Source organism: Castor canadensis, chromosome 6 (assembly GCF_047511655.1).
Source record: "Castor canadensis chromosome 6, mCasCan1.hap1v2, whole genome shotgun sequence".
NCBI lineage: Eukaryota > Metazoa > Chordata > Mammalia > Rodentia > Castoridae > Castor > Castor canadensis.
The window spans coordinates 40879041-41167398 of NC_133391.1; the positions used below are offsets into that span (position 1 = coordinate 40879041).

At 42.6% G+C, this 288358-nt stretch overlaps 5 protein-coding genes, 1 non-coding gene and 2 pseudogenes across 14 annotated transcripts in view; 4 read left to right on the forward strand and 4 right to left on the reverse strand.

Annotated features, from left to right (window-relative positions):
* Positions 1-814: 814 nt before the first annotated feature.
* On the reverse strand, positions 815-44323 carry Slc6a13 (solute carrier family 6 member 13). 4 transcript variants are annotated; one of them, XM_074076326.1, is made up of 15 exons: positions 43960-43983; positions 33772-33978; positions 22028-22162; positions 20307-20447; positions 16814-16898; positions 15760-15892; positions 14805-14939; positions 8262-8365; positions 7129-7253; positions 6227-6339; positions 5773-5910; positions 5028-5130; positions 4459-4559; positions 3371-3541; positions 818-3064 (listed from the first exon to the last, which is right to left on the reverse strand). In XM_074076326.1, exons 2-15 carry the CDS (start codon positions 33971-33973, stop codon positions 2942-2944), a joined length of 1809 nt encoding a protein of 602 aa, XP_073932427.1. In that variant the 5' UTR covers positions 33974-33978; positions 43960-43983; the 3' UTR covers positions 818-2941. The 4 variants fall into 4 exon arrangements, 3 of the variants coding, with proteins under 3 accessions (XP_073932430.1, XP_073932427.1, XP_073932428.1); XM_074076327.1 differs by lacking the exon at positions 43960-43983 and adding an exon at positions 36377-36513; XM_074076329.1 differs by lacking the exons at positions 33772-33978; positions 43960-43983 and adding an exon at positions 32494-33666 and having other exon boundaries at positions 815-3064.
* Positions 44324-48958: 4635 nt separating this feature from the next.
* Kdm5a (lysine demethylase 5A) lies at positions 48959-138532 on the reverse strand. 3 transcript variants are annotated; one of them, XM_074076324.1, is made up of 28 exons: positions 137897-138532; positions 134734-134811; positions 133261-133383; positions 124724-124894; positions 122540-122674; positions 117807-117912; positions 116229-116320; positions 115159-115317; positions 113486-113605; positions 112603-112761; positions 108613-108794; positions 106776-106938; positions 105434-105553; positions 103128-103322; positions 101786-101967; positions 101279-101403; positions 100581-100731; positions 97407-97521; positions 95123-95478; positions 90600-90738; positions 88210-88389; positions 87424-87585; positions 85207-85758; positions 84717-84860; positions 71886-72045; positions 70620-70840; positions 68117-68527; positions 48959-60351 (listed from the first exon to the last, which is right to left on the reverse strand). In XM_074076324.1, exons 1-28 carry the CDS (start codon positions 138059-138061, stop codon positions 60145-60147), a joined length of 5073 nt encoding a protein of 1690 aa, XP_073932425.1. In that variant the 5' UTR covers positions 138062-138532; the 3' UTR covers positions 48959-60144. The 3 variants fall into 3 exon arrangements, 2 of the variants coding, with proteins under 2 accessions (XP_073932425.1, XP_073932426.1); XM_074076325.1 differs by lacking the exon at positions 48959-60351 and adding an exon at positions 60794-60893; XR_012448917.1 differs by lacking the exon at positions 48959-60351 and adding an exon at positions 69768-69864 and having other exon boundaries at positions 68390-68527.
* On the forward strand, positions 119727-119826 carry LOC141424412 (U6 spliceosomal RNA; annotated as a pseudogene).
* LOC141424361 (U2 spliceosomal RNA) lies at positions 135248-135430 on the reverse strand. Its single transcript, XR_012449308.1, has one exon. It is a non-coding gene; the product is annotated as a U2 spliceosomal RNA (small nuclear RNA).
* Positions 138533-146206: 7674 nt separating the features above from the next.
* Positions 146207-174027, forward strand: Ccdc77 (coiled-coil domain containing 77). Of its 4 annotated transcripts, XM_020176687.2 has the most exons (13): positions 146207-146328; positions 150225-150277; positions 151433-151486; positions 153446-153647; positions 157990-158132; positions 162448-162544; positions 164064-164136; positions 164430-164521; positions 165484-165632; positions 169874-170093; positions 172072-172197; positions 172303-172455; positions 173263-174027. In XM_020176687.2, exons 3-13 carry the CDS (start codon positions 151449-151451, stop codon positions 173407-173409), a joined length of 1440 nt encoding a protein of 479 aa, XP_020032276.2. In that variant the 5' UTR covers positions 146207-146328; positions 150225-150277; positions 151433-151448; the 3' UTR covers positions 173410-174027. The 4 variants fall into 4 exon arrangements, with proteins under 4 accessions (XP_020032276.2, XP_020032278.2, XP_073932431.1 ...); XM_020176689.2 differs by lacking the exon at positions 151433-151486 and having other exon boundaries at positions 146208-146328; XM_074076330.1 differs by lacking the exons at positions 150225-150277; positions 151433-151486 and having other exon boundaries at positions 146225-146328.
* Positions 174028-195136: 21109 nt separating this feature from the next.
* Positions 195137-286490, forward strand: B4galnt3 (beta-1,4-N-acetyl-galactosaminyltransferase 3). Its single transcript, XM_020176684.2, has 20 exons — positions 195137-195313; positions 259603-259706; positions 260872-260949; positions 265628-265723; positions 266151-266241; positions 266615-266715; positions 267421-267488; positions 268492-268570; positions 268696-268762; positions 271585-271728; positions 272743-272852; positions 273740-273840; positions 274146-274207; positions 275170-275965; positions 279350-279666; positions 280423-280576; positions 280817-280889; positions 281644-281797; positions 282361-282487; positions 284535-286490. The coding sequence occupies exons 1-20, from the start codon at positions 195145-195147 to the stop codon at positions 284641-284643; spliced, it is 3000 nt and encodes a 999-aa protein (XP_020032273.2). The 5' UTR covers positions 195137-195144; the 3' UTR covers positions 284644-286490.
* LOC141424456 (U6 spliceosomal RNA) lies at positions 219137-219237 on the forward strand (annotated as a pseudogene).
* Positions 286491-288342: 1852 nt separating the features above from the next.
* The window catches only part of Ninj2 (ninjurin 2), a 39724-nt gene continuing 39708 nt past the window's right edge, over positions 288343-288358 (reverse strand). The window contains 1 exon segment of the mRNA XM_074076331.1: positions 288343-288358. This exon segment is cut by the window's right edge and continues 34 nt beyond it. Coding sequence (XP_073932432.1) covers positions 288343-288358 — 16 coding nt within the window.

The following is a 288358-nucleotide window of genomic DNA, read 5'->3' on the forward strand; positions in this document are numbered from 1 at the left end:
TAGTTCATGAGACCCCATCTTGAAAAACAACCCTTCACAAAAGAAAAAAAAAAAAAAAAAAGCTGGTTGAGTTCCTTCCTATTATTGCTTATACTCTCTCTTCAACAAAATTAGAGATAAGGGCAAAATAGTTTCTGCCGGGTATTGAGGGGGTGGGGGGGAGAGGGAAGGAGGGGCGGAGTGGGTGGTAAGGGAGGGGGTGGGGGCAGGGGGGAGAAATGACCCAAGCCTTGTATGCATATATGAATAATAAAACAATAAAAATAAATAAATAAAATAAATAAATAAATAAAAAGCTGGTTGAATGGCTCAAGGTATAGGCCCTGAGTTCAAGTCCCAGTACCACAAAAACAAAAAAGTGTGCTTGGCTGACAGCAGGATCTCTGAACTGCTGCACATGTGCACATTTGTCTGAGGATAGTGAGGGACCTTGAGCACATGTATGAGTCTGGGACATGCTGTACCTGGTGTACAAAGTCTGAGCTCTCGAGGTGGCCTGGTGGGCTCAGTGCCTGCTGAGTGCTTCCTACTGCCATAGGAAGCTTCTCAAAACTCTGCAGCTACGTGCTTCCCTCTACACTCAACTGTCACCTGTCTTTCTTCTCTAACAGGTGTGGCCTCTGGTCATGATGGGGCTCCCCTTCCTGTTGTGCTTTCTTCCTCTGGGAACTGAGGGATCCAGTCTCTACCCTTCCAGGCAGGAAAAGCAGATGGGACTGAAACAGTCTTTGCCCCCCAACCCCCCCACCCAAATCCTCTTCCCCACCCTTGGCCAAAGCCAAGGCCAAGACCTGCTGCTCCAAGTCCTGACCCAAATCAGCAGCATTTCTTACATCTTTGCTCATCAGTCCCACCTGGATGTTAAGAGCATCTCCCCTTCACCATCCCCCAAATAGACTGAAGAAGCTCTCACAGCCATAACCACATTTGCGCTCTACAGCAAACCTGTGTGGGTTTGGTGCATGGTGTTAACCCATCTGAAAAATGAGCATGAATTCCAAGGTGCTGCCACAAAAATATGCTGCAAGTCAGACACAAGTCAAGACAGAACCAGTTCACTGCTTCCTGTGCACAAATGGGTGATTTTCACTCTATACCCCACCATTTGTAAATCTCCTAAACAGGACTCAACTCTCCATCACTGAGCTGTCTACAGACCTTCCTGGGCTCAGCAGATTCTTGGAACTTTGACCAAATGGGTGGATAGAGACAGATACCAGGTCTGAGAATGGCCTACTTGGCCACCTGCACCAAACCATCAGGCTCCTTCACACGCCCCAGTTGTGCCTTCTCACAGCACTTTGATCACTTCCCCCATAGCATTTGCCACAGTCTGTTTAAGAAATTGTGTCTGGTTTGCCCATCATGATGATGGGCCTAGCACAGCCCTGCAGGGTGTTCTAGAATTGTTGTCGGATGGATGGAGGTGCCAAGGACGTGGTATCTCGAGTTTTTGCATGTTACTCCTGCAGATTTATTTCTCCAACAGAAGTCTGTGACTGAGCCTGGCACAACTGAGGGATGTCCATCCACAGCCAATGCAAAGGAGGGTATTGTTAAAAAATTAAATTTCATAAACTCTTCCGACAACAAGAAATCAAAACTTGAAGACTGGCCAAGATTTTAGTATATGCGCTCCCAAGCTGACATGTAAAAAGCTGAGCAAACCACCCAGGGAGCCCTGTGCTCCCTTAGATGGCAGCTCTGAGTCACAGGACACTCGCCTGAATCATACCAGCTGATGAGAGGTGGGGACAGGAAGACCCTAAGCTGACCCCAGGGAGAAATGCAACTGTATGTATTCAGCCACTTCCACCAACGCACACCACCCACTCAGAGGGAAGGCTGCAGACACATGCCCGTGGGAGCCACTGGGGCCATGGGCCATGCTACTGACTCATAGGTAGGCCTGCCTTTGCCTTCCACTCCGGCCTCTTTGCCACCTAGCCCTAACAGCTCATCTCTGCAGGTCAGGCCCTGACTGTAGAACTAAGATCATGGCAGTGCCACCCCCTGGTGGCCATATCTGGTGGTGACAGCACCCAGCATTGTCCTGCTAGCGTAAGAACAAGGTCACCCTGGAGCAGCAAGGTCCCTCCACTGGCAGAGTTGGGGTAATGGCCGCCTCTGACAAGGCTCTCCACTTCCACTGGGGCCTACAAAGGCAAGGCTGGCAGCCCTCTCACGCCTCAGCACCAGGCCTTGGGTGGACACACACAGATACAATGTTGGCATGCAGGGCAAACAAGGACCCAGCAAGGGAAGTGCGGGTGCGAGGAAGCTGCAACCGGTTTAACCTCCTCCTTCTTGCAACTAGGGCTCGGGTCTCCTTCACCTCTTTTCTCATTCCACAGAGCAGAGGAGGAGGGAAGGAACTCTGTGGGGAGCGCAGAGAGAGATGTGACAGCCTCCAGTCCAAGTGTCTGATGATAGAAGACAGCCTGGCCCTGTCACCTTTAGGCCACAGCAGTCACCTCTGCCACACGGTCCACAAGGAGAACTCACTGAAGGAAGGCAAGGTGGGAGGAGGCAGGGTCCCTGCAGCCACACCTTTAAAGTAAGGAGGTGGCCAAGGCACAAGGCAGAGGGCAGAAACCAGACTGAATTGCAAGCGGTCATGGGAAGAAGACGGATTTAATGGCATGGGGAGTGGAAGAGCCCAGCAGCCAGCCACACGTACTCCCACCAACCCTCACCCACTTCCCAAGCCATCTCAAAGGGGTACTCTTGGTGCTGGTATGTCACACTGGTGGGACCACCCCTGGGGCAAGGCAGTTGTGCCAGGAGGCCCCCATCTCAGAAAGTGGGTTCCAAAATATCCCCCTTTGTCTTATCTGCCACAGATGGGGGGCAGAAAGTATAGAGGGCTGCTTCTGGCCTCTATCCCTACAGCTGTCCCCACGGCCAGGCAAACAGACATCATGCAAGGGCCTGCCCTCCTCTAGCAGTGAGACTCCAGTTCTGTGAGTCTGAGAAGGGATGTCCTGGGCGTGGCAGGAGTGTGGGTTTCTGCTTGGTTCCGTTGAGGCAGGTCCTCAGCTGGGCACAGGAGCTGGCCGATTCTCTGCAAGGACAGTGGAGGTGTCTGTCATGTGACAGAGTGAGGGCTGTCTGCCAGCATCCCTCATTGCCAGTGTCTGCCTGCCTCCCCATACACAAACCTGCCTCCAGCTGCCAGCCCTATAGCCACACCTGGGTCTTGTTCCTTTCTGAAACTTCCAAGCACCTAATCTGTCCCTCCTTGATACCCAGGTCAGGCTCACTGGCCCCCCTGTACACCAGTTCCTACCATGGCAGACAGACCACCTGTCATCCAGAGGCCTACCTCATCCAATAAGACTCCTACCCCTCTGCCTGATTTCCCTCCTACCTCTTTGAGGGGGCCCTTGAGGGTGCTGAGCTTGTAGAAGCTCCAGGCAGGAATGCAGACCATGGAGGACAAAGCCAGGAGCCAGCCCAGGGCATCGCCCCACCATGGGTAGGTATACTTCTTATTGTAGGTCAGAGGAGTATACTTGATTAAGGAGAACAGAAAGGTGGCCTGGGGGTGAGAGCAGAAGAGAAAGAGGTTAGGGGCAGGCCACCTTCACCCCACAGCTGCCAGGTAGGACTTGCACTCTGAGCTGGATGTGCCTCTGGTTTATCAAGCTAGTCAGCCTCCATGCTCCACCTCATTCTGCTGAAAACCCACACTCCCCAGTAGTATATCTCCAGGGCACAACCCCTTGTCACTGTGGGGTCCCCAAATTCCTGGCCACCTCTACTTATGGTTGGCTCCCAGTTGGGACAGGATCCTATGCCTGCTGGGGGCTTTACGGTGTTCACATTTCCTGCACCAGGAGTTTGTGAGTTTAGTACCTTCAAGTATTGCTAATGCCTACCTTTGCCCTTTCCCACTTATATCCTGCACATAGTGGGGGTTTGGGGGAAGTGCTAACTTGAACAGATAAAGCCAAAGGAAGCAGCACATCATGGTGAAGAGTCAAACTGGAGTCAGGTTTCCTGGGTTAGTCACTTCACGTTTTGAGCTTTTTTCCTCTGTAAAATGAGTATCTTGGTAACACTTGCCCATATTAGTGAGGGTGAAACAGGTCGATACATGTAAAGCATTTTGTGCTGGCACAAATTAGACACTCCATAACTGTCACTGTTATGACTGCCACAGGGATCAGCATTGTTCTGAGCACCCAACACTGGGTGTCTGTCCTGCCTAGGACATCAGACTCGCTGTGCTATTAAGTCAAACTGTCTGACCCCTCTGGACCTCAGTTTATCCCTCTGTGAATTGGAAAAGAAGACTGTCTTGCTGTAGTTTTCCAGGAAAGGGTGAGTGAAAATCTAAGATGATTTTCAACTCCTGGGGAGAAGTCCACTCTAGAGCTAACAACTACCACTCTGCACCCACTGCCATCTATCTGGCTCCCTCCATCTGGCTTTACCCCTCGAGGGCTTCCTTACCATGCACACAGCTGGTGTGAAAAAGAGCCAACAATATTTGATCAGAGGCCATGGCCTGTACCCAATCATGTCTTCAATGTTGTCGTAGAAGCGCCTGGCTCCTGAAGAGAAGAAGGAAAGGGAAGAAAGGACATTTTTTAGCATGTGAAGCATCAGGATGGGGGCCACACAGCCTAGAACATCATGGTTGCCTTCAAATCACTGCTTGGAGAAAGGCTCTTTTCTAGGATTCATTGGTATAATGAATAAGCAGAAGCAGGTAGAACTTGATGTAGAGAGAAGCAATAACTTTCTGATTCGAAAGGTTATTAAAAGCTGGAAAGGTTTGGATAGGACAGGATGTGGGCCCACCTGAGGTGGTCTAGAAGCAGCCATTACGAGTGGGCAGGCAAGACAATTTCTGGAGGGTCCTTTCAATGGTAGCCACTGAGGGGTCTCCAGATTTTTTGAATTGGGTGGGGTGGAGTCCAAGAACAGATGGATGTGAGCTGCAGATGTCTCCTTTTTGAGGGCCCTGGGGTGGAGGAGAGTACTGGGGTCTGGATCTAGGGGAGAAGCCACTCACTCACCATAAACCCAAGCCACACAGAGGGACTCAAAGATGGCCACAAACAGGAGGCACATGCCACTGGCTGCGTAGTAGTCAAAGAGCTGAAACACGTACATGCCGCCCTGCATGAGAGGAGATTATCCAGAGGAAACGGGTAATTTAGTCTCATGTCCCCAGTCTCACACCTTTGGGTCACAGAGCAGAGTTGGTGAGGGTCACAGTGGGACAGGAAATATAAGAGAATGTGGTTGGTAAGCCATACAGCACTGGTCAGACAGAGACAATAACTTTTTCATTATTGTTTTTGGATGGAAGATAGATGAAATCAGACAGCTATTAGATTGCCCGAGAAGATTTAGGAATTGACCCAGTCGTAGGGTGTACTCCTTTGAGGAAGGACTGGGACACTGTCATTGGTACTGTCGTGCTGACAAGCTCCGTTGCCCTTCTCCCTTGAGACATCACACAGCACGCCACCTGTCTCCAGGTCCCTTTCTCTCTTTGAGGCTGTGCCTGGGAAACCGTGAGATCTTGCTAGAGAGACAGCTTTTCCCACTCCAAGTCTTCTCACCCATCCTTTTCATAATCTTCACTTACTATGGAACCAAATTACCCTTCACCCTTCCTCTCTGTTGGGGAATGAACAGGGAGTCCTGGCACCCCAAAGCTGGAATGCCTGCCCTGTGGCCTGGATCCATGGCAGCATGCTCTGCATGGCTCCTCCTCCTCATCGGGTCCCCCCTTCCAGTCTCCTGGACCCTCACCTCTGTGAGCATGACCAGCCCAACAAGGAAGGAGATGACAGACACTGCAAGGATGAGGATCTCCCTCCGGTTCTTTTTGCGGAACAGCCCGGGGTACATGTCCACCAGCGCCGTCACCAGGCTTTCTACGCACACAAACTGGATGAGAGGGCAAAAGAAATGGAGGGAAGGAGAGCTCCCACAATGAGCCCTGTCCGATGCTTAGCTTCTTGCTTCCAGGATTGACCTGCCAGCTCTCCTCTCCAGCTCCCAGAGCTGCTATGCTCCCATGGTTAGCTCTGGATCCTGAAAGCTCCTCTGGGTCCCCAGAAGGGCATCTACTTCTAACAAGTCACCCAGTCTCCAGCTAGTTTAAGGTCTCTTGGGGCGTAAAGCTCAACCTCATGCCCTCTGCTCCCTGACCCCAGCCCCCAACCCACTCATCCCTCAGGGTTTGATGGCCACCTCTTGGTACCTGGCTATCGAGTCCCAGGAGGACCACCATGAAGAAGAAACAGCAGGCCCATAGAGGTGAGAAGGGCAGCATCACCACAGCCCGTGGGTAGGCGATGAAAGCCAGGCCAGGGCCTATGGGGGCCAGAGCAACACAGCCCAGGGCTCTGTGATCCCAGGGCCTCTCAGGATGGGCCGTGGAATAACAGAGATGAAAGAAACTTCACCCCAAAGTTACCATCACCACCACCATCCTGACCCAAAACAAGCCAGCCAAACTCTACTTGGTCCCCAAGTTTCTAAGGCAAGAACAGCACCTAGAGATCTGAGGTATAAATGACTTTGGATGTAAAGGGTTTGGGGCTCAGATCTGTTACCCCAAACTAGCAGTTTCAAACTTAGAATGAGCTCAGGAGCCAGCAGGCAAAACAAATCTGTGATGCTGACCCAGAGTAAAACAAAAGGAAGTGGTAGGGCCTGATGAGAAGGGGAGCAATTGCCCAGCTGAGGGCAATCGTGTTCTGTGTTTACAAAATAGATGGCATCAAAGATGACACTGCTAGGGCCAGATCTGGTCTGGCACCTCCAGTCTCCTAGGTCTATGCCCAAAAATCTTGTCTGTTACCCTACAATGAGTGAACTGGCGTGACTGTTAGACGCACATCCTCTCAAATAGATAAAAGTTCTCAGCTTCCTTTGAAAGTGCTTGGCATACACAGGTCGAGTCTCCCTTATTCAAAATGTTTGGGAGGTTTTCCGATTTGGGAATATTTGTAGACTTTACTAGTTGAACTTCCCTAATCTGAAAATCTAAAATGTTCCACAGTCTGAAACTTTTTGAGCATCACCTCTGATCCTGGCAGCCAAGGGTACAAACCCGGCTCACAGAACCCACTACCCCCTGCCCTTCCTGTCAGCACTCACCTGACTCAGCAACCTCAGAAATGGGCACCCCTTGCTCCTGAGACATGAAGCCCAGGATGGAGAAGATGGCAAACCCAGCCACAAAGCTGGTGCCACTATTGAGGAAGCAGAGTGCAATGCAGTCCCTGTAGGGCACAGATGGGAGAAGGAGACAACAGACCTGGTCAGAAGGGAGCTGCCAAGAGCTCGGGCACCCCAGGGGAGCACGGCCCCTTCACAAAGGCCAGAAGCAGAGTTCCCTGGCAGAAATCAGATGACTGTTCAAAGTGTTCTCCTCCTCTCCTCACCCTCCACTAGTTCAGTCATGGAATAGATCAAGGTGCTCCTGAAAGAATGAGGCTTAAAGGAAGTAAAACACTAACTGAAACATTATCCGCTGTTAAGCAGCCTCCCCTCCCTGCCATCTTGCTATCACACTTCTGGGGACACTACTTCACTGACCTCACTGGCGTGGAGGTGGATAATCCCAAACAACAAATAATTCAAATAATTGAACCTAAATTCAATTTTGAAATGTACAATAGGATTTTTTTTTTTTTTTTTGGCTTAAGATGGAGATTGTGGTGCATGAGTGTAGTCCTAATGCTTGGGACGCTGAGGCAGGAGGATCAGGAGTTCAAGGCCAGCCTGGGCTACAAAGTGAGAACATCTCTAAAAAAATTTATTCATGTATGCTTACATATATAGCATGAATCAGGCAGACAGGAGGGAACACTGAGGAGGTGACATAAACTGAAGAGGGCCCTATGGGAGGTGTGCAAAAGGGTAAGGATTTAAGGTTAGCTGGAGCAGAGTTCGCAAGGCTCAGCCACCACCGCATAACATTATTCTCATTAAGCTCATCATTACTTCTCAGGCATGCTTGCCTAGCACTCCTGAGCCCAGGAACTCTAAATTAGCCAGCAGGGGCTGGGTGCCTCCTGTGGTCTCCCAGCCAACCACGACTATTCCACTTTTTCAGAAGCAATCCCTGTGCCCATACTGCTCCTTTAACCTCCTAGTAACTCTAAGGTATTGGGAGGTGAAGGTCAGGTGGGGCAGGTACATGGGCTGGTACAGCTCACTCTGGTCTAGCATGGCTGGAGGGGCAGGAGAAGTACAGGAAAGGAGCTCAGGCCCACTTCCCCAGTCACCTGTAGCAGTTGTTGTGATATCTGTTGTAGCTGCCCAGAGCTGTGAGGCACCCTAGACAGATGGCGAAGGAGAAGAAGATCTGGGTGCCTGCGTCCATCCACACCTACAAAGGGAAAAGGAGAGAGCTGAACTCCAGGAAAGCCAGACCATCTGGGTCTCCACAGAATAAACAGGCATGAACCAGGCCCTGACTAGGGATGGTGAGAGACCTGTTTTCAACTGGTGTAGGAACCCCCTGTGCCTCACACTAACCCAGTGACTCTCCTCTCTGGGCCCCAAATGGAGTTTCTTGAGCACCACCAGGATGGAACAGGCACTAAGCATTTAAAGAAAAAGACTAGGGGAGCCACAGTGGAGGGTATGGGAGGGTGGGACGGTGCTCTAGAGCAAAGCTAGATCTGGTGTCAAGGGTCTGACCATGGAAACAAGGCCCTGGGTTCTGCCCCACTTTCTCCTATCCCAGGTCTCATGGCAGTGTGACCCGTGGGAAAGGAATCTCAAGGGATGGGGACCTTAATATCAGGGCCATCTTGAGCATGTAGCTTTGCTCCTCGTTTCTCAAAACCTTCTGTCTGGAAAACAGAGAGAGCAGTCCTCCACTCATAACAAGTCCAGAGGTTGAACAGAAATGCATGTGGAGCAAGGGGGAAATAGCTTGCTAACCAAACCTAAGTGTGGGTGTCACTGTTATCTCAGCTGGCTGACTCAGCCTGTTCCTGTTGTGATTTAGATCTTACAGCTAGAATAACATCACGGAGAGAGAGAACATCAAAGCAGTAGGATGAGGCAGAGCGGCAGGAGGTGGGTCCTGTGGCTATAGATCCTCCCCAGGCAGTCCTGCCTTGAGAGAGTGAGCACCACAAGGGAGCACCAAGCTGTGGATGCAGACATGGCCAACACATGTGTGCTCGTACGCCCATGCTCCTAACAGAAAGGGCACCTGACAACACCATTTATGTCTTCTGCCTAGCTTCACCCCAGGAGCCCCTAAACAAGCCTCTGCTTTGCATATACCTGCTGTTGCCTACCACCATTTCCTTCCAGTAAAGCAGTTTCCAATTCCTACACACACCAAAGCTCTTCAGACCCTTCCTGCTTCTCTCTTCCCCCTTAACCCTCCTACCCTTTCCTCTCTCACCCACTCAACCCTACGCAAGTGCCCTACACTGTAGGGCCTGGAGGGAGGACCTCTGGGCCCACCTACCATCTCAGAATCACACTGACTCTTCAGCCAGCATCCCCATTGACACACCGAATCTCAAAGCGTGAAGGAGAACCCAGAACCTATAGCTTCAAAGCTTCCTGGTGATCCTAATGTACAGCCCGATGTGGGGTTCTTGCCTTGTAGCCCCTGAGAACTGGCATCTGGAATCCATTCAGATACCCTTCCTCTTGCTATACTTCCCTTTCTGCAGGCATGGGGACCTAGCAAGGAGAGATGGTGGAGGCAAGGGGAGATTGTCACCAGTCTTCAGTTCCCTCTGCTCACTGGGAATCCTGAGTGCTCCCTGAGGAGGAGTGGCCACCAGGAAAAAGGGTCAGCCGCAAGAAGCACAGAGGAGGATGTGGAGGGGCCAGGGCTATTGAGAGAATAGCATCAAAGTCAGAGAAACCAAGAAGAAAGACTGTTTCAACCTTGAGGAAAACTGTAATGGGTTAAAGGGAGAGGGTTTTATGTCAGAAGCTACAGAAGGAAGGGGAGGGATGAAAGGTAGTCCAGCTCCTTGGAGATTTTCCCACATCCTCTGCTCTCCTAAGACTGCCCCCAGTCATTTCAGGACAACTCAGTGACCTTTGGCACTGTCTGGCTCATTCCTGCCTACTCCGTAGGTTCTTGGCAACTTCAAGAGTGGGACCTTGTAGCAAAAGCCCCTGGTAAAGAAGGGATTTTCCAGAAGAGGGAGATGGGAGGTGCTCAGCTCCTGCCCCCTTCCCAGTGCTACCCACCCTGAGGCCAGGCATTCTCTCCAAAATAGGTCATCCAGGCTTGTGGCCTTGCAGCCTCCAGGCCTCTGCTAAGGATGCTTGCCTCATGCTTAACAGTGCACAGAGTACAAATTGGCACTAGTTACAAGGGCACTACCCAGTGCCCACAGAGACACTCTCTGACTGCCCACATGCAGGCAGGGGCTCTGTCTTGTAACATTGAGTATTTGTGAACTTGGGCTTGGGAAGAAATCATAGGAGCAGTCGTGACTTGGCTGTTTACCTCACCCAGCAGGAACCGAGGGTAGAAGTCTGGAGGAGAGGTTACCAAAAACAGAGGAACATGCCGCAGGAGGATGAGAGTTCAGAGTTCAGGGGTCCCATGTGGTGCCTTTGACAAAACCCCTCACTGGGAGCTTGGCAGGCCTGCTATCTACACAGCATGGCCTGACAAGCCTGCTGAGCGGGGCAGATTGGAGGACGGTAGAATGGGGTCAGAGGAAGCTGAAGGAACACTGGGAAAGCTGTTCTGTTCCCCACCACAGGCGACTCACTCCCTGCTCATCCCAGGAGCCTTGGATTCCAGAACAAAACGCTGAAGTGTTTTTGGTTGGAGCAAAAGACTGACCAAGAAATAACAAGTATGAAAAGCACTTGGTGGAATGTGGGTAAAAAGAGGTCTTTTGGTAGAAAAAGAAAGACCTTTAACAGGTCTAGAAAAGATGTTTTCAACTTTGTGTCCCACCCCCAGGATTACGAACATCTATCTAATTCTTAGAAGTGTGTAATGGAAAAGCATGGTCAAACTGACCTGGGCTCAATTCCTCACTATTTATTACTGGCAGTTTGATCTGAGGCAAGTCACTCAACCACTCCGAACCTCTCTTTTCTCATCATAAAAATGGGTATACAAACAATGTATGCAAAGTGCCTAACACATAAATAAATATTAGTTTTCCATCCCACCCTCTCAAATAATAAAAAAAGCAGCCCTAAAACTCTCAAACAAGTCATAGGATTTGGAAAAGCTCTGTCTTGAAGGCTAAAGACCACAGACTCCAAAAGACTGCTCAGGATGAAGTCCAGCTTCCCCACATGGTCCTGACAAGTCTCTTCGGTTTTCTAAGCTTCTGATTTCATCTGTAAAATGAGGCTAATGCCTGACTCAGAGTTAGTGTGAAGATTAAACCATGTCAAGCACTCAATCAATAAGCACATCATACATGTGAGCTCATGCTTCTGTTCTTTGTTGCTATCATTTTAAAAAGCAACTCACAGGCTGGAGGTGTGGCTGAATCAGCAGAGTACCCACCTAGCAAGAGCCAAGATCTGAGTTCAAACCCCAGTACCACTAGAAAAAAAAAAAGCAACTCACCTTTCAGTGATAATGAGATGACATTGATTTCAATGTACTCTACTAAAATTATACAAAGTCTGACACATGGTTTCAACTCCCTACTCCTTCATTAGAATTGCTTAAAAGATGGGGCTTTAAAAGATTTAGCAAGGCTCTTTGGACATCCTGCTCACAGTCCCCTGCCTGGTCCATCTATCAAAATTCAATAGAACTCAAGAGGTTAGGATGAGAGAAAGAGGCAAAGAGACAAGAGGACTGAATGAAGCAGATGCTGCAACTGTAGGCAGAACCCTACATTCCAAGGAGCCAGTCCCTAGTGTGAGCCCTGGAGTCCAGGAAAGGCAACAACCTGCCCATGATACAGCAAGCCTGGCAAAAGAAAGGTGGCAAAGAAAGATGAACTCCACATTGTCTCTGCCTGGCTCCCAGCCCCCAGCCTCAGTGCTTGGCAGAGAGAGCTGTCTTTGGTCTTTGTGTTGGCTCACAGGGATTTTGCACCTTTCTCAAGTGCCAGGCAAATACCAGTTGGAATTATCACACTTCCCAGGGAATGCCAACTAGATTCAATTAGGGCTCTGGCAGGGGCATCCCACCCTGCAGGTGCTGCTCCATTCACTGATGACAAAGACCCAGCTTCAGCGTGAGGCCAGAATCAGGCTGCTCTTCAAACAGCTCCCTCCCCATAGCCTCAAAGCACTTGGAAGATGAGCGCCCTGTGCAGCCTACAGCTGGCTGGGCTCGAAAAGATGTGTGGCTTGCTCCTGCAGTGACCCAGCCACAGAGTCATGGCCTGAGAGTGAAGGCTACCTAGTCCAGGTTCATGTCAGCTGGAAGAGATTTTGTACCAAACATTGCACCTACAACAGACCTGGCACATAACAGATGCTCAACTCATTTATTTATTTATTTATTTATTTAAATTTATTTGTTTTCAACCCATTTTCTTGCTGGATGAATGGAGTGGGAGAGAAACAAAGATGACCAGAGAAGAAAACCTTGTTTTCAGTTGGAGGTCGCAATATATATGGTATTGCTACCATTCGGACCTGGTTCCAGTCTGCAGGTGTGACAATAGGAAAACAATTTTGGCATTACTGGGATGTGAACTCAGGGTCATGCACTTGCCAGGCAGGTGCTCTACCATTTCTTGAGCCAGTCCTTTTGTTTTGACTTTGTTTTTCAGATAGGGTCTTGTGATAACTCTCCTGCCGCAGGGGGAGGGGGAGGGGGAGGGGGAGGGGGTTGACCTGAATTCTCCTACCTCTGCCTTCCAGCCACAGATGAGGACCACAATGCCCAGCTTGCTTGCTGAAATGCAATGTTGCTCAGGCTGACCTCAAACTTTGACCCTCCTATCTCTGCCTCGGGAGTAGTTTATTTTTTTATTTTTTTTTTTTGAGACAGGGTTACACTACCTTTGTCCTGGTTGGCCTCAATTCAAGATCCTCCTGCCTCTACCTCTCAAGTAGCTGGGATTACAGGCTCACATCACCATGCCTGTACTAGGCCTCGATTTCTTTATCTGTAAAATGGGGATAGCTCACTTATCTACCAGGAAGATTTGCCAAAACAGTGTCTGCAAACCTCCTAAGAGTGCCAGAGACATAGTAAGCCTTCACCAGTTGTTAGCTATAAATAGCTGATCAGGGCAAAGCCACAAATACTTCCGTCTTCTTTTTCTCTTTCAGTCTCCCCATTGACCACATCCCTGTCCTCTCAACCTGCAAGCAAAGGTGAGTTTTTACCACTGATCCACAACTCCAGAACTACTAAGGGTTCCCTCTTGCATGGTAGATCCAAGCCAGACTCTTTGCCTGGCTTTCAAAGGCTTCCCACACTGCCTCCTTACTACCTACCCTGCATCGCAGCACTTTGGTTGCAGATAAGCTGAAGGGCTTCTCCCTAGAGAAGTTCTTACTAGTGCAATGAGGAGGCAGCACTGGCTGATCTCTGGCTGTACCATTTAGCTCCACACGCTGACTGCAGTCATGGTGCCATATGTGTCAGGGAGGCAATAACAATCTGCGTGATTGTCTCTGTGATGTGTCAGAAAGGGAGAGGGAAAAGATAAGCTCATGTCCCACAGGAATCATGGAAAGACACCCGGACCAAAGCCATGCCAGTCTGTGGGGAAGTCTCTAAGCAGGGCTGGCCTGGCTGCCTCTAGGAGTCATGATAGACCCAGGAGAAGTTAAGGCTGAAAGCTCACAAGTCTGAAAGGGAAAGCCAAGAAAGGAAAGAGATTTGGTCCACATCTTGCCCAGGGGGAGCTGTTGCCTGGGAAGGAATTCTGGAGCCCTGTCCCCATGCAACTTCAGAGCCAGTGCTGGTGCCTGGCGCCTGGCTGGTTTACATGTTTGGAAGGCCCTCCAAAGCACTGGTAGCAGCTCCCTTTGAGTCTCCTGGGGGGATCCTTGCACGGACACAGAGCGCCTCTAACAACTAAGAGGAGCATCTCCGAATAGTGCACATGCTCCCCTCTGAGCCAAAAATGCAGAGGCATGGGGCAAAACTGGGTAAGACAGTCTCAGAGCTCTGGGGTGGCACTTACCCACACTCCCAGAGGCTTTGCCAGCTTTCAAAATGGCTGCCAAAGAGGAGAAAAGAAGATACCTTTAAGAGTCAGGGGCTTCTTACCCAGGCCTCTCTACATACACCTTCCAATCTGCAAGCAGCACTGCCCCCTCCCTGGGCCCTAATGAAGCTGCCAGTAGCAGAGGGAGTGTGGACACTGAAGGAAGAGCGGGAGGGGAGAAAAAGAGACCAGAGACAGGAAATTTAACACCAGTCCAGCTGGTGCAAGGAGGGGCAGGGAGCCGGGGGCCCAGAGAGGGGTCATGTGGCCAGCGAGAGGGCATCAGAGGGCAGAGGGAGTGGTGGACTGAAGGCAAGAAATAGAGAGAAAGCTTAGAAGGAAACGGAAAAAAAAAAAGACAGGTTGAGAAAAATATGTAGATGGAAGGGCAAAGGACACAGCCCACCGCAGTAAGGGCATTTAGTGACATATTTCTGGTCCCTGAGAAATGTCACAAGGGCCTCAGGCTCCCTGGGTTCTCTGGCAGCTGTGGACCAAGACGGGACAGGGTCAGACACCTTATGACCACAAGCAGCTGCTAACAGATGTCTGCAGGAAGAAGGGAGCACCACCACCATCATAGTTGCCCTGGAGAGGGGCCAGGATCAGGGACCTCCCTGATCCTGTGCTTCCAGGGCACAGGGAAGCCTACAGTTCAAGCACCTCCAGAGCCAGGCTTCTTACCTGGGGATCCCACAGACGTGTGAGGTTGGGGTACAGGTAAAATTGAATTCCTTGGGCTGCCCCAGGCAGAGTCACTCCTCGAATTAACAGGACCACCAGCATGAGGTAAGGGAATGTGGCTGTAAAGTACACCACCTGGTCAAGGACAGACAAGGGACAAGGTACAAGTGAGTTAGGAAGGAGGGGCAGGAGGCAGGAGATAGCAGCTCCCACCCCACAAAACTCAGGGGAGTTCCTCTCCTGATGCTCCCTTTCAGCCCTGCAGCTGTTCAGTTCCATCTCCTGATGTCTTGGGCCACAATTTCCCTCTCCCTCCTTCCAGTTTAAAGCACTTGCCCTCCTCATACATATTCAGTAAATATTTGTAGAGTGACTGAATGATCTTAAGGATTCTCCAACAAGAGTGCTTAGCATTATTGTGACAAGGCTTCTCAGGTATGAAAAAATCTGTAACACATGATCCCTTCCTCATAAGCATTTAGGAGCTTAGCACAACCAGGCAGCCAGATTAGGAAGAAAGCCTTGTTCAAGACCTCTAGGGCAGAAATCCAGAAGAACTCAGGACACCCTCTAACACCTCACACCATCTAGGGCAAAAAGACCCCAAAAGTTTCAAGTTGGTTGAGAATCATTTTGAGGTGAACAGTCTAGGCTTTATCCACAGAACTGTTATATGAAACAGGGAGCTATGCCCAGTTTGCAAAGTGTTCACACACGTGGTAGATTCCAAGATCAAATTCCTCTGGAGGTGTCCTTCCTGCCTTTCTCTCTCCCATTTCATCTTCCAGAGGGACTGGGATTACATCCAAGAGAGGCACAGAATCAAGGGAGGGAGCCACATGAAATCTTTCTTTCCCAACCTCCCTAGGACAACCAAGGGGACTCCTGGGTGACGGCCTCCAATGAGGGCAAGTCATCCTGGGATGGGAGGGGGCAGGAGCTCTCTAACACATACCTTGCCTGTGGACTTGACTCCCTTCCAGATGCAGAAGTAGCAGATGACCCAGGCAAGCAGGAGGCATAAAACCAGCTCCCAGCGCAGAGCCCCCAAATGCTGGATGCCATCAGAGATCTTCAGGACCCGCCTCCTAGGAGAGAGGGGTAAACCTGGCTCCATTTTCCTTGCCAGCCTCAGGTCTTTCTTTTCTTTGCTTTCCTCTTTCTTTTTAGTTTTGCTGTGCTGGGAATTGAACCCAGAGCCTTGAACGTGCTAGGGAAATGCTCTTCCACTGAGCCATTCTTACAACTCTGAAGGCACAGGTCTCAGGCAGTAGAGCCATGCCTGTGACTCTCATCTTAAGACTTGTCAGCTCTTTTCACTGGGATTTTTGAGGCTCTTGTTTTCCCAGAGATGGAAGTAGATATAAAGGGTGGCAAATAAGTTTGCTCTGAGTGCTAATTTAACACGGAGAAGGAGAAGCAAACATATATTTTCTGAACCAGGGTTGTAGAGTATTTTGATATCATTAGTCAGGCCTTGGGTGAATATCAATATTTGAGAGACAGATTGAATAAGAGGCATCACACACATAGCCAAAGAGAAGAGGGTGGACAGGAGTGTGAAGACAGGTATATGCACTTCTTTTTTTTTTTTTTTTTTTTTGGTATTGGGGCTTGAACTCAGTGTCTACACCTTGAACCACTCCAGCAGCCCACTTTTTGTGAAGGTTTTTTTTTTTTTTAATCGAGATAGGGTCTAGCAAACAATTTGTCCAGGCTGGCTTCGAACCTCAATCCTCCTGATCTCTGCCTCTTGAATTGCTAGGATTACAGGCGTGAGCTATCGGCACCCGGCTACGTGTATACACTCTTTAACATGAGAAGAACTAAGACGATCTCGTCTCTGAAACCAGTCCTGCATTAACCACAACAAAGCCACCACAGAAACAAGTGACAGGGCCAGGAAAGAAGGAAACACAATCCTCCCCTTGCTGTCCATCGAAAACTCTGCCCCACACCCTGCTTCGGAACACAAGGCCCACATTCAGAGGGGAAATGGCCTCACTTACTCCCAGAACTCGATGACAGGGGAAGTGGCATTCTCAGAGGTCACGTTCAGGGAGCCATTGGTCTTCTGGAACTCCACACAGTTCTCTACCCCAGGAATCCCAGGGAAGAAAGAAAGAGAGATGGTCAGCCAACATTTGGCATGACTAGATAGAATGGGTGGGGTCGTGGGAGAACAGAAGTAAGGAATCCTGAAAGAGCTGGGCTGGAGTTCTGTGCAAAGCTTCCTCAGCCATGTGATGACCTCAAGTGAGCCCACCTCATCTCTCCTACCCACCTCCCCGTGAGCCTGTAGTGTCTGGGTGCACGTTCTCATGAAAGCTGGTAAGCTGGCATTAGGACCGACGCTCCAAGTGCAGTGGCTTCAAAGTATGCAAATTTTCCCAGGAAATTGTCCCAGGTAATTCCTTTGAGGAATAATGAGAGTGCCTTCCAGGGAAGTAATGTAGCAGAGCAGCCAAGAGTGCAGGTACAGGGATGAAGTCAGGGCTGTGGCTTGAATCCTCACCTTCTGGGGCCAGCTGTGTGGCCATGGGTAAGTGACACCTTGGTAATGTGAGCCATTTCTCTAATCTCTAAAACGTAGGTATTAACATCCATCTTGTAGGACTGATGGGGGATTAAATGAGAACATGAATGTCGAGTGCTCAGTAAGTGATGGTTCTTCTTATAGTTTCACACAGACTGTTGACATTCTTTGTAATCTCTTATTAGCATAATAAATTCTGAGAAATATTAAGACAGATATTTTCCCCATTGTACATACAAAGAAATTGAATCTTCTTAGAAATGGCCTGTTGCAGCTCATAAATGACGAAGTATGGGCTAGAATCCAGGTCAGCAAACTCCTTAGGGTTTACCTTCAAAATGTCTAGACTCTGACCCTTCTCCTTATCGTCACTACCACCCTGCTACCGGCCGCCATCATCTCATAACTCCTAACCGGCCTCCAGTTCTACCCTGCCTCTCTTGTCAAATCCCCACACAGTAGCCAGGGAGGTGTGGTCTTGACTCCCTTTGTGTCATACCTCATCTCAAACTCTCCGATGGGTTTTCCATTCTACTTAGAGAGAAAAGCCAAAACCCCATTAGCCCCTCAAGGCCTAGTGAATCTGTCCCTCAACGCCTTTGACCTCTTTTCCACTCCAGCCACACCAGGTCCCTTGCTGTTCCCTGGACACTTTTGGCACTGTGCACCTACAGGCCTTTGACTCACTGTTCCTCTACCAGCATGTTTATTCTGCTATCTTAGTGGCTTATCCCTCTCCTCTTCAAGTGTTTCTCAAGTGTCATTTCCATAGTTCTTTCTTGACCACCCTATTTAAAACCCACCTCACCCCTACAACCCCCAGTCCCCTTGCCTGTTTCAGTTTTCTCCATAGAACTTCTTCTAACATTAATACATATTACTTCTTCGAATCATCACCCATATTACTCATTTATTTTGTTCGTGGTCTATCTCCCACCACTAGAATGACAGCTCCAGAGCACAGGACTCTGTGTACATTACTGTGTTTCTAGTGCTTAGAACAGAGCCCGGCAGACAGTAGGTAACTCAACAGAAGCCTGTTGAAGGATGGAATGCCAGTGGAGGGTTCTCTCCACTAAACCATATCACTTTCCTTAAAGAAGGTATTATTTCATCTAGCCAGGATAGGACAGCCTATGCTATTCAAGATGGTAGGCTTTGAGTAAAACCAGACTCACTCAGACAGGTATCAAAAATGTCTGAAAATAAAGACTCAGATATTCTATTTGCCTCAGAATTTTCCGAGACCTGCAATCAACCCAATAATGCCCTGGAACAAAAGCTGTAGGTAAGCAAAATTTTACCCAATTTTTTTCAAGAAGCACTGTACTAGTATCGGCACAAAATGTTCACCCTCTGACAAGCTTGTTGTCAATGGCAATTCAATGCCCATAGATGTAAAACAGAAAAAATAAATATTTATATGAAAAACTATTAGAATTAAACAGATTGTAAACTTCTATTCAACAAATCTTTCTTGAGAACTTATGAGGTAGGTAGCCAGCATTGTGCCAGGCACAAAAGCCATGGGATGAGAGCCTTTCCTGCCTCCACATCTTGCCAACTAGTGGCAAAACCAAGTGAATAAATGGCAAGAGAAGTAAGTGCCACGGGAGGGCCACCAGATACATTGAGAAGAACCTAATGCCATCTTGGCTTATCAGGGGAGGCACCACCAAGATCTGACCTTTCGCTTAACACATGGTGGTAGGATGAAGGTGGTGGCAGAGATGGCCCAGGAACTGCTCGGAAAGGAAGTATGAAATATGAGGGCAAGAATGGTAAGAGTGAAGTGAGATGAACAGGCAGATCTAAGAGGTAGAAGATTATGAAGGTGTAAAGAGTGCCCTTCTAAAACCTGCGAAAACGGTTTTCCCTGGCAAGTAAAGGATTCAAACTCCAGTTCAGAACCAAGTAACTTCTTTGGACAAGAAAGAATTAATCATGGCTAGTTCCACTTCACAAGAGTAGGTCTCATGCACAAGCACTAAAAGTTATTTGGACAATGACAGCCAGATGTAGCAGTGAGAATCCAAGCAGAATGATGCCCAATAGGGCAGCTACTGGCTCACATGAGTGTTTAAGATAAATTAGGTAAACATTTTAAAATTCTGCTCCTCAGACACACTAGCTGCCTTTCAGGTGCTCACAAGCCACATGTAGCTGGCGCTCTGGGTTAGACAGGGTAGAGAATGTACCCATCCCCGTGGACAGAGCTCTGGGGCAGGCAGCTCTCCCCTGGATGTTGTTGTCATTGTCATTACTTTCAATACATTAGATTTAGTGAATCACATAGTCTTATAAGCACAGGAGAAGTTAATTGCTACTATAAATTATATCTATGGCATACAAAACAACTCATTCCCTAGTAAAGCCTAGATAGATTACAAGTCTGAACGACCTAAAATAATACCAGAAAGAAGACATGAGAAGTGAGTAAATGAACAAATAGTAGACAAATGTACCAAACTGGCCACATTCCAACTTGAAATAAATAAATGGCTAAACATTTAGGAGGAAGCCATGTATTTGCATAACACATGGTTTGAATACGTCAATTTGTTTTACAAAACGTCCATCACATTTTGCCTGTGCTGCTGGTGAACGTTTTGGGTTTGTTTGTGTGTGGTGCTGGCAATGGAGTCCAGGGCCAGGCACACACTCTACCACTGAGTTAGCTTCCCCTCCCTCCCCCCCCATCCCCCTTGAATTCACATTTGGATGTGAATTCTCCCATCCAAATACTAACCAGGCCGAACCCTGCTTAACTCCCGAGATCAGACAGGATCGGGTGCTTTCGGGGTGGTGTGGCCATAGGCTCATGTAGGTGCTCCATGTTCTACTTGGCTGATTTCTGGATCTCAAATTCAGACTGGGGCTGGGGTTGACTGGGAGATAGGGACAATCCCCCTCCTGGTTAATGGGGCAGCACAGGAGGGGGCAGTGGGCTCCAGTGACGACATTACCTGTGTTCCACTCATGGAGGCAGCTTCCCCAGGGGAGGTCAGTGGTAAAGCTGCTGAAGAGGTAGAAGAGGGCCCAGGCCAGCACGATGATGTAGTAGGTGTTAAGGAGGACGACGATCGTCTGGGAGGCGTAGCCGATGCCTGGGCGGGGTGAGGACAGAGTAGAACTAGGTTGGGACGGTGCACAGATTCCTCACACACCTCCCACCCTGTTCAGGAAGGGGCCTGCATGCCACCATCAGCTCCTAAAACAAGATACTGGGGCCAACGCTCCTGGCCCTCCTTTCCCACCCCAGCTCCAACAGCCCTCCCAGGTCAGACAAGGACTTTCCTCCTGCCTCCTACTGCACTGGGCCTGCTCGCTGTGCACTTTCATCTTTCTCAGACTCTGGAAGTTCGCTTATTCAAAGTTATTTTTAGAATAGGTAAGATTAACTCCATGATAGCACTAGTTAATGTTCCCCAGAATTAGTCTGACATGTTTCTGAAACATTAAAAACACAAGTTAAAAGCAGAGGCAGACAATTCACGTAGGAGAAATGCAAATATGAATGAACATCTTTAAAGAATATTTATCCTCTCGTAATTACAGCTGTGTAAAATGAAACAGTCATGACATACCACTCTGCAGAGACACTAGCATTCAATCCTAGAACAAAAACTATGCATATTCCATACTGATACATTATAGGCGCTATAGAAAGAGAAAGAAATATTGAAATAGAACTCCCAAATGTTCCTCAATGAGTGGATGCTTAAACAAACTGTGGTATCTGGTCGATGTGGAGTACTACTCAGTAATGAAAAAGGAATGGTCTATTGCTACACAAAAGAACCTGGATGAGTCGAGGGCATCATGCTGAGTAAAAAGCCAATCACGAAAACATCATGTACTGCCAAGTCCGTTCATATGACACTCTCACAATGACAAAATTAGAGGGAAAGAAGACAAAATAGGGACTGACAGAGGTCAGCTATGGGGAGAGACAGGGGAAAGTGTGACTGCAAAGGGGCAATGTGAAGGAGGTCATTGCAATGATGGACTGTGAGGATCTTGGTGGTGGTGGTCACACAGATCTAGACGCGATAAAATCAGACAGAACCATCGGAACACATACAACTGAGGGTGCAGGAAACCACTTCCATCTGAACAAGGTCTGTGAATACAGTACCACAGTTCTGGGGTTTCCTATTATTCTGTAATTATGTAAGATGTCGCCATTAGGGAAAGCTGGACAAAGAGTTCACAGGACCTCTCTGCACTACTTTGGTGGCTTTCTATGAATCTATAAATGTTCCAAAATAAAAACTTAAAGAAAATACTGCTCAAATAAGCAGAGAAATGAAACAAACACCCTAAAAGTGAAAGTTATCTTGTCAAGATGAAATGACTATTAATGAACTAGTTTATTCTTCACTTAAAATTCTCTTTTTAAATGTTTTATAATTGATTAAATATATCTTTAAAATATAAATTATTTAATACATATATAGCTAAGATAGTTTTGTACTCTACTAATTTAACCTGCAGCCTTTGTCCTATCCTTGTCTGTTTCTCCCTCATCTTCTGATGGATCAAGCGCAGCCCACAAACCAAAGGTACGTACACAGAGACACAAGAGTCTTGCCTGAATCTCAGAACCACTGTTCGTGGTTCAATCATTCCAAATAAAATTTATAACCACAAGTGAAGATTCTCTGGATTTGACCACGTTACTCACCCTCAAAGATGGGGCAGATCTTCCTCCAGGCTGTGATACCTCCCTGGCTAGTGTACTGGCCCAGTGCAGTCTCCAAGAGAAAGACAGGAATGCCACAGGTAAAGAGAAAGATGAGGTAGGGGATAAAGAAGGCACCTGTGGGGAGAAAACAGGCCTTCCATTACCTGATAAAGTCCTCTTCATGGTCCACACTCACATCCTCCCATTACCACCCAGTCCAAATCCTAGCAGTGGGAAGCATGCAAAACTGCAGGAGATGTCTGTCTACATGTCTGGAACTACAGCAGTGATCAACAGTCACCAAGTTACCTAGGACCTACACAGTCCCATTTTCATAATGCAATTTCAATATATACCTACCAATGTTTGCTCCCTAAATCACACTTGAGAATTAGGAAGGAGCTCATTGAGTGGTTAACAACCCAGGGCCATGAGCACAGCCCACAGTCTATAATTCTTTTCAAAGAAATGCATGCTTCTAATGTCAGGTCGGGGGGTGGGCAGGGGCTTGCTGTGTAGCCTATGTTGGCCTCAAACTCTTGATTTTCTGCCTCAGCCTGCCAAGTGCTGAGATTACAGGTGTGTACCACCACACCCAGCTCAGGTAGGGATTTTCAGTAGGATGAAATCAGATTGCCCTTTAGTAATTTTTCTGCTTCTGTTTTCATAACCATTCACTGAGATGAGCCTACAGGTATCAGAAATGCTGGCGTTTTCTCTACATGGACTTCTATCTCCTGCCAAAGTGGATAGGGAAGTTCACAGAAAAGAGTACCACAGGTGGGAGAACTACCCAGAGAGGGAAACCTGACCTCTGCACAGCATGCCTCAAACTTCCAACTGTCCTGGTCAGCACAGAGGTGCAAAGAAACCACCTGAGGTGAGAGAAAGAACTACTCAGAAACCTTAAAAGTCAGTTTTAATCTGTTCCTACTAGCCAGACTGAACCACTGCAGGAGTCACCTGATGCTGACTACAGCCTGTGGAAGAGCGATTGCTTGTAGTGGGTAATAGTTATCTCTAGACAGAACACAATTCCATTCCTTTCTAACAACCTTAAAGCAAGGTACAAAGGGATCTAGAGCCTTCACTGGTCCCAGAACAGAACTCAAGAGTATTTATAGAAACAGAAAACTATCCAGCAACCAGCAAAGCAAAAAAACCTGCCAGGTCTGGAATCCAACAAAAAAATGACCAGGAACAAAGAAGCAGGAACATGTTTCTCATTATAAACGATCAATCAATCCCCTGAATCTGACCCACAACTTATACAGATGTTAGAATTAGCACATAGGGACGTTTAGAAAGTTATAATTGTACCACATATGTTACAAAAAGTTAGAGACATTAAGGATGTTGAAAAAGACCCAAATCAAACTTCTAGAGATAAAAACAATGTGTGAAATAAAATAATACACTGAATGGAAATGACGTCAGTAGTTTGCATAGATTACAGGCACAACCATGCACATCTGTAATCCCAGCTATTCAGGAAGCCAAGGCAGGAACATTGCTTGAGTCTAGGAGTTTAAGACCAGGCTGGGCAACACAGAGAGACGCTATCTGATAAGCCAACAAAGGAACAAAGCCAATAATGGAATAATCAAAAATCCAATTAACCCAAAAGAAGGCAGCAGAGGAGGAAAGGAAGAACAAAGAAATAACAGGATAAACATAAAATAAATAAAATAGGTTTAACCTAACAATATCGATAAGTACCTTAAATGTAAATGCTGTAAATATTAAATATTATAATTAAAAGACAGAGATTGATAGATTGGAATTTTTTTTAAAAAACTAATAAGATTCAACTATATGCTGCCTGAAAGAAATGCATTTCATCTGAGTGTTGGTGGCTCACACCTGTAATTCTAACTGCGTGGAAGGCTGAGATTGAGAGGATAGAGGTTCAAGGCCAGCCTGGGCAAAAATAGTTCACAAGACCCCATCTCCAAAATAACCAGAGCAAAATGGACTAGAGCTGTGGCTCAAAGTGGTAGAGAGCTTGTTTTGTCAGCATGAAGCCCCAAGTTCAAACCCCAGTCCCACCAGAGGAAAAAAAAGATATGAAGAGGTTAAAAGTAAAACAGCGGAAAAAGATACATCATGCCAATACTAATCATAAGAAAGCTGAAGTGGTTTGTTTGTTTGTTTGTTTGTTTGAGACAAGGTATTACCATGTAGCCTAGGTTCACCTCAGTCTCCAAACTGCTGGGATTACAGGCTTATGCCACCATGCCTGGCAAGCGTTTATCTTAATATTACAAAAAGCAGATTTCAGAGCAAATAACATTGTTAAGGGTAAAGAAGGTCATTTCATAATTGTAAAGGGTCCAAGTCATCAAAAGGGCATAGTATCTTAAGCTCAATTCCATCTAAAAGCAGAGTTTTAAAATACATGAAGCAAAACTAATAGAACTGCAAGGAAAAAATTGATAAATTTCTAATTAAAATCAAAATTTTTAATATTCTTCACTCATTTATAGAACAAGTATACAGAAAATCAGTAAGGATATAAAAGATTTCAAAACCATATAAACCAACTCAATTTACATGACATGTATAGAATATTCTAACCAACAGCAGAAATATACAATATTTTCAAGCATACATGAGATAGTTACCAAAACAGACCATACCTTAGTCCACAAAATAAATCACAGTAAGTTAAAAAATATTCAAGACATACAAACATGTGCTCTGATTAAGTTAGAAGACAGTAGGAGAAAGGCATTGGAAAATCCACACATATTTGGAAATTAGGTAGCACACTCCTAAATGACCCATGAGTCAAGTAAGTAGAATTTGGCAGTAATTAATGTTGATATTTCATAGTGGTGCTAAGAAAATTGATAAAATTCTAGATGACATAAGTTACCAGTATGACAAATGAGAGATAGTAAAAGGATAAGAAGAAAATACATGAAAAAGTCCATGTTAAGATCTATAACAATTTAGGTAAGATGGACAAATTCTTTGCAAAACACAAACTATCAAGCCTGTAATCCCAGCTACTGGAAGGTGAAGGCAGGAAGATTGTGAGCTTCAGGCTAGCCAGTCAAATCTGAGGAAGACCCTCTCTCAAAACAAACTAAAAACAAAAGAGCGAGGGGCCTGGCTCCAGTGATAGAGAGCTTGCCCAGTGGCCCTGGGTTCAATCCCTACTACCACAAAAGAAAGAAAAAATCTGAATTGTACTTTAATTCTTACAGATTGATTTTTTTTTTAGTTAAAAAAAAAACCTTCCTGTGAAAAAACTCCAGACCCAAATGACTTCACTAGTGAATACTCCAAACATTTAAGGAAGAACACCAATTCTACATAAACTGTTGTAGAGTACTGAAACAGAAAGATTGCGTCTGACTCATTCTATGAAGCCAGCATTATTGTGATAACAAAAGCATACAAAGAAACTAAAGGAAAAGAAAATTAAGAACCAATATATCTCATGAACATAAAATTAAAAAATTAAACAAAAGATTAACAAATCCAAATTAACACTATGTTAAAAGGATAATCTATAGCTTAGTATGTTGGCTCATGCCTGTAATCCCAGCACTCAGGAGACTTGCAAGTTTGAGGCCAGCCTGAGCTACATCGTGAGAACTTGTCTCAAAAACCAGAAACAAAACAATAACACAAAGATAATATATTAGGTAGTGGTGTTTACTACAAGAACACAAAACATTAAAAAAAAAAACCAATGTAATTTGTCATGTTAATGAATTTCAAAAGAACCATTTGATAATTTTATAGATGCAGAAAAATTATTTGACTGAATCCAACAGTCATTCCTGATAGAAACTCTCAGTAGATGATGGGTAGAAAAGATCCTCCCTAACCTGATACAGAACACCTACAAAAACCTGTTACTGACATCATGCTTGACGGGGAAGGGCTGCAAAGACTGAGAACAAGAAGAGGGAGCCTACTCTAACCACTTCTGTTCAACCCTACACTGGACAGGGCAGTAAGGCAAGACAAGGAATGAAAGGTTATTCAGATTGAAAGAGAGGGGAAAACTGCTTTATTCACAGAGGACATGATATTCTATGTAGAAAGTAAGTTCTCTAGAATGTGCAAAAAAAGAAAAAAAAAACCCTACAAGGGTCAATAAGTATGAGTTTAGCAAGGTTGGAGAACAAGATCAACATATAAAAATTGATTATTTTTCTAAATACTGGAAACAAACAGTCATAATTTAAAATTTAAGAAATAACACCACTCACAATAGCATAAAAAGATGAAATACTTAAGTACCTAAGAATAAATCTGATAAAAGTTATAAAAGATATGTGCACTCACAAGTATAAAGTATTGGTTTTTTGTTTTTGAGACAGGATCTTACTGTGTAGCTCACGCTGGTCAGACTCCTATACAGCTCAGCTTTACCTCAAACTTGTCATCCTCCTATCCCCTGCCTCCCAAGTGCTGGGATTACAAGTATGTGATACCATGTCTGGTCCAAACAGAATTTGTTTTTTGGAGGTACTGGCGGTTTGAATTCAGGGCCCGTGCTTGTTAGTCAGGCACTCTATAACTTGGGCCTTGTCCCTATGCCGTTTTGCTTCCATTATTTTTCAAATAGGATCTCCTGTTATTGCCTGCGCTGGCTTGGACTGCAGTCCTCCTACCCCTTGCCTCCTGTGTAGCTGGGATCACAGACACATGCCATCATGCCCAGCTTATTGGTTGAAATGGGATCTTCCCACACTGGCCTCAAACCACAATTCTTTCGATCTCTGATTCCTAAGGACTACAGGCATTAGCTCCCGCACTGACCAGACAACTGATTGTTGACCGACGTAAAGGCAATTCATTGGAAAGAGGATAGTCTTTCCAGCAAATGGTGCAGAAACAAGTGGACACAACAAAAAAAGTACTTCAGTCTGAAACTTCATTGTACAAAAAATTAACCCAAGTCTATTAAATCATATACTTAAATGTATAACCTAAAACTATAGAACTTCTAGAAGAAAATCTGAGGCTTTGAATTGGACAAAGATTTCATGTGACACTGAAAATTGGGTTCATAAAAGAGCAAATTGATAAACTGAACTTCATCAAAATTTAGAATGCCTGCTCTTGAAAAGACTGTTGAAAAAAAGAAAACTACAAGACACAGAATGAGAAAAAGTATTTGCAAGATGCTTATAAGGGATTTGAATCTGGAATATGTGAAGAAATCTTAATGACAAGGGCTGAACACTGGCACAACTATGGATGAACCTCAAGATAGTTATGAAAGAAGCCCAACAAATAAAAGTAAATAGTTTATGCTTCCATTTCTATAGAAAGTCAAAGAGATGCAAATGGTGATAGACGAGGCCAGTGGTTGCACTAGGCACAGAAGCAGGGGGCAGAGATGGGCAGAAGGGATTATTAGGAAGGGGCAGGAGAGAACTTTGGGAAGTGATGGATATGTTCATGATCTTGATTGTGGCAGCAGCTTCGTAGGTATATACATATGTCAACAACTTAACAAGCTAAGGGCTGGCCAAGTGGCACAAGTGGTGGAGTGCCTGCCTAGCAAGCATGAGGCCCGAGTTCAAACCCCAGTGCCGTCAAAAAAGAACAAATTGAACTGTACACTTTAAATCTGTGCAGTTTATTCTAAATTAAGGGGGAACAGAGTTCTCCACTTCTTCACCTTTCCCATCCATAGTTTGTAGTCAACACACCCATAATTCAGGCATTAGTGAGCACTTGATTACCCTAAGTCCAAAGAAATAATGGTTGGAAACAATTGAGCCTCATAGATCCATAAGTCAATCAAAGGCTTGCTGCACAAGAGGGATGAATTAGGGAAGATAGAACCCAGTAGCTGAAAGGAAGTCTCTGCTGAGAACTCCAATCATTCCAGAAAGAGTTAACAGCCTCGCTCAAGCCCCTCTTCATATCTACACTGCCTGCTTTTTACCAGTAGGCCAAGCCAATGATTAACTGTGGTCAGCTCTTTTCCCTTCCCCCTCTGCTTCCTTGAGCACCAAGGGCAGCCTGCCACAAAGTCCACACCTGCTAGGAAGAGCTACTGCCCTAGATGTGAAGAAGGGGTCAGGTGTTGGGTGGAGTCCAAGAGTCACCCAGGGAGTTCTGAGAAGCACTTGCCTCATTCCACCTCCAGTCACCACCATCAAAAGATGGAGTCAGTCCTGGAGATGGTGGATGGCACTCACAGTTACCTGCATTCCCACATCACCCATGTGAGTCTCCACAAAATTCCAAAGTGTGCTGCCTCCTCCCACCCACGTGATGGGAGAGACCAATTTCCATTCTAGAAACAATGGTTTTGCTGGTCAGGTTCTCTCAAAGGGAGCACACCTGTGGTGTCACCTGTAATGTTCCAGCTACTTCTAAAAAACAGAATGAATAGTTACATGCTCTAATCAACATTAGCCTGACCACCAGTGGGCACTAAATAACACTAAAAATGGTAACAAATTGTCATCTGCTACTAAAACAACTTACCTATGAAGAAAGGCTTTGGAAGCTACAAACAGCATCAAGGCTAATGGTACCCCTTGATTTAATCCATTTAGTCCTGCTTACATTGTATCCCTAAGCACTGTCACTCCTTATAGCCTACAGCTGAGATGAACAGTTTCTACCCTTCCCCTCCAAGATTCCTGTTTCTGAGAGGTCCATCTGTGCCACGTCCTGCTGCGCCCTCACATGGGGACTCCAGTCTTAAGTATTCAGCCAGCCAGATCCCAGCTGAAGGCCCAGATTCTGAAGCACCCAGGATCTAGGTGTTTGAGGACTGAGGATCAGAAGAGAGAAAGACTTGGAAGGGGTTCGGAAGGAAGGAAGCACCTGCCCTCCCTCAAGGTGGTTTCTATCTGTTGCTCTGAGACTAGCAAAACCAAGGCATGGGTGACCTCTGCCTCTGGTTTTTCAACAACCTAGACTTGGAAATTAAGTGAGAATAGCTGACCGACAAGCTAGTTTTGTCTGAGCTGAGATTAGAAGGCAAATTTAATTGTATTACAAAAATCTCCTACCACCTTCCTCCCCATATCCCACCTCTTGAGTTATCCAGAATCTCCTTATCCCCATGGTTGGAGCCTTAGCTAGATAGACCCTGCTAGAAGATCCATATTTGCTTTTCCTTCCAGAGAACTGAGGATGGAAGGCTGGAGAAAAAAGTTCAAGTTTGCAATTTCTTCAGCCAATTGGCGAGTTCCGGGATCCACGCTGCTACTCTGACACGTTACTACTCCTATGCCACACTCAAACTGGCTGACTTCCACCCAGGAGGAAGAATGCAAAGCCACGTGCATCACTCGTTCCCGTGTTGTCCCAATAACACAGACTTCCGACTTCCAATTCTTCTCTGTTGCCATTATCTTAAACCCATTCCAATCGGTGTTTGTCCTGCCACTCCACTGCAACTGCTCTTATTCAGACCACCAATGACTTCCATGCCGCTAACTCCAACAATCAATTCCCACCCATCTCCCTCCTCCTTGACATAATTTCTTTACTTGGCTTTTCAAAACACTTCATCCTGCTTACTAGTTACTCTGTCTCCATTTCTGGTTCTTCCTCTGTTCCCAGATCCTTTAAGTTTCTTGATCTCTTATACTTTCAAATTTATATCTCCAGCCAGACGTTTCTCACAAAGTCCAGTTTCATATATTATACTGCCTAACTGATAACTCTACTTAAATATTTCATGGATATTTCAATTCAGCATTCCAAAAATGCAACTGTTTATTTTCTTCTCAAAATCTGCTCTTTTCATGGCCTTTTATATCTCAGAAAATGAAAACACTTTCCTTACAGTGTATTCAGGTAAAAAATAAAATTAAATTTAAAAACCCTTGATTATTTAGACAGGGAGGTAGCAATGGTGATGGCAAGTGGTTGGATTTCACAGCTCTCACATGGAGAATACCTCCAGATGGAGGTATTCTCGGTGCTGAGGAACGTAGTCTGCCAGCAGCCAGGGTCCAGGAAACTGAAGAGGCCCCATCTGAAGGCCCAGCTTCTGAAGCATTTGGGATCTGAGTGTTTGAGTAGAGTCAACAGTTAAGAGAGAAGAGAATCAAGAATGAATCCAAGATTTTTAACCTTGCATATAGTCTTCTTCTGCCCTTACTTCCCGATTATCAGTTCTCAACACAATGGTTAGAGACATTACTTTAAAATGTGAGATCATGCCACTCCTGCTCAGAGCTCTGCCCTGACTGCACGTCACTAGAATAAAAGCTGACGTCTTACAGTAGCCAACAAGGGCCTACCTGATCTGCACCACACACTATTTACTTCTCTTTCCACACCTTCTAGTTATTCTTTCTGCTCTGGGCTCACTGGCCTCTTTGTGGCTCCTCAAACAAGCCAGTGGGCCTCCTGCTTACTACCACTTATCCTTTGTTTCCTCTGACTGGAATAGCCACATGGTCAACTCACTCCTGGCAAGACTTCACTCAGATATTCTCAGTGAAACCTACCCTGACCATTCTTTAAAAAACTGCTGCCACCCAAACTCACACTTTAATCCTTTTTATCCAGCTCTACTTGTTCTTTTTCCATAGCACTCAGTAACTTCTGATATACTATGTAATTTACTCATTTACTTATTGTTTATTATCTGTCTTCGTCCTCTAGAATGTAAGCCCAACAAGGGTAGGACACTAGTCTGTTGTGCTTATAGACATTCCTCAACCACCTAGAACAATTTCTGTTTTTGCTAGGTATCCCATAAATATTTGTTGTTGAATGACAGTCAGACTCAGGGCTTGACTGGCTATGTGCTGACATAAGTGACAGGCAAGAGACCCTTTAGGGTGAGGCAGGTGCTGGGGGTGGATGGACCACAGGACATAGACAACATCCTGGGTTGGCATTTCTCCCAACGAACTCCCTAAAATACATGCTCTCATCCACTGCTTCTGAGTTTAGATAGGCTTCAAAATACTTCCCCAGTTTTCAACTGCAGCTGTGTACCCATTCTTTCATCTACCTGGCCTCAGCTAAAAGAAACCAAAAAAGACATCACTTATATTTTGAATTTGGAACTAGAAGTATGCTTTGGGGACTTTTTCATCACTGACATTCTCACTGAACAAATATATTAAAATAAGGTTCCTACCTTATCCTTCCCTCTCCCTGCAGCAAGCAAAAAAGTATGTGTGTGAAGCTGTGGACTTAGAGAAAGATGCCCATAGCAGGCTGTGGTTACCAAGGCCCTGGAGTATTCCAGCACCCTTCTTGGAAGGCCAAGTCCCAATCTGCTAGCCATGGATTTAAATTTAATCTCTAAACCAAAGGGAGATGGATCAAACCAACCCAAAACCAAAGAGAGAGAGAGGGATGGAAGGAGAGAGAGAGAGAAGAAAAGAAAGAAGAAAGAAGGAAGGAAGGAAGGAAGGAAGGAAGAAAAGAACAACAGTAGGTTTGGATTCCTGTAATGGCTATACATATCTTTGCTCAGTCTTTGGCAAAGGAGTCTTTTCATTAATTCACCCAACAGCCCTGGATGACTCATGCCCTTCAGAGCAAACCTGGGTATTAGTCTCTAGCTTCAAAGTCCTTCAAAGCAGTCCCCTCCTACTGCTGTCATCTATCAGCAAATAGAAAGGAGGCATGCTAAGGCCTAGTGCTAGATCAAGGGATGAAAATGTGTGGTGGCCTAAAGGTTAAATAAAGAACTTGGCTGGATCTAAGGATCCCTGGAAATGTCTTCAACTGTCAGGTGAGATCAGCATGCTGGAAGCTGGCTCCATCCAAGGGGAAGACACCTCAGCAATCATTCTACCTCCTCCGCCTCCCCACACAAGCACCCATGTGAGAAACCAGCAGCCGCAGGTACTCTTCTATACTGCATTCCCATGCAAGACAGAACCAGTGCATTCTCAGGCCTGCACAAAAGTACATGGAGCCCTGGCACAGAGCTTGCATCCAAAGATTGCCAGGCAAATGAAGCAGGGTGAGCCCCACATCCTTCAGCTGCTGCCTTCACCGCTTCCCTTCACTGCCTCTTCTTCAGCCTGGTGGTTTTGCACAGAACATGGAGATTGCTGTTTCCTACCTCTTCATGCCATTCTTGCTAACTCCCAGGCTAACACTTATGCAATTCCAGAGAGGCTTGGGGAAAGCTGCTCACCCCCTAATCTTTCTGCCATGTGAGGGGCTAAGCTGGTTACTAGGTTCCAGATACAGAGTCCCAGTGTACAGCTTAGTCCTTGACTCCTGTTTATGCCCTGGGCCAGCCTCATCCCTCCACCTAGTTCTCTAAGGGGAAGGTGTTTAGACCCAAATTCCTCAACAAGCATGGGGAGTGTCTAGGGCTAGATAAGAGGTGGGAAGACTCCCATCTTCCATCACGGTGCAGACTGAGCAAAGTCCAGTGATTTCAGGCCACTAACCAGAGTTCTTGGGGAGAAAGGGCACATTAGCTCATTCCCTCTGGAAAAATCCAGGTTAACTTCCAACCCCATGGTCAATTCCGAATTGCCACAAACCTGAGAGTGTGACTCTATGGGCACAGAACATCTCTGTGTTCTCTCCTGGTCTTCCTACCTCCAACCCTGGGGTGCATGTTTTCTCCCTCCAGAATCATTAGGAAACTCGAGCTTAGTGGGTTTGGAGACTCCTCCTCCCCTGCAAAAGGGTAGATGTTGCATTAGAGTACCCTCCAATCCTTGTGCTCTATGGCTTGATCACTCTTCTCAGCATCTTCCCTGGTGACTTACCTCTGCATTTGACATTCCTCCAGCCCAGCATATAGCCTCATTATAAAACCAGACCTGAGATCTTCAACCCCTGTAAGCTTTCCTAACCCACTGGTCAGGCAAAACCCTGCAGCACATGGCCGATCTCTCTGAGGCTTCCCACAGAAATATGAGATTCCCTAAAAGTGAGTTAGTGCTACCAGAATTACCATCATTAGCCAGGCATGGTGGCTCATGTCTGCAACCCTAGCACTCAGGAGGTTGAGGCAGGAGACTAGGAGTTTGAAGTTAGCCTTGGCTACTTAGTGAGGCCCTTTCTCAAAAAATAAATTACCAACACTGCTGTGGGGATGATAAGAGTTACCCAAGGTGGGGGGCTGGAATGCAGAATAAGAAGTGAATAGAGAAATAATAAAGAGTTAGCGTTGATGACTTCCCTACACACACGAATAGATACACAAATACATACACACGCACACATGCATGCACACAAATATACACAGGGAAATTTTTAAAGGAAGAGTCACTAGAGTCAAAGGTTATGATTCTGGTGGGGGTGGGCAATGGATGGCTTTGAGAATGTCATGGTGCCAGCTGAGGGGGGGAACACACAAGGCTAAGGAATCTCAAGACCACAGAACAGTTTGATATCAAAGTCATCATCAATGTAGCTACTATTTATTAAGCACTTTACATAAGGTACCTCTAGTTCTTACAACAACCTTGAAAGACAGGTATTACTATCTCAATTTACAGAAACAGCCTTTGTATCTCTGAAAGCTTAAGTAACTTGCCCAAGATCACACAGAGAGTAGGCAGTACAGCCAGAATCCAAACCTTAATCCGTTTGGTTCCAATCCTGTACTCATACTGCTATGAGGTCATGCTATCATAGAAAGAACCCTATGATATTCACATAATTTTCTAGACTTTCTGCAGAATGTTCTTAATGGGTCCTTCCAACTGCAGCATTCTAGGCATCTATGCAACTCCCCAGAAGGGTAGTAAGTGCAGGAAATGGAAGCATCCTCCTTCCAGGGGTGAGTGGGGTGGCAAGGTGGCTCTCACCTCCCCCATTCTTGTAGCAGAGATAAGGAAACCTCCAGACGTTGCCTAAGCCAACAATCTCCCCGGCCACTGACAGCACAAACTCCATCTTGTTGTTCCATTGCCCCCGCTCCAGGGTGCCATCTTCCTCCACCTTTTCCATGACTGGACACACTGGTTTTGTCTCTCCATTACTGGTTGTGCCTGAAACCCTGCTATCCATCCTACCTGTAAAACAAGTGGGATGTTCTGTTACTGTTGGGAACTCACAAAGGAAATCCTCCTGCTTTCAGAAAATTCCCAAGGGAATGAGTGCACTGGAAAAGGGTGAATTTCTTCTTTTGTAGGCCACTGCCCCCCTAATCTCTTTAACTGGTGAGCTGCATAACAGATACTGAGACTACATATTTCTTCCATGTCTCAGAAAAAAGCACCGACACTAAAGGACAGGGCTTTGCTTCGACCACCCAGATTCTCTTGGGTTGGGGCCTGAATTTGCATAGTTCCTGGGTTATCTGTGTTCTCCCTGCTTTTCCACAGTCAGCCTTGACAACATTAACATGTGCTCCAGTTTCTTTACTCTGTATGCTGGGGAGCACTGAAAGGAAGACATGTTACTTACTCAAAAAGCCACTGATTTCCCTTGGAGGAATTTGTCCCTAAGGAAGTAATTGTGGCTATGGGTAAAAGAGTTGGCATTAAGGATGTTGTTTATAATGAAAAAAAAATAGAACATATGTAAGTCTCCAAAAATGGTAGATAGGTTAGTAAGTTATGGCATGTGTGTGTGTATGTGAAATGAACTATTGTGTAATCATTAAAAACTATGTTACAGAAAAGAGTACATTGAAACAAAAGGGTATTCACAATATATGAAGTAAAAACAGTACATACACTATGATCATGCTTAACAAGTATTTACATGCACTGAAAGATTAGGATATCCACCAAAATGTTTCTCTCTTAGTGGTTGGATAATAGGAATATATTCCTTATCTATGTTTTTTACATTTTCATCAAAGAATATGTTTCATTTTTGCAATATGAAAATAAAAGCCAGTTTTTAAAATCCTTCCAAAAGAATGAGGGAGCTTGAATGGGATCAGTGATTGAGTAAGATGAGCTGAGCTCATCTAGGTGCTCATTCTTTCATTTCTCTCTGAGACCAAGGTAAGAGAAAGATAAACTATGGACTTTTTTTCTTTTTCTTTCTTACTCCTTTTGGGGTTTTTTTTTTTGGGGGGGTGAGAATGACAAGTGTAAGAATCTGTTACAGCAGAGAAGATAACATGAAATGAATGAAGTACCATAGTTCTAAACTTTTCACTGGCAGAAATGCCCTATTCTACTATTGGGATTGAGGGTGGGGGTGGATGTGGCTCACATATAGTGAGCAACTACCACATACGAAGCACTTTATATACATTCATTTCATTTCATTCTTGCAATCCTAGAATGTATTCTTACCAGCAGCTCAGAGAAGTTAAATAGTATGATTGTTGACAAACAGGTCAGGTTGCACAGCCAAGGCTTGAACCTACTCTGTCCCCTCCACTTACATATGTCCAATTACTTTGGCCACCTTGGTTTATCAGCATGTCTCTTTTAAGTACTTTCTAAATGACTTCCTCTCATTTTATAGGATCCCCTTTTCTAGAGAATTAGGCAGGTGGGCTTTTTCCAAACCTCAAAAGAAGTTCATATTAAAAGAACTTTCTCAGCAGGAGTCCCCTTGGGCCCAGATTCTCCTTAGGTTCTGTATCCCCAGCTGGGTTACCCAAGGGATCCAGAAAGTCAGAGAGAAATTCAGTTAACAGAAGGCATCTCAGCTTCTTTGATAAATTAGGAAATGGGCTCCAAAAATTGTTTATGGGCCAAGAAGTGGAAGTTCCAGCCACCGGTCCCAAAGGGGCTCCTTGGTCCTTCTGAGAAGGCTGTCTTGTGTTGACTCTGGGCCTCTTCTTTCACTGATGGAAAGCCATCTCCCTTCATTTCTTCACCCTCCCAGACCCCAGGAGAAACAGCAGTCCTTTCCCTGAGCCTCACTGTGGTTGTTCTCAGAGGTGGCATGGGGCAGTTGAAAGGACATGAGCTATGGAATCAGACAAGCCTGGGTTCAAATCTCAGGTTTTTCTCACACCACAGCCTGACTTCAGAGAAGTTAATAAATAATTCAGTCTTAGTTTGTTCATCTGTAAAAGTGGGAATGAGAGGATATGCTTATCTATGAGAATTAAATAAGGAGATATAACTTTGTTCAAATTTGTATTTTCTTTCAGTCCTATCAAAGAGTTGATCATTACCTCATTTCACAGAGAAGAAAGCTTTTGTTTTCTTGGAATCAAACCCAAATGTCTTTCCTCTTAATCTATGGGATTTTTCCTCCAACTCACATTGTCCTTAAGTCATCAGTCACCCAAATTTCAAAAAATCAAGAAAATAACATATAGTCTTTGCGTATGCATGCTAAGTATCAGAAACATTGTCTAAGAGAGGACATGTCTAACCAAAAGCCCTTTGGTTGTATGTTCTATGGATTCCACCAACCTTGCAGTCTAAAACCCAGAAACAGGAAAAGGAAAAGAAGAAAAAGTAAAAGAAAGAAAGAGAAGAAAACATTCCAGACCTTAGTGAAGCTTCTGCAGAGGTCCAGTTGGAGCAGAATTATCATCTAGGGGAAGGGGAAGGTGCTGGCTATTTAAAGTGTGGTTCAAGAACGCCTCTGTGGCACTTGTAATCCTAAACTTGGCCCAGCCCACATTCCGTCCTCCTGCCTCCTCCGTGCTCTCCCCTCCCCTCAGCCACCAGACAATTCACACATGAGTGATTTCACAGCCTGGGGACTGTGTGCACACCCTGGTAGGTCGGGCCAGTTGCTGTGAGCTTACCAAAAGCGTGCTCTCTTCCCTGACTCTCACATGTCCCTCCCTCTTGGTGATCTCTAGATCTCTCTAGAGGAATCTGCCTTCCATCCCTTTCCCCAACTCAAGTGCTCCTATAAATCCATCAAGAATAGGTGCTTCTTTGACCAAGTGCTGTGCAGATAAATTTAAAAGCACATTTATCTTATCCTTTTGCAGTTTACAATCTTGAATGGACAATGATTTAGAAAAAAAGATATACAGCTTATTGAAGTCAGAAAAGCTTCCTACCACACACACACACATACATAAAATTACAGAAAAACTCTGAAAATAACTCACTGAACAACTAATAGTAGTTATACTCAGAGAATAGAATTGAGATAGTATTAAAAGAGATTTCTCACTTCTACTCTTATATTGTTTTAATTTTAAAATAATGTGGTAGAATTTAAAAGAGAGAGAGAGAGAGAGAGAGAAAGAGAGAGAAAGGAAGTATCAAGGTTTAAAACAAAGCGAAGCCCTAATCCCATCATAAGAAGAGAGTTAGTGCAAATATGAGGTAGCAGAGCTAACCACAGATTCCTTTACAGGCAACAACCACCCAATGAGGCAGCCATTCATTCAACTTGGACTTGCTGGACCAGGAGCAGTCTTAGGTCCACCACTTGCTTAGGTACAGCACAGTGTAGTGGGAATCAGCTTAAGGTTTGACCAGAACAAGTACAGAATCTGAGTGCTGCTTCTACTGCTTTCTAACCTGGGGTCTCAAGCAAAGTCAACTTCTGAGAGTCTTGTTCTCTCACCTATAAAATGGGGAGGATGTTCCTTATCTTGCAAGGTGGTATGAGATTTTAGGAGATGCTGGGCATATATAAAGGGTCTAATATGTGGCAAGCCCCCAAATGGTAACTATTATCTATCCTTAAGGAAGTACTCACAGTGAGCATGGAATCTTCTGGAAGCAGATGACATAAAGAGAAAGCTGGGCTTTGGGCAGACTGTACACCTGAGGTAGGGTGGGGATTTGCAGCAGATGACTGAGTGAGGTCACAGATATGTGTCTGACATGACAGGAAGGAGTAGAAAAGAGGGCAAATTGGACATTCTAAAGTAGTTTCTACTTCTATGATTTCTCATAGAATGCATGGGGTAGGTCAGGGAAGCATGTCACAATGCCTTTATGGCAATTACTCATATTTTAGCTGCCCCTTTTCCTCTTCTCTTCTACCGTCCATTTGCCTAATTTTACCTTGTAAAGCTGCAAACTCATGCAAAAAAGCCCACCTTCAAAGCAATGCTATTGACTTCCATTTTTGCTTTTCATTGAGTAGTACTTACTAATAGCCTACTAATTGAGCTACTAAGCATGATAAAGTTTGGCACTTGTAATCTAAGATTACCAGATAACTGGAGTCTACTTGGGATTCAAATTCAGTAATCTAAGAAGTCTTAATACTGCACAGCTTTGGCAATTTTCATGGTGAATTTCTTTTTCAGGAAAGACCCCCAGTGATCAGGGCATCATCAGAATTATCCTGACATAACTGCTGCCTTATTACTATTTTATTCCTCTCTAAATTGTTTTTCTTGGTGGTACTGGAGTTTGAACTCAAGGCTTTGTGTTTTCTAGGCAGACACTCTACCATTTGTGCCACACTCCAAGCCCTCTTCCTATATTTTTATTATCCCCAATTTATTTTATGTTTTTCTATGAAATTATGATATTTTCCCCTGCTTGGGTTAAACAAGGTAGGGCAGGAGAAGGAAGGAAAAAGAGAAGCCATTTGTGAACCGCTGGTAGATAAGTGTTGGTGACAGACCCTTTCACTGCCTGTCTGGGGCAGATCAAGCAGGACTAGCCTTGCATCTAGCTCAACTTTCCATCATCCTTTTGTCTCCTGGGAACAAGGTCAAGAAACCTGGAAACAGGTAATACCAGAATCAGTACTCAAGAGTTCTTATTCAACAAGCTGCATAAATTTGAACACTCACTAGAAATTGTTAGTGAGGATAACTGAAAGCTGTGCTTCCCAAAACATAGCAAGCCATGGAAAAAGCAGCCTGGGAGGACTTGGCTGGTATCAAATTGATCCTGGGCATGTTTAAACACCATTATGTCATCATGCACTCTCGCAAGTAATTTTTGTCTCCACTAGTAATAGAACAAGAACAAATTTTAAGAGAAGCTTGACTTGTTTCAAAAAGAATCTCTCTGAGCTGAAGGTGTGGCTCAAAGCAGTAGAGCACCTGCCTGGCTAATGTGAAGCCCTGAGTTCAAACCCCGCTACCACTAAAAACAAACAAACAAACAAAAAGAACATATGTAAGCATATTGACTTCAACACTGGAATGGTGGCAAAGGAAGTGGTGGGTTCTCTTCTTTGGAGACCTTTAAATTAAGGGGTGTAGTTCTATTTAACCACAGGGGTGAGGAACCTATTAACTTTTTTTAAAAAATATCTTCCTTTTCAAATATCACACTAAAAGAAAACAAAGCAGCAAAAGGAATAAACTACAAAACAAGGTTCTGGAGGTACTGGATTTTGTTTTGTTCTTTTTTTTGGTAGGGCTGGGGTTTGAACTCCGGGCCTCACACTTGGTAGGCAGCAAGCACAAGCACCTACTTAGCAAGCACAAGACCTTGAACTCAAACCCCCAATACTAGCACCACCAATAATAATATTAATAATAATAAAATTAAAAATTATGGCATGTTAGAACTGGAACAATTTGAACAAAATAAATAAAGATAATATTGGATTCTGACCCAAAGAATAACATCAACTCATGAGTTCATGCTAATGTAAATAAATAATAAAGTAGATGAATAATTGGGGAAGAAAGGAGAGCTCTTTCTTACAGTACAGTTCCATAGAAGAGATAACTAGAGAGTTAGCATTAGACAAAAAGCACTGTAATAATCACTGCAGATCTACCAATGACTGCTAAAATTAATCGGTTAAGGTTTGAGGAGGAGCAGAATTTACATAGTTTCAAAGTATCTCTCCCTAGACATTTATTAACTACAAAGGGAAAGATAGTAACTTTATGATGGAGAAACCAGGCAGAAGCCACCTTGACCGAGTGACCAAGGTCAACATCCCCAGGAATAACACATTACCAGTAAGACATTAATACCATGAACTGTGTGATACAAGGTATTTAGAAGGACACAACAACATTGCTGTGGTATTCTTACAAAAAATGCAGTTTGATCCTCAGGAAACATAAGACAAACCCAAAGTGAGGGGCACTCAACAAATAACTTGTCATTATTCCTCAGCGTCCAAGGTAGGAAAGACAAGAAAAGGCTGAGGAACTGTTTCAGGCCATGGGAGATACATGCAACATAGGATCCTAGATAGGATTATAGACAAGATCCTGGAATACAAAGGGACATCTGTGTAAAAACTTAATGAACTTTGAATAAAGTCCAGAATACCTATAGAGGTATTAATTTCCTGGTTCTGACAATTGTACTATGGTTATATAAGATGCTAATTTTAGGGGAAGCTGGCTGAAGGATATTTGGAAACTATTATTTTTGCAACTTTTCTGTAAGTCTAAAACTAGTTTAAATTTTGAGGGATTTTTTTACAATTATGTTTTACTCCATATTACAAATACTTGCCCTGCTATGAAAAATCTGGATTATTACATGTGTAACACAAAGGTATCACTAAAACCTTTGAGGACTTCTCTCTGTGTTGTGTTTGAGTTTAGATGAGATGATTAGCCTACATTCTATAAGCCCAGGTTCTTAATGAAACAAAACTTAAGACAAAGTATATTATGCCATCAATCTTCAATATTAATGTTTGTGGAGCACTTCCAGTGTACCAAAGAATTGTGTTGTGCTATGCATGTACCAACTTATCCTATGATACAGGGACTATTACGATTGTTGCAGGCATAGGGATGACTTAAAGAAGCTTGGAGAGTATTAAATGGCTTGCTCAAGGTCACATAGTTAGTAAATGATGAGAGGCAGGATTTGAAATCAGCTTTGTAGGATCTAAAGCCCATTATTTATAACTACCATGTTACACTTTGACTCTAGGGTATCAAAAATACAACAAAAAGGTGAAAACTCCATGCCGTGTTTACTTTGGAAAAGACATCAGTAGAGAAAATGGCCAACAAAAACGTTTCCTCCACTGAAAATTTCATCAGAATTGAAGAATAGTTTAAAGAACTAATCGGAAGGCTATCCCAATATGTTCTACAATCTTCCTCCACTACTCTGCTCTCCCTATTAAAGAAGGAAAATCTACCTTTTCTCTTTAACCCCAGAAAAGTAATTCTACTTATTTTCCAATTATATTCCATTCTTCCAACTCCTGTTTTCCTGATTTCTTGTCTGATTCTGAGTGCAGAGACTTGCAACATTTATATAACTAGTCTCAGCGGGAAGGTCTTGGCTGATTATCAGGGAACAGGGGTTCTGAGTAAATGGGAAATTCTCAGCACAAGTCCCATACCCTGACACTACTGAGTCAGGGTGAGGAATGAGACCACAGTGACAGCATTTAAAGAGAGCAACTTCAATCACCAGTCAACTTTTTATCCTAAACATTTTTGAACAGCACCACAGGACATCACTTGTGACGAGCCAGAAAACATATTGATGCACCAACGGCTTAGCTAACTGATATAGAAGGCAAATGGTGGCCTGGGTATCTTCTCTCACTGCTGATGACTATTTTCCAAGTCCAGAAGAGAGGGGACCCAAAAGGAAACATGACTATATTGCTGTCATCTGTCCTACTTTCCCCCACACAAGAGAAAAACAAATAGGGCACACTCAACTGTGGCCATGCCCACCAGTCAGAGACCACTCTCTGGTCTTTTCAGATCCTCCGTGATCCCCAAGCTCAAATTCTACACTGTCCATGGAGTTGTCACCAGTCATTTTAGCCCTTTCTGACTTCCTCTCACCTGTATTCCTGTGGAAATCTATACATCTAACCTGAAAAACACACATAGAGTTAAACATGTTGGGTCTCTTACTTATTGCTACATAGGGAGGGTGTGCATGAAGGGAACCATGGGCATCTCAGGAAAGGGTGTTGGCAGCATTTATCATAGAATGGGCTAATGTCAGGTGCTTTGGAGGATGGTTCAGGGAACAAGGCTTTGCTCTGGATTGCATGTTAGTAAGGGATATTTTATGATTGTCTTAATGGACGGATCTTATCTAGAAGTAAGAAGAATAAAACACAGCTAAGAGTTGTGATTAGAAAGAAGTGGTAGTCACTCATGGAACCCAGAAACTTTTTATCTTTTTTTGGTTTGGACAGCACTTGTGTTTATGTCTCTGTTCACACATGATCACAGAGTAGTTTTATTTGTATGCTGATCACCCTGATCACAAAGTGTGAAAATGCTTATGTTCAAACACAATGCTAAGCCCAGCAAAACCAAGGCCTGATATTTTCTGTCCAGTTCCTGTCTGTCTGGGGCTTCTCATTTTTCTCCATCACAGAAGCCACACACACTCATAGTACTAAAATGAGAAGTGAACTGAGTCCTAGAGACTCTTAGGGGAAAGGATTCTGCACTTCTTCTCAAGGCTTTGGCTGCAGTTTACACCTCCTCTTCCCTATAATTCTCTATGCTTCAAAATTAGTCAAATCCCAACTTTCCTCACTCTTGTTATATCTTACCCCTACATCCTCAATTTAAAAATATTTTTTGGGGGCTGAGGGCATGTCTCAAGTATCAGAACTCCTGCCTAGTAAGTGCGAGGTCCTGAGTTCAAACTCCAATACTGCCAAAAAAATTTTTTTTCTAGCATAGTTTGATGTCATTGGACCATTATCCTCCCAATATTTTCACAATAATAAATAGTTTTCAGAACTGCAAAGTCACAAAAATGTTAACTGGGCATCTTGAGGAAGTCAACTTTAGTGGGCTTGTGTCAAATGGAAAAGGAAGGATTCCAAGAGATTGTCCATGTTGATATGTTGCTGTCCCTTCTATACTATGTCACCTGTCCCTATAGTTTGCCCATTTTATTAAGCATTTTGGGTTATGGCTAACGGCCCCATCCACCCCTCCAGACTTTACTTCTACTATCTCACACATTCTTCCTCTCCAGTAAAGCTCCTTTTCTCAAGTTCCCCAAAGATTTCCTATTTGTTCCTGACTCACCTGGCATGGTCCCTTTCATTCAGTCTCTTTTCAAATCCTGCCTGGTCCCCAAGACCCAGCTCAAATCCCACACTTTCCATGAAATTGTCACCGGTCATTTTAGCCTTTGTTGACTGCTCTCTCACTTGAACTTCTGTGGAAATCTGTACATTTAACTTAATGGTCTCTCTTGTGTTCTCGAATTGTAAACTCCTTAAGGAGTTCTCTATTCCCAAAGGATACAATGGGACTGAACATATAGTAGCTGCTCAATACACATTTGCTGATTGAGTAGTGTTAGGCTTCTGCCTGAGGTTGGCGTGTAAGTGTACACTGGGAAAGGAGGGAAGTAAAGGTGAACCTGCACTTCTCCCCAAGCCTACCGCTCTAGTGTTTTTGAGACAAAGTTAATGCTGTCCACTCTGCAGCACCTTTCAAAGTGGATGCTAGTGAGAGGAGCAGCTCACCTGGGAATCCAGGAGTGTGTTCTCCTTTCCTGGAAGGAGATTTCCTGTGCGGACAGGGTGGACTCACTACAAAGATAAAAAAAATGTGTATCTATCTATGTATATTACATATAATTTACATACACACATACACACACATATATATGTATATCTGTCTATCTCTGGTGTGGACTCCAGAAATATGGATTTTAAGTCTCCACAGATGATTCTGATGCATAATCAGGGCTGAGAACTACTGCACCTGAAAAAGGCTACCATCTCAAAACCTGCTTCTAAAGGAGGCCCTATTCTAAATACCTGTTATATACATAAGCCATTTTCAAGTAAGATCTCACATCCCACTTGGCGACTGATACAGTTTGGATCTTAAATGTCCCCCACAGGCCCATGTACTGGAGGCTTTGTCTTCAGGCCACGGCATTATTGGGAAGTGGTGAAACCTTTAGGAGGTGGGAACTACTGGGAGAAAGTTAGCTCATTTGAAGGAGATATTGGGACTCCGGCCCCTCTTCTCTGTTCCTTCCTGCCTGCTGTGAGGTGAACAGGTTGCACCACCATGTACTCACCACTATGATATGCTACTTCACCACAGGCCTAAGCAAGGAGCCAACCGATCATGCACTGGAACCTCTAAAAATGCGAGTCAAAGTAAACCTTTCCTCTTTTTAAACTGGGGGAGTAATGGAAAACTTACTGACACAGCAAGCCCTTTCCAAATCACATAATCTCCAGCAATTAATCATTACCTTTCGTCCAATGGTTCCCGAGTTGCAGCTTGGACATTTTAAAAAAAAAATCTCCCTGGACATCTCCAGTAGGCGGCTATGTCTGAAACTTAGCCTAACTCCTCTTGCTGCCGTTGGCTAATTTCTCCTTTTATCCTCAGGAAGATGTTCTGCAGCTGTTTTCCTTTTCAAAGCCACCTCAGCCATCTTTTCTCCAAGATAAACAATTTCAAATCCTTTCATCTTTCCTAAGAGTTCTTACTTCTCACCCCACCAATTGTTTTCATTGCTCTTCTCTGGAAACTCTCCAGCTTCTTAGCACCCTTGTCAAGCTGTGGTGTGCAAAATTTCCTATGGTTCTTTCACATCCTTGTTGACAGGCTAATAGTGTATTGGTTTCAACAACAGCTCTGCATTGCCAACTGAATTCATAGTTTCCACCAATCAAGAAACTCAGTAATTGAATCTAAGCATGTGATGTACACATGTAATCTCAGTACTAAGTACAGGAGAATCATGAGTTCAAGGCCAGACTGGGATGTATAGCAAGATCCCAACTCAAAACCAGAAGGAAGTGAGGGTAAGAGGGGAGGAAGGAGAAGGAGGGAAGGAAGAGAGAGAAAGAAATTCAGCAATTGAGAGAACTCTACCTACACACTAGGAGTCTAAGAGACAGAAGCCTCAAGAAGATCCAATAGCCTGAGTACTGAAATACGATGAAATTCCATAAAGTTCTGCAATGTGGCCAATGGAGAGAAGAGGGGGAATAAAGTAAAAAGAAAGGACATAAATGGAGAATGAGAACAAAATTTCAATATCTGATTAAAAAAAATAAAAGGATTACCAGGGAGGCAGACCTCCACAATTCTAGTCCTGAATGTGGCCCTCGTCAGTCATGTTACCTTGATGACCCATTTTATCTCTCTAGGCCTTGGTTTCTTTGGAAAATGAAAGGGTAACACTGGATCATCTTGACATTTCACTTCAGCTCTGGGTTTTCCATAGCTGATCTCAAGTTCTGACAAAGAACAGACAGCTGTCCTGATCCAGGTGTGGTGGCTCAGGAAATCCCAGCTTCTTCGGAGGTGGAGATTAGGAGGCCAATCTAGGCAAAAAGTTAGTGAGACCTCATTTCAACCAATAAAGCTGGATGTGGTGGTGCGACCCTGTGATCCCAGCTACATGAGAGACATAAACAGAAGGATCATGGTCCAGGCCAGCCTGGGCAAAAATACGAGACCCTATTTGAAAAACAACTAAAGCAAAAAGGGCTGGAGACATGGCTCAAGTGAGAGGGCGCTTGCTAGCAAGTGCAAGGCCCTGAGTTCAAACTCTAACACTGCCAAAAAATAATTATAGTCCAGAGCTAGCACCAATAGATTGTAAACTTTGTGAAGACAGTACAATGCAATCTTGTGGGTATAGATAAAAATTTTGAACCACTTAGTTCACCTAGCAAATAACTGTAAGATTTAAATGGGTTTAAAGGTATTTTCCTCAATCTCCAAGAATTAGAGATAATTAATCCTCACCTTTCATGAGCCATACCTACCAAGACTCAGTCCCATCAATATTAGCAGTTATTCTTGTGCGAGGGACAGTCACAGACATGCTTTTAATTAGTCTTCAGTTACAACCCAGAAAGATTGGCATTATCCATTCCAATTTCATAGGTGAGGAATTGAGCCTCAGAAAGGAAAAGTAAATTGCCTAAGGTTTCAAAGCTACTGTCAGGATTTAGCATATTCTTCTGCTACACCCAGCAGAAGTACAGTAGATTTACCTTGAAGTTAATAAAGCATAAGCTTCAGGTTCTTTCACTTGCATGGGTGCCTTCCAATACCCTACGACTGGTCTTCAATTCTTAAGTCTGTTCTATTTTTCATAGAGACCCCTGCCACAATTATCTAAACTCCAGGGCCTACGAAACCTAGATCCACTCCTGAACTCAGCTTCCAAGGTTAATACAACATTACTATCTTGTTTAGGAATTCAGTCTGAAGGTGTTTTTCAAACATAAACTCAAGAAGAATCTTCTTTCTGGTTTGGGAAGCTATGCTGGTCCTTTAAAGAAATAGCAGAGTGTTGGTGTCACCTTGACCTATGTGAACAGGAGTCACTCCCTAACTTTTTCCCATTTACTTTGTATCCACATACTCTTCTTAGGCTGTGAACTTCCCCACCCCCTTGTGACAGGTCTCCTAGTCTAGTTTCTTCTACTCTGGTCCTCAGATCACTTTGTTCTGCCTAAATCTGTGGTGATGACTGTTCTGTCCTTCCTGCAGCCTCTTCTGCACTCTGCTCTTTAGAACAGAGCCTGCAGCTGCTCTGGTACTGGACCCCAACTGCTTTTTGTAGACAACCAAGCAGTGCTGTTGTTCACTTGGAAAGGAATGACTTGGAAAGAGGGGAAAACGAGGGAGTGTTTTATACCTCAATTTCTGTTTCGTTCCAGCTTCTTCTATATCCCCTCATGTTTACCCATTTAAAAAATAACAAAACTTGAATGCTATTTTATCTGCCATTCTGTTCCTTCCTTTTTAACCTTAGTTACTGTAACTCTATTCCTTAGTTTGTATTCTTTTTTTAAAAAATAAATTCTATTGTCTATATTTGAAGTTTACAACATGATGCTCTGGTGGAGATAGTAAGATGGTTACTGGAGTGAGGCAGATTAACAGCTATAGATATGTTTAGATTTTACCTGCATCTTTAGATTTTATATGCACGAAATGTCCCTTCTTAAAAAAAGAAGTCCCTCTTTTCTCCCTCTCTGCAAACCAATAAATAGTGTAGATACAATTTTAGGAAAGCAGTTAGCAAAGAAATAAATACCTTAGGAATTGGGAGTTCAGATGAACTCAGCCCATCATTTCCTTCTCCTTGTACATTGTCCAGTTGTTATCTCTCATAGTCTCACTACCTCCCACATCGCTGTAACCAGCTCACCAATGAGACACAAATAATTACCATGTGATGGTGGCTTAACTAGTAGTATTAGAAAAAAGTGGACGATGCAAGGCTATTTATGCATATTTCCCAGACACATTTTCATGCAGATATTAGGTAGGCATCTCTTAGGAATGGTTTAAGGTACCATCCTATTGGTAGCAGAACCCCATGGAAAATTGATGTCTTAGGATGCCTGAAAACCTTAGCATTAGTTTTTAAGACATGATTTTAGGAGACATGTATTAACTCACAGAACCTACAGCAAGTAGAATATTAAACATGTCCCAAACAAGAACTGCAAAACAAACACACGAAGCCAGTACTGGCTGAGGTGCCATGACCTTGCTGAGGTAGAAATGAGCCTGTCAGCAAGTGGACATAGATAGGAATCGCCTAAGTAGGCAGAGCTGGCAATCTTATCTTGGAAAGGTATTATTGTCTACTAGTTTACAAACTTGGGACAAGGTACTTTAAAACTCTGAATTCCACTTTTGGTTTCTTCTCTTACCTCCTACATCTTCAAAGCACACATCAAGAAACCAATTTACTAAAGCCCTGGACTCACCTGTAGGAACAAAATAGAAACTCTCATGATGCATAGGAAAGATAAGAAGAAAAAAATTTCAATGATGAGGAAACCCTCACATTTCTTTTATTTGGGAATGAGAAATACAACTTCTGTTGACATCTCCAAAAGCAGAAGTCTCAGAAGGAGCAAAAAAAAACATGTATGGAGAGGAAACAAACCTGCATACTGTGAATATTACACATTTTAAAAATCATGATCTTTCTGGGCTTGGAGACATTCGGGAGGTTGAAGCAGACCTGAGAGTTTGAGGCCAGCCTGGCCTATATATCAAACCCCTAAAAGGTAAGATCTGATTATATCATCCAGATTTGTAGCTTGAAGGCTAAAATAATGCTTCTGCATAAATACTAAAAAGGATATGAACAATTTGAAGTGTGTTCAGAAGAGAACCAGCAGAGTTAAGGAACTCAGCACACATAAAGTAGGTTTGATGAGTTTTCTAAGTAGAAAAGAGTGGTTTTATTGAATGCAGGATATTAATCAAATGGCAGCTATAAATACCCCAAATTTTATATCATAAAATTTTAGCCCAACTGAAAAAAGTTAAGGTTTTTCTTTTCATGAGCATTAGAGAAACAAAAGACATAATTTCCCTTTTCAGTCTAACAATGGGAGAGTATAGGCAGAGTCAGTTTTAAGCCTAAGGAAGTTAGCTTTTCTCAGGTACCTGTCTTAGTATAATGCAGCACATTTCCCACAGTGGCTATGTGAATGTGGACAGGTTTACAGTGACCTCCCATGATCCAGGCCTCCTGATATTCACAGTCCTCTGTGATCTCCTTCTGTCCTGTGACTTCCCTCTAATCAACAGAATTTGGCAAAGATGACAGGATATATGGGGTTACATATACACGATTATGTTACATTAAGATTGTGACACCTGTCTTGCTAAGAGATTCTTTCACATCCTTGCTAGTTTTCAGGATGCCAATGGCCATGTTTGGACAGCTCAGGAGCCAAAAAACTAAAGTTGCTAAATGAAAACTGAAGCCTGCAGTCCAGTGATCCACAAGGAATTAAATGCTGCCACAAACCATAGGAGCTTGGAAACAGGTATCTTCACTCCAGTTTCAGATGTGCCCACAGCCTCAAATGCCACTGTGAATACAACCTTGTGAGATCCTGAGGCAGAGTACCTAGCAAAGTTGTGTCCCTACTCCCGACCCACAGAAATGGAGGGGCAATGAAAGTCTGTATTTTAAGCTGTTAAATTTATGGTGATACACGGCTACAGATAACTAATCCAGTGAGAATAGTGAATATATACAAATACTTAAAACTGTGTTTGCATTAGAGGTTTTGGGATGACTACATGTACAGACGCAAGGAAATGCAAAGCACAGGCCCAATAACCTGAAGAGTGTGTCATGAGAAACTTAAGAAATGCAGTTGAGAGGAATACTCTAAAGAAACCTAACATTCCTCACACCAATTAATCAAGATAGAAAGGATTTAATACAAAGAATAAAACTATAAAAGTATTAAGCAATGTCATAGAGGTACTTTTATTATCTTGTAATGGGGAAGGTCATTCCAAGCATTTCAGGAAAACCAGAAATTATAAAATTAAACAAGTTTATATCATAAAACTTAACTTCTATAAGGAAAAAAACTATAAACAAAGTTGAAAAACTAATAACAAGATGGTCAAAATTTGCAGCACAAGACAAAAGGGTCCTCAGTATACACCACTCTTAAAAAAATCATTAAGATTCCATATAATGCAAACTATACAGCCATAAAAATGATACAAATTAGTATTTATGGTCATGTACAAATGTTCTCAATATTAAGCAAAAAAAGCAAGTTACAAAGCAGTACATACAATGTGATACACACATCTGCATATATGCCTACATAAATATGCATAGATAGTTGTCTCAAAATAAATTCCATGAAATCTAACAGTGGTCATTTTGGGTGGAAGACAATTTTTCATTATTCTAGCTTTAAAAAAAAAAAAAAAAAACAAATGTAGATACACTATTAAAAACAAGTATTTTTAAAAGAAAGTTTTGGAAGCATTAGTGCATCTATAAAGCAAAGAGCTATTTGGCAGAGAAGTTAATCATAGGAAAACATCTAGTGAAAAAATACCAATGTGAAAAACAAAGAAAAGTAACTTTAAGGATGGAGCAAACACCAATATGCACACATAGTCATTTCTGGAGAGGCAGAATGCTCCTGAGATAACTTCCAGCACTATTAAGCACACGAGAGACGTTTAAAGAATTTGGGGGGAGAATGGGAGCCAACTTTGAATATGACACTAAAGGAGAAATAACAGAATGATTAAGTTCCATTACCACATGAATGATCTCCGTCATACTAGTGGTAGACACACAGAGCTGTGGGTGAAGCCATAAATGTGAAACATCCTCATTGTGCACAGTTCTTAAAAACCATTAAGATTGCTCATACTGTATTCAGAACCATGCTTCTCAATTCTATCTGAATATTAAAATAAGCTCAGAGATTTTTTTTTTTTAAATCCTGATGCTTGGATCTAAGAAAGGCAAATCTATAAAGGCATCAATTAGTGGCTGCCTAGGGCTGGGAGTAGAAACAGTGACTGAATAGGAGTGAAGTTTCTCTTGGGGGTGATAGAAATGTTCTGAAGTTCATGTGATGTGGTGCTGGCTGCACATTCTGTAAAATACTAAAAATCATTGAATCATGAATTAAAATGAGTGAAGTTTGTGGAATGTAATGTAAATAATGCCTCTATAAGGTTAAAAAAAAGTAATACTGAAGCTTGGGCTCCACTGTGAGCTACTTAAGAGTCACTTGAGTGGAGTGTCAGTGGCAGGTATTTATGATTCATGGTTTTCACAAGCACTCCAGGTGGTGCTAATGTGCCATCAGCACTAAGAACCACTCAATTCACTTATCTGAAACAATTTTAGAGTGACTTACATGTTTTCAAGGCCAGGTCCTTTGAGATAGAAAATATTCAGCACTTGCTATGGAATATCCTTGGTTTCCACTGTACAAATGGAATGCTAACTATGTTTGTTGTGAACTCCATCTTGTTGGGGTGATTATACAGATAGACCCACTAGTCAGAATCACAGCTTAAACGCCAAGAGGATGCTCTGAATTTAAGATGAATGTGAAGTCTGAATATCTTCAGATAAGCCCAATGAGTAAGATGAAGGTATTCAAGGTTGTAACATAAAAAAAAGAAATGATGTTAATGATACTGGAGGAACTGAGGATAAGGACTGAGAGGGAGATCTAATGGCTATCCTCAAATATTGAAAGGGAGGCCAGAGAGGCAACTTAACTAACTTTTCATATCCTCAAAAGAACCTGGATTGATGAGGCTACACAAGAAGATAGGTATCAGATTTTTTAAGAAGACCTGTACAATAATCTTCTTCTAGGCACTGCACTAGATCCTGGAGATATGGACATGGTGACTATTTCCTAATGCTTCTCAAAATTCAGCAAGCATCATTCACAGGGCTGTTAAAATGCACATTGTTGGCCCCACCCAGTTTTTTAAGAGTCTATGGCAGGGCTCAATAACCTGCATGTCTAACAAATTCCCCAGTGATGCTGATGCTGTCAATCCAGAAACTACATGTTGAGAACCACTGTGTAGTCTAAATGCTGTTAGAGATCCAGGGAAAGACATCGAAATCTGATTAGAAGAGTAACCTGAAAGAGTTTGGGGATCAGCTGAATTCTGAAGAATGAGAATGTAGTAAAGAGAAAGGGGAGGTGAGGGTGTGGCAGACTACTAAGAAGAATAGGAAAGAATAATAATATATAGGGAGGAACAAAGACATGAACCAGCATTCATTGAACACTGAATGTTTACTACATTCATAGCATTGTTCTAGTTGTTGGTATACAGAGATAAAGGAAGTACGGCCTCTTCTCTCATGGAACTTATAAATACACCAATACTGCAAAGTCCCATAAAGAACAAACAGGCTATTGCAGAGAGAAAACAAGAGAGCCTCTAAAGAGGTAGCATTTAAGCTGACGTCTCAAGAATGAGAAAGCTAGAGGAACATTCCAGAGACAGTGACTGAAAAGAGAAAATCAAGATAGCTGAGGCACAGTGACTGCATGTGGGGAAGATGAGTTTAGAGGTAAATGGGACAGACTGTACAAGACAAAGTAATGAACAGACTATCTCTTCAGACAGTTCATTCTGGTGGTAGTTTGGAGGATAAGCTACAGTAACAAAACTGGCATTATAGAAACAAAAATCTAGGTGAACAGTGGTAAGGGCATGAAAGGCAGTGAATCTAAAGGATTAATTGACTCTAACTGCATATAAAAAATGAGTGAGCAGGAAGAATATTAGGATGGTTCAAAGGGTTTTGGCATGGGTGCCAAGCCATTCTTTTGGACAAATAAAGGAGGGAGAACTGATTAGGGGGTAGGAAGGAGGTACATTTGGTTTTTGACACAATGAACTTGGATTGATTAAAACAAACACAAGTTATGTTTAGTACAGTGATTAAAGAACTTAGAAATTAAGCATGCGCAGGTGACAGACTTGGGAATCAACAGAATAAAAGTGGTAACTGGGAGAGCACAGTATAAACAACCCCTGCTGACATCATTTCAAGCTGGTAAAAAAAAAATTTAAAGCAGTGATCAAGAAGCCAATGTAGGAGTTTTAAAAGGGAAGTGGACAACACCATCAAATGCTGAAGAGAGGCGTGTCCTCTGGACTTAGCAATTCAGAGTTCACTAAAGACTTTGGTGGGAATAATTTCGCATAATATTGAAGGTAAAATGCAGATCACAGTTAAAATGAGGAGTGATGTGAAAGTGAAATAGAACAGTTGGAGCTTGGCTACAAAGAAAAGAAGAAAAAGTGGGAAAACAGAGGTGAAACAAATTCAAGGGAGAATGTTCGTATGAGACTTCAGTATGTTTATAATGAGGAAGTATGTTTAAATGAGGAAGAGTGAGCCACTGGAGAAGGGCTGATTGATGAAACAATGTCTCTAAGGAGTTAAGGAACTGTTCATTCTTATACATATTGATGGTGTTGACCAGAAGGCAGACACCTCTTCTGTGGCAGATGAAGATGTTGAGGTACAGAAACTAAGGAAAGCTTCACACTCTCCTGTTTCAGTTCCTTCTATTAGTTGGCCTAGTAAGCCTCTGCTGAGGGAGGAGAAATATATAGGCTTGGGTATTTGACAAGAAGTGAAAATCTGGAGTAGTCTTTAAAAATGGAAGGGGGGGGGCAAACATGGTGGCTCAAGCCTGTAATCTCAGCTCCTCGAGAGGCTGAGATTCACAAGATTGTAGTCCAAGGTTGGCCAAGCAAAAACTGTGAGGCCCTATCTGAAAAATAAAAGCAAAGAAGGCCTGGGGTATGTATGGTTCAAGTGGTAGAGCACTTGAATATAAGTTTAAATCCCAGAACTGCCTACAGATAATGGAAGAGGTTGCTGAACAAAAAGCCTACCAACCTGAGTCAAACTGTTATGCTACTAATCAACAATGTATACTCAGTAGTACACAGAAACCCATGAATGCAAAGAAGACAGATGGTTAAACTGATCCAGGTGTAAGATTCTGCAGAACCAGCGATGGGGAAATAGAACATGAGTGACAGATCAGCATCTGTATCAGACGGAGTGAAGCTGAAGGGTGATTACAGTTTGGAAGAAAAAAGTGGCTAGAGAGTTAGAGGTTCCTTGAGGTCAAAACAGTAAGTATATTAAGAGATCAAAAGACAAGGCATTAACATCAGTTGTATGAATAGGGTCCTAGAATTCAGTATTTCAGAAATCAGTTTTTGGCATGGTCTTGAAATTAGTTTACTAAATGGAGTGAAAATAACCACTGGAGGTTTAGAAATTCTAAGGTCATTCATAATCAATTTAATTGCCCCAAATGGCAGGGCTGGGGACAGAGGGACCTACAAACTATCAAAGTCCCTCAATGAATGTAGAGGAACCAGAACCAGAACCAGAGATGGCAGTAATAAGGACAGATGGGTAGTAAAGGCCTCCAAGGGGAAGAACAATGGTGTGACAATGGCAGCCTGAAATATAGGGGGCAACAGACCATACACTCTATTCAGACCCACTTACAGACAAGTAAGAAAATGAGTACTTTCCATGCTAAGTGTGACTGAGGGAGAGCCAGGATTCAGTTAACTGAGAAATAGTTTTTCTACAAAGAACAGGGAGGGAAGAGCTCTATAATGCAAAGAACTGGGAGAGACGGCAGCAACGGGAAAATGAATCGAGGAAAGGAGGGAACAGTATTAGAATGTGAGCGAGTACTGACTAACGGACGCAGCTTTATATTAGACGGCAGCAATGCACACGGGGGTAAGAAGCAAAGTGAATAAACCAGCCTCAATGACCCAAATACATTCTAGAGTGAAGATGGCTCTATGACAAAACCAACAGAAGTACTAGGCAGTGACCAAAACTAGATGTGCTTGGATTGTTGTGCTGAACTCCAAAAAAAGATTATTAGTGATAAGCTGTTTGTGTCTCAACAAAGCTTAGTCCCAATCGAGAGGGTGGCAGGGCAAGATCATAAAGACTAAATGTTGCCCATACCTAAATGGCCTATTGGTTCAGCACAGCAGCACAGTACAGAAAGGAAGAGACCCGTGTTCTGACTGGGGGTGGGGAGAGTGGGATTTACTCTCACTGGGGCCAGGTATGCATTCAAAACAGGGAAGATATGTCAAAATGTGCCTACTCTCACATTATCACCATGAGATACATATAGGCTGGTCTTGGGCATATAAGCAAATGCTCGATGAACTCTGAAAAATTCAGACCCAAGTGGAAGAGACTCAGGTAAGCTCTAAGATGGATGTTTGTGACCAATATTTAGATATCCTTAAAAACAGACTAGAGATGATGTTCCCTCAAGGGTACAGTAGTGGAAACTTGGCTAAACTGTATTATTGTCTTCTTTAAATTCTCTAACTATTTTAGGAAGAAACATTGTTTAAAAGACCAAGGAGAGGATCTATGACTTAAATTTCCTTGGATTCATGTGTACTAATGTACTGTGGTAGAAAACCATGGCCCCCAAATAGCTAACATAAGGTCACACAAAGAACTAAAACACAGATTATTTGACTCCTCAATCTAGTTTTATTTTGCTTCTTGGTGCTGGAACCCAGGGCCTTGAACATGGTAAGGCAAACATTCTACCACTAAGCTACATCCCCAGCCCTTGGTTTTTTGAGACAGGGTCTTACTTTGTAGTTCAGGACAGTCTTAATTCTTGATCCTCCTGTCTTCATTTCTCAAGTGTTGGGATTGTAGGTGTACACTACACTCAATTTAATCCAATCTTTTTACATTATGTAATTCTAAATTTCTCATCTGGACTTCCGAAAAAAATTTAATCTACAGAAATTGTTACTTCACCTCTAGGTCCCTGACAACACAAAAAGTTTCCTTAAGTTCTCCAGGTAGAAACATCTTGTTTTCTAAGGCTTCTTGTGGTACCTTTGTTTCCCACTGAGAAGATACACAGGCCAGCTCCAAGGATAAAGTTACAACCAAAAAAATATTTTTTTTTAGGTACAGAAAATTTACTAATAAATTTCATGGAACATTAACCTATGGAAATACTAATTAAATTTTTCTTCCTACCAAATCAGAGTAGAGATACATCTTAAAAGAGCAAACAGATAAGAAGAGTTAGGAAATTCCAAAATCACTCTAAGGTTTATTCAAATACAGTATTTGGTCATGTTCTTTCCTATTTTCATATTGTTCTCTACTTTTACCATGGATGATCTTCCAACCAATAGTTACGCTTTCCATGAAGAATTGAGTCTTTTTTTTTTTTTTGCTGTCAATCACAATGTGAAAGCTCCAAGAAATACTTGATCTGAACTGGGAGGATCTCATATGGTTTTTGCAAAGGAAAGGATTTGTCATCTTATGAAATTTCAAATATCTTGTTTGTTGGCAAGAAAATTATCTCCAAGTTGAGACAACCAGATTTCTTTCCTTCGCTCTCCCAACTCTCCTCCCATCACATTCATAAGGGTCACACGCTTCATGAAACTGACAGCAACTTTACAATCTTACCACAGCAGAACCTTAACATTTTATACTTGCACAACCTGGTAGCCCTGCCAATGAGAAAGAAAGTGCCATTTACTTCTCTGAAGTAACTTGAAATGTGGACTATTTGTAAGCATAAGGAGGCCAAAGGAAAAAGCAAATAATTTCCTTGCTCTCTATCAGTGAGTGGTTCACTACAAGGGGAAACATTTCTTAAGAATCAAAGGTATGCCAGAAGCCAGTGGCTCACGCCTGTAATCCTAGCTACTCAGGAGGCAGAGATCAGGAGGATTGTAGTTTGAAGCTAGTCCAGGCAAATAATTTGTGAGACCCTATCTCAAAATACCCAACACAAAACAGGGCTGGCAAAGTGGCTCAAGTGGTAGAGCACCTGGCTAGCAGCGTGAAGCCCTGAGTTCAAACCCCAGTACTGTCAAAAAAAAAAAAAAAAAAAGAATCAAAGGTGAGGAAGTATCTGTTGGTGGTCACCACTTGCTTCTGGATGAAAAGAGAGGACATGTGAATGTTTAGATTCACGTCATTCCCTTTACACTTTCCAAAAACACTATTCTCAGGAATGGTAATAGGTTAATCACACCACTAATTATCAAATTATTTCAGCTCAGTTTTTTTATTTGTTAGAGAACAAATAAAATATTAGAAACTGCTCTGGCACAGTTTAATAGTGGCTCCCCTATACTCACTAGTTTTCCTCAGGATTTACAATACTCATTGCCAAAATTTACCTTTGTTTGGTTACCACTTGAAGTTGCCACCAATGTAAATGGCAGGGAGTGGGAGTAGGGCTAGGGAACCTGAGCACACACACAACTGAAAAAAATTAAGACGTAATGCAATTAACCTATCTAATATTCTTTCAGAAAACAAAGGAAATGAAACATGTTCAAAAATGAAGAAATAAGTTATACTTCTTATAAGGCACCACTAATATCCCTGATAAAATGTAAATATGTAAAGGAATAATCAATAGGAGGTGCTGAGGTTTCTAAAAGGCATTATTCCTGTTCTGACAACCCAAGTATTACAAAAGCAAAAGCAAGCAGGATACATCTTTGAAAGAAACCCATCATATCCTTTCCCAGTGCACATCCTAGGTTGCATAGTGGAGAATGGATATGATCCAGGCCAAGACAAGACTCCAGTTCCAAAAATATGCTAACGCCCATTCTTTCCCTCTCATGCTGTAAATACCACTAGGCATATTCATAGTGAAAGGAGTAATGGTATGCTTTAATTTAAAAAGATTTCAGAAGAAAATATACATAAGGACCTACTGCAAAAGCAACTTTCTACATACATATGAAGCTAATTCAGATGTGAAATTTTATTGAGCCTGGTTAATGTGGGGCTTCAACAGCTCAATCTTCCCACTAGTTATAATTTCAAATTCCACTCCAAATTGTTACTTTCTCCTTTAAAAAGTAATAATTCCACTCTCTGAAGTCTTTAACTTTTCCTATCATTCTCCTCCTACTTTATGTAGCCTTAACATGGCTTTTGCAATAACTATCAGAAAGTGAAATAAACATTTGTGAGAGGAAAATGTTCCCTAAAAGCTAACTACTAATGCTATACTCATAGTTCTGAACTTGGGAATCTGCAGTTTTAATAACACATTCTTAAGAATTATCAAAGATTGCTACCTTTTCATTTTTCTATTACCTTTGTCAAAATATTTGTAATGAAGACAGTGAGAAATACCTGTGAAAGTATTAAACACGAAAGTTACAACACAAATGCTGAAGAATTTCAACTTTGAGTAGATAGGAAGGTAGAGAAACATCCTAAATCAAGTTTTTATACCAAATGTTAACAATACAGAAGAATGGAGTTGTTTGTAAGTAAGTAATTTCCTCTAAGTGAAAATAGTGCTTTGCATTAGAACATCAACATTTCTTTAAATAGATGAATCTTCTTTCATTAATTCCAAAATTGAAGATTTTTATTTTGGGGGTAGGAAGGAGTACACTAATTTCTCTCTTGTATTCTTCTCAGCCTTGGTCTAAATCTGTGGTCAAGATAGAACAAATTCTCCAAATAAGTACAGAAAGATCCTAAAGTATCAATTAAAGGATGTACTTAAGTTTCAGAATGTAGCAGGAAACAAGCTATTCATGGGTGGAGATGGCCTTTTATTTTCCCCAGGTATCCAACAGGCAAATACTGTACCAAACATACAATTATTCCTCAGTAGTCATCCTTATATATTCACTATATACTCCAAGATCAAAGTGCCTGAGCAGCCACCCTTCTCGGCATTCTGACGACTATCCATTGTTGATGAAATAGTTCATGGATGAGTTGTTGAAAGGGAAAACCACATTTGTGAATGTATTCTGGGCACCCATCATTTATATTTTGAATTTTTGACCCACACATATTTTGAAGACTTACAAAGGACAATAAGTAAAAAATATTGTGCTTTCTTCTACAACATTAACCAGACAAAATTCTTAATTAATAATCTTTACATAGTTTGTCAAAATGAAAGTCTATGAAACTGGTTAGTTACCTCGTTAATGTCTATGGAAATCTTAAATCGCACACTTTGAGCTAAGATCTCAAGACACATGTATAGCGACACTTCTAAGCTTCTTAACAAAGCAAGATATTCAAAATGTTATCTAATATTAAGGAAAGAGTGACCAATATTTAAAAAGTAGGTAGTATGAACTAGAGAGAAAGCACTTACATAAATTGGATTTTATAAGAAAGCTTTTTTTTTTTATTATTAAGATGCCTTTTGAGTTAAATCTCATACCCACTCAAACTGTAACTGGACAGTACATTTCACTTCTAGTTACTAGAAGACATTTCTTTAAAAGAAACTTGGGCAAAAAGGAAAGAGGAGATTACAAGCTGTTTCTAGGTCTACCCACTGCCCCCTTTTAAAAGGTCAACTGGTGAGTTTAAGTCAAATCATAGACTTTTAAACCAAAATAAAGGACACAGGACAGTGAAGACAAAACACTATTTTTAGTAATTTTTTGTCCTTTAAAAAATATTAGTCCTCTTCTAGTAAAAATTCATACAGAGCCCACCTAAAACCTTGACAAGGACAGGTAACACAAGAGGAGAGAAGAGGACACAGCACCATAGTCTCAAACATTCACATACAACAGAGAACAGTTAGCATAGACCAGAATAACCAAGTTTCCCAACAGACAGGGACAAGTCCTCCCACCAGCACACAAAGGAAATACAACTATCTATATGAACAAAAGCAAAATGGACAATATAGTCAGGTGAAGATGGAGAAGGGAGTGCTAACTCCTTGTACTACAAAAAGGAATGGGATTTATCAAAAAGCAAAAAAGAAAAAGCAAGCTCCCAAATGGATTTTTGATGCTGAAACTCTATCATATGCTGCTGGTAACAGTAAATATATATTTATATATTCATATATATATATATATATATATATATATATCAAAAAAGGAAAAATAATCTATTTATAGACAGTAGTCAGAGACATTTAGAAAAAAGTAAAAACAAGTCCTTTTTTTTCTTTTTAAAAATGGATTTACTAAAACAACTTCATCACCCAGAGGTACTACAATCCCACATCCTCTGATGAAGCCATGGTATTATTTATTTAACAGCATCTGCTGTGGGCCATGTTCAGAAGTTGCCATGTTGGAAACAGCAGACATTGGGGTCAGAGCTGCAAGGCAGAAAGCTGTTATTTGCTGGTCTTGCTCATGGCCATGCCTGAAGCTTGGTGGTATCTGAAATACTTGTGAATGATGGTTTCTCCAAAAAGCATGCATCACTGTGGCTCAGTAAAACATTCTGGCTAATATATTCTTCTTCTTCTTCTTTTCAGAAGCTTGGATCCATGTACCTGCTGTTCTCTAATGTGCAGGCAAACTTCTCAGAGCCAAAAAAAAAAGGGCTCCTTGCTTTGAAATAAGAACTCTTCTTCCCAGAATCCAATCTAGTCAGATTTCTGAACTGGATACCATCTTTCTCCTTAAGAAGGTAAGGAATCTGCCCCTGATGGTGAGAGGTTCTCTTATTTGGGATTTTCTTCTTAGTACAAGTCAGTACAAGTAGCTGAGGTCTACACACTAGGCTATTATTCCATGACTTCTAACAAGAATAACTTCAGCCTGTTCCTCCTAGTTGTACTGGTAGGGCACTAAATACCAGGTGACAGTGGAAGGAAAATGGTACTCTGACTCCTCTCCAACTATACCAACTAAGATCCAAGCAATCCGCACCTTGAGATGGTACTGCTCCTAGGTTGTAAGCTCTAGCTAGTATCAACTGGCCAAAATCCTACATGTTCTGCTAGCACATCAACATATCAATGGCACCCAGCACCCAGGAGCTCCATCAAGTGCCTGACCTTACTTCAGTACACCATACTCAAAGGAGACAAGAGTAGAAATACTGGCTGCTGTACCAAAGAAGACATCCTCTGCATAGGTGTGTTGATAGAGAATGTAGCCTACACAGAATGCAAAGAGGAAGTCAGCACTAAGAGGACTTTCTCTGAAGGCCATTCACCTTTGGAAGCAACATTCAGAGTGGATCTAAACCACTCTACTTGATGACTAAGGTCTCAATGTGGTTTATTTTCCCCCATGTCCCAAACTAACCAAGTATCTGCTAACTGGTCTCTGTAAGGTCTTCCACTGGTAGTTTGTAGCTCATTATGAAGGAAGGAGGTGGTGCTTGACCTGGGCTATCTGGCTCCTGCTTCTTTGCACAGTTTATACAGATGTAATCTTCATTTTCAGCCATTTCTGGAGATACACCCACACAAATCTGATGAAACCACTCATCACAGCCACCATCACATTGTACCCAGTCTACCTGTAGAAGATAAGATTGGGGAATATTTAGAGGTTACATAACATCAGGCCCAAAATAAAAGCAAACCAAAGAGTTTTCTTGGCTTAAACGATAGCAAACAACTGGGGTGTCCAGAGACAGACAATGACTTCTTGTGGGGTTATTTCTCAAAGAAAGAATCTGAGAAGTTAATACCCCAAAGTATATTTTACCATAGTGTGTCCACAAAATTAGGCCTCTTAGGTACTCCATTACCTTATGAATACCTGGGGCTCCTTTTGAGGCAGAAACATGTGTGGGGAAAACTTGACAAAACAGAAACTTCTAATAGAACAGCCATAGTTATAGCTAACATTAAGAATTTCTAGGCTCTAAAACAATGCAGTTCTCAATCAAGAAAGGAAGAGTACAAGGTGAAGACAATCCTGTGTATTAGCTTTATTTCAAAGAGATAAGCCAAAGTACTAAGAACATTAAATACCTTTTTAGAAAAGCAGTCACATAGGCCACTTTTAAAACTAATATTTTTTATTCTTCTCTTCTTCCGTTACAAATACAACTCCCTATAAAAAGTTAGCAAATATCAGAGGTCAAATCTTACAAAGTAACCAATTATTAACAGTCAAAGACACAGGTCAATAGATCACTATGGGGTTTAAAATTAGTCTGGAAAACTGATAAGTACCGGTGGCAGTTGCCAGGCAAATTTTGACCCTCAGAGAATGTTGTAATTATAGAAGTCTAGCAAGGGACTATCAACCTTGGATCTACAGTTGATAATAAAAGTGGCTATTGGCTTTGCTATTTGGAGGGTGGTTGTGGTGGTTTTTTATCTATTGTCATGACTTACGAGAACCTCTGAGATGAAAGGGGCTGCTCTCCCTCTCCAATACAAAGCTTATCATTACATTGGCAATAAAGGAAGGCACTTCCACCCACGAGCTTTACCAGGTACCAGAGCAAAGGAATATGAAGGGATTAAAAGTGCCTCAGCACTGTTTAGAAAATGAAAAAAGGTTTGACTAGGTAAACGAGTTTTCAGGGGAAGTGACTGGTTTTCAAAATTAGTTTTCATGTCCTGTAAGACTTATCAAAGTCACAACAATCATGTCAGTGGTTTTAGGCTTGTAATAATAGGTGAGAAAATAATCATTTTGTTTTTATTATCCTTATTCTAGAATTCTAGATATTAAGAGATAATATTACAGTATAAAGATTACTAAATTCAGGCTGGGCACCTGGATCCCAACTACTTGGAAGACAGTGATAAAGAAGATCGCGATTTGAGGTCAGTCCAGGCAAAAACAAGCTGGGCAGTGGGGCAAACACCTATAATCTCAGCTAGGCAAGAGGCACAGGGAAGATCATGGCCTGAAGCAGGCCCCAGGCAAAAACATGAAATGCTATAGAAAAATAATCTAAAGCAAAAAGGGCTGGTACAAAACTCAAATGGTAGACAACTTACCCAGCTAGCATATGGCCCTGAGTTCAAGTCATGATACTGTCAAAAAAATTGCTCAATTAAGAAGTTCTGATTTCTGGTATATATAATTTCAGGCAAGTAATTTAACCTGAGGCTCAATTTCCCACTCTAAAACTTCCTACAGCACTGCTCCTCAAAATGTGTAGATCACTTGCATCAGAATCACCTGAGGTGTTTTGTTAAAAATTTACTGGTATCCATGCCAAACCTATGGACTCAAAATATTGGGTGGAGGGGATGAACCAGAAGTCTACATTTCTAATCAGCTCCCAAATTATTTATTTATTTTTGAGACAGGGTCTTGCTATGTAGCCCAAACTGGCCTCCAACTTGCAATTCTCTTGCCTCTGCCTCCCCAGGATTACAGACAATGCCACTGCATTTGGCTTCTTATCTATTCTAAATTTGACTGTTGCTGCCCTTTCTTTGTGATGTTGCTTCCTGTAAATTCAGAGCAACTTAACAATTCCTTCCTAAACTAAATTCCAGTTTTACTGTGTGACTGTATAATGTTTTGCTTCTGAATTCTGTGTGATAAGAAAAGAACTGATCAGAATGATCCTGTGCAGAAAACTAATCAGAAACAAAATAAGAGACAATGATTTCTGTAGAACAAAATAACACTCTTTACCTATAAGCAGGCAAAGATTTAGAGTGCTAACCATGTAACAGATGAAGTCAGGATGAGGGTTCAGGTGTTTAGAGCTGGCAAAGGGAATGGAAAGGTAGCCTGTGTTTCTCTGGATTGCCTATGAGTGAGATTCTGTGCTGTTTTACAATGCCACCCTCAAACCAAGATCCCTTCACCCTCACCTCCAGCTTTCTTAACTCAATCAAATCCCTGTTCATGCTAGTCCACAGAACAAAAAAGTTACCAACTGAGTATGTGCTACCAAGAAAAGTATTCCATGGGCTTTTTAATCTAATATTTTACTGTATTCGCTGTTTCCCAAAGTTAAATCTACCATTCTCTTTCAAACAAGACAGACAGTATATTCCCTTCTGTGATTTTGACTAGAGGTTGCTTCCTAAGTACAGCTTACCCACTGTTCCATAAGTATAATGATATCATTCTCCTTGAGAGATTCACTGGTTCACAGATTCTATCCCAGCCTATTGGTTATATGCAATTCATATACAATTTACCCTGATAACACAACAAGGGAAAAACTGTCCTCTTACCAATATTTTTATGTTCATCAATATTTTTCTATGTTCATCTATTAACAATCAAACTTGAGTTCCATCTTTGTTTGAAAAGGGCCAAAGAATCATAAAGCAAAGTAAAGTTCAGAACTGAATCCACAGAAAATCTTGACAAGGAAAACAGACTATGTAGTAACCTCAAAACTCAAGAACATAGAATCTGGCTAATTGATGCTAAGTTCTAATAGTCATGAAGGGGGAACCCTTTATTATTTCTGGAAGAGGTGCTTAGTGAATCACAAAGATTAGTATTTTAGAAACTTCAGAGAAAACCAGGCATGTAGGTTGAGACAAAAGGACTGCTTAAGCCCAAGAGTTTGAGGCCTGCATGAACATCATAGGAAGAGCCCATCTTTTAAAAAACAAGAAGCAAACATCATAGCTATGAGCTGTTTGACTAGGCTAAGATCAGAAGGGATTGTGTGTGGTTTGAGGCCAGTCTGTGAAAAAAAATAAGGAAGACCCTATTTCAACAAATAACCTGGGTGTGGTGGCTTATGCCTGTCATCCTAGCTATGTGCGATGACCTAAATAGGAGAATGGTTCTGAGTTCAAGTCTCAGTAATGCCACATACCCCAGAAGAAATATATTAGAGTCTAGGGTTATTTTAGCTCAGAGGTAGTGTTTGCCTACCATGTTCAAGGCCATGGGCTCCATCCTAGCACAGGAGATGAGAGTGAGTAAGTGAGTGAGTGAGTGAGTGAGTGAGTGAGTGAGTGAGAGAGAGAGATAGAGAGAGAGACAATGAATACAGAGGAAATGTTAGTTTGATGTTCATGTTTTGCTCTTTGATTTCACTTAAATAATTCACAGCATATTATATTTTGTTCATTTCTTAGAGCATAATACTACACTGAAGAAAAAGAAAAACTGATCATGTAGTTCAGTGATAAAAGGGTGGAATACACACATGGATTAACTCAGTATCACGTGCGTGTTACACACATGGTAAAGGGTAACTCAATATTCTCAGCTAACTCAATACCGTTTTTGTTATTTTGGCCTAACAGCCTCTTTTGTACCAATGTTCCTTGAAAAAGCCAGACTTTAAAATGAAAACTACTCACTGAAGTACTTACAATATATATTCAGAATCCTTGTGCATATTTTTTTGGTGCTCTAAACATTAAGCAACCAGTACGTGGGAATTTCAGTGCTAAAACTGGGAAAATTCCAAGCAAATTGAGACAGACAACTGGTTACCATATCTCATCAACCTGTATATAGTGTTACACATTTATTTAATCCAGGCTTTTGATGATCTGTGCTAAAAGAAGCGATAAACTGATAGAGCCACCAATAATGCAAGTTTTTGGAGGCAACAGATTCCGCCCTCCCCACCAAAAAAAAAATCTTTTAAAATCAGAGTAGCTTACATAGTAAATGGGAGAAGCACAAGTTTATAAATATAAATTTCTTCACTTAGCATACCAAGCTTCCTATGAAGTAGGAATAGTAAGAAAAGGCCCACAGAAAGAGGGGTAAAAAAGAAGAAAAGATAAGATTATTTTCATATGTAAAATGAATATTTATTCTAATAGTGAAAAGTTGCTTCTTAAATATCAGCCCAAAAGAACTTGCTCTTTCGAACTTGTTTTATTTTTGGTACCAATAAGAGTAAATAACGGGAAAGACTTGAGGAAGAAAAAGCTTCTGAATTGTAGAACTAACTTTTTGAAAATAATCATTATTTTAAACATTCATTTCTGCTTGAATCTGGTAACTGATGGGAAAGATTTCAAAACAACTTTTACATTATTCCGGTATTATCTTTCTCTACTCTTTCTAAAACATCTTGAAAATAAGGGTAGGTATATTCAAGTAACCATTCTTCTAATTTTTTTTTAATTATTTTTATTTTTTTGTGGTACGGTGGCTTGAACTCAGGGCCTACACCTTGAGCCACTCCACCAGTTTTTTTCTGTGATAGGTATTTTTGAGACAGGGTCTTGTGGACAATATCCCCGGGCTAGCTTAGAACCATGATCCTACTGATCTCCACCTCCTCAGTAGATAGGATTACAGGCGTGAGCCACCAGAGATTTCTAAATCTGCATATTTTTAGGAAAAAGTAACAGTAATTACTGGTGAGAGAAATGGAGTACATTTCCCTAAATAATGAATGACCCCTAAAAGTTACTTTTGCTGTGGTATGTTTTAAAGAACAGGCTTCCCTAAAAAATACTCTTTTGTTACTATGTTGTTCTGAAGATGAACACTGTGTATTAATTATATTTCCTTAGGAAACACTACAAATTAAAAAGGTTAAAAATGCTTTATAAGGGTTTAAAAAGAAATATACCAGCTGGGCATAATAGTGCATGCTACTTGGAAGGCAGAGATCAGTAGGATCATGTTCAAGGCCAGATGAACAAAAAGTTAGGAAGACCACCTCCTTTCAACAAATAAGCTGTACAATTGTATAATGTCAGCTATGCAGGAGGTATATGCAGGATAACAGCAGTCTAAGACTGGCCCCAGGCAAAAACATAAGAACATAGCTGCAAACTAAATGAAAAATCACTTTTTAAAAAAAAGCAAAAAAGGGACTAGCAAGTTGAAAGCCTGAGCTCAAAACTCAAACCCCAGTACTCCCCATCTCCCAAAAAGAAACACACCAGAAAAAGAAATATTCCCAACCTCTAGGAGGGTGAGGTAAGAGGATTATAAATTTGAGCCAACCTGAGCTACATAGTGAGCTCCAATGCAGCCTGGGCTACAGAGAAACATCCAAAAGAGAAAAGGGAAAAGAAAAAAAGAAAAATACCTATTATTTTGTAAAAGCAGAGTCAGGAATAAATGTTTATAAGCAAATTATAAAATAGCAATGACAAGTGAAATACATGTAATCTGAAATAATCTGTTTAAAATTAAACAGAAATTAACACTAAATTTATTTTATGTAAACTAATGACGGAATAAGGCACATACTGTTTGCTTTTAAGTTTAAAGTGACTTTTGCTATCAGTACTAAGCTAAATCTATGCTCCATCAACATATACCTAGAAAACTCTCTATTACATCACAGGCAAATCTCAGGATTCATTTAAAAGTAATGCTCACCTCATTAACACTTACATTGCACTTTCTGTTAACAGTGCTTCCAATGAGATTATTTCATCTTTCCTCATAATCTTTCAACTAAGCAGGGCATAAGTTTATTTACATCTAATTCTATAGCAAATTAAAAAAATACCAGTAGTGTTTACATGCTATAGGAAGAACACAGGGATAAGAGATGAAATGAATCATATTTAAATGCTGAGTAGAAAGATGAAATGGTAAGGAGAAAAAAGAGAAAAGGTCATGATGGATGTAAACATTATCAGAAGATAAGAAAGTATGAAAAAGAAATACCATATTATCTTGCTGCTAGTCTTGAAACTGTCAAAAAATGAACTGAAGAAAAGGGAGAAAGATCTGCAAATACTAAGCTGCTAATATTTTAGAACTCAACTCATCAGCCTTTTTGGTGAACAAATTCAGATGAAAAGCAATTTAAAATGAAGGATAAAAATTCACACATAAAGAATCTATTAAAATGCTTATGAAATGAATAAAGCAACATGTGAAAGTGGACAAGTATGACAAGGATATAAAACAAACTACTGAAAAAAGACTGGAGGGAAAAAATATTTACAGTTATTATCCTTGAAAGATTAGAATATGCTACATATTTTATCTTATACTCATTTTCCAAAAATGAATGGAAACCTTCCTAAAAAGTCTCACTTGTATTTACTTAACTGTACTTTGGTTTGGAGTGGAGCTGTACTTATATCTCAATATCCATGGGGCTGGGTATTAATGGAGAACCTACTGGAAGCCAGGGCTCTGCTTTTGGTTTTGCCACTAAACAGCTATGTGACATTGGTCACATCACCATTTGTAAAGTAAGGAACCTGAACAAAGTGACCTCTTGATCCCATAAGGCTTTAAAAATGTGTAAGCATTTGACTTAGAAGGTAAGTGGGGACACAAACTGCAGGGAATAGCAATGTAGTTTTATTTATTCTGCTTTTATTTTCAAATTGAAGAGCTATTAAAATTCTAAATATCAAGTAGAATAATGTGCATAAAATTAAAGCCATAAATTTATTAAGTTTTTGCTGTTATTTTCTGAGACAGGATCTCACTATGTAGCACAGGCTGGCCTTGAACTCAGGATCCTCCTGCCTCAACCTTCCAGGTACTAGGATTACAGGCATGTACCACCATGCCCAGATCCTTCTCTGGGTTTTTTTTTTTTTTTTTTTAGCAGCACTGGGGTTTTAACTCAGGGCCTCATGCATGCTAAGCAGGCACTTTTACTGCTTGAGCCACTCCACCAGCCCTTATTTGTGAGGGTCTCTTGAACTATTTGCTTCAAACCGCAATCCCCGACTAATTTCTGCCTCCTGAGTAGATAGGATTACAGACATGAGCCACCAGCACCCAGCTTCATGACACTCTTGATAGAAATGAAAACAGGTGCCTCCAATCCATTTAAAGAACTGAGATTTTTGTAGTCTGTCCATTTTTCTCAGAAGTTCACATCATCAATATTACCTAACAAATGGCCAGCAATATACTTAAAATTTAGGATTGAAAATTTTAAAACAATACTTTCAAAGGTCTGAATTTTTTGTTGCAAAATAATCATATGCTGTTCAGGAGAGTACACAGAAGCTTGAGTGTGCATAAGATAAGAACTAAGAAGTTTTATGTCTCTGGAACATACTTCTAGTGCAATGTGCCAACTTCTTAAAACACCAGCCCAGAATTTTTTCTGGCAATGTGGGTAACTAATAAGGTATTGCCCTATAGGGGAGGCACAGTACTACTGTGAAACTTGTTCTGTCCACTGAAAATGAAATGCACTGCTTTGCCAGGTGATGTCCCTTAGCTTTTTTTTATGCTTCTGTCTCATTATGTTCACTAAGTACATGATTTTAAAAATCTACCATTTTTTACTTAGAAGCTTCATTATCCCAACCAATTTATAAAAACCGTAGTTTATGTTAGAAGTCCAAATCCTGAAAACTGCAAACACTCTGTGATCATATTAAACATGTCTCCATGACTGCCAGCCTTGACCCTGTCTCATGGGAACTCACCTTGTCCTTGCAGGGCCTTTGGCAGTTCTGGGCTGCACACACAGCATTCTCATCATCAGAGTCTTCTGCTCCTGACCAGTCATACTTTGAGGGGATGTCTAGCACTTTCTTCTCTCTTTTCTTCTCAGTATTCTCTTTCACAAGTTCAACTTTGGCTGCAGCAGCCTTTTCTTTTTTTTTCTTTCTCTCTTCTTCTTTTGCCAGTTTCTTGGCCAGTTTATTCAGCTCCTTTGATTTGTCTGCATTTAATTTTAATTTCTTCTTTTTAGGTTTGTCCATTTTCTTTAGCTCCTTGGACTTCTGTTTTCCTTCTCCGAAAAGCTGTTCTACCTTTTCTAGCTTCCGTTTCCGTTTCTTCTCTGAAGAGTCCTTTCCTTTCATTTTTAATGGTTTCTCTTCCATGCTGTCATCCTTCAAAAATATAAAATTATAAACAATTTTAACACAAGACATTTAAAAACAATGTCATTCTCTTATGTGTGGTACCTACAATACACAAATTCATAGAAACTGAAGAATAATGGTTACTGGGAGGTGGAGGAGAAAATAGATTTGTTCAACGGGCACAGAGTTTCTGTTTGGATGATTAAAGAGTCGTAGAAATGTATCATGGCAATGACTGCTTAACACTGTACTGTACTTAATACACTGAACTGTCCACTCTCGAAGGATTAAAATGGTAAACCTTGTGTTATATATATTATGCCACAATACAAGAGAGAGAGAGAGAGAGAAGAGAGAGAGAGAGAGAGATCAAAAAAAGTGTTATTCTAAAGATATTTAAGAAACAGATTAAACCACAAAAAAAAAAAAAAAAAAAGAAACAGATTAAAAAAGCAATACTGCTGGGCATGGGATGTATGCCTATAACCCCAGCACCTGGGTTTATACAAAAGACCTATCTCAAAAAGCCTCCCCTCAAAAAAAAAAAAAAAAAAAAAAACTGTCATTTTTCTTTGATCAATTTTCTAATACTGTTGCCATTCTATGCCAATATAACATTTAAAATTTTAATAGAAAAAGTCACCCAGTAACAGAAAGAATGGGGAGGATTAGAAAAAGAAATAAAAAACCATAACCTTTGTAATTCATTAAGGAAAAACATCTGAGAATTTATTTTTTTTCCTGCAGATTTGAGATCAGAATCTTTTACAAGAACCTAAGAATCAACGGAATCCAAATGACATTGGATTATAAGTGTCTTAAGTCTATTACACCTTGAACACCATGTAAGTAATAAAGAGGATTAGATAAGACGTGAAGAAAACGCTTTGTAGAATAGAAAACACCATTCAAATTAAGCTACTTTTGATAGGTCTTTCAAACCAAAAACAAACTATAGTGTGCTAAATGTATTTGTCTTGATAACTGGTGACAATGTACCATTCCATTACATGGAAACAAGACTAATGAAAAGAATGTTGGGAATCAGAAGCCAGAGTTAGTATTTCCTTTTTGTTTATTAGTTTATGGCAGTTCTGGAGATCAAACCCAGGCCCTCCAGGCAAGTTACAACTGCAGCCCAAGGCTTTTTTAGGTTTGCTTTGCTGTAATTTTTGATAAGGAGTCTCACATGAAACATTTAAAAAGCCTCTTGAGGTCTCAAGAAGTCAAGCCAAGAATTTACCACCCAACTTCACCAGGAGCATACCTGGGTTAAATCCCTCCTCTTGAGGTCACCAAAATATCCTAAAGTTCATGGGCCTGTCAGAAAATGACATTCTTTACTAAATGCAAGGCCAGGAACCCTGTAAGGGAATCACACAGACAAGATACACGACTACTTTTTTCCAAAGAGGACTTTATTTGCTCCTTAGCGTTGGGTCATATCTCTAGAATCCGTATTTCTAAATGTTTGCTAGATGTGTGACTTTAACTTTCCACCTCTCTGATCCTTAGTTTCCCCATATTCAGAATGGAATAAATACTTGCCCCATCTACCCTTCCCCTGACTCCTCTTAAGGATTATGGTGAGGAACAAAGGGGACTGTGACTACAAAAACTGCTATGGAAGTGTAGGTATATGGAGGTGGATTCTCCCTCCCACCCAATCCAGTTCTATTTAACCATCTCCTTGCTTCTTCTTTTTTTTTGGCGGTACCGGGGCTTGAACTTGGGGCCTCACATTTGGTAGGCAGGTGCATTACCACCTGAGCCACTCCACCAGCCCTTCTTCTTCTTCTTTTTTTTTTTTTTTTAAGCCACTACCTTTTCCTAATTCTGGGCATTCCTTAGGAGTCTGGGATAAGGAGGTTGTTCTAAACTGGTTGTTTTCAGTCCTCCAATCATTCTGCTAAGCAGAAATGATCTTTAAAAAAATTAAATATTACACAAAATTTCAATAAAGAAAAGCATAGAGCAGAATTATTCTGACTTAAGTGAGAGAGTAAGGCAGTCATATTACTGCCCACTCAGCTGTGTAACAATATATATGGTTCCTCTAAAGGAATGTAGGCATTCTACAGTTTTAAAACCACCATTTAAGTTAATACTAAACCCATACCTCCAGGATATGTAGAAATCTGTCTTCTGAGGGTGGGTGTGTGGCCTGCAAAATCCGCCATATGTGTTGTGTCTCATCCAGAGACACTTCGAGAAGGTCTCCAACCATCATGAGTTCTTCCAACTGGGCTTTAGCTCCAGGTGACAACTCCAACACTGGAGGTTCCAAACTTCGGGGAACTAAAGGGCTCTTCCGAGGTTGTTTTCTTGGGGTGCTAGAACCTTTCCCAAAAAAGTACCATAAAACAAAACAAAGTGAGAACTGTGGATAGATAAAATGTTTTCAAAGTGATTATTTAGGAGAACAATCTCCCTCTCCCTGCCTACTGACTTTAGGTATCTGCATTCATGATAATAGTATTAAAGTGAAAACGAAGAGGGTTTTTTGATTGTTTCTTGAAATGAGGTCCTGCTTTGTTGCTCGGGTAGACTATAACCCCTGTGCACAAGTGATCCTCCTTCTTTTAGCCTCCTAAGTAAACAGTACTACAGGTGGGCCCCACACATCCTTGCAAGTGAAAATGAAATTAAAATCAATTACAAGACAAAAGATCTAGAATTCCAAGGCAGACTCTAAAAACTTTGGTTTAGAGTTTGTTTCTTCATCCTGATTATTGCAAAATCTCTTAACCCATGTTTTCTCCATTTTATTGACTGATTAATTTTTTTGATGATAGTGGAGTTTGCATGCAGGGCCTCACGCTTGCTAGCAGGTGCTCTACCAATTCAGCCACACTCCCAGCCCTGTTCTCTCTGTTTTAGTCTACACGAAAACATTAAGCAGTAGCTGCCCTTAAGTAAATGGTTATCTGCCTAGTGAGCAGACAATATGATACTCTAAATCCTAAATTTTACTAAAGAGAAAAAACAATTTGCTCAACTATTGGTAATGATCAAATGAAGGTAAATGATTACCTACCAAGAATTTTATAAAAAACAAGGACTGGAGGTGTGGCTCAAGCAGTAGAGCACCTGTTTTCAAGCATGAAGCCCTGAGTTCAAACCCCAGTCCCACCAAAAACAAGTAAACAAACAAACCAAGAGATGTAACTATATGGCCTCTAATATTATTCTATTTAGGACTCTATAATCCTAAATTTTCAGGCTATCATCTAATGATAAAAAAAATGCAAATCCAAAATGGTTGTTAGCATTTCATAACCAAGCACTGTACTTGATTCAAGAGTGATTCATAACCTTGATTAATATAATGTTTTTCCTCTTGTTTCAGGTTTATCTTCTCCATGCTTCTAAACAGGGTTAATACCTTGAGAACAACTCTTAGAAGCAGAAGAATAAGCATGTTCTGCACAGAATGAAGGTGCTGTCCACATGTGAGTTACCACTTCCTCAGACTTGATGGGAATTTCTTCATCACAGAAAAGATTGGGTTCCAGACTACTAGAGGACTTCACACTGGCTGAATCCTGAAGAAGAAACAGAGGTAATTAGAATCAAAAGCACTTAACTTACCCTATGACAAGGATCTAAATGAAGGTTTCAAGTTAAAGGTTCTAAAGACATGACACTGAAATTAACTATATGACCCAGATACATTGAAATAAGGAAAGGGAGGATCGCAGTTTGAGGCCAGCTCAGGCAGAAAAAAGTTAGTGAGAGTCCCTCCACCCACACCCTGTCCCTCGCAATCTCAACAACAAATGAACCAGGCATGGTGATGAACTCTTAAAATCCCTGCTACTCAGGAGCCATAAGTAAAAGAACCTGAGGCTGACCCAAGCAAAAAGTGGAAGACCCTATTTAAAAACTAACTAGAGTAAAAAAGGTGTTGGGGTCATGACTTAGGTCATAGACTGTTTGCTCGAAGCCCTGAGTTCAAACCCCTGTCCAACCAAAAAAAAAAAGAAATACAAAAATGGACTTGAGAGGGGAAGAAAAGTTTAGATGTGATGTCTTAAAACAAAGCCACTTAATTCTCTCAAAAGATTTTCAAACCTATAATCTTACCAATTGTTCTCACAATGCAATGAAGAGCCTAGCTGACAATATACAAATTATACAACTGACAGTTCTAATCAGATCAGATGATTCCCCACGGAATTCATTTCCACAAACTCATTTGTTTAAGTCTGAGTACAATCAAATGGAAATCATACCAGGTATTTCAATAGAGAATTTAATATGAGAAACCAGTCAAATGTGAATTAAAGAACTGAAAAAGCAAAATAGAAATACTGAGAAAACACCTAGATAGTAATTACAGGAAGGAGTTCCCATTCCCTAGGGCTGGTGGGGTTATCAGAACCTAAAAGCTTACAGAAGGGGCGTGTGGAGTTGGAATCCAGACCTCTGAGGAGGAACTACTGGCCAATTAGTTGTGTCTTCTCTGATGGAACATGATGTGGAAGTGGGAAGGGGTAGAAATTTCAGTCAGTTGCCTATGCCAGGTTCACAACAACAAACGTAATTTGGATGCAAAAACAGGAACAGGGAATAAGTAGGGCAAAGACCAAGTCCCTCCTCACCATTCAGGCCTTTTAATTTTTTTCTAATGTCCTACTGGTAGGACAGGCATTTGGCAAAGGACAAATGTACAGAGCAGGAGTTGGCAAACTACTATCTGTGGGCCAAACCCAGTAGGCAGCATGTTTTTGTATGGATTGCAAGCTAAGGATAGTTTGTACATTTGTAAAGAGTTGTGTAAAAAAATAAAAGTAGGGAATTCCAAGATGGCGGCTAGAGGTAGGAAGCAGAAAGCGACCCTCCTATAGTGAAATCTTGGAGAGACGCTGGAGACACACTTTGCAGGCATAATCACCGAGAAAAGGCATAACTTTGACTCCTCCACACCTCCAGCCGGTGCAGAGAATCTCCACTTCACGTTAAACGGAGAAACCAGGAGGCCCCCGGGCCGCCAGTGGCCGGCGCCCATACGGCTTGGGAAGACGCGGACCAGGTGAGCTTCGCGGTACCGCGGTTCCCCCACAGACAAGCCTGGGCCAGAGCAGCATAGCCCCCTGGACAGACTGACCTCCACCCGGGAAAAAAAGAGAAACTGAGTACTAAGCAATAAGAACAGTTAAGACACGCAGGAAAGAGGGCGGGGCGCCCTGAGCGCTGAAGATTGGGGGAAGGGAATCCTTCCCGGGACTGTAAATAAACAAGCTGGGCGGGCCGGAGAGGCTCTGGCAGGAGCGGGGCGCGCCAGCAACCAGGAGCGGGGACGCTTGTGAGAGGAGGGAAGACCCACTTCCCACGTGAACTGTAAATAAACACGCAGGCCTGACAACGAGGGGCAGTGTCGCCTTTCCCAGTGCTTGGAAAGGGGAAAGCCTGTAGCAGAGGCCCCCCTCCCCCGCACAGGAGAACTCTGAGCAAACAAAGCCTGCGGGGCCAGGTGAGTGCTAAGCTCACCCCAGAGATCTGCATAAATAACGCTGCCAGCTACAGGCTGAGAGCAGCAGGCAGGCAGCCACAGTTGCAGATACCACTCTCAGAACTGCCTCCAGACGCTTTTTTTTTCTTTTTCTCCCTACCTTTGATGAGAGAACAACCGAATTACACCTGCAAGCCGAAAAACTTACTGAAACTATTGCATTTGAACTGGGGACACTTGGTGGGGCTTTTTTTTTTCTTCTGTGTGTGTGTGAGTGTAGTTTTGTTCTACTTTATGCATCCCCTTTGATGAGACAACTACAGAACAACATCTGAGGCACCAACTCCAGGACTGGAGATTGAGACGGACATCCAAATTATTAAGACTGAAATTGCATTGCATATAAACTTGGAAGTTTTTTGGTTTTTTGGGTTTTTTTGTTTTTTTTAATTTTCTATTTTCCATTTTATTTTAATTCATTTTTATAAATAGATATTACTTTCATATACTTATTTTTTATTTTTTTTATCTTTGATTTTCAATCCTCTGTCACTCTATTGTCTGTTCAGCTTACTGTCGATTAGCACACTAACACTCCCTGTTTATACCTTTGAAACTCTCTTGTCTGATACCTTGTTCTGCTTTCTCCCTCTTGTCTGTATATTTGTTTTCCCCTTTTCTTTAACTTCTTGCTTTCCATCTCAGCTCACTCTTCCATTCTCAATATTACCATTGTTATTATTACAAGCTAGAAAATACTTAATTACACACAGTACAGGGACAGTAACAACACCAAGGACAATGACAGGAAGACAGAAAAAACAAGGAAACCAGTTTCCCCACAGCAAAAAATTAGTACAGGAACCAGAGGGGAATGAAGAGAACAGAAACTCAGAGCCAGACTCCAACAAAATGAAGATAAACTATACCAAAGGACCCAATGAAGCCTACAAGAATAATTTAAAAGAAGACATACTACAAGTACTCAATGAGAATTTTATAGAGATGATACTGGATAGGGTCAACCAAAATGTACAGCAGACACTCAAGAAATTCCAAGACAATAAAAATAGAGAATTTGAAAAAGCAAAAGAAGAAATAAAGGAAACCATAGAAGCACTGTATAAACACCAAAGTGAAAGAGAGAACACAATGAATAAATGGATAAATGAACTCAGGACAAAAATAGACAACAATAAAGAAGAAAACAGCCAGGATATGGAAAACCTCAGAAAAAAGAACGAAACAGAACTGCAAAACAAAACGGAAGGCCAATCCAGCAGAATAGAACAAACAGAAGACAGAATCTCAGAACTTGAAGATGAAATGGTAATTAAAGGAAAAACTGAAGAACTACTAATTAAACAACTCAAGACCTGTGAAAAGAAAATGCAAGAACTCACCGACTCCATCAAAAGACCAAACTTGAGAATCATGGGCATCGAAGAAGGAGAAGAGGTGCAAGCGAAGGGAATGCGTAATATATTCAACAAAATAATAACGGAAAATTTCCCAAATCTAGAGAAAGATATTCCCATACAAATGCAAGAGGCCTCCAGGACACCAAACAGACCAGATCAAAATAGAACTACTCCACGACATATCATCATTAAAACAACAAGTTCAGAAACTAGGGAAAGAATATTGAAGGCTGCAAGAGAGAAAAAACAAGTAACATACAAAGGTAAACCCATCAAAATCACAGCAGACTTCTCAACAGAAACATTAAAAGCAAGAAGAGCGTGGGGTGAGATCTTCCGGGCACTGAATGAAAATAACTTCAACCCCAGGATACTCTACCCAGCAAAGCTATCATTCAAAATAGATGGAGCAATAAAAGTCTTCCATGATAAGCAGAAACTAAAACAATATGTGACCACAAAGCCACCATTACAAAAGATTCTGCAAGGGATCCTGCACACAGAAAGTGACACCCAACTTAACCATGAAAAGGCAGGCAGCACCAAACCACAGGATAAGAAAAAGCAAGACAGTAGAGAGTAACATCAAGTTAGGTACACACAATCAAACCTTCAAACAACTAAGATAACTAAATGGCAGGAATCACCACATACCTATCAGTACTAACACTTAATGTTAATGGACTTAATTCACCCATCAAAAGACACCGTTTGACAAAATGGATTAAAAAAGAAGATCCAACAATTTGTTGCTTACAGGAGACTCATCTCACCGACAGAAATAAGCATATGCTTAGGATGAAAGGCTGGAAGAAGATTTACCAAGCCAATGGCCCCCGAAAACAAGCAGGAGTAGCAATACTTATCTCTGACAAAGTAGACTTCAAACCTACATTGATCAAACGAGATAAAGAAGGACACTCCATACTAATAAAAGGGGAAATAGACCAAAAGGAAATAATAATCATCAATCTGTACGCACCCAATGTCAACGCACCCAATTTCATCAAACATACCCTGAAAGACCTAAAAGCATATATAAACGCCAACACAGTGGTTGTGGGAGACTTTAACACTCCATTAGCATCAATAGATAGGTCATCCAAACAAAAACTCAATAAAGAAATCCAAGATCTAAAATATGCAATAGATCAAGTGGACCTAGTAGATGTCTACAGAACATTTCATCCAACCTCTACACAATATACATTCTTCTCAGCAGCCCATGGAACCTTCTCCAAAATAGATCATATCCTAGGGCACAAAGCAAGCCTCAGCAAATATAAGAAAATAGAAATAATACCATGCATACTATCTGACCACAATGCAGTAAAAGTAGAACTCAACAACAAAAGTAAAGACAAAAAACAAGCAAACAGCTGGAAACTAAATAACTCATTACTTAATGAAGAATGGATCATCGATGCAATAAAAGAGGAAATTAAAAAGTTCCTAGAAGTCAATGAAAATGAAAACACAACCTACCAGAACCTATGGGACACAGCTAAGGCAGTCTTGAGAGGAAAGTTTATAGCCATGAGTGCATATATTAAAAAGATTGAAAGATCCCAAATCAATGACCTAATGATACATCTCAAACTCCTAGAAAAACAAGAACAAGCAAATCCCAAAACAAATAGAAGGAGAGAAATAATAAAAATAAGAGCTGAAATCAACGAAATAGAAACCAAAAAAACCATACAAAGAATTAATGAAACAAAAAGTTGGTTCTTTGAAAAAATAAACAAGATCGATAGACCCCTGGCAAACCTGACTAAAATGAGGAGAGAAAAAAACCCAAATTAGTAGAATCAGGAATGCAAAAGGGGAGATAACAACAAACACCATGGAAGTTCAGGAAATCATCAGAGACTACTTTGAGAACCTATATTCAAATAAATTTGAAAATCTAAAAGAAATGGACAGATTTCTAGATACATATGATCATCCAAAACTGAACCAAGAGGAAATTAATCACCTGAATAGACCTATAACACAAAATGAAATTGAAGCAGCAATCAAGAGACTCCCCAAAAAGAAAAGTCCAGGACCTGATGGATTCTCTGCTGAATTCTATCAGACCTTTAAAGAAGAACTGATACCAACCCTCTTTAAACTGTTCCATGAAATAGAAAGGGAAGGAAAACTGCCAAACACATTTTATGAAGCCACTATTATACTTATCCCAAAACCAGGCAAAGACACCTCCAAAAAGGAGAACTATAGGCCAATCTCCTTAATGAACATTGATGCAAAAATCCTCAACAAAATAATGGCAAATCGAATTCAGCAACACATCAAAAAGATTATTCACCACGACCAGGTAGGCTTCATCCCAGGGATGCAGGGGTGGTTCAACATACGAAAATCAATAAACGTAATAAACCACATTAACAGAAGCAAAGACAAAAACCACTTGATCATCTCAATAGATGCAGAAAAAGCCTTTGATAAGATCCAACATCATTTCATGATAAAAGCTCTAAGAAAACTAGGAATAGAAGGAAAGTTCCTCAACATTATAAAAGCTATATATGACAAACCTACAGCCAGCATTATACTTAACGGAGAAAAATTAAAACCATTCCCTCTAAAATCAGGAACCAGACAAGGATGCCCACTATCTCCACTCCTATTCAACATAGTACTGGAATTCCTAGCCAGAGCAATTAGGCAAGAAGAAGGAATAAAAGGAATACAAATAGGTAAAGAAACTGTCAAAATATCCCTATTTGCAGACGACATGATCCTATACCTTAAAGACCCAAAAAACTCTACTCAGAAGCTTCTAGACATCATCAATAGCTATAGCAAGGTAGCAGGATATAAAATCAACATAGAAAAATCATTAGCATTTCTATACACTAACAATGAGCAAACGGAAAAAGAATGTATGAAAACAATTCCATTTACAATAGCCTCAAAAAAAATCAAATACCTAGGTGTAAACCTAACAAAAGATGTGAAAGACCTCTACAAGGAAAACTATACACTTCTGAAGAAAGAGATTGAGGAAGACTATAGAAATTGGAGAGATCTCCCATGCTCATGGATTGGTAGAATCAACATAGTAAAAATGTCTATACTCCCAAAAGTAATCTACATGTTTAATGCAATTCCCATCAAAATTCCAATGACATTCATCAAAGAGATTGAAAAATCTACTGTTAAATTTATATGGAAACACAAGAGGCCACGAATAGCCAAGGCAATACTCAGTCAAAAGAACAATGCAGGAGGTATCACAATACCTGACTTCAAACTATATTACAAAGCAATAATAATAAAAACAGCATGGTACTGGCACAAAAACAGACATGAAGACCAGTGGAACAGAATAGAGGATCCAGATATGAAGCCACACAACTATAAGCAACTTATCTTTGACAAAGGAGCTAAAAATATACGATGGAGAAATAGCAGCCTCTTCAACAAAAACTGCTGGGAAAACTGGTTAGCAGTCTGCAAAAAACTGAAACTAGATCCATGTATATCACCCTATACCAAGATTAACTCAAAATGGATCAAGGATCTTAATATCAGACCCCAAACTCTTAAGTTGATACAAGAAAGAGTAGGAAATACTCTGGAGTTAGTAGGTATAGGTAAGAACTTTCTCAATGAAACCCCAGCAGCACAGCAACTAAGAGATAGCATAGATAAATGGGACCTCATAAAACTAAAAAGCTTCTGTTCATCAAAAGAAATGGTCTCTAAACTGAAGAGAACACCCACAGAGTGGGAGAAAATATTTGCCAACTATACATCAGACAAAGGACTGATAACCAGAATATACAGGGAACTTAAAAAACTAAATTCTCCCAAAACTAATGAACCAATAAAGAAATGGGCACGTGAACTAAACAGAACTTTCTCAAAAGAAGAAATTCAAATGGCCAGAAAACACATGAAAAAATGCTCACCATCTCTAGCAATAAAGGAAATGCAAATTAAAACCACACTAAGATTCCACCTCACCCCTGTTAGAATAGCCATCATCAGCAACACCACCAACAACAGGTGTTGGCGAGGATGCGGGGAAAAAGGAACCCTCTTACACTGTTGGTGGGAATGTAGACTAGTACAACCACTCTGGAAAAAAATTTGGAGGCTACTTAAAAAGCTGGACATCGATCTACCATTTGATCCAGCAATACCACTCTTGGGGATATACCCAAAAGACTGTTACTCCAGAGGCACCTGCACATCCATGTTTATTGCGGCACTATTCACAATAGCCAAGTTATGGAAACAGCCAAGATGCCCCAGCACTGACGAATGGATTAAGAAAATGTGGTATCTATACACAATGGAATTTTATGCAGCCATGAAGAAGAACGAAATGTTATCATTCGCTGGTAAATGGATGGAATTGGAGAACATCATTCTGAGTGAGGTTAGCCTGGCTCAAAAGACCAAAAATCGTATGTTCTCCCTCATATGTGGACATTAGATCAAGGGCAAACACAACAAGGGGATTGGACTATGAGCACATGATAAAAGCGAGAGCACACAAGGGAGGGGTGAGGATAGGTAAGACACCTAAAAAACTAGCTAGCATTTGTTGCCCTTAATGCAGAGAAACTAAAGCAGATACCTTAAAGCAACTGAGGCCAATAGGAAAAGGGGACCAGGAACTAGAGAAAAGGTTAGATTAAAAAGAATTAACCTAGAAGGTAACACCCACGCACAGGAAATCAATGTGAGTCAATGCCCTGTATAGCTATCCTTATCTCAACCAGCAAAACCCCTTGTTCCTTCCTATTATTGCTTATACTCTCTCTACAACAAAATTAGAGATAAGGGCAAAATAGTTTCTGCTGGGTATTGAGGGGGGGAGCGGGAGGGGGGGGAGTGGGTGGTAAGGGAGGGGGTGGGGGCAGGGGGGAGAAATAAACCAAGCCTTGTATGCACATATGAATAATTAAAAAAAAAAAAAAGAAAAAGAAAAGTAAAAAGATGCCTGGCACCAGTGGCTTACATCTGTAATCTTAGCTACCCTGGAGGCTGAGGTTGGGAGGATCGCAACTCAGGACCAGCCTGAGCAAATAGTTCCATCTCCAAAATAACCAGAGCAAAACAGACTGGAGGTGTGGCTCAAGAGGTAAAGAGCTTGCTTAGCAAGCTCTGAGTTCAAAGCGAGGACCTGAGTTCAAAGCCCAGTCCTGCAAAAACAAAACAAAAAGACAGACAAAAAGAAGAAAATTAGCAGTACAAACTTTAAGATAATTACTAACTAGGCCTTTACAGAACGTTTAGCAGCCCCTCCTGAGGTTTCCCCCTCCAGCATCACAAAGCAGAATATATCTGCAAGAAAATATCACCTGCTGAGAATTTCAGAATAACAGTTCAGTCTTATTCAAGAATTTTTAATCCAAAGGTGGGAGCCAGAGGCTCTCACCTATCATCCTAGTACATGGGAGGCTGAGAGCAGGATGATGAAGGTTTGAAGCCAGTCTAGGCAAATAGTTTGCATGACCCTATCTCTGAAATACCTTGACCAAAATGGACTGGAGGTGTGGCTCAAGAGACAGAATGCCTGCTTTGCAAGAAGCCCTGAGTCAAACCCTAGTTCCACAAATTAAATCTAAAACAGAATTTCAAGTCCTAAAAGGACAGAAGAGCTTCAGGTACCAGGTGATTTTTCTCATTGGCTGCAACTGTCTCCTCCACTGATACTGTTTTAACTTACACAGGAAATTTTCTGTTAAATTTTGAAAATGAGAAAGACAGTGACCTGAAGATAATGATGGGAATTAATAAAAGGTAAAAGGAAATTTTTTAAAAAATTACTTTCTTAGTGTGAAGTATAAAATGTGAGAATTTACAATTTGCATTAAGTATAAAGAATTAAATGCCCTAAATTAAGGCAGAGATTAAAACATTTAAAAAGATATGAAAAGTAAGAAGTGCCCCCCCCCAATCTTTAACAGATATATTTTAAATATAAAGACAGGCAGAATGAAAGTAAGAGAACTGAAAAACGGTGAACTTTAAAAACTTTCCCAAAGAGAAATACTATCTGGAATCTGAAAAAGTCACTTACAGAAGTATAAAATAGAATTGCAATTACCTGCGGCTGGAGGGAGACAATGAGAAGGAACACAGAGACGATGCTCAAAGGGTGCAAAGTTTCGATTAGACATGATTATGTGCTAGAGATATATTGTGAAACATAGCAACTATATTTAATAAGGCATTATGTACTTAAGTCCTAAGAAATTCTAAATGTTCTCACCACAAAACAAGTATGTGAGATGAATGATATATTAATTCACTTGATTTAATCATTCTTATATATACACACACATATCCATATACATTATATATCATGTTGTAACCCATAAACACAATTAGCATTTCTCAAATTTTAAAAAATTACTCTCCCTATGACGAAAAAAAATAACTGTTTGGTTCCACTAACGGCAAATCTGCAGGAAGGCAGAATGGCTTCTCACTTAGAAATATGTCTTACATACAGATCCCCCACCGTAGTCTTATCTAATGTTAAGAACAAACCTCTCAGACAAAATCCACTCTATTTCCACCAAAGTTCAACCTACCCAAGTATCAATCAGTACGCAGGAGAAAATGTGAAAGAATCCCAGTGCTCAGTGCCCCTCTCTAAAATAAGCAGTTATCAGGAGACATAAAAAGGAGCATCCTGGGAGATAATATACTTCTTTCTGATGCAATTATACACATATATGCATTTGTAAAATATAAACCATAATATGGATGGAGAGTTTCAGTAAAGGTAAATAACATGCCTCAAAAGGAAATAGTCAAATGGAATATGTGAAAGATTATCCCAGATATATTTCCAAAAGATCCATGACAGATTCCACTTCATTAAATATATGTATTTTCTTTAGTAATGATTCTCTTTATGGTGCTCAGAATATTTTAGTGATCACAAGATATTACATGCAAAATGAAGTAAACAATACAAAGTACAAACCATCTGTTTTAACATTTGAGTGTTACAGTAACTAAGACCATGTGACTGACCTTATTTTATAATTACCTATGCTTTTTCCTAAACCTATGGAGGGTTTTCTCAAGCAAAAAAAAAAAAAAAAAATTAAATTCAAAGTATTTTAAGTATGAATTCATGGTTACAACAGGGGACATCGTGAAAAAGGAAAGATCAGCAAGTCAATGCAAATAAACTTGGGGAAAAAAAATTTCCATTAGGCAGTGAAAGAAGTCACACATGCCTGTAATCCTAGTTACCCAGGAAGATGAGGCAGTAGGATCACTTGAGCCCAGGAGTTCAAGGTCACCATTCGTAACACAGCAAGACCCCCACCTATATATAAATAATTAATAAATAAATAAATACAGTAAGTGCTTCCTTTGTAGGAAAATGCATGAGTATTTCCTTTTTTTCCACTCAAAAATGCCAATATCTATACCCAAAAGACTGTGACACAGGTTACTCCAGAGGCACCTGCACACCCACGTTTATTGCAGCACTATTCATAATAGCCAAGTTATGGAAACAGCCAAGATAACCCACTACTGACAAATGGATCAAGAAAATGTGGTATCTATACACAATGGAATTTTATGCAGCCATGAAGAAGAACGAAATGTTATCATTCGCTGGTAAATGGATGGAACTGGAGAACATCATTCTGAGTGCGGTTAGCCTGGCCCAAAAGACCAAAAATCTTATGTTCTCCCTCATGTGTGGACATTAGATCAAGGGCAAACACAACAAGGGGACTGGACTATGAGCACATGATAAAAGCAAGAGCACACAAGGGAGGTGTGAGGATAGGTAAGACACCTAAAAAAATTAGCTAGCATTTGTTGCCCTCAACGCAGAGAAACTAAAGCAGATACCTTAAAAGCAACTGAGGCCAACAGAAGGGGACCAGGAACTAGAGAAAAGGTTAGATCAAAAAGAATTAAGCTAGAAGGTAACACACACGCACAGGAAATTAATGTGAGTCAACTCCCTGTATAGCTATCCTTATCTCAACCAGCAAAAACCCTTGTTCCTTCCTATTATTGCTTATACTCTCTCTTCAACAAAATTAGAGATAAGGGCAAAATAGTTTCTGCCGGGTATTGAGGGGATGGGTGGGAGAGGGACGGGGTGGAGTGGGTGGTAAGGGAGGGGGTGGGGGCAGGGGGGAAGAAATGATCCAAGCATTATATGCACATATGAATAATAAAAAAATTTTTTTAAATGCCAGTATCTAAGGGCTGTGTGGCTCAAGTGGTAGAGCGCCTGCTTAGCAAGTGTGAGGTCCTGAGTTCAAACTCCAGTACCACCAAAAAAACAAAACTGACATAAATTTGCCACTGTTCTTCCCCTCCTCTAAGTTGCAAATACATTGCTAACACTATAAAATCCATCATTTTGTTTTTTACTCTGCCAGTGTATGCTTCAAAAGAAGAGCCTAGCAGCTAAGAATCTGCATATAAATTCTGCAAAGGAGAACCCCACACAACCATACGAATGACGCTGATCTATACAACATCTGTGACGTTTCATCAGCAGAGATTATCAATCTGCTTCCAAGCAACTACACCATCCTTAGCAGTTCTAGAGCAATGGTTGAGAAGTAGCAAACAGGTGACTCAAGTATTCACTTAAAAAGCTAACTTATTCTTGGAACAGGCTGTATTCCCTTTCTGCTGCTCCCAGTCATCCTACACAAGACTATTAAAAAGAAATGTCCCTAATTTCTGGACAAAAAGGTGCATTGAAGCTTATTGAGCAGGTTAATTTAAGTTTTGACTTCTCTGAAGTCTTTAATCTGTGTAACTGAAAATTCCCTCAATAAAACATTCCCTAGTTGGATCATGACTGTAATCCTAGTTACTTGAGAGGCAGAGATCAGAATTGTGGATTCAGGCCAGCCTGGGTTAAAAAAGAAAAAAGAGAGACCTTATTTCAAAAATAGCCAATACAAAAAAGGGCTAGCAGAGTGGCTCAAGTGGAAGAGTACCTGCCTAGCAAGTGTAAGACCCTGAGTTTAAACCTCCGTACCAGCAAAAATAAATACCAACATGAGCAATGAAAATGTTCAGGAAATTAAAGGTATAATTGTTCCAGTCCCTTTAAGTCATAAGGAATTATAAGAGTAAGGAAATAAATACAAAAAATCTTAATTTTAATTCTTTTCTTAAAAAAAAATGTTCCTTTAGCACCCTTATTTTCCCCTGCTCCTTTAAAGTTTTGGAAAAATGCTATCACCATAAACTCAGGACAGAAGGCTAGCTTTCTGTTCCACACTCAGACCTCAAACATTAGCATTCATTAGCTTTTTAAAAGAACTCTCCAAATAGATATGAACCCACACAGCCTGTGCATGTAAATTACCTTCATGTCGTAGCCATATGTCTCCCGAATGTCTTCATCAGAATCCGTTTCTTCATCGTCATAGTCCACTGTTTGTCGAGGAGAAGATGATACACTGCTCACCACCCGGTTAAAAGCAGACTGCTGAAAACTAGGTAAGTGCCCCTAAACAAAGAATTCCAAGATGAAAGAGAGATTTACTGAATAAACATAGGCAATTGATATGTGCTTAGGATCAACAAAACGTAATAAACTTGCAAAGCAGTAACAAAAGTTCTTCAACAGTTAGCAGAAACCAAATTATTTGATTACGATCTCAAGATCTGCCTGAATAGTTTTTCCAGGTAATATATCACTGACTTTGATATGTACCGAAAGAAAATGCTATGGGTCTATGCAGAAGATGCCATGAATCATATAACTGCTGGCAAATTTACTAGTGTTTTCCTTGTCAACTGGTTAGGTAGATAAGTTTGTCATACACTGACAAACACTATCACATGAAACTTGCCTGTAAGTCTGGATTGGCAGCTGCTTTTTGGAGTTCTGCACTGATGATCTTTTCGGTTTTTTCTCGAGCTGCCTGTTCCACCATACGCTGACTTAACACAGACAGTTTGGCTAGAGCAGAAGACAGCTCATCTGTGGCTAGGGCTTGCCGTGCTCTATCTTGCCAACTCATAGCACGTTCTGTCAAACACTGTAGGGCCTCTCCTTCAGGCAACCTTACAGGCAACTTCTGAAGAGATACCAAGAGTGACAAAATAGTCTCTAGCCTGGGCCTTCGAGACCGCATACAAAGGGGACAAAGGAATTTTACTTCTTTAGCCTGCCAGCTGGACCCTTTTTTCTGAGAACTTGATTTAGGAAGAGGAACACAGCTGTTATGGAACCAGTCTTTGCAGAGCTCACACTGTAGCATAAACCCACTGGCTGTCTTGCGGCAAATGCAAAACTTTACTTCTTCTATGCGGTCTACCATTGTCATCTTGGCTAGGTTGGCTGCTCTGAGGGAGTGCATGGCTTCAATTTCTTTTTGCTCTCGTTCTTTGAAAACTGCCACCTGTAAACGACAAACACTAAATTGAAAGGTGTCGCTGGAATTTACTCTAAAACACTCAATGCTCAGCAGTGAGGGATCTTTCTCCAAGTTGTGGCCTCATGATAAAAAAGCACTGTAGTAAACAATTTCCTAAATGTGGCACTCTGGCAATTTCCACACAAACAGTCCTCACGTGTAAAATGGAAAATGTGCTAACATACTTGGCAATTTACATCAGTAGCACACTTCGTTTGAACTCTTTGATGGGGCACAGCAGAACAAGGGTATGTCTTAAAATCAAGGAATTTGGGTACCAAGTCTGGCTGTTGTACTTAGAGACTGACGATCTATGGCACAACTCTTCTGAATCTTTTTTTTTTTGAAAAAGGCAGCTACATCATCAACTTCATCTCATTGTTTTTAAAGATTAAATAAAGTAACACATCTAAGTGTCTAACTTGGTGCCCAGCACAAGGAAATGCTCAATAAGCATTCCCATGCCCTTGTTAATTAAGGGCAAATTGTATACAAATATATTTTTAACTCTCTCTAGAAGGCCTCTCCTTTTCATTTGGAAGTAGAACAACAAAACCTGATGACAACTACAACAGTGTTTTATGAAACTTATTTCAAGTAAATAAGACCAAATGAAATTTAATTATCATGACTGCTGTCTCTGTACTTTCTTTTTAAATTACGGGTAGCTCTGGAACAATTTTGAAATCATTTTCAGTTCTCCTTTTCTGGCAAGATTGACTTATTAGGCAGACTCTCTAATGAGAGACCATTTTCACTGGCCTCAAATCCGGATCACTCCCTTAGAGATAAGGACAGAATACTTTCTGCTGGGTAGCGAGGGGTGGGGGGGGTAAGGGAGGGAGGTAAGTGAGGGGGCGGGGGAAGGGGGGAGAAATGATCCAAACAGTGTATGCACATATGAATAAAATAAAAATTAAAAAAAAAAACAGATTATTCCATACTATTATGTATCATCCAAACTAATTTTTATTTTTGCTCTACTTCTCAGTCTCCTAATAATCTTAACACACTCATCCTACACTCAAAACAAAACAAAACAAAAAAAACCCCTTAATTCTAATTGCTACAAATAGTTTATTGAGTACTCACTGTCAAAGGCAACTAAGAGAAGGGAGCTATTTTAAAAAGTACTGGCACCAGTAAGCTGGTATAACTGCTTTGGAAAGTGCAAGAATATTAAGTCACAAAATACTATTCAATTCTAACCTAAAGTCAAGAATAGAAAAAAGATTTAAAAAAAAAAGAAGAAAAAGTTCACTTTATTACCTACAAGAGAGACTTTAGTAACAGGCATAAATGTTCAACATTAAAAAACTATTCAGCAGACTGGGATGAAGCTCAGTAGGACAGTACTTGCCTAGAATGTGAGAAGTCTAAGTTTGATCCCCAGCATGGCAACAACAAAAAGAAAAAAAAAAAAGAAAAGGAAACTCAGCAAATTATGATCAACTTTGATGGAATATTGCACAACTATTAAAATAATAAAGAACAGATGTGGAAAAGACATACAAGAGCTAAGAAAATATACCCTAAGGTAAAATATATGTAAGTAAAAACAGTGAAAAGCATATGAACAGCAAACCTGCTAACATATTCATAGTGTTCTGCATTCATGAAGCAAACTCAAGGTACATTACAGTTTCTTACCACCATGGCTGTATCTCTTGTTTCCTCTAGTCCTTCCTCCAGATCACTCAAGGGCTCAAGGTCTAGATCCTTCTCTTTTTCTTTTTCTATTAGTTCTTTTACTTTTTTCCTCCTGTTTTTACCACTTCCATATATACCAATATCAGTCCGGGGACTTAGCACCTAAAAAACAAATACAAAAACAAAAATATGAACTATGGTTTTAAAAACCAATCTTTAAAGTGAAAATAATAAAAGGAACCATTTATGGACCACTCACTATATCCCAGGTACCTTAAAGACTTTATGTGCATTATCTAATTTAATCTTCACAACAACCCTATGTAGCAGGTATCATTTTCCATATTTTACAAACAAGGGAAACAGACTCAAAAAGGGAACAACTTACCTAAGGACATAGGGCTAGTAATTAAGGAGCTAATCCTCAAAGCCTATCCTCTCAAGTACTATGTTCACATGCTCAACATAAAAAGGACAAGGAATATTTAAATTTGTGCTTCAGAAAAATAAGGTCTTCCAGTGACAGAGTCCATTAACAAAAGAGGTAAGGTCCAGGTTGATTGCTTTTTCTGGACCCAGAACAAGATAAACAGAAAGAGTTTGTCTAAGGCTCCAGATTTCAGGTCAATATTTGATACCACCTAATAGGAACCACTTGTAACGATGACCATATAAAACAGAAAACAACCCTCACCAATCCTACTTACTACTATCTACTTAGACATACTAATTAATCAAATACTGATGGGAGTTCTGAAGTTCATATACTTAAACCAATCTTTTTACCTGTAACAATGTATGACTGGAATTCTTCTTCAGAAAGGTTCGTCCGGTCCGTTCTCTCCAGGCTCGTGCTGCTGCTACCTGTGATTCCACTTGAGGCAGTGCATCAAGACGCACAGGGATAGGACGCCCTTTAGCAGATAAGCTTTCAAGCTGCTCCAAATAAGCATAGTTGCTGCCACTCTGAAAAACAAAAGTAGATTCCCACACAATTTGAGTTCTACTACGAAGCCTGGCAATATACTGTTGGAAGAACTTAGAAAAACCTTAGTGTTAACTCCCCCCCACCTCCACTACTGAGGATAGAACCCAAGGCCTTATACATTAACAGCAGATGCTCTACTACTGAGTTACATCTCCAGCCCTAGTGTTAACTTTTGTTTTTCCAGTACTGGGGTTTGAACCCAGGGTCTCATATTTGCAAGACCAGATACTCTACCACTTGAACCACTCCACCAATCCCTAGTGTTAATCTTTGTACCAAATAAACCTAGCTGCTCCTCTTGAATTAGTATAATTTTCAATGTCCTATTTAAAAATTTTGTATGAATTCTTTTTTTTTTTTTTTTTGTGGTACTGGGGATTGAACTCATGTCCCCAGCATGAATTCATTTTTAATGACCACATTGCCAAGGACCTTATTCATTTTATTAATTAATGAGAGAACCAGTAAGATGTAAAAACCATTCAAATGACAATGTGAAGAACAGACACATATGAATGCAATTAGAAATGAAGACATGCATTTGCTAGTAGATGGAAAGAAATACTTCATCTCATACAGGCCAACAAACTCATCTTTTTCTACAGTGTGGAAATCAAGTGTATTATAATGAAAACTAATAGGTTTTCTGTGGACACAGAACTAAAAGCAGCAGTTTAGTTCTGGCCATCACCTCCATTTTATGTTGTATAAAAGAAATAAGGTGAGTATCTCCTTCTAAGTTCACAATGCTTCCACACTTCCATGCAGTGAAGTCATGGTTACTTTCAGAACTTCTACACTGCGTTCCAATATTAAGTGACTTCTCATACATCAACTGACACATTTGTAAAGTCATTTTGAAAGACAAACTAAAGTGGAAAAAGAAACAGGAAAGAACTCTATGCATTTTTTAAAAGAATAATGAAGTGGTTTAGTCCTATGAAATACTATAATAGCATAATTAAATCACAATGAAACCAGGATAAGAATGTATAGCTAATGAAATGGATAACAACACTCAAGACACAGAAAGAGTCATGAAACCTTTACTACTCCCTCTCTTGCCAAACTATAGCCATATAACTACAGAATACCTCATGGCCAAGCCTAGATATACCATGTTGCAAAACCATCTATCCTAAACAAAAGTCAGGCTGGCAGAGTGACTCAAATGGTAGAGTGCCAACCTAGCAAGCATGAGACCCAAAATTCAACCTCCAATACTGCCAAAAAAGAAAAAAAAAAAAAATAGAAAAGTCTGCTTATCAACAAAACCTGTGCACTCACTAGTCAATACTTCACTGAGGAGAGACGAGCCTAGTAGAGAAACAGGCCTTCAGAATTACCAAGGGAGAGAGCTAACAGCTTGTCAACCTAGCCTTTCAATCATAAACAGCCAATTAAAGATTATCAGACTTTGAAGACAACCAATTGCCTGAAATAAGACAAAATAAACAAAGAAGCTGGCCTGATGAATACAGACAATAAGAGAAACAGACAGAAAGATAGAAACAGAGGCAGCTAAGCAGTTCCCAGAAAACGTTAACTGAAAATTCAGAAAAGTCACCTACAAAATGTTTTCTTGAGACGACAATTTACTAGAAGAGAGTTATTTTTCTTTTTCTTTGGACACAGTTCTATAATCAAAAGTATTTATATACACAATACTATGGATGCTGCTTAAAGGCTTTTTATAGTTGAAGCATACGTTAGCACTGATTTCACTCTGATTGGAATTACAATGCATTTGTCTCTCCAAGTAGAAAATATGGTATTTTGAAAGTCAGAGTTCTATTTTTTTTAATATTCTTTTCCTTATATTCCCACTCCCAGGCATCTAAAAAAGTAACAAGAGTACTGCGTGCTCAGTAAATGTTAATTTCATCTTATTTTTCTGCCTCTTATTTTAAAAGTGTTTCATGTAGATGGAAAAAGACTCAACAATATATCCAATAATAAGCCCCCTACTGGTAAGGAATTGGGTAGTTAATTCCATCACCTTTCTTAAGAAAAAAACTAGCAATGTTTCAGTAAGTGGTATTTATCTTGAATTACAGAAGCAGATGGAAGAATAAGTACCATTCTTTTATTATGATTGTTCCATTCTAAAGAATTAAAGGTTGAAATGATTCATCTGTGAGACAAGCACCACCTGATGGGTAGAAGGTTAATGCAAAAATCTCCTTACCTGAATAGCTTCCACTTTAGCTGTCCATTCTCGAGCCTTTTGTAAGGCTTCTTTCAGGGACAAAACATTGGGTAAAAAGGCTGGAATGTTCTTTGCTTCATTCACAATACTTTCTAAACTTGCTACACTGTGCCGGGGTCTAAATGAACAGTAAGAAACAGAGTGGAATATATGAGGAAAAAACCAAGTGCTAACAACATTTAAAAAGAATTTTATAATGTATAGAGAACTATCATATATATGATTTCACTCAATTCTTACCACAATCCTATAAGGAAGGCAAAGAAACCACCATCTTTATTTCCAGTTTATAGGCAAGAAAACTTTAAACAAAGAAGATCAATTATTTTGCCCGAAGTCATTTAATGTAATAAATGACACACCTGAAGGACTGATTCAGAACGAGTCTTGGCTCCAGGCTCCTTTCACTACCCAGCATTGGGCTGCCTCTACTCTAGCTCTCTACAATACCTGAAATGGTCAGAGATGTGCGTTTGATAGCAATGCAAAAAGCAACAGATGAGAAATCCATTAATGTTTGACCATATACATTTAACTTAATTATATTCACTAATACCTAGTTACACAAACATGAATAAAACAGACTTTATTCTCAACTAATCAGAAAATAAGAAGTCTTATTTGTAATGGAAAGAACAAATTACTACAGCTCACAACTGTGAGAACTGTGTAGAAGAGCTGAGAAGAGATTTGACCTAGGCCTTAAACAAGTATGATTTTATCAAATGAAAGGTTAAATAAAAGAAACCAGGTGAACAAAGGTATAGACAAACATTTAAAAAGAAACTGGTATTTCACTTTGAGATGGGAGATGGCATGGTGGATATGGGGGTCGGGGGACAGGTGGAGTTAAGAGTGGGGCAGACAAAAGACCAAAAATCGTATGTTCTCCCTCATAGGTGGACATTAGATCAAGGGCAAACACAACAAGGGGATTGGACTATGAGCACATGATAAAAGCGAGAGCACACAAGGAAGGGGTGAGGATAGGTAAGACACCTAAAAAACTAGCTAGCATTTGTTGCCCTTAACGCAGAGAAACTAAAGCAGATACCTTAAAGCAACTGAGGCCAATAGGAAAAGGGGAACAAGGGGGAACAAGTACTAGAGAAAAGGTTAGATCAAAAAGAATTAACCTAGAAGGTAACACCCACGCACAGGAAATCAATGTGAGTCAATGCCCTGTATAGCTATCCTTATCTCAACCAGCAAAAACCCTTGTTCCTTCCTATTATTGCTTATACTCTCTCTACAACAAAATTAGAGATAAGGGCAAAATAGTTTCTGCTGGGTATTGAGGGGGGGGAGAGAGAGGGGGTGGAGTGGGTGGTAAGGGAGGGGGTGGGGGCAGGGGGGAGAAATGAACCAAGCCTTGTATGCACATATGAATAATAAAAGAAAAATGAAAAAAAAAAAAGAGTGGGGCAGAAAATGGGGAATTTGGCAGGAAAAGAAGATGAAAACACATTAGCAGCTTTGAGAGCCACAAATTTCACTGCATAAAGGAATGGGAGTTACAAAGTCTGAGATGGTTTCATCACTCATGAATCCCACTCTGCGCTAGAAACTAGGTTAGGTCCTGGAGATTCTTAATAAGCAGAATGACTGTCTTTGCCTCATGAAACTTTTTGTGGGGAGGACTATTAATAAACAGTTATGATGCACTGTGACAAGTGTAATGACAAAGAAAAGTAAAAGTTCCATTAGAATACACAGTAGGAGGCCCTAACTGACTTAACAGGTGAAGTCTTCCTAGAAATCATGTCTAATATTTCTCCTGCTTTCTGAATAGGAGTTAGTCAAAAAGGGTGGAATCTACCAGGAGCTGGTGGCTCATACCTGTAATCCCAGCTACTCAGGAGGCAAAGATCAGAAAGATTACAGTTTGAAACCAGACCAGGCAAATAGTTCACAACACCCTATCTCAAAAAAACCCATCACAAAAAAGGACTGATGGAGTGACTCAAGGTGTAGTCCCTGAGTTCGAACCCTAGTACTGCATCAAAAAAAGTGGGGGGAGGAAGGGACCAGGGGCAAGGTACAGGTGGTAGAAGTGTTCCACAAGAGAACAAAATAAATATACAAAGCCCATGAAGAAACAACGTGGTATGTCTGAGAAATTGGGGAACAATCACTGTATTTCGTACACAAAATATAAGAGGAAGAATGACAAAAGATGAGGCAAGATACATAATTAAGAAAGGGGCTAGGTGACAAAAAGCCTTATGAATCAAGGAATCTGGACTCTACCCTAAGGGCAATGAGAAACTAGTACAGGGTTCTAAGCAAGGGGAAGAAAACAGTGACACCTGTATTTTAGGACAATACAGTGGCAAGATAGAAAGTAAATCAGAGAGGATGAGGTGAGCAGAAAACCTGCTGCTGTAACACAGACCAGCTGTGAGGAGAATGAAAGGGGAAAAAGAAAAAACAAACAAACAAACAAAAACCCACAAGTAGCACAAACTAAAAGATTGTGTTCAGAACAGCAGCCAGAATGACATACTCATAGTACTGAAACAAAGTAACTGTCACCCTATACCTAAAGGATGAAGGTAAATAAATCTACTTGTAAACAAATAGAAAAAATAAAGTTGGAACCATAAAGGAAAAATAATCAACATGAAGGTGAAGAAAAGAAGGGAGAAAGTTAACTGCCAAAGTACTTGCTTGTTCCAATGTGTGAAGGTTGATGTAATTTATAGAATAAAGAAACAGGAAGGAATGTAGAAAGGTGTTAACGAGTCCAATTTGGATATAGAAATCCTAGGATACCTTTGGAGACATTCACTGGAATTATCCAACAGGCATAGGGTATCTACGAAAAAAATTTATATTAGACAAAAATTTTGGAGTTATTCAATGTAAAGATGGTACACAGAACCAGGACATTAGATGAAATTTCCAGGGAGACTACTGAGTGAGAAGAGAAAGGGCCCAAACTGTCATTATTTAAGAGGAAGAGAGAAGGCCAAAGGCAGAGGATATCATGAAGGACTTAACTAATGCTAACAGATCAAAATGAAGATGGGCTTCAGAAAGACAATTCTGACAGGAGTTGGAAAGAGCAAATTTTGCCTCTCACTATTGCCACCAATATTGACAATTTTATTTTCTTCAGGACATTAATTATCTGAAATTCACATTTATTCATCTCTCTCCTCACTAGAATGTTAGCTCTACGAAAGCAGAACCTTCTTGCATCTGTTTACTAATGTATCCACAGAACTTAGAATACTGCCTGGCATGTAGCAGGTAGTACTCCATACTTACTGCACTGCAAAGACCAAGGGAACACATAGAATTAGGTCAGTGACAATGGAGTTGGAACAGAAAGATGAAAGACACTTTGGAGGTAAAATCATTACAACTTGGTGACTGATAAAGAAGATGGGGAGAACAAATATTTCAAATATTACTACCAACAAAACTTCATTTGGTAGACTACTCTCAGTTGCATCAGATAGACAAAATCATAGTTTTACAATCCAAAGTCATTTATTTAGCTTTGTCCATTCAATATGCTCCCATATCTGGGAACTGTCATGAATCTGAAGACACAGAGTAATGTGAATACTCCACGTCTTAGTAAGTACTCTACATAGCATCTAGAAAGCAAAATATCCAGTATACATGGAATTTCCACTTAACTAAGCAAAACTGTTCATTAAGTCACCTAAAGTACTTTCTATCAAATGTTTCCAGAGTAAGTCGCTGACAAAGTAGTTAAGTGCAGAGACTCTGGGAGGAAGTAAAAGAGGTTTTAAATGTCAGCACTGTTGCTTAACAACCATGTAGTGTCTAAGCACCCCAGTTTCCTTGTCCTCGTAACAGAAAATTATAAATATTAATCTCAGCTGCTAGAGAAACACTTTCACAAAGAACACCATAGCTAATTACTAGCCAAATTAGCCAACAGTCAAATATGAACAATGTACTTAAATCTCATGAAGTCCAATGAGTTACCAATGCTGATGAAACTGTTTAGCCTGAACTCTCTCAGTTCTCTCCTGAATAAATCCTCTATTCAGTAAAGCTTATTTATTTTCTGTCACCTGAACATACTACATACTCCTTACACTCAGTTTATGACATTTCTGTTACCTCCTTTCTACTTCATCCTACTATTCAAGGATCTCCCTAAATTCTCTCTCAAGCTTCTCAACTAACCATCTAAGCTCACCAACATCTTTCCTTCTCTGAATTCCTATAACATTTTCTGCATAAGCTTTATGATACAGTTAATCCCTAACTGTATCATTAATTCTGAGCTCTAAACAAAATACTACTTTTTATCACTTAAGTTATCTAACAAAGTGTGCTGAGCAACAGTTTGCATTACTTTCTACATGAAGCATTATTTGATACCTCAGTGATTAGTGAAGAAGGTACAAAATACTGAATTAAAAATACAATGAAACAGATCCTTTTGTTTCCTCATTCCTGTTTTACTTTCTAACTTAGTCACTAAAGAGGCAACAGTCACCAAAATATGCGTTCACCTTGCCTGTAGGCAGACCTTTGCCTTTTCTTCCCATCGTTCAGAGACTGTAAGGAGCTCCTGTAGTTCAGCCATTGCTTTCTCCACAGCATGGTGGGGTGCCAACCCTACACCAGAGTCAATCAGTTTCTTCATGACATCCAAAGTGACTTGTTGTGGATCTGATAGGGTCAGTCTTACTTCATCCAGCCACCGAGCCTGCTGTAGTTCTTGCTTCAGTCGAGGTAATTCAGGTAGCTCCACATATAGACTAGAGCCCATGTCTATCAACATCTGGAGTTTGGAAGAATCTGGGGTTTCATCCATCATGGCCTCCTGAGCACGTTCATGAAACTCTTCCACATCATCCAGCAGATTCTGAAAAGACCAAAAAAATAAAAATAAAAAGCAAATTTTGGCTGAGGCAGTAGCTCAATGGTACAGTGCTTGCCTAGCATGTGCAAGGCCCTGGGTTCAATCCTCAGCACCACAAAAACAAAACAAATCAAAAGCACACTTAAAAGATACAAAATGAATACAGAACAGAAATAATTTAGGCAAACTATCAACTCTACATTCTCTTATAATCTCACCATCATAGCACTAAATACCCAGACATAATAAATTCATAAATCTGCTTCTTGATAATTAACTTCTATCAATAGTCTAACTTTTAAAATACAACTGGCTTATTCAATTAATATTTAGTGACCTGCTAACTTAGATATAGGCACATTCTATGCACCAGTTCTTTGAAGTCCTTCTCTTCAAAGAATTATAATTTTAACATAGGTGGCCAGACAATGAATATATGAATAAAATGTTTCATCTAGTGTTAGGTGCTCTGAAAATAAAATAGGGCAACATAGCAAAGAATGACCAGAGGAGGAAGGGGTCATATTTCTTAGCAGTGGTAGTCAGAGAAGACAATGTACCAAAACTGAAAGAGGAGGTGGGAGTGAGAACTACATTGAAGATCTAATAGCAAAATAGCACAGACCAGGAAAATAATAACTGCAAAAGATTTTAAAGAGAAAAAAAAAAGAGCTGATGTGTTGCTCAAGTGGATGAAGGACAAACATAAAAGAATTAACAGAGGTATGAGTACATAATGTCTTGTACATTATAATGAGTTTAAGGGTTCTTTTTAATGGCTTTGAGGAACCACTGGAGGATTTAAACCACAGGGGAGTGCTTTGATTTGATTTCTACTTGGAATGATCATTCTGTCTACCTAGTAAAAAAATAAACTGGGGGACAAAAGTAGAAGGGACAGCAGTTAAGAGGCTGTTGCAGTAATCCAAGGCACAGATTCTTGTGGCATAAAGCATATTTTAAGCAATGGAGATGATGATGGGATATATTTTGGAGGTAATAGCAACACTTGTTTAGAGACATCACACAAGGTATAAGGAAAATAAAGGAATCAAAGACTTTGATTCATTAAAAGGTTTCTAACATGCTTTTTATTCTGCCAAAAGAACTGTTAAGTATCTTTAAGATGCATCTGGATATATAAGAAAAGAAGAAAGGCAATCAGAGTGGAGATTTGGAATCAACAGGATATACATGACACTGCACAATGTATTAGGAGAGGGCACAGCCAGAGTAGAGAAAGGGCTGGCCTTCCTAATACACTACAACATTTATTAGTTAAACCAAGGAGCAAAAAGCAGCAAAGGAAACTGAGAGAAGGAAAGTGTGTTGCCAGACATCTATAAAGAAGTCATTTAAGAAAGAGTAATCAACCACCAAAGTATTCTTAGGAAATGGGGTAGGACAAGAATACAATTGATTCTAGATTTTGCAAGTTAGTAACAAGGATAAACACTATTTTAGATACTCTAGCCATTTCCAAAACATAAAAAAACTATCAAAGGATTACTAACTATGCAGAATAGCATACTTGATATAAAAGAAGGGGTGATTTTGAAACATTCATTAAATCATCAGGGTCCTGAAATCTCAACTCTACATTTTTAAAAGTTCATGTATTAATAGCCACCACTACACTAAGATTAACAAATTTATTGTATTTCAGCTAAATTTATGTTAAATGGGGTTTCTGACTTAAAATTAATATAGAAAAATAATTCTAAACTAGCTTTAATTCCAGAATTTAAAAATGAATAAAGGCTAAGAAAAACACCAAGAGACTACCTACTAAAGAATCTTAAGTAACAACAAATATGTGAGAAAAGAAACAGAGCAAAAAAAAAACTAGTTCAAATATACCATTCTGTTAGCCCAAAACAGTAGCCCATACCACAAAGACTATTACACAAGAAAAGAAAATAATACTCCACCTTCACTTGTCGAGCTTGGCTGATGACACATGGAAGACTAAAAAGTTGTTGGACAAAGGCTTTCAACTCTTCTACTGTCAGTTTGGTCCGGGTCCTCCCACTATCTGGACTCTGCCTGATGTGAATAATATTGAGACAGAGTAAGAAAAATTTAGTCATTCTGATATCAAATGGGGCTCTTAGTATCTCCAGAATTCAAACGTAAGCAATCCTAGAATCCTAGTGAAGGAATTCCACTGCAATGGTGATCATTTCAAAATAAAAATTTAAGCTCTTCAGTTAATGATTGAAAGATTCAGCTCTCAGCCAGGTGCCAGGGGCTCATGCCTATAATCTTAGCTACTAGGGAGTTAGAGATTAGGAGGATTGCGTTTCAAAGCCAGCCTGGGCAAACAGTTCGGCAAGACTCTACCTCAAAAAAACCCATCGCAAAAAAGGGCTGGTGGAGTGGCTCAAGGTGTAGGCCCTGATTTCAAACCCCAGCACCACAAAACAAAAGATTCAACTCTCAAATTCACAGTCCCTTCAATCTACAAGTGTTAAACGTTTCAAACATTAAATAAACTCCCAATGGTAGAGAATGTTGAGTACGGTGAAAAAACAAAATCCTGTATTTTAAGCAGCTCACAATATGAAACAAAGGGCTTAATGAATCCCCTAAAACTGTTTCAAAATCTTGTGTGTAGGGCAGTGGAATGGCTTAAGTGGTAAGAATGCCTGCCCTTGCAAACATGAGGCTGTGAGTTCAAACCTTAGTGCTGCCTCCCCCTCAAAAAATCTTGTAGGTATATGAATTTTTCTAAAAGGGTCCTGAAGCTTTTACCAGATTTTCCAAGAGGATCAGTGACCCAATAACAAGTTAAGATTCCCTGGACAATGTATCTAAGAAAGGTTCTCAAGGCCAGGTATGGTGGCTCATGCTTATAATCCCAGTTACTGGAGGGGAAGGGGAAGAGATCAGGGGGATCACAGGTCAAAGCCAGGCTAGGCAAAAAGTCAGTGAGACCCCCATCTCAACTAATAGCTGCATGTGATGCATGTCTGTCATCCTGGCTATGGTGGAAAGATTAAATAATAGGACCCTAATCCAGGCTAGCCAGGGCAAAAATATGACTCTATTGCAAAGATAACTAAAAAGCAAAAAGGTCTGGGACATAGCTCAAGTGGTAGAGCACCTGCCTAGTAAGTATAAAATCACAAGTTCAGTCCCCAGTATCGTGCAAAAAACAAAACAAAACAAAAAAACAGTGCATACTACTACTTAAAAAAAAAAAGCCATTCACAGCAGGTGTGGTGGCAGACACCTATAATCCCAGCACTTGAGAGGTGGAGGCAGGAGAATGGCAAGCTCCAGGCCTATCTCAAAAAACAAAAAAAGAAAAGGCCATATATAAAGAATGTATGAAATATATGACTGCTGGAATAACTAAGGAAATAATACCACAGAAAATTTACTATACTTGAATTACATTAAGTGAAGGTTGCACTATTTTCTCCTCCTTGACCACAACTTCCTCTGCATGCATCAAGATTACTCTTTGCTGCCACCTGCCGTCAACCTGTAGTATTTCACTTCTTCAACTGCAAATATTTATTGTACACCTACTATGTGCCAGACATTGTTCTAAGCACAAGAAATAGTTATGAAAATAAGACCAAAATCTCTAATATTCTAGTCTAGTGTACATTTAGTAGGGGTGTGGAAGAAGAAAAAAGATAACAATAAACAGTATATCAAAGATAAGAAAATACAAACAAAGCAGGAAATAGGGTAAAAAGGTTGTGATTTTATAAGCAGTTATCAAAAAAATGCCTTTCCAAAATACTGACATTTTGGAAAAAAAAAAAAAAAAGACTTGAAAAAAGAGAGGGGATAAGCAACTGGATATGGTGGGAAAAGAACTACAAGCAGCATGAAGAACCAGTGTGAACACCCTAAGCAGAAATATACTTGTTATGTACAAACAACAGAAAGTGAACGAGTCTTACAGTAGAAGAAAGAAGGGAGAGTTCTTTGAAGATGGAAAATATGCAATTGAAAATACGACTCCCCTTAAAAAGTGAATCATTTCTAACAAAAGGTAGATTATAAAGCAAGTCACTTGAACTCAAAATACTTTATTCAGGTCCTTTGTTATTAAATATTTTGATTTGTGCAGCTAAGGAAGCTTAATTTAGAACCCAATGAATGAAGAAAGAATACTGATTAGCTACTGTCAAATAAGGTAGATGGTCTACATTGTTGAAGTAACTATACTCTTTCTCTTCAACCAGCAACAGATTTCCCTGTTGGGTTTCTTTTTACTATTCACTGTGTGGGAAGGATACCACTATTTTCCAACTGTCTACAAGAAGCTGCTTGACCCATTCGAAAAAGTAAACTTTTATATTTGCATAAGCCTCAGGACTTGTAAACAACATTTCAAAAACCTGACTGAAGCTGAACACCAGTGGCTCATGCCTCTAATCCTACCTACTTAGAAGGCAGAGATTATGGGGGATAGCAGTTCAAAGTCAGCCTAGCTAAATAGTTTAGGAAACCCTATCTTGAAAAAGCCCCAACACAAAACAAGGCTGGTAGAGTTGCTCAAGTGGTAGAGCACCTGCCCAGCAAACCCAGCAAGCGTGAGGCCCTGAGTTCAAACCCCAGTATCACAAAAAAAAAAAAGAAAACCTGATTTCAAGTCATCAAACATGTTCAGAGATGGAGATGATCCCAGGTCATAAACTGTGCATGCTGTAAATTACTTAAGATATACGTGAGTATAATATAAACTTGGTGAATCTTAAATTTTCTTCCTGCCTAGAGCTAGGTCTTAGTCCCACAGACATTGTACAAGCTTCAGTATGATTTCCACCACTGGTACCAACAGACTGATTTGCTGTCCTCTTGATGCAGTTGTTTGCAACAACTAACTAGAATTATAATTTGAAGAGTTTCCCACATTTCTGAACAGGAGGGAAGGAAGGAAAAAAGAGCAGGAAGAAGAAAGGGAAAAGAGAAAGAGCGAGAAAGGAAGGTAGGAAATAAAACCTAGGCATTATTGGAGAAGGAAGAGCCATGGCCACAAGAGGTCAAGTATTATATCAAGCCTGTTAAGTCAGTTAAAACTTGGCCTTTACTCTGAAAGAAACAGCAAATCTGGGGAGAATTAAACTCTACTTTAGGTTTACCTGTGTTTCTGCTTTTTGCTAAGCAGCAGCTGGGCCACAGAAGCACAGGTCTCAGCTTCTTTTACAGCATCCCTGAGTTTCCGAAAGAGATCATTCTCTGGGTACTTCCTATCCTCAGCATCTTCCAGCATTACTCGCAATTCAATCAGATCTGTAAAAATAAATAAAAAACTATGTATTATGACTACAGACACAAAAAGCCATTCTGAAATCTTCACGAACCTCACAGAAGTGAATCTTCTAGCAGAAACATGCCACAGCTGTGAAAATCTCTCCACTGAGAAGCACCCATTCCAAAACTCTACAGACAACTTTTCTCAATTTAGGCAATTTCTCTTTTGAAAAGTAGCAATGGCTCCCAAAATACTTATCTATTACAATTTATCTGTCCTATTTTATAAGTCAGCTTTTTTGTTTAAAAGAAGATCCTCACTGGGCATGATAACACCCACCTGTAATCCTATCACTTGGGAGGCAGAGGCAGGAGGATTACAAATCAGAAGCCAGCCTAGGCTACACAATAAATTCCAGGCCACAGGAGATTCAATCTCTCAATACAAGATTCTCAAATAGAAAACTAAGCCTATATTCAACTAACTTGTTAGTTTCAAACATCATGAGAGACAAGATATTTTCTACAAAGAGGACAACAAAATGACAAGAATTCAGTATACACATACAGAAGGAGGAAACTTAACCTTTCTTGTGACTGAAGTTAGCAGACAATGCTTCTGTAACACGACTGACCCAAGTGTCATAGGACTGTGCCCTGACTTTTACACCATACAGAAGAGAAGGGAGGTCTTCTAATGGGTAGCGGTATCTACAAAAAACACAGAAATAAAAACTTCAAAATGTGACCACAACTTGAAACTAAGAACTTAAAGACTCCAACAGGACTGGGGTATCGCTCAAGAGGTACAACACTAGGCAGGAAGCCCTGAGTCCAATCTCCAGTATGGGGAAAAACCTCACAATCTTATTGCAGAGATACAGGAGAACACGTGGAATTAACTGACAAAGAAACCAATTTTAGCTGACGTGTTTAGGACCAACTTTAAAGGACTGGTCCCCAAGCAAGAAGAAAACAGATAAAGAAAAGTTACTACTTTGTGGATAGGAAAGGGAATATCTAAGAATACCACTAAGATCTGACTTAAAAGAAAAAAAAGAAATTGGAAAATTTATAAAATACTTTTGGATACCTAAGACATTTCTTCTGCATGGGGCAGGGGCACAAATCAGTTGGATGGTAGAGACATACGAGCCGTTCAGGATTACAAGAGCACGTGAGAGCAGAGAGAAAACATGTGGTTCTACATGCTGAACACTGCCGTTCATCATCAGGAACAAGTTCAAACACTTCTTCTTCTGACATCAGGACACCCTGAAATACAATTTATGCCACCAGATTGTCTTTCTAGTCTTTAAAGCATCAAAAAACTTAATGTTGTGTTTTTCTACAGATAAATAACTGATTTAAGGTATAAATATGGGAAGTACAATGCCATGACAGAGAGGGATAAAGGGATATGGTATAAAAGCAAGTGTGAGGGCTGGCAATGTAGCTCAGCGGTACAGTACTTGCCATGGAATCAATCCCCAGTATCACAAAAAATTAAAATAAAATAAAGCAGAAGGAGGGAGCATGGTACAAATCGAGTGAGGCTAGCTAACTATGTAGGAAAGATTAGGGATAATAGGCCAAGAAGAAGCTATAGACACAGAATTTTATATGTACTTCACCATGTCAGATGTTTATTCTAAGCATTCAAAATCCTAACCCTTATTCAGTCTTCCCTATTCCCTAAATTAACTTAAAGGGGTAAAGAAAGACTAATTTAGTCTCATAGCTTACAATCATCAAAAACATAACTTGTATTCAATATAAGGCTTGGAGAAAAATTTTCTTACTAAAAGAAACAATTCTATATGTAGAAGATTTTAAAAGACAAATACATACCTAAAAAATTCTATCTGACAGAACTGTACTTTTACTAAATCTGGAGAATCTAGGAAACATTGAGTTTCCTAAAACTTTTTTTGGTTTCTTTTCTGAAGAAACCAAAATAGCAACTATAAAAATATGTAACTGCCAGGTCCTGGTGGCACACTCCTGTAATTCTAGCACACAGTTAGGAGAGAGCCCCCCCACCCCACCAATCTCCAAACAATTCATGAGACACACACCCCCCCCATCTCCAAAATAACCAGAGCAAAAATCTGGACTGGAGGTGTGGTTCAAGCAGCAGAGCACCTGCTATGCAAGTGCCAAGCCCTATATGTATATCATAAGCAGATATATATATACCTTCTACAAATTAGTGATTTTTATGAACTTCTAAAGAGATAAAAGGTTAAAAATGGGGAGCTAGTGAAATGGATCAAGTGGTAGAGTGCCTGCCTAGCAAATGTGAGGGCCTGAGTTCAAACCCCAGTACCACTAAAAATATAAAAAAAAGGTAAAAATGGTTTTCTATAGGTTCAATTTTCTTCTATATCCCTTAAGTGGTATCAGAATATAGGAAATGTGCTCAGCAAATTCACCATTTGTACAACCGACTCCCTCAATCGTGTTTCTTCTTCAGTCATGAGAGTCAATTCTTTGCAGACCATGGCAGCCAGCCCCACATCCAAGCATTCCGGATCTGCCGCCATCTTGAAAATGAGTTCCTCATGTGAAAAAACACAATGACGCCTCAGTCGTCGGTAATGATTTACACACTGACGTCCAATAGGCAACTGAAAACAAGAGAATTCCAAATTAAATTACTTGCTTGTGACATTCCAGAACAGAATCCCTATATATTCTCCAGATCCTCCCTTTTATTATATATTTAAAAAAAAAAATCCTAGCCCAGAGGCACTGCTTAAGTACCTGCCTACCAAAAAAAAAATAAAGAAAATCTTCAGAATAACAAATCCCACCTGAATCTAAGAGACAATTGTAAATGTTAATTCTCTATAACCCAGACAAAACTTCACAGGCCCTTCCCACAGAAAATCTCCATAATCTGAGATGCTAAACTTCTTTCTGGCCTAAAGCTCCTGATTTTCTACTTATTATGTGTATCAAAACACTGGAGTTCCTTGATACATATGAAATAGCAAACTCTTCTAGACCAGTCTAACATGAGGCTGCCCCTTAAAGGAAAACATTGTAAAAATACAAAATTTTTAAGTTCAGGCCATAAAATGTTAAGTGGAAGTATTCAGCATTCAAGATTCCATACAACAGGCCAGGAACAGTGTCAAGCCTGTAACCCTAGTTACTTGGGAGGTAGAGAGGGGGAGGATTGAGGATTGAGGACAGCCAGGCAAAAAATTACTAACCCCCATCTCAACCAATGGCTGGGAAAGGGTCCCCCTGTCCTTCTAGCTATGCAGGAAGAACAAATAGGAGGACTATGGTTCAGGACAGCTAGGGGAAAAAGTGACACCCTATCTTAAAAATAACCGATACAAAAGGGGATTGGTAGAGTGCCTCAAGTGATAGAGCATCTGCTTAGGTGCTGACAAAAAACAAAGAAGATATTGCACAGAACAAAAAGAACATATTTTAAGAAGAAAAAAAATGAAAAGAAAAATGAGGGGAAAGCAATCTACATTGCCTAATTTTTCATTTTTTATAAGAACCAAAGCAAAAGATTTAGATTTTACCATCTAGAAATCCCTTTAAAAATAACCAGCCTGACTGAAAGAGAATTCAAAGAAGTGAAATCATATGCTTTGTTTTCCCTAATAGTGAAATGACTAAATGCCACTTTTTATAATCAAGAGAGATACTCTTGAGCTAGAGATGTAGCTCAGTGGTAGAATGCATTCCCAACACCACCAAAGGCAAACAAAAAGCCACATACTCTTTAAAATAAATTCTGAAAATTTCTATAACTATCAAGCTATCATGATAGTAGCTATCTTCTACACACACTAACTCCTCTCCTACACCCAGGTAGAAAAATCAGTGGTAAAAATTGTTTTGCTCAGGTTTGGAAACTGTAAAATAAAAGGAAGACAACTTTAAATGGACCCTTAAGAACCTTTTAGAGCTGGGTGCTGGTGACTCACGCCTGTAATCCTAGCTACTCAGGAGGCAGAGATCAGGAGGATCACAGTTCAAAGCCAGCCTGGGCAAACAGTTCTTGAGACCCTATCTTGAAAAACTCTATCACAAAAAAGGGCTGGTGGAGTTGGTTCAAGGTAAAGGCCCTGAATTCAAGCTCCAGTTCCATAAAATAAATAAATAAATAAACAAACAAATAAATAAGACTATTATAACATTTTAACTTATTTAACTTTCTATGGTCAATCATGGTATTTAATAAATTAAGGTGGCCACAGAATATTTAAGACTCAATATTACTAATGGACTTGCCCCAAAATGTTGAGGTAAAAACAAAAAACTGACCCAGAATTGCTTTAAAAAAAAATAATAAACAAAAGTCAGTGTGTATTAGAAGTATGCAGTATTTTCCCAATCAACATGTAATTTGATATCTGCCTCAGACAAAAGCAAAATAGCAATCACTAGCTACTTCATTGTTTATATGTCCTAAGATCCAAAAATTCTCAAAGAAGGCACAATCTAGAGAACTATATTCCCTCAGAAAATGACAGAAAATAATCAATTGCCCATTTAAAGTTCAAATAGGACAGGGAAAATAATGAATGGATGAGAAGTAAGCAATGTGATGGAAACTCTACTTAACTACCTAATTACGAAACAGCCACTCCAGCTTCCACTGAAATATTCATGGTCCCTACCCAGAACCCAGCTAAGTAAATATGGCTACTGAGCTGCATTTTATAGGGGTGTTAGTAAACGTACAACAGCCACTCGCTATAGAACAGACCCAGTCAGCAGTACAGAAGTTCACAGCTTCAGCAAAGTTGTAGCCTTGGTTAAATCCAGAGTGATAGGCACGAGGAAATGTCACAACAAACTCTCCAGCACACTGATTGGTCCTGTACACCTAAACACAAAGTGGGAACAAAGATACAAAACCAAAAACAAAACAAAAAGAGGGAGACAGATGTGATCAGTTAGATAGTTTCAATAGCATTTTCTAAAACGTAGCTAGAATTCTATCTCCCTAAAATAGTCACCGATGTTACTCTCACTAAGCTATTAGTTTCCTAATTTGATAGAATTTTCACAATTAAGAGAAATTTTTTTGTTCCTTTGATGTAAATAGTGGTAAAGGATGGAATTTCCTACAATCTTTGTATTTTTGGAAACTCAATTAGCTAATACATCATATGAAATATCCCTAAAAGCAGTTTTCCTGAATTTTACTTTTTTTGTAACATTATGCATCTTGAAAAGCCATAAATTCTAGTACAAATTCACTCTTTAAAGACAAAAGTAACACTAAGAAAGTTACTCTACTTTTTCATTAAAGTTATGAGGAGCCAGTCATAGTGGCCCAACACACCTAGCACTCAGGAGGTAGAGACAGGAGGATCTCAAGTTCAAGGCCAGCCTGGGCTGTGTAGTGAGACCTCATCTCAAAAACAGATCAAGGGCTGGAGATGTAGCACAGTGATACAGCACTTGTCTAGCATACACAGGCCCTGGGTTCAATCCACAGCACCTCCAAAAAAAAAAGTTATGATAAATATTTTATTACAAGTAGCAAATGTATTAAATTTATACTTTATCAGGTTCTAGTAGTTTAAATTTGAGAACCATTTTTTAAACTAAGTTGAAAGGAGAAAAGGTATTCATAGTATTTTTTGCTTTATTATCTCATGTATTAAAAGCTGAAATATTTACATACAAACAAATAAGAATAAAAATTAGCCATAAGAAGGATAGAGGCATGGTTCAAGTGATAGTGTGCTTGCCTCGCAAGCACAAGGCCCTAAACTGAAACACCAGTACAGCCCCCCAAAAAAGTATTTGGAGCTGGGAGCTTGGTCCAAGTGATAGAATACTTGCCTACCAAGTGTGAGGCCTTAAGTTCAAAACAACAACAAAAAATCAGTTATTACTATTTTTTGTTAAATACAGGGATAATAAAAGACTATGAGATTTTTGTTCAAAACAGGATATAATGGCTTACTGAAAACAAGGCTTTAAGGATGACATGACCTTTCACTTCCAGTTACAAAACAAAGCATATGTTGTGTTTCTACCTAATGAAGAGCTAAAACAACTTTAAAAATGCTGAAGAGAGACACAAAAAGACTCACAGGCACACCATGCTCCATTAACACATTGGGGTTCATGATGGTGACTAGCTGATGTAGGAGATCAGGCTGGGACTCAAATAACTCAGGGGCCAACTCCCTCATCACCTCCTCCAGTTGTTCTGCAGCATGAGATGGCACACCATACCAAGTCTTTGGCTCACCCCTAGCAAAAGAAATAATTTTTTAGCTATGTAGAACATAGTACCAATGAAAGCAGCGTTTGTGAGTCAATGCCATTAAATCATAATTAACTATGTCATAGTCCATGGCCATAGATTATACATCTGAATCCTGGCAAGCATCTCATAAATTTGTGCTACTATTCATAACAGGAGGTATGGCAAGAGAATATGGAGAGGTATATACACACATCCCTATTAGGAAACTTAAAAAGTACATGAACACTTCAAGGGGGATCAGAAACACTATCTTCAAACTGAAAAAAAAAAAAAACACTAAAGGCAAAGTAAACATTATTCCAAAGATACTGACTGACACACTGCCTTGATGCACACAATACATTGGACATTCCAATTATCCCCAGGATAATCAATGTAAAAAGTCAATATCTCCAGAATACTTATGAATGACTTCACTGAGTTCAATTTTACTATCCAAGGAAGTAAGTCAAGACTAGAAATTATTGAAACCGTGAATATAGTTCTTTACAAACCTTAAGGACCAAACACATGGTATCATTAGTCTACCAGATTTTAGTTACCTAGAGTTCCTTTAGAATACTAAATGCTTATACTACTGGGAAGGTTTAATTAGACAAGCTGTTTGTTTATAAAATAGCTGTATCTCCTAATTCTCACACAATTCACAAAATTCTAGACCAGTGCTGTTCCCATAGAATTTACTGTGTTTGTGTTAGAAAATACAATGGCCCGTAGTCATGAAACTGTAGAGCACTTGAAATGTGGCTAGTGCAATTGAGGCAGTAAATTTTTAATTTTACTTACTTTTAACTAATCTAAGTAGCCACATATGGTTAGAAGCACAGTAAGGAAACAAAGCAAGAAAATCATTAGCTTTCCACTGTGTATTATGTGATCTAAATAGCATCTTCTAAATGAAGACAAAAATATCATCTAGTTAAGATATCATAACACTGGGTAAGGAACTGGCTAAGTAAATAAAAGCTGTGAGATATAAAAAATTCAACAAACGAATTTAATGACTGCACAAATAACTTGGGCATTTTTAGGGAAAAAGTTACTAAAAAGAAAAACATTTTAAATTTCAACACTGAAGATTAGTCAGATCTTTAAATTATATAAACTTTAAACATCCTATTTTATATGTCAAGATATATCAAAATTGGGCTGGGGATACAGCTTAGAGATACAGTATCTACTTAGCATGCATAAGGTCCTTTATTCAATCCCTAACACACACACACACTTACACACCCTCCCCCACACACCCCTACACACAATCACATACATCAAACCGGTATCTGGGTTCTGCTATTCACACAAACTTTAAAAGGGCAAGTATCCTGAGACACCCACCTTCTGTTTGTTTTTGTTGTTTGTTTGTTTGGCAGTACTGGGGTTTGAACTCAAGGCCTTATGCTTGCTGGGCAAGCACTCTTACCACTTGAGCCACTCCACCAGCACCCACCTTCTGCTCCCCATATACTATCCTACTTTTGGGTAGTAAATAATTTTGAAGTCAGTTCTCCCTGGTATATCTTCTAACATTATTACATTTTCAAAAAAGATCAGAAATGAGCCATAGCTCTGTGGTAGAGCATGTACTCAGCATGTACCAAAAAAAATAAATAAAATAAAGCCTCTAAGTACAATGCTATATGGAGAAATGTACATACCAGTGCAAGTAGTTAATGGAATAACTCCAGTGATCTTCAATGTGCCAGCAAAAAGAAGAGAAACACATCCCCACATACAGCCATGGCACCTTCATACCAGAAATGTCCACATTAATATGTGCAAGAACAGATTGCTCCAGAACAGGCATGTTATTCAGATTCCAACCAGAAAGTGCATATTCCTATAAAAGAAAAAAAGTTAAATGGAAGATCAGAGATGACAAGTGCTCAACAAAAATCTCAAGAGAATCTCCTTGAAAAGACAAATATTTTATAGTATTTACCACAATCTAGTCCACATAAATTGTGCTCATTGTATCCAATATCTATAGCTCATTAACTAAATGTTTAATCATTTTTCTAGGTTCTATTTAGCTTTTCCTTTATTTCAGTTACCTTTCATTTACTCTTAAACACATGATCAAAGCTTCTAGTAAAATGATGAGACACTTTTAACAGGTCACTAAAATATTTCTACTTTATCTCCAGCAGCATAACTTCCCAAAACGTTGATTACTATATCTATAGCACAGTGCTTAAAGAACCATAATCCTGAATTTACAGCAACACTGAAGGTATGATGCAGAAAATCAACACTACCACCCCTCACTAGGAATACATCTATAAATACCAAATGAATTAGAACAGTAACAAACAGGGGTGGCAGAGTGGCTCAAGTGGTAGAGCACCTGCCTAGCAAGTGTGAGGCCCTGAGTTCAAACCCCAGTACTACAAAAACAAAACAAAAATAAAAACACTAACAAAGAAACTTGTTTCATAGCTGGACTTGAAAGAAAAAGGAATTCTCAATTTCTAGAAACAGAGATCAAGCCAGAATAAAAAAAGGAAGCTATCATCAGAATTTTCACAGGGTTTCTTACTGGACATCTCTGAAGCAATATGAGGTATAGTTTTGAAGTGCTTATCACCCTTATGCAAAGCAGTACTTAAAGTGGAGATCAGAGATCCATGAAGTCAAACTATTTTCATAGTCATTCTAAGATACTGTTTGCCTTTCTCACTTTCTTTGTAGCAGTATAGTGTGATTTTCCAGAAGAAACATGGTATGTGACAGCAAAACAGACTGACTGCAGAGGAAGAAATATGAACCAACCACTTCCTATAAGAACGTGGAAAGGTGCTACCTAAATCTGGGTGCCAGGTACTGAGGGAGGTTCATTATTATGTTTAGAAGTTTCTATAAAATGAGAAAATTTTAAACCCTCAAAAGTAAGTTAGGAGGGCAAGTAGCCAATGCCAAAGCTAAGGAGAGAATTTATGATCTAGAAGACAGATTTGAAGAAATTATCCATAAACCAGCGTAAGAATATAGAACCTTTATTGTCACACAAAACAGAATAAGAAAGTCCAACATAGATAGGTTTAACTAGGAATTCAAACAGGAATAAGAGTAAGAGGAATGAAAAGGAGATGGAGATAGAAAAGGAGAAGAAGAGAAATAACCAAGACATACAACTCACACTCAATAGGCTAAAAGAAAAATAAAGGATTTCAGTAGATATTATTCAATGTACTTTTTTGGGTGACTGGACAGCTGGTTGGTTGAAAAAATAATCTAGCTGAAGTGATAACTATACCCAAAAAAGTTTTAACACTAGGCAATATACAGTAAATTTAAATACAGATAAAAGAATAAATTATGTAAGCTCTTTTGGATTTGGATTATAGGAAGACACCACGGAAAAGGAAGAAAGAGTTGAGCTTTGAAGGATATATATGATTTCAATAGGGGCTGGAGGCATAGTTTAGTGGCACAGCACATGCTTAGCCCTGGGTTCAATCCCCAGCAGTCCCAAAAAATAGTCAAGAAACATTCTAGACGAACTATAGGAATATAAAAGGTAAATTACAAACAGAAAGAATATTCAAGTCTAGCAGGTAAAAAGACAGAATGGAAGAGTCACAAATATAGGAAATAAGAGTAAAAAGAAAGATTGCATATTCAATATTAAGGTTTGGACTAAGAAGCTTAGAATTTATCTGATATTCAAACAGTATTTTTTAAAAATAAAACAATATGGCAAAAGTATCTTTAAATGTTTTTTAAGCTTTTGATCATGGGACATTTCAAACAGAAATAAGAGGGATTGTCTGAGTGGCTCAAACAGAAACAAGAGTACACAGAATTATATAATAAATTCCCACTCACCCATCAATCTTAAAATTTTAAATGAAAACGGTATCCAAGGAGAGGGTGCCAAGAGAAGTACTATGCAAGTCAAGCATAGTGGTACACGCCTATAATCCCAGCTACTCAGGAGGCAGAAAAGGAGGATGATTCCAGGCCAGCCCAAGCAAAAGTTCATGAGACCTTATCTCAAAAACAAGCCAGGCATGATGGAGCATGCCTGTGGTACCAAGTACTTGGGAAGCAGAGGTAGGACGATCGTAGTTCAAAGACCAGCCCAGGCAAAGTTTTTGTGACACTCTATCTGAAAAACAAACTAAAAGCGACTAGGGGCATAGTTCAAGTGGCAGAATGCTTGCCTAGCAAGCACAAGACCCCAAACTCAATCCTCAATGCCACAAGCAAACAAAAAGAAGTAGTATACAGAAAAAACAGCTAAGACTGCTATCTTTTGAAAGGCCTGCTTAAACTTTGGCCTTTGGCTGATATCTAGAAACCTCAAGGGTAAACAGTTCCCTGCACTAATACAGAACTTTTCCTAAATGAGAAAAGGGAGCTACAGTGCCCAGACTAATTGGACCATGTGGTTTACACTGGTCACTACCTTCCTTTCTCAGAATCTGGAATGTTTTATGTATTTGGCAAAGGGTACTCATGTCACTAGCTCCTAATAAAAATCCTGGCTGGAGGCTGAGGGGGTAGATCAAGTGATAGAGCACTTGCCTGTCATGAGTGAGGCCAGGGCTCAATCTCCTGTACAACACACACACTCGTGCTCACAAACACACAAAAAACCCTGGGCACAGGGTCTCTAATGAGCTTTCCTGGCAGATACTCCACATGTGTTGCCATTATTTTGATAATGGAGTAATAAAGTGCATTCTTTTAGTAGGAGATAAAATTTAAGTTACAACCAACTATAGAGGAAAGAAAAGTGGCAAGGAGCTGGGGACTGATGGCTCATGCTGTAATCCTAGCTACCTGAGAGGCTGACATCAGGGAGATCATAATTTGAGGCCAGCCCAGGCAAATAGCTCGCAAGACCCAATCTCCAAAATAGCCAGCACAAAATGGACGGGAGGTGAGGCTCAAGTGGTAGAATGCCTGCTTTGCAAATCCTAGTCCACCCAAAAAAGAAAAAGAAAAAGGTGGTCACAACCAAGGCAAGGAGAAATGAATGAATGAATGATCATCTCAACTCAGCTTTACACATCTTTATGGTACAAGAACTTCACAAGTATGTTGGTTTAAAGGAATACCTGGAAAGTCTACCTGCCCACCTGTTGAAGGAAACTTATTTTAGGACCTATCAAAAAATTTTAAGTGGTTTTTTTCTTTTTTTTTTTTTTAAGTGTAAATCACTTTCATTTTTTGAGATAGAGTGTTGCTATGGTGCCCAGGCTGGATTCAACTCCTAGGCACAAGTAATCTTCCCACCACAGCTGCCTAAATAGCTGGGACTACAGGCACGTACCACTGTGCCCAGTTACATAAACAACTTTCTAGAATTTAAAAGAGAAAGAGCTAGGAAAAAATTTTAAACTGGAGTTAAAGTTTTAACACTAATTTAGTGTTTATTTTTTGTGGTTTTTTTTTTTTTTTTTAGTACTGGGGTTTGAACTCAGAGCCTTGTGCTTGCTAAGCAGCCATTCTACTGCTTGAGCCATGCATCCATCCCCTAAATAATTTTTGAAGATATTTTAAATTCATTCTTTTTAAAACTTAACATGTTTATTATTTTAAATTGACATGGTCCCTTAAGATCACAGAAAGGTAGTTTTCTACGCAAAGTCTAAATCAGCTTGGGAATTAAGGAGAAATTTAGATAATATTATCTGTACCTCTTCTTCTGGCAACATCTTTCTCCGACCGTCCTTTACAGGAAATCCACTTCCAAAGTCTTTTGAGGAGATATCTGCTCCATACTCTACGATGACATCTTCTTCAATGCTGCTCACCAGCCTCCAGAACTCCTTTTCTACTAGCTCTGTGGGAACCATCTGCACAGGAGAAAAAAATTGAGACATTATTAATCCACTACAACATAATACTCAAGATGAAATTTTTAAAAAATCTTCACATTCCCCAGCAAAGTGACTGGGATACTAACTTTTCCCACTGAGAATAGGAAAAAGCTAAAGATAAGTTGAATATTCAGAAAAAACATAATGAATGTGAACTGCCTTTTTCTGAAAGAATATGCTCTCTACTTAGGACAAAGATGAACAAAGGTCTGGTGGCATGGCTCAAGTGGTAGAGTGCCCACCTAGCAAGCATAAGGCCCTGAGTTCAAGCCCCAGTACCACCAAAAAAAAGACGAAAAAGCACATCAAAGATGAATAGGAAGTGAAAACAGCAAGACTGAATCTTAACAGCATTTGCAAAAATTTTTGGTAGGACCTTAAAAAGCCCAAGATCCCCTAGGGAAAAAACAAAGCCCATATCACAAGTAATCAAATGAAAGCAGCAACAGCCAAATTAATACATCATGCTTTTCTATAATGGATTACTCACAGAAGGCTAATAAAAAACAATTCAAATATCAAAATAGATAAAGGAAATGGAGATAGATGTCAGGCCCCTAATTTTAAGATTTTTTTGTCTTTTGCATGCTGTCCCTGTTTTCTACAAAATATTAAAAGTAAAAAACAAACCAGAAAGCTTTATTTACACTCAGATAAATCGCTGAACCGCTTCAAATAGACCTAAAAGACAATTACTCACATGGACTGGCATATTGAAATAATCAGACTTAAAATTATCTGCCATCTCTCCAAAGCTCTGAAGTGTATACTCTCGTACAGCTTGTTCAAATCCAAAGGCTTCTCGAGGTTTGTTACATTCCTGGAAAGAAAAAGATATCTAAAATTAACTCACTGAAATTACACTAATAAAAGCATTAAACTCTAGATAATGAGGGGCAGGGGCTGTAGTTCAGTGGTAGAACACTTGTTTAGCATGCATGAGGCCCCTGAGTTCAATCCCCAGCACTGAAAAAAACAAACAAAAAAACCAAATAAATAAAGTTCTTGGGTATTACTTTCTTTGTCACTTCCCTGGGTGAAACAAATCAACCCTACACAGCAACCCTAATTGCAACATGGTATCAGGAAAGTCCTAAATGTTCTAAAACCTCAACTGCATTTTTGGTGTTCCAGTAGAAAGGTGGTAATGAGAAAGATTTTAGACTCTGGAACTGGCCTTATGCTCTGCCACCAAGACAAGCCCCTGGAGGATTACTAACTTGGAATCAAGTCCAGAGATACTGATCATTCCTAGCATGTAGTGTATCTGGCCATGGAGAAAATAAACACTCACGGAGGAAAGAAAAGTTGCAGTTTATGGGATACATACTAGATTGTGAGGGTATCTGCTTATGAGAATGGTCTGTTTACAACCACTCCAATCGCCATGACCAATGTTTAACACAAACATTTAGATTAGATCTGCCTCTAAATCTTTTAACCTTATGAAAAGCAAGAAATAAACAACAATTCAAAGACCATAAAAGACCTCTGAATGCACTGAGATGTACCCACTCAATTCCTTCCTTTCAGTGCCTATCATGGCATGTGTTAAAATAAGCAAATAGACATTTTATAGCAGCATCATCTTTCCATAAGAAAAACTCAGGTCAGATGTGGTGGGGTACACCTAGCGCTAGGGAAACTGAGGCAGTAGGATCATGAATTTGAGGCCCGCCTGGGCTATACAGCAAGATCCTTTCTCAAAAAAAAAAAAAAAATCAGTACAATCAAGTCAAAATGTGAAGAAACCAAAAGATATCACCAGTTCACTTAACAGCATGAAGAATGGGTGTATAAATCCCAAATTCTAGTGCTTTACGCCTCATTTTTATTTCATATATATATATATATATATATATATATATATATATTTCATATACATATATACTTCATATACATATTTCATATATATATTGCATATACGTATATATTTCATTTTTTTTTTTTAAGCCAAAAAAAACCCGGACTGCTCAAGTGGCTCAAATGGCAGCACGCTTGCCTAGGAAGTGTGATGCCCTGAGTTCAAACCCCAGTACCAAAAACAACAACAAAAAAGGCTTATCGCTTTTCTTCACTTTTATTCCAGCAATATGAATATTCTGAGAAGTCTCATTCAACTGAAGCAGTAAGAATAATTATGTAGCCAGTAATTGGTGAAAAAAAAAAAAAAAAAACTCTGAAGACAAGCAGTCACAATATAGTTGTTACATTTCCATTCAATATGAACTCTGTTTAAAATCCTGGACATTTTCAACACAAAAGAACAAAGCAAGAGGAGACAAGCTTTGGGGAATGGGTTTCTGTGTACATGTACTTGCATGCATTAGTGTTTTCAGTTAAAAAAAGAATTCCTAAAAGTTAGGCTTCTACCTCAGCAACACACTTAGGACACCTCCAGTCTCCTTTGGGCACATCAGGCAGTGGTGGAATCAGACAAAATGTATGATAGCTGTCATCACATCCATCACACAAAAGCAATTTATCCTCATTGTTTCCCCGACCACAAAACATACAGACGTAAAGATCAACCTGTTAAATAAATAAACAAAAATAGAAGTCCACTTTCCATAATAAATATTAAATTTTTACCACAAATTCATTTTTAAAAATAAATGTAACTTAAATCCTGGAAATCTATTTCAAACAATCATACTTCAACTTTTCATAAAACTCCCCAAAATTTCCATCTACAACTTTTATAAGCAAATTAATAAAAGTATATCAAGTTGTTAGAAGAGTCTACAAGTCCAGAGTATGCAAAAATCAATTTGTATTTTAAAAGTGTCATTACTCCTCCACATAGATACTCTTTGGTAAAGAATAAATACTGAGAACTCCCTATAACATTCTTCACCTCACCCTGACACCTACCAGGGCTTGGATCCAGAATCCCCCTGCCCAGCCCCATGGACACCAAAATCCACAGATGTTCAAGTCCTTTGCACAAAATGGCTTAGTATCTGCAATTATCTATACACAGCCTCTCGTACACTCTTAACGCATCTCCAGGTTATCCATATACCTAATCCATGTAAATGCAACATGGCTGTTACACTGTTAGACTGTATAGGAAATAAGATCAGAAAAAAGGTCTGTACTGTTCAGCACAGACACAGTATTTTAAAAAATTATATTCAATCTATACTTGGTTGAACCCAAAGATGTGGAACCTGAGGATACAGAAGGCTGTCTGTACACAGATTCATATTTACTCTCGCTTAGTCACCCACAAGGTTATGTGACTTAGGGTAAACAGTCTACATACATGAGACAAAGCAAGGTCAACACTACTTAAACCAAAGCTGCAACTTTAGACTGACCACCAAGTCTTCTAACCCAATGACCTAATTAAACAGCATACCAAGACAGATCAAGATAAAAAGAGCAAAACTAAAATTAAAATAAATCCTTTCCCTCCTGACAAATCCCAAAGCACTTACAAAGTTAACAGAGAGAGTTCCTTTCCGTTGTCTCATTTGCATGTTAAATGCGTCTGACCTGTTGGTAACTTTTCGTCTTCGGGTGACCTCATCTTGAAATAAAAAGTTATATGATAATAATAAAAAACTAATGTTGAGAGCTTACTATGGACCAGACACTATTTTAAATTATTTAAATTATTTAAAGTTTCACAGCACTATGAGGTAGATATATTACCATCTCTAGTTGAAGATAAAGAACCTAAAATATAGAGAAGGCACATAACTTGCTCAAAATCACACAGCCAGTCAGTGGCAGATTTGGGATTCTAATCCAGACAACAGGTTGCCAAGAGCTCAACCTTTAATGCTATACTGCCTGCATGTAGTACTTAGTGCACATGGCCTACACATATGACTTACAAGGACCCTTGCATTAGTCAGGGATTAATTTTTAAGATCATTACCAAATGAAATAATGAACTTTGAAGGTCACTGCCAGGCAATACAATAATTACAAGCATAACAAAGATGAAGTACTTAATTCTTAAAAAGGACAATGAAAAGCATTAAATATGTTAGTATTTAGTAAATTTTTTACATTAAATGTTTAGAAGGTGAACTGTAGAGGTGGATCCTCTACAGTTCAGTCCACAAACTAAATTACATGATTTAACTATTCATATTGTAAATGCATAAGATATATAACTATAGTATCTCATTAAATTCTTATAAATGTAAGTCAAGCCAGGCACTGGTGGTTCACACCTGTAAGTCTTAGCTACTAGGGAGACTGAGATTGGGAGGATAGAGGTTCAAAGCCAGCCCCGGCAAAAAGTTATCGAGACCCCATCTCCAAAATAACCAGAGCAAATTGGGCTGGAGGTATGGCTCAAGCGGCAGAGTACCTGCTTTGCAAGTGCAAAGCCCTGAATTCAAACTGCAGTCCCAATTAAAAAAAAAAAAAAAAAAAAAGATGTAAATGAAAACATGTCCAGCCTACTCTTTTTTAGAATAAGTTTTAAAACTGACACGTTAGGAAGAATAGTGGAACTTGATTTTTTAAATTATCAATTCTACTCATAAAAGTTTCTAATATACAAAGCTGAAGAGAACTAGGCTTTCTGAAGAAAATAAGAGTTTATTTAAATGGTGTAAAATATTAAGGGAAATTATTAGAAAAATAAATATTATGGTTAGAATTTAAAAGTTCTAATCTCTTTCCAATATGTTTTCATACTAAATGCTTGAGAATCCTCTATTTCCCTTTTAATTTAAAAGTTATAAGCCACAGATCACTAGGTGAAAACCAATAATTTCACCATTATTGGTGAAACAAACTAGCCTTTAAAAACTGCAATGGATTTATGATGCATATTAAAAATGGAGAAGGAAAATTCTCTCTTCTAAAGTCATAAAAATTAAAAAATTATTGCTCCTCACACCTTAAATTCAAGATATTTGCTGGGGAAAAAAGGCCATTTTCCTAGAAACCATATTTTAAATTCCCCACACAGATTGAAATTCAAGTATCATTTGAATCTTTTACAACCACATCACTGCACTTCATTTCCGTTCAAGACTAGTAACAGATTTTACCTTCTTTATCTTTTGCTCCCATTGCCAGGCCCACAACCTTAGGTCCAGCCCCAAAAATCTGAAGTTTCTTCAGTTCTGTGTTTCTATTCGCTTCTCCAGAGTCTGACTAAAAAATAATAAACAAAAATTACAATACCATAATTATCCTAATAATTTTTCTTTAAGCAATAGGGTCTCACTATGTGACCTAGGCTGACCTCAAACTTCTGGGCTTAAGCAATCATCCTGCTTCTGCTCCCAAGTAGCTGGGACTACAGGTGCATGCCATCATATCTACTCATGCATTTACTTTATTACTCAATACAAGTTTTAGAAGCCTCCTCAAAATGATGTAAAAAAATATCACTTCTCTCTAAATCCACTCACTGCCTCATTTTAAATAGTCACCAAATTCCCATGCAATAATAAGATTCCTTTCTACAAATTAAAATTCATCTACATTTCATAAAAGCATAGTTGTCAATGTGGGTCTGTCTGAAGACAGACACTCCTGGTTATTAGGCCACAGAAATTCCCACTTGTAATTTGTTAGAGGATACCTGTCTTTGATTAGAGGGTAGTATGTCCATCTCAGGGGATAAATCATAACTGTCCTAAGACAATCATGCTACTCTCATTTCTCTTTGCTGGTGATGACCTAACTGGGTGTAGGAATATGATCAGTTTTAGCCAATAGCATAAAGTTTAACGGAAGCCTCTGAGAAAGATTTTTCTTTTTCTTTCTTTTTTGTAATACGAGATTGAACTCAGGGCCTACCATATGAACTATGCCCTTAACCGTAGATTATTTAATCTTCTAATGAAAAGGAAAGCTCCTGCTGGCATAGGGCATGCCTATAGTGTCAGCATTCCAAAAGTAGAGGCACTGTGAGACTAGCCTAGGCTATATAGCAGAGACCCTCTCTCACTCAAAAAAGAAAAAGAAAGCAAAGCTCCTCAAACAGTAAATTCTTTTGCCCCTAACTCCTTCCTAGCAAACTCAGTCTGCTAAAAACACAGTACTGGCCCATACAGTAGTTGCACAACAATTAGGTGGGAACTTATCACTCATACACTAAAGAAAGCAAGGGAGACAGCTGGGCTTGGTGATAAATGTCTATAATCCCAGCTACTCAGGGGAAAAGGAAGCAGGATCAAGGTTTTCATGCTAGCATGAGCAAAGTATCAAGGCCCTATTTCGAAAGCAAACAAACAAAAAAGGGGGGAAGCATGACTGAAGTGGTAGACTGTGGGGGAGGGGGGGTAGACAGACTGAGTGCTTAAAGAAAAAAGTAGATGTGTTCTACTAGTTCTAGAACTACCTCCCTTTAAAAAATCTCATGTTAATCAGGCCAGTGGCTCACGCCTGTAATCCTAGCTACTCGGAAGGGAGAAAGCAGGAGGATCACGGTTCGAAGCCAGCTCAGGCAAATAGTGCCTGAGACCCTATCTAAAAAAAAATCCACCACAAAAAAATGCTGACAGAGTGGCTCAATTTGTAGACCCTGAATTCAAGCCCCAGTAACTGCAAAAAAAAAAAAAAAAAACCCACCTAACACAAAAAAGGGCTGGCAGAGTGGCTCAAGTGGTAGAGTGCTTGCCTAGCAAGAAGAAAAAAAAAAAAAAACCCTGGAGGCAATGATATCCTGGTAGGAACAGCACACTTTTTGCTTAGATCATGATTTCTAAATATTATTCCCCACTAAAATGAACGAGGATTCCTGGGAGAAATGATTTCAGGTGTAAGCAGGGGTAAAAGAATATGAGCTTTTCTATGCCTGAAAACAAATGTTCAAATACTGATGGAGACCTGTTAAAAAGACACACAAACCAACCTGAAGGAGCTTCCAATATCCAAATTTGGAATAATTAGATTATCAAAAAAAGAACAAAAGGCAGTAATGAATTATAAAACACTGCATTAAAATCATTCAATGACCTATACTCGCTTCGGCAGCACATATACTAAAATTGGAACAATACAGAGAAGATTATCATAGCCCCTGTACAAGGATGACACAAAAATTCATTCCATATTTTTGGCTAAAGTGAGGGAATATGTTTACATGAAATAGAACAAAGAAACCTCCTGTGATAGTTTTAAGTGGGGGCAGGGAGGGAGTGACGGGGGAAAGACAAGTGGGGGTAATCTAACCAATGTACAATGTAAACCTATATGGAGTTACCACAATGAATCCTCCCTGTACGATGAACATACCCTAATAAAAAAAATTAATGATCCATAGTGATACTAAAAAATAACAGAAGGGGATGTCACATCTAAGATTTATACATTTTAGCTAGGTATGGTGGTACTTGCCCATAGTCCCACCTACTCAGAAGGCTGAGGCAGAAGGATAACTTGAACCCAAGAACTGGAGGCCACCAGGGTAACATAGTAAGATGCCATCTCAAAAAAAAAAAAAAAAAGTGTATATGTGTGTGTGCTGGTGTGTGTATACCTTTTACTGAATGGAAAAACTTACCTCTATAAAATGTGTGGGAAAAGAAAAGCTCTTCTTCAGGGAAAAATATGCCAACTACAAAAATGTAGAAGGAATGACAAAATGAAATGGAACAAAAAAAATTACCCTGTTTGCAAACACCAAGGCATTAGGTAGAATGTAACAAGAAAAGAGGTTATTCATACTGTGTCAGAGTTTATTCCAATTAGTTTCACCACAAAGTAAGTACTTTACAATGCAGAAATCAGGCTCAAGTTTAGTGTCACCAATAATGAGCTATAATGGCATATGGGCTTCACTGAAATGTACAAAACATTAAAATATCTTTACTTTTTGTGTGTGTGGTGTTGAAGATCAAACCCAGAGGCTTGCACATGCTAGGCAAACACTCTACCACTGAGCTACATCCCTAGCCCAGGTTTAGTATTTCTTGACAGACAAATCCAGCTCTCAAGAAACCTAACACTCTAGGAGAATAAAGCAAATGATGTGAAAGACATAAAAAAGGAAGCAAGACAAGTTTCATAACTTGTTTGAGAGACTACTGGATGGTGCTTGGCATGGTCACCAAGCTAGAATATATTAAAGAAAAAACAAAAAAGGTTGTAATGTAATTATTTTGAAACATACTGAATTTGGCATACCTGTGCTATGGCCAACAAGGAAAACACATATACACACAGGTAAACACAAGATACATGGATGTCAAGACACTTTGGAGCCCTGAATGTATAGACAGGAGATGAAATCACAGGGTAGTTGAGAGAGCTAACAAGAGTGAAAATTGAAAAAAAAATTAATATACAAAATAAAGCACAGAAGAGATAACAAAGATGAATAAGAAATGTTCAAAAGGTAAAGAGGAAAGCCAAAAGAAATGTGTTACAGAACCCAAAGAAAAAAATCAAGTTAATTGAATTTCATGGAGAGGTATCAACAATTAAAGATCAATATGACCTGAGATCTAGTAAGCCACAAAATGAAAAAGGGGTCTCAGAATTTGACAATTAATTACACCTCAAAGTCACTATGTAGCCCAGACTGGCCTTGAACTTGCAATCCTCCTGCCTCTGTCTCTGGAGTTGCTAGAAACTGTAGGCATGTACCACCACATCTAAGCTTCACCATTGATTTTTTAAGGCCATTTTTCTAGTGACAAAAATAATAGCTAATATTTAGTACTTAGTATTTTCTAATTATCATGTATCAGCTCAACGACTATATAAATATTGGTTTATGACTCATTATTTACAATTCTGAAGTTGAAAAAGGTCTGAAAAACCACACTTTAAAAAAATTTACTTGGAGCCCGGGGCTGGTGGCTCACACCTGTAATCCTGGCTGCTCAGGAGGCAGAGATCAAGAGATTGCTGTTCAAAGCCAGCCCAGGCAAATAGTTCAAGAGCTCTTACCTCAAAAAAAACCTTTATAAAAAAGGGCTGGCAGAGTGGCTCCAGGTATAGGCTCTGAGTTCAAATCCCAGTACCATCAAAAAAAAAAATTCACTTGGCAGAAAAAAATTAATCGACTAACTAATTCAAAGATCACACTAATAAAAATCAGTAAATAATTAAACCAAAGATTACTAATTCATAATGGAGCGCTCACAAAGAATTTCATTAAATTCAGATCCCTATCTGGGACATCTACCTTTCTGCTATCAAGAATACCTAAAAGGCCAAGTTGTTCAGTAAGCATAAATTCAGAACAAGACAAGCAGAGTTGCCAGGCATGATGGCGTCCACCTCTACTCCCAGCACTCGGGAGTCTAGGGCAGGAGAGTCATTTGAGCTGGGCAGCGTGATGAGATCAAGTGTCAGAGGGAGGGGAGGGAAGTGGAGGGAGAAGTTGTTCAAATCATTTTAGAGACTACCCTGGAATGGCTCAGATACTAAGAAATTCATACTCCAGTTTTTAAAAGAACAGTGAATGAAAAAAACACCAATCACTCTTTTTTGAGTGAAAAATAAACCAACCACTCTTTTTTATCCTTTCTACTAACCATGAAAATTAAAATGTACCAGAACTCATTAGGATGTATATGAAACTGGCACTATATTATCCAGAGTCATCCTTGTCAAAAACTGCTCAATATTAAGAAATTAGTTTCTAAATCAAATTAGACTGAATTTCACGATTTCTTCTTCATTTACCTCAAAGGTAAAGGAAACACATGTCTTTTCAAGTGTTAAAAAGCAATAGTACTTGAATGATCTTCAGTGACCAAAAAACTGCTGTGTAGTCAATGCACTTAAAAATCCTATTAAAATGGCCCATAGACATTGGTACCTGAGATTTGACACGTCTTGTTCTCTTTGGCAGAATGTTCATTCTTGTGCCTGGCTCTGGGGAAGTCTGGATATCAGTGCTGAGAACTTCAGGCTCCACTTTTTCCTTAAGTTCTAAGTTAGGCATCTGTACACCCTAAAAGATCAGATACAGAAAGACAGAAAATTCACAGATAAAAAATCAGATCTGAGCTTCTACACTGGTGGCTCACGCAGGTAACCCTAGCTACTCAGGAGGTAGATATCAGGAGAATCGGGTTCAAGAGATTCTACCTCAAAAATACCCAATACAAAAAAGGGCTGGCAGAATGGCTCAAGTGGTAGAGTGACTGCCTAGCAAGTGTGAGGCCCTGAGTTTAAACTGCAGTATCGAAAAAAAAAAAAAAGAAATCAAATGTGATAATCAGTGGAGAAATAACTTTCCAGTAAATCCCTAAAACTCTATGAAACCAGATGGCAATTCTTCCTCAAACTGATTTATAGACTCAAGATAAACCCTATCAAAATCTCAGCAAGATTTCTTTTGTGGAAACTGAAAGCTTATTCAAAACTTTATGTGAAAATGTATACTGTTTGGAAATCTTGGAAAAGAGTCAAGTTAGAGGACTTGTACTACTGAATATGAAGAATATTGCAATAAAACTACAATCCTCTAGACAAGTGTGGTCTTGGTATTCAGGTACACACGTACAACAATTCCACTTCATATGGAGTATGTGTCCCAAAATCCACAGTGAATGCCTGAAATTATGGCTCATACTAAACCCTCATGTACGCCATGTTTTTTCCTACATATGCATACTTGTGATTAAGCTTAATTTATAAACTAAGCATAGTAAGAGAGTAATGACAATAACTAAGATAGAACACATTAAAGCAATCTACTACAATGAAAGTTATGTGAATACGGTCTCTCTCACATAAGTATCTTTATGGTACTTTCACCTTTTCATCTAGATTTAGGGAACACTTTATGGCTTCTCTTTGGCATAGCCGAACTGCAAGCATCATTACTCTTGCACTTTGAGGTCATTATCAGTAAAATAAGGGTGACTTGATCGCAAGCACTGTAATAACACCAATAGATCTAAAAACTGACATGGCTACTATACAGGAGACAAAGAAATAATTCGCCACCAGGACAGGAGAGTACAAGATTTCATCACACTACTCAGAATGCAATGCAATTTGAAATTTATGAACTGCTTATTTCTGGAATTTTCCAATTAGTATTTTCAAAGTACATCTAACCAATATAACTGAAATCACAGAAAATCAAACCACACATGAGGATGAGGGCAGGAAACTGTAGATCAATGTAACAATATAAGTCCAGAAATAAGCCCAAACACTTATGATCAACTGATTTTCACAAAGATAACAAGTTAAGTCAATGGGAAAAGGATAGTCTTTTAAAAATGATGCTGACACTAATGAATATTCATATACTCTTCCCATCTGCCACACCCCCCAAAAAAAATGAATTTGCACCTTTACCTCACTCTATCCTGCCTCCCCCAAAAACTAAGTTAAAATACATCACAAGCACATATGAATAAAATAATAAATAAATAAATAAATAAAATACATCACAGACCTAAATATAAAAGCTAAAATTATAAAACTTCTGCACAATAACAAAGAAGAAAATCTTTGTGAGCTAGTATTAAGAAAAGATTTCTTAAATATGATACCAAAGCTGGGCATGATGGTACAACGCCTATAATCCTGATACTCAAGAGGCTAAGACAGGATTACCAGGTCAAGACCAGCCTCACAGCTACACAGTGAGGGCCAGTCTCCATCCCCCCACTCAAAAAAAATACAAAACAAACAAACAAACAAAAAAGGCTAGAGGCATGGCTCAAGTGGCTCTTAGAGCACTGGCTAGCAAGCGTGAGGCCCTGAGCTCAAACTCTAGTGCTGCAAAAAAAAAAACGAAGTCATGAAGACTTATTTTAAATAAGTAAGAAAACTCCTTTCATTCATATTATACTTTATCTTATAAACCACCAAGAATAGCTATGATTTTTAACTATGATACACACCTGGCTCTCCCAAATTTTGGTGCTTGGAGAAATCTATTCTACATTGCTATGTGTACAACTGTCTACTGGTGGTGAGCAAGACCTAAAGTTCATACTGGCAAACTGGATTTCTCCATTAAGAACAGTAATAATCTTACCATAAGGCTGACACCAGACTGGAAGAGCTCATAGGGGTAGAGAATCCTTTCATAGTGTGACTTTAAAAGAGACCCAGTCCCTTTTCCTGGCAGATATCCCAAGCGGCTACCCACTTTAGACCATTTCTTCTCTTTTGTGACCATTTCAAAACCTCCTTTACTGGCAACAATCTGAAAAGAAGGTAAAAGTTATTTAGGGAAAGAAGTTAGATTCAAGCATCCTAACTCTGTCTACTAAAAGTAAAAATTATTCTAGGCTTAGATTTCAAATTTCCTTTCAACACATATGTAACCTAACTGGCACTATGTTAATATTTAAAGGAACAGAGACAATGATTTTTGAAGGTTTTAAGAACTAAAATTTAATGACTGTCACTGTGCCTACCTTCAAAAAATTATTCAAAAACATTCAATAAACTTATACTTTGTACATTATGCACTGTGAGAAAACCAAGCACATATACACTCTCGGTTCTGAAGAACATAACAATATGAAATAAGGATATAAAAAAGATATGTGAATAAATTTAAGTTTATGTAACAAAATGAACAAAAATCCTGAAATAAAATGTACCAAGAAACTTGTAGAACTTAACAAAAATGTCAAGCAAACCATAAATTCAGGATAGTTTTTAATAACATAGCTATAATTTTTCAAGAGGAAAATAAAAGGCTTTGGGTTTTACTCCCAGCACTCCCCCTCCCCCAAAAAAACCAGGAGACTATGAAGGAATGGTAAAGAAAGATCAAACTCCAGATCTAGTACATTTTCCAGAGGTTATCTTAAGGCAGGAAGTACAGAAATGAACTGGCTAACTTTGTTAGATGTTCCCATCAAGCCAGGCACAACACCAAAAATACATGTGTCAAGATCCCCTGTCCTCCTGAAGTTGATAATGTACATCTTATACACAAAAATATAGGTAATTTCCATTTTCACTGAGAAGAGAATAAAGGGGAATGTGACAGTATTTGAAATCAAACAATTTCTCCTCTGTGACCATACACTATTATATTTTACTGTATGGAAAAATACAAAGCCAAACAATAGTTATCATATGATCCTGCAATTTCACTTCTGGATAAATATCCAAAAGAAGTGAAAATAGGAATGCGAACAGACATTTGCATATCAATGTTCAAAGCAGTATTACTGACAAGAGTGAAAAAGAGAGGGCTGGTGAAGTGGCTCAAGTGGTAGAGCACCTGCCTACCAAGAATGAGGTCCTGAGTTCAAAGCCCAGAGATGCCATTCTCCAGAAAATGTCAAAAGGAGGAAATAGCCCAAATGGCCATCAACAGATAAATGGATAAACAAAACTTGGTATATACATTTGGTGGAATTTTATTCAGCCTTCTAAAGGAGATTCTGATACATGTTATAATATGGATAAAACTTACAAACATGCTAAGTGAAACAAGCCAGACATAAAAGAATGAATATTTATGTAAAGTACCTAGAATAAGCAAATTCACAGTGCCAGAAAGTATTAGGTACCAAGGCTACAGGCAGAGGGAACTTCTGGAAACAGACAGTGGCAATGGTGAATATACTTAATGCCACTGAATTTTATACATTCTTAAATGGTTAAAATGATAAACTTTTTATGCATGTTTTGCCACAATTAAAACAAACAAATAAAAAAATAAACCACTAAGAGAGCCGGACTCATTGGCATGTGCCTGTATTCCCAGCTATTTGGGAGACTGAATGAACTTCAAGACAGATCGTCAATGATCAAATTCCAATTCTGTCAATGAACAGTTGTATGTTCTTGGGTGCACTGTATAAGTTTCGATTCAGTTTCCTCATTATTAATGAAACAGAAACAATAACAATACCTACACCTCACTGTAAGGTTGTTGAAGGACAAATGATAAAAACATGACAAGCACCAGACAAAGCAAGCACTGCATCAATAATACTCACTACATTTTAAATGTGTGTGGAGGGCTTGCAGACTGGTTCAGGTGGTAGAGCACCTGCCTAGCAAGCATGAAGCCCTGAGTTCAAACCCCAGAACCACATACACACACAAAAAAGTAAATGGGAACCAGAAAACAATAAAAGGATCAAAAAGACTTAAGAGATGGTTTTAAAAAAAGAAAAAATAATAATAAATGTGTGTGGAGGCAAGCAGAGGCAAGACTACACATAATAAAATAAGTGAAGGAAATGTTTTCAACCTTATACTTGGGGATGCTACTACAGACAAAGCACAATTTTCCCCTAGAAGAGTACCTAAATGTTTGCTACAAACACAATAGCTAAACCTATCTTGATTCTTTTAATTTTCTGTTTGTTTTTTTGATGGTACTGGGGTTTGAACTCAGGATCTTACACTTTGCTTCTTAAGCCACACCTCACTCCCTTTTGGTTCAGGTTTTTAGGGAGGGTCTTGCTTTTTTGCCCCGGGCTGGCCTGTACACACCCTCCTATCTACAGCCTCTAAACATAGATGGAGGATGTGCCACCATGCTGCACTTATTAAGACGGGGGCCTTGCTAACTTTTTGTCAGGGCTAGCTTTGAACCATGATCCTCTGCCTCTGCCACAGTTGAGATTACAGGCACTTGCCAGCATGTCTAGTACCATCTCCTTAATTTTTTACCTCCTCCTATCCTCAGAGATGCCTTCTCTGTTGGTAAAAGCTAAAGGAAAATTATAGAGAAAAAAAAATTATTTTTCAAACTCTGGGGCTAGGATGTAGCTCAGTGGTAGAGAGCTTGCCTAACATGTACAAGGCCTGGGGTTCAATCTCCAGCACTATAAAAACCCAAAACACTCAAATTCTCAAGTGTAAAGAAGACAGGATGAGGATACTCTAGGTAGAAGGCTATCTGGAAGTAACTGGATGGATCAAAGCACCTTTCATTGCACATTTATCTTTTCTAGTGCTTCTATGCCAGCTTGTTCTATGTGCTTGGGATGTAACCATGAACAAAGACCTCTGTCTTCATGGTGCTTACATTTCAATGAATATGTAAATTTTGAAGTTATAATAAGTATTGTGGAAGAACTTGAAAATCACTCAAAGACCCAAATAGCAGAATGAAGATAAACTCAAAAATAAACTCAAGTATGCACAAGGGAGATATGAGGATAGGTAAGACACCTAAAAAATTAGCTAGCATTTGTTGCCCTCAACGCAGAGAAACTAAAGCAGATACCTTAAAAGCAACTGAGGCCAACAGGAGAAGGGGACCAGGAACTAGAGAAAAGGTTAGATCAAAAAGAATTAACCTAGAAGGTAACACACATGCACAGGAAATTAATGTGAGTCAGCTCCCTGTATAGCTATCGTTATCTCAACTAGCAAAAACTCTTACTCCTTCCTATTATTGCTTATACGCTCTCTTCAACAAAATTAGAGATAAGGGCAAAACAGTTTCTGCTGGGTATCAAGGGGGTGGGGGGGGAGAGGGAGGGGGCGGAGTGGGTGGTAAGGGAGGGGGTAGGGGCAGGGGGGGAGAAATGACCCAAGCATTTTATGCACATACGAATAATAAAAAAATAAAAATTTTAAAAAATAAAAATAAAAAAATAAACTCAAGTATGAAATGGTCGAGACAAGCCTCATTATAAAGATGAAATTTGAATGCTGGGGGTATAGCTCAGTGGTAAAGTGCTTGCCTTGTATATGGGAGGCCCTGGGTTCTAATCCTCGACACCAAATAAATAAATAAGAAACCTGAGAAAGAAGGTAAGATGCTAACCAAGAAGAGAACAACTTGGGAACAACTACCCAAGAGCAAAGATCCCAAGTTAGAAGCATGCCTGGAGTATTTGTGGAACAAAACGGAAGCCAGGGTGGCTAAAGCAAAACGAATAAACAGAAAAGAGCAGCAAGCAGTAAAGAAAGTGGCAGGCAATAGGAGTCTGTACTATCCACACAACTATCACTATCACATGTAATCTAATTTGTGTCAGAACACTTTAAGCTGTTTCCACTATTTAAGTTATACCTACCTGGATCTAGTCATGATTTCAACCCAGTTCCCCTGGTGATTAGTGACAGCCAGGATATAGCCATGTCACAGGAAGCAATTATCTCACAAAGAAATCAAAACCATGATTTTGGCTTCATGCATACAATACTCTAACACTATAACCAGGTCTATTACATATTTTTGTTTTGTTTTGATGGGAGCTTTTTATTTTTATTTGCATACATTACATTAGCTGTACAATAATGGAGTTCATTATAGCATTTTCATACATAGATACAATGTACTTTGATCATACCCAACCCCCTCATCACCTTCTCTTTCCAGCCTCCCCCTCTCACTTGTCCACTCCCTCCCATATTTGTTTTTATATATAAATAAAAAAACACAAAACTTTGCAATTACTTTTCTTCCGGAGACAGTTTTTGAGAGTATGACTAATTTTAAAATATAAACTATTTATTCTAAACAAATGCCATAAAATATATCACACTATTATCACTAGAGATATCACTACAAACCACGCCCCATAAGTAACTACATGGAGGGGTTGAGGTGTGACACAAGTGTTAGACACCTTGCAAGGTAAACACAAGGCCCTGAGTTAAAACTCCAGTAGCACTAAACACACACACACACACACACACACACACACACACACACACACACAAAATGCATGCAACCAGGTGTGAAGGTTCATGCCTATAATCCCAACCTAAAGACTGAAGCAGGAGTATCACGAGTTCATTGCCAGCCTAGGCATAGGAAACCTAGCAAGACCCTGTCCTACAGAAAAAAAAAAAACCTCAAAAACTACCTGCCAAATCCTCTGGAAGGCTTAAGAACTGGAAGCAGTAGTACCTCTAAACTGAGGGAATAGTAATGCAGCAGAGAACAGGACTGCTGAAAATATGCACAAAAGCTATTAGAGCTCCTTCAGTGAGCACAACCAGGCAACTATTCCTCTGCAAGCCCAGAAGACTATAGATTTAAATAAATTAGAGGGTGAACCTAAGGTAGTGAACATCCACCTAATATAAATAAAAGACAGGGTCAGTGGAGTGACTCAACTGGTAGCATACCTGCCTAGCAAGCATGAGGCCCTAAGTTCAAACCACAGTATCACCAAAAAAAAAAAAATCCTGATTGAATTCTGCCAGGTGCTGATGGCTCAGATCTGTAATCCTAGCTACTCAGGAGGCAGAGATCAGAAGAATCTTGGTTCAAAGCCAGCCCGGGCAAATAGTTTGAGAAACCCTATCTTGAAAATACCCAGTGCAAAAAGGGCTGGCAGAATGGCTCAAGGTGTAGGCCCTGGGTTCAAATGCCAGTACTGCAAAAAAAAAAAAGGGGCAAAAAACATGAGAAAAAATAAATAGATAAAAGTATGAAAGAATCAATCCAGTCATAAGAACTGAAAGACTGAGATACCAAATTAGTTGTTAAGAAGCCAGGTGTGGTAGAACACACCTGTGCCTATATTCCCAACTACTTGAGGGGAGACAGGAGGATCTGGAGTTCTATGTTAGCCTAAGTAAAGATACCAAGACTATATCAAAAACAAAACACAAACAAAACGGCTGCTAGGTAGCTCAAGTAATACAGCAGCTGCCTAGTGCTCACTCCAGGCCCTGGGTTCAATCCCCATTACCATACACATACAGTAAAAAAAAGAAGTTATTGAGGGCCATAAAAGTAAGAGATGAAAATAAACACAAAGCAAATCACTGTGAAATTTCAGAGCAATGGGAATAAAGATTAGTTCCTAAATCTTTAAAGGAAAAAAAAAAAAATAACCTCATCAGCAACACTGGAAACTAGAAGACAATGGAAGAAAGCTTCCAAAATACTTAAGCAAAATGATTAACAATTTAAGACTTCTAAACCTCACCAAACTACCAATAAAATAGAAAGGTGTCAGAACACTTTAGACAAGCAGAGTCCTAAAAAATTTATACCCCAATACTATCTTCCTCATAAAACTAGTCAAAGAAATGTTCCAACAAAATAAAGAGAGTAAACCAAAGGAAGATTTCAACAAGGAGAGACAAAGGGAATTTCCAGAATGAAAGTGGTAAAAGGAAGCACCAGGCTGAACAGCTGACTTTAAAAAAACAACCAGTCCTGCCTGGCACCAGGCTCAGAGTTGTAATCCTAGCTACTGAGTAGGTAGAGATCAGAAGGATCACGGTTCGAAGCCAGTCCAGGCAAATACTTTGTGAGACCCTAGCTCAAAAATATCCAACACAAAAAAGGGTTGGCAGGGTGGATCAAGTGGTAGAGCACCTGCCTAGAAGTACAAAGTCCTGACTCAAACCCCAATACCACCAAACAAAACAAAACAAAACAAACAAAAACTTAGAAAAGGTCTAGACTGGAGCAGGAAAGAAGACTCCATAGGAATGGCTCCAAGAAGAAAATAAAAGCGACAGATTATCTGCTGGATAGAAGCATGATGAGAGTCATACTTGCACTGAAACTTTTGATGGTTATAAACAAAACCTACAAAATGACAAAAAGGTGGTATATTATTAACTTATGTAAAATAATAATAAAAGGAAACATAATCAAGGGCACCACAGGCTCAGATACAAGTAACAGTTACATTTCTGCAGTGATGGTAATAACTTTTAATTAATAATTTTCTTAACTATACTAAAGGAGATGGGGACATAAAGTATAGGAAAATTCAAGATTTTTCATACCCACTCCTCATCTTTAATAGTATGAAATTAGAGCCAGATCTATAATCCCAGCTACTCTGGAGGCAGACACTGGAGAATCAAGAGTTCAAGGCCAGCCCCTGAAAAGTTATCGAGAGCCTATCTCAAAAAACAAAATGGCTGGGGGCATAGCGCAAATGGTAGACTGCCTGCCTAACAAGTTCAAGGCTCTGGGTTCAATCCCCAATACTGAAAGGAAAAAAAAAAAAAAGTAGGAAATTATTCTAGAATACTTAGAACTAAAAATATTATTATTGCCAAACAGAGATCAAAAACAACTAACAGAACTGAAAGTAATTAGCTATGTGAAAAAGAATGACAGTTTTCATTCTAAGACTTATTTTGTGAAAGAGTATTACTTTAACAAAAATAAAAACTTTTAAAAAAGGTTGGGGACATAAAGTAAATTAGTGGTGCAGCACCTGCCAAGCCTCAGCACCACAAAAAAAAAAAAAAAATTCTCACAAAAATTTTTTTTTAAAAGAATGGCTAGACTGAATGTTCCTTGCCAAATCGATTATAATCAACAATTATTGATGTATTTTACATCATACACCTTCCAAAGTAGTACATTTCATTGTCAAAAATAGTAATACAGAGGAAGTACAAACTTGATTTAATCAAAGTAAGAAACCTGGACTGGCAGAATGGTTCAAGTGATAAAGTATCTGCCAAGCAAGCATGAAGTCCTGAGTTCAAGCCCCAGTACGAGGAAAAAAAAAAAAAAAGCCGGGTACCTGGCTCATGCCTGTAATCCTAGCTACTCAAGACACAGAGATTAAGAGGATCATACTTTGAAGCCAGCCCAGACATATAGCCCCAAGTGATCTTATCTCACAAAACCCTTCACAAAAATATGGTTGGTAGAGTAGCTCAAGGTATAGGTTCTGAGTTCAAGCCCCAGTACCAAAAAAGAAAAGTAGTGATTCACACTGAAAAGTCAATGACTCGGAAGGAAAAATGTGCTTCTCAATAAAACAAAGCAGAAGCCAGGTGAATTGATACATGCACATAGTCCCAGCTATTTGGGAAGCTGAGACAGGAGGATCACTAGAGCCCAGGAACTCAGGGCCAGCCTGGGCAACATAGTAAGACCCTGTCTCTTATCCCCACACCCCCAAAAACAGCAGCCGGAATCACACTGTTTCAAAATCATGGTTACAATAAAACAAACTCAGTAAGTACTAACAATTTGTCAGCAAAAAACAACTTTTTACAACAGGAAAGGGCATCAGAACACAATCCTGAACTGAATCCTAGCTATTCAGAAGGCAGAGATCAGGAGGTTCAAGGTTCAAGGTCAGTCTGAGGAAATAGTTCGTGAGACCCTATCTCAAAAACATCCAACACAAAAAAGAGCTGATGGAGTGGCTCAAGCAGTAGAGTGACTGCTTAGCAAGCATGAGGCTTGAGTTCAAGCCCCACCCACAGTACCATCAAAAACAAACGATGACAAGCTCCACATAGGGTATTATCCCCTCAGCACACCCCAACAATACTGGTAGACAGGTGTTTCTTTTGCATATTGCATACCACACGGCCTACTAATCTGAGTGAGTCACTAAATATCAGTATCGTAACACATTATAGAACAGCTTTTAAAAATAACTGAGCTCTGTTGTTTCCATTTGTTCTCATGTGTGCATTTCACTGCCAAACACATCCTATTTTGAAGCAATTTCTCACCGAGATTATTTTAAATTCTTAAATCTCATAAATTCACAAACCTCTGAGTGTGTGTGTGTGTGTATGTGTGTGTGTGTGTTGCCACTCAGACCCAGGAACTGGCACACACTAAGCACGTACTCCACCACTGACCTACATCCCAGCCTCTTGCTCAATTTCTAATTCAAGTACAAGCCTCACCTTGCTCAAAGCATAAAGATCCAGGATTTTTCGCTCCACTACGGGGATCTTCAAAGTAGATCCCTGAAGTTCCCAAAATTTTGCCAGTTGATCCAAGAAGTCCAATCTCACTCTGGTCATTGCCTAAGATTATTAAAATACAGAAATCAGAAATAAGAACTGCTATGTCTAAAAATAAATGAGTCCTACATAATAAAGGTGCTCATTTCTCTACAGAAATACAAAGGCTTCATTATTGCTTAGTCTAACTCTGAAAAAAGAAACCCAATAGACAAAATGTTTCTAATAATCTTTATTCACAAGGTAAAAAAAAAGTTTCTTTAATATATGTAAAAAGTTCTTGTTAGCAACCAAAGAATTTGAAGTTGGCTTAGCCTTGTGCTAACCAGAAAATTTAGGAAATTAAACTATTCCCAATCTCTAAACATTCTAATTCTGTCATTTCATCTGTAGGTAATACAAATACTTCAGACGTATCAACTCTATCTCATTGATATTAATATACTTCATTAAGTACCTAATCATAAGAGACTAATAGAAAAATACATATTAAAATCTCAGAAAATAAATAGTTTAGGAGGGCTTCAGCATAGGTGGGGTTGGAGCTCAGTGGTAGAACACTTGCCTAGCATGTGTGAGGCCCTGGATTCAATCCCCAGTACCACAAAAGAAAAAGGGGAAAAGAAAAAATTAAATAAACCTTAGCTATCAAGTATTTCCCTTTTGTACTCTGAAATAGTTTTCATACCATTCTGAAGAATCTTCTGAAAATCTGGCAGAAGGAAAAAAACAAACAAACAGTAATATTTAAGCAGATTTCACTTTAGAAAAATTGGTGAGTTTCTTATGTCTGAGGATTGAACCCAAGGCTTTGAATATGCTCAATACTCACTCTACCAGACCTACACCTGAGACCAGGAGAAATTAGTACTATTTAAAGGGAGGTCTTAACAAACTTAAGTTCTGTTTAAAAAATAACTTTCCAAACTCATTTTTTAACAGAATTTTAAAACCTGTTTTCCAAGAACCACAAGAGACAAAAGTCAATCTGAGACTAACCAAAAAGTTTAGTAGAATAATAAACACCAAAGAGATTGGGAATGTAAGAATTTTAAGTCTCTGAGGCTAAGCACTGTTTATTTCCACTATAAAACATGGCCAGAGACAGTTCCCTATAATTTCAGTTAAGTGGGAAAACCGTAGTAAGTACTTTAAACAATCTTTTAAAAATCACTGACTTCTTACAAATATCAAGTAACTATTCTATTCAATCCCAATTAACACAAACTCTGGCCTGTGGTACATGAGCTTCTCAGTTTCCTGACTAGAGCCCTAACATAAACAATCAGGAGGCTGGACTGGAGTTGTAGCTCAGTGGTAAAAGATTTGCTTAACCTGTATGAGGCCTTGCGTTCAAACACCACAAAAAAAAATTTAATAAGAAAAATCAGGAAATGGTGACATAACACTCACCTCAAGTTCATTCAGACGCTGAACTCTTGGAGTGAAACGAAAGGTTTTTACTTCGCATGCAAATGGAGGTTGCCAATCCTAAATGGAAAGAATTTTTTATATAACCAAGGAGTACTTTATTAGTCCTGCAATTTAAGGAGTAAAAATCATAACAACAGATTAGCATATAAATTTTCGCTGTAGAGACAGAAAGACTAATACTTTTAAATAAAGAGTTTCCATTTTACTGCTACTTAGAGAAGCAATCATCAAATCTCACTAGCCCCACTATTCACATTCCACAATTATGCTTTCCAAAGTTATTCAAGCAGAATGCAATGAGTCAAGTGTCCAGAAAACATACAGGTTTACCAAATAGAAAGAAAAAAATTAAAAAGGGTAAAAGTGAAGGTTAAAAAGAAAATTTTAAAAATTATTTATGTATTTAGGTAATTTTTATGTATATGTAAATATACGTATTTTACAGTCTGTGTTATACAAATGTTTTGTTTGAAGCCCAGCATCTGAGCACCCAAATTTTTTTTTTCTTTTGTGCGCCATTCCTGGAAGTACTGCAGTGTACTGAGCAAGCTCCTATTCCATCTCCTGTTTCCAAAAACCCATTTAATATATTGCCCTAGGATAGAGGACATATCAGATATTAAACTGATAAGAACAGATACTACACTTGATCTTAGCCAAAAGGCCGAGAAGCGATCCAAATTTTTTGTTTTAAATTAAGCAAAACCACAGAACACAGTTCCAAATTGTGATATAAATAAAATGAGATCACGTATTTCAAGTGGGGTTCCAGGGAACATAGTTTAATTTGACCTAAATAGTAATAAACCTACTTAGAGACATGAGAAGTAATCCAAAAACGTATTTTACCTTGGAAACTAAAAAAAAAAAAAAATCTACCAATATTAAAATTAATTACTTGCAAGATTTATTTTCTTTTCCTTTTTTCTTGTACAGGGAGGATGCATTGTGACATTTACACATGTGCTTTCAATATACCTTAGTTAGAGTCATCCTATCAAATTTATCTTTAATAATAATGTAACATATGAAGAGAATATTATTACTTCAGCTTTAAGTAATAAAAACAAACCAGACATGGTTTTGCATGCTTATACTCCCAGCACTGGAGAAACTGAGTCAGGAGGATTGCCTGTTTGAAGCCAGCCTGTGTTACACACTGAAACCCTGTCTCAAAAAAAAAAAAAAGGTAATAAAAGCCTAAACATTTTTTTAACCAAAAGGAATGCTGAATAAAATTTCTAACAAGTAATTGCAATAGAGGTAGATGAAAACATAGTTTCAGAAAATCTTCAATGCTTAAAATGTTGTCAATATTAGGCAATTTTGATAGAGGAGTTAAGTAGAAGTTCTTTGAGAATGGCAATACACACTACCACAGCAATTTATTTAATGCTTTGCTTGCAACTAGTAATCTATAATCTTAAAGGCATTCAACACATTCACTCATGACAGCATTCAGCATAGTGGGAAGTAGCACATCTATTTTAGAAATAGAAAAATTGATCAAGGTTCAAAATCTACTTTGCCACTTGCCCAAGATCACACATTTGGCTAGTATTTACCTTATCCAGATTCCCCTCAATCTGTAAAATGAGAACTTTATCTTCATATTCAAAGATAATTTATAGATGCTAATCAACTCTTCCTCTGCCCTCCCATCTAAGCTTTTAATTCACTCTACTGTATATTACTGTAGTAATCTGATAAGGATAGATGCTTTTTAAAATGTAACAATAATAGTTTTTATCTTTGCTATTCCTAAACAAAACTTAAAGCAAAACGTCTTTAAGAAGTAATGCGTAAGGCAAAGGTTTAGTCTGAGACTTTAAGTTGCATAAAGAATTATCTAAGACCAAAAAAAAAAAAAAAAAGAATTACGTGAGCTGGGCACCGGTGTAATGCTAGTTACTTGGGAGGCTGGAATCAGGAGGATTTCGGTTCAAGGCAGCCAGGGAAATAGTTCATGAGACCCCATCTCTAAAATAACCAGAGCAAAATGGACTGGAGGTATGGCTCAAGCGGGTGGAGCCAGTCCCAACAAAAAACAAACAAACAAAATCATCCAAAGCCAGGCATTTTGGTGCACACCTGTAATCCCAGCACTCGGAGGATGAGGCAGGAGGATCACAAGTTCAAAACCAGCCCTGAGCTACATAGCAAGAACCCACCTCAAGAGGAAAAAAGAATCATTTGAGTACTTGCTAGAACAGAAAAACAGAATCCAGAACTTCCACATTCAGAAATTATTTCTATTACTAACAAGGCCTAAGGGTCTGCATTTTAACAAACGTTCCGTTGACTGTGGTACAGACTGTCCAGCAACAAGATTTGAAAAGTCCTAGTCCAGTGCTTAAAGAAAAAAATCTTTTGACCTTGAGCCTATCACTCGACCTCTTATGGCATTAATTTCTCTCATTTAGGAGTACTAACTGGTTTCCTAACCTTAAAGATAACTAACCAACCTATAGGCAAACCTAATTATTCGCAATAATTAAAACTCTGAAATCTTTGCTCCTTAGTTCATCCTATCAAGAGATTTCAACGTTTCCTTCCGTCTCCATTACTGACCCATTCTTCATTAACCTCCAAACTTTAAAAATAATTGATGTTCTTTGTCTTCCCCAGGGAAGGCTTTCTCACTGCAGCAGTAATTAGCTTGGCACTCTCGTCTAGTGCTACCATCCTGGGGAACCACGAGAGCTCGGATTACCTCTTTAAGAAACCCTACTCTGTTGGATACAGTAAGCTTTACCAGCTGGTGAAGAGCAGTTTCTACTCTGAAACCACAGTGAGGATGGCACACGAGGGAAGGGCATGCCAGGTCATTAACACTACCAACTTCTGGCCGGTCGACGGGAGGCCCGACGCCTTTCTTCACCCTTGTCCCCAACCCAGAGAAAAGTACCAGCGCCCAAGCTGAGGGCGGAGAAGGTCCCAGAGTCACCGCTTTCTCACGTTCAGTGAGATGTCACGTGCTGACATCAGACTGCAGAAGAAACCAAGGCAAACTACCCCAACACGTAGCCTCCGGCTGTTGAGAAATGAGGGGCGTCTACACCGAAGACCCGAGACCTCTGAAGCAAAGGACACCAAGTGCAACGACACCCCCCCCCCTTGCCCTTCCCTCGGGCTCCGGTACCTTGGGTGGTCGGATTTTGCAGATGCCGGTTTTCTCGGCCAGAGGCCGGATGCGGCCGATGAAGCTGAGTGGGTCTGTGAACTCCTCCCAGCTGGGCTCAAAGACCGGGCACTCCGGAGGTGGCACGAACTCCGCCGCGTAGCCCCCCGGTCCCACGCCCGCCATGGTAGTAGCCGGGAGGCCCCGCGAGGAAACAGGTGGAGAACAGCTGGCTGAGGCCCACCGCGCCCTTTCACGTCCCCCAACAGGGGCCGAAGCACATCTTCTCGGGCGAGAACTGTCGGACACAGAAAGTCCAGAATCGCTTCCTCCTGTCGTTTGTTATTGTTTCCTTCAGGGCTTTTCCTCTCCCAGCCAGGACTCTTCCGGAAATTACCGTACTGTCAAATCCCTCCGCCACCGCAGGAAACAGAATCCCACCGCCGCGACGCCGTCTTGTCCGACGCTTTCCTCCTTCCTCCCTTTCTCGGCAGCACGTGCCGCTTTTTCTCTTGCCCTCCAAAGTCCTGCGCGGTCCGACCACTCCAGGAGGGTGAGCTCTGAAAGCCCCACGATCTGTCTCCGAGGTGCGGCAAGGGTGGAGGACGCAGTCGCGGCGAGGCGGAACGCGCTTTTCCGGCGCGGAGGAATGTGTAATGCCCCAGAAGGCAGAGGTTCTGCTTCCGGTGGGGAGGTTCTGCTTCCGGTAGGGAGGCCCTCGCTTCCCCTTTGTGTATTCATGACTCTGAAAACCCTCGGGGCCGACCTCCAGCTCCCGATCCGGACTTCTTTTAACCTACTTGTCTGAGTTTGAGCAATTAAGTAACCCTTCCAACATTATACTCTGTGTCTCATGTTTGGTCCTTTGGTGTCTAGTGTTATAGTGACACTCCTCTCCAAGACAAATTGGAACCAGACCCATTCTAATCCTGCAAAGACGGCTCTAGCCACCAGCTATAAATTGCTTTTCGTCCATCCAAGAAACAACAGCTCTTGACCTTGCGTTTCCAGCAATTAGCAACTAGCCCCAAATCATCTTATTTTAACATCAACCAGCTTCTGGCACCACCTGCTGTGTTAACGTGGCTTTCGTTTTGCTATGAAAGCTATGGTAACTGAACATCTTTATCAAAAAACCAAAAACCTTCTATTCCAGTGTCTTTCTCTCTCTTCCTCCAAAAGGAGAAGAGAAACAAAGACGAAACTATGAAAGAGGAGTGCGAAGGATTAATATGGAAGGAAACATTCTTCACTGGGCGTGGTAATACAGTCTGTAATCCCAGCTCTAGGAGACTGAGACAGAAGGATGGAGAGTTTAAGGCTAGCGTTGACTGTATAGTGAGACCCTGACTCAAAAAAAAAAGAAAAAAACACTTTTTTCTTTGTCCGATTTTCAAATAAGAGTTACTCCCCCAAGAAATTTCAGTCACCACCAGATCTGAAATGCCAACTTTAGGCTGATGACTCCCACATCTGTATTTCCAGCCTAGAGCTAGCACCTGAACTATGAGACAGTACATTTAGCTACCAACTGGACAACTCCACTTGACTAAATGAGAATCCTTCAAACTCATCACTCAATTGCCTGAGCAAACAGAAATAATCCTAAATCATTCTGCTCCCTTACTTCTCATATACAGTTGTGTCCAGTCAGGTCACCTAAAAATCTTAAAACTATCCATGTCTCCACCCTCATTACAACAATCCTAATGTAACTAGGCTCACAGCTCAATTCCTTTTCCCTCTTCCTTCATTATATAGTTGGATTCCTTTGCCTGAAACACAGGATTTGTTGTTTTTCATCTCCAAACTTCTTCACTATTATTTGCTGCCTATTGGAGCTTCATCTATTACTACTTTTCATTTCCAAACTCCTTTTTTATTATGTTGCCTTGCTTCTCCATATAATCTGTAGAAATTTTCATACTGGTTTTAATGCACCATGTTTCTCATGTTTCTCCTTAACTCTGAGCATTATTTCCTCTGGAACATTTTTATACTCTTTTTTTTGGGGGGTGGGGAGGGTTCTTTTAGGTATTTTGGGGATAGGGGCCCATGTTTTTGCCAGGCCTACCTGAACCAGGCCCTTCCTATTTATGCTCCCCATGTACATGTAGCTGGGATAACAGGTACATGCCACCATACCCAGCTTTTCAGCTTTTATTGACTGAGATGGGGTCTTTTTTGCCTGGGCTGGCCTTGACCTGCAATCTTCCCCCCATCTCCACCTCACCCAGCTTTTCTTTATTTATTTATTTTTGGCGGTACTGGGGTTTGAACTCAGGGCTAGGCATACTTGCTAGGCAGGCGCTCTTCCACTTGACACACTCTGCCAGCCCTTTTATGTGTTGGGTGTTTTTGAAATAGAATCTAGAGAACTGTTTGTCTGGGGCTACTTTGAACCTTGATCCCTGATCTCTCCCTCCTGAGTAGCTTGAATTACAGGCATGAACTACCAGAGCTCGGCTCAGATCCAACTTTTTACATTCTCTTGACCCTATCTTAGTTCAACAATTTCATGTCTCCTTCCTACTCATCCTCCATCTAATCAGATTAATTATCACTTCCTCTGGAAAGTCTTCCCAAATCCTCAAAGTTGGTGTAGTCAGCAGCAACCTGACTTCTTTGCCAAACATTTTGAAATTATGTAATTGCCTTTCTTCCTCAGAATGTAAGCTGCACAATGGCAGGTCTCCACCTTGCTCTTGTTTCCTCAGCTCCTAAAATAGTCAATCTTGGTGTAAGAAGGTGTGCAATAAGTACATGTTAAATGAATGGATAAATTCACCCAATAAAAAATAAACAGGGCCAGACACATGGTAGCTCACACATGTAATGCCAGCTATGAGGAAGGCATAAATAGAAATATTATGGTCATTTTTGCCTAGGCCAAGGCCCTAACAGAAAAAATTAGAGACTTTAATTAAAAATAGCCACAGAAGAAAAGATGAGGCATGGCTCAAGTGGTAGAGCACTTGCCTAGCAACCATGAAGCCCCGAGTTCAAACCCCACTATCACCAAAAATAAACAGGATTCCACAAACCAACTTTCCATGTATTTCTGTACCTTATCCTACCTTTGCATATACCAAATTTTAAGACTGTACCATGAGTGACATCATTATAGCATCCACAAACGCTAATACTCAGTTACTCATACTTACCAGCCTAAATCCCAAGCACAAATGTTTTGAGGGGAAAATTCTAATTCAGTTACCTTTCATTGTGTAAAAAAAAAAAAAACCTCAAAACTTAGTGACTGAAAATAAAAATGATCTATTACAAGTCTGCCTGTGGTAAACCAATGTTCTCATAGCCTCTCTTGGGGGCTGACTGATAGTTTGACTAGTGTGATGGTTAATTTTGTATGTCAGTTTGGCTGAGCCATAGTTCCTAGATATGTGGTCAAACATTCTAGATGTTTCTGTTAGGGTGTTTTGGGATAAGATTAACATTTAAATCAGTGGACTTTGAGTAAAGCAGGTTGACATTCGTGAAGTAAGCGGGCTCCATCTGACCAACCAAAGGACTCAATAGAACAAAACATTAACCCCTGGGGCACAAAGAAATCTTCCCAGCCTTCAGACTTGAGCTTCGGCATCAGCTTTTTCTTGGTCTTCAGCCTGCCAACCCCCTTGCAGATTTTGGACTTGGCAGTCTCTATAATCTTGTATATCAGTTCCTTAAAAAGTTAGCTATTTGCCTGCTTACCTGTCTGCCTGCCTGTCTGTCTGCAGCCTATTGGCTTCTCTGGAGAACCCTGATTAATATAATTCAGGCTGGAGAGTCTAAATAGTCTCACTCATGTGTCTGGCAATTGGTGCTGGCTGTTGTCTGGAAAGCCAAACTACCCCTCTGTTTGATTACAGCTTCTCATTTCAGTATAGTAAACTAGGCTTTTTACAACATGGTAGTCTTCAGCTCCGATAGGATAAGACTGGAGGCAGAAGCCCAACACCTAGGCTCCAAAGTTAGGAAATCACTCATATTCTGTTGGTCAAAGCATGTCAAAAAACTAGTCTAAACCTGTAATCCTAGCTACTCAGAAGGCAGAGATCAGGAGGATCGCAGTTTGAAGCCAGCCCGGGCAAATAGTTTGTGAGACCCTATTTTGAAAAAACCCATCACAAAAAAGGGCTGGGAAAGTAGCTCAAGGTGTAGGCCCTGAGTTCAAACCCTAGTACCACAAAAAAAGAAAAAAAATACCCAACCAAAAAAGATCAGGTGGACTGGTGGAATGGCTCAAGTGGTAGAGCACCTGCCTAGCAAGCATGAGGCCCTGAGTTCAAACCCCAATACCACCTACCCCTCAAAAAGACTAGTCCAGATTTAGAAGGGTGCAATATACTCCATTTTATTTATTCATTTATTTTTGCAGTCCTAAGGATGGAACCAAAGGCCATGTAAATGCTAGCCAAATGCAGTACCACTGAGTTATACCTCCAGCCTAGTTATATATTGATGGGAAGAGTGACAAAGTAGCACAGTAAAGAGGTGTGGACTCAGGGAGGCATGAGTCATTCCATGTGATTATAATAATTTATAATAAGTCTTACATTTTTTACTACTTATCTGAAAAACAATATTATTCAGAAAAAAAGGGAGAAGGAATGGAGTAAAACCAATCTCCAAGATGATTTATTTCATCAAACATTCAATTAAAATACAATGGCTCTGCTTTAGAATTGAAGAGTGAGACTCTGATAGACCCCTAGTATAAGCACAAACTCCTAGAAGCTTTGATTGGTCTTATCTATTCCTTATTCAAGTTACACTTAGCTTATTTGAAGTATACTGTGGAATATAGAATCATAGAGTAATGGTTCTCAATATTTTTTTTTTTTGGTGGGATTGGGGTATGAACCAGGGCTTCACACTTGCCAAGCAGGTATTCTCCTGCTTGAGCCACACCTCCTATCTAATCCCCATTCATTTTCATTTGCCACACTACTCCTGAGAAATCTATGTCTGGTTCTTACAGAAGCAGTAAGCCTGTAGGAGAAGGGCAGTGATTATCTGGGGAATGGAAAAATCTCCAACTTCACTCCCCTCAGATTCTGATGTTCTCCTCATGGAGGGTAGATGAACCCAACCATCATCCCTTTGAGAATCACTGCTATAAAGATCCAAAAGTTGTGTATTATTAGATTCTATTAGGGGACTCTGCATACATGAATGTGAAATGCTTTTGTTATCTCTAGGAATAGTAAGTATAGTTGTAGTTTTTGAGTTTTGAGACAGAGTCTCACCATGTAGCCCAGGTTAGCCTGGAATTTGATATGTAGACCAATCTCATCTTGAACTCCAGATCCTCCTGCTTCAGTGTCTTGAGTTCTGGGATTACAGGCATGCCCCACCACACCAGGATAGAATAGTGTTACTTAAAGGTGGTGTTTGAGTCAGGCACTGGTGGCTCACTCTTGTAATCCTAGCTACTTGGGAGTAGTCATAATGAGTCATTATTGGTTTAGATTTGCCCAATTTTTTTGTGGTACTGGAGCTTGAACTCAGGGCCTACACCTTGAACCACTCCACCAGCCCTTTTTTGTGAAAGGTTTTTTCAAGATAGGGTCTCGTGGAACTATTTGCCCAGGTTTTGAAACTTGATCCTCCTAAGTAACTAGGATTATAGGCGTAAGCCACCTGTGCCTGGCTCAAATTTGTTTTAAAGACTTTATAGTAATGTATATGTGATGAATTTGATCAAAGTACATTATTTGCATGCATGTAAATATCACAGTGAAACACCTTTGTACAATTAATGAATGCTAATAAAAATTTTTAGACTTTATAAATAATCTCCTTACCACAGATACTTTTATAGAGGTCAGTTTTGGAAAGTGATATTATTTCCAATAAATGTGAGACGTTCTCCAGCAGCACAAACAGTGGGAAGATGGAAAAACTAATGTAGAGTATAGGAGTTACCATCACAGTTACAAGAAAAAAAGAGTAAGAGGTGAGGGCACTAGCAAGAACAGTCAATGAGATACACTACAGTACTAAGCTGAATAGGGAAATAAAACTCCCAGAAGGGATCATATATCCAGTTAGTGTTCATCAGGCTGCTCTTCTCATAACCTCCAAACATGTCCCTCCTGTTGTCCATTTGGATTAATGTTATTTGGTCCATCTAGCTTCCCTGTCCTAGATCCAATCAATTAGAACTCTTATTTACCATTTTTCTCTTCATATTTCCATCATTACTGCTCTTGTTTAGGCCTTTCCCTAATACAATGTCATTGTATCCTTTACAGATCTTCTGAATTGTTCTCAATTGATACTTAACCACCTGTAATTTTTTTAAACAATCAATCAGATGTTAGGTAATGGATAGATGAATGGACGGAGAATGACCCTTTGGAATTTTGATGAACAATAATGCATTAGCCCAGATGCAAAAAGGAAGAAGAGCAATCTAATAGGGGAGGCAGTATACATCTAGGAGTCCCACATCCACTCAACAACATCTATTAAGCACTTATTGCCAGGCAGATGTTGGATGAGTGGCAACAAACAACAACAACACTGAACAAACTTTGTATTCTCATACAGCTTACGTTCTAGTGGGGAGCAAAGAAAAGATAATTAGCACAAGCAAATAAGCACCTACTATTTTAGATGGCTGAAGCTGTCCAGCTACTCAGGAAGTGGAAACAGGAGAGTGGTTTTAGCCCCAGATTGCCAAATGGATATCCAATCAGAAAGGAGTACTTTCAGTGAGGGAGCTAAGTCATGACTTTATAGAAGGGATAGTATTTGAGTTGACCTTGCTAAGAATTTTATGGAAGATTCACAGAAAGGATCAACTCAGATAAGAGGAAAAAAAATGTGAGCTAAGTGTGGATGGACACACTACACTCAGGAAATGACCGGCAACTGTAGAATAGAGACAAGAAGAGTCAGTTGGGGGCAGTCTTTGCCATATTATATATGAACGTCAATTTCTTGTCTGGGGGAGTCAAAATGTTTATGATAAGGAGTGTAACACAAGCAAAACTGCGCTTTTTTAAAAGTCATGTTTTGGGGGCTGTGGTGTTTTGGGGGCCTAGCATGCATGAAGCCCTGGGATCCATCCCCAGCACCAAGAAAAATTAATAACAAATTTTTGGAAATCACCTTTTATAAAATGGATGAGAAAAGGAAAAAACTGGAGGCAAAAGCACCAATCAGAAGCCTATTGTAGCCAGCCCCGATGGCTCATACCTGTAATCTTAGCCATTTGGGAGGCAGAAATCAGGAAGATCGCAGTTCAAAGCCAACCCGAGACAAACAGTTTGCAAGACCCTATCTTGAAAAAAACCCATCACAAAAAAAAATAAGAGTTGGTGGTGTGGCTCAAGTGCTAAGAGTGCCTGCCTAGCAAGTGTGAGGCCCTGAGTTCAAACCCCAGGGCCACTAGACCAAGTAGGAGCCAATGAGGCCCCTAATGGAATAAATAGGAAGATATGTATTTCAGAACCAGTATGGAAATAGGCTTACCACAACTTAGATGTTTCTTTTTTTAAATGAGGCAAATCTGTTGTTGCATAGCTGTAATCTTAGCACTCTCCTTAGGAGGATAGTGAGTTTTAGGGCAGCCTGGGCTACATAGTGAGACCCTGACTCAAAAAAAAAAAAAAAATACAAAAAAGAGAAAAAGATGCTGAGTCAAGATGGAAAATCTTGATACTACAGAGAAAAATCACAGGAGTAAAAATGCAGGGTTGGGAGAGAACGGCAAGTTCCATTTAGAATACCCTTAAGGTCAGTGAGGAGTTCTAGCTTTTCGAAGCAGTACCTGCAATTCTGAAACTAAAATGCTTTTCACCCTACCCTTGTACCTGCTCTTTTGTAAAGATGGGGCCGTAACTGGATTTGAACTTGCTTTTATGATTTAAGCCAGGAAAAGGAAGCCTTGGCAGCTATAGGATACACAATGTATTTGAATACATAATCCCTGGACCGGAGAAATTGAACTCAAGGTCCTGAATTAGCTGTTGGCCACCAGATCATCGACGTTTGTGAAACTTGTTTTCTTAGAATCTTCACTTGCGACAAGCTTGTGGGTCACACCATGTAACAGTATGTCCCAAGACAGGCTGAAGTACTCCTGCGATCCACTCCATGATTATGCAGCCCATTTCTGCAATATCTTTCATAAAAGCAAAGTAGTTAAAAGCGAACTTTAAAATTCTGGCAGGGAAGAGCCAGGTCTGTCATCGGCACTATCCACCGCGCAATACTACGTATAGAAGAAAAACTACACTTCCCGGTGGCCACTGCGCGGCGAGCGCAAGGTGAGATGGGAAGTGCTTCTGTGTGAGCAACTTTCCTATTGGTGCACAATCCAAACGGCCGTGTAAGCTCGTAAGCGACTGGACAGATTCTTGGACGCTCAGTGGCGCCGCAACGCTCCCTTGTTTAACTTTTGTTTTTCGGTTGAGTTCTCTGACACCGAGGGTTAATGAGTCGTGAGTATGGGGTTTCGGGTTTAGGGGAAGGAGTTTTGGGGAAGAGACGCTGGGAAGAAAGTCTATTGCGGGAAAAGTAAGCGCGTAAGCAGTAAAAGGAGGAACGTAAGCCTGAACCTAGGGGGAGGGGGGCGACGGAAGAGGAAAGTTAGAATCTTCGAAGGGAGATCTCGGGGCCCCGGAGGCCTTGGGTTGTCAAGAACCGGATAAAGTGGAAAAAGGATCAGGGCATTTGAACGTCCTGGCGATGGGTTCTCGGTGTTCCTTCACTCCCTCTAATCTAAGACTCAATTTCCTCATTTGCAAAATAAGGGATAATGAAAATACTTCCTAGAGTTGTTCTGGGAATAAACAAAATAGTACGTTTTGGACTGGGGATGTGACTCAGTGGCAGAGCGCTTGCTCGAGACCATGGGTTGACCGCCAAAGAAAAGAAAAAGAAACCGATTAATTTGTGTATAAACCAGGGCATTATTCTTTTGGGGAGTGCAATGGTGAGTAAGACTGGGCTTCTTGTCTGCAGGGAACACACTTTGCCATCAGAGAACTTTAGCTGTGTTTTAGAGAATTGCAAGGGCAGTTCTTTTTTCAGTTAGATCATTTTGGATGGTGAAACTCAGAGATGAAGGAGATAGTATTTGAATTTTCATGTATAGAGTCCATTAAGTGAAATTTTAGAGGGTTGTGGAGGAGCTGTGTTTCAGCTGCCTAGAAGTTTGTGAACAAAGTTATCTAGAAACAGAGGGTGGGTTTAGGGCAATGTAGGGAAATCAGGCAGCAGAGACAGGTTTGGCCCTAACATAAAAAGCTGTGAATTCTAGGCTAAGGAGTTTGATTTAATGCTCTAGGCTATAGGATCCACATATTGTTTTATGATTTTTAGGAAAAGAGTCCAGAAGACATAAGGGGTGGATAGAATAGTTAAGCTGTGGTAGTGACCCAGGTAAGAAGGTATTGAGATTCTGCATTTAACATGGTTTTTGTGAAGATAAAATATACAAGGTTTTATGTGGTTGGATGGTAGGTTCCAGAGAAGGAGTAGCTGAGTGGGATGGTGGCACACTTGTTGTACCAAATACTTGGGAGGCTGAGGCAGGAGAGTCACTTGAGTCCAAGTTTGAGGCCAGCCAGGATAACATATCAAGACCATGTCAGAAAGAGAGAGAGAAAAAATATTGAGAAATCAAATGGTGGATTTAAATTGCCAAGTCCAGTACGCTGGGAAATGCTGAATTAGTAACTCAAATAGGAAAGTCAAAAAGGGGTGTTTGGTTGAAAAGGACCATGTATTAAGTTTAGGAAATGGTCACTTTGAGAAATTAATATGTAATTTAAAGCACTTTTTTTTTTGGCAGTACTGGGGTTTGAACTCAGGGACTCATGCTTGCAATGCAGGCACTCTACCATTTGAGCCACTCCACCAGCTCATATGTAACTCAAGGTTTTTTTGGTTTTAGGTTTTGGGTTTTTTTTTCCCCTTACTATCTTGGGGATCTAAGCCAGGACCTTATCCATGCTAGGCAAATGCTCTATCACTGAGCTAATCCCAGCAACCCAATGATTTCTTTCTTTGTTTTGCTGTTGCAGTTTTTTTTTTTTTTAAGACAGGGTTTTGCTATATTGTACATGTTGGCCTCAAATTTAAGATTCTCCTGCCACAGCTTCCCAAGTAACTGGAATTACAGGCGAATGCTACCATGCTCAACTATGAGTGATTTCTTTTTTTTTTTTTTTTTCTTTTGTGGTATGGGGGCTTGAACTCGGCCTCATGATTGCTAGTCAGGCCTCTGCCACTTGAACCATGCCCCTAACGGAATTATTTCTTTAAGTTAGATATTTCAAGCTCCAGTGCAACGTGGACATACAAGTGAAAATGTCCAGTACATAATTGGGATTCAAATCATGAGGTCATCATTTATTCATTCAATATCTAGTTGTTAATTATTCTAAGTCAACTCAGGTTTTAGATGATAGAATTGTAATAGCAAAATAGGAACAATGATTCCCAAAAGAAATGAACAAAGGAAATAGTAAAGAGAGTTGAAGACAGAACCTTTTGCACCAAGGAATAAATTTTTAATAATAATAGTAGTCTATATTGACTGTTTACATGTCAAACATTGTGCTCAGCCTTTCTCTTCAGTATTTCATTTAATCCTTAACCCAACCTATGACATACAAATAACAAGTTTAGGGAAGATCGCTTGTCTTAGGTGTCCCTAATAAGGGGAAGAGCTGTAATACAGACTGAAGTCTGTTTGATTTTGAAGCCCACACTCAACTACAAAGCAATATTTTTAGAAAGGGTAGTTGGCACTGTTAATTTGAACTTACAAGTCAAGGAGTTACTGGAAAATGAGGATGGGAACTGAAAAGAGCAAGAGAGTTTTATTAATTTGGATGTCTGCTCACCAAGAAGACCAGCTTGAGTTCAGATGGTGTAGTAGAAGTTAGATTGTTAGGGATTATAAAACTAAATGAGAACTGAGCATGGTAGCATGGGCCTGCAGTACCAGCTACTTGGGAGGCCAAGATGGGAAGATCGATTGGCCCTGGAGTTTGAGGCCAACCTGTGCAACATAGTGATGTCCTGTCTTAAAAAACAACAACAACAACAACAACAACAAAGGGCTGGCAGAGTGGCTCTAGTGGTAGAGCACATACCTAGCAGGAAGTGTGAGGCCTGGAGTTCAAACCCCAGGACTGCCAAACAAAACAAAACAACAACAAAACTAAATAAGAGGTGAGGGTAGACAGCTTCAGGTAGATACACAATAGTTTTAGGAAGGAGGAATGAAGGCAGTCACTGTGAAGGAGAAGAGAAGTTGTATGTTGTTAGAAGACTTTTAAAGTTCCAGATTACTCTTTAAATAGTTTTTGTTTTTTGGTTTTTTGGTAGTACTGGGGTTCCAACTCAGCCTTAGGCTTGCTAGGCAGACACTACCACATGAGCCACTCTGCCAGCCTTTTAAATAGTTTTAAAACATGAAATTAAGCTTTAAGATGTCTCTTGTATTCATATAGTGGAATATTATTCAGCCAGGAAGTAAAGGCTGATAGAAAGTACAGCATAGATTAACCTTGAAAACTCTTATGCTGAATGAAATAAGCCAATCCCAGAAGACCATGTACTGTATATTATTCATAGGAAAGTGCAGAATGGGGAGATCTGTAGAGTTAGAAAGTAGGTTAGTGGTTACGTAGGGCTGCAGGTGAAGAGTGAGGCACAAGGCAGATAGCTATGTGAAGTCTTGAAGTGATGAAAATGTTTCAGAATTCACTGTGATAATAATAGCATATATCTTGACTATATTAAAAATCATTGAAGCAGAGTGGCTCAACTGGTAGAGCACCTGACTAGCAAATGTGAAGCCCTGAGTTCAAACCCCAGTGCTGCAAAAATAAGTAAATAAATAAATAAATAAATAAATAAAATCATTGCATTGTACATTTTAAATGAGTAAATATATGGTCTAGATGAACTGTATTTGCATAAAGCTTTTTGTTTGTTTTCTGTTTGTTTGTTTGTTTTGCGATACTGGGGTTTGAACTCCGGGCCTGCACCTTGTGCCACTCCACCAGCCCTTTTATTGTGATTGGGATTTTTTTGAGATAAGGTCTTGCCAGCTATCTGCTTAGACTGGCTTCAAATCTTGATCTTCCTGATCTCTGTCTCCTGAATAGCTAGGATTACAGGCGTGAGTCACCAGTGCCCATCTGTTTTCTGTTTTTTGAGACAGGGTCCCCCTGGCTTTCCTCAAACTTAGGATTCTCCTGTCTCTACATCTCTAATGCTGTGATTACAGCCATGCACTACCATAAATCAATTTAAAAACAAAAGGTATTACCAGTAATCATACTACCATTTCAATCCAGTAACCTTTTTAATTTTCTAGGTTGTTTTTGACAAGAAGCAAACTGACCCCATTTGAGAAGTTTGTGGAAAGAGGTGAGTGTGAAGGAGAGTAATCATTTTAAAGGAGAGAATTAGGAAAAGAGAGGCGACGTATTTGAAGGGATTCCTATAGAAAAAAGCCAATGGAATGAAAAAAAAAAGAACAGTTTCTTTTTTTTTCACCTAGATTGAATAGAATGACCAGTAGAAGGAAAGGATGTTTAATAGTCTTTTAAATTGATATTGAAGATTTTTAAAAAGATATATTTATTAAGTATTTACTGAGCATCTAGTAGAAGCTAGGCACCATTTTAGTTACTGGGCTATGGTAGTAAACACAGTAAATAATCCCTGCCTGTAATGAGTTTGCACATTCCGATGTGAGGAGAGAGGCAGTAATTAAATAAAATACATCAGATGGTGGTAAGGGTATGAGGAAGAGTAAAGCAGAGAAGGTAGATGAAGAAGTGCTAGTATGGTCAGGGAAGACTTCATTAAGAATGTGACATTTAGCTGGGCACAGTGGCTCATGCCTGTAATCCTAGCTACTCAGGAAGTAAGAGATTGGGAGGATCAAGGTTCAAGTCCAGCTAGAGCAAAAAGTCATGGGACACTCCCCCCCCATCTCAACCAATAAAAGCTGGTGGCACACACCTGTCATTCTAACTATGCAGGAAGCCTAAACTGGAGGACTATAGGAGGACCAAGATCCCAGCCAGCCTTGAAAAATAACAAACAAAAAAGGATGGGGGCATCCTAGAGCACCTGCCTAGGAGGTCCTGAATTTAAACCCGAGTACTGACAAAGAGAAGGTGACTTTTAAGTTCTGAAGAAGAGGAAGCAAGCCATGCAGATAGATGAGGAAAGAACATCTTAGGCAAAGGGAACTGAAGGTGCGGTGTTCTAAAGTGACTGGGGCACGCAAGGGGTAGAGCGCCTCCCTAGCAAGCTCGATGTGCTCAACTCAACTCCAGTACCGCCAGAAGCAAAAAATGAAAGAAAGAAAAGGCATGAAACTTCAGGACTTAAAGCTACTTTAAAGAATACATACTTAAAAACATTACATTCAGGAGAATGTGGTCTTACCTCATTCAGGAGACAAATATCAGAATCCTAGAGAGGGAAACAGTCTGTACCACCATACTGTTTTGTTTTTTGTTCTCCACCTCCCTTCCTGGCCCCCATTATGAATTTTTTTGTATTTGATAGGTGTGAATAAGACAGCATGAACTTTACCCCAACACACACCCCTGCCTGCAGAAAGTAAGATGTTTGTTTATGCTTAAGTTGTTGAAATAAGGAATCAAGACTTACATAGCCTTAGTCCAAGTTAGCATAAGAGCTGGAAGGGTTTTGGAAACATACTTTATAATTTTGATTTGAACTTTGTTGCTCTCATTTCAGAATTTAGGAAAAAAAAAAAAAAAACCAGGATAATACCAGGACTGATTCAGTGTGAATGGTCCAGCCACAGTGGCAGCAGATCATGGGTGACAGGGAACAACCAGTATATAAACATGAGGCCAACCTGCTGCATCGTCCTAATCTCTCCCAGCTTTGCTCTGTAGAATCTCAGAAGCACCTGTTGCGGGAAATCACCAGACCAGCAAGAACAAGACTCAAACCCAGGTGGATGGAGGAAAGGAAGTTTATTATGCTAGCGGGCCAGCACCTGGATATCTCCAAAATAGTGCTCCAAAATAGGTGGTTGGGGTTTTTATATCCAGAAAGGCGGCAGCAAGCAAGCAGGGAGTACAGAAGCAGACTTGGCAGTTAGTGTTTCAAGGTTACAATATATCATGTCAGCACAGCTGTGCACGAAGGCCATCCACAGTTTCTACGGAGATAGCTGGATGTAGGGACCCCGGCAAGGGGGAAGGACTTTACTCGTCTTTGAACCTTTCCCTGGCTTCGATCTTTCTCCGGGTTTCCTTATCACCTGTTGATTCTATTAATCTATTTCCCAGAGTTATATGGTAACCCCTTCTGAAAATATGAAACATGAAGTAAAAGTAAAAGTATTTCTGTCACAAGATTTTTTGTGTGTGTGGTGCTAAAGATCGAACTGGGCCAAACACCTGCTCTACCACTGAGCTACATGTCTAACCCTTAATCTTTTTTAGGGGCTGGGGGACACAGTACTGGTGGTTTGAACTCAGGGCCTCACAGGTGCCCTACCACTTGAACCACTCTGCCAGCCCCCAGACCTTTTAATGATTGAGAGAATGTTAGGTTTTTTCTTCATGCTAGCTGAGAATAATGTTTTGGGGTTTCTTTTTTTGGTAGTGAGAAAGGAACCCAAGGTTTTGGACACATGTGCTCTGCCACTGAGCTACAACCCCCACAGAGAGTAAATGTTGTTATCTCTACTGCATGTGCTTGTTTACTGAGAAGCGAACACACATATTAAATACATTCATTAACTATAACTCTGGCTTCTGTATAAAGTTTCTTCTCTCTGATGTCTGTTTTCTTATGTTGTAAATTGCAGACAGCTAGACTGGATTGAGTTTCACCTGAGCCCTTCTCTACTTCTACACCATTTGTTTTCTTTCACTGTGTTATCTTAAATCTCCTGTTTGCTAAGAGAAAATAAATGAAAACTTCTTGTCCAGCCTTTCATCAGTCTTTTGCCGTTTGTCATCTAATCCTAGTCTGTGCAATTCAAATCTCGGATGCTAGAGATTAGTCTGATGTGGTTTTTCCATTGCTGTGTGTCTTAGTACTAACTTTTCTAATTGTTACTATGTGGTCTTAACTTCATTTATATTCTAGTTTTTAACATAATCATTTTATTTTGAATCTAGTTTTGACGATTGATACTTGGAAGACAGTTCAGAAAATTGCTCACTAACCTGTAAAATCAAATTTATATACATGTGAGCATCTTAATTATAAGCACATTAAGAAATTCGGGCTGGAGGTGTGGCTCAGGAAGTAGAGCATCTGCCTGGCAAGTGCAAAGCCCTGAGTTCAAATCTCAGTACTGCAAAAAATGAAAACAAAAAGAGCATAAACCCTCTGGGCTGGGGAGCATGCTTCAAGTGGTAGTGCTCCCACCTAGCAAGCTTAAGGACCTGAGTTCAAATTCTAGTGCTACCCCCAAAAAAGGACATAAACTCCCTTTGATTTAAAAAATTATAACGTTTTATAAATGTTCATGAATACATGCTTTCTGATTTCACATAGACTAACAATTACCTGTAAATGTGCTGGCTCCAGTTTCAGTGGTTCCACCAGGAGGAGGGAAATGTCAGATTCAATGGACTCAACACCCTTGCCTTCAACCAGAGATCGTCTGGCAGTCCTCTGCCCTTCTCAGGAACTTCTGGAATATTATCAGAAGAAGATGACTGAGTGTGAGGCAGATAATGAGGACCTACTGAAGAAGCTGAAACTCTACAAAGAAGCTTGTGAAGAACAGGTAAAAGACAGATAATGGCCAGGCATGGTGGTACATGCCTGTGGCCCCAGCTACTCAAGATGCTGACATAGGAAGGTTGCTTGAGCCTACGAGTTTGAGACCAGCCTGGGCAACATAGTTACAACCCATGTCAAAACAAGACAAAAAGCTACTATCAATAAATTAAAGAAAAAAAATGCATGCCTTTTTAGGACTCTCAATTAAGTCTGTTCACTAGAGAAGCTTTGAAAGTGCCTGCTTGTATCACGAGCTGGTATTTCATAAAAATACTCTTTTTTTCCCCCAGCCCAGCTACCTACCTTCAAGCCACTCGTTGGCTTCTAACCTCCCAAATTCCTCTACCTCTATAATCTTTTCACTTTTTTTTCTCTCTCTGAGTGGTGGTCTTGGTATATTGCCCAGGCTGCCCTGAACTTCTAGGCTTAAGCAGTCCTCCTGGTTCAGCCTCCCAAGTAAATGGAACTGACACCATGCCTTGCTTGTTTGTTTTAACCTCTAAATTTTTTTTGGCAGGGGTGGAACTGGGGTTTGAACTTTTACCTCTAAAATCTTAAACTCATAACATCTCCATCTCATACTTCTAGTTCTTTCATCCCTTTACTCTTTAACTTCATTGTTGCTTTTTTTTTCTTTTTTTTTTTTTTGCAGTACTGGGGTTTGAACCCAGGGTATACACCATGAGCCTCTACCAGCCCTTTATTGTGAAGGGTTTTCTCAAGATAAGGTCTCACAGACTATTTCTCCAGGCTGGCTTCAAACAGCAATTCTCCCTGTAGTTGGGATTACAGGCATGAGCCACTGACACCTGGCTGTATAGCTTCTTTTTTATAGGAGAAGGTTACTGGGTTTTGAACTCAGGGCCTCACACTTCCTAGGCAGGCATGCTACCTCTCAAGCCACGCCTCCAGTCCCATAGCTTCTGGACTTTGTAAATGCTATGTATTAGTTCCTGACATCATGTCCTTCTAACTTAAGCCTCTTCATGCTTTATTTCAGTAACAACTATCCTGCCTACAAATGCTAAATTATTTTTTTGCTCCACCTACATAGCACAAATCCAACTCTCTGCCACCTATTCTGGAGCAGGATTTCTTAACCTTAGTATTATAGACCCTTGGTCTGAGTAAATATTTGTTTGGGGAGGGGTCTCTCCCTGTCCTGTGCATAATAGGATGATTAGTGGCTTCTCTGGCCTCTACCCACTATATTTCAGTACTATAGTTCCCATAGTTATAACAATCAAGAATGTCTCCAGGCATTGCCAGAGATATTTGGGCAGGGATGGGGAGGAGTATAGGTAGAGTGTAAAATCAACCTGGATGAGAACTACTGTTTCAGAAAAGCCATAAGCATTATAGATGAGTTGACAATGGGAAGCCAGCTGTGGTTGCTCCCATCCCAATAGGATTATAGTGAAGAATCACTGATATAGGTGAGATCAGTCAGAGAAGGAGGTGAAAAAAACCTAACCTAAACTGGAGTTCAAGTCTACACTGAGAATGTGCAGGTGCATTTCACAGAGAGGTCATCTGATCTGGTGGTAATGGGAAGAGTTACTCCGTGGTGTGAACCACCTCTTGAAATCCATCTCTCGAAGGCAAGACTGAGGGAGTTGTTAGGTAGAAGGCAAGCACGTGGAGCCATGGGCCACAGTGGGCCATCCCACCTCAAGTTTGAAGAAGAATGCTAAGAGAGAAAGAGAAGTCCTGTGACACTGAGACATCCTAGTGAGGGACTGGAGTATTGTACAGAAAATTGATGAAGGTGGAGGAAATGATACAAAGTGGACCACTAATAAAGCCTAGCTGGAATCGAGAGAATCAAGCTAAAGGGGACTCAGAACTTTAACACTGTCAAGAAGTGTGGCTCAGTGAATTTTGACACCGTAAAGTCCTTTTTGGAACATTTCCAATAAGGGAACATTGGTAAGTTATAAGACAGATTTGAAAGAGAACTATTTATGCAGCCTTATTCTAAGTAAAGACAATGAATTCTGCATTTCTTACTGGAAAATGTATTTAAATAAAGTATGCTTAGGGCTGGGGATGTAGCTCAGTGGTAAAGTGCTTGCTTAGCATGCTTAAGGCACCTGAGTTCAATTAGCACCACAAAAATAAATAATAAATAAGTAAATTAAATATGCTTACTAAACACTTCCTCTAAAGATGATTTTCTTAGTACTCTGATCATTTTGTTGAAGAATGGTTATATTGCATTTTAATGTGAAATTAAAACAAGTTTTACCTAACAAATGTCACCTTGTGTGTATTTTTTGTTTAGCATAGAGAGAGAAAACAAAAGTATTTGCTTGCCTTTAATTTACTGACAGCAGCACCTGTTATCCCAGCTCTTAGGAGGCAGAGGCAGGAGGATCTTGAGGCCAGTCTAAGCTACGTAGTGGCACCGTGTCTGGAGAAAAGAAGTCACACTTGAATCTTTGTATAACATGCAAATGTGTACCTGTGCTTCAAGGTTGCTATAGCAAGATTGATCTATTTTCTATAAACAGCTTAAGAAATGTATTTGCCATGTATTACCATTGACTGAATAGTCCAATCACAAATATTTCTCTTTAGATTTAAATATATTTTATGAATATGCAATTGAAACTAAATCTAACATTGATAAAAATAGACGAGCATGCCTGTATAGTACCACTTAGTCTATGGATCATCAAAGCTTGCAAAAGCAACAACCACCCAGGCATGTTGGCACCTGCTTGTAATCCCAGCTGCTTGGGAGATAGAGGCAGGAGGATCTCAAATTCAAGGCCAGCCAGGCAAAATTAGCAGTAAGACCCTTTTTCAAACACAAAAGTAAAAATGAAAGTTCTGGGGGCATAGCTCAAGTGTTAAGAGTGCTTGCTTAGAAATTGTAAGGGTCTGGGTTCAATCCCCAGCCCACACGTACACACGCACACACACACACACAAAGCAATAACCAAAAATCAAAACTAATTAATTTGAAAATTCATCTGTTCCTATGTTCAGTAGTTAAATTTTTATTGAAAAAGAATCATAATCTCTATTTATCCATGATAACATTCTTCCAAGGATTGAAGTATTGATGCAAGCACAAGTTGACCTTCCCCTCCTGTACTTTCTTTTTTCCTTGTGAAATTTCTTTGTAACCATCTTGACCATTTTTAAGTGTGCAGCTCAGTAGTGTAGACTGTATTCACATTGTTGTGCAACATCTCCAGAACCTTTTCTTCTTGCAGACATGGCCTCATTTCTCCCCCATTGTGTAACCACCATTTTACTGATTTCCATGAATTTGAGCACTTAAATACTTTATATAAGTGGAATCATATGGCTTTTTTTTTGTGTGTGTGACTGGCTTATTTCACTTAGCATAGTCCTTAATTTTATCCATATTGTAGCATGTGACAGTATTTTCTTCCTTTTTAGCAAATGTATTAGGCTCTTCTGTGGTTCTGCATTGACTGCCATTTTCTGAGCATTTCCCGGTCTATTCTTTTTTAAGTTTCAGTGCTTTGGCAGTGATCTTTGACTTCCCAAACAGGTTTTAGACATTTTACTCTCTTTCCCATACTGTTTTACCATGCATGCTCTGCCATTAGATAACTATTTTAATTGTATGTCTGCTTCCCCATGAATTTCCCCAGCTCTGTTTGCAAGAATCGTATTTTTCATCTTTGCTTTCCTTAGTATCATAGGATATATATTGTGTACAAAGCATTACTCATGAAGTATAGAACGAACAGGTGAGATGTGGCATTCTGGGTACTATAGTGTCTGTAAAAGGAAGATTCTAGAGCTTTAACATGGGTAAACTTTATACTCACCTTATAGCTTTTTTTTTTTTTTGAGGTTCTGGGGCTTGAACTCAAGGCCTATACCTTGAGCCACTCCACCAGCCCTTTTTTTGTGAAGGATTTTCACAAAATTTTGAGATAGGGGTCTCGAGAACTATTTGTCCAGGCTGGCTTTGAACCATGATCCTCCTGATCTCTGCCTGCCGAGTAGCTAGGATTACAGGCATGAGCCACCAGTGCACAGCACAGCTTTTTCTTTTTTCTTTCCTTTTCTTTCCTTCCTTCCTTCCTTCCTTCCTTTCTTTCATGTGCTAGGAGATGGAACCTGAGGCCTCATGCATAGTAAGCACCTGCTCTACCTCTAAGCTTCACCCCAGTTCATTCTATTGCTTTTAAACTCAAGTAAACTCAAGTCTATATACAGCTTAGTGCTGTCATCTGAATTCTGTATTGGTGAAACCATCACTTTGGAATATTTCTACATAAATTGTCTCCTCCATATCTAGTAGAAAGTGCTCCTCTCAAACCCAGTGTCTTTTCAACTACCTTTTTGGTTTTTTGCAGCATAAACTTGAATGGGATTTGCAGCAGAGAGAAGAAGAGATTGCTGAATTGCAGAAAGCTCTAAGTGATATGCAGGTCTGCCTTTTCCAGGAACGGGAACATGTTTTACGCCTCTATTCAGAAAATGACCGGCTGAGAATCAGGTACAAAGTAGGAGAGAGAAATGATGTTATGACTGAGAATTACATTTAAAATGATAAATTTATCTACATTCTCTTAGGTTATAGTCTCCAGGAAATTTACTCTGAGATTGAAGTTTGCCTGTAGGACAGTTACTGGGGAGGCTGTCAGGAAAAATACCTGTGAGCAGACTTTTTGGCAAGTAATTCCTATGAAAGAATCTAAACTGTGATTCAGTGGTAACAGAAGCTATTCCAGCCCCATAGACAGCTCTAAGGTTAGGGTGGCCTTTTAGAGGCAAAGGATTCAGACTTCTATCTCTTATTGACCAGTCATTGGAAATAGATAGGCTGCCCTCATGGAAAGGGCAGAAACTTAGCAGAGGAAAGCCCCTTTGGCCAAGCACAATTCTTGGAGAAGAGCTTGGTTCACGGGAGATGCGTTTCTTGATCTTAAAGAATACATCTGGACAGTGCACTACAGTATCCACTACAATACACTTCTCTCTCTGTATGTGAGATAGACAAAGAGAAAAAGAGGGAGAAACATAGACACAGACACAGACAAAGACAAAGAAACATAAAATTTACCATTTTAAGCTGGGTGCTGGAGGCTCACATCTGTAATCCTAGCTACTCAGGAGGCAGAGATCAGGAGGATCACAGTTGAAGCCAGCCCAGGCAAATAGTTCTTGAGACTCTATTTCAAAAAAACCCTTCACCAAAAAGGGCTGGTGGAGTGGCTCAAGGTATAGGCCCTGATTTCAAACCCCAATATCTCCAAAAATAAAAATTACCGTTTTAGTCATTTTGCAGTGTTTAATGCCATTAGGTACATTTATGCTACCTTCACCACCATCCACCTCCAAAACTTTTTCATATTCCCACACTGACACTCCGTACCCTTTAAACAGTAACCCCCCATGTTCTATTTTTAATTTTTTGAGGAAATGCCATACTGTTTTCTCTAGTGGCTACACCATTTTACATTTCCAATAACAACACATAATTTTCAGTTTTTCCACACCCTGGCCAACATTTATTTTCTGGCTTTTCATTAGTCACCATCTTCATTGAAGTGAAGGGTATTTCACTATGGTTTTGGTTTGCATTGCCTCAATGACTAATAACGTTGAACATCTTTTCATGGTGTTTGTTAGTCACTTGTGTATCTTTGCAGAAATGTAAACTCAAGCTCATTTCTTAATTGGGTTTTCGTTGTCATTGTTGAGATGTAGGAGTTCCTTATATGTTCTGGATATTAATCCCTTATAAGATGATATGCAAATATTTCCTACCATTCCATAGATTGCCTTTTCACTTTGTCTTTGTTGCTGGCACTGGGGTTTGAACTCAGGGCCTTACACTTGCTAGGCAGGCACTCTGCCACTTGAGTCAGTCTGCCAGCCCATTTTTTGGCGATGGGGTTTTTCGAGATAGGGTCTTTTGAGGTATTTGTCTGGGCTGGCTTTGAACCGAGATCCTCCTGATCTCTGCCTCATGAAAAGCTAGGATTACAGGAGTGGCCACCTGGCACCTGACTTGCCTTTTCACTCTCTTTATTGTGTCCTTTGATATACTGAAATTTTAAATTTTGTTGTAGTCCCATTTAGTCTTTCGTGGCCTGCTTTTGCTATCACATACAAGAAGTAATTGCCAAATCCAACGTCAAGAAGATTTTTCTCTATGCTCTTAAATTCTATTTAAGAATTTTATAGTTTTAGGGCTGCTAGGCACCTGCCTATCAAGTGTGAGGCCCTGAATTCAAACCCTAGTAGTGCCCCTCCCAAACAGAAAAAATGTCTTCAATCCATTTTGCAGATGGGATCTCTCAAACTATTTGCCTGACTAGCCTTGAACTATGATCCTGCTGATTTCAGCCTCCCCAAGTAGGCTGCATTATGGGGTTTGAACTCAGAGCCTTATGCTTGTTAGGCAGGTGCTCTACCACTTGAGCCATATCCCCATCCCTTACTGATTTGGATATTTTTGCCCAGACTGGCCTGGACAGCGATCCTCCCCCTTAGCTGGGGTGTCACTGTGGCTGGCTTTTTGTTTCTATGAGATGAGCTTTTGTTCACTTTGGCCCAGGCTGGCCTTGAACTTCTATCCTCCTAGTTTCCGCCTCCCAAGGAGCTGGATTACAGGTGTTAGCCAGCACACCAGGCATCTGATCCATTCTGAGTTAATTTTTTACATACCGTATTAGCTAAGGGCCTCACTTCATTCTTTTGAATGTGGATGTCCAGTTTTCCCAGAATCACTTACCGAGATGTAGCCACATGGATTCTTGATGTCCCATGGTCAAGCATTCCATATCTAGCAGGTTCTGGTAGCATGCCAGAAGCTGGTTTTCAAGTGTTAGGTAATTCTTAGTTCTGAAAGGCATGGCCTTGCTCCTGATTCCAGGGGTTCTGTGTTACAGTTTTTGTAATGGGGCCTGCTGAAAACATCACATGACACCTTATCCACCCTCAGGTGCCATAAGATGTCAGGTCATATGGGCTGAGCAGCAGAAATGCATGCACCACAACTCTGACCTAATGCAGTCTCCTTTCAGCTGTGGGCCATGCTGAAAGCTCACTTTCCATGTCACTTATACATGATTGGAACAATATTCCAAAGTATAGAACCTGTAGTCTTCAATACCTCCAGACATTATGCTTCCTTTTTAGTGGTGATAGATATAAGATGCAATAATTTATCTTTTACTTTGAAGAGAGTGACCTGTCATGCCCTAAAATCTTCACTCATGTGCTATAAAGCTTTATCTTTATGTGGAGTACACATATCTTACCATCATATCACCAGTAGTGAATTTACACTATATTGACAGGGAGCAAAAGAGTTACCATGGCTATAAATGTATACTCTTGCCAACCTCACATGAGTATGAGCTGTTTTGGTCCTTGGAGGGATAGAAAAGAATGTATTTGCCTAATCAGTGACCACATTCCATGTATCTGAGACCAGCTTATAGTCTGTTCTAACAAAGATACATCTGGCACTGATGATGAAATTGGGACCTTCTGAATAGAAGTCTGCTGTTATCCTCTAGAATCCATTTGTTTTTGTATAGGTCCTACTGGTGAAAGAAGTGAAGATTTGATAAGGACCATCTCTCTGCATTTTTTATGTCTTTGTTTGCCATCTTGACTGGGTAGAGAGGTAGTTTGAGAGGTTTCCATTTGACTTACCCCAGAAGCCAAGAAACTAATTTGGAGGTTGTGTCATCTAGTATGTATGTGCATTCCAATTATACATTTGGGAACTGGGGAAATGACCATTAATTGGGTCTTAAGATTCAGTAGACCCACTGAGAGCTGGACCTGGCCCAAAATTCCATGTATTATATGTCCTGTGCCACAATGATGCTTCAGGTTGCCAGGTATCGTGTCACCTGAGACCCTGTATCCAGCAATCCTTGAAATGCCTGGGTATTCCCTCTCCCCCAGCATAACTACTTGAACAGATGACCACAGGCTCTTTGAAGAGGGACTGGGGGAATCATTACTAGGTACACTTGTTGTGGTGTCACAGGTTCTTGCCTCCTGGGAGGTCCAGGCTCTTTTGCTAATAGTCTGGAGAATGGGCCAGAGATTGTTATTTTTTTATGGGGCATGTCCCTCACCCTCTTTAGCATCTTTGATTATTTTGATTGTTTAAGTTATCCCCTGTTGACTCCCCATCTGTCTTGCTCCTAGGAGCCCTGTGTTCTATAAATCTTCTCCATATCACTTAGCTCTGAAATCCCTCTTTAGAGTTTCTTCCTTGGACCAGTCCTGAGCTGTCATCGGTTGGATTCCCTGGGAAACAAATTGCACAATGGAGATTTGCTTGCAGGAAGTTTTGTTGGAAGGACTCTGAGGAAATAAGGAAAGCCTGATTGGATAGAGAACTTCAGCTGTGATTCAAGTTACAGCAGGCCTCAGCTAATACCACCAAGGCTCTGAATATGGTTGAAGCAAAGAGATTGGGTTTTTGTATCCCCTCGTTGACCAGGCACTGGGTGCAGGCCGTCTCTAAGGAATGGGAGAGAGAAACGGGAGAAGCAGTTGCCTGTGGCTAAGAGCAGTTCCAAGAGAAATTCAGCTATGAACCATCTGGAGAATGAGCCCTTCAGAGGCACATCTAGGCAGTCTACCTTTGAGAACCACCTAAAAATTATTTCCTGGCCCCTTCTCTCTCAATTCCTAATGGTAATGACTGATGTCTTAAAAACTGGTCTGGATAAATCCTGTTTAGTTATCATGTTGTAAAATAAGTCAGAAGGGAAATCCTTTAAGCAGAAAAGGTTATTTGAGGCATATAATGTGCTTCTTTTTTGTGAGAATTGTAGGGAACTAGAAGACAAGAAGAAGATTCAGAATCTCTTGGCTCTTGTGGGAACAGACACTGGAGAAGTGACCTATTTTTGTAAGGAGCCTCCCCACAAAGTAAGTAATCTTTGATATAGCATGGTGAGTGTGGCCTTTACAATGTATAGGTGAGGGTCCATAGTCAAAACAACCTTAGTACTTGCTAAAGAAGCCATATGGAGACCAAGTGTTGTGGTGCACACCTGTAAACCGAGCTACTTGGAAGGCTGAGGTTGGGAGGATCTTGGTTCAAGTCCAGCTGGGCAACCAATTCACAAGACCCCATCTCCAAAATAACCAGAGCAATTGGACCAGAGTGGTAGAGCACCTGCTTTGCAAGCATGAAGCCCTGAGTTCAAACCCCAGTCCCACAACCAAAAAAAACCAAGAAACCACATGTATAGTAGTTAGCCATCACAGACCTATGTTTACCTGAGTTTTCCTTCAAAAGCCTTGGGAAGTAACATTGTGTACCCTATTTCACCATTCAGAAAAATAAAGCCCATGGCTAGGGGTGTACTTCAATGATAGAGCACCTTACCTAGCATATGTGAGACCCTGGATTTATCCCCAGCACTAGAAAGAAGAAGGGACGGAGGGAGGGAAGGGAAGGAGAGGAAAGGAAACCTAAAGTCCAGAAAGGTAGATGTTCTAGCTGAGGATAAACAAGAAAGTAGGGGCAGACTTTGTGAAGAGAAAATTTCAGTACTTAAGTTTCTTTTTTCTTTGGTGATGGTGGTACTGGATTTAAACTCAGGGCCTCATACCTGCTATGTAGGCCCTCTACCTACTCTACCTACTGCTTGAGCCATGCCCCCAGCTCAGTATGTAAGTTTCTTTTTAAATCTGTGTTTATACTGATCACAAATGTGATAATGGTCATTATTAAAAGCAAACACACAGAGATGAGGACTTGACTGAAGCGATAGTGCTTGCAAGATGAAACCCTGAGTTCAAGCCCCAGTACCGTCAACAAAACAAAAAAAACACAGACAGAAGTCTATCATGTACAATTGGCACCTGACCCTCAGAAATAAACCATTATTAATAGTTTGATATATATATTTACAACTTTTTTCCACTCATATCGAAATATTTACATGTATTTGTGCACTGTTTCCATTTTTTCACTTTATGTGTTTATGTGACTTTTTGAAACAGGGTCTCACTACATAGCCCAGGCTGGCCTTGAACCCGGATCCTCCTGCCTCCACTTGGGATTATAGGTGTGCACCACCATGCATGACCATTTTTTCACCTGTATAAACTATTTCTCAGTAGCATTTTTGTACGTATCTACAAAAGCACATTTTTGCCTTCTGTTATTTTCCTTAGGGTCCTTGTCAAGAAGCACTTTTTAAAGCATATTTTGATAAATAGCTCTGTGATCTTATTTACTTATTTTTATCATCAACACTGGGTTTTATCCAGAGTGTTCGTTTCCCCATGTTGTCGCTCATGTACATGATATCCTTATATGATTATATAAATTTTGACCAATTTAACTTGTAAATCATATTGGATCTGCAGAATTAGGGCCAAAAAGTAAAGTTTCACACTTACGTGAAGGCTGTTGCTATACCCTTCTCGTCTTCAGGTCAGCATTCTCCAAAAGACTGTCCAGGCTGTAGATACACACGAGCATAAAGAGCCTTCAGATTCTAAAGCAGGTAATAACTGTATTATTAGAAGTTCTCATTGTTGCAGAATTAAAATCACAGTATAAATAATTAGAAAATTTTCTACTGTATAGCTGATGTTTGTTATGGTGCCTCTGGCATTATAGGCTCTTACTGAGCTTCTAGAGCCAGGCTGGGAATTAAATTTTGTTTTTGCAGTTTCCCTTATGAAGAAAAATTAAGCAGGGTTTTCCTTTTCTCCTCTGCAGGGTTAATGTTGATACTTGAATAGCAGAGAGAAAAGCTGAAGAAAATTCTTGATGAATTTTTGTTTTGTATTTTAGAGCCTAAAGTGAGCAAGAAAAGATCAACATTGAAAGAAAAGGAAGACAATTCTGAACATTACCAAAGAGACATACAAATCCTCATCCTACAGGTAGCGTATTTATTTTGGTAGACAAAGATGGTTTCTATTCACTCATTTGGCTTTGTATAACATACCTTTCAGGATCATATGATAAGTATTTCCTTATACCTGAATTGCATCTAGGCATGATGGAATTAAGAAAATTGGTCCTAATTTCTAAGCACTAATATTTTAAAACCATTATTCTCTATCAAACATTCTAGAAGTGCTTCTCTTAACTCTCAGTTCATATGCTAAGTCCTACCCAGCAAAACCATCCTAATGTAAGAGTTTGTATTGTGATTGGCCTCAGGGATACATAGGGAATTGCAGAGAGAAGCTTATCTATGCTGACAGATCAATATTTGGGGTTACATCCAGTTATTTAGTACATGAGTTCTAAAATCTAGGAAAGCAATAAATTATGTTCTTAACACCTTGTAATTGTAAGTCATTTGGAACTATGATTTCCCAGCTAGTTACTCTAAAGGTCCTGTCCTAGTCGGGGTGGAGGCCCATTGATGTAAACAACTGTTTCTACCTGTGACCAGTATATCTAGAGTTGAGGCAGCCTCAGAGAAGGAAATTATATCCATTCATTTTGCTCTACTTTTTGAAACCAAAAACTAAGAAAGAGTCCTTCTGTTTCTACACAACTAGGGCATCTTAAAAGGGAGACAGTCCTAAATGTCCAAAAGGAGACAGTGGAAAGGCAAGAATGATAGACTGGGGAAAATAGATTTTGTAGCTTTCTCTGTGTGATACAGATGTGGACTACCTATGGACAGAGTCTGTTCTTGTGTAGCCTAACCTCAATTACATGACATTGAATGGATGAGAGCATTTTGTACTGCTTGTTTTGCTGTTGTATTTTTGGTTTTGGTTTAGTGGTTTGGTTTTATTTTACTTTATTTCTGGAGAAAGGCTAACTTTTGGAGGTATGAAGTAAGAAGGAATAAGAGTGGATGCCTCACCTCTGTTGACCTGTGTAGGTAGAAGCACTGCAAGCACAGTTGGGAGAGCAAACCAGGCTTTCCAGAGAACAAGTTGAAGGGCTCATGGAGGACAGACGGATTCGCATTGAAGAAATACAAATTCAGCAAGAGAGAAATCAGAACAAAGTCAAAGAGCTAACCAAAAGGTGAGTGTTCAAGAACTATGTACCTAACAGGTGTTCTGTGTTTCTGATTGGCTTAAAAGTTGGCAGTTCTTGGGTTGGGTATGCAGCTCAGTGGGTAGCATGCAGGCCTAGCACACACAAAGCCCTGGGTTCAATCCCCAGAATTACAAAACAAACAAAACTCCCCACAAAGTATAGTTGTATACTGTAGCAACAGACAATTGCAGAACTGAAACGGATCTTGGAAAAATGGTCTTCTTCAGACCCCCTTTGCATCTCAGGAGGTGAGTATCCAGGCTTTTCCGGAGATGCTTTTAGTTCTCTCTTAAAGAGCTAGTGAGTGCTAGAGGTATGGCTCAAGCTGTAGAGGGCCTGCCTAGCAAGTGCAAATGCCTGAATTCAAACCATAGTACTACCAAAAGAACTGAGTAATCCACATGCTCCTTTTAACAAATTTTAGTGTTTTAGCAGATACTAATGGTTAAGAAATTTTCTTTTATCCACTGATATTCTCTGACTCAATGTAATATAACCTTTTTCTTTTGAATATGGAATATGGAAAACGACCTTATACCTATAAAAAAAATACTGCAGATTGGTATAGTGGCACTCCTGTAGTCCCAGCTAACTGTTCAGGCTGAGGTAGCAGGATTGCCTGAGTCCCAAGAGTTCGAGGCCAGCCTTGGCAACATAGACCCTATCTCAAAAGGAAAATACTACAAACTGTGTCTACTTACTAGTTTTGTTACTAAACATGCCCTTTCTAAGATTATCATTAGCTTTTTATTTTATTTGTTTGTTTGTTTTTGTTTTTGGAGTTTGAACTCAGGGCCTTATGCTTGCTAGGTAGGTACCCTACCGTTTGAGCCCTACCCCACTGGCCCTTTTTTGTGAAAGATTTTTTTTCACGATAGGGTCTCTTGAACTGTTTGCTTGGGTTGGCTTTGAACCGCGATCCTCCTCATCTCTGTCTCCTGAGTAGCTAGGATGACAGGCGCAAACCACCAGCAGGGCTTCACTCTTGCTGGGCAAGAGGTCTACCACTTAAGCCATGCCTCTAGCCTACTATTGATTTCTTAGTTTCTAGGACCCAGTTATCACTTTTCAGTCCTCATCATAATAGTATCTCTGTGCATATTTGATTTGCTGATCACCCCCTCTTTGAAATTCACCACCCTTGATTTCTGCCTCTTCTGTCTTGGTTCTTCAATCAAAATGTCCTCAGCTCTTCACTTCACTTGCGTAATGCTGTCTTCCACTGAGTGCGCTTGGACACCAAAGTGTTTTTCTCTCCCAAAAAACACTCCCTTTCCCATCTCAAACCTACCCATTTAGATCCACAGCATTTCATCTGTGTAGTTTCCCAAGCTTGGAACCTCAGCCTCAAACTTCTTATAGCCCTATGTTTGTAACCCAGAGAAATCTCTCAGATCCATTCTCTGCCTCTCATGCTTTCCATGTTGATTCAAGCTCTATTGTTTTGTTTAAATTGTTGAATAATCTGACTATTCTTCCTCACTTTTCTTTTTTTGTGGTGCTGGTTTTTTGTGTGTGTGTTTTTTTAATTGGTTTTACATTTACTCATATGTGTATACATTGTTTGGGTCACCCTCACCTCTCCACCCCGGTGCTGGGGTTTTGAACTCAGGGCCTACACCTTTTTTTTTTCCCTGGTACTGGGGTTTGAACTCAGAGCCTACATTTTGAGTCACTCCACCAGGATCCACTCCATCAATTTTTGTGATGAATTTTTTTGAAATAGGATCACACGAACTATCTGCTCAAACTGACTTCAAACTACAATCCTCCTGATTTCTGCTTCCTGAGTAGCTGGGATTATAGACGTGAGCCACCACACCTGACAGGACCTATACCTTTTTTTTTTTAAATAATTATCACCATGATTTGCTTTATTTTATTTATTTACATATTGACATGTGCATACATTGTTTAGGTCATTTCTCCCCCGCTTTCCTCCTGCTCCATTCCTCTCCCCAGGCCCTATAACCTTGAGCCACTTCACTAGTCCCTTTTTTGTGATGGGGTTTTTCAAGATCTTGTGAACTGTTTGCCTAGGCTGGCTTCAAACTGAGATTCTCCTGATCTCTGCCTCCTGAGTAGCTAGGATTACAGGCATGAGCACCAGCACCTGGCTCCTCCTATCTCTTGTCTGTTTGTATTCTGTAGTCTTCCCCACTATGAGTTAACTCCTCCACGAAGAGTTATCAACTGCTTAAAATTATGTGCTATTTCTCTACTTACCTTATGATAAAGTCCTGACATCTTAGCATGAATTATTAGGAACTTCATCATCTGACACCAAATTGATCTTTCAGCCTCAGCTCACTTTGTGCATCAGGCAGACTAATAATAATTACTGTTTATGGAACACTTGTATGCAGCAGGCACCCCTCCTCAGAAGACTTACCTAGGCCACATTAAGTCTTCCTCTGTATTCCCATAATGACTGATGTGCCTTTATGACACTTATCGCCACATACAGTAATTATGTCTTGGTTTCCAAGTCTTGCTCTGTTGCCTCTGCAGTCACGTGCACAACGGCCACATAGCAAATGGGTGCTGAATACTCAATGAGCCTTATGAAGCTGCACCTCACATCTCTTTTTTTGCACTAAACATCTTACATTTAATCTTTATTTATTTATTTATTTATTTTGAAGGGCTGAGGATTGAACCCAGGACCTTGCACATGCTAGGCAAGTGCTCTACCACTGACTATACCCACAGTCTCTAGTTTGTAATTTTATATTGGTTTTCCAGAATATTAGTCACCAGGCTAGTTTAGCATTATTTGCATATCTGAGCACATGATCAATTTCTTCCATTAGATAGATCATCCTAAGGACATAGAATGGCTTGAGATCCAGGACATTAATAACTGTCCTTTGGGTGTCACTTACAAGCCATTTGTACATTGAGTTCATACTTTCCTAGTTTGTAATTGAGAACCTAATATAAGACAGAATAAAATTACTTATTGAAGACAGATCTTGCGGTAACTGAATCAGTCTCCTTCTTTATATGTGTGTATATATATATATATATGTATATATGTATATATATGCACACATACACACATACCCAAATAAATACACATATTCATCTGGTAACATTACTTGTGCCTGGCACTAGCTATCATTTTTTCCACTTATCTAGGTACCCTGTTCCTCATAAAGAGAATTAAAAGAATATGACATTATTTGTTCAGTGGAAAATTATAGTGATTGCTTCATGGAATTTAATAGTCTTGCAGGCAATTAGATCATTTGATAGTGTTTTTCTAAGTGTTGATGTTAAACCAATGAGTTGCTAACTTTCAGAGAAATTCTTTTTTAAAGATACAAACATTTATTTATTCCTACATCTTAAGAAGAGTCAGCAGGAAGCTATTTAGAGCCCATAGAAGTCCAGTAGTTGGTACCGTCCTTAACAGTTTGGTGGTAGTGGACTAAAAATACGGTATGTGCTTTCACTCAATTTGGGAAAAGTATACATGTTAGCATTTAAAATCTATATACTATATAGCAAATATTGAATTAAGACAGGGCATATGTTAAAACTGATATGGAATTTAAGAGAATAGAGAAATTAAAATGGACTAAAGAATGAGATGACTTCATAGAGGGATCAATCTCAAAAAAAAAAAAAAAAAAAAAAGACAGATTTTTAGCCAGGCATGATGGAGTACTTCTATAATCCCAGCTACTCAGGAGGCTGAAGCAGGAGGCTTGCAGGTTCAAGACCAGCCTGGGCAAGTCAGCCAGACCCTGTCTTCTCAAAAGAGAGAGAAAAAAGAAAGAAAAAAGACAAGATTTTGAAGTAGGGCAGTCCACTTTGAGCACAGCATAAACAAAAGCAAAGCCGTCTTTGGTATTTTAGACCTTGGGTTAACCTCAGTCAGAACACCATGACTTAGATCTTCCTTGTATCATTACTGAGAATAGTCTACACCTCTGTAGGCTATGTCATTCTTTAATCATATACCCTCATATCAGCACTCAGGAAAATGTAAAGACTAATCTGTGAGCCAGGGAGCATGGGCGGATACATTGCACACTGCCCAGTAAAACATGTCAGATTGACAGTGATCCAACCAAGTTTGTTTTTAAAATGCTAATAATATTTTTTTAAATTCATATATTGCACAATTTAAAATAACCAGTATCTCCCTTTTGGGATGACCCTGTTTTCAGATGTTCTGTGCAAGGGCCTAATGTCCACATTTGTTCTTTCCTTCATAGTCTCCATCACACCCAAGAGTTGCTATATGAGAGCACCAAAGAATTTTTACAACTGAGATTTGAAAACCAAAACAAAGAGAAGGCATGGATGCTTGAAAAAGATCATCTGCTAGCAAAGATCAAGCAAGATAGGGTGCAGTATAAAAAGAAAGCAGAGAAAATTGGAAAAATTGTGCCAGTTTTCCACGAGAGTCATTGTGCCCAGAACGAGTACGTTAAGGTAATATCCTTGCAGCTCATAGACATTATTGATTTTTCTGAAAGGGTTGAAAGAACTCAGAAAATTCCAAAACACCTACAAATTGTCCTATAAGATTCAGTCAATCCAGGAAGCTTGAGTTACGACAGTGTAATGAGATGGCAACAGTGTCATAACACACTATCTTGTCTGGGGATTTAAAAAACTAGACTTGATTCATTCATTCAACAAACGGGCCAGCCTCTGAGACTACAGAACTACATAAGGTAGACAGGGTCTGTTCTCATGGTGTTTACACTTTAGGGAGTAAGAGAAAAATAGGAAAATGATAGATTAAAAAAAGTGCTAAGCAGGGCACCAGTGGCTCATGCCTGTAATCCTAGCTACTCAGGAGGTAGAAGTCAGCAGGATCACTGTTTGAAGCCAGCCTGGGCAAATAGTTCAAGAGACACTATCTCGAAAAACCCTTCACAAAAAAGGCCGGTGGAGTGGCTCAAGGTGTAGGCCCCAAGTTCAAATCCCAGTACCACAAAAAAAAAAAAAAGTGTTATTAGGGAAGAAGAGAACTAAGGGTAGACTGTATGTACTTTTTGGAAGCCCATTTCAGAAGGGGAACACAGGGACACTTTTATATGTTGTTTTTTGCTGAGACCTGCTATGTGGGACTAACCTTGCCATTCAGACCTAAGGGAAGGGCATTCCCAGCAGAGGAAGAAGCAAGTTTAAAGTTCCTGGAGTACATTCGAGGAAGAAGGATGTGATTGTCATTGTAGAGGAATAAACAAGGAGGAAGTGATATGTAAGAAGCTTGGACGGGTAGGCAGCAGCCAATCATGGACAGCCTTATACATCATGGTGAGGAATGTGAATTTAGCTCTAAACATTGTAAGAGTTGTGTGTAAGGAAAGAACATGATCTGATTTAAGGTGGGTTTTGTTTGCCTTTGAGATGATGTTTCACTGTTCCCCAGGCTAGCCTCGAACTTCTGGGCTCAAGCAATCCTGCATCAGCCTTCTAAGTAGCCTGGGACTATAGGTGTGTGCCACTGCACTTTGTGGGTTTTTTGTTGGTTTTGTTTTGGGTTTTTTTAGTGGTATTTGGGGCTTGAACTCAGGACCTTGCACTTCCCAGGCATGCAACCACTTGAGCCAAACTCCTAGCCTTTTTTGCTTTTATTATTTTTCAGATAGTGCTTACATTTTTTCCAGGGCCGACTTGGACCACAATCCTTCTAGTTATGCTTCCCATGTAGCTAGGATAACAAGCAGGTAACACCAAGGCCTGCTATTGATTGAGATTTGATCTAGCTGACTTTTTGCCCAGGCTGGCCTTAACCACGATCCTCCCTAGTAGCTGAGATTTTATTTAAGTTGTTAAAGGATCGTTTTGTCTGTTTAGTAGAATATATAATAATTGTTCACATTTCTCGTTTTCTTACTTTTGGTGGGACTGGGGTTTGAACCCAAGGCTTCACTCTTGCAAAGTAGGCACTCTACTGCTTGAGCCACATCTCCAGTCCATTTTGCTCTAGTTATTTCAGAGATGGCTGTTGGGGAGGAGGGGTGTCTCACAAACTGTGTTCCTGGGCTGAGCTCAAACTCCAAGCCTCCCAATCTCAGCCTCCTAAATAGCTAGGATTACAGGCATAAACCACCACACCTGGCTGTTTCTTCCTTTTTGAAGCAGAACTTCAGATATGTGGCCCAAAACATATATTGTAATGTCTTGCTTAGAACAAATTCTGAGCTCCACTATGTGACTTTTTCCAAAAATACTGTTTTATTTTAAAGAATTTCCAGTATGTATACTTAAGAAAAAGAGCTAAGAAAAGAGTCCAGAAATAGGTTTCCAAATGTTCTCTCAAGTTTCTTGCCACCTTGTTTCTGAACTCATTTTGTGCTTCTGGAAATTCTTTCTCTCCTTTCATTACTTAAGTGCTATTGGAATCACCTATATTGTAGGACTTAGTATTAATGTTCTTTGTCCTTTTGGCCTGCAGTCCCTAAAGGACAAGTTAGTACAAGAGAAAAAGCTGTCCAACATGTACCAAGAACAGTGCATTTCTCTGGAAGAAGAACTTGCCCAAATTCGGGAGGAGGAGAAAGTGAGGAGAGAGATCTTCAAGGTATAAAATTCTCTGCCACTCACAATGGAGGCGGGGGGAAGTGCAGGTAGCTGTGGGGAATGCTTCCGTCCTCTTCATAACTGCCTTCCCATCACCCATATTTAGGATCGCTCTAGCAAAATGGGGACGCGGTTACAGATAATGACAAAACGCTATGAGGCCTTGGAGCGCCGGCGTAGCTTGGAAGTAGAAGGCTTTAAGACCGACATTAAGGTTCTGCAACAGAAGCTGAAAGACGTAGAGCAAATGCTGTATCAGGTAATTGCTGGTCTTGAGTTCCTCCGAGGAAGAAAAGAGGTGAAGTGGGGATGTGTGGTCACGAGCAGGGCTGTGCGAGGCTGCGGGGTGGCTCCACAGTAGCGTGTGCTTCGAGGGCGCCAGGCCCTGGGATGATCCACAGCACCACTGAAAACAGAGGGAGAGGTGTCCCACTCCCAGACACTGGGTCACCATCCTTGAGCCTCCCTGGAGATCAGTTCAGCATGCGCACCCTAGAGGGAGAACAAGAGCGAAATTGAATGGCTACATCATTAATGCTTCGTCTAAGCTGAATGTAGGGACTGTCATCCTGTCCAAAAAAGGAAAAGGTTAACAGAATGATGTCTGTCTTACAAATGGGGAAAACAAGTAGTTGAGCGTAAAGTACCTTTTCCCAGCCTCTTAGAATCTAAGTTCTCCTAAGAGCATTTGTAGTTTTAGCCAGTTAGTCATCCACGTATTTGCCGTGCTCTGAACAAGGTTAATGTAGAAAAGAGGAAGTGCTTTTCTCATGCTTTGGCAAATTTGCTAGTCATGTTGTTTATATGGGTCTCTTCTTTTTAACCATTGTCAGTTGTTTACTGATCTCTATCTCAAGAGTCCTTTACTGTTACATGGGATACCATAGTATTTAGAGATCTCTTTGTCTTTTCTGAATTAGTTCTACACTTACTTTAAGTTAGTCACTGAACAGACTAAAGATTGAACCCCATAAAAAGGAGGTGGCCAGCGTAGCCTGCTCTTTATGACTTATTTCCCTCCCCTGGCTTTGCCATAATCATTTCCTTTTTTTTTTCACCTCTCTAGGCAACACTTAATACCCAGGCAAACCAGGACCTTGCCATTCTGTGTGAGGTACGCAACAGCAACAGACGAGCACATAGGATACAAGGAGAGCTGAGGAGCCTCAAGTCCAAAGTGTTTGGTCTTGAGAATGAACTAAGGCTCTGTTGATGTCTACTTTCAGAGAAGGTCAGCTTCCTGAAGCCTGTGGCAAATGTCATCTGCTCCCGGAAGGAGGAGACCTTGTGTTGACCAGAGTAGTGGTTTCCATTTTTTTGAAGGCAGGGTGAAGAATCAGGGCACTGAATCGCAAACTTTGTGATTTTCACTGTCCTGTCACCCTTGTTGGGGATCTGGATTATAGCCTGGTTTACTTTGAGACTTTCCTGAATTCTCTCTCTCCCACATGTTGACAGGCTTTTGTTTCTCTAAAAAGACGATGGTAACTTAGGAAGAAAGGGTTTTGCTCTCAGCTTGTCTGAGAACAGTTTTCCTAAAGATCGCCTTCCTTCTAGGCAGGAAGGGAAGACAGCAGCAGCAGTGACACCTTGTCAGATTGCAGTAATTCAGCTATGTAATTTCAGTTATGAGCATGTCAAGAATTACCATTAGGGGGCACTAGAGACCCTGCTCTTAAGCAAAATGGTCATGGGGGAAAAAGGTGTGTGCCACTTTGGCAAAAATGAATAAAACCAAATCATCCTTGGATGGAAATGTTGACATTTTATCAATTACATGTTTTTAATAATGTATTAACTATTTTCAATAAAATGTATGGTTGAAAAATTTTGAATTTTCCCCATAATGTCTTGTTAAACCATATCCCTGCTTTGTCAGGGACTTGTGTATGTCAGTTCACTTTCTGGCTCCATGGTCTCTTGCAGCTTTGTACAGGGGAACAAGTCTTGACGTCATCTGGTGTTGGAGGCAGCAAGGGGAGGACAAGGGTGATGACATTCAAACCTGGTCCATTTGTAGCCAAATTGTGATGCACTTCAAAAGGGTGCATTTTATGGTATGTGACTTATATATCAATTTTTTAAAAAAGAAAGTACATGAATCCTCTACTGTGGTGCCTAGAATAGAGTGGACATTCGATTCCAGCTAATCCATCATCTATATTTTGGCTCCAATTGAATTCCTGTCAATTGCCTACCATGGTCAGTCAGATTCTAAGATGTATTTAGTTGGTACCATTCTGTCATTCATTCAAACATTTATTTAAGTCTTTTGGAGGGGGAGGATACTAGAAATGAGCAGATCATATTTATAAGACAGTCTTTGTATTCCAAACATTGGTGAGGAAGATAAGCACAGAGAAGCTGAAGTTAGCAATGAAGAGCAGGGTTGTGGGTGCCCCAGGTGGAGGCAGCAGTGATCACTGACAGAGGTGTGTTGGAGCTCAGCCTTAAAAGTGAATCCAGAATCAGACAAGAGGCAGGGCTTTCTGGGTGGAGGGGTGACGTGTAAGGTATGAAGGAACACAATGGGGAAGTGCAAGCTCAGAGGACAAAGTTGTGGCTGGAGGACATGGAAAAGTCCATTTAATACAATTATTATTATTATTATTATTATTAAAATTATGCAAATTTTAAATATTTCAAAACATTTCGAATCCATTGAAGATGTTGGGTTTACTTAGACTGGAAAAAACCAAGTTGGGTGCAGTGGTGTGTGCATGTAGTCCCAGCTACTTGGGAGGCTTAGGCAGGGGGATCACCACCTGGGCAACATAGCAAGACTCTGTCTCAAAAAAAAAAAAAAATCTGAAAGAGTTAGTGGTATCAATTCATGCATTTGAAATGCAAACTTATTTTCTTAAAAATTAATAGTAGAGAAGAAACATCATGCAATAATAAACATGAAATTTTTATTTCCTAGGAAGCCTTTGTATTGCAGACCAGAATAATATATAATCACTTAATACTAGGATTTAAGGACTGGGCACCATGGCTCATGTCTGTAATCCCTGCTACTCAGGAGATGGAGGTCAGGAGGATTGTGGTTTAAGGCCAGCCCAGGCAAAGTTAATGAGACCCCTTTTCAAACAAAATAAACTGGATGTGGTAGCTCATGCCTTCCAGCTAAATGGGAGGCCATAGGTAGAAGAATAAAGATCTGAGGCTGGTCTGGGCAAAAATGCAAGACCCTATCTGAAAAACAACTGAAGCAAAAAGAACAAGGGCCATGACTTAAATGATAGAGCACCTGCTTAACAAGTGTGAAGCTCTGAGTTTAAAACCACAGTTCCACCAAAAAAAAAACAAAAACAAAAACGTTTAGCCTGTACATAGAAGTAACTTAGTAATATTACCTTTTTATCCATGAAATTTGTGTGATTTCTCATAACATAAAATAGCCTCTACCTATGTTATTTTGGGTCCAGTCTCGTGATACCCACTGCCTCTCTACCCACACCATGCTACTTGGACTACCAAGACTTACTATAATACATAGCTGATTGTACTGTTAGCCTTCACTGCATACAAGGACAGAAGGAGGGAAAGGGCTACTGCCTTTATCCAGAAGAGAAGTATAGAGCCTATGCTAACAGCGACCTTGAAAGCAGAGAGGAAGGGGCCGACTTGGATGAGATGCAAGGGTTAGGGATGAGTTAATGAGACTTCTGCACCAGAGTTGATGGTAGTGGTGGTTTTTTTTTCACTTTGCAAAGTTTCTAGTTTGGGGAACCATACTATAGTGACAACTGTTCACTGAGCTTTATCATATATGAGAATCAGAAAATTTCCAATAAAGTTGAGTATAGTGATAAAGGAGTCAGGAGACAAGTGAGGATTAAAGATAAGAGATTTGGGAGCTGGGCATAGCAGCACAAGCCTGTAATCCCAGTAGTTAGGAACCTGAGGCAGGAGGATTGAGAGTTCCAGGCCAGTCTGGGCTGCATAGTAAAACCCTGACTCAAAAAACCAAATATTTGGAGTTATTAACATACAAAAGATAATTGAAATTATGGATCCAAACCATGGATGTGGATAAGATCAGAGATAGGCAGCAATTAGAAGGAGAGAAGAGTTGCAAAGAGGAGGAACCCCAGTGATTGGAGGAAGGGTGATCAGTAATAAAAAGGACTGGTCTGAATAGCAAGGAAATACTGCTTTGACAACCGAGGGAAATGAGAAATTCAAAGAGAAGCTGGCAGCATTCCCAAACGCTGCAGAACCATAAGTAAGTTTAGAATTGAGATTGGACAACTTAATAGCAGTTTCAGTGGAGTGGAGAAAGAAGTTGGCCTCTATGAATGAGGGATGAGGCAAAGAGAAAGATAGGAAGTAGCTTCAGAGTTGAGAAAAAAACGGATATGATATATTTTGGTTTTGTCTGTGATTCCTGGCTCACAACTCCCTCCCAAAGGCAGGTTAAAAACTTTAATCTCTCCCTGCCTTTCTGTCTCAGGGCTGGACATAAAGAAATTCTTTGATCTGGCCAGGCACCCAGGGCTCACGTCTGTAATCCTAGCAACTTGGGAGGCAGAGATCAGGAGGATGGCAGCTCAAAACCAGCCCAGGCAAATAGTTCATGAGACCCTATCCTGAAAAATCCCATCACAAAAAAAAAAAAAAAAAAAAAAAGGCAGGGAGTGGCTCAAGTGGTAGAGCGCCTACCTAGCAAGTGTAAGGCCCTGAGTTCAAACCCCAGTGCCAAAAAAAAATGCTAAGTGTTTCCCTGAGTTCTATGTGCTGCTCTGGCATAGTAATTCAACCAGCAGAGGGGGCCATGGGAACCCCAGCCGGTTGGTCAGAATTTCCAGGTCCCCACACTTCCAACTGGGTCTGAAGGCCTGGGGGAGGGGCAGTCTTGGGGACTGGGACAGAGCCTTTAACCTCAGTGTCTGGGGTGCAGGGTCTGAACTGAATTAAATTAGAGGGAACCCTACTGGTGTCTGCTGCAGGGTCACTAGTTTACATGGTGGTAGTGAGAAATCCTCACACTTGAGATCACAGGAGACTTCCGTGTTGATTGTGGTGAGAGAAAAACAAGATACTTTGTTTTTCCCTAACACAAATTTTGTGTCAGAAGTGGGATTTGCTATAACTGGTCTGGTTCACAGAAACATGTGATTTGGGAAGAAAAAGGGTGAAAGGGGAAGATTATTCCAGGGCAACAGAGAGTACCTCTAAGACCTTGGTCTTCAAGAAGGTAGTCAAGCTGGGCACTGGTGGCTCATGCCTACAATCCTAGCTACTTGGGAGGCTGAGATCAGGAGGATTGAGGTTCAAGGACAGCCCCGAGACCACATCTCCAAATTAACCAAAGCAAAATGATCTGGAGGTATGGCCCATAAGGTAGAGTACCTGCTTTGCATACATGAGGCCCTGAATTCAAACCACAGCCCACACCCACCCCCCCAAAAAAAGAAAAGGTAGTCTGTGTAGAAAAGGCAAAACCAAGGAATTATAAAACTAGGGAATAATGTGAAGGAATTACTTTATTTTGTAGTTTGGGATGAGTTCCCCCAAGGAGCCTTTACTGAAACAGATTGTAAGACTAATTCAGGAGTGGTATCTTCATTTTCGGGGTGGCGGGGGAGATTGGTTTTGTTTTGGTGGTACTGAGGTTTTGAACTCAGGACCTCACACTTGCTAGGCAGATGCTCTACCACTTGAGTCACTCTACCAGCCCTTTTTTATGAGAGGTTTTTTCCAAGGTAGGGTCTCTCCAACTGTTTGCCCAGGCTGGCTTTGAACCATGATCCTTCTGATCCCTGCCTTCTGAGTAGCTAGGATTACAGGCATGAGCCACTGGTGCCCAGTATGTCTTTGGTTTAAGATACTGCAGAGGGGAAGAACACGTTTGGGAGGAGGAGGACCCACAGCCCTCTATTAAGCAGTCATAGATGGCTATTCATGATTCAGACACGTACACACATACACACGCACACACACACACGCACACGCGCGCACAAGCACACACACAGTTATAACCAAGAGGACTGGATGAAAGCCACTGTGGAGTGTGTTTAACCCAAAATGGAGGACTGCCAAACTCTATAAACGCCAAGGGTAGCAGCCCAGATGAAGCAGCTGATCCGTTTCACATGGGAACCTTGGAGGCTGGCTTTGTGGTACATGGAATAGTCATCCACCGAGTACAGCCGGAACCCAGGTATGGTAGATGGCTAAAATGGAAACCACAAAGGTTACCCAAGCCCACACAGTGTGAAATAGAAGCTGGAGAAGCCAGGTGCAGTGGCTTGTACCTATAGTCCCAACTACTTGGGAGGCAGGTGAGAAGATCACTTAAACGCAGGATTTTAAGGCCAGCATGGGCAACAGAGCAAGACCTTGTCTCAAAAAGAGGAGAAGAGGAGGAGGAGGACTAGAGTAGGGATATAAACTCTGTTGGAGTGCCCTATGTGAAGCAAAACCCTGTGAGCACCTTCCAACAACAGGGCACTGGGAATTTGGCCTAAAAAATTTCCACTTGCTAGAGCACTTGCCTAGCATAGGGGAATCCCCGTATGCATGAGGCCGTGGGCTCAATCCCCAGTACTCCAAGTAAAAATTTTCCATTCGAAGGGCATTTACTACCTTGATATAGGACACTGACTAAAGTTATTCCACACTAAAAGACTTAAAACCTAAAATCTCCATGTTGTCTTAGATAATGTCAGAAAAGCACTCTAATGGGATGGCAGTGCCCTGAGGAGTCCTGTAATGACACAAAAATGGTTCATCCAGGATCTTGCTGTCTGGGAAATGCAAGGAGACACTCCAGCTCAGAGAGACTTGTTCCCCCAGGATTGACTGGAACTGCATGAGAACCCTCTGGATTCTATACAGCCCTATACTTAGCTCACAACCAGCCTGCAGAGAGCTCTAGATGGTAGTCCCAGATATGAGGACAACATCCTATTTAAAAAGATGCCACTCTGATAAGAGAAGGTTGAAAAACAAATCAGCCTGGTAGGCTAAATGACTTGCTAAAAAATTAAGGGTACAGAAGGTCCTGTGTTTGGGTTTTTACTGACTTATGGGCAGTGGCCAATGGCTTATCCGCATGGTCAGACAAAAAAGCTAATAAAAACAACCAGGCCCGTTAAAGGGATGCCCATGTAGGGTATGGCCCTTCAAAAATTTGAGGGGTGCGTTTAAAGTAAGACATTTAGGACTAGGAATGTAGCTCAGTGGTAGAGCATTTGCCCATCATGCATGAGGCCCTGGGTTCAATTCCTAGCACTGCAGAAATAAATGAATAAGTAAATGAACAAATGAGTGAAGGAGGACATGTTTGATGCCCATCAGAAAAATACCCTTCAGGTGTGGAAGGTGACTGGAATTGACAAGCAGATATCCTGTGCACTCATATAAGGTGGCCCCCTGGATCCACAAAATAAATAAATATGGAACACTGTAGCAATACAGAGATGGGACGAATCTAGACAGATTTCTCTTATTTCCTCTCAGACACAAAACACCAATAAATACTATTCTGTCCGCCAGCAAAACAGACTGCCAATGGAGTTGGGGTCCGGAAGGCCCTGCACACAGCTGACAAGTGGTTTATATTGGACCAAGACTGGTAGCCCTGGGGGGCTATGAATGGTTCCTGACAAGAATAATACTCCTGACTGGGTTCTGTGTACTCAGTGGTAGATGCAAACACCCAAAATACTGGATTGCAGCAAGGATTGTACCAATTTGGGCTGCTGAATTACATTTCTTTAGACCAAGGGGCAACCTTTATGGTACATAGTATCCAACAGTGGGCAAAGAAATACCACATCAAACGGACAAATCCTGTTGTATTTCATGCTCCGAGTGATGGTTTAGCAGAAAATTGGTACGAGGGGCTGGCTTGCATTTTCATGACTTTTATCCTCATGATGAGCATGAGGGGAGTTAAGGGAGGGTCCCCACTGGATAACTTCCTCCACTTTTTTGGGGGATTTGGGGAAGAGGGATCGGGGAAGATATTGATGCAACTCTATAATTCTTCCTCATATCACTTCAACTTTTTTTTTTCCTGCCTTATACAGTGGTCCCAGGACCAGGGAAGCAATGGCAGATACTGGAAACAGGGATGATTCCTAGGCAGGACACTGTAACTGTACAGTTAAATCTCTGTCAGAATTCTTAAAGGCTGGACTGGGAACTTAGCACAGCTGTAGAGTGTTTGGCTAGCATGTGTGAAACCCTGGGTTTGATTCCCCAGCATCAATAAAAAATCTAAAAGCCTGATAGGCTGGATTGTGTCTTCAGCCCATGTGTAAATACCACTCTGTTCCCTAGTGGTGGAGATAGCCCACTGGTTCTGACCTTTGGAACTCTACCAGGCAGGAATGGAGAGGACCAAGGGAAATGCATTTGCCAGCAATATGGTTCAGTGTCTGAATGTAATGTCCCTTCCAAAGGTGGAAAGGGATGGATATTAATGAAGAGAGGAGCCAAGGGTGAAGGAATGAATAAATGCCTTATGAAATGAGGGCTGTAACTTTTCATTAACACCTCGGAAGAGGCTCAGAGCAAGCAATAAGGTTGGCTCTTAACTCAATTATACCAGAAGCCTGGAAGGTGAAGTTGTATGTCTGCATACAACCACTTCTGCTTTGGGGACCTGACAAGATCAAATGGAAGCTCAGCCTTACCTGAGAGAGAGACCTGGAGTAATGTAGCAGTATCTTTTGGGTTGTATATCCTTTTTTTGTACTCAAGATTGAACTCAGGTCCTCAGGGCTCTACCCTGAGCCATGCCCCCAGTCCTTTTGCTTTTAATTATTTTTCAGATAAGGTCTTGTGCTTTTTCCCATGCAGGCTTCAGACCCTGATCCTATCTCTGCTTCCCTAGTAGCTGGGATTATAGGCATGAAGCACTATGCCTGGACCCTTGAAGTGTATATCTTTTTGATGGAAAGAACTGGTGTTTAACAATGAAGGGATGGGCTGTGATATTATGAACTATATTTTGGTTTTGTCCAAGGTTCCTGGCTCATCACTCCCTCCCCAAGGCTTGTCATAAAAGCTCTAATCTTCCCCTTCATCCTGCATTTCTGTCTTGGAGCTCACCATAAAGAAATTCTCTGTCAGGGTATGGTGTGGTACACACTGTAATCCCAGTGCTCCAGAGGCTAAGGCAGGAAGATGGTGAGTTTGAGGCCAGCCTGGACTACATAGCAAGACCCTGTCTCAGAGAGAGAGAGAGAGAGAGAGAGAGAAGAGAGAGAGAGAAAAAAGAAGAAGAAGAAGAAGAAGAAGAAGAAGAAGAAGAAGAAGAAGAAGAAGAAGAAGAAGAAGAAGAAGAAGAAGAAGAAAAGAACAAAAAGAAATGACAAGATCTCTGATCTATCTTTGTCCAATATAAGCTCATATGCCTTTCTAGAGGAATCCTTCCCATACTCTGGAGGAAGGAATAGTGTACAGAGAGGCCAAGCAGAAACTGAACAGACAGGTCTTCTAGGTTTACCCACCAGATCTATTGGCAGTCATGCCTACGCAATGAAGTCTCCAAAACATCAACAAAAAGACAAGATTTTGAGAGGTTTCAGATACCTGAACACAGGGAGGAGGCTCACAGGAAGGCTAATGAGAACTCATCCATGTGCTTGGAGGGAGGTGCACCCCAAGTCCATGAGGATCTGCCTTCCTTCCATCCTTTCTTCCTTCCTTCCTTCTTTCCTTTCTCTCTCTCTCTCTCTCTCTCTCTCTCTCTCTCTCTCTCTCTCTCTCTCTCTCTTTTTGTTGGTGGCACTGAGGTTTGAACTCAGGCTTCACACTTGCTAGGCAGGCACTCTTACCACTTGAGCCACTCCATCAGCCCTTTTTTGTGATAGATATTTTCAAGATAGGATCTCCAGAACTATTTGCCTGAGCTGGCTTTGAGCCATGATCCTCCTGATTTCTGCCTTCTAAGTAGCTAGGATTACAGGAGTGAGCCACTAGCATCTGGCAAGATCTTGCATATTTAATGCAGTGTATTGCCCCTGTACAAATGGAAAAAAATAGTTTAATGTTTCTAGACTAATGTGGCTATTAATTCTTGTATAATGCCAACTCAACATGGTCAACTGGGATACTTTTTTTCCAACGTTAATTGCACAGCTTAAATTCCCCCAAATTCAAAATATATATCTATGTTTATATAAAAAGATAAACATAAATAAAAGACAAAAGATGCTGCAGTTTGTTAAGCATCACTAGCAGCAGCAGCTTTTAGGAGCAGGTCTTGGGGAGGGATTTATTGAGTTGAATTGAGTATCAGTGAAAAAATGTCTCAGATTGCAGCAAGTCACAGTTGACTTCAACTTCCTGAATAGGGAAGGACACAGAACCAAATGGGTCCAGACTAAGCAGACCAGCCTGAAAAAAATGGTGGGTGAAGGGATGAAGCTGGAGGGTCGGCTTGGTTGCCAAGTGAAGGGAGGTCCCGCAAAGATGTTTTTAAAGGGTTTTTTAAAGTTTCTACTTGAAAACATTGTGTTCTGGGCTGAAGCTGTGAAGTATTCCACTCCTGGGCTGGTTGGTGGCCTAGTTTTACATTAGCCTTACTCAAGGCAACTATGAACACAGTGTGGGCTTTGGATGACTTAGTCACCTTCTACATAAGGTGACGTCATGGCACCCATGTTATTGTGTGTGGGCTATTGCTCAGTCTAAGATTACAAGCCTACCACGAGTTCAGGCACTACCACATGATGAGGACCACATCTTAAGTGGCATGGGAGTGAGTGAAGTAAGGCTGCTTGGGGAAACCCAGTGGCCTTAGCTGCCCTCTGGGAGCTTGACCTGCCAGTGGCAGCTGTTGCTGTTTTTGTTTGCTAACCTTCTTGGCATCTCTTCCTCTTTGCCTCTTGAGTTGCATGGTCTCATTTTAAAAGGAGCCTTTTAAAAAAAAAATTTAACTTGCATTGTTGCTTAGCCTTCATGAGGCTCTGATTCCCAGTACCACAGAAACTAAAAAATTGTATTGTTGAGGCTGGGTATGTAGCTAGCATGCGTGAGGCACCGGGTTCCATCCCAGCATCATGTGTGCACACACTGTATTATATTGATACATGACCAGATCCACTAACAGGCAAGTAATAGTTGAATAGGCCCAATTAATATTAGATATCGGGATATTATGATAGAGACATTTCATGTTGGTGGCTAAATATGTTTTGTGTCTTAGTTTGGGCAAATATTTATTTTATTATGTTTGTTAATTCAGCTCATCTATCTCTATTTTTTATTATAAAAATTTTTATTAGTAGATATTCATTATACAGGGGGGATTCATTGTGACAACTCCAATTAGGCTTGTACTATACATTGGTTAGATCACCCCCACCATCTCTCCCTCTCAACCCCCTCCTCATCCCACTTAAGGCAATTGCAAGAGGTTTCTTTGTTCTATTTCATTTCCGTATATGAAGTCCATCAACCACATTCCCTCATCTTAATCTCCTTCATTCCCCCTCCCCCTCCCACTAGTACCCCCCACCCACTATCTTACAGTCCTGTCTTTTGTTATTATATTTGATGTTCAAAGGGGTGTCTCAATGTATGCCCACTGTGGGTATGCTTTATTTTGATCCGTTCAACCCCTTTCATTACTCTCCCTAACCCCTTTACCTCCCCTCCATCTATATATTTTTAGATAATCATAGATTCACATGTAATTGTAAGACACAGTACAACCCTGAGGACATTTTTCCCAGTCCCCCCCTCCATGTGGCTCTTTTCTGACATGGTTAGCTGCCGTGATTGTGTCCTAAGGTCTCCAGGTTGGACCTCAGTGTTTCAGATTGACTTTGCATTGGCTTTGTGACATTTTTGTCTCCTTTCAGCTCACCATTGTCATACTCACTAATCACCCCACCATTTAACAATAGCAGTGCTAATTTTAAATTAGTACAACTTCAATATGTCTATGTTGACTATTCCAGAGCCTTTCAATTGGCAATCCTACCTTGACATTTGGAGAGGATGATTTAATATTAAATCTGGGACTCAGAATCTGAATGAGCCTAATGTGTTATTGTGGCACACATTTTTCTAAGATTGCATTTGACCCCAGCTTAGTAAAGTCCACATTAAACTTGTTTATCTGGAGCTATTTTACTTATAATGATGTCCTCCCCCCAACCCCACTCCTCATGCCAGGCCAGCACCTGGCAAAATTCTGCAGAAAATAGTTGTCTATATGCAAACAGCCATGATTTCTTTCTCGTTTTCTGTCAAGGTAGTGAATTCCTTTCTCCCCAAAAAATGACCTTGTGACAATCTTCTTTTGCTATATGTTCTCTGCTTATTTTCTGAAGCCTCTTTTGCCCTTGTCTTTGGAATTTTGTATCTCATCTCAAGTTAGCCTGACCAGATGACTCTGAAGACCTTGCTGCCCTTCCTCTCCTGAGCACTGACATCTTGAGTCTGTTGCTCTGACCTTCTGGCCCTGCTGTTGCCTCTGCCTCTCCCACTTCTCAGATGGCTTTCCTGGTCTCACTTCTGTGTCTCCTGCTGCTCCTTGCCTCTCATTCCTCTTCTGGTGTTGGTGTTTTTTGGCCTTTTTCTTTTTTTAAACAAGTGAGTTAATCAGTTTTCCTTCACTATAACAAATACCTGAGACGATGAGTTTATGAAGAGAAAAGGGTTGTTTTTGGCTTACAGTTTTGGAGGCTTCAGCCCATGGTTGCTTGGCTCTGTTGCTTTGGGTCTGTGGTGAGGCAGTGCATCATGTGCCAATGCCAGGTAGCCAACAGGAAAAGAGCTAGGATTGTGGTCCCATTATTTCCTTCCATGTAACACTCCCAATGATCTAAGGACAGTCCAGGTGCTCCACCTTTAAAGGTCCACCACCTCCCAACAGCACCAAACTGGGACCCAAGCCTTTACCACTGGACTTTTGGGGGGCTACTCCAGACCCAGATTATAGCAACAAGTCACCCACATCCTCTTCCCAGGTGTCCTTATTCTTTTGACTCTGCTTACTAATGGTGTAAATGGTGTGGTGTGGGGACTCGGGTATGATAACACATGAGTGTAATCCCAGCCACTCAGGAGGCAGAGACAGGATGATCACGATCTCAAGGTCAGTTCAGGCAACAGTAGCAGCAAGATCCTGTTTCAAAAACAAAATAAGAACAAAAGGGCTAGGAGGGCATAGCTCAAGAGGAAGGGAGAGTTCTTGCCTAGCATGTGTAAGGCCTTGGGTTAGATCTCCAGTACTGCAAGAAGAAAAAAAAAAAAAAAAAAGAGAATGCTATGGGTTTTTTTCCCCCCAAGAGGTCTTTAAAAGTAGGAGCAATCTCCCCTGAGAATAGTATGGAATTTAAAGGAAATTTACCAAAATGATTATCCTAGAAAGCCAAGGTAACAGTGAGATCCGAAACCGTAGAGCAAAAAGGTAGACAGCCTACATGAGGAAAGAAATTCAGAGACTGACTTGAAGGCTCTGAGGTCACTCTAAACTCTCTAAAGGAGAAGCCAATAGTCGTAGCTAATAGGAAACTGAGGCAGGAGGATCGCTTGAGTCCAGGAGTTTGCCACTCTGCCAGCCCCCTGAGGCCAGACTGGGCAATACAGAGAGACCCTGTCTGGAAAAAAAAAAAATCCCGTGAAGGAAAAGGCAGAATGTGAACTGTCTCCTAAAAAGACCCAGGATGATCTAAAGCCAGGCACCACCACACACCTCTGCCACTGAGCTTCCCTGACCACCCAGCTGAATAACAGAATCCTCATCAAGACAGAAGAATATATTAGAAGCTCTCTGGCAACATAAACGTTTAGGAGAGCCAGGTGCTTATGGCTCACACCTGTAATCCTAGCTACAAGGGAGGCTGAGATTGGGAGGATCTCAGTTCGAGGCCAACCTAGGTAAATAGTTCATGAGATGCCCACCCCCCATCTCTAAAATAACCATAGCAAAATGGACCAGAGGTGTGGCTCAAGCAGGAGAACTGAAGTGTGAAGCCCTGAGTTCAAACCCCACCCCTCAAAAAAAGTTTAGGAAGAACTTAGCATTCCACTTTCTCCAAAAGGCCTTTCCTTATTCCCTGATCACGCTCCACTCCACCCCCCACCATACACACGCCTGGCATATGAGGGAAACGAAAAAAACATAAAACAAAAAAAAAAAACAACTCATCACATGATTGTAGTCTCACTGATTTTCCCAAATCACTAAACTGTGTTCCTCTCCTTTCTTCATAGCTTAGCCAGATGAGAAGGTTCTGTTGCAATTGCTTCTCTCAGACTGACTTTACAAGAGGCTTCTAGGGCTGGTGTGTGGCTCAATGGGAGAGAACTTGCTTACCATGTGGAAGGTCCTGGAAAACAAACAAAACAAAAGAAAAAAGCAAATCAGCCAAAACCAGACCTCTTTGTTGAGCACATTAACATCAGTGGGAGTCTCCCCCTCTGTTGAGAGGGTGGAAACTCTGTCTTCTAGTCTTACTGTTTTTATTCTTTCTTTTTTTGGTGGTACTGGGGCTTGAACTCAGGGCCTCACACCTGCTAGGCAGGTGCTCTACCACTTGAGCCACTCTGCCAACACTGCTTTGTGTTGACTTTTTTCAAGATAGGGTTTTTGCAAACTATTTGCCTGGGCTGGCTTTGAACCATGATCCAACTGATCTGTCTTCTTGTCTTCACAAGGCTCAGCTTCAGTGAGACTTGTTGCCTGCAGAGGGCGGTGAGGGTAGCAGAGCAATATTGCTCTTTAATTTTAATTTTCCCTCTCAGGGCCAAGCCAAATTCCAGAGAACCACATACAGTGGGGATTTTTGTTTGCTTTCTTCCATCCCCAGTCCGGGTGGCGGCAGGGCTCAAAGAGTAGTCTGTTCTGGGGGAAAGATGGCGTCTGCCTCTCTCTCAAACCAGCTCTGATCAAATCCCCAGCAGCCGGTCTTAGATAACATGGCTGAGAAACCTGAAACCTGCGGCTCTCTCATCAGTGCCCAGCATCACCGTCTGGAAACCGAGAACTCTCTGAGATGTCGCAGTGATTCAGTGCTAAGTGGCACAGCTGGGGTCCTCTCACCCGGGACCTGTGAACCTAGACAAAGAAGGTTTTCAGAAAGTCTGTCTGGGCTGGAGTTCTGGAGCTGTTTGGTGGCACTCTGCACATGTACTGGGCTTTAGGACCATTGTTCTTCCCCTAGCAAAGCCATAAGGTAGTTTAATATAGCCGAGCAGCCACTGGCCTGGGTGGCCTACCATGGTCCTGGAAGGTGAGTGGGTTCCATTGTGCTTGAGACAAGAGAAGGAACATGCTCTTTCTTTTTAGTTTCTTTCTTCTTTCTTTCTTCTTTTCTCTCTCTCTCTCTTCCTCCCTCCCTCTCTTCCTCCCTCCTCCACTTTTTCTTTTTCTTGTTCTTTTTTGGCACTGCCAGGACTTGAACCCAGGCCTTGTGACTGCACATCCCCAGGGCGTCCCATTCCCATAGAGGAGACAGAGCTTCATATGAATGGAGAGTAAGCACACTGTTCATTAAGCAGAGTGTTTATTGAGTGACTTCTGGGCTGGAAGGAAGATCAAAGGATGCAGAAGAGATGTGGTTATTGTCACACCTGTTAGGGATTGGAGAAGTCCTGTGAAGTCAGGAGAGAGAGATGCAGAGGAAAAAAGAGTTTTTAGGGCTGGAGGCGTGGTTCAAGTGGTACAGCACCTGCCCAGCAAGTATGAGGCCCTGAGTTCAAATTCCATACTGAAAAAAAAGAAGAAAGCAAAAGAGGATCCCCTCTCCTCCGCCCCCAGTATGAAAGGATGGAGGTAGGAAATGCAGCTTTGCTCAGAGGCTATTCTAAAAGGACTGGGAACCCTCAGAGCTGCAGAAGTTGGTGCCAGAGGGCTGAAGCATTCAAGATAGATGCCACTGGTCTGCGGTCTGTACAGCCTCCTGAGGGGGAGTAAACATCTGTGTGTGCAAATTTGTAGGGACCAAGCCTGTGGCAAGTGTGCTCATGAGACAAGAAGGAAGTACCAGATCCCTTCCCTGAGGTGTGGGCACAGCCCTGGAGTGACTGTGAGTCATGCAGCTTGTAGACGTTTACCATGTCACAGGACAGGGAAGACGCTGCTCAGAGCTGTGAGTGCCATGCCTTAGTTCCAGCTGTAGATCACTGGAACAGTGCAGATGCACTGTTATGTGTATGGGCAGAATGCATGATGCAGAGGGGAGAAAATGTTTTCTTTTGTATTTTATTTTTTGCAGTGTTAGGAATCAAACCCAGGACCTCATGCATGCTAGGTAAGTGTGCTACCACTGAGTCACACCTGCAGCCCCTGAACTGCAATTTAATGATCAGAGACAGGAGGTGGAACTCCACAGAAGGCTCATAGAGCTTCTGTTTCAGCACCAACTACAGAGAAGTCAAAATTGCTTTTCTGGGACCTAAGGTTCTGGTTTTGAAACCCATCCCTGCAAGGAAAAAAGGAGTGCTTCTCACCTGTCTCCTGGTGGGCAACGAAGCAAGCCTGAGTAGAGGGAAAGAACTGATATTATTCCATTGAAAAGCTTGAGGCCATCAAAATTAAGTTTTTGATTCAGGTAATTGTCTCTTCAGTTGCCAGGGAATCCTTTTCCCTGAGGGTGAAGGCAGAAAGAGAGGTTGTAATAATTTGGAGGCATTTGCACTATGGCCTGTAAAGGAAGCAAGACCGAGTAGTAGATTGTTAAATTTGGAACTTCAAAGCACGTAGTTCTGCTGAGTTATCTCTCACTGTTTGCTGAGGACTGTATCCACAACTCCTGGGGCAGGGCTGTGATGACATCACAGGCTCTCAGTATGTGAACAGCCTGGGGTCTCTCCTAGCCAGTGAACTTCATTCTGACCTCAGCATAAGATCTCTGCCCCCTTTTCTTTTTTTAACTTCCTTTATCTGATTCCCTTCACTCTCTATAATGTAATCCTGCATATAGTCTTCTGTTGGAATGGTAAATATTCATCCATTTCCCTGTCACCAATGCAAAGATGCATAGGACCAAAGATGGACAAACTAAGTCTTGGGGCTTTGACAGAGTTCCTACCTCTTCCCCCATCATCCACGTGGAGGGGCCAGACCACATTGGAAAGCAAAAGTAGCCAATAAGAATGATTGGCACCAGGTGTGGTGGTGAGTGCCTATTGTCTGAGCTACTTTGAAGGCTGAGGCAGGAGAATGACTTGAACCCAGAAGTTCAAGACCAGTTTGGGCAACAACAACATAATAAGAAGCATGGTGACCCACACATGGTGGTGCACACCTGTACTCCCAGCCACCCAGGAGGCAGAGAGAGGAGGATCGTGGTAAATGCAGGACCCTATCTGAAAAATAACTAAAAGCAAAGAGGGCTGGGAATGGTTCAAGTGGTAGAGTGCCTGCCTAGCAAACATGAAGCTCTGAGTTCATAACCCAGTATGACACACACATATAAAAATGAATTTAAAGTATTCAGTGAGGGTTTACACCCTGTTCTGGGATTGCCCCCCATGGTAGCAGACTCTGCAGAATGACTCTTAAACAATGGAAGGAGGGATAGAAATACAAATAAAGAGCAGAGCAGGTGGTGGTGATGGGTGGGAGGGAAGCTATGAGAAGAAGGATCATGTGGCCAGTGACTTCCGGACGTGCTGAAGGGGAGGTCAGAGTTTCCAGTGTGAACTGACTTCTCCAGGGGAACTTCCAGGAGAACAACATGCACAGAGGGGGAACGCAAATGCCCTGGTGCTAAGGGCTGGGGTGAGGGGAGAGGCTCAATGGTGGAGCACTTGCCCAGCATGCACACACCCTGGGTTTGATCTACAACACCCCTTCCCCCAATCCCAAGGAAAAGGAAGCCCTGGATCCAAAGTTGGCACTCCTGAGTTGGAGTCCCATCTAAGGGACACATGGGCCACCTACATGCCCTCCAGCAAGTAATTTAACAACTGTGAGCCCATTTCCATGCCTGGAAAATGGAGTCTGTAAAACTATACCATCTGTAGAAATGATCTGCAAGAGTTAAGAGAGAGAAAATAAGTAAGTGCTTGCCAAGATGACCGTGATCTCTCAGTAAAGTGGCTCAGACTAAAATATTGGATTAATAGCAGCAGAATTCCTACCACCAAGAGAGCTTCATGAAATCCATTGGAATAGGGAAGGCACTTCAGAGGGGAAGGAGCAGAGGAGAATGGAGATCTGCATGTACATACATGTGCACATGCATGCATGCACCCCCCCACACACGCACGCACCCCCCCCCCCACAGATGTGGAAGGTCAGGCTGGATGGGAGAGGTCTCTGGGTACAGTGGAAAGAGGACCAGCAGGCTACAGACTTGGTTCTACTTCTGATTCTCTTGCTTACTGGCATGTGAACTCAGTGCATGTTACCTTGAAGAAACTGAGCTTATCTGTTACTAGTTCCCTGCTGTTCTCATGTGGTTGTAAGAAATAAGACACAGGTGATGCAGATGCAAAAATGTTCTGTAAGCTGGGCACTAGTGGCTCACGTCTGCAATCCTAGCTACTCAGGAGGCTGAGATCAGGAGGATCATGATTCGAAGGCAGTCCCGGCAAGTAGTTCATGAGACCCTATCTTGAAAAAAAACCATCACAAAAACAGGGCTGTTGGAGTGGCTCAAAGTGGAGGCCCTGAGTTCAAACTCCAGTACCAAAAAAAAAAAAAAATGTTCTGTAAGCTCCCAAGTGCTACCTTATATTGCAGACTCAGGTTTTAGGAAGTGATAGGTGGGATCTTTTGACACCCCTAGTGGCTAGAATAGGAACTGCTGTAGCTGGGGCAGTTCTAAACCAGCCTGGGCAAATAGTTCACGAGAGCCTATCTCAAAAATTCCCAACACACAAAAAAAGGACTGGTGAAATGGCTCCTGCGGTAGAGCGCCTGCCTAGCAAGCAGAACCACACACACAAAAAAAGAATGGCTGCAGAGGAAGCAGTTTTGCTACCCTACAGGTCACAGGACACCATTCCCTATTTTTTTTTTTCTTTTTTCTTTTTTTGGTGTTAGGGATTGAACCCAACCAAGCCTTTGTGCATACTTAGTTTATGCTACCTGGGAGCTACACTTTCAGGTCACTCTTCCCTTCTGAATTCTTTACAAACTAGAAATGTCTGGCCCTGTGCCAATCTTGGCCCATTTCAGAAAGCTTGCATTGACCTCCTTACACAGGCTGTGTGATGGGAGGAAAGGCTTTGTGGTTTGACCTCTCTGACTCTGACGTCCTTGCCAAGCCAAAGACAGAGCCTTTCTCAACAGCATTGCAGGGGAAAGATGGAATTATCTCTCATTTCAGGTCCAGTCTGTGCATTGTGATCCAGGGCCTTAATGGGCTGAATGGGGGAGGGAAAAAGTCACTGTATACCATCAGAACTAGTGACCATCCACTTAAATTGACAAAACAATGAAAACACATTGATGACAATATATAATGCTACTCAAATGGGCCACCATGAGCACCACAAGCCATAGGCTTAGTTCTGGAGCTCAACTGATGGAGAAAGAAATCTGGGTGCCAAAGTCCAGGTCCTCCCCTGCTGTGAGGTCAGTAAAACTGAAAAAGAATGTGGGAATGTGGGGACTGAGGATGGAGCTCAGTGGTAGAGCACTCTTACAGTTCTGAGTTTGATCCCCAGCACTGCCAGGTGTGGTGGCTCGTGCCTGTAATCCCAGCTACTTGGGAAATGGAGATCAGGAGGATCTCAATTGCAGGCCGGTCTAGGCAAAAAGTTAGCAAGACCCCCGTCTCAACAAACAAGCTGGTGTGGTGGTACACATCTGTAATCTTAGCCACATGGGAGGCATAGATAGAGGATCTTGGTTAGAGACTGGCCCCAGGCAAAAATGTTCCACCCTACCTGAAAAATAACCAAAGCAACAAGGGCAGGGGGAGTGGCTCAAATGATAGAATACCTGCCTAGCAAGCATGAGGCTCTGAGTTCAAACCCCAGAACTGCTAAATAAACAAAGAAATAAATTAATACGTGAAGTGTCAGATTTCTTTCTCAGTGGAAAGTCTTTTCAATGAAGCAGCACGCTCTCTATTATATATTTCTCCCAGTTCCCACCTAGCAGGTACTTTGAGCATGTGGTGCTGTTAGGAGGGCCAGCGTTGAGGATGAATCATGGTGGGGGACAGGCTGCCTCCAGTTTCCATGACCAAGTGCTGCAAGGGACCTGGCCTAACAGGCAGGGGCTGCTTCCAGGGCCCTGGTCACTTCACTCTTGACACAGCCGGGCTTGCACATGCTGGCTGCCTATCTTGGAAAGAAAGAAAACTTGCTAAGTGCCAAATCTGTGGCTTTGGAACATCACAGAGACATCAACCAGGAGCTACTTGAGAGAACTGTCCTTTGGAGTCACCTTCTGCTGAAGACCTTTAGTGAAGGTTTGGGGAGATGCTTGCTCAGCGCATCACCAACAGCTAAGTTGTGCTCCACTGTGTTGAGCACTGGCAAGGCTAAGTCCCCGCTCTTGAAGCCATACAGAGAAGCTGAGGAAACAAGGCTCACTACATTCAACGTTAAGTCTCAGCATGTCAGAGGGTGAATTGGCTGACAAGCTTCATCAAAGCTCCAAGGATGAAGGGCTTGCTTGGGCCTGGACTGTCCGAGAAAGTTCCCTCCCCTCCCCTTTCCTCTCTTCTTTAGATAGGGTCTCACCATGTAGCTCAGACTGTCCTGGAACTTGTAATCTTCCTACCTCAGCCTCCTGAGTGCTAGGGCACAGGTGTGTGCCAGCCACCATGCCCGGTTTTGTAGAACCTGAGTCATATCCTGGAGAGTAGGTCAAACTTGATCAACTAGAAAAGAAAATGTGAGAATGTAGCTCAGTGGTAAAGTGCTTGCTTAGCCTATGTGACATTCTGGGTTTGATTCCCACTACCAGAAAAAAAAAAATGTTTTGAGGTGGCACACACTTGTAATTCCAGCTACTCAGGAGGCAGAGATAGGAAGATCATGGTTTGAGGCTGCCTCTGCAAAAGCTTGAGACCCTAACTGAAAAAACAAGCCAAAAAGCAAAAAGGACTAGGAGTCCTTTGGGGATTGAGTTCAATCCCCAGTACTGCCCCACACCCCCAAAAAAATGTGTTGGAGGTCAGTGATTATATTCATTTTAGCTGGGCAGGTTTTATAGGTCATATAAAGATGAAAAATAGTTTAGAAGTAAGTACTAGCAGCTACTAAATATTTTTGAGCAGGTATGGATGCTTAACAGAATTTTGTCTGGTGACAGAGGAGATGATGGTGGGGTTAGGGTGGGGGAGCTAGTTAGGAAAGGTCACAATAATCCTGTTGATACCATTTGACTGTGAACTTTGAACTATGGTGACGGAGGGAAAATATGCCATTCAGTTCTGTGACCTCTGTCTTAGAACATGATATGCACGATATGCACTTGATTTAAAAATTCTAGCAACACGTCTGACCTTCCTCTTTCTCCAGTCCTCTTACCTTTTTCTCCAGGAGAGAGAGTGGAAAATTGTACAGTCACCTGTCAACTGACCTTCAGCAGTTCACTCTGCCCTTCTGGACTTTAGTTACCTCATTTAAATCAGATAATAATGCTTTACCTACCTAAAGGATAGGTACGATGTCTTGAGGATCTGGTCAAGTTTGATTTCCTTTTTCATTTGACACCCCGCACCCTTAGTCCCCACCCCACCCCCTTTTTACTGGGCTTCCTGCCTGCTAAATACTGGAGTTTGAATTCAGGGTCTTGCACCACTTGAGGCCCACCTCCAAACCCTTTTTGCTTTAGGTTATTTTATTTTAGGGTTTTGGGTTTCTGCCTGGGCTGGCTTCAGACTGTCATCCTCCTATCTATGCCTCCATGTAGCTGAGGTTACAGATGCATGCCACTATACTCAGAATGATTGTGGAGATGGGCGTCTCCTTAACTTTTTGCCCAGGTTGGCACTGAACCCCTGTCCTCCTGATCTCTGCCTTCTGAGTAGCTAGGATTACAAGCATGAGCCATTACGGCAGGCCCCAGCCCCCTTTTCTGTTTTTGAGTCTTCTTTAGAACTCTCCAGCATGTAATTTCTCCCAATAGCCATTCCATCTAAGCACAGGGAAAAGTACTTACTGGGTTTCCCTGGTGGATTTTATAACTCCCCCAAGTGCCTCTCAGAGATGTAGTTGAGTCTGCGAAGCAAAGGTCTAATCTGACCTGGAAGACACAGCTATGGCTGAATGAAGTGTCCATTGCCTCCCAAATAACATCATGTCACTCTCCTGTCTTCAAGTAAGGGAGTAGGGGACATTGCAGGCAAAGACAAGCCCTGAGGTCAAAGTCTGGGTGTCACCAACGGCCTCTTACTCCACTCTTCTGTTTGGGCAGACACCATTAAAGGCGGGGGATGGGGGCTAGGCGGTGACTCGGTTTCCCTCATTCACACAGTACACAACATGAGTCACTCCCTCCACCCACCCGCCCCCCAGTGGGCGGGGCCCCCGTGACCAGTTCTCTGGCCCCACCTCCCGCTACCCCACGGGGCCAGAGAGGCTCCGCCCCTTCCCCGGGCCTCTTGGAGGCGGGGCCCACCTGTGCCCGGGGGCGGGACTTAGGCGGGGGCGGGACAGGTGGTGTGTGAGGTGGGACCCGGAGCGCGGAGGACAATCCGAGCTGCGGAAGGCGAGCCAAGGCGGGCGGGCGCCGGGGGGAGCCTCCTCCTGGGAAGGGTGTAAGAGCGAGTGAGCGAGCGTGAAAGCGAGGCAGCGAGCGAGCAGGGCGGGCGCCTGCGACGGAGAGGCGTGGAGAGGGAGCGGAGCGCGGAGGCCACTCGGGAGACCCCGCGAGGCGCCCGCGCGCGCCGCCGAGAGACCCCAGGCGCGCGGAGCATGAGCCGGAGTCCCGCTGGAGCGCGGCCGGGGGACGCGGCCTCGGCGCAGCGCTGAGACGCTGGGCTGGGGCTGGAACTCGGGGCGCCCGGGGCGCTGGGCCCGGCCGGGGGGCGGGGGGTGGCGGCGGCCGGCGGGGCGCCGCGCCATGGGGAGCCCCCGGGCCGCGCTGCTCCTGCTGCTCCTGCGCCCGGTCCGGCTGCTTCGGAGACGCTTCCGCCTGCTGCTGGTGCTCGCCATGGTGTCCGTGGGACTCTGGACCCTTTATCTGGAGCTGGTGGCGTCGGCCCAGGTCGGCGGGAACCCCCTGAACCGGAGTAAGTAGCGCTGCGGGGCTCGGAGGCAGTGTCCCGGGTTGGGGGACCCTCCTCTCATCCTTGGACCCGGGTTCCAACTCGTTTTCCTCCCCAGGTGCCCGGTGCCGCCGCGCCTACTCGGGGACAGAGGCGCGTGGAGGCAGCAGCGGGGACGGTCGCCAAGTCCCCCAGTCCCCGAGCCCAGACCATGTGGGGCCCGGGCGTTCTCGGGACTCCTCGCTTCTCTCTTCGGAGAGCGATGCGGACAGGCTGAAACGCTGGGGAAGACTTGGGGCGCTCGGGGTCCACGCGTGGACTTGTGGTCCGTGTCTGCGCTGCCCTCCGCCCTCTCCACCCCGGCCGTGCGCTCCGCTCGGCGCCACCCAAACTTTGCCCGCCGCTGACTCTGGTTCTCTGCCTTTCCTCTCCTGCTGCGCTTCGGGAGTTCTTTTTCAACAATTCCTCAGATTTCATCCCATGTGTCACCCCCTCTCCCAGCCCGGTTTTCTGTCTCCTAATCCCCCAACTCTTCACTTCGCCATCCTCTCGAATCAGCTTGACCATCTCCTGGCCCTCACAAACCCATGGAAATCCATCAGACTCCCCAGATGCTGCCCCAGGAGACAAGGGACCCGCAGTGGGGTAGATTAGTACTTCTATATTTACTTCACCAAAACCACTTATGTTTCTGTGCCTCAGTTTCCTCCTAGGGAAATGGGAGGAAGTCGTCTCTGTCTTCACTTTAATAGGAGTAGCTATGCATAGTGACTTTCAGTGTACCTTTGATGGCCTAGCAAAGTAAAAGGTGACTGTAATGGCTGGGAAAGGAATGAAGAAGTCCCCAGAATGCCTAGGTGTACTTCCCCACCTGAGGGAATAGGCTTCAAAGTTCTAGTGCATTGTCTGCCGTCGGTCCCCTTCCCCCTGTCAGGAAACTCAGAGAGGACACTGTAGCATGAATATGGGTCAACCCCTCTACCCAGACTCGGGTGTGGTGCTTTGCCTTCTCCTGTGGCCAAAAAGAGGGAATTAATAGGGACAGTAACTGAGTTGGTCAGCTTGGAGATGCGTTCTTGTGGATTCACTTTCCACTCTGTGGCAGTGGAAGTAATCCTGGCAGTGAGTCTGGACCTGGCTCTGCCACCAAGTAGTTGGTGGTCAAGGAGGAAAAATGATGACTCCTCAGGTAAAAAGGAGAACTTGGCCTGAATGATTGCCAGGGCCCCTTTCAGTCTGGACACTGACCCTTGTAAGAACTCTGCCACTTAGTCTTTGCCATGGCCAGCGAGCCTGGCACCTGTGCAGAAAGCTGTACTCAGTCACCATCCTGCATAGGAGATTTCTTCCTTCTGATGACCCCTAGTCCGCCTCCTCATGGACATTTCTTCCCTCCTCTGAGCCTTTCTACTCCTCCACATTAGGGTCCCACAATCCCATGTGGCTGAGCTCCCTTGGAGTGTGTACAGGTGGGCGGGCCTGGGAGGGATCTCCCTCCTGTTCTTGGAACACCCTTCCCAGTTCATGTGACAGTTAGCAGTATCCTCTGCACAGATTAAAGAGAGAAGAAAACTGTTGCCTTGTGACCCTGAAGTCAGTGACCTCCTTTCTTCCCTCTCTCTGCTTTTCCTTTACCTCAGGTGTGCTCCCTCCTTGGAGATGGGAATCAGGTTGCCATAATAATAGTTTCAATTCTGCCTCCCAGTCTTGGTCTGTTGGCTCATTCTGAGCCATCAATTCCGGAGTCTGCTGAGTTCTCCTCCTGGATGAATCTCACTTGGTTTTCTTATTCTTTGTTTCTTTTTTCCAAACTGAGCCTTCTCTAGAAAAAATGTTTCCAGTGTCCTATTCCAGAAGTGGCTTTCTGTTGCCCTGTGATTTTTATTTTTTTATTTAATTTTTTGAGACTGGGTCCTGCCGTGTAACCCAGGCTGGCCTTGAACTCTCCATCCTCCTGCCTCAACCTCCTGAGTGCTGAGATTACAGGCATGTACCACCACACCTGGCTCCTGCCCTGTGATTTTTTTTTTTTTTTTGTAGTAAAAATAATAGTAAAGTTTATTAGGAAAGGAATTTAGCACAACGGGGTAAGAGTGGGGAGAAATGGAAAAAAAGGGAGAAACATTTCCTGCCCCACCCTCCTGCAGGAAATGGGAGTAAAGACTCTGCCCTATGGTTTTTACTTATTACTCTTTATTCATTTTATTTGGTGGCACTGGAGTTTGAACTCAGGGCTTTGCATCTACCAGGAAGCTGCTTTACTGCTTGTGCTATATCTCCATTCTCTGTCGGTGATTTTTAATAAGAAGCTAAGCCTGGACACTGATGGATCACTTGCTTCCTCTTCTCAGCCTCCTAGAGCCCCAAAGTCCATCTCTTGTGCTTTGTGTCCTACTCCTTCCTTGACTTCCTCCTGGGGTGAGATGTAGACAGTGGCTGTGGTTTCTGTCTCCTTGTCTCCCATCTTTTTTTGTTGTTAGAAAGCCCAGATGTTTTGCATCAAAGTTCCCTCTTGTCCTATAGATTTAACTCCCAGTCAGAGCTGTTGCTTTGGAGGAAGAGTGGGGAGGAGGAATTAGGACAGGAGAGGTAAGAAAGGATTGCTAGCATTCCCTCCTCCACACTCTGCATACCAGCAGCAACCAGAGCAGTAAAACTGCCCTTCCAGGACTGTATGGGGGCACTGACCACAGCAACCAGAGCCCCTTCCTGGCTCTGCTTCCCAGCGAGCCACCCTGCCTCCTCTTTCTAGCAATCCCTGCCAACTGACTCCACCACCAACGTTCCTGTCATCTGTAAGGCCAGCTTCCATGGCCCAGAACCTGTCATTTGCCTGTCCCTGGGTGAGGGGTGTATTGGTTTAGCACGGGAAGAAGTGTATAGAGAGATGGCAGTCACAGACTCCAGGGTGGTAAAGTAATGACAGGGGAGCCAGCTTCCTGCCCCGTCGTCTTGAAATAACCCAGTAGTTTAAGATACAGATGGTGTGCAATTTGGGTACATGTGCAGAAAAAGATACAACCACAATTGGGGTAGTTTGAGAGACAAACAACTAAAATCATTAACACATAGACACTGGGTCCCCTGGGCAAAAGATTCAGAGCTGCTCACTCACTCATTTATACAAATATTTATTTAGTACATGCCTTAAGTAAGATACTGTGCTAGGTCATTTTGAATATGACCAGGAGGTGGTTTCTGCCCCCCACAGCTTTCTGTCTTGGAGGGAGCAAGGTGCTTATATAAAAATAACAATCCAAAACAGTCATTATGTTTTCTAAATGTAGAAACTAGATATTGCTGTGACCCTTCTGGAAATGGGGCACAACTTTCAACTAGTTTCATGGAAGTGGGGACATTTGGGAGAGATTTTGAGTAGCTGGTAAGTTTGCTGGGTTACAGAAAGAAGGTTATTCTAGGCAGTGTACACAAAGACCAAGAGTCAGGGAAATGTTAGTGTTTGGAAATCTTGAGCAGCTAGATTTGGTGAGCTAGCAGGTGAAGACACGAGGCTGTATTGTGAAGGACTGAATCATGAGGAGTGGCTTTTATTTGATAGAAAAGCAGCTGAAGTTTTAGGACAGGGTAGCATTGTGCTGTGGAACAGGCAAGGGTAAAAGTAAAACTATTTGACAATACCTTGGGGACAGATGATGGTGCTGAAACAGGCTCCTGAGGGTCCCTTGCTATGCCCAAAAAATGACCTTTTAGTTGCAGCTCTGAGGGTGGATCAGGTTGGTAATGGGCACTCACACAAACTGGTACCTAGTATTTCAGTATTTTAACAACTGGTACAGCTATACTGGTGGGTACAACTAAAAAGCAGTCCTGGGAACAGACTATAACTGGAAATTAAAGATTCTCCATCCAGGCAGGTTTAAACAAGTTATACCATTCGTTCAGATTGGAGTAGCTAAGGTTCTGCCTGAAGGCAGAGGTCTGGACTGAAATGATTTCTACATTCTTTGCTCTGTACTTGACCTACTGCTGGGACCAACTTAGTGTCAGAGCCAAGAGATGACATTTGGGCACAAAGCCAGAGTAGAAGGATAGCGTGCACTGGCTTCCTTTAAAAGATCTGGCTCCTAAAGCTGAGTCTGTCATGGTTAAGTGCCAGATTTAGCGGCTAGCCCCCAGCCTGCTCTCAAGCCCAGGAACTAGTTGACTTTCGCTGCCTTGCATCTGTGCCACATCTCTCCGCTTGGCCCTTGTCATTTCTGATTCACTTGAGCTTCTCGTTTCCTCTGCTTTGGAAAGGACTCAACCCTCCAGCAACAGAGGTAACTCAGGGCAGAGCAGTAATCTGAGACGCAGGCAGCGAGGGAGGGAGAGGAACACAGACAGATGTGTGGGCAAAGAAGGGGTAGTGTGACTTGAGTGGGAACTTAGCAGAGGCAAAGCTCAGCAGCCCCGGGTGTCCCTGTGGGTGGGGCCATGGCTCCTGCTGCCTGGCTGGACTGCTTCTTTTTTCCCATGGAACCTCTGGCTCTTGTTCCTGTGTCCTACTTACTTCTCTGTCTACTGACATTTGTTTATTTATTCCACCTGGCTGCCACATGCATCTTCAAATTAGTATTCAATTGTAGGTGCGTACTAGGTAACGCATATAAATACCTTCTGGTTATGAAAGTTCAGCTCTGAATTTCCAAGCCCTCAATGTTTTCCACTAGCAGATACTGTGTTTATCAGCAACTGATCCAAGAATAGAACCTAGCAATTCTTGTTCCCTGAACCACACTACATATAAACAATGGCCTTTGCATACAAATGCAAAAGGTAAGAGTTAGGCCATCAGTGCTTTTCTGTAAGTGCATTTTCTAGCAGGAACATGGTGTTTGACAACAGTTAGAGACTGTATCCATATTTGATGTCTGTCCTTTCCCTGGTCTCTTCGGTCCCAGTTCTGATGGGGCCAGCAGCATCTCAGTCTCTTCTGTCCCACTCAGGGACCCTCAATCTAAGTGAGGTGGCACTGGGGCTGCCTGCCACTCCCTGTCCTGGGAGTTGATCATACCCTCTGTGTGATTAGCACTTACTGTTGTGAGCCCCTTGTGCTCTGGTTCAGGGGAGTTTGGTGGGTGTACTGCAGTAATTTTCCAGGCCACAGGACCTGGCCTTCCCCTCTAGTGCTGAGTTTATGGAGCAGAGCAGAGCAGAGCAGAACAGCCGTCATGGCGAGTTTGCTTTGGAAGGGGGCCTGGAGTCTGTTCTTGGAGTTGCTGTTCACTGTCTAGGTCTCTACCCAGTTCCACCAGTTACAAAAACTCTCCTTTTGAAAAATTTCCACTAGCACTTTGCCTCACATCTAAAGATGGTGAGGTCTGAACTAGGCCAACCATACATTTAAGCCTTCAGGCAACACTCCCTTGACCTTGTAATCCACATAATTCATAGATTTATACTTAGCCAACAAAATAATACTACTGGCAGAGGTGAAAGTAGTTTGCATGGTGTATATAAATGGTATGAGCTGAGTGAATAGGTAATATTTCTGAGCAAAACATGACAGAACTTTAAATTTTTAGGTATCCATTAGATAAGCAAAAATGAACACTTATTTTTTGGTCTATTTTAGTCATGCTGGGGTCTGAACCCAGGCCCTTGCACATGGTAGCCAAGCCCTCTTTTTTTGAAACATTTTTAATACATTTTTATTAGCATGTATTAGTTGTTCGGGAGGTTTCATTGTGACAGTTCTATATATGCTAACACTGTAGCTTGGTTAGATTCATTCCTTCATCAAGCCCTCTTTTTTTGAGATGGGGTCTAGCCATGTTGCCCAGGCTGATCTCAAACTCTTGGGCTCAAGTGATTCTTCTGCTTCAGCCTCCCAAGTGCTGGGACTGTGGGTGAATGCCACCATGCCTGGCTTCCCGGTTCTCTTTTAACTTGTTTTTTTGGTTTTTTTGATACTGGGATTGAACTCAAGCTGTTGTGCATGCTAAAAACATGGTCTACTACTGAGTTACACTTCTAACGTCTGTCGTTTTACTTCTTTACTAAAAAAGAACTCGTACTCACCAACTATTTGGGGAAGTAAGCATGAAAATTATCCTTACAGTCGCCCTGTGATTTTTTTAAAAAGTTTTATGCAAGTCTATTATATGTTGAGAAAAGTGCACTATAAACGCACAGCTTGATGAGCAGTTTCCACAAACGACAAGCCTGTACTCCACGAGGAAGAAACAGAACATTGGCTGTACCCCAGAAGCTCCCGTGGCTCCTTTTGAATCGCTACCATCAGCATAGATTAACCTAGCCTATTTTTATATTTCATATAAATGGAATCATTCAATATGGTTTATTTTTAAAATAGCAGATGATTATAAAAGTAATGCATGTTCATTATACCAGAAGATAACTATGTATCTGGACCACATTATTACCTGTTAAACTTCTCTACTTTTTTTGTGCTTTAACTGATATAATAACATAAGCAGTGGATAAGAAAGACCATGGGTCTAAATATCGTAAGATTCAGCCCTGTGAAATCTTCATTCAAGCCCCTGTGAAATGTGTCTTCTGGCCTTGACATTAAGAATAGCTGCGCTTCCCTTGATCTTGAGCAGTTTAGTTTTTATTGGCCATGTAACTTGTATACTGCTCAAGTTTCTTCCTTCATGTTGGTTACTTGAAAGCCTTAGAACTTAATTTTTTCTGTACTTGGAGAAAAATGTAAGGTATTTTCTGAAATAGATGAAAACCAACATTCACTGAGCTCCTTACTTTTATGTCATCTATCTATTTTTTTTTTGGTGGGGGTATGACTGGCATTTGAACTCAGGGCTTTGTGTTTGCAAAGCAGGTACTTTATCATTTGAGACACACCTTCAGTCCATTTTGCTTTGGTTATTTTGGAGATGGGGGTCTCATGAACTATTTGCCTGGGCTGGCCTCTAACTGCAGTCCCCCCTGTCTCAGCCTCCCAAGTTGCTAGGATTATAGGAGTGAGTTGCTGGTGCCTGGCTCATCTATTTTTTTAAGTCAGTACATTTTTATTTCATAAAATTTTGTCACATCAAGGTCATCTCTAAAGCTGAAGTTTTTATTTCTTTTCAAGATAGCCTTTTCTAAAAGAACTGATGCTTCATCTAGCTATCATATCAGCCCTACCTGACAAGGACATAAGAGATGACCATAGAATAACCAAAAAGGAGTTAGCTCGCTACATACAGCCAAGAAGCTTTAAAATGTTACATGCACAAGGGTTTGGTTATCGTAAAATCTCACTAGCAATGGAGTAATTATTAGAAAATTCCTGTGGTTTACACTCTTATTTCTACTGGGCAGTGTTCATCTAAGGAGGTAAAATTAAGAAAACATTCCCAATAGTTTGAATGCTAATGAGGTAGCATATAGAAAACCTAGTGGGAAAATATTTATGGTCTGTCCACAGAGTCATCTAATTAAAAGAACGTCCTACTAGCATATATTTAATTGTAAGGGGGGTTTCACTGTGACATTTTCATATGTGCTTACAATGTGAGTTGGTTAGATTCACCCCTCTATCATTCTCTCTCATCCTCCATTCCCCGCTTCTTAAAACAACCTGGACAGGTTTTGTTGGGCCATTTTCATACATGTATATGAAGTACATTGTATGTCATCCAGTTTTTGCACCTGTATGTGCTGGATTCACTAAATCAGTCCTGTGTTTTTCTCCTCCCTTGCCGGGGATGGAACTGCGGGTGAGCACTTTGCCACTTGACAGAGGCTCTGTTCCGGTTCCACTTAACAGCTGGTAAGCTGTGCTGTGTGGACTCAGGGTCTGGGAAGACGAGGGGAAAACTGCTTTTCTCCCAGCCATGGGGCTGTATTTTTCTACCAATTTTATGCCAATACTTTTCTCTTTTTTGTGCCCCACAACTACTTCTATTTTACATGCTCTTATATTCTCTGGTCCTCATAAACCACTTTAATTTTTTCTGGATGAATTTTGGAATAAAAGAAATCAATAAAAGTACCATTATATACATAGAAGCATGAAGAAGCAGTTAACAATCAATCTAATATCGTTTATTCTCACTTAGAGATTATTGAATAGAAAAATAAAGTATTTCTCAGCACCACGAAATAAAATGAGTAAGTGTAGTTAGCAGTGAGAACCAGATGCTGGATTTTGTAATCCCTTAAATAAGAATTCCTTATTTAATATATTAATTTAACCTTTACTTAAATACCTTAAATTTAGATTTAATTTGGATTTTCTTTTCTTTTTTTGGTGGTACTGAGGTTCGAACTCAGAGCCTCACGCTTGCTGGGCAGGTGCTTTACAGCTTTAGCCACTCCCACCAGCCCTTAAATTTAGATTTAAAAACCCCAAAAGCTAGAAAATTTTTTCCTGACATTTTTTTCTTTAATTTTTAGGCTAATTGAAAGGTTGAGTGACAACTAAAAATAAATTGTCACCTTTCTGTATAAAAAGATTACCGGAAACTTGCAATTTACTAACACATGGGGACCTGAGCCACTGTTGGTTTTTTTTTTCCCCAGTACTAGGGTTTGAACTCAGGGCCTCATGCTTGCTAGGCAGGCACTCTACCATTGAGCCACTCCATCATTCCTACACTGTTTTTGAAAAATGACATAAACACAAGGCAAGTTTATTAAAGCTTGGAACACCCCCGACACTGCAGATCAAACAGCTGAAAGTCTGTCCAGGAGGCCAGAAACATAAAACTTGTCATGTGGGCACCACCTTGTGCCCCAAAGACCGAGGGGAAGACCGTGAACAGGAAGGTCCGTGTCTGGAACCCGGCCTGTGGCTTACGGATGCATAAGCCACAAGCTTTAGAGAGCCAGCCCCTTTCCTAATAGCTGAGAAGACAGGCCTGGGGAAGAGACTTCACCTGGTTCTTCCACACACTTATCTTAATCTGTGTTTTTGTGTCGCCTGGCAGAGGCTATGCCTGTGTCCCACTTCCCAGCAGGTAAAATTGTGCTTGGTGGTATCAGGGCTTGGGCAGAGGTCCCAAGGATGAGACAAGGAAAAGAAAGGTGAGGGTAAGGACAGGGAAATGATATTTTTAGGGATTTTATGTGTAAGCGCCCAGGAAATTGATAAGGCATTTTTCAGTTTTCATTTTGCAAATCTCAAGTGGCTGTCGAGGTGATTCATTTTAAAACCGAAAGGAAAATGTTTATGGAGCATTTACTCTTTCGTGGGGGATTGAGTGGAAGGCAAGCATTGATGGGTCCTTGAAAGACGGGGCAGGATTTAAATCCAAGATGTATTACTCATCAGCTGTGGGACTGAGTGTAAGGTCAGTGGCTCAGATGTTTCAGGTTGGTTGTGAGGTCTTATGCCCTCTCTGTACAGCTTTGCTCGTAGCAATAGGGTTTAGTGAACTTAGCACAGAGAGATGCCCAGTTAGCTGTCCTGGGAATCAGGCCCTCAGTGAATCTTAGTTCCCATCTCCTCCCCCTTGGACTTTATAGTCTGGTAGAAGCTGGAGAATGGCTGGGCAGGCAGGTGTGAACAGACACATTCCTCCACTGGCTCTTGTGCCAGTGCTTCTCCATCTACAGCATGCAGGCTGTGTCCACCCCTGCAGTCCTTTGGCCATCTATGTCCAGCACCTGCCACACTCTTCATGCTGCTCAGCACTGCTTCCATCTTTCCATCCCCAGCCCAGGCAAGTATTTGCATGGGGAGTCAAGGGTTCTGCTGAGGATGGGAGGTATTTGGGGTGTACCAGGGCTCAGCAACTGGGAAGTGGTAGCTTGTCACTTTGCTGCATGCCTCAGAGTACACTCTGAGGATTTAGGACTAGAAAGCAGGAATAATAGACAGTTATATCTTAATTTAAATAATTACCATGGGTAATCGATTATAATAAATTTGTTTTAAATGATTAAAAATATAAGGCTAATATAGCATTTTAAAGAGGACTTAGCACATTTGAAGTAGAACCAAATAAAGCTTCTGAGAGTTTTTGATGGCTTTAGTTTCATCATCTTTGGAATAGGTTGCCTCTTTCAGAGTAGGCTTGGAACTTTTCCCATGCCACTCAGGAGCCAAGGGGACAGTCCATCTTTCTTTGACATCCTGGCACTGGTCTATTAAGACTCAGTTGCCTGAACCAAGCAGTGGCAGCTATCTCAGGACTTCTGGCCACTTTGGCCTCCAAGGTCATCTCTGACAACATGGTCTCCATATAAGCGGTGACCTCAAAGATTAAGTGTCTCCCTGTTGAGATCTTCTTACAAATCCTCTCATCTCCTTTCTCGCCTGCCCACCAGCCAGCATTGAAATGGATTCGTGTGGTGTTGCTCATGAATCTTCACCCTAGCCAGCCAGCTGGTCTCATCGCTTGGTCAAAGATTGGCACAGGGAGTGAGGACAGTGAGGATTTCCTCTGGAACCAGAGACAAAGTGCAATATGCATTCCCAGTTCTTGGTTCTCCTTTCCATTTCAGCTGAGTAGAGGGCCTGGGAAAAGGGAAATGGGGATCCCAAATGAATGACTTCCGGCATCAGCGGAAGGCAGGAAGATCTCATTGGGTGGGGGTGGGGGAGAGACTTCTACCCCACTTTTTCATTCTAATGGCTGTATTTTTGGGGTCTATAAATTTTATTTGGCTCTCTTTCACATTTGTTAGATCCCATTTAAAATTTATTAATCTTGTGATTTTAATCATTTAGAACAGAATTATTTTATCTAATCTATTATCTAAAGTTATCGGTTGCCCTCAAAACTAAGGGCTGCCAATTATTAGCCTCTGCTAACACAGATCATCACATTTTCATGTTTGGCCCTTGGAGATTTCCTTTTCTTTATGGAGGGCTTAACTGTGTCCATAAAAAGAAGTTAGTCAGATTTCATGCAGACTTTTAAATAGTTTGCTGTATTTTCCAAAAGGAAGTCCTTTGGCTTGAATCTCTAAGCTCTCCTCCAGCTCCAGCAGTCTGTGGTTATTGGTGTATGTGTCTATGCAAAGGTAAACACCTCCATGGGAGGCAGAGAGCATCAGCTGAGTCACAGTTGAGGGAACCCCAGTTCTGCAGCTTAGAGGCTCACGTAGGATGAGGGAGATGAGGTTGAGAGGTAGTTGCAACCTGACTGTGGAGTTTGGATTTTGGTGGGAGTAACAGAAATTCTTTTAGGCTGGGATTTTATGTGATGAAGGTGGCATTTTCTTTTTATTATCCACTAATTTGTATCTTAATTCTTCAAACATTTATTGACCCTTTCTATGTCCCAGGATCTGTGACTGTAGGTAGATTAAGCTGTTGGAAGTTTGCAGGATGACTGGGTGTACTGGTGTATGCCTGTAATCCTAATAGTCAGCAGGGTAAGGCAGGAGGATTAAGAGTTTGAGGCTGCTGGGCTCTGGTGGCTCATGCCTTTAATCCTAGCTACTTGGAAGGTGGAGATCAGGAGGATCACAGTTCAAGGCCAGTTGGGGCAAATAGTTTGTAAGACCCTATCTCAACCAGTAACTGGGTATGGTAGTGTGTGCCTGTCATCCCAGCTATTGTGGGAAGCAGTCCACTCTGACCAGGCAAAAAGTGAGACCCTATCTCAAAAAATAACCAGAGCAAAAAGGGCTGGGGACATGGCTCAAGTGGTAAAACATGAGTACAAACCCCAGTCCTTACAAAAAAAAAAAAAAAAAGAAAAGAGTTTGAAGCCAGCCTGGGCTACTTAGTGAAACCTTGTCTCAATAAACAACACCAACAAAACAAAACAACAAAAAAAACTGCTCAGGTGGTGGGCAATAGTATCTTAGCTAAAAATGGGGCAGATGAAAGCTGAGACATGTCAAGGAAAGAAGCGACAGAGTTTGGTGGTAGATTGATGTAGAAAATTCTGAAGTTCTGGGTTTCACCCACGGTTCTCTGGCTGCACACTGCCGTGATAATCTCAGTTAAGGGCTGCATTGCTCACCCATCTCAGAAATGCTCTTCATGAACAAAAGCACCTCCATTTCTTCTTGCAGATGGCTCTCTGGGACTTGGGTAGAGCATCATTTCTGGAGAAGGGTGAAGTGAGACAGACACTCAGAAAAGGGTAGAGTGCCTGCCTAGTAAGCGTGAGGCTCTGAGTTCAAATCCTAGTACTGCCAAAAAAAAATGTATATCGAGCACCTGTGAAGTGCCAGGCAATGTCATGGTATCAGGGACGTAGCACAGAGCAAGAAATGTAAAGTCTGCCCTCCAGGAGGCTGCACTTACTGGTGAGGAGAAGACAGACAATAAAGATGATAACAAATAGGTAAGAATTTCAGATGGTGACATGTTCTAGGAAGAGAAAGGTAGAGTGGCACAAAGTGACCGGACGGAAGGGTGAGAAGAAATGGGTTGGGAGGGTGAGGGGGTTCTCCAAGCAGTGACATTCCTATAACAGGTCTCTTCAGGTAGAGGACACAATTACACGCCAAATGAGTGTCAGGATTACAAGGCCTTCAGGAATTCAGAAAATGGGAGCTTGGTAGAAGAGGGAAAATGTGGGACAGGGTCAGCTCTGGTCTTCAGAGTAAGCATCTCCTCCCTGCCCCTCCTGTTGTCCTGAAAACAAAGCCCTGCTTTACTTGCTGGCAGGAGGAATCACCTCCAACTTGGAGCTCTCTCCTGGGAGTGCTGCAGGAAGGCTCAAGGCTCTGTGTGGGCCTGGGGAGAAACTGATATTCATTGTTTTCCCTCATTATAAATCTGCATCCCAAACCTAGCATGGGGGTGGTGTCCTATTGAAAACCTGGCTGGAGTTAACCTCTGCTCCCCCTTCCCTCACAGCATTTTCTTCGTACTTCCATTAGTGCACTTATCAAAGTCTGCCTTGCATCAGAGTTATTTATGTCTGGGTTTGTCTTCCCCCATGAGATGGAGAATTTCTAGAGTGTTGGACCTGGGCATTTTTCCCCTTCATCTCCCTGGTGCAGGTTTTTTTTTTTTTTTAACCTTTTGTGGGCCACATATACCTATAAGAGTTGGTGAGGAAACTGGACCCTCTTTCTAGAAGCTTACCCATCCCTCAGATATTTTGTGTACTATTTTTTTTTGTGTGTGGGGTAATACTCAGGCCCCTGACCCTATCCATGGGTTCCTGGTTAGTAACTGCCTTAGTTCTTTACCCAATGCATGATGAGTTCTCAGAATCTGATTGACTTGGGAGCAGTCTACCAATTAAACTCCTTTACTCTAGTTGCAGGGCAAAAGAGCCAGGAAGCAGATCCACTGTTAGGAGATGCAGAAGAGAGTATATAAACCATCACCTGAAACAGCCACCTACAGATCAGTGACATCACTGTGCTTCTCCAGGGGGAACCAGAGTTGGGTCTTGGCTTGGTCTTCTCTCACACCTGTTCCTTTGCTCACACTGTACCCCCAGGGCTATGACATCCCTTCTTCTTGCCCTTTAAAATTCTGCTTACCCTTTGATCCCATATCTTCCCTCAGCTATTTCAGAACCAGCTGACCTCATCCTCTTTGGAACTTTGGCACTTATGTCGTCTGGAGCTTATAGTTGAGTACTTATTCTCTTTAACTTATGTGCCATCTGGTTTGGTCTTGTGTACTTCATCTCAGTTGTTAGAGAAGTCAAAGGTGTCACCAGAGTATGTAGTTAGGACACTTGTCCCATAGTGTTGGAGATGCCTGGAAGAGGCAGGTGGTTACCATGGAGATAACTTGGAACTCCCAGTGTTTCCTGCTAATGGACACAGCCATCCTTTCTGCCTTGACTTTGCCATTGCTGTGGTGCCCTCCATGCCTCTTCTTCCCATCATCATAGCATAGAGGTCAGGAGCAAGGCTGTGGGGCCAGTCTTCTTGAGTTTGATTCCCAGCTCCAGTGCTTAGTAAGCTGCATCTCACTGAGCAGATGACTGAGTCTCCATGTGCCCAGTTCTCTACCTATAAAATAGGAATATTATTAGTAGGACTTGGAGTAGTTCCTGATACATAGTGTTTGATAGATGTTAGCTGCTATTGTTATCAGGATTTTTTTTTTTTGTGGAAATTGAAGTCAGGGCCTTGCACTTGCTAATTGTTATTGGCTTTTAAAGCCCCTCTGTAGCTGGGTGCTGGTGGCTCACGCCTGTAATCCTAGCTACTCAGGAGGCAGAGATCAGGAGGATCACAGTTCAAAGCCAGCCAGGGCAAATAGTTCCGCAAGACCCTATCTCGAAAAAAACCCATCACAAAAATAGGACTGGTGGAGTGGCTCAAGGTGAAGGCCCTCAGTTCAAGCCCCAGTACCACAAAAAAAAAAAAAAAAAAAAAAAGAGAAATTAAAAAAACAGCCCCTCTGTGTTTCTTGATTGGTTGTAAGGTGCTAGGACAGGAACAGATCTCAGAGATAGATATCTAGATAGGTAGCTAGATAGCTACCTAGATGATAGCTAACTAGATGATAGATACATGATAGATAGATAGATAGATAGATAGATAGATAGACAGATAAACAGATAATGTGGTTTGTAGTGGTGGGCTTTGCACATACTAAACATACACTCTACCACTGAGCTACACCCTCCCCACCCTCGAGTCCCGGATCTCAGATGTTAAGTTTTGAGATGGCTGACACCTGTGTTTCTTATTCTAGGCTCATGGCGGCCATCTCTAGTAGAACATGAAGTTCTTTTACTGAGCCCAGATGCAATCTCAGAATCTTTATCAGCACAGCTCACCAGGCAGTCACTACAAATTGATTCGAGTTAATTTGTCCAACCTCCTGACTTTACTAAATGAAGAATTTAAGACCTAGAGTTTTAGATACCCTGTGCAGATGGCGTAGCAGCCTCAGACTGACATGGAGGCTGCTTTTCACCCTGCCACTCACCACTCTGCCTTGTTCATTCTCTTTTTTCCCCTTAAGTAATTTTTAATTTAATCTTATTTTTGTGGTGCTGGGGGATGAACCCAGTGTCTTACACATGGTAGGCAAGTGCTCTACTCCTAATTATTAGCTATACCACAATCCTATTTATCTTTTCTTACCAGTGAACCTATCAAGGTTATTACTCTTTAGTTAGCAGTAACTCAGCTGCTATTGGAGTGATCTGTGTTCCCTGAAATTTCTTTTAGGACACCCTGCTTTGATAGTGCTGGTTGAAAATAGCCTGCAAAGAAGTTCTTGTGGATGCTGATGGCTGAAAATTGGAAAAGTATTTACATACGGAACATTCTGCAGGAGTAACTTCTAATTATGTTATCAGGAAATACCATCTGTCTATTATGGGAAGTATTTACTGAGGCAAAAGCTATTCAATTGGAAGTGGTATTTACCACTATGAGAAAAATAGAGGTGCACTGCCCAAGGTGTTTGTTGATACAGAAAGAATAAGGAGGTTCAATTTCTGGAAATGGCAATATATTGTAATATTTTTAGGGAAACAGTTGTAAGATATTTTTAACAGCTTTTACAAATCTAAAGTAGCTTTTTTTTTTAAAGCAAGATTACCTTATTGTACGTTATTTGGTTTGTTCAAGGTGATTATGCTTGGGATACTTAGAAATTTGAAGTTGGTAAAGGCAGAAGAATAACTGAAACAACACTTAACCAAAATTATTTCTTTTCGCAACTTTTTTTCTTTTTCAAAGAAAAAAATTGTTAAGAAGGAGTTGTTTTTCCTGTATTTTTATGATCCTTTATATGTCTCAGAAGGTTTGGAAAGTTCCAGGCAACTTTCCCCAGCTGGCAAGGTTTTTGTGGACAAATCACGAGAGAAGGAGCGGAAGGTGAGGGAGAACAACAGTACTTTGTTTTTGTGGGGGACCTTCCCTCCCCCCAACCCCGGGAACCTAGAGCCTAGAGCCCGCAGCTGCATTTATGGGATCTGAGCTTTTACCTCTTTTCCTTGAAGAAAGTTTGGTCCTTTTCTATCCATCTGGGAAGATATCCTCTGCCACAGCCTAGGATTCCTGTGGGGCATAGGGGTAGAAGGGACCCCATCCAGCGTGATGAATCCTGGAGTTCACTGGGAAAACAGGAAACAGCCTGCTGCCTCCATGTAAAAGGAGAAACTAAGGCAAGAGGGAGCTGGCACAGACCAACTTAAGTGTACTCTTCATGCCACTTGTGAATTGGAAGGCTCACAAAGTGTTTTGACTCTTAACATTAGGTAAAGGATGTAGGATAGCTCAGAAACTCAGCAGTCCACAAGAATCAGAATCTCTCTGGTGTCTCTTAATTCTTGCTTAAGGGCGCTTTGCATCATGGCTGTGGCTTTGATGAGATTACTGTCTAGATCCCTCCCCTAGACCATTGGGATGGCGTTCTTTAGCTCAACAAAGCTGTGCATGAGTAGAGGGACTTTGAATCTGGTCATCAGCAGTAAGGACCCTTGGCTGTCTCCCACCAGCCAGTGAGGGGGAACAAAATGAAAAGGGAAATATGAGGGAGGCAACCATGGTTCTTAAGGAATCTGTTTTTCTTTTGCGGTACTGGGGATGGAATCCAGGGTCTTGTGTGTGCTAAGCAAGCACCCTACCACTGAACTACAACACCAGCCAGACAAATCCGTATAAGGGGGAAGGTAAGCAACTGTGTCAGGTGCAGATGAAAGATCCAGAAGAATGAGACCTGAGAAGAAACCAGCATATTTGGCCAAGGAGCAAGGAGAGTCCCTGGTGAATTGTGTGATCACCTGACATCTGCCATTCCGGAGGAGGAAAGTGAAAGCCATGTGATGTGGTCATAGAGTGTTGGACTGGGGCTTTTAGTGCTTGGGCAGTTTGTCCCCTAGTCGTTCAAGTTTTTGCCACATTTAGGAGCAGTGGATCTTGGGTCTGTTTCAAGCAGCCAGCAGGATGGGACTACATTCAGCACATGGGTAGAGCCTAGGAGTCAGGGGATGTGGGGTTCAGTCTTGGTTCTGATATAAACTGACTCTGTGTCACTGAGCAAGTCATTTCTGCCCTCTGGGCCTCAGTTTCCTTTTTTTGTAAACACAGACTTGACTGGTTCTTGAGATTTTTCTTACTCGGACATTATTTCTATAGAAAATGGTATTTGCCTAGCTGAGCCCTGGTGGCTCACACCTGTAATCCTAGCTACTCAGGAGGCAGAGATCAGGAGGATTGTGGTTCAAAGCCAGCCCAGGCAAATAGTTCGAGAGACTCTATCTTGCAAATATCCAACACAGACAGGACTGGTGGAGTGGCTCCAATGGTAGAGCGCCTGCCTAGCAAGAGTAAGGCCCTAAATTCAAACCCCAGTACCCGACTCCCCTCCCAAAAAAGAAAAGAAAATGGTATTTGCCTTAGCTCTGAGTATTCTGAGTTGGATGTGGCTAGAGAAAGACTAGCAAAAAGGAGACTCGAGGAAGATTCCTGGGTTCAAATCCTGGCTCTGATCACTTACTAGCTGTGCAGTCTTGCCCTATATAAGCAGGACAGGGATTTGAGCCAGGATCAGCTCTGATCCCTGAGACAGTAGCTGTCCTCTACCTTCCCAGCATACACATTCTCCTCTCTCACTAGGAGGTGTGGATTGTGAGGGAGGACTGAGGTTGGATGAGCTGTGGTAATGGTCCTTAGGATCTGTGGGGAGATCCGCCTTTGGGTGGCAGGTCAGTGTTTGGGCGGGTGGTGGTGGGGAGACTCCCCAGGCCCTGCTGACTATAGTCATCTTACTCTTAACTCTCCTCTGCACTTTTTTTTTTTCCTGTACTGGGGTTTGAACTCAGGGCCTTCACTTTGAGCCACTCCACCAGCCTTTTCTTTTGTGAAGGGTTTTTTGAGATGGGGTGTCATGAGCCATTTGCCTGAGCTGGCTTCAAATCGAGATCCTCCTGATCTCTGCCTCCTGAGTAGCTAGGAATACAGGTGTGAGCCACTGGTGCCTGGCCCATACTCCTTTTTTTATTTAACATTTTTATTAGCATATATTAGTTGTACGGGGGGTTTCATGTGACATTTCCATATGTACTTTCAGAGTATCTTGGTTGGGTTCGCTTTCACCATCACTTTCTTTCATCCTCCTCCCCCTCTTCTCTGCACTTCTGAGCTATGGACTGGACCAGGTCCCACCTCAGGTCCTGGCTCCCTCTCTTCCTTATCCGCTGGCCAGCCATCACATAAACTCCACTGTGTGCTCAGCCCAGAGGTGGAAAGACTTCTGCCCAGGGACTGGCCGAGGAGTTGGCTGCTTGTTTTGGCAGTTCCTACCACAGGCCTCCTGACCAGACCGTCAGAAACAGGGGGAACTAGAGGTGGGAGTTAGTGAGTCATGGGCTCAGCCTTGGGGAGGGAGCCCTTGTTAGAGGTACCCCTCCAGAAAGCAGACTTCCTATCCCAAAGATGGGGAGTGGTACTTCTAGGTTCTTCCTCCCTAGCTTGCTGACTCAGGTCAGCTACTTTGGTGAGCATCCCTGTGGTGGTCTGTGTAATGGGAATAGTGGTCCTGACCTCAGTTGTGGTAGCAAATTGAAACCCTGGTACATCAAAACCTCTCAGTAGGCTTGTTTTCCCTGCCTTGATGTGCCTGGAGTTAAGGTTGGGGGCAGGGTATACCCCATGGATACAGACATGGGGGAGGAGCAGAAAGCACAACAAAGTCAAGTTCTCTGCACCCAGAAGCCCTACTTCCCCATGTGTGCTTGCAAGGCTCAACCAGAGGCTGACCATGGTGGGAGGGCGAGAGGTTGTTCTGTGGGCCTTCTTCTAACCCCTTGTTGTCCTAGGGCAGGGCAGACAGGCTCCCAGTCATTACCTCACCGCAGGACCCTGTCTGCCAGATTGAGCCGTGGAACTGCCTGGGTGGAGAGCTCCGGGCTAATTTTAGACCTGGAGACTCCCTGCCAACAGCTGTGGCTAGGCCCAGGCATCTGGGCTGGGATGGCTGCGGGGATGTCTGTCTCTTTGCGGGAGCTCTAGATAAGGCCCTATAGTTCTGTTCTGGAGGCACATTCCTGCCTCTGCCTCCACTGCAGAGAAAGCCTGGTCATGGTTTCTTTGCACAAGGCTAAGACTTTGAAGTCACCTCTTTCTCTAATGCCTCTTTTCTCCTTTTTGTATTAACGTATTTCCATCCTCCATCTGCTCTTTCCAAGTGGCTTTGGAGACTAGAAACTTTTAATATGGCACCCTAAAGAGGGATCCAAAAAAGGAGCACCAGGGAGCGAACTCTCTTGGATTGTTTATAGGCTAAATCCAGCCTCCCACTCAACACCAAGCTAGTAATCGAATTTATTGCATTTCAACCTTTTTCCTATCAGCACTCTCATTAAGTGACAAGAAAAGATAATATTCGTGTCATACCTGAGGGTGAAGACACAAGGGTCTCTGTGTTGGATGCAGTCAGCCCTTTCTTAGCTTCTCTGACCCAGGGCTCCAGGGGTTTGTATTTTGTTTGGCACATCTGTTACCCACCTGAAGCCTGCCAGCAGTGTTGGCACACTAGTTGGGCAGCTCTGGTATCGTTTTCCAGCAACTTGCTATTACTGTTTTATGAATGCCAACTTGCAGCCCGGGAAATGTCTCCCAGGTTAATCATAGACTCATGTTGGAAGGGAGCCTTTCTTCTTTATGTACAGATGAGTAAACTGAGGCCCAGAGAACTTTGGCCAGCACTAAATAGCTAAGAGCAAATGGCTGATTCTGGTTACACTTCTGTCAGGACAGTCATTCATACTCTCGTTTATCCAACGTTTATTTATTTACCTTGAGACAGGGTCTCACCCTGTTGCCCAGGCTGGCCTTGAACCCCTGGGCTCAGGTAAGCCTCAGCCTCCCAAGTAGCTGGACTATAGGCTAGCTGACATTTATTGAGTGCTTATAATGTTCAATACTCTGGAGATACAAAGATCAAAAATAGTTTCTGGGATTCATCTATATTTGGTTTAAAAAGAAAAAAGCTGGTAGTGTAGCTCATTGGAAGAGGGCTTGTCTAGCATGTGTGAGGCCCTGGGTTTGATCCCCAGGACTAATAAAACAAAACTTCAAGGAAGCAAATTTGGGAGAGCAGTTGTTTCTGGGGAGACAGAGATGGAGAGAGGTACAAAGGGCTACAAGGAATTATGTCTGATTCATAAGCAGAGTGATGTGTACACAGAAGCCATTCATATGTATAATCTTCCTTCAGATGTATTTCTTTTAAAAATAATTTAAGAATAAAGAGAGTTCATAAACTAGAGAGAAGTGGCCTATGGGTTAGGTAAGGAGGAGTAAGACAAGTAGATCACTTGTTACAAGGCAGGGTGATAAGAGCTGGCAGAGCTGTAATAATAGTAATAATAATAATAATAATAATAATAATAATAATAATGGTAATAGCAGCCCAGCTGTGTGTACTTGAGACATGATCTCATTTAATACAGTGGCCCCATGAGATGCACGATCCTTTACATTGTTCCCATTTTACAGAAGATGAAGCTAAAATTCAGAGAGGTAACTTAGCTCGTTCAAGATGTCACTCTGAATCACCTCTGCAGTCAGCACCCACATCTCAGCCATTGATGCAGTGATGGAGGAGAGCAAGTGAGGTGACTTGTATAGTGAGCTGGCCAGGAGGGGCTGGGAGGCACAAAGACAGGCAGGTGCCTTTATCTCTCTAAACTTGTTTCACATTCAATAAAATGGAACTGATTTCCCTTGCCACTCCTCCTTATGCAAAGAATTGGACTATAAAAGCACTGCATGAGGGCAGAAGCTGAGGCTTATGGAGAAGAGTTCCGTGCCAACTGCTTTGATCTTCCCTCCACCCCATCAGGAGCACGTGATTCCAGCATTACAGGGTAGTTGGCCTCTGTGCTCTTAGCATTCCTCTAGCAGATCTCTCTTCTCCCTGCCTTTCCCAGGGTGCTGGCCTCTACTCCGGCAGTGAGGGTCCTTATGGGGCTGAGCTGGTACAGATGTGAAGCCCTGTTCTTTCTCCATCCCTAGCACAGTAATGCTGCCTCTTAAGGCATGCCACCTTCCACAGTTATCTCTTGGGGCCATCACCCTCAGCTGATAAGCTGAGACTGTAAAATCCTTGGTCTGCCCCTGTTTCTTAGCCTGGCTGCACCTTTGAATCACCTGAGTTGCTTTAGGGATGTTAGCTGTAAGGACTGTCCACACCAAGAGAGTGGCTCAGTGGTAGAGCACTGGTCTAGCATGCTTGAGGCTCTGGGTCCATCCCCAGCACCACAAAAACAAACCAAACCCCCAAAGCTACCCATGCACGCTCTCATCCCAAGTCAGCCTCTCCTAGTCACTGGAGAGGAGGGGAGGTGAGCACCCACTTCAGCAGATAGTGAAGGTAGAGAAGTGCAGGTGTGGTGAGTCTAGAAGTAAAAAGTAGTGAAGAAATCTAATGTTCCTGTGCCTGTAGCACACAATAGATTTTGGGTGTTCTTTTCCCTCTTTAAAAAAAGTCTTTGGACACTAGTGGCTCACACCTGTAATCTTAGCTACTTGGGAGGCTGAGATCTGGAGGATTTCGGTTTGAGACCAGCCCAGACAAATAGTTTGTGAGACACTCCCCCCATCTCCAAAATAACCAGAATAAAATGGACTAGAGGTGTGGCTCAAGCTGTAGAGCCCTGAGTTCAAACTCCTGTTCCACTAAAAAAAAAAAAAAAAAAAAAAGTCAATGGAGAGATAAAGCCTGAACCTTAGGCTGGTCCAAAGATTGCACTTTATGGTAGGGGGCTAGTGTGTGTGAGGCTGTGGGTTCCATCCTCATACTGGAAAAAAAAAAAAAGACACTAGCAAAGGCTAGAATAGAAAAAGAAAGAAGCAATGAAATAAGGAGGAAAGAGAAGTAATTGAGAAGTTTGAAGGATGCTAAATTGCTCCCAGTAATGGTCCCAGACCTTCCAGTAGTGCCTGTTCTGTGAATTCAAGTCAGGCCAATAGACATTGGATCATATCATACACATGGACTGCAGAGGACACAAAGAAGCCTGACCTCTATCCAGTCAGTGTTCCAAGAGCTGCTGTGTTCTTGCCAAACAAAAATACACATCAAAAACAATCCCCTTGAGGACTGGTGAGTGGCTCAAGTGGTAGAGCACCAGGCTAACAAACGTGAGGCCCTAAGTTTACACCCCAGTGCCACCAAAAAAAAGCAACCAACCAACCAGTCAAACAAACAAAATAATCCCCTTTGTGTTCTCCCCAGCACCCAGAAATCCCCTCATAAGGAATAAAATCTAGTGTAGAGGAGAAAGGCTTTGTGTTGGAGGAGGGATTTGAACTTGGATTTAAACAGAGATTTAAATGGAAATGGAGGAGAATGAAGACAGGGAACAAGCCAAAGATATGCCAGGAGTGATGAAAAGCCTGGCTGATGGGAGAAGAGGCTGCCACATTTGCTGGGGGTAGGGGATGTTGGGAAAGGAAAGAGGTACTTACAGTCATAGGGCAGCTAAAGTCAAGAGACAGGAAGGGAGGAACCAGCTGTGGGAAATGGGTACAGCCTCATAGCTGTGAAGGGTAGATGAAATACGACCATTTAAACACATTTTCTACCTCTGGTTTGAGCCTGATTCCTTGACATTAGGAATCAGCAAATTCAGACCCCTGGGCTGAGGTGAGTGTTTACAGATGTTTCACCCAGGAAAAGAGGTGTGAATAAACCAAGACCCAGTGAGTGGTCTCAGAATTAGTAGTTCTCAGGCCCCAGGTGGCAACTAAGAGTGACTTAGAGAGCAGCAAGTCTCAGCCGTGGGCAACACACTTCCCCACAGGAAGCCTAGAAAACAATTGAAGCAATACAAGCCATATAACTGCTCACTTGAAATTGGGTAGATTTTACTGCATATAAATTAAACTTTATTTTACTTCTGAAACAGGGTCTCACTAAGTTGCTCAGACTGGTCTTGAACTCATGATCTTCCTACCTTAGCCTCCTGAGTAGCTGGGATTACAGGTGTGCACCACTGCATTTGGCCTAAACTACACTTTTAAAAAGTAGATTTTAAAGCAAAACACAAGTCCAGCGTGTAAGGAGTGCAGAAGTTTTCACTCTGTTCTAACAACAAGTAAAAACCTAAACAAATTTAGAAATCAACAACTCTTCTTAGATCCTTTAGAGAAATGAAGTCAGGGAAAACTGCTGCCCCCAAAGCTGGACAGACAGGAAGATGCAGAGAACTACAGATTGTCAAAGCAGAAATCCACCAGCAGAAACCTGGCTTCCTCCATGGAAACCTGTGCTGGGTAGGAAAACTTAAACTGGAATTGAGGAATTGCTGGAGACTCAGTCTATACGAGCATGACTGTTCAAACGCCCGGGGGGGGGGCAGTCATTGGCCCCGTGCCCTCACTATTGTGAGTTTTACCTTCAGGAGCCCTCACAGTAAATGTGCTTATGGCAAGGGAAGAAAGGGAATGGTTTTACTGCGCCTAACCAGCTGGCCTGGCCCCATCTAGTCATCCTGTCCAACCTAAAAGGGGAGACTGAGACACTGAAGGTCACAGTTCAGAGGCAGAGGCGCACCCAGAGATTATGATCTAGGCACAGGGCCAGAGAAGGCACCTTCTCCCCTACACCATACCACCACCTCACTATAGGCCTCTTCACCACAATTCCTTTACTCAGTACTTAATGTCAGCCTTTCAGCAAAAAAAAAAAAAAAAATTACAGGACATAATAAAGGGCAAAAAGCAAACCAAGCCAAACCACAGTTTGAAGAGACTTAATACGCATCAGAACCAAATTCAAGAAGCTGGGCATGGTGTTGCACAGCTGTAATCCCAGCACTTGGGAGGCTGAGGCAGATGGATAGCAAATTTGAGGCCAAATTAGGCTATATAGTAAGACCCTGCCTCAAAAAACCGAAACCAAAAGAAAGAAAAGAAAAGAACCAGATTCAAATTCAAATATGGCAAAAATACTGGATTTATCAAATCGGAATTTTTTTTTTGATGGGGGAGAGATGGGATCTCACTCTGTTGACCAGGTTGGCCTCAAACTTTTGATCCTCCTGTGCTCACTTCAGCAGCACAAAAAACACAGAAGATCAGCATTTCTCCTGTGCAAGGATGACATACAGATTCATGAAGCATTTCATATTTTTGTAGGAGGGTCAATATGGTGGGAATATTATGAAACTCTTATATGAAAATGGAAAAATGAGACCAGCTGAAACTATTCTAAGAACAGGGAAGGGCGGATAAGGATGAATGATGAAGGGTGTAAATTTGACTAAGATATATTGTAAATACTTTTATAAGTGTCATAATTTACCCCCAGTACAATAATAATAATAAGTAAATAAAAAATAAAAACCGGTGATTCTTCTGACTCAGCCTCTGAAGTAACTTGGTATTATAGGTATGCACCACCGTGCCTGGCCTCAGACCAGGAATTAAAAAAAAAAAGAAAAAGAAAAAATAATCATGGTAACAACTACAATCTGTATGTAACATATGTAATGGGGATACCAGAAAATGGAGGAGAGAAAGGAGCAGAAGAAATATTTGAAGTAATAATGACTGAGAATTTTCTCAAATGAATGTCAATCACTAAGTAAGTCACAAACTCTGAAAACTCAGAAAACACTGAACAAGATAAACTCAGAAAACATTGAACAAGAAAAACACACAGAAACAAAAACTGCACCTTTGCATATCATCAGTCTTCAAAGATAATGAAAAACAATCTTGAAGAAGCCAGAGGAAAAAGTAACTTTCCTTCCTATAGAGAAGGAAAGATAAGAATAGTATCTGGCTTAACTTCAGAAACCATGCAAGCAAGGAGAGAGGGTGGAGTGGAATATTTGAAGGGTTGAGAGAAAGAAAAGAAAAAAACAACCTAAAATTCTGTATTTGACATTTCCTTCAAAAGTGAAGGAGAAATATTGTCTCAGATAAACAGAAGTTGAGGAAATTTGTGTCAGTAGACCTGGCTTACAAGAAATGTTGAGTTCTTCAGAGAGGAAGAAAATGATAGGTCAGAAACTTGAATCTACATAAAGGAAGAGCATTGGAGAGGGAATAAAGGTAAAATAAAAACTCTGCTTTTCTTATTTGTTGACCTGACAGAACAGTTTGTTCAAAATAATCACACACATACATGCTTATACATAAAATGAATGACAGCAAAGATACAAGGGACTGGAAGGAGGCGTTAAGAACATTTTGTTGAGCTAGGTGCTGGTGCCTCATGCCTGTAATCCTAGATACTTAGGAGGTGGAGACTGGGTTTGTGGCCAGCCAGGGCAAAAGTTTTTGAGATCTCATCTCAAGTAATGGCTGGGTGAGGTGATGCATGTCTGTCATTCCAACTATGTAGGGAAGCAGAAATAGGAGGGTCCTGGTTCAGGCTTGTCCAGGCATAAAGTGAGATCCTATCTCAAAATAACCAACACAGAAAGGACTTGGTGGAGTGGCTTAAGTGGTAGGTCACCTGCCTAGCAAGTGTGAGTCCCTGAGTTTAGCCCCCAGTACTGCAAACAAACAAACACAAAGGGGGGGGCAAGTGTGGTGGTACATGCCTATAATCCCAGCACTTGGGAAGTTGAGGCGGAAGGATCACCAATTTGAGGCTAGTCTGGGCTATATAGCAAGACATCCATCCACCCATCCACCCATCTATCAGTCATCTCGCTATCGTTACATATCGTTTCAATGAAGAGAATGGAGAGGAACATGTCATGCCAGCACTAGTGAATGGAAAACGGGAGTGGCTGTCTTAATTTTGGACAGAACAGCCTGTTAAATAAAGAAGGTTACCAGGGATAAAGAGGCTGTTGCAGAATGATGAAGTTGTCGGTACTCCAAGAAGACCTAAAGTCCTTACAGTGTATGTGCTACACAGCAGAGTGTCAAAATATGTGAAGTAAAAACTGATAGAACTACAAGATGAAGTAAATGAACCCTCTTGTATAGTTGGAGACACATCTGCTCTTTCAGGAACGGCTATATCCAGCAGGGAGAAAGTCAGTAAAGACATAGTTTAACTCAACACCATCCATCAACAGTGTATAACTGATGTCTATAGACTGTTTCATCCAAAAACTTCAGTACGCATTCTTCTCAGGCTCACCTGGAACATTCACCATGACAGGTGACATTCTGGGCCATATAGCACACATGTAAGGTGACAGAATCATACAACATCTGCTGTAAGACCACAGTGGAATTGAAGTAGAAACCAAAAACAGAAAGACAATGGGAACATCTTGAAATAGGTGAGGATTAAACAGGACACTTCCAAATCACACATGGAGCAAAGAAGAAATCTCAAGAGAATTTAAAAGTATGTTGAACTACATGAAAGTGGAACTTAATGGAATTTATGGGATGCAGCAAAAGCAGTGCTTAGAAATTTACAATACCGAATGCATGTATCAGCAAAGAAGAAGGGTCTAGTGTCAATAATCTAAACTTCCATCATAGGAACTAGAAAAAACAACGAATGAAATTCCAGAGAAGAAATACTAAAAATTGGAGCAAAAATCAGTGGAGTCAAATACAGGAAATGAGTGGAGAAAACCAACAAAACCAAAAAAGCAGGTTCTTAGAGCGCCTGCCTAGCAAGCGTGAGGCCATGAGACCCCTGTACTAACAAAAACCAAAACAAAACCAAAAAAGCAGGTTCTTTGAAAATATCAGTGAAATTGATAAACCTCCAATCTGGGGTAGCTAGGAAAAAAGATGACACCAATTACTAATACCAGAAATAAAAGAGTTCATTACTACCCATCTCACTGACACTAGAAGTGTAATAGAATATTATGAATAGCAACTCTGTCCACAGTATGATAACCTGGACAATATTTGGTCAATTATTTGAAAGACACAACCTGCCAAAACTCATACAGTAAGAGTACATTATCTGAATAGGTCTTTTATGTATTAAAGTGAATAAATAAAAAAAAAATAACCTTCCAAAACAAAAATCTCTAGGTCCGGGTGGGTTTACTGATACATTCTACTAAACGCTTAAGGAAGATGTTGCCAAGTCTCTACAGAAGATAGAAACAGAAGGAATATTTCCTAACTCATTCTCTGAGGCCGGCATTACTCTAATATCAAAACCAGACAAAGACATTATGTAAAAAGATAGATAAGGAACAGAGAAGAACGTCCTCAACAGTTAACATCACACCTCCAGCGAGAAGGAACAAAGCAGTGAAACCCCTCTCACCAGCAGTTTTCAGTGTAGGAATGGAAGTCCTAGTTAATGCAGTAAGACAAGAAAAGAAAACAAGATTGGGAAGGAAGGAATAAATTTCTCTTTGTTCAGAAATGACATAGTCCATATAGAAAATATGAAGAATTGGAAGGAAACTCCGGGAATTAGTAAGCAGGTATAGCAAGGCTACACTTATTTGCATTCGTATTTACCCAGCAGTGAACAAATGGAATTTGAAATTAATGACTTTTTTTGGTGGAACTGGGGTTTGAACTCCGGGCCTTACACTTGCTAGGCAGGCTCTTTACCACTTGAGCCACTCCGCCTGGAATTTGAAATTAAAAACACATTATTATTTACATTAGCGCCCACCAAAAATGAATTATTCAGGTGTATATCTAACAAACTATGTAAGACCTTGATGAGAAAAGCTGTAAAACTGATTAAAGGAATGAAAGGACCTCCCCATGGGTGGCTCACACCTGTAATCCTAGTTATTTGGGAGGTGGAGATTGGGAAGATCTCAGTTTGAGGCAAAAGTGTGTGAGAGTCCATCTCACCATAAGAGCTGGGTGTGGTGGCACATGCCTGTTGCAGTGGTGCATGCCTGTTGCAGGAATTATAATAGGAAGATCACAGTCTAGGCAAGCCGGGGCATGAAACAAGACCCTATTCAGAAAATAACAAGAACAAAAAGGGTTGGGGCATGGCTCAAGTGGTAGAGTGCCTGCCTGGCAAGAGCAAGACCTGAGTTCAAATCCAAGTACTGTTAAAAAAACAAAAAAAAAAAAGAATCAAAGTACTAAATAGTTATTCCATGTTCATGAACAGGAAGGGTCCAGATGTCAGCTTTTTCCAACTTGATTCAGTGCAATCCCAGTCTAAACTGCAGTGAGTTAGCTATGTTGTGAATGTCAACAACTGATTCTATGTGTGTATGTGTATTTTATATATTATATGTATTATATATATATAGTTTTTTTGAGACTGTGTAGCCCAGGTTGACCTTAAACTCAAAATCCCCCTACTTCAGCCTGCTGGCTGCCAAGACAATATTGAAGGAAAAGAACAAAGTTGGAGGACTGACCCTCTCTGATGTCAAGACACACTATAAACTACAGTTATCAAGACAGGAGGGTTACTGTCCAGGGGACAAGTAGATCAATGGAAAAGTAGTGAGCTTAGAAATAGACCCAATAAATACTGTCAACTTATTGTTACAAAGTAGCAAAGGCAAGTCATGGAGTTATCTCAACAAATGGTATTAGAAAAACTGGACAGCCTCATGTAAAAAAAAAAAAGATCTAGGCACAGGCTTTATACTTATCACAAAAGATTAACTCAAATGGGTCATAGGCCTGTGTGTAAAATTCAAAACAATAAAGCCCTTAGAAAATGACATAGAAGAAGACTGAAGACTTGGCTCAAATGGTAGCGCACCTGCCTAGCAAGCATGAGACCCTGAGTTCAAATCCTAGTACTGCCAGAAAGAAAGAAAAAATGACGTAGAAGAAGAAAACCTAGTTGACTGTGGGTTTGGCTGTGTATGGCTTTTTAGGTGGAAGTCAAGATCTATGAAAGAAACAATTGATAAGCTGGTCTTCATTAAAGTTTAAAACTTGTGCTTTGTAAAGGACAATGTGAAAAGACTAGAAGACAAGCCACAGACTGGGAGACAATATTTTCAAAAGACACTGGGGAAAGGACTGCTACAAGGATATACAAGAGACTCTTAAAACTCAACAATAGGTAAGGAACAGCCCCATGAGGAATGTGTAGGAAGGGGCACAGTGGAGCATGTGCATGGCCCTAGGTTGAGTCCCCAGGAACGACAAAAACAAAAGGCAAAACATCCAAACAGACACCTTTTAAAAAAGAAGTAGAGGCCAGGCATGGTGGTGCATGCCTGTGGTCCCAGCTACTTGGGAGGCTGAGGTGGGAAGACTCCTTGAGTCTAGGAGCACGAGGCCAGCCTGAGCGACACAGAAAGACCCTGTCTCAAAAAAGGAAGAGGAAATAAGCATATGGAAAGATGCTGAATGTCATGTGTCATTAGGGAATGGCAAATTAAAACAAAAATGCCACCATGCAGCTGTTAGAATGGCCACAGAAGTTGCTGATGCTGGCAGGGAGCGAGAGCAACAGGAATTCTGATTGCTGGTGAGCTTGTCACTTTGGAAGACAGTCTGATGCCTTCTTTTCAAACCAACGTCCTTTTTACCTTATTGTAAGAAACCAACATCTTCCCTACATAGTAGAAAATTACCTTTTTTTTTTTTTTTTTCCTCTTGGCAGAACTGGAGTTTGAACTCAGGGCCTTGTGCTTGCTAAGCAGGAACTCTTTGCTTTGTTCTGAGACAAGGCCTACTATGAAGCCTAAGCTAGCCTGGGACTTGCTTTGTAGCTCACACAAGTCTCAGATTTGCAGTCCTCCTGCCTCAGCTTCTCAAGTGCTTTGGTTCCAGGTATATGCCAACACACTTGGCTCTCTAGCAAGATTTAAAAACAAAACAAACACCATTTCAGCCACTTTCCTTAGCAGTTTCTGCCTGTACCCACGTGATTATTACATAGCTTCAAACATAGTTTTCCTTTCATCAAAACAGGAGAGCTGAAGCTGGGTGCCACTGGCTTATGCCTGTTATCTTAGCTACTTGGGAGGCTGAGGTTGGGAGGACAGAGGTTCGAGGTCAGCTCGAGCAAATAGTTCACAAGAGGTCTCCTCATCTTCAGCAGTAGAGCCCTGCTTTGTGAGCATGAAGCCCTGAGTTCAAATCCCAGACCCACCAAAAAAAGAAAAAAAGAAACGGAAGGGTCATCCATACTTCCAGCATGCCATAGGTGAAAAGTGTGATTACCTCTAAGGTTGCTTCCTGTTTCCAGCACTTGGGAGTAGCACCATATTTCCAGGCCTGTGCTCAGGGGCACCATGTACAGCTGTGCAAGTTGTACACTGCACAGGCCCCCCTACCTCCCAAGAGGATGAGTGAGGACCGAAATCCAGCCCACGTGTTTGTGAACGGCTTACATTTTTAAAGTGTGCTTTTTATTGTACTTTAAAGTACATGTATGTATTTTGTGTTTATATATGTGTATAAGAGATTTGTGTCCCTTCTCCCTAGCTTGTATTCCAGTATGCTTTCTTTTCTCTTTGTGGGTTTTCTTTGTTTTGTTTTGTGGTGCTACTTGGCAGGTGCTCTACCATTCAGCTGCACCTGCCGTGGTGGGACTTCCTGAGGGTAGGTAAACGTTGGAATTTGTTACTGATGTGTCAAGTCACCTGTCCAGGGTCATGGCAGAAAAAAGCCTGAGGGCTGTGAAATTAGAGAGCAAATGGTGACATGGTGTCCCACAGCCCAGCTCCCTAGGCTCCCTCGGCTCCCTCACGTCTTCATTCACTCTTGTTTTCTGCTGTGTGGGAACTGAACCCAAAGCCAATTTGTGCTCTGCCAGTGCTCTCCCACTGAGCGCTGCCTACTGAGCTGGAATGTAACACTCACCTTCAAAGTGTGCGACGGGGTGGTGTTTACTACGTCCATAATATTATACAGCCACCACTTGTTGAGTTTCAAAACACTTTTTATCATTTTTATCTTAAGCAATCACTTTCCATTCCTTTCCCTCAAGCCCCTGGCAACCTCTAATTTGTTTTCTGTCTCTATGGATTTGCCACTCTTGTATCTGCCTTCCTTAGCATGTTGTTTTTAAGATTCATCTACATTGTATCAGTGAGTGCTTTTATGGCTGAATAATACTCCATTTTGTTTTGGTAGTACTGGGGTTTGAACTCAGGGCCTCATGCTTGCTAGGCGGGTGCTCTACAGCTTGAGCCACTCTGCCAGCCCTAATAATCCATTGTATGGACCTACCACATTCTGTTTTTCCTCCCATCCACTGATTGGCATTTGGTTGTTTCGACCTTTGTGAGTAGGAGTTGTGAATAACACAGCTGTGGACATTGTTTGACCAATGTCCTGCTGTTCAGTTCTTTTGTACTTAGGAGTGGAGTCCTGGCTGTGTGGTTTACCTTTCTGCAGAACTGCCCTTCCTCCTCCTTGTTGAGCACTTAGCCAAGGTGGGGGGGTTTCCTCTGCCACCAGCATTCTTAAAGCTGCATCTTCTGGGCTGCTCTTGGGGAGGTCTTCCTGCTGCTTTTTGCTCTCTTGATCAGTACCACAGACACCCTCTAGCATGTGTGTGTGTGTGTGTGTGTGTGTGTGTGTGTGTGTGTGTGTGTTGAGGTACTGGGGTTTGAACTCAGTGCTTTGCACTTGCTAGCCACTCCCTCAACCCCAGTGTGTTTTGATTCCTTACTGAAGGCACTTCCAGTCCCTGTGGTCTTTAAGTCCCCTTCTGTGTATAATAATACTGGGTTTATTAGTCTCTTATCCCTCCCCATCCTCTTCCACACCCACCTCAGATTTCCCACTCAGTGGGTGAGCAATAAACAGCTACCTATCCTCTTCTGGTTTCTCTCTTTCTCTCTGTCTCCCCTCCATTGCCTGTCCTCTGCCAAGTTCTATGCTGTCACTGGGCTTATTAACACCCTGGCAGTGCCCCATGTTTGTCCCTGAAGACACATTGTTTTTCTCTCTTCTCATCTGATGTTGCTTCTGGTTGTTTGTCATGAAGCCTTTATTCTCCTTACTGCCGAGAGGTGGCTTTCAATGAGATGCTGTCCTTCCATAGCTGCCTCACCACCATTTTTACCTACGTCCAATTGCCACCAAAACCAGACATGTTAGGCTGCAGGTCCCTTCGAGGCCACACATGCTGATTTTGGATGCTCCAAACCAGTGCCCCACACCATACTGATGAGTGATGCTTGCTGACTGATGGTAAATTTAAATAACTACACCTGTGGCTCATTTAAAGTTGATTTTATTCCTCATTTTATTTTGTCCTTGGTAGATTGCTTGTGTCCATACCCACATCAATTCTAAACTCTCAGAAACAGGATTTCTGCACGTGTGAGATAATAGACTTGGTGTATGATGGGGAGGCAGGTGCATTATTTTTCTGTCTCTGTGACAAAATACCTGAAGATTTATTTTGGCTCATGATTTCTGTCCAGGTCAGCTGGCATCACTGCTTTTAGGCCTCTGGCAAGTGAGCAGCAGGAGGAAAGCTGCTCACTTCATAGCAGCCAGGAAGCAGAAAGAGAGAGAGAGAGAGAGAGAGAGAGAAGAGAGAGAGAGAGAGAAAGTCCAGGGACAAGATATATCCTTCAGTGACCTCCCCACTTCCAGCTAGCCTAGTCAGTATGACCTTATCAATAGATTAACCCATTGATGAACTTATGCCCTCACCATCCATCTCTCAATAGTGCCACCAGCAGGGGACTGAGCTTTTTGGGGGCATACTGCATATCCAAAACATAACAGCAGGTATGAATGAGATGAAAGGACATTTCCAGATAGGAATAACACGCTGAGGAAAGCAGATATGTGGGACCAAGTGAGCCGGGAGAAGACCCAGAAGACCAAGGTTGAAGAGTTTATACTGACAAGGCAGCACTTACAACTTTGACTTCTTGGATATTCCCAAGTCTGGCCTTACAGTGACTTCTTTCAGTATGCTGGACAGTCAGGGGACCCTGCTCTGTTCTGGAAAGGGTCTTGATGGTGTCATTTGATGTCTGAGTCCATTTTAATACTGCTGTAACAGAATACCTGAGACTGGGTAATTTATAAAGGACGGGATGTAGTTCTTACAGTCAGCTGGGAAGTCCAAATTTCAGGGCCCTGGATCTGGTGAGGGTCTTCTTGCTGTGTCATCCCATGGTACAAACCATACACATGAGAGAGAGGGGAACTTACCCTTATCAGACACTCCTGTGATTACTAACTCATTCCAGCAATAATGGCTTTCCTCCATTCATCCAGTCAAGCCTAATCATACCTAATTACTCAATACTACTGCTGCTTTGGGCTGGTGGAAGGGCTCAAGTTGTAGAGTGCCTGCTTAGCAAGTGAGAGATCCTGAGTTCAAGCCCCAGTACCACAAAGAAAAAAAAAAAAAAAAAGACGGCTGCCTCCTCAGTCTTACACCGCATAGTCTGTACCATTATTTGGGGTTGGTGGAGTGGCTCAAGTGATAGAACAACTGCCTAACAAGCATGAGGCCCTGAGTTTAAACTCAGTACCAATAAAAAAAAAAGTGTTTATTCAATTATAAATGACAAGGTGGTGAATCTCGGAACAGGACAGTGGAGCATTGGTGTGTGGCAAAGCCCAGAGACTGTTATAATGTGAAATATGAGGATGAGACTTTTGGGGGAGAATGGGGAGCTTTTAAGAACCAATGTTCTTCCTTTGGAAAGCTTGAGTTGGTAAGGGTGCCATCATGGAAATATGGAAACTGCCTACAAAGCTGTGTTCATTCCTTAAGATCCAAGCAGGAAACTTGAGTAAATGAAGCATATGGGAGAGCCCTAGTTTGTAGGACAGAGCCTGTCCCCATAGAAACGTCAAAGTCGATCATGGTGGTAATAATCCCAGTACTTAGGAGGGTAAGGCAGGAGGATCGAGAGTTCAAGGCCAACCTGAGCTACATAAAATGGAACAAAACCATTGTTAAATGGCTGGGTGCTGGTGGCTCATGCCTGTAATCGTAGCTATTTGGGAGGCTGAGGTCAGGAGGATTGAAGTTTGAGGCCAACCCAGGCAAATAGTTTGCATGATCCTATCTCCAAAGTAACCAGAGTAAAATGAGCTGGAGGTGTGGCTCAGGTGGTAGAGCACCTGCTTTGCAAGCATGAAATCCTGAGTTCAAACCCCAGTCCCACCAACAAAAAAAAAAGTTGTATGAATAAATGAGAAGTCACTACTTGGCCGCAACCCCTTATTTCCATTGATTATGAGCCCCGCTTTGCCAGTTTGTTCTACTTTTTAAGAGAAAATAGAAACTGAGAGTTTTTTGTGCAGTTTCTGGAGTTTTAAATGTTGGCTCAAACTTATTGAAAGCACCATGAACTATATGGACTTTGCATCTCCAAACATAAGGCTTTGATCTCTAGCAGATCCACACGGTTTTAGGAGAAGCAACTCAATTTGCTATCTTTCACCTGGAGAGCTGCACAAAGGCTTTGGGAGCATTTTAAATGGTGAGGGTAGAAGTTTTCTTTCTTTGTTTTGTTTTGTTTTGTTTTGGTGATACTGGGGTTTGAACTCGGGGCCTCACACTTGCTAGGTGGGAACTCTACTGCTTGAGTAACTCCACCAGCCCTGGGAGGCTCTGAATTGTGCTCATGGTTTGGTTCCTACTGGGTCTTGCTGGGTGAATCAAGTTCTGCCTGTGCCAAGGCTCCAGTGGCAGGTGGAGGGAGCAGGACAGCTGAGTGGGGCAGAATGGTGTAGTGACAGGAACATGGCCTTTGGGGCCTGGACATTCTGCAGGTGCACAGCAGTCCCGTCATCCCACTCCTGCTGCCATACCAATGGAGGTAAATGGCTTCTGCCCTAAATCCCCTGGGTGCTCCAACCCTGGGTCCTCCAGATTACCACACAACCCAGCCATGTGGTCGTTAGTGGGGCTGTAGGACAGTGCCCCGTTGCCAGGGCTGGCATCCATTCTTGAACCAGTGCCTGTGCTGGGGTGCTCACTAAGTACTTTGAACTCAGCCCTGGATAAATCTGAGTTTGAACCCTGGTTCCAGTTTTTGTTTTGTTTTGTTTTGTTTTTGAGAAAGGTCTCATAATGGTCTCAAACGCCCAAGTGCTGGGATTATAGATGTGTACCACCACACCTGGCTTGACTCTACTTCTTACTTGACTGAGTATTCCTTGGCACATTACTTAAGCTGGAGAGTTTTCCTTTCTTCATCCATAAATGGGAATACTACTACTAATATTTGCAGGGTTGTTGTGAAAAGTATGTGAGATAAGGCTACCATTGTTATTTTCAATACTTTAAGCAGGAAAACAGCATCTTTTCTCACTTTATTTATTTACTGGTTCTGGGGATTGAACTTTGGGCTTTGTGCATGCTCAACAAGTATTCTACCACTGAGCTATACCCTTAGCCCCTCTTTTCTTACCCATGTCTTTCATACACAGTCTTGGAGAAAACTATAGGCTGGGAATTGCATGACCCATTGGGTCCAAAAGTTGGTGGTGAACAGTTGGTGCTCATGAACCACCTATGGAGCTTAAGAAATTCTTTTTCAGTGGGTGCGGGTACCCAGGAATCAGCATCTTTACCAAGTGCTCTTCAGTGATCATAACTGACAGCTGAATGTGGGAGTCATTCTCTTCTGTCTAGGACAGTGACAGTGGCCTCTCCTGCATCTGCCTCTTCACCCACAACCTGGGATGCAGGCCGCATTGTCCCTCCAGCAGGAGCTCCATCCACAGGAGGGCTGATGGCCCATTGAGTGCTTCTGAGCCAGCGTGGGCAAGGCCCCACCCTTTGTTGCAGACCTTGTCCCACCTCCCCTAAGTCTGAGAGCAAAGGTGAGGGAAGATCAAGCCAGAGCATCTTGCTGGGCTTCAGGATGACACACACGCACGCACACACACACACACACACACACACACATGCACACATGCACACACGGGGGAGATCAGCTTAAGCAGGTTCGCTTGTTTTTGAGTGTTTTCCCCATCACATCCCCCCAGGGCACGGACCCAGTTGGCTGACCTTGTGCAGGCCACCTGTTGACTTGACGGGCTTCCTGTTTCCTAAACTGGGTCCCAAGCACTCCCTCCCGCCCTCTGGGTGTCAGGTGCTTTGACTTGCTGCAGCTGTCATGGTTGAGTTGAGTGCACCTTCTGCCTGGCAGCCACACTCAGTGCCTCTTGGTGGGGCCTCCCTTGGATGGAAACCATTGATTGCAGCCTTAGGGGATCTGCTCCCAGGTTGCATTCCAGATGATATGGACACAGAAGATGACATAGGGAGGTAGTGCTAAGAGATGTGGTAAGAGACATGCAGAGAAAGAAAGGAGAAAACAGTTGGTGGGGTGGGGAGGGTGGGGAAGAAGTGAAGACTGGGGAAGAGAAAGGCCAAGAGTGATTTACATAGGGCAGTGAAGTTAAGATCTGAAGGCTGTGGAAGGTGGCTTAGTGACAGAGCACTCACCCAGCATGTGTGAAGTGGAGAGGGGCAGGATCAGAAGGTAGGGAGGAGGTGAGAGGCAGAGGATAATCCTTGCCATTACTTGATGCATCGTAATGTCCCTGATAACTCTTCTTTTGGTTAAGAAAAAGAAACTCCTAGTTACACAAGATTAGGAGTGACTCCACAGAGCCAACAAGGGAGCAAGTCTGGGGTTTGCACTCCTGGCTGATATTTCACAGCCTTGAGATCCCAAGGGCTGCAGGGTGTGTGCTTAGTGACTCATCGGACCACAAGGCCTCCGGGATTTACAGCCTTAGCCTTGCATACCTGCTGTCTTACCTACACCATCTACCTAGTGACCACATCCCACCATCTCCAAGGTCTCTAGCTTTGCCTCCCCGCCGCCCTCTTCTTTCCTCCAGCTGCCTCCTTCCTCCTCAAGGTCCTTGCTTCCTGGGAACCTTGACTTCTTTGCAGCCAGCTGCCAAATCCTCCCAGGGCTCTTGTACAAAGCCTTTTTCCTGTCTGGATCTCAGATTTCTGACCTGAAAAATGAACCCCGGGCTCACTGTGAACTCCTTGCTGTGTAGAGCTGTGAACTGTTTAGGAAACTTGTTGCCTGTCAGATGAAAAATGCAAAATCCAGCTTCCGCTCCTCTCTCCCACTCCCCCTACCTGCTCCTAAAACAAGTCTTGTTCTTTCCTTCCTACTGTTTACCCCACTGATAAGCTTTGATTGCCAAAGGCAAGTCACTTATGTCTGTGAACCTCCTCATACCTCCATTCCCCAGGCTACTGTGACCTCTTAATAGTGGCAATTCCTGAAGTGGACAACTGCTGAGCATGAGCGTCCATTGCTTTCTTTGAAGAAGCATAAATGTGATACATGCGCACTGTGTTTCTCATCATACCTTTTTTTTTTTTTTTGGTGGTACTGGGGTTTGAACTCAGGGCCTCACACTTGTGCACACTGTTTTTAAAAAGGAAAGAAAAGCACTGGAAGTGTGGCTTTGCAAGCACGAAGCCCTGAATTCAAACTCCAGTCCCGCAAAAAAAAAAAAAAAAAAAGAAAAGGAGGGAGGGAAGGAGGAAAGAAGAGAGAGAGAGAGAGAATCTGGGCTAGGGGTGTAGCTCAGTGGTAAAGCACTTGTCTAGCATGCGTGGATTCTGTCTCCTTTTTCCTCTGGGAAAAAATGTTTTTAAAAATGCAATATTATAGACTTGAATTTAAGTGAAATATAAAAACCACTGATCCTCTCACCTGTCCTAAACCATCATGAAATTTGTCTCAAATCCAGTGCTCTCCATCCCTTGTCTAAATATTGAGTGAATTCTTATTTAAGTGTCCGTGACCTCTTATTTGAGGTCATTCTTGGGCACAATGTATCACACAAAGTCTGCATTCATAAGTATCTGTTGAAAGAAAGAAAGGATCAATGAGATACTGAGTACAAAACAAGAAAATTGGACTAACATTCAGGTCTGTGTTCTGTATCTTACTTGTTGGTTGAAATTAGGAGAATCAACCTCTTTCTAAAAGAGCCTCAGTTTCTTTTTATTTATTTTTTATTAGCATAAACTAATTGTACAAAGGGGTTATATTGTGACATTTATAATAATGCATATAATGTACTTTGATTAAATTCACCTCATCTACAATACTCTTTCTTAACCACCCTCTCTCCTCCCCCCTCTTTTTTTTTTTAACACTTTTGGGTGAGTTTCATTATGCTATTTGCATATATATATATAGTACTTCTATAATATTCACCTCCGTCACCTTCTTTTCCTCTCCTGTTGATTCCTCCCCAAAGCAGCCACTCTTTTAAAGTCATATCATATGATTATTTTTTTAGGTCTAGATTCCACATACAAACAAAAACATGTGATATTTGTCTTTCTGAGCTTGGTTTATCTCGCTTGACATGGTGATCTCCACTTCCATCCATTTTCCTGCAAATGACATAATTTCATTCTTCTTTATGGCTGAGTAAGACTCTATGGTATACATGTACCACATTTTCTTTATCCAATCTTTGTTGCACCCAACAACTGGCTGTTGTGAATAGTGCTATAAACACTGGTGTGCAGGTGTCTCTTGTGTGATGATTTACATTTCTTTGGAGAGATGACCAAGAGTGGTATAGCAGGATCATATTGTAGTTCTAGTTTTAGTCTTGAGGAACCTCATACTAATTTCTTTCATGGCTGTACTAATTTACATTTCTATATCAGAGTTCCTTTTGCCCTTTGCCTCCTCACCAGCAATTGGTTTTGTTGTTGTTGTTTTGTTTTGATGATAGCCATTCTGTGTGGGGTGAGATGGAATCGCAGTGGTGTTTTGATTTATATTTCCTCTATGGCTAAGCATACTGAACATTTCTTCATGTATTTATTAGCAGTTTTTACTTCTTTTGGGAACTGTTCAATTCATTTGCCCATTTATTAATTGGATTATTAGTTTTTGAAGTACTGGGGTTTAATTTTTGGAGCTCTTTATATATTCTGGATATTAATCCTTTGTCCAATGACTAGCTGGCAAAGATTTTTCTCCCATTCTATGGATTCTTGATCTGGAAATTGCTTCCTTTGATGTGCAGCTTTTTAATTTGATGCAATCCCATTTGTCAATTCTGGAGCAACTGGAGTCCTATTTAAAAGTAACTACCTAAGCCTATCTCTTAAAGTGCTTTTCTACTGTGTTTCCTGTAGTAGTTTCAAAGTCTCAGGGGTCTTACATTTAGATCTTTGATCCATTTTGAGTTGATTTTTTGTATAGGGCGAGAGATAGAGGTCTAGTTTTAGCTTCTACATGTGGAATCTAGTTTTCCAACACATTTCTCCAAGTAATTTTGGATGCTTTGCTGAAGATCAAGTGGCTTCACTGTGTGATCTTATTTCTGGTTCTTGTGTTCCATTGATCTGTGCATCTGTTTTTGTGCCACTGCCATGCTGTTTTTCTTACTATGGCTCTGTAGTATAATTTGATATACTCCAGCATTGCTCTTTTTGCTCTGGATTGCTTTGGCTATTCGGGGTCTTTTATGCTTCCATACGAATTTTAGGATTTTTTTTCTACTTTTTTTTGAAGGATGACTTTGGAATTTTGATGGGGATTGCATGAATCTGTAGACTGCTCTCAGAAGTATAGTCATTTTCACAATATGAATTCTACTGATCCATGAACATTGGAGGTCTTTCCATCTTCTAATGTCTTTTTTTGGTTGGTTGTTAGTGGCACTGGGGTTTGAGCTCAGGGTCTCACCTTGGCTAGGCAGGAGCTCTACCACTTGAGCCACTCCATCAGCCCTTTTAATGTCTTCTTGAAGAGTCTCAGTTTCCTTAAAATTGGGTTAGTAATTCATGCCTTCCCTACACCTGAATGGATGGGATCTTTGATGTCAGTAATTTGATGACAGTGATGGTGCCAGCACCATGCCTGGCACAGGGTGAACCTCCGTGAAAGCTTGTTGACTTGGGTTGTAAAGGGCCCTAGCTGTCACTCTGTCTGCTGGTTTTAAATGATCCTGCTGAGCAGAGCCTGTACTGAGCTGTAAGGAAGGGGTAAGAGAAATTGTCAGCCTGGCCTCAGGGAGCTTAGGGTTTGCCTGGGGAGATGAGCCAAGTCCTACGCAGTGGAGCTGCAATCCTACAGATGCAGACCCAGGGAGGATTTAAGAAGGAGAAAGGGAGGAAGGCATAGGAAGGGGAAGGGTACCTACTGGAGGGTTTGGAATGATGAGAGATGGGTGGTTTGAGAAGAATGAATGGATTAATTTTAGGCCAGCTTTCATAGGCTCAGACAGGATATCGATATGTGATGTCACCTGTTGCTTCTTCCCCAGATCTCAGCTTCCAGTAAAAGGAAGGAAAGAAAGCTAGAGAAAGGTAATTAGAGAAGAAAGCATGAGTCAGGAAAGGAAAAGGGCTCAGGAAAGCCAGGAGTGCAGACAGAAGATAATTTGTAGAGAAGGTTGCCAGTGGCCTCTGAGATCTTGAAATCCAGAGTTACCCAGAAGCTGCCAGAAGGCACTGGTAATGGTTATGGGTTTTATGGGGAGAAGGGACAATTAAAGAGGTGTCCAGTCACAGATAACAATCATGGGCAGCGGGTGGGAGATGAGAGGGAACTGATGCCCTCACATTAGAAATGGTGTCTGCTGAGATAAGGGAAGCACCCAGACACGGGCAGTGTTGGTGTCCTGCCACCTTGGTGCCTTCTCCTCATCTTTCTGCTCTGGGTTTTGATGGAATCAAAACCTGACTCGTGTAGGCTAGAATGAAGCAGAGGCTTCAGTACAATCACAACAGGAAGTTAAGTTTGTGTTTGGAATCCCTTTTATTGGACACTAACAAGGAGAATGGGTTTGAAGGTGATCTTAACAGCCACGGCCCGCAGAACCTCAAAGTACAAATTATATATAATATACACGTAATGGTGTTTGTCTTGTGTTTTCACTGATTCCAGTAACGTCCTGGAAAGGGATGGCATGATATTAAAACAGAAAGCTCACCACTCGCTCGCTCACCACTCGCTCACTCACCACTCGCTCAGCATGGACGAGCAGCAGAACTAGGATGGAAATCTAGGTCTGACTTCTAGATCCAGGATTCCATCTGCTTTGACTCCCAGGTTAAGACATTTACCTCAGGCAGGGCTTGGCACGTGCTGTATCTTTCTTGGTTTAACTCCATTCTGTTTAGTCTCTCTATTACTACCCATCCACACTGTTTACGTACTAGTTTGTAAGTAACTAGTTTGTATCAGCTTATATATATATATATATATATATTGGTGCTTTTGTAAAAGACTTTCCTCCTTTGTATTAATGTAGTATCCTCAGATTTGAGGACACACTCCTCAAAGTTAGGTAGCCAAAGTGTATGTATTTATTGAACATGTGGTTTTTGTAATATGTGTATTTTCGAAGGCCTGAATCTATCTAATTAACATATGTATTACCTCACATATTTATCATTCTTGTGATGAGAACATCAATCATCCCCTCTTAGCACTTAGCGTTCTTTTTTTTTTTTGGTGGTGGTGGTACTGGGGTTTGAACTCAGGGCCTCACACTTGCTAAGCAAGCATGCTACCACTTGAGCCACTCACCAGCCCCCTTTTTGTGATTTTTGTTTGTTTGGAGATAGGGTCTCACAAACTATTTACCCAGACTAGCTTTGATCCTCCTGATCTCTGCCTCCTGAGTAGCTGATGTGCATATACAGTCATAAGAGAATTTGTCACAGGGTTTAACAGATGGGTAACTAGGAAATTAGCTCGTTACTTGGTAACTCTGATTTGATACACTTAGCTTTGCCTCTCTTCCTAGAACCAGTTAACATCTGCTAGAGGAATAGAAGGATGGGTGGCCACCAAGCTGATCTCATCCAGAGGAGTGACAGCAGCACCAGTGGTTCTTACAACAGCCCCCTCCTCTGTCCCAGTGCCCACCTCTGCTTCTACCCCTGGTCTCCCAGAGCCCTAGGGAGGGCCCTGCTGCACTGTGTCCATCCCCATCCCTTGGTTTGGAGAAGGGCTTTAGAAAGCCCTCAAATCAAGAACTGGCTCTTGCTGAGAATTGGGGGTATGGGGGATTTGTTCCATCCTTGGTTTGACTTTGTGATTTCTGGCCTTTCTCACGCTTTTCTGTCCTATTTTCAGAGCATTCCCACTGAGTGAGATGTTGTCTGCCTGCCACACTCATTGTCATGGCAGAAGACCCTTGTTTCACATTACCCAAGCCCAGGATTCCTATCTGCAGGGAGATAGGGTCTGAATAGGTCTGCCTCTCAAATTGTCCTGCATTTGGATTGATAGGTGTTGGCGAGGAAAGAGTTGAGGGAGCTGGAAACAAAGCTGTGGGGAGCCCGCCAAGGATTTTCAAGCCTCTCCCATGAAGAGCCCTAGATCAGACAAGTGGGAGAGTTGCCACTTGCAACCACATCCATCTTTTTATTTTCTTCTTTCATTTGCATAGATTTGAGCCAGTTAAGCATCAGCCAATCATCTTCTTAGAAATCAGACTGTAACCCAATTTGTCTCTCATTTTTTTTAACCTCTAAAACTGCACAGGTATAGTACAACATACCTATGCGTATATCCCTGAAAAATTTTATGTGGTTCAAATTGTTTTTTAGGGACTGAATTATTTTAAATGCACATACATATAAGCCGTTATATTTGTAGACATACGTACATTCTCAAATAAACTTTTTATTTTAGAATAGTTTTACATTTCAAACAATTGCAAAGATATTAGTTATTTACCTCACATCTAGTGTTCTCTAATATTGTTCTTCTTTAGTTGTATTTGTCACAATAACCAGTATCAGTTCATTAATATTAACTAAAATCCATGCTTTTTTTTTTTTTTTTGTGAGGCTGGGAATCAAACCCAGGGCCTCATGTATGATAGGTAAGCATCCCAGCCTGCAATTTTTTTTTTTTAATTGCCTTTCAGCCCTTTTTCTGTTTCATAGTCTCATCTATTTAGCTATCCTGGCTTCTTCGGTTCCTCTTGGCTGGACAGTCTTAAATATTTGTTTGATAGCTTCACTTTTGTCACGTAGATGGCAGTCTTTTTTCACATGACTTTTTTGACCATCTTTCTGGGTAGATGTGTAAGACCTTCCACACTTGTGTCTGTGTGTATTTTGTGGTGCTGGGGATGGAACCCAGGGCCTCATTCATGCTCAGTGGATGCTTTACCTTGAGCCACACTCCAGCCCCATCCACACTTTTGTGCACTGAGTTCTCTTGGGGGCTGTGCCCCATCAGTATTCACTGACCTGTGTAAGTGAAGGGCCCTGTGTAAAAGTGTCAGGGGCTTATGTGTTGTCTAGTGAGTTACAGATGCCTCCTGCTCCCTTGGAGTTCTGACACTATCAGAAACAGGCACACTGATGTGAGTGATCCCACAGAGCTCAGGACTCTGTCACCATTGACCCTCACCCCATGTATGGATCTGCGTGTGATAGTTCGCATTTGTGTTTGAAATGCTTTCCCATAAAAGGACTGTGCCTGTCTTAGGAGGTCCTACAAAAGAAAAGAACTTGGTGGGTTGGTGGAGTGGCTCAAGTGGTGGAGCACCTGCCTAGCAAGCTTGAGACTCTGAGTTCAAACCCTAGTACCACCAAAAAAAAGCCACGTGAACCATCCAACAGTGAGACCACTGGATATGTCTAGCAGTGCTTGGTGGTGACCTGTCAGGATGCCCGAGTAGTGGGGTTAGAGTACCACCAGTGGTAGAGCACCTGCTTAGCTTGTGAAAGGCCTTGGATTTGAATCCCAGCACTCTCCTCTACCTCAAAAAGAAAGAAATTTTTTTTGTGGGGGGGCACTGGGGTTTGAACTCAGGACCCCGTGCTTGCTAGGCAGGCACTCTTACCACTTGAGCCACTCCACCAGCCCAGAAATAAACTTCTGATGTCATCAACTGCAACTTGAAGTGGTGAGAAAAGTGATCTAGCCCAAGGTCCCACAACCACTGCAGCAACTCCCTCTTTTCTCTTCTCCTCCAGCTCCAAGCTCCCAACTAGGGCAGCATCCGATTCATATTAATGAATGAATGAAGATAAAACTTCCGGATCCTTCAAATTCTCTTATCACCTCAGAAAGGCCAGTACATTTCAGCTCTCTGCACATATCCCTTAGAATAGGTCAGAGTCTCAGATCTGCCTTAAGCGCTCCTGCTTAAATCTCACCGTCCCACAACCTGGCTGGCTCACCACCTTAGCCACACCCTCTTTCCTCTGCCCTCTGACTTACTCAGGCCCCTGCAGCAGAGCTCCAGAACCACTCTCCCCTACTGGACACTGTTGGAAACGGACTTCTTTTAAGACTGAGCTCCTCAGACATGGGACTTGAGAGCTAGACAGCTCTCTGTAAAACAGCAGAAATCACTTCTCAGAGAGGAGCAAGGAAGCCAAGGTCCTTCCCTCCCATACAGCCTTGCAAGTGTGAGCAGAGTCACTGTGGCCATCTGTGGAGTTGCTCCACTCAGGCAGGTGGAGACTCGGCTGGTTTTTCTTACCCACTGTGGACTCTCTGCCAGGCCCCAGCAGGTATTTGAGACAGACACACTCTGATGACACTGCTTCCCCATCATCGCCTGCCCTCCAAGGCTTCAAAGATGATGGGTGACCTGTCCTGAAGCCAAGGAGGTGGAGAACATCTTTTCCCACTGACTGTCAGTTGTGACTGTGCCTCCCTGTCTTCTAGAACACAGACCCCATGGAGGTGGGATGGATAGGCTCCTTGAGCCAAAGGCTGACAACACTTGCATTTTGCAAGAGCTTAATAATAAATGAGTGTTAGAAGGCAGTTTGGGGCCTGTGTTTTTGGAAGTCCATCTGCAGGGAGAGGACAGTAGAGAGTGAGGTTTCCAGTACAGGAGGGACTTGGGAAGTAACACTGAGTGAGGAGAGGGGACGGCCTCCTGGGGGATTTAAATGATGCTGAAACTGGATCTAGAATCAGAGGAAAAAAACCAGCTTTGCTCTCTGGGAGTGTTGATCTCCCCAACTCTGATTTCATTGACCTAAATCAGGTCCCTGCTCTTACTTGCTGGGACCTATTTTAAGAGAGTCTTATAACTACACAAAGGCGGAAATGCCTGGTGTTGGGTGGCGAGGAGGATGTGGTTCCACTCCAGGACAGGATCTGACTCAATCACACTTCCTTCCTGGTTTCCAGGCTGTCAGGAGGGATGGCTGTGCCCTGGTGTTTGGAAGGAGGTATCCCTACCAGAAGCGGGTTGTTCTGAGCTTGTCCTAGGGAAGTTACAGCCAGCCTGCCTAATATGTGCCTCTCCCAATGCTCTGGGCAGTGGGGCGAAGTGGGAACTAGAAGGAAAGGGGACCAAGAAACCTCTTCTCCATCGTACCCCTTTTTCATCTCTTGCTGTCCTGCACTGAAAGTACCCACTTTTCCGTCAGCTGTTACTAGACCTGCTGCTTTTCCCCAGGATGGAGATCTGTTTGACATACTTGTGCTCCCTTCCCTGGCCTAGTGGGTTCAGTCTGAGTTTATTGAATTGAAAATGCACAGGGCTTTGAGCTTGGAGAAATAAGGCAAAGTGATGGAACTAAGTTGCCTAAGCTAGTTCAAGGCTCCCAACTCAAAGCAGGTTTTGACAGCGGTGGGGCACCGTGAAAAACAGCTCTGGGGTACTGCTGGGTGGGACTGAGGCCTGACAGCCCTGGGCAGAGAAGGACTATAGACAATTTTGTACACGAAGGGCTGGGGTAAAGCTTAATGGTAGAGTGCTGACTTAGCATGTGTGAGGCCCTGGATTCTATCCCCAGTACTGCAAAAAAAAAAAAAAAAAAAAGGGTGGGGGGAGTTGAGTTGTACTTTTTTGGACATAACAAGACTTTGAGGAACCAGGAACTCCACAGAATCCACCTAGATGCTGAACTGGTTGCCTGATGGCTTTGTTAGCCCTGGAAATAAGAAGGCTATTGTGGTGGGTTGGTGTGGCCTCCTTGAGGTGACCAGTGATAGGGGTGGCAACTCCCCGCTGATCCTCAGGTTTCTTCCTGCTGTGATCTGAGAAATACTTTGTGGGGAGTAGTAGGCAGCAGGAGAGGCTGGTAAGGGGAGTCAGATAGGCCAAGAGGGATACAGGCTTTTTCCAGAGCAAGTCAGACTTGTGAGCTGTTTTCCCCGCCTCCTGCCCAAGGGTGCAATGTGAGTCATTTAATCTAATTGGTTTAATAAGTAAACGATCTGGCTACAAAAAGGAGGAGGTTGAGTATGTGAGGGAAGGGCTGTGCTATCTACAAATCCTACAGAGTCAGCTTTGAAAAGAAACCTGTTGCCAGCTCTCTAGGGACTCGTGATAATTAAACTGGGGGTGGAGATGCTTGGGGAAGGAGGGAGAATGGAGAGACCCAGATGTCCGGTAGAAAGGTAGAGGCCATAGTAGGTCATAGGTTCTCAATGCTCATCTTTAAAAAAAAAAAAACATACATTAAAGTATACAGTTCAGTGGTAGAGCCTAACATGTACAAAGCCTTGGACTCGATCTCCAGCATTAGAAAAGAGAAAAGAAAGATACAATTCGGTTGGTTTGTTACAGCAACCATCAATCGATCAGCATCCTTCCATCCCCAGCACTGACAACCACAAATCTTATTATTCATTATTTTAGGGTCTCCTTTGTAGCTCGGGCTGTCCAGGAACTCAAGATCCTTCTGAGTGCTGGTATTATCTATTTCTTTCAAGGCAGAGTCTGGCTACGTTGCCCAGGCAGGTCTCAAACTCCTGGGTTCAAGTGCTCCTCCTGCCTCAGCCTCCCAAGTAGCTGGAACTACGGGTACAAGCTGTTGTGCGTGGCTAAAGCCTTTTTAAATTGAATTTTTTTTTTTCTTTGTGGTCCCAGCCCTGAGGATTTCTGACTTTGGCTTTTGTGGAGCAGGAGTTGCCATTTACTAAGATGGCAAGTTGGAGAGGCCCAGGTTTGGGAGGGAAAATCAAAAGTTTGATTTTAGACACATTAAGTTTGAGATACCTGGATGGCACACATGTGGGCAGTGAATTAATCAGATGTACAGGTGAGGTTAAGAGAGCCGGCAGGGCAAAGCTAAGGAAGTCAACATGCAGGTGATTTGAGTAGCAAGTAGACAGGAAGTTCTGGACTAAGCCAGCCACAAGGAAGTTTGTCCAGGGCTTAAAAAGATAGGAAAAAAGAGCATTTAGTAAAAGGACAGAGGAGGCGCTCGTGGGAAAAGAGAGAAGATTGCAGGGGACCTGCTCTGTGACTCTGTGATTCAGGGGAGGGTAGTGTTCCCATGTTAGTTCCCCTTATTTTAGGGGAAAAGAAAAAACTTCTGGGTTCCAGTCTAGGACCCGCAGCAGGTGTCTGGGTGGGGCTTGGAGATGGCCCTGTAGAATCTAGGTCTCATGAGGGCCAGTGATTACCTGTATTGCCCAACTCAGCAACACCTCCTACCCAAAACACCTATGCAAGATCTCCTCGCTGGGAAGTCCTCTCTGACCACCAGGATCCTCCTCAATGAATCCCAGGAGCCTTTCTTTGGTGCTCCATTGTGATGCTGGCCGTGTTACTGTGTCCCAACCGGAGGGAGGTGGTGGGCTTTGCATTAGCAACCACGCAGAGCTGTAGCTGGTTCCTTGGCTTCTGTTTCCTCTCGGTAAATGGTCCACCGTGATGCTAGCTTCACAGGGCTGCTGTGAGGAGTAGCTGGGCAGTAGTGGAAGTTGTGGACTTTGAAACCACACAGAACTAGTTTGAATCTTGTTCAGCCACTGAGGAGATCTGAAGCAAACAGGTGATCTGTGAAAGCTCAGGCTTAATAATATGAGAACAGGGAGAGGAACTCTTTATGGGTTGTGCGTTGGAAATTGATGAATGTGAAACACCTGGCAAAGAGTGAGCACTCAATAAATAGGAACTGGTGCCACAGTACTAAAAAGAGTTGCCTGGTACAGCCTTTGTGTTCAGCACATATTTTTGTTTGTTTTTGTGGTGTTGAGATTAAGTACTCTACTGCTTGAGTTATGCCCCCAGCCCTTTTACTTTTGAGATAGGGTCCCACTAACTTTGGGGCCTGGCCTCCAACTTGCCTCCCTGGCCCCCTTCCTCCCCCACCTTCTCCTCCTAGTAGCTGGGATTACAGGTTCGTGCCACCACACTGAGCTTGAACACATGTAATTTTAATGTATTTATGTACCTAATTCATCTTTCTAGCTGAAAGATGGGGGTGGGAAGATGAGACAGCGCAGGCTTGGAGACGGTAAGGAATTTGTCAGAAGTTACATAGCCAGGAAGTAGCCGGGTAGGGATTTAGATAGGATCTCCCTAGATAGGCCCAGTCTGGCCTCAAACCATCACTCCTGGCTGAACCTGGTTCTTTACCTCGTACTTCACCCCCAGACAAAGCAGCTACACACACACACACACACACACACGTTAAGTAAACCCAGCCTGTTCACTAATCATGTGACTTCCTCTTTAAGCTCTTTTTTAAAGCTTCCTTCCCACCATGAGCCATTTGGTGCAACCCTCAGATCTAATAAACTGGTCCAAGAAGCCAATTTCAAATAACAGACCGTGCAGTCATTGTGAGAAACCTGTATCTGTTTTTGTGTGGCGGTAAACTCTGGGGAAAGCTAGCTCAGTGCTTCAGCTGTCCCAAAGGGATAAATTTGCATCTTAGCCTATAAATTGCCTACACTGGGACTCTTTGAAGGATGGGAAACATATTTCCCTAAGACCCCAGAAGGCTAAACAGTTAATAGTTTCCCAAGAGTTTTATGTATTACTAGGATACCGACAGCTATCATGGATCATTAAATATCAAAGTTTATCTTCAAGAAGCCAAAAAAAAAAAAGTTCAAGCACTCTGTGCCTCAGTTGTCTTCACAAGTACCCCAAATAGGAGAAGGTTCCAGAATCCATTTAAGTATTAGGCAGGTAAAATGAGAGTCCCTGAGAAACTGAAACGTTGGACTGGTAGCAGCACGTGGTTGGCTGAAAGAAGGATCCCACTTGCCTTTCATCTTTGGTGCTTTTCTTCTCCAAAGCCTTCTCTCTTTTACCTTTCCCCCCTTTCTTGGGTAAGGATCAGTGTGGTGACCCATTTTTGAATAGTTGTTATCAGCTCATCTTACATGCCCTCGATTTCCTCTTGGTTCCACCAGACCTGTTGATGGTTGGTTCACTGATGTTCCTTAAACCAAAACCAGGTGTGTGGATTCTGGTAGGATATCCACTGCTACGTGGCACAATCTTATCGCAAGGGCGAACAGAGTGGAGCTCATCACCTAGCTTCCAACAGTGCTTGTGACAATTCGGGATATTTGGGTCAGCTGTTCTCATGCTCCTGGCTTTCCACCTCCTCCTTAATTATGTCCTCTGAGGGGGGGCAATTTCAAAGTTTATTTCACCTAAATGGTTCTGTGCCATAACCATTCTTGTGTGTTTGACCAAGTACAGTTTTGTCCCCGGAGCTTCGTGCTGGCTCAGGGAAGGGGGAGGGGTGGACTGGACATGGGATATAGGATCTTAGAATGAGCTGTTTTTACATTTTCAGCCAACATTCCTGTTGACTCAGCTCTAAATGGGTTAGATAAAGTGATATAAATCATTCCTGTCTGCTCATCTGAACATCAAATTTAGCAACTTTGTGACACCAAGGACACTAGAGATCTTTGAGAGTGATAATTGAGTGTCAAACAATGTGACAATCTAGCCTGGTTTCCAGGAAAGATGAAGAACATTATGTCGCCATGGCCAGATCACATATCTTGATTTGGGATTCAGAAAATATGGTTACCAACACATCTTGTAACCAACTGGCTTAGTGAAATCCTCACTTTTCTCTGAAGACAGAGAGCTGGTGCTTTGATTAGAATATAAAAAGCATCACTCAGATCATTAATCAGCCATTCCCAAAAGTCAATGTCTCATTGAGTTTGTGAAGGTCAGAGTAGACCAATAGATACTATTTTATGGAATTGTAACCAATGGGATCTGAATGAAAGTAGATGTTTTAACAATGAATGGCACTGCCATCCAGTGAACAGATCCTTATTTGTAAAGGTAGAAATCCAACAACATCAACTGAGCTGACAGCTGGCATTTGAGGCAGCTTCTTCCCTCCCGAGTCTAAATTTCTTTCACTTCTCAAGTATGCTTGCATTTGTTCATTTTGTTTACTTATTTGAATTTTGTGCGTGTGGTTCTAGGGATGGAACCCGGGGCCTCACATATGCTAAACTCAAAGCATATGTGTGATGACCCAGCCTTGCTTGGAAGAGTTCTCTTCCCACGATGGCAGAGTCCAGATTTAAAATTGGTCTTGACCCAAACCAGCAGGCTCTCAGATTCTCAGAGAAACTGCTTCTCTGGGCTGCCTTTCTGGACCATGACCTTGTTTCCACAAGAGGGCCTGTGTTAGTTCTAAGATTCCAAACTAGAAAGTGCTCCATTACTGTGCCTGACAACTCTGTTTGCTATCAGGTATACAACCTGGAATGACCCCACTTGTTAGCAGACTAGAAATGTGGCCTGAATTGAAGTCCCTAAAGCAAAACAGAGGACCTGGGTTCTAGTCCAGGGTCCTCCTTGGACTTGCTTTGTGAATTTGCTTTTTTGACACCTCAGCCTTCTACCCTTCCGTTTTCTAATGGGTAGGTAGACTGTTCGATGATTTCTCAATTTCTTGAGGCTGCAACAGTTCTTAATTTTTTTTTTTTTCTTTAAAGACGGTCTTACTATGTAGCCCAGGCTGACCTCCTACCTTGGCTTCCTGAGTGCTGGGATTACAAGTGTGCATCACCACATTCGACTTTTTTTTTCCTTAACCAAACTTAAAATGATTGTTTTACCTCATCTTTCCAAGACATGTATTTAGAACATTGTCTGCATGGATCTGGAGATTGTTATAAATAATTAATTCTCCCATTTTCCAAATATTCCGTAAAGTCTTCATAGTGTAGAACTAACTGTATGTGCTTGTGTCTTTGATACCTTCAACTATACCTGCATTTTGTGTGCTCTTGTCTTAAAAATAGAATGATTCTCAGACAAATCTCACCCTTGTTTTAGGAATAACAATCAATTATTTAGAGCTGTTTTCACAGGGAAGACTCAGAACCTCACCCTCCACCACCTATTTTTCTAATGGAGTTCAGGGTTCTCACCATCACTCCTCCCAGTGCTGCCCACACCACCATGGAACACCTGGGAATTTGAATCCTAAGCAGAGTCATGCAGAGGTGTTGGGAACTGAGACACTGAGTGGTAAAATTTCAGTTGCCACCCTGATTTCTGGTCTTTCTGGGGCCTGGTCACAGGGGACCCTCTTTGATTCTGTGAGCTACTTTGTGGTCTTTCCAGAATTACCTTTGACCTAAGTTAGGAAAGCAAGAGGGAAGGCAGAAAGATGGGCAGGCCCATGATGCTAACTGGAATAAACTAGAGTGAAGGGCCAGTTTTTCCCATCCTTGTTTTTGGCTCCTGATCTGTCACTGACAGATACATGGTCATACTACACATCACCAGCATGCAGCTCGAATGATTTGTGACTCACCCCAGGAGTTCAGATGATAGACCTGGCTGTGGCACACACCTCTAATCCCAGCCCTCAGTAGGCTGAGGCAGGAGGACTGAAGGTTTACAGGCAGCCTAGGCTATCTGATGAGTTCCAGGCCAGCCTGGACTATATAGTGAGACCCTGTCTCAAACAAACAAACAAACCAAAAAAAAATCCCAAGTCCAAAATGGTGTAACCCTAGTTCAGTGAGATGCAATTGCAATAAAGCTTTAAATGGTTACTCTTAAGTTCCTGCCTCATCGAAGATACACAGCCAACAGTTTGCAGAGCTGCACTCTCCTAAGCTTGGGCTTCTGAGGGACCAGGTAACTTAGCCGCTCTCTGAAGTGGGGTGTGTTGAAAGTGCCATTTTCACACAGGCTGGTGTGCTAGGACATCACAGTTCTTAGGGAACGCTCCACACTGGGCCCACTCAGAAGTTTTGCTTTCCCTCTTAAACTGTTGTGGGCTGGAATTGCTCCAGCTTGATGTTACCCAGACACTACTCCTTTTTCCATCCACAGTTCCCCTGGCTTTCTGCATTCTTTTTTTTTTCAGTACTGGGATTTGAACTCAGGGCCTACACTTTAGGCCACTCCACCAGCCCTTTTTTGTGTTGGATTTTTTTCGAGATAGGGTCTCCCAAACTATTTGTGTGGGCTGGCTTTGAACCGCAGTCCTCCTGATCTCTGCTTCCTAAGTAGCTAGGATTATAGGAGTGAGCCACCTGCGCCCGGCAGCTTTCTGCATTCTTAAACTGATTCTTTGCCACCATGTTGCTTGGAAGATTCCAGCCCAGCCTCCCTTGGCCTTTAGCACCTGCTCTGCTTTTTGGGAACTTTTTTTTGGGGGGGGAGTGTTACTAGGGGTTAAACTTGGCTTTGCATTGCCAGGCAAGCACTCTACCACTCGAGCCACCTCCAGCCCTTTTTGTGTTGGTTATTTTTGAGATAGGGTCTCACTTTATGCTGAGGCTGGCAGGACCACGATCCTTCTATTTGTACTTCCCCCCATAGCTGGGGTGATAGGTATGCACAACTGTGCCCAGCCAGTGGTTGAGATGGGAGTCTCACAAATTTTTTGCCTGGGCTAACCTCAAATTGTGATCCTCCTGATCTCTACCTCTGTGTAGCTAGACTCACAGGCTTGAGCCACCTCTCCTTTTTATAGTTTAAAGGAGTGCCTGCCCTACTAAAAGAATTAAAAGCAAAATCTCGAAATGCTGTTTGCAGCAGTGTTTTTCCTAATAGTGAAGAGGTAGAAACCACCCATGTCCATGATGGGTGAATGGATAAACAGAACATGCTACATACATGCAGTGGGATATTGTTCAATCTTAAGGAAATTCTGACATACCACAACATGCATGAACCTTACAAATACTAAGAGAGACAAGCTAGACACATAAGTCAAATATTGTTTGATTCCACGTACAGAAGGTAGCTGGGGCAGTCACATGCATGGGGAGACCATGGAACGGTGGATGCCAGGGCAATGGAAGCTACTGTTTAGTGTGGACAGACTTCCTTTTGGAAGGATGAAATGTTATGGGGCTGGATGGTGGCAAAGGTTGTACAACAATGCCAATGTAGTAATACCACTGGACTGTAAGTTAGAAATGGTTAAAATGGGGCTGGGATGTAGCTCAGTGGTGGAGTCCTTGCCTAGCATGGGAAAGGTTCTGGATTCGATCCCAGGACCACCCCCCCCAAAAAAAAAACCAGAAAAAAAAGGAAGAAGAAAGAAAAGAAAAATAAACGATGTCAAAATTCTCCCAGTACAGTTTTCTGTAAAGGCAAAAAATAATTTTTTTAATCCATCAGTGAATTTAAACCATTCCTTTGCTCAGAGCTCTCGTGTTCTAATCATCTCTGGATCTCCTGCTGTTTCCTAATCCAATCAAAGCTGACATTCACAATTTATTATCACATATACATTTTCACAGACACAAACACACACACCACACACATCTAAAAATTACATTTCAAAAGAGAGAAAAACAGTGTCCTAAAGAAAGGATTTCCTCAGAGGCAGTTTGGGTTCTGATCTTTGACATCTGTACCCTGATAAAGAGTGTCCACAGGTGCAGAGACACCTTGATAACCATTTCAGTGATTATCATTTCTCAGAACACCAGGGCCAGTGTCTGTGTGTTCATCAGTCCTAACCTAGAATTGCAACCAGAAAATGCCTAATCTGTTTCATAGTGGCAAATGATCCAGGCCCCTCATATAAACTCTCCTTGTCATTCATTCATTCTACATGTATCAAATGCCTGCTTTATACAGTGGGGATATAAAATCCAGTCTGGGACATTTAACCCCTCTCTCACATGCTAGGATATGTGGAAACTGCTAATTTAATCTCATTTATACAGTGGGGATATAATAATGAACAAGACTTAGTTTCTGCCTGCCCAATGCTAATTTTCAGGCCTTTCCAAGATTAAGTTCAGGCACAGCTAAACACCATGCTATCGCACACAAACCTTGGACCGAGAATTCAAGGGTGACTCCAGCCCTGGTCTTTAACACTGGCTTCCTTTTGATATTAGATAAATCAATAAACTTACCTGCCGGTCTGTGTGTCCCCATCAGCAAAATGGAAGTGATTTGTGGTGCTGAGATAAGAGTAAGAACAAGACCAAGAATGTGAAAGAGTTCTTATAGGTTGGTTGACTCTGAGGTGGTGACCTGACTCTTATACCCTATCCTCTTCCCTTGGTGCAGGCTAACACTTGAAATTCCATTAGAATGATGTTTTGTGAGGAAGAGGAAAGCAAAGTCCGTATTTCTCTCTTGGAGAACAGTTACTGTCACACATGCCTTCCTGTCCCCATTCCCTCTCCTTCCCAGGAACAGGTTACAACAACCTCAGTTGGGCTTTGGCAAGTCACCATCTCAGATCTTGCAGGTCTAGCAGCTGGCAGCCCTTCAGATCAGATAATGCATCTTATTTGTTTTCGAGCCAGATGTAGAAAAGAGAAGGAGCTCAAGATGCTCAAAAGAGTTTATTGTTCCAGGGGTTAGGGATGTAGCTCAAGGCTAGAGCACTTGCCTGGTGTTCTCCGGGTCCTGGGTTTGATCCCCAGCACCACAAGTAAGGGCAGGGAAAAGTGTGTTGTCCCAGAAGATGTCAAGTGGAGATAGGGCTGGGAGGCTGAGGCTCCTGGCTGCTGGTCCCACACCAAGTCCCTGTGTGGCCCTAGAAAACATTTTTGGTCTCTGATCCCCACCTCTCTCTGCTTCCCCTGGATTCTCTTGCTTCTCACACAGCAAACAAAAGGGCCTTATAAGATACTTGTTTGAAGATTAAAAAAAAAAAAGGAAAACAGGATAAATCTTAGCTCCATCTTCTTTAGGCTGTGAGGTCTTAAGCGGCTATGCATCCGCCTTACCATTCAGGGCCTCAGTTCCTCATATGTAAAATGGGAATCACATTAATACCTACTAAAGGGTTGTTATAGAGATTAAATGAGATGCTGTATGTCAAGTGCTTAGCACAGTGACTGGCCTGGACAAATGTACATTTGTTAACTCTCATTGTTAAGCTCTGTTGAATGCATGAGGCAGTAACCTGTTAGTGGTGTAATGTATGAAGGAGAGCTTTGTAAACAGTGTGATTCCACTCCTAGGTCCGCTTTGGCTCTTTGTTATTAACGGTAGTTGCTGGAGGAGTGGCTCAAGTGGTAGAGCACCTGCCTAGCAAGTGTGAGGCCCTGCCTGATTCAAACCCCAGGACCGCCAAAAAAAGAATAAAATACCCCAGTTATTATAAATATTTTGTACTTCTCCCCTCTTGTCTCTCTTTTTGAAAAAAAATTTTTTTCTGGTGGTACTGGAGATTGAACTTAGGGCTTTGCACTTGCTAGGCAGGAACTTTACTGCTTGAGTCATCTCCAGCCCTTTTGCTCTGGTTATTTTGGACATAGGGTCTGGCTTTTGGCCCACAGCAGCCTGGGTCATAATCCCCCTATTTTATGCTTCCTGCCATCACTGGGATGACAGGTATGCACACCTATACCCAGCTTTTTTTCCTGTTGAGATGGGGTCTTGAGAACTTTTTTAACCTGGCCTGGCCTCAAACCACAATCTTCCCTATTTCAGCCTACCAAGTAGCTAGGATTATAGGCATGAGCCACTGGCACCTGACTTGAAAATAACTATTTAAGAGACCCCCAAGGGTCTCAGCAAGTTGTCAAGGCTGGCCCTGAGCTCCTGGGCTCAAGCAGTCCTCTTGCCTTAGCCTCCCGAGTAGCTGGATATAGGTGTGCACCACTGTGTGTGGCTCCCTCTCATCTCATTGGTGGGCTAGGCAATGCTCTTTTCTTCTTTTCATAGCCACATTCCCCACTCCATTCTTCCCTTCCAGTCTTTCTATCAATTTTCAGTTCTTTCATTCTGGTTCTTTCTGTCTCGATGCCTCTGTCTCTGCAGATCCTCCAACTGTGGAAGACACTTCTCTCCTTCAGTCAGGAAAGAGAAGAAAGAGCCAGCTTTGACCACCTCTTGTGTGTCTCAAACCCTGCAGAGCCTCTATGGGCAATGTCAGATGTGGGGCAAGTTCTAGTGATGCTTCTGCTGAAACTCCTCCATTGCTGTCATATACTAGGGGTTTCCTTTATTTCTGCTGCTCCTCCTGGGCTCTGGGACCCTGAAGACTAGTTCCCTAAGCCTAGGAAATATTTTCAGAGCATTTTGCCTTAGGTTCCTGAGAGTCTGGAAAATGGAAATCATTGAGCGACATCAGCATTCAGTGAGCCCAGCTGACTGGTGAGTGTCTGCTTGTTTGTGTCCAGCAGAACTGGCTTGTGCTGTCCTGTGTGTGGGCACGAGCGAGAGGGCCAGAGCACATACAAGTTCATGGACCTAGTGGGTCCTTTCATATACCACGGACACCCACCCTGACTAGCTAGGAATGGATGGAGCTGAATATCTTAGTTTGTGCTATCTAGCCTAGCAGTTAGCAGAGTACTCAGTATACAACAGGTGCTCAGTAAGTGCTTGGTGACTGGGTGGCTCATTGATCCATTTGCTCATTTTTTCCCAGTCTGCTGATGAACATCACCAAACTTCCTCCTTTATTGTGGTGCTGGGGATGGAACCCAGGGCCTTGCACATGTTAGGCAAGAGCCTCACCACTGAGCCCTGAGTCTTTGAAAAACTCCAAGAAGATAAAGGATGCCTCCCCCCATCTTCCCTAACATATATACAGAAGCTCATCTTTGTCCCATCCACAAGAAAGACACAAGACAAACCTAGTGGATTCAAAAAAGCCAGTCCTGATCTGAGGGCTCCTGAAGAAACCTAAATGGTCCTTGTCAGGTCCACTTGAGGATGAAGACACCTCTTTACTGGATGTGGGCCAGTCTTTGAAGTCCTGGACCCTCTTATCTCTAGATTTTCCAGAAATCATCTCATTTCCTTAAGGGCTTTAAGTGTACATTCCTCTTATACAGGACTGTGTCTGTGACTGTCATTTTCCCTTAAATGTGGTTTGTTTTAATTTTTTTTTGCAATGATGATAGTGATGATGATGGTGTCTTAAAGGTGACCCAGGGCCTGTCCAAACCTTACCTGGGACTTCTGATCCACCCCATAGCTTGAGGAATGGAGATATACTGAGCTGAGCTGAGTTGAGCTGTGTGCAAACAGAACCCAGTGCCATGGCACCAGAATTGAAAGGGCATTGCCCTTTCTTTCTGCCCCCTCTCCTCATCCACCCCTTTGGTGGTTGAGCAGGGGCACAGTAGGCTGCAGTAGGGCTTCGAGACCTAGGTACATCCCTGACACTGGCTAGGATGCCCTCTTTTGGGTCCACTTTAAGCAGCATCCAAGACAGCAGGAAGTAAGCTGCTGGCTGGCAAGACACAGCCTGCTGACAACCACAACCATTCCAGAAGCTCAGGTGCCAGCTTGGCAGGAAGCTAGGGGCACAGCCAGCTGTTCTTTAGGTTCCTGGGCCTGGCTTTGAGCAGCGGCAGGCATGAGGGACCAAAGAGAGAAGAGGCTCCTCAGAGCCTTACCCGTATCTATCTGCTCATCAAAGAGGAAACCTTAGGATCCCACCTTTCTGCTGTGCTCACACCACCTCCCTGCTATATACACCCCTGTGCTGTGAGGGAGCTGAGCTGCACAGCCATGGAAGATCCCCTGGGCCAGCTGTGCACACAGCACTGCTGTGTTGTTTCTGTTGAGAAGGAAGAGGCTCCTAAACCAGGAAGAGGGTAGTGAGTTCTGCTCAGATGTTCTCTTGTCCTGGTTTGGGACAATGTATTTGAGTCTTTACTCTCCCCCTTGCACTTCTTTGGCACTTATGGAGAGATGCTAGTGACCAAATTAGAGAGAGTGAGGAAATGGTCTGGGTGTGTGTGGTGGACCAGTTGGCATAATTGGGGAGGGGACAGAAGAGCAGGGATAAGCAAGTGAATAAATGAGTACAATGGTGGTGGTGGTGAAGATGAGTATAAATCTCAAGCACATTTAGTATGTCCTAGTGGAATTAGGACACAGGCTTTCATCCTAGGTTCAAATACTGGCACAGTCACTTACTGCCTTTGTGACTTTTGGCAAGATTTTAAACTTCTAAGCCTTGTTTTTTTCATAGGGTTATTATATTAAAATAATCTAGCCTAGCAAGACTTGAATTTAATCCATGGTACTGCCAAAATAAAATCTGTTCCATTTAATATAAATATAATAGGTATATGTATAAATAGGCATATATATATGTATGTACATATATATATGTATATATATATGCCTATATGCCTAGCTCATAAAAGTTAATTGTTACAGTAATAATCACTTTTATTACATCAAGTTCCCTGGGGTATCATGGATTAGAAGGGAAAGGCTTAGCTCCACCCATCTCCACTGGAGCCTTGGGTTTGCCCTGGAGACCCTCTCCCAGGTGACAGGTCCCTGGGTTTATTCCTGACTACCCATGCCACTTCTGGTTCTGGGAAGGTGGGGGTCCAGGCCTTGTTGGCTTCAAGCCATAGCAGCTTTGTCCTGCTGAGGACGTGTTACTTGCCCTCGAATGCTCTCCAAGGACAGAGCGGCACCTTTTCCACTGTAACTAAGTGCTGGTTCCTGGCACTTGTAGGGCCTTGCGCTGGATGCCATGGCCTCTTGTCCCCTTGACAACCTCCTGTTTTCTAGTGGGACCAGGGCTCCGTCTCTCTTTAGCGTCACTGGATTTCATCACCTTTTCTCTTTGTACTTTTAGTCTCAGGAGAGTCTGTACAGACCCCAAGGCTTCTTCAAAATCTGTTTCAGGTCCTTTGTGTCTGGTGAACAGGTGAAGCCACCCTCCCTCACACACACCAACTTTCCAGACCTCTGGTGAACGGGTGAAGCCACCCTCCCTCACACACACCAACTTTCCAGACCTCTGGAAGGATCAGTTCTTCCCCTCTTGCACGTCCTTCCCCTGTAGCTCAGAGAAGGTGTAAACCCTTTCTTCTGGAGCCCCACCCAAAGCTGGAGACAGAGCTGAGCTGCAGAGCTGTCTGCCCATGACCTCTGCTACAGGATGCCACCCTCACTCCCATGCTTCCTCTTCTCCTTCAGGCAGTACCCCCAGCTTCACCTCTCCTGTTGGCATTCTTGGGTTGCTCCAGTTCCCTTCTGATAGAGAGCTGGTATTTTTTTATTGGGGGGGTAGGATTTTAGCCCTTTCACTCCACTGTTCACCCCTTTACTTAGGGCTGGACTTGCATCATCCACTGGGTTGGGCTGTCCACACCCAGTTCCATTTACATGAAGGTAAATCCATTTCTACATAAGCAATAAATAGGATGTGGGAGTGAGAGATGAGGTAAGTCAGACTCACTTGGGGTGGATGATTTTACTCTCAGGTTAGTCAGCAGAGGGTCTGAGCAGATTCTGTGTGAAGTGGTGTGTGCATGTGCGTGTATTTCCCCCTTTCACAGTGAAATAAACTCAACATGGTGCCTTCATGGAATAAGTGCTCATCAGTGTTAGCTGCTTTTAGTATGGCTCGCCTTATAATTACTTAGGAGCAGTGCAATAGGTCTTGCCATGAACCTTGTAAAAGGCCCTATTGAACTTGGTAGAGGTTTAAACACACTCATGTGTTAGGCTGATTTGGGGAGGATTTTCCTATAAAGGGCCATGGCCCAGTACGTTTTGTGTCAGCTAGTTAGTCCAGGGTCTTTATTAATATAAGACTTTCTGCTGACATGTGAATTTAGTCTGTACTTTTCACCTGCTAAGGTGTTTTTGTTTTGTTTCCTGGTGCTGGGGGTGAGGAGGTGCAGGTTCTTGCTCATGCTAGGCAAGCACCCTACCAATGAACCACGCTGCAGCCATCACCACTAAGTTGGAAGTACAGTCGACCCTTGGTATCCACAGGTATGTGGTTCCCCAAGGAGAGTGCTGTCAAGGAAAGCCTGCATGTGCTCAGGATGCAGAACTCATTGCTGTACTGTGAATGCTTGATTCATTTTCCCCATCAGGCTGTGCAGCTTCCACCTCAGACATGCTATGCTTCAACAGTGCTCAAGTTTCTATTTGCTCTTGCCAGTTAAGCACATTCACCTTTACCTTGCCTTTTGGGCACCAATTGCTTTTTGGAAGGCAGATTTTCACAAAATTTTTGGAAGGGCAGGAAAATACTCAGCAGATCACACAATGATTTAAATATGGCTGACAATAAGGTAGGACTGACTTAGGGCTTCTCCCATTGACTGAGCTGTTATAATGCACGCATGGGAATTAAAAACATTTTGTTTTTCAAATTTCTTTTGATTTGTTTTATTATTTCCTTTGACTGTTTGGTCAAAACCATGTGTAATAAATCCACAAGTAAGGCAAGCTTCCTGAGCTTTGAAGTGTGGGGGAGGTAGGAGCTCCAGTTCCACTGCATTATCTCTAACACCAACCTGAGCGAGCAGTGAGGGGCTTCCTTCATCCACGTAAGAGACCCCGATGCCTACTTGATTCATGGGCAAGAGTACCAGAGCAGGGGTCAGATGAATGCAAGTTCCAGATCTATCACATCATGACTGATACTAAAGATAACAGGCTGCAGCGTGTTAAGTGTTTGCTGCATTGCATCAAATCCTTGTTCACTGGGTGACCTTGCACCCGTTCCTGTACCTTCCTGTTTCAGACTTTTCCTCTCTCAATGGAGATGGCAACGCTCAACAGAGAGGGTGAGAGGAGGCAATGGAGCAACACAAGTGAGAGTCTTTGAAAAAGGACACCAAGGGATATATATATGCCATATTTTCACAAAGCGCCAAGATGGTAATCTTCAGGCCTTTGAAGAGTCTGATGTTGGCAAAACTCCCACTGATGGTGAATTTGATAGCCCAGCTTTGTGAGGGCAGAATATGAGGCCCATGGTGGTGCTTTATCTGTCACCTGAGATCGGGGTGTCTGTCTCCTGGCACAAATGTGACACCTGTTGCAGGAGGAACAGGCCCTGGCAGGTGGTGCTCTGGGATGAGAGGTCTGGCCAGGAGGAGCTAGCTTACCAGAGGGCAAGTACAAGTGCCAGTAGTTAAATCAGCACATTCTTCAGCACCAAGTGCCTCAGGAGGGCTGAGCAATGCCTGAGTATCTGCCACTAAGAATAATGCAGAGGGTAAGGCAGGGAGGAGAAAGATCCAAATATGCCTGGCACAGAACACGCACTTAGTGAATATTGATGGGAGCTGTGGAGAATGAGCGGAAACCACAAAGCAACACCACCTGTGGAACGAGGCGGACGTGTTATTTATTGCTGGGAACCACCAAGTCCTGGCTGCCCACAGTCTGCTTATTCTCTGGTTAATAAGCATAGAGAAGAGTCAAAGAGCTACTGCTCTTTGTAGTTTATAAAATTCAAAAGGAGTTGGAGCTCACATCTCCTGACTCCCAGACCCAAAACTCCTAATTCAGAAATTGTCAGGAAGAAGAAGTGTATATTGAGTACTTAATAGGTATCAGACCCTATGCAGCAGTCCTGTGTGGCAGGTGTTTTTATCCCCACCATCCAGATGAAAAAAACAAGGCCAAAGAGGTGCAACGCTCCAGCAGTCATAGTTATAAATGATAGGCACACAATTAGATCTCTCACTCCAAAGTGTTGCTTGTCTTTATATGACCTCACCAAGTCTGCAAAGGGTTGCTCCTGCTCCTTAAATTGCTGAAGGCTGAGCTGTTGAAGATCCTGTTCCCAGGCATCTCAGAACCATCCAGACTCACCTGTGATCCAGGGGTAGTTCCTGGCTAGGTTTCACTTCACTGAATTTTCTCTCTGTTAACCATGTTCTCCCCGTCCCCGCTCCCCACCCACTACCTCAAGGTGAATTTGTCCTTGGTCACAAGGGAGCCACCTCTTCTCTTCTGTTAAAAGAGAAATAGAACTGCACAGTAGTTAAAAGTAGTAATGACATGTTTTATTCAGTACTGTTGCAATAGGTGAAAGAGACATCAGTATAGAACTGAGCTCAGTTCTGGAGACAGCTGGGATTCAGAGCAACAGCAGAGTGAGGGGGTCAGTGGATGGACAGTTACCAAGAAAAGACTTCAAGGGCATTCTTGCTAAACTGGCCTAACAGGATTCTTGATAAAGGGCGGGAGGTGAGGAACTTGATCTGATATCAAAGCTGATCACATTAAATGTAGGGGGATTTAGCAGTTCTTGCTAAACTCAGCAGCATTCTTGCTGAACACTGGGCTAGGCAGGTCCAGGACAGGGCCCATGGAATAGAGGGCTAGGAGGAGCCATCTCAAGTTGAGCCAAGGAGAGACTTTGTCACTTTTCCTATAGATGTCAGGATAGGGGAAGGGAGCTGAAGACCTACAGAGATAGTTCCTTGACCTTGGGCAAGTCATCCCACCTTTAGTATGACTTCCAACAGTCAAAACACCGGGTTGGAACTGAAAACCAGACTCTGTTGAGACTCTGTCTCAACAACAATGCCATGCCAGGGATAGGGCAGGTAGTATTTCTACTTCCATAAGAAGATGGCATTTGGTCGTAAGGGTAAAGTCAAGGAAGAGATCATGCAGCTACAGAAGCCAGACAGGGCCTGTCCTCCCCCTCCCTACAGTGGGACTCATTTGTCACACAAGCATTAGCCCCAGTGGAGAACCCCCAGCCATTAGCCAATGCCCCCGGGGGCTAAGGAGGCCAGTGGCTCTTCCTTTAGGTTGTGTGTTTGAGGTGGCTTTCCCCTGAGCGCATCCAGAGGGGGAGGGTGGAGGTCTGAGAGATTCTTTCTCTTTCTCCTTTACTTCCAACTCGCCTCACTGGCTCCAGCATCTAACTCCTCTAGAGTTGAATTTCTCTGGCCATTAACTTGTCAGACCTGTTCCTAATTGCCAGCTGGCCAGCCATGAAAACTGGAGAGACCTTGATGGCAGAGGAATAAACCTGCAGAAGTCTCTATAACCAAAGCACTGCAGAAACCCACAGGACAGATGCCCAGCTGAGGCCTCTGCCCCTAGGACTCCTCAAAGACTGCCCACAGGAGGAAATACAGATGAAATGACCCAAGCTGGCTTGTGGGACAAGCTGTCTGTTCTATCCTGGGTGCCAACTAGCTCAGTGACTTTGAACTCTGAGCCTTCTCTTCCCCCATCTGTAGAACAGGGAGTGATCAGACCTGATCTATCTCACACAATTCTTAAATGGCTCAAATGATATTGGTGTGGGAGATGCTTCCTAAACACCAAAGGGCCGCACAAAACACAACAACCATGTAAGAAATGCACCCCTATACTCCACTCCCCAACTCTGTGTCCACCTCTTCCACACCCACTAATAAACATGCACAGTGTGGACATATAGACATCTGTGGAGTCCATACCTGCAGGATGTGCTTTGTTTGAGATGGGATCCCACTATGTAGCCAGGCTGACCTTGAATTTATGATCCTTCTGACTCATCCTTCCAAGTTGCTGGAATTATAGCTGTGTACCTCAATACCTGGCTGGATTGTGGGTTTTTTTTTTTTTTTTCTGGGTCTGGCTATCCATATCCCTTCTGATCACATAGGTATCCTGTGACACTTCTGTTTACTGCAAACCCAGGGTGGGTGACTGTCAGTCAATCCTTTTGAGCAGTACCCATCTTATGCATGTTAGGTATGAGCTCCACCACTGAGCTCCACCCTAGACGGCTTTGGACACCTTGATGAAGCTGCTGGAGAGAAAACAGCAGCCTGTTGGAAATCCCTCTGAACACTTGGGTTCCCATCTTAGCCTTGTCACTGTTTGCTAAGTGAGCTTAGAATAGTCATTTCACCAGCCTGGGTCTCAGTTTCCTCATCCAGAATGGGGGAAGGTGATCATGAAAGCCCCATTGAGCTCTGATGGTCCATGGCTAACAGTGCCTTTGGTCCACATATTAAAAGCCCACCTCTTTCACTCCCATACATAACAGGGGCTGACCACTAGGCTCTGACTCTCTCTCATCCTCCCCCAGTGCACTTGCCTCTTTGCTTATTTAAGAATACTTATGTGCACCCCAGCAGTTTCCTGTTCCTTCCTTTCCTCCCTCTCTCTCACCATGGTTTGGCATTTTGCCATCCCAGATGTGTGCAAACCCACCAGTTCCAGAGCCTTCTGGGTACAGACATCATCAGTCACATACAACCTCCAAATAACTGGGAATAGCTAGGCCCCTAATCTCTAGCACTTTATAAAATTTGTTTGGCAAACACCAAGTTCCAGCCCATCCTTTCTGGCTCCTGCAGTTCTGTGTTTCTCTCTCCAGCGGTTACTGGTGGGAGAGGGGAGGCAGAGGGCCTCCCAACAGGCACACACCAGCAATCCCTGCTGCTTCTCTGGAAGGGAGAGAAGGCACTTCCTTTCTCAGCCATTTCTCTACAGCAGCTTTTGGGAGGAACTTACCCTCCAGGGCAAGGGAAGAAGCAGCCTGTTGTGAGTCCACAGTGGGAGGGCCATGGTCCCTTTTCACCTGGCTGGGCTCCTTCTCTGATTTATAGAAGGCAATGAATTCTAATGGGGTGTAAGCTCACTTCTGCTCTCTGCCCTATTATAGCTATCTCCTGCTCTGCCCACTTTACTCCTATTGTATGAGGAATGGTGAGCAGAAGGGAAGTCAATTACTTCTTATCTCCACCCTATAATCTTAACACATTTATGAGGGCCTCAAATTATGTTGATCTTGCCTTTCTCTCCTTTCCCTTCAATAGGGTATGGCAGCTGGAGAGAACTGGCCAAGGCTTTGGCTAGGAGGAACATCCCAGCAGTGGATCCAAATCTCCAATTCTATCATCCCCAGAGGCAGAACCTCGAGGTATGTGGCAGCACCTGTCCATTCTCTGCTGGTTCATTAACATGGTCCTTCAGTTGTCCTACCTTGATGGCCTCAAGGGGAATATCCACTCCTATGTGGCACAGGGAAAGTAGCTGGTGGAATGTCCAGTCTGGCATCTAGGACATCCTAGCTGAGGGGGTAGAGATGTCCATCCTGCCCTCTGTCCATCAGTGGGCCTGGTTGTCCTGTTTCTGCCTTTGCCGCATTTTTCAAGCCACATTGTTCCTTGCCACTCCAGGCATATGGCATTCACCTCAGACAGCACGAACAGGGGTTGAGGCTGTAGCTCAGAGGTTGAGCACTTGTCTAGCATGTGTGAGGCCCTGGTTTCCATCCCCAGCATCATGATCAGTCAACCAGTTAATAAAGCAAAATAGATAGCATGTCCTGCATACTGACCAGTATGTCCTGCCTCTTCCTGGCACATGGACAGGGCTGTGCTTTGTTGGCAATGCCAGAGGCTGCTGAGAGCCAGAGGATGAGGTAGACAGACAGCCCTTCCTGCAAATAGCTTGGGAAGCTGTTTGCAATGGAGCATTTCCTTATAGTGTTTCTTGGGCCGATGGCTCCTAGGGAGGAAGATTAGGGAAACTGGGGGCCCTAAGTTAACCCTAGAATAGTCATGGATCTCCAAAGCTGAACCAGAACCAAGGTGAACCTGTGGACCTGCATGGTAGGAGGGTTTGGGGTGTTCCTGAGGGGCTCCTACTTACTGAGACAAGAGAGTGGCATATTCTCCATATTCATATAGAGGAAGAGGGAGTCACTGCCCCCTGCTCTCAGAAGGCCTTGATTTAATTAGAAAAAACTGGACTGGGGTGTAACTCACTAGCAAAGAGCTTGCCTAGCATGTACAAGGCCCTGGGTTCCATCCCCAGCCCACAAACAATTTTTCCCATATAAGGCAGATTGAGAAAATTCAGAGAAGTGAACGAACTTTAGAAGTACTCGTTGAAGAGACTGAGCTGTTCTAAGAGACATGGTGAAAATAATAAGTGGGTGTGTCCTGTAAGTCCATGAGCTTACGGCAGACTGTGTCTCCTCTGCTTCCTTACAGGCACTTTTTAGGGTCCCTGAATCCTGCCTTGCCCCCAATTTCTCAATCTAACATTGCCACAAAGTTCATTCTTTATTCTCCTACCAGGACCAAGAAATTGATGGAGATGGGAGCAGGAATAGTAGCTTCTTGAAGTGGAATAAGCCTGTCCCTTGGCTCTCAGAGGTGAGGAACTCTCCTGGCCCTGGTCTAAGGGTTAACTTTTTTTTTTAACAGATAATTTGAGAGATCACAGAAAACTTTCTTCTAGTGGTTATTATTATATTTAAATGCGCCCACCCCACCCCACCCCTGGGTTCCAGGTCCATTCAGTTTCTTCTGGAAGAGAAGGGCACTGACATTTGCCACAGGCCTGCCGTGTGTCAGGCTCTGTGTGTCATCTCTTAACAGCCTCTTGACTCTGAAAGGCAGTATCATTGTGTTAGTCAGCTTTCCAGCTAATATCTGACATCATCAGCTTATAAAGGAGGAAAGGTTTATTTTGGTCCACGGCCACCTGGCCCCATTGCTTTGGGCCTGTGGCAGCACAGTGTATTGTGACAGGAGCATGTGATAGAGGAGGCCTGGTCACCTCATGGCAGCCCCTTCAAGGACACACTCCTAGTGACCTAACTTCCTCCACGGGCCCTACCTCCTAAAGGTTCCACCACCTCCCAGTAGCACCACAGGCACCACTTGAGCCACTTGCCAGCCCCTCATTAGCTGCATTTTATACGTGGGAAAACCAAGGTTCAGGGAAGTAACATGACTTTCATAGTGATGCCAATCCCCAATCTTAAAGATAACAAGCTTCCCAAACGGTCTTTCTTAGATCATTAAGTTCCATAAGATATTTCAGGAAGAAAGGAGTTCATTGTTCAATACATTAAAAAAAAAAGAAAAAGAAAAAAGGATGTGAGGTGATCTGACTGTGACATCTGTCACCCCATTGATAACCAGGGTTGATTCAGCTGAAGAGGACGACCATCCCCGATAGAGGAGGACCGTTCTTCGGTCAAGGGTATACGAGTAGCTGCGCTCCCCTGCTAGAACCTCCAAACAAGCTCTCAAGGTCCATTTGTAGGAGAACATAGGGTAGTTAAGTTTCCAAGACTCCAGACACATCCAAATGAGGCACTGCATGTGGCAGTCTGCCTTTTTTTAAAAAAAAAAAAAGAAAGAAAAAAGCTATTTATTACATCCCCTTCTTGGAAATGCATATTAACATATGAATGATTCTGAGAAGTTCTGCCTTACTCTATTTAACTTGGTTTAGCTAAGCAAACTTTTGCTCCCTGAAATGCTTTTTCTATGAAATACCTATTAACATTCTATGATACTGGTATTTTAAGGAACATTAGGAAACTGCTTTGGAAAATGTTTTAGTTAAATTTATGAATAAAAGTCATGACCAATCACATGCAGTGATGCATTGGTGCATGCTTGTAGTCTTTTTTTTTTTTTTTTTTTGTGGTACTGGAGCTTGAACTCAGGGTTTTCACCTTGAGCCACTCTACCAGCCCTTCTTTTGTGAAGGCTATTTCAAGATAGGGTCTCGTGAACTATTTGCCGGGGCTGGCTTTGAACCATGATCCTCCTGACCTCTGTCTCCTGAGTAGCTATGATTACAGGTGTGAGCCACTGGTGCTCAACCTGGCTGCATTTATTAATAACTAATTTTCCCTACTTTTTTGCCAATCAAGGATATATACATACACATATATATGAACCAACTTTTAGTTATTTGATATTTTAGTACATGTGTAAGACCTTTGATGGTTAATGGTTTCCCCATTGATTTCATTTTTTTCAATCTTAAAAGTCCTCATTAGTCTTTGTGGATCTTCAGAAGGTCACTAATTCAGCCCTTTATTTTAGAGCGAATAAGGCCTGAGAGTAAGTGACAGGGTCCAGCCCAGCTTCTCTGCCCCTCCACATCACAGGACCTCTGTGTTCCCATCTCCTTACCTGTCTCCTGCCTTTGACAGCATTGGCAGTAAATTCTAAGTCGAGAATATAGGTCATTTACTGAACATCGATGTTAGGTTACACTGCTACCCCCCTTTTCAGATAATGCTTCAAGAGGTTGACCCCTTCATGCCAAGGGGAGCCTCTTCTAGGTGAGCAAGAATATGAAGACAGTAATGGCGTCTTCCTTCTCTGTTTCCCTGCTCCAGCCTTTGGCTGGCTGCTCAAGTCTCTGAGGTCAGAGGTCCTTCTCAAAGACACAGCAGCCTTAGTGTTCTGCTACATGTGTCAGAGAATCAGTAGAAGCACGGGAAGTCAAAGAGCAAGGCGTTGCCAAAGCAGGGAGTTGGGCGTGGGTGGGTGTAGGTGCTATAGGGAGTGGTGTGAGGTGAGTCTGGGAAGGCAGATGAACTATAAAAGACCAGGGCAAGGGTGTAAGCAGCAGAGTGACTAGATGGGCTCTGAGCTTCAGGACAGTCCTGAGGCAGCAGGGGGACTCAGTTGGAGGGGAGAAGCTGTGATCCACTCAGGAGGCCGGCTCAGGAGGCCAGGCAGAGATGGTTGTGGGGGTGGAAGGTAAGTATCATTCCAGTGAGAGGGCCCACCAGGCTAACCTCAGTGTCTTGGTCATAACCCCATACATCCACCCCACTTCCACAGGGTTAATTGCTGAGTGTCCTTGGGGAGTCAGTTTACCTCTCCTGAACCTCGATATTCTCACCTCTAAAATGAGATGGCTGCAACAGGTGTTTTCTCCACTACCTCTGACTGGAAGTTCCAAAACCGTCACTGTGCTATATGGCAGAAACACTGTGGTTCTGGGAGTAACCCTTGCCATTCTTTGGCTCTTAGTCCCTACTGGACAAGGGAGAGCAGGCAGTGGGCAGTGCTGGAGCTACACAAATCCTGGTCGAGTGGTCAGTCCAGTCCTGGAGTGACTCCACCTACAGCCAAGGCTTGGGGCACATAGTCTGAGGGCTGGTTTTCTTCCTGTACTCTTACCCTCCCTGCCTGGCTTTCCCCAAGTTCCTAAAGCCAGAAAGTCCCTGGGAGTGGGGAGGCTTCAATCCCGCCTCCCTCCTTGCCCACTCAACCTTCCCCCCAGCCTTGGCCTCCCTTGCTGTTCTCGGGACCTTGAGCACACTGTCCTTGGAGGGGGCAGAGAGCAGATCATTTGGAGAGGACAACCGAGTCTCCGAAACTGGACTTGAAGAATTTCCCCAGAAGTAGCACAATGTCCCCATTCTTTCCTTTTTTGGAGCCTCAACCTGCCTCCCACCTACCCAGCCCACAGTCCCTCTCCCACCCATCCAGACCCCCACCCCAATTCCTGTGAGAGATGCCTGCTTCCCAAGGTCTCAGATTCTTAGCATTGGCTGGGCCAGCATACCCAGGCTGTGCCAAGTTGCTGAAGGGTCAGGGAGAGACAGGCTGTCCTGCGTCTTTGGGGTCCAGCTGTGGGGCAGTATTCTCTTGAAGCTGTACCCACCATACCAGCCACCTCAGACTGGGACATTCCTGCTGAGGAGTCATCAGTCCCCCTTTGCTATCTCATCCCCCGATCCCCCATCCCTCCTCCTCTTTCCTCCTTGGACAGCTGCCCTGTCCCTTTCACCTCCGCCCACTTTTCCTAAGGGCGGCTCAGGTTTTGGCCTTCACAGGCCATGGTGGGGAGGGGAGGGAAGGGCAGGGCCTATTTGTGGTTGAGTTCCCACCTCCCACACCTGGAGGTGACTCTGGGGGAGGGAGCTGAGCTGGGGTATTTGAAACTCAGTGGATCGATTGGGACAACCCTGGTTCCCTCTCCCCCAAACTCAGACTTCCACTCAGTCAGAGTACTAGCTGCTGCCTTCACCCTGCCCTGTGCAGGGCACTCTCTGCTCCAGGCCTCCAAGCCCAGTCCTGTCCCCCCACTCATGCCACAGCCTGAGGCAAGAGAGAGTATCTTCTGCCTGTGGAGCCCTGCAGAGGCCTGTGAACAGCCCAGAGAACAGCAGGAAGCCCCTGTACCTGCCGATGGGCCCCAGACATGGATACTTTCTGCACCCTTTTCCTACTGCTTTCCTACAGCTCCCCGGCTGGACTGTGAAGACCACTGTGTAGATAAGGTTTCAGGCAGACAGCTGTGGAGCTTTTCTCTCCTTAGGTTTGAGGGACAGGGGAGGGTTGCAAGGAACCCAGCTGGGCTTCTGTTTCCAGCTCCTTCTGTGTCTCCTGCCATTTTGCCATGGCTATTACTCTCACCTGGGGATGCATGGGGAGAGAGAGAGAGAGAGAGAGAGAGAGAGAGAGAGAGAGAGAGAGAGAGAGAGAGAGAGTGTGTGTGTGTGTGTGTGTGTGTGTACCTGCAGGACCCCATCCTCAAGGCTAGGCCACAGGGCTTGTGCTATTTCATGACAAAAGCACCTGAGATAATCATCTTATAAGACAGAAAGGTTTATTTTTGCTCGTGCCGTCAGAAGTTTCAGTTCCTGGTTGCTTGGCCCTGTGGTGCCACAGTACATCATGTAGGGACAGATGACAGAGGAGGCCTGTGCATCTCATGGCAGCTTGAAGAGTGAGAGAAAGAGGTCAGGTCCCAACATGTCCTTACAGCCACGCCCCCAGTGACCTAGCTTCCTCCCAATAGGCCCCAACTCCCAATAGCTCCATCAACTGACAACCAAGCTTCAACACATGGGGACATTTCCAATCCAAACTGTAGCAGGGGTGGATACCAGCACCAGGTTCCCAAAAGAAGCTGTGGGTGCCACAATAGGAATGGAGCTGGAGTGGCCCGGCCACAAGAGGAGCACTGTGTCTGTCTCTCCACTCTGTCCCCTGGAGCTGTGGAGTTACAGGGCCGAGTGTGGAGAGCTTCTACTCACTGAGCCTCTCACCCCTCTGCCCTGTACAGTTCCGGGGCCATGCCAACTTGCATGTGTTTGAAGATTGGTGTGGTGGTTCTGTCCAGCAGCTCAGGAGGAACCTGCACTTCCCACTGTACCCACACGTGAGTACCTGTGGGGGCTTCCTTGCCTGCCTCCCTCATCTTTCCTTGCTTCTTTTTTGGCCCTTATTATTTCCTTTATCTCTTGAGCCTTCTTTCCCTCTGCCCAGGGTATCCCCTTGTTTTCTTTCAGGATTCTTTTCATTTCTCTGCCACTCTACATCATTTCAGTTTAGGGGCTGTTTTTGTAGTTCACAATATAGTTTACCCTGGACCACCACATATGGTTGTGCTGGTTGTGCACTGTACAAGGTTACCTGGACCAAGAGGCAAGTGGGAGCTGAAATCTCTGTACCACTTGCTAAGTCACATCCCTGGTGCCTCTTGTCTCATTCCCCTCCTGGCCTTTGCACCAGCTCTGAGTGGACCAGTGTTCCCAAATTCATCTTCCTGCTTCTGGGTAACAGCTTCTTCCTCTTTCTTGGCATAGATCCGCACAACCCTGAAGAAGCTGGCTGTGTCCCCCAAATGGACCAACTACGGCCTCCGCATATTTGGCTACCTACACCCCTTCACTGATGGTGAGGCAGCCCCAAAGCCCCACCCTTTTTCCTGCTTTGAACTTCTGCAGAGAACCCAGAGAACAGAAACCTGAACTGGGGTATAAGCATGAATTAGGACTCTGTTGGTTCATCATCAGGAAGAGAGGGGAAAGTGAGGCATGGTGCATTCTCATCCCACCCCACCTATGGCTGCCACCTCACTTAGTTTGCAGCCTGGAACTAGCTGGACTGTGGGAGCCTTCCCTGGGTTCACATTGCCCTCTGGGATGTAGAGACCCCACCATGCAGAGTGTGGGGCCACAGCACCAAGCTGCCACAGGGGATTTGATGCTGTGACAACACAAGGCCTTCAGTCTTTATGCAATCTCCTGGCTCTCTTCCTCACACCCAGGGAAAATCCAATTTGCCATTGCTGCAGATGACAACGCTGAATTCTGGCTGAGCCATGATGACCAGGTCTCAGGCCTTCAGCTGCTGGCCAGTGTGGGCAAGGTAGGGGCAACACAGCCTTGGAGCACTCCCACTGGTCTCCGGAGCCAGGTCACTGAAGGGCCACCTGAGATCATCAGGAGCCTCTAGTTCACTAGACGGTCTTTGATGTGAAAAAGGGGCAAAAAAGGATTTTTCCTCATTTCTACCCCTGCTGCAAGGGGGTAAGCTGAGGTTGGGTGGAGTGAGGAGTTGGAATTTGAGACCCCAAAGACTCATCTTTGAGCCAGGTGCCAGTGGCTCACTTGGGAGACTGAGATTGGGAGAATTGCAATTCGAGGCCAGCTGGGGCAAATAGTTCTTGAGACCCCCATCTCCAAAATAACTAGAGCAAAATGGACTGGAGGTGTGGCTCAAGTGGTAGAGCATCTGCTTTGTAAACACAAAGCCCTGAGTTCAAACACCAGTCTAACCAAAACAAACAAACAAACAAAAGACTCCTGTCAGGGTGGCAACCCAGCCACATACATCTTTTGGGTCCGATTTTTGGTGTTGAGGATTCGCATTCTGGCTGGCAATGGTGGGATGTGCAGTTTGCCCAGCCACACTCCTTAACTGTTTCTTCTCTGTCAATCTCATCCTCCCTCCCCTCTTCCTCTCTTCCTTTTCTCCTTCCTTCTCCCTTGTTCTCTCCACTCACGCCCTCCCATCCTCCTTTGTGTATTCTCTTTCTCCTTTTCTCTCTCTCCTCTCTCCCTACACCTCTAGACTGGAAAGGAGTGGACTGCCCCTGGAGAGTTTGGGAAATTTCGGAGTCAAATTTCCAAGCCAGTGAGGTGAGTCACAATACTCTTGTGAGCCCCTTAAGTTCTGAGGCCACATCAAAGTGAGAGAACCCAGTTGGACCCAGCCTTCAGGGCATCCACACTTTCTGGGTAAATAGAGTCTCTGGCTTGAAAACTGTTAGGCTTTTCCTTCCTTGTTTTATAGATGAGCAAACTGAGAGGGTTTGTGACTTATAAAAAGTCACACAGCCATTTAGTAACCCTCAAGACTGGAAAACAGGTCTCCTTTTGCCTTCCCATTTCCTCCACCCCTGAGATGCATCACAGCCTGAACAGTGGTTGCTCTTTGGGCCTGCAGGAACCTGAGCTGCAGGAATGACCCGTCAGTGATCCCTGCTAGCCAGCAGGGAAAGCAAGACCTTTCCTAGCCAATAGCAGCTAGAAATCTCTACTGCTCTAGAAAGGGGAATTTAGCCTGGCTTCAGATCGCCACCTGGTGGCCCTTCCGCACGCTCGCAGGCAAAAACTGGCTTAGGCTTGAAGTTAAGCAGATCTAGTTTGCAAAGGATGCTTGCTGTGTGCCAGTGGTGAGCGTTTTCTATGTAACTCAACACCGCAGATAATGATGTGGACTCTGAAGTAAAGCTGCCTGGGTCCAAGTCCTGACTTCATCACTTACTACCTGGGTGACTTAGGCTGATCTCCCAGAATTTCCCTGCCTCAGTGGCCTCACTTATAGCCAAAGAACAAAGTAATATTTCTGCTAAGGCACTAAGTACAGTGCCTGGCACTTAGTAACTGCTCTCCAAGGGCTCACTATGAGAGTTCTTTTCATTGGATCCCCGAACTATCCTGTGAAGTATGTGCAGCATTGCCATCACACAGAAGGGGAAACCAAGGCCACTGGGGGGAGGGGTCTATCTAACCCAGATGGGTAAATGGCTAGCTCCTGGGGTTATCCTAGCAGGGCAAAAGAGATAGGAGGAATAAGGGGGGACCGAGGTGACCTGGGACCCAGGAGAAGCTCTCCATTTTCCTGCTCTCCCTCTGCCAGCCTGTCAGCCTCCTTCAGGTACTACTTTGAGGTGCTACACAAGCAGAATGACAAGGGCACAGACCATGTGGAGGTCGCGGTAAGGACCCTGCCCTCCCTATCTCTCCCAGCCCTGTTCCCCATATGCCCCTCCCCTTGTCCCTTGAACCCTGTCCAAAACTTAGCACCTCCAACCTTCCACATCCACCCTCACTCCTCTTCCAGTGGCGGCGGAATGATCCTGGAGCCAAGTTCACCATCATCGACAGCTCTTCGCTGTCCCTCTTCACAAGTGAGTAGCTCTTTCTTGCCTGCCTGGAGATGGAGGCCAGGGTGCCCATGTATGGGGCTCAGCCTGCCCAGGGGGATGTGGTCTGGGGAGAGGGTGCAGGGTATAGCTCAAGATGCTTAGGACACAGTATGTGGGAAGGAGGGCCAGAGCAAGAACAGTACCTAAGGGGCCTGTGACCCTCATTCTTCAGGGTCAGTGACTCCTTTAAGAACCTACTAGTTGCTGGCACCAGTGGCTCACGCCTGTAATCCTAGCTACTCAGGAGGCAGAGATCAGGAGGATCAAGGTTCAAAGCCAGCCCGGGGAAGTAGTTCGAGAGATCCTATCTCAAAAAAACCCTTTACAAAAATAGGGCTGGTGGAGTGGCTCAAGGTGAAGGCCCTGAGTTCAAGCCCCAGTACTGAAAAAAAAGAAGAAGAACCACATACTAGTTGCTGGGCACCAGTGACTCATGCCTGTTATCCAAGCTACTTAGGAGGCTGAGTTTGGGAAGATTGCAGTTTGAGGCCAGCTCAGGGAAATAGTTTAAGAGACCCCATCTCTAAAATAACCAGAGCAAATGGACTGGAGGAGTGGCTCAAGCAGTAGAGTGCCTGTTTTGCAAGTATGAAGCCCAGAATTCAAACCCCAGTCCCACACACACAAAAAGAACTTACTAGTTGAGGTGTGGCTCAGGTAGTAGAGTGCCAGCCTAGCGAGCTCAAAGCCCTGGGTTCAAACTCCAGCCCATCAAGGGAAGAAAAAAACCTGCTAGAGACCAGATGTGGTGGTACACCTGTAATCCCAGCACTGGGAGGCGGAGGCAGGAGGATTGCAAGGTTGAGGCCAGCCTGATAGCAAGGCCTTTTAGAAGCTGTCTGAGCCCTTACCTCAGTGTGCCCTCGTCCGTTCACACATGATGTTTCAAATGCAACCACAAGAAGATCCAGGCTCACTCTAGATTAAAAACCCATGAGTAGGTCCAGTCCCCTATCCACAACCATAGTTCTTATAGAGCCAAGGCCTGAGGAGAAGAAACTGTCACCTACTTTATATTTGCAAGAAATTAGCTCCCCAGCTGTACTTCTCACTGCCTATCTCTCTGCAAGATTCATATCCTCAGGCCCCACTTTAAAAAAAAAAAAAAAAGGTCAGGTGTTGTGGTGCATGCCTAGAATCTCAGCACTTCAGAGGCTGAGGCAGAAAGATCTCCACTGAAAGAGCATACATGCATACATAGACAGATGGTGTGGCTGTGTGTCTCAGAGGTAGAACACTTGCCTAGCAGGCACAAGGCCCTGGGTTCCAATCCTAGTGTTGGGGGGAAAAAAAAGTTAAAATAAAAATGGCCTCTTTAGGCCTCTATGGCAAGGGTAGAAAAAGCAGAGCGCAGATCTAGGACCCTAGGAGAGGACAGGGAAGGCAAGTGCCCAGGGAGCTGGGAGGGCATGGAGAGAGAGGGGACCTCTGGGCTCCTGGGATAGGGTGGCAAGGTTGATGGGAGGAATTTGCTGGTCCCCAAAGCAAGAGGCCACAGGGCAGGGCAGAAGGAGCAGGTTGTGAACTGCTGGTATGGTGCTAAAGGAAGAATTGCTGTTGAGGCCCACATGTTCAATGTGAACCAATAAAGATGCCCACAGCAAAGGCCAGGTGTGCAACTAGGAAAATGGGTCAAAGACAGCTAGCCTTGGGTACAAGAGGAAGAGCTCTGTTGTGCTGTCTGGGGCTGTAGATAAGTGAATCAAGGAGGCAGAGGGCAAAGACAAGCCACAGGCCCCCCAAGTAGTTTGGTTAGCGAAGGAAGGGGGGTCAGTGTGAGTCAACTTGAAGGTAAAAAATAACAGAGGATGACCCCACATCTCAGCTGCCGTAAACAAAGGACTGTGGTGTTGTGGGCACTAGGGGGAGCCCTGCTCACGCTCGTCCTTGATTTGCTTGAGAAGTTGTCTACACCGCTGATGCTCCAACTAGATTGCTTGGGTTTGAACTTGGCTTTCCCACTTACCAGTTGTGTGACCTTAGGCAGATAGCTGTGATCTCTATGCCAAAGACTATAAAATAGGAGTAATAGTACCAATTGAGCTTTCCTCATCTGAAATCCAAAATCTGAATTGCTCTGAAATCCAAAACTTGTTGAACACCTGATGGATTTTTTTGGTTTAAACTGTGCAGATATCCCAAAAAACAAAACAAAACAAAACAAAAAAAACCATCTGAAATCTGAAACACTTCTGGTCTCAAACATTTTGGATAAGAGATAGTCAGCCTATGCATTAGTTATATGGTAGTTTTGAAGGTTAAATTGATTAGTATTTGTGAGGTACTTAGAATGATACATGGAGGCTGGGCATGTAGCTTAGTGATAGAACAGTTGCCTAGCATGTATGAAGCTCTGGTTTTATTCCCCAGGACTGCCAAAAAGAAAAAGTAAGTACTTTATAGGTACTGTTTAAGTAAAATTAAATATAATGATAGAATATAAATTTCTTCAGATAGCAGTAAGACATCTTTTTTTTGTGTGGTACTGGGGTTTTGAACCTTGCTAGGCAGGTGCTCTTACCACTTGAGCCACTCCACCAGCCCCAGATAGCAGTAAAGCACCATGAGGAAGAGATATCTTTTCCAATGTATGCAAAATTGTGAGGCAGGCTAACCATGGGCTGGGAGACAGATTGCAGAAGTCACAAGTTATGGGGGGCGGGCTAGAGGGGCGGGACTGGGCACAGCTTAGAATATGCCCCTGGAATACAGAAGTCTGAGTCCCCTCCCTGTCTGTCAAAGGCAGCAAATTAGGAACCTTCCAGAAGTCACAACTTCCTCTGCTCTTTCCTCAATGGACCCAGATGAGACCACCCTGAGGATGGACGAGGTGGGCCACATCCCGCAGACAGCAGCCAGCCACGTGGGCGCCTCCGACTCTCTTCCCAGGGATGAACAGCCACCCGCCGACATGCTGCGGCCTGACCCTCGGGACACCCTCTTTCAAGGTGAGCCCTTGACTATGTACTCGTCACCCTGTCTGGGGACAGCACACTGCCAGTTCCCTCCATGTTGATGGAGAAGACTCGGAAACTTGTTATCTCTACCACAACATCCCATAAGTCACGTAATCTTTTCCCCCCTTGTAGTATAAAGTATAACATGCATCTAGAAACATATTCATCCAATCATACGCTTCTCCAAATCATTATGGAGCGGACAAGAAGCAGAATTAGAACCTGGAAGTCCCCATGCTCCCCTCCCCCACCACAAATATCAGAGTCTCTTAGTGGACTCCAAGTCTTGTCATTCAGTGAGTTGACCAACCCCGACACTAAGTGCTAAGTGTGTGCTCTGCCACTCAGCCACATCCCCAGGCCAGTGTTCATATTTTAAAAGACGACAGTGGCCAGGCACCAGTGGTTCATGCCTGTAGTCCTATCTACTCAGGAGGCAGCGATCCGGAGGATCACAGTTCGAAGCCAGCCTGAGCAAACAGTTCTCAAGACCCTATCTTGAAAAAAAACCATTACAGAAAAAGGGCTGGCGGAGTGTCTCAAGGTGTAGGCCCTGAGTTCAAGCCCCCGTACTGCAAAAAAAAAATAAATAAATAAAAAAGATGACAGTGCTCCCTACCTTCCAGGGAGGGAGGTTGGAAGGGAGGGTAGAAACTGAAAGAAGAGGGGCCTTACAGATCCTTGGAAGGAAATCTACTAGGGTGGAGTCTTGGGACCTCTTGGAAGCCTCTAGACCTTATTAAGGACAAACCTGTACAGTGCTTCCAAAGTCATGCTGTACTTGTGTGTCCTGAGTCCTCTGCCCCCAAGGTGCTCTCTGAAGAGTGGTGCCAGCCTCAGCCAATGGGCATGGACTCTGACGGCATCTGCCATTAGTGAATACAAAAGGTGGCTCAGGATAGGCAATGTTAGCCCTTGTTCTCAGTCAGGAGCCTTCGTGGGCCTAAGCCAGATCCACTTATGCTCTCATCAGCCCCTGCAATCCGCTTCCCTTCCCATTCTCAGTGCCTCTGATCCCCAAGTCCCGCCTCCGCCATGTTCTGCCTGACTGTCCCTACAAACCCAGCTACCTGGTGGATGGGCTTCCTCTGCAGCGCTACCAGGGCCTCCGCTTTGTAAGTCTTGGGCCTGGGGGGTAGGCAGGACTGGGGCAGGGATTGCTGCCTGTGACTGGGATGGGAGGTTCAAAACTGACCCCTTGTGTTCCCCACGGCCCACCCCAGCAGACAAGGTGGCCTCAAAGGTCCTTGGGCTGCATTCCTGAATGGACTAACCTAGGTGGACTGTTCCACAAAGCCTGCAAATGGGTGCTATACACACACACACACCAACTCTGCCCAGCAACTCTACTCCAAGGGTCACACAATCCTGTCCTGCCACCAGGTGGCCAACCAAGCCACTAGGGTGAAATGCACTATGAGATGTGGTTAGCTTTAGAAGAACTGTAGCCAGGTGGAGGCTGGAGAGGCAGAACGAAATGATCTGTCCAGATCTAGAGACAAGGCTGGAGGCAGGAAGGAAGTGGTCAGGAGTCATCACCAGGCCAGAGAATGGGTGGGGTGTAATTGAGAAGCTTTTTGGTAGCAGTGACCTCAAGCTATGTTTAAGGTGGCAAAGGAAGCAGTGTAGTCAATAAGGGGAGTGGTGCCAGGGCTGTGGGAAGTAGTGGGTAAAGGTTCGGAGGAAGCAGGAGAGGACCAGATGGCAGAAGGAGGAGGAGGAGGTCTTGATGTCAGTGGAAGGGTGTCAGCTAGAACAGAAGATGAGGTGATGTGGATCAGGGAGCCTGACTCCAGGTTGCTTGGCCTAGAGAGCATGACAAGAAGAATGGAACCTTGGTCTGTGTAACCAAGTATTTCATTCAGTGCCCAAAGCAGCCCTGCCCTCCCCCTAGGCAGGTCCCTTGATGCCCTCCATGGTGCCAGCCAGGGGCAGGCTTAACCGAGGTGGTTCCTCACCAGGACAGCCCTCTTACATCTGCTTCTGTGTCCTCCACATCCAGGTTCATCTCTCCTTTGTTTATCCCAATGACTATACCCGCCTGAGCCACATGGAGACCCATAATAAGTGCTTCTACCAGGAAAATGCCTACTACCAGGACAGGTGGGTGACACTGAATGGACAAAGATGGCCTTCCGGGGAGTTCTGCAGGAGCCAGAACTGCCTGTACTGGAGTGGCCACAGGTGCCCTCCCAGCCTACGGAGTGCTTCTTTTCCTGGGCACTGTACACATACATGCATGCGCACAAGTGTGTACACACACACACACTCACACCCACCCACCCTTGCCAACACACACACACACACACACACACACACACACACACACACACTTCCTTCTTCCACTCAAGCTCAGGCTGAGCCTGCAGGGCAGCTGACACCCATCCTCATGTCCCTTCCTCCTGCAGGGTCAGCTTCCAGGAGTACATCAAGATGGACCAGCCGGAGAAGCAGAGGCCGGAGCAGCCAGGTACAGAGTGACAGCTGAGGCTTCCCATCAGGCTGGGAGGGGTCACCTCAGTTGGCTTCTGGGGGATTTTCAAACCATGCATCCCTATCCCTCCCCCAGTCACTTAGCATCTAAACCACAGCCACCCATCCCTCAGGGGAGCAGAGAGCAGCTCCCTCACCTTCCATATCAGGTCTGTATACAAAAAGCACACCTTCTCTTTTGGGGACAGTACTGGATTTGAACTCATGGCCTCATACTTGCTAGGCGGGCACTCTACCACTTGAGCCACACTCCCAGCCCTTTTTGCTTTAGTTATTTCCAGGAAGGATGTCATGTTTTTTTTGTCCAGGCCAGCCTAAACCTCCATCCTCCTACTTGCACCTCCCGTGCAGCTGGAATGACAGGTGCAAGCCACCAAGCTCAGCTTTTTTGTTGAGATAGGGTCTTGCTAACTTTTTGCCTGGGCTGGCCTCTAGCTGTGATCCTCCCAATCTCTACCTCCTGAGTAGCTGGGATTACAGGCCTAAAATACCACACTTTTTATAGCATGCTAGGGACAAGATTAGCCTTGAGAAGCTCACGTGGGCTGCTGGAGGGGCACGCCATGGGGAAGTCTTCAGTGGAACAGCTCTGTCTTCCTGTGACTTTCTTCATGACAGATCAGGGAATTACTAGGTCCACTTGTTGGGTTCTTAAACGGTGCCAGACATCTCCTAAGCACTTTATATACTTTAAATCACTCAGTCTTCACCAGAACCCTCTGAGAGATGGGTTTCTTTATAGCCTTTATTGTAGGTAATGAAACAGGTTAATTGAAGTAGAAAAACTTGCTTGAGGTCACACAGTAAGTGACAAGAGTTTGGGATTCAGTCCCCACCTGGAACCCCTTGGGGTGTCACACATATGATCACCTGTTCTCTTGTATCTCTTGCTGGGAAAGATTGAAAAGTCCTGACATGAGGAATGGTAATTAACAACAGGTTTTGAGGAAGACCTTTTAGAAGAATCCCAGTATGAAGAAGTGGCAGAGGAGACCCCTGCCTCCCAAGACCAGGACACAAGGACCCGAGAGGAAAAACCTACCTCCACCACCCCTGGGCGGAATGTTACTGACTACCTTCCGCGAAGCCTGCGGAGGCTCCTGGCGCGGCTGCGAGGGGGCCCACTGCTGGCCCCCCTTTCCAAACAGAATGCCACATCTCTGCTCCCAGTGAGGACCAGTGATATCCCAGTCCAGCAGCCAGAGAAGAGGAAGAGAAAATTCAGCCCTGAGCCCAGCCACCACTTACCTCATTCTGATAAGGGGATTGGGGGACACCGGGCAGGGAACCTGCCTCACATTCAAAGGCCCAGGCCCACTGGTGACAGCCCTAGAAAGACTCTAGAGCAGTCCCAGTGGCTGAATCAAGTAGAGTCCTACATTGCAGAGCAGAGAAGGGGTGATAGGATGGGGCCTGAGGACCCCGAAAAGGACTGGCAAGGGGAGGAAGAAGAAGTGGTGGCTGCAGGCCAGAAAGGACAAGTGGAGGGAGAGGAAGGTGGGGAAGAAGACGTGGAGGTTGAGGACATGAGTGAGATGTTTGAATATGTGCCTGTGTTTGACCCAGTGGTAAACTGGGACCAGACCTTCAGTGCCCGGAATCTGGACTTCCAAGCCCTGAGGACTGACTGGATTGACCTGAACTGTAACACATCCGGCAACCTGCTGCTTTCCGAGCAGGAGGCCCTGGAGGTCACGCGGGTCTTCCTGAAGAAGCTCAACCAGAGGAGCCGGGGGTAAGGTAAAGGGCTCTCCTGGGGCCAGGGGCTGGGGAACAGCTGGCCTAGAGGGCACAGACCTGGGGGCTGGTAGCAGGGTCCCCTGCAGCAGACCTTTACTGCCACCCCAGGCCCCTGGGCCTGGCTGGCCCTGCTCTGGCCATCGTCTGTACCAATCAGATCTTTGTTCCAGCATCAGGTGCCTGGCCCCACACACACTGAGGACTGGCAGGGCTTGGAACATTTGGGTCCCCCTCCACCCACCCCTCAGGGAAGGAGCATTTAAAGAGGCAAGCAAAACAGACTGAAAATACAAGTCAAGACTTTTGATGTGGGTTAGAAAATCAGGGCATGAGGCATGGCTAGAGTTCTTTGTTTGCTCATTCATTCATTCAATAAATCAATTATTTTTTTGAGATAAAATCCATGTACCGTTAACTTCAGTACTTTAGAGTACAATTATATTCACATTAGCCAGGTGTGGTGGCACGTGCCTGTAATCCCAAAACTAGAGAGGCTGAGGCAGGAGGATCTGGAATTCCAGACCAGACTGGGCTACATAGTGAGACCTTGTCTCAAAAAAGGGGGGGAGGGTGTGGAGGTATGGCTCAAGCAAGCCCTGAGTTCAAATCCCAGTACTCCTCCCCTCTCCCCAAAATTTTATTTACAGCTGGGGTTGGTGGCCCACACACAAAACCCCAGCACTGGGGGAGCTGAGACCAGCCTGGACTACGTAGGGAGACACTGGAGAAATTAAAGAAAGAAAAGTATGTGCACAGTGTGTTGCTTGACTTCCAGAGCCCTCAGGTGGAAAGATACAGTGTTAACTTCACTTTCTTTCACCCTCCCTCTCTCCCTCTTTCCCACTCTTCCTCTCTATCTCTGTCTCTCTCTCTCAACAAGGTTTCACTATGTTGTGGAGGCTTGTCTGGAACGTGTTGCCTGGAGTAGCTGGGACTACAGACTTGTTCCACCATGCATGGCTGTTTTATTTTATTTTTATGTATGTATGTATGATTTTTTCTGTGGTGCTAAGAATTGAACCCAGGACCTTGTGTATCCCAAACATATACTCTACTTCTGAGGTCCATCCCAGCCATATTTTTATTTGTAATTGACACATGGTAATTATGCGTGTTTGTGGGGTACAGTGTGACATAACAATACATGTGTACAATATGCAATGATCAAATCAGGGAAATTGACATACCCAGTACCTCAGACGTTTGTCATTTCTTTGCATTGGGATCATTTATAATCCTTTCAACTATTTTGAAATAATTATTTCCACCATGGTTATCCTACTGCACTATGGAGTATTAGTTGTTAATCTTCCTCCTGGCTGTTCTCCATGCCTTCTTCTCCATCCCTCCCTTTCCACACTCATCCCAGCTTCTGATAGCCACTATTCTACTCTGCTTCTGCAAGATCAACTTTTTAGCTTCACATATATGTGAGAACACGCAATAGTTAGTTGGCTGTCTCTGCCTACCTTGTTTCACATAACACAGCGTCGTTCAGTTCACCCATGTTCCTGCAAATGACAGAATTTTATTCTTTTATGACTGAATAATATTCCATTGTACATATACACCACATTGTCTTTATCTGTTCATCCATTGGTGAACACTTCTATTGACCTGATATCCTGGCTGTTGTGACTAGAGCTGCAGTGAACATGGAGTACAGGTGTCTTTAATGTACTGATGTCATTTCTTTTGGATATACACCCGGTAGTTAGATAGCAGGATCATATAGTAGTTCTAGTTCGAGGGGTTTGTTTTTGTTTGTTTGGTTTTTGAGGAACCGCCGTACTGTTTTCTTCAATAGCAGTACTAATTTACATTCCCACCAATGGGATTTTTTATTTTTATTTTGGTCTTTTTGACAATAGTCATTCTTACTGGGGTGAAATAATGTCATTTTGATTTGCATTTCCTTGGTGATTAGTGATGTTGAACGTTTTTTCATATGCTTGGTCATTTGTGTATCCTCATTTATTTGTTTATTAATTGATTGAGATAGGGTCTCACTGTGTAGCCTACACTGGACTGTTCTAGGCCTGGCTTGCTGTTCTGTATATCCTATTTTAGGGAGAGGTTTTTTTTTTTTTTTTGTCTTTTCTTTTTTGGTGCTGGGATCGAACCCAGGGCCTCACGCATGCTAGGCAAGCGCTGTACCACCGAGCTACATCCCAGCCCTGTATATCCTATTTTAGGAAATGTCTACTCAGAATCTGGGAGTGGTGGTGGCACACAGCTATAATCCCAGCACTCAGGAGGCTGAGGCAGGAGGATTGTGAGTTTGAGGCGAGCCTGAGCTATATAGAAAAGATCCTGCCTCAAAGAAAAAAAAAAAATCTGTTGAGGTCATTTGTGAATTTGAAACCAGACTTCTTTTCTGTTGAGCTCTGTTGCGTTACATATTCTGGAGATTAATCTTTCATTAGATGAACAGTTTGCAGATATTTTCTCCCGTTCTGTAGGTGGCTGTCCACTGTGTTGTTTCTTCTACTGTGTAGAATCGTTGTAGTCTGATGTAATCCTATTTGTGGATCTTTGGTTTGCTGCCTATACCTTTAGGGTCAGATCCAAAATCTTTGCCCAGGTCAGTGTCCTGAAGCATTAGCTCTGTGTTTTCTTCTACTAAGTCATAGTTTCACGTCTTATGTTTTAGTTTTTGATCCGTTTTGAGTTGATTTTTCTACGTGGAGAGAGAGGGATCTACTTTTATTCGCGTGTGCATTCCAGTTTTCGCAGCACCCTTGATGAACAGACTTCCTTTATCCAATGTATGTTCTTGCTGGGTTTGTTGAAAGTCAGCATGCTGTAAATACCTGGCTTCGTATATGATCCTCTATTCTGTACCATTGGTCTGTGTGTCTGTTTTTACACCAGTGTCCTGCTGTCTGTGATTCTGACTTGCCTTTTTCCAATGACTAATGATGCTGAGTCACCCAGTCAGCGTTTATCCAATCACCCATTCTGCCTTATGGACTATTAATTTGAACAGGGCTGGTTTATTAACAAGGGTTGATTTCTCAGGAACCTCTTCACTGTGACCCCTCTTATTCACCTTGTATACTTAGAATCTTAGAGCTATCAAAGACCTACAGATCATCACAGCTTTTAAACATGAAGGTGGGGGAGAGGGGGAGAAATGACCCAAGCATTGTATGCACATATGAATAATAAAACAATAAAAAACAAAACAAAAAAAAAACCATGGAGGTAGGGAGCCCTAAGGAAGCTGTGCATCTTGCCTAAGTCCCTGCAGCTAGCCCATGGCAAAGCTGGGACAAATACCAGGGTCTCTTAACAACTGGCCCTGCAGGTTTTTACTACATCATTGCTACCCTCACTGTGGAAGGAATTACTCAGGCCTCTCTTCCTTCTGCTGTAGGAGGTACCAGCTACAGCGTGTTGTGAATGTGGAGAAGCGCCAGGACCATCTGCGTGGGGGTCGATACCTCTTGGAGCTTGAATTGCTGGAGCAAGGCCAGCGCCTGGTTCGGCTCTCTGAATACGTGTCCACACGAAACTGGCAGGGCATCGATCCAGCTGGTGGGGAGGAGTCAGAGGGCCGGAATATGCAGGGCCTAATCTGGAGTCCTCACAATCGGAGGCGAGTCCTGAATGCCCGAGATCCAGAGCCCAAGCTGTGCTGGCCCCAGGGTTTCTCCTGGAACCACCGAGCTGTGGTCCACTTCATCGTGCCTGGTAAGCCCTAGAAAGGTGGAGGTCCTAATAACCATCACAAGCACCCAGGCCTGTTTTCTATGGTTTGGTCTCCTAACAACTTGTGAAGGATGCTACTTTACAGTTGAGGAATGAAGGCCACAGAAGAAAAGGAACAAGTTTAAGGGTGCATGGCTAGTAGAGGCTGTAGTTAACAATAGATCTGACTCGCAGGCCAGACTTCAGGGTTAGATATGATCATTGGTTGGGGTTATTGCTGGAGAAATGATTCAGAGAAGGTACTATATAGAATGCCTTTTATTTGTATTTTTCACAGTGCTGGGGATCAAATGCAGGGCCTCATGCATGTTAGGCAGGTGCTCTACCACAAGCCACATCCCTAGCTCCAGAATGGTCTTTATAATCTGAAGAGAAGACACACAGTAGACAGATGTGTAACAATGGCATGGGATGATAAGAAGATGGACAGATAGCAGATTTGATTGTTAGAGCCGGCCAGGGTTGCTATGAGAGAGCTTTGGTGAGCCCCACCTCACAGCCTTCTCCTAGGCCCTGCACAGGAGGGGGTGCAGGAGCCAGCCAAGGAGGCCCTGTAACTCAGCAGCTCTTCTCCTCCCATGGGTCTCTGTGCAGCACTGCGCATGGCTCCCATAGTTTCATTGTCCCCAAGCAGAAGTCTGATGGGGTTCCTGCCTGGTCTGTGTCGGAGCTGAGATTGGAGATGGTCACCTTTGCCTTACCTCTCATTCTTTCTCCCTGCCTGGCCTACTGGGATAGTGAAGAACCAGGCACGCTGGGTGCAGCAATTCATCAGAGACATGGAGAACCTGTTCCAGGTCACTGGCGACCCTCACTTGAACATCATCATCACAGACTATAGCAGTGAGGACATGGATGTTGAGACGGCTCTAAAGAGATCCAGGCTGAGGAGGTGAGGAGACCCCTGACTGGATGCCTCCTTCTGAAGTCCTAAGAATACTGGGTCCAGAGTGGAGCCAGAAGTCCCCTCCAGCTTTCCTGATTCCCAGTCTTCAGCTTTTTCTGGAGGACCCCCCTGCCCCAAACCCTATCTCAAGAGTACCCGTTGTCTCTATTCTGTGCCTGCCACCTTGTCCCAGAGACCCCTGGAGCTGAGTCCTGACACTCAGCTCCTCCTTTCTCCTTTCTACAGCTATCAGTATATGAAGCTAAGTGGAAACTTTGAGCGCTCAGCCGGACTTCAGGCTGGCATAGATCTGGTGAAGGTAATCAGCCTGGATAGGGCTTGGGAGATATGATTAGTGACTGGTTGTAAGGTAGAGAGACATTTGGGATGTGCGAGGTAGCCAGCTCCTCAGCAGGGAAAGGAATAGAGACATGGGAACTTACTGTTACTGCAATTACCTGAGACAATCAAATTAAAGGGAGGAAGGGTTAATTTTGGTTTATGATTTCAGTCCATGGTCATTTGGCCCCATGTCCTTTGGATCTGTGGGAGGCAGCACACCATGGTGAGGACCACACAACAGAGGAAACTGCTCACCTGATAGTGACTGGGAAGCAAAAGAAAGAGAAAGGGGCTGGGGTTTCAATATCCCCTTCTAGGCCAAGTCCAGATTACCTAACTGTCTCCCATTAGGCCTAAAGGTTCCAGCACTTCCAATAGTGCCACAGGCTGGGAACCAAGGCTTTAACACATGGACCTATGGGAGACACTTTCAAGCCACAGCAAGGAGCATCCTCTGTGCTATGCTCAGGGGCAGCACAAGAGTGAGACTAAGCAAATGACAGTAGAGCTTTTGCCCAACTGTCCAGGGTCCTCGGAGTTCATAAGAAGTTGGGGTGGAGTCTAATCCACTGTGTGGTGGTAAGACCTCTGCTTGCGTGCTCAGTGCTTGCTGAGGAAATCCACCAACAGTTAGTTCTGTGTAAGTTGTCAGTAGGGTTCCCCTAGAAGCATGGCCTGGCCTCCCAGCCCTAGTCTGGCTGTTCCACTGACCTTGCCCTTTCTGTCCCCAGGACCCGCACAGCATCATCTTCCTCTGTGACCTCCACATCCACTTCCCAGCTGGAGTCATCGATACCATTCGGAAACATTGTGTGGAGGGCAAGATGGCCTTTGCCCCCATGGTGATGAGGCTGCATTGTGGGGCCACTCCCCAGTGGCCTGAGGGTGAGCCCTGCCCCAGACTAGAAAAGAAGAGAGACCTTTCCGGCCTTGATTTTTAACCCCAGAACCGAAAATAGTCATGTCTACGAGTATCTACATCCTCCTTCCTTGCCTTGCCCTCTTGTGGCCCCTGGGCCTCTGGACAGTCCACCAGAGAAGTCCCCAGAAGCAAGCACAGCAGTGTCACTTCCTGCCCATCTTCCCCAGCACATGCTCATCAAACCTTTATGAAGCACGCACTAGGCACCAGATGCTGTGCCTGTGTGAGGACACAGGTGGAAAGGAGGTGGAAAGAGGTTCCCTGCCTGGGGAGAGAGAAGTGACCCGTAAACTGGCACACAGCTGCCTTGAGGGGCTGTTGGGTCCTAAGTGTAGGACTGTCATCAGCCTGTGGTCACTGTGCATGTGCTATGTCCTGAACATTGGCTCCCCCTACACAGGCCAGGGACTTGATCAGCTGAGACAGTTTTCAGCCTCAGTCTCCCCACCCTCCATCTTTTTAGAAGAGCTTGTAGGAGCACAGCCCAGAAGCCTTCATCTCAGTGGAGCATCTTGTCTGTTCACAGGTTACTGGGAGGTGAATGGGTTTGGGCTGCTCGGCATCTACAAGTCAGACCTGGACAGGATCGGGGGCATGAACACCAAGGAGTTCCGGGACCGCTGGGGCGGGGAAGACTGGGAGCTGCTGGACAGGTGATGGGGATAGAAGGGCCTCTGAAGGATCCGCTGGTGTTCCATCCCATAAGGGGTCTGGGGAGGGAACAGGGCTAGATGACCCAAGCTGTGCCCCTCGGCAGCAGATTCCCAGGCACAGGGTAAGAGTACTGAGCTCTGGGAAGCTCCCTGATGACTCACCTCACTGACACTCTGTTTACACATCCTGTAGAGGGGGATGGCACTCTCACTCTGTGTCACAGTGCTGGTGTGACAATCAGTGGTCACTCGACTGTCAGAGGAAAAGCAGAAACTGTGGGGCTGTGCAAATGTAAATGATAATGTTCTTGACACCAGGCAAGGCGCCCTGCAAAGATGAGTGTGTCCTCCCAGCCAGGACCAGTTCTCCTGCCCATCACAGCTGCCTGGAGGCTGAGGCTGCAGCTGTGGTGAATAGATAAGAGAGACACAGGCCAAAGGTCAGGAACGACTTGGAACCAGCTAAAGAGACAGCATGGAACACTAAGAGCAACACGATATCCAGGAGGTTCTGGGTCCCTGGAAACCAGGGGGCAAGGAGTTTGGGGGAAGAGGTGATGGCCTCAGGGAAGAAGGGGAACATAAGAGAATGTGGTATGAGTTGCAGACTTGGCAGGTGGGCCAGGAGAGAGTATTCTGGCAGGGAGCGAGATCATGCAGTGACACCGGCTTGCAGGGGAGAGAGGAACCTGTGGGTGGTAAGGAAGTTTCTCCCTGCCTGTGCATGAGATTCGCCCCTTTCAAGACGTTTGCAGCCAAGAGAAAGGGAGGGACAGAGGAGAGAGGGGAAAGAAAGGGTATAAGTACTGGAAGAGTGTCTAGAGGAGGTGGACAGGTGACCTTAAACAAGGAAGATATACACTTCTTCCTGAGAGATAGGACAAGATACAGCCACCAACCGCTGGGTGCCTGTACTAGGCAGATGATTCACATACATGATCTCATTTGTTCCTCCCCAAACCTCTGTGAGTTAGGTGTAATTTTCTTCATGTTCAGAGGAGAAAACTGAGTCAGGAAGAATAATTGCTTGGCCCAAATTTCTCCCCTTAAAGCATCAGAGGCCTAAAAAACAGGCCTGTTTATGATTTTCTCCTAGAGGGAAGAAAGACAAGGAAGATGACAATACTGGGAGAATTAGAGGGGAAGGTAGGAAGATCGGGGAGCTTATAGCAGATAACTGCAGTCTCAGAAAGCTAGATCAAAGCAGATCCCAAAGCTGAGGGGAGCCAGTGGATCGGGCACTGCCGCCCTTGGTCTTCATGCTGGTCTGTGTGCTTTGATGCAGACCGCCAGCCTCGTCCCCAAACGTTATGCTTCGAGGTCCAAGGACAGAGAACCTGCTTCCAACTCCAACTACTTGCAGCTCTGCCAGAAGTGCAGGACCCCTGTGAGCGGGGCCCCATGGACTGCGTATATAGAAAAGGACAGGGGGCTGGAGTGTGGCCCAGTGGCAGAGTGCTTGCCTTGTGTGTGAGACCGTAGGCTTCATCCCCAGCACTTAAAAAATAATGGGAGGAAGGAAGGGAGACAAGGAAGGAAAGAAGGAAGAAAGGAAGGAAGGGAGGGAGGGAGGGAGGGAGCCTGCGAGTGGCTCCAGCTGTCTGCCTCCATCAGATATGACAGTGTGTCCGCTGTAGCTGCACTGCAGGTACTGAGCACTTGGCACCGAGCACAGTAAACGCACATCTCTGTGCGTATCTGTGTTGCAGGTGGAGGTGAAGAGTAGACAGGCTGGGAGTGTGTGTACAGACACACACACACACAAATGTATGAGATGCTGGCCTCTTTCTAGCGACAGGGAGCAGGCTGTCACAGATGACGTGACTTACCCTTCACAGAGCTGGGATTCCAACCCAGACTGGCTGTTCAGCACCTGCACCCTTTCCACTACCCGCTACTTCCTCTGGCCTGCGGCTGGTGAGCAGAGGAAGGAAGGCAGCATCTGACGCAGATGTGGCAGAGTTGGCTCCTCAGTGCCTGACTGCTCCCCCCACACCCCCATTGCTGTGTGTGCTTCCCATGGCTCATGCTGCTCTCCCTCCTCCAGGATCCTCCAGGCAGGCCTAGAAGTAGAGCGTCTGTCTCTCAGAAACTTCTTCCACCACTTCCATTCCAAGCGTGGCATGTGGAACCGCCGTCAAGTGAAGATGCCATGATCCCAGGGCAGCTGCTGGACCATCACTTACAGCTCCTCCACTAGCTCTTGGCGCCCTGCTCGCTGCTGAAGGAGGGGAGGGCAGGGGAGCAGAGAGATGACTGGCCCCCGGAGGCCTCGGCACTAATTACCCCCTTCACCGGGGCAGAGGCAGGTGCCCAGGCTCCTCTGCCACTCGCTCCAGAGAAGGACGGGGCAGCAAGGTCAAGGAAGGAGAGACCTACTTGAGCATTACTAGCCTTGTCCACCAAGGTGCATTCTGCCGTCCCCCCCCTCCACACCCTGTGCTCCTCCCCACAGGGAGTATTGACCATGAACTGGACATATTTTATTGGGGAGTTAATTTTTTTTAACAGAGACCCAAAACTACTGTTGACTATGAGAGAGGTGAATTCATGCATTGAGGAAGTGTCCCCATCTGCAGGCCTCAGACCCACTCTTGTGAGGAGCTGTGTCCCTTCCTGAGGCACTGGCCCTCTGTGGAGTAGTTCTAGCCCAGACTCGTGCCTTCCAAACATGCGCACATCACTTCGGTAGCCACCAAACAGCTGGCTTCTCATTAGGGCATTAACCTGACCCCTCCAGATGGTGCTCACTTCAGACTGGAACCATAGAACTGGCGCCATCTTCCTGCTGCGACAGGGGGGTTGGAAGATGGATTCTGCATATGGGCAGTACAAAACTGGCAAGGTGAAAGAAGGTTGAGAGACGCCTTTCTTTCCCCTCTGGGGTCGCCTCTGAGGTAAAGCCTCTGGACAGAGAATGAAAAAACGAGCAAAGAGGAAAAGGACCTAGTCTGTCACCTTTGCTTAGATGAGGACAGGGTATGGGGATTGAGCAGAGAGGAGTGAAAAGGAAGTGGAAACTTGAGTCCTAGCCCTGCTGTGGACCTGACCTCCGGCAGGGGGAGCCCCAGCCACCTGGCCCTGAGGGGACAAAGAGGAAGAGGTGTGGGTGGAACCTCAGCCCCTAGGACAGGGGGCAGGGTGAGAGGTGAGGTACCTTCCCCAAGCGGAGGAGTGCAGGGACAAGAGGAAACAAGAAGTGAGCAGTTTCAGGGAAGGCGGCCCTCTGCCTTGGCAGTCCGTGGCCACCCTTTGTCACCTGATGATACATACTTATCTTGCACTAATAATCCTCAGGTGCTTTTGTGGCTGGGGATTTTCCTACTGCTGCTGGTGAATTTACCAATGGTGCATTGGATGCGGGGGTGAGGACTTGAAGTCTATGAAGAGAGGTGAGCACAGGCCTCCCTGCAGTGAGGAAGGGCTTGTGGAGGTGCAGGAAGCCACTCAACGAGCCCCAGCTCCATGCTGTGACAGTCCAGATCATGGCATTTGGAACTGTGTGCATGTCAGTGACTGCGGGCACCAGGGGCATAAGCTCGGCGTGTGGATGAGAGGAGCCCATTGCGCTAAGCAATCAGGAAGTCAGGCGTGCAGTTAGTAGGCTGTGGCTTATGAGTGCTGTACATGCTCCTGGGCTGTGGCCTTTTCTGGTCCCTGCTTAGGCCCTCTGGAAAGGGCTCATAGGAAGTCAGCTGGGGCTGGGACTGACCAGACAGGGTGCCAGGTCTCTTTCTAGGGCTGCCCATCACTGGCATTGTACTAGAAGGCTGGAATAAGTCCCAGCAGCCCTCCTGCTGCACTTCTGACAACTAAGAGCCCGGCCAGCCTTCCTGTCCTGCCTGCCCCCTTCCCCTATCCTTGGGGCCAGTGCCTTGTGTTTGTGACTGTTACCTCCTCACCATCTGCCTTAAGGGGAAGGGCCTGGCTCCTACTCTGTTGGGGATTGTCGTGGGTGGGGTGGGGGAAGGGAGTGCAGTAAATACAGCATCTTCTTAGAAAACAGATGACTCTTGTGTTTTCCTGTTGCCCATTCATGGTGGAAGAGGGCTGGGCTGAGGGGCCCAGGGATCATCTCTGTCCTTCAGCTGTCCGGTCTCTGATGAGTGTGCCAAGGATCCTGCTGCACCACCTTCCACCCTTACTGCCAGCTTCGTGCCTGTGGTGGTGGGCAGCCTTCTCTGTGCTGCAGTTTATTCAGGAAGGACACAGCAGTGTCCTGTCTGGGGATCTCACAGTCTCAGTACGCTAAGTGTTTGCTGTTTAGTAGGTTAATGGAGGTTGGCAGTTTTGGCTGGGAAAAGCTGTAAACACCCTGGATGAAGAAGGGAGACTAGGGCTGGTCATGCTGGCTGTGCCTGTAATTTCAGCACCCAGGAGGATCGAGAGTTTCAGGCCAGCCTAGGCTACATAGCAAGATCCTGATTCAAAAATAAAAATAAGGCTAGCTACAGTCAGAATGATGATATGGCTTATTCCAAAAGAGCAGTTGGGGCAAGAGTGTAGCTCAGTGGCAAGAGCACTTGCCTAGCATGTGTGAGGCCCTGGATTCTCTCCCCAGCCCTCAGAAGGAAGAAAGGAAGGAAGGAAGGAGGGAGGGAGGAAGGAAGGAAGGAAGAGAGAAAAAGAAGGAAAGAGGGAAAGGGAAAGAAAAGGAAAGAAGGGAGGGAGGGAAAGAAAAAAAGAAAGAAAAGATCATTTCTTGAGCTAGGGATGTCCTGTAGGGTGCTTGACAGGTGCAAATTGATCTTTGTTGTTATATTCAGCCTGGGCAAATATACAAAATTTGTGTTCTTTAAATATACATCCAAGAGACACTGTTAATGTGAAAGCTAGTATAAGTTTATAGTAGGTTTTTTTTTTCTTTTCCACTACTAGAGTTTGAACTCAGGGCCTCATGCCTGATGAAAAGGCTGTGTGTGTTTGCATCAGTCCAGAAGGAGTAATCTGCAATTGGTGGAACAGGTAGCAAGTTCTTTCTGGGATCCGGCATCCGGATCCTTCAGGACTGCAGACAGCGAGACTGACTCAGTGGATTCGCAGAGCCCTTTATGGATAGAAAGCATTGAATTTTACAGAAAGGGAGAGCCACAGCCAGGAGCAGAGGGAAAGAAAGGGGTGGAGACAGAGCCAGAGTTCTCAGGCTGGGCAGACTTGACCTGAGCAGACCCGCCTTAGGCTCAGGAGGTCCTGCCACGTCGGGACAGGTTGGCAGTGCCCAAGTCTGAGCGTAGGACTCCAGACCAAGATGGAATCACTCCGACCACTAAGATATCAAGTCTTAATTCAGGTGCGTGGGTAGAAGCCCTTTTAGAAGCTCTCTGGGGCCTGGCATATCAGGGAGGATGAAGGCAGATGCAGTTACAGGCCCAGCACCTGTAGGGGAAGCAGACAAGAGGCCATGAAGAGGACAGGGTGGCCTAGCGCTCCTCACACTGGACATACACACGATCCACTGGCTGTCTTACTAAAATGCGGTGTGATTCAGCAGCTCTGGAGTGGCCTGGTGTGTGCATTTTCAGCCACTTCCCAGGTGGCCCCTGGACCATAATCTGAGTAGGAAGGACTGCTGGACAATGCCACTGTTCTCGTGCCAGAGTGGCAGAGCCAACCACTAACCACATTGCCACCCTCCCCATCCCAGGCTGTGACAAAAGCTGCACTTAAGAACTGAAGAGTCACCAGTGACAGAGCAAGGGGCTAGCACAGCCCTCCAGTGCCAGCTCAAGAGTACCCTTGCCCAGGCCTATAGGCCTGATTCGGCTTGGTAAGGGAAACCCCTCTTCCAGAGACAGAAGGGCCTGCTGGGGAGCCCCTGGGTCGGGGTCCCTCCTCCCCCCCTCACCTGGCTGTGTTCAGAGAGGATTCCTT

What these genes read in the sequence shown, in the direction of transcription:
- Slc6a13 (XM_074076326.1), bottom strand. Translation starts at nt 33,973, where the DNA reads ATGGATAGCAGGGTTTCAGGCACAACCAGTAATGGAGAGACAAAACCA. An exon ending in GGCTGGTCATGCTCACAGAG is followed by an intron (nt 5,131 to 5,772) that starts GTGAGGGTCCAG and finishes CCTCTCATGCAG; the next exon opens with GGCGGCATGTACGTGTTTCA. An exon ending in TCACACCAGCTGTGTGCATG is followed by an intron (nt 3,542 to 4,458) that starts GTAAGGAAGCCC and finishes TCTCACCCCCAG; the next exon opens with GCCACCTTTCTGTTCTCCTT.
- Kdm5a (XM_074076324.1), bottom strand. Translation starts at nt 138,061, where the DNA reads ATGGCGGGCGTGGGACCGGGGGGCTACGCGGCGGAGTTCGTGCCACCT. An exon ending in ATGCAGAAGAAATGTCTTAG is followed by an intron (nt 101,404 to 101,785) that starts GTATCCAAAAGT and finishes TGTTTTTTGTAG; the next exon opens with ATACCGCTACCCATTAGAAG. An exon ending in CTGCCAATCCAGACTTACAG is followed by an intron (nt 84,861 to 85,206) that starts GCAAGTTTCATG and finishes TTCTTTGTTTAG; the next exon opens with GGGCACTTACCTAGTTTTCA.
- Ccdc77 (XM_020176688.2), top strand. Translation starts at nt 151,683, where the DNA reads ATGGTCCAGCCACAGTGGCAGCAGATCATGGGTGACAGGGAACAACCA. An exon ending in GTCAAAGAGCTAACCAAAAG is followed by an intron (nt 165,633 to 169,873) that starts GTGAGTGTTCAA and finishes TTTCCTTCATAG; the next exon opens with TCTCCATCACACCCAAGAGT. An exon ending in CCCAGAACGAGTACGTTAAG is followed by an intron (nt 170,094 to 172,071) that starts GTAATATCCTTG and finishes TTTGGCCTGCAG; the next exon opens with TCCCTAAAGGACAAGTTAGT.
- B4galnt3 (XM_020176684.2), top strand. Translation starts at nt 195,145, where the DNA reads ATGGGGAGCCCCCGGGCCGCGCTGCTCCTGCTGCTCCTGCGCCCGGTC. An exon ending in CAAATTTCCAAGCCAGTGAG is followed by an intron (nt 267,489 to 268,491) that starts GTGAGTCACAAT and finishes TCCCTCTGCCAG; the next exon opens with CCTGTCAGCCTCCTTCAGGT. An exon ending in CTGGCATAGATCTGGTGAAG is followed by an intron (nt 280,890 to 281,643) that starts GTAATCAGCCTG and finishes TTCTGTCCCCAG; the next exon opens with GACCCGCACAGCATCATCTT.